Raw genomic sequence first — 240,921 nt, forward strand, 5'->3', positions numbered from 1 at the left:
AGAGAACAGGTATGTAATCATCCTTCTACAACAAAGGCCCATAATAATCCCTTAGGGATATTATACAGGATCACAGGTAAAGAATACCTTGGGAAATCACTGACTCCAATGGAAACATCCCAAAACACTATGTCTTAATGCATTTATCTTACTATATTTAAAATAATCTCTCAGCTTTTCTGTCCACAGGCGTTCTTGGATACAAAGGCGGACAAACTAAGATGGCAGCTCAGGATACCACACGAGATACCATACCTAGCTGGTATTACGAGATGGTCCCGAGAAAACTCTTTAATATACACTTTATCTCAGGGTTACACCTTCTTTTAGGAATTGAAGCACGTGACCTATCAGACCACCGAAGCAGTAACTGTGACATACAGACATAAACTACAGGCTCTACTCATTGAACACACTCAAGCAAACTAGCATTCCCTTGCTACTTTCTCCTCTCTTCTCACTACTTTCTTTTTATTTTTTTTTCTTTTCTATTCTTCTCTTTACTTTTTTTTTTTTTTGGAAATCCAACTATCCTTTCACCCCTCAATTCCATCTAAACCTCCCACCGTATTAAAACTCTTCACCCACAGTCCTTAATCTATTAGGCATCAAGATTGACCTCCTACCCCAACGAACCAGTACCTAGCACCCAAGAGAAGGGACACCCAGTCAAACCCACACCTCGTCTCCTGCAAGAAAAGACAGCCAACTCCCCTGCAAACTCATGCAGCGCGGCCCTCCCTACCAACTCCCCCTAATGTGGACTGTTACTTGAAACTGGACTTAGCTCCAAAAGTATCCCCAATGCAAGAACTCTTCCAAGACCTCCCTGCCGCAAATCTTTTGCCAATCTGAGAAGGTCAGGGGGTATGATGGAAAGGTGCCTGTGAACCCACACACCACAAGAAAAACCCAAAAGACAATGGGAAAACCTGTACTTCCAACATAAACATAAGACCTATATTACACCCCCTCTTTACCTGCTTCTCTCCAAATGTAAGGTAGTCTTTTACATCACTTTTGTCCTTTAATTACTTTGTTAATTCATTCCTTCTTTAAAAAAAATTGTCTGTTCGACATATACATATGTGAGCACATACATTTTTAATCCTAATTTTTTTGTATCTTTTTTGAGTATGTGACCTGTTTCTGTTTTCCGCTCTGTCCACCCCCAAATACACCAACAATATGATGTAGCACCATTTCTCCCTGCAAAGGCACACTAAAAAAAAGGGGGGAAATCTTACATATAAAAAAAAGAGCTCTTATCTACTAGAGATAGGAATTCATAGTTGTTTACAATACAGGGATATCTCCTACCTTGAAAATATGTCATGTGGTATCAACTTAGACCTCAGGTAATTAGACACCATCCGTCCAGCCTTGAACCCTGGATCCCGGACATAGAAACAGCACAGTTCTTCACAACAGCTGCAGGAAACAAATCCCATCCGGGACAGCCTTAATACTGCTAGAACACCAACAAGTGCCAACTCTAATGCGATATCCTGACATCGAGGAAAATGGAAACAACTTGACCTAAAAGCAGATTACCCTACCTACCAGCTAACGACAAGACAAAATCAGAAGACTTGTCAACCATCGGTAGGTCCAAAAGCCAAGATCGCGAGTTACATGGCTGCTAGAACCATGGCCAGACTGTATATATCTTGGGACCAATAAAAAAAACCCTAGTCTAGGGACCGGAGATATAGCATGGAGGTAAGGCGTTTACCTTTCATGCAGAAGGCCATCGGTTCGAATCCCGGCGTCCCATATGGTCCCCCGTGCCTGCCAGGGGCAATTTCTGAGCATGGAGCCAGGAAAAGCCCCTGAGCATTGCCGGGTGTGACCCAAAAACCACAAAAACAAACAAACAAACAAACAAAAAAAACCCTAGTCTAGGGTTTGAACTACGACCTGCACAACAACCATGATCCCCAGTTCCAAAGGTCCGGCAGAGACAATTGTAACCGAATGGGGCTTCCGGAAACACAAAGAAAGACGCTATCCTAGGTGCCATCCTAGGTTTAGTGCAAAGACCAAGACCACCAACCACAGAAGATGGATTAAAATGACACTGAGGGAACGAAACTTCTAGAACCACAAAAACTGACTTCATCATAAGTCCCATTCCTGGAACTGTGCAGATACTGAGATCGATAGATACAGAGGTCTGATTGTATCACCTAGGACGGAACAGAAGTCTTCCAAACAACACAAAAGCACCACCGGAAGAGTAAAGAATCCTGAACAGAGTCTATAGTTGATCCCGTGACAATATACTCCAAGGGCGGAAAAACCCCATATCTCTTAGGCCAAGTGAATTCCTTTTGGAATGACCCCAATATTTACTGTGCCAGGGCAGGAGGGAAAGAAACAAAACACAAAATATTGTTTATCTTTTTATATATTATTTTTTATCTTCATTTATTATCATTATTATTTTTATTTACCTATCTATTTTTGGTTGATTTCTTTGTTTTGGTGTGGTTATTGAAACTGTTGCCCCCATTTACACTTTTTTTTTCTTTTCTTTTCTTTTTTTTTCTTTCTTTATGTGTTCTGCCATGTTTCTTATCTCAAGACCGTGGCGTTTTTGTTTTGTTTTGTTTTGTTTTGTTTTGTTGTCGTTGTGGTACTTATCGTTATTGTTGGAATCCTCACTGGATATTTGACACTTCTTTTTGTACTGGTGGAGTGTTTCACATTTTCTCCTTCGTCTCTAACTGAGGATGAGACCCTCTAAAAGAATTCCACTTATTTTCTGCGTATTAGACTTTTACCCCAGTTTACTACTATTCTCTTCTTCAAACAAAACCACGTAACTTGAACTAGCTAGTCCTGCCCCCCAGTTAGAGGGGGAAATAAGGGAGGCACCAGTGTTGTATTAAATAAATAACGATGGGGCTGGATGGCGGTGGATTTCTCTCTGCCACCCCAGTCCACATGGCTCTGCAACCTCCATGCAGCCGGCGAGTCCCAGGCCCAGGTGAAATCACTCACTCACACGCAGCCATTAGGAAGCATCAGCTTTATTCATGCCCTAGCCACCACAGGTGTGTGGCCTATGTCATAACCTTTCAAGCATACAGCCATTCTAGGCTTGCCCTGCATCTTATCTTCTGTATGCCATTTTCCCTTTGGGCTCCATGCTGGTCAAAGACCAGAACATAGAAACCCAGAAGCCAGAGCGCACAGCAGCGCAGAAAGGGCAAAGAGCCAAAAAGGGGCCCAAAGCCAAAAGCCCCGAATTCCCTTGGTCCAAGCCTTATATAACATTTCCCAGACCCCTCCCAGGAATGGGAGGGGCTCGCAGGTAAAGTTACACCTACTATCCGGTTCCCAAGACCCCTCCCAGAAATGGGTGGGTCTAGGGTTTTAAATAGGTACACCCACACACCAGGACCAAACAGGTGCAAGACTACTAAGTATTCGGCTAGATACAGAGGGGACAACATATTCTGGCAGCCCTGGGGGTGAGGGAAGAGCATATGGGAGGAAGGACAAAAACGGAGGCATAGGGAGGACAAATTGGTGATGGAAATCCCCCCTGATTTTATGTAAATATGTACCTAAAATATTATTGTCAACAATATGTAAGCCGCTATGATCAAAATAAAAATTAAAAAAATTATAATTCTTAAAATAAAAAAAAAGAAAACCCATTCATAATAGTATCACATAAAGTCAAATACCTTGGAGTCAACTTAACTAAAGAGGTGAAGGACCTATAGGAAGAAAACTACAAAACACTCCTTCAAGAAATAAGAGGACACAAAAATGGAGACACATACGCTGGACATGGATTAGGAAGATTAATATTAAAATAGCAAAACTCTCCAAAGCATTGTACAAAGTTAATGCAATCCCTCTAAGAATACCTATTACATTCTTTAAAGAAGTTATCAAACACTCCTGAAATTTATTTGGAACAATAAAACACCCAAGAACTGTGAAAGCAACCCTTAGGAAAAATAAACTGGGAGGCATCTATCTCCCAACTTTAAATTATACTACAAATCCATAATCATTAAAACAACATGATACTGGAAAAAAGACAGACTCTCAGACCAATGAAAGACTTGAGTATTCAGAGAACGAACCCTAGACATTAATTGATATCAATTAATTTTTTTGAATGTGGCAAGAAATGCAAAATGGAGCAAGAGAAGCCTCTTCAATAAGTAGTGTTAGTACAACTGGTCAGCCGCATGCAAAAAAGCAAATTCAGACCTCTATATAACACCATGCACAAAAGTCAAATCAAAATGGAATAAAGACCTTTGTAACAGACCTGAAACTATGAACTATATAAAATAAAATATAGGCAAAACATCACTCCATCACATTGAGACTAAAAGCATCTTCAGGAAAGAAACACCACTGGCCAAAATATGCCGAAGCAAAGATAAATAAATGGAACTACATTACACCTAGAAGCTTTTGCACTTCAAACAACAGTAATGAGTATACAAAGGCCACCCACGGAAGGGGGAAATTATTCACCCAATACTCAGCAGATAAAGGGCTAACAGTTGAGACATACAAGACACTGACATAATTAAACAAGAAAAATATAGCCCTATAAAAATGGGTAGAAGAAATGAACAGGCATTTCCTCGAAGAAATACAGATGATCAAAAGGCACATGGAAAATGTTCACATCACTAATCATCAGGGAGATGCAAATCAAAACAACAATGAGGTACCATCTCACACCACAAAGACTGGCACATATCACAAAGAATAACAACAACCAGTGCTAGTGTGGATGTGGTGAGAAAGGAACTCTTATTCACTGATGATGGGAATGCGGTCTAGCCCAACTTTTATGGAAAATAATATGGAGATTCCTCAAAAAAACTGAAATGGAGCTCCCATATGATCTAGCTATACCACTACTAGGGATATATAATAGGAACACATACACACACACACTACACACACACACACACACACACACACACACACACACAAATGCCCTCTGCAGTCCTATGTTCATTGTAGTACTATTTACAATAGCCAGAATCTGAAAGAAAAAAAAAAGGTGCCCAACAACAAATAAGTGGCTAGAGAAACAGTGGTACATCTACACAATAGATTATTACACAACTGCTGAAAAAAAGTCATGAAATTTGCCTATACATGATGGACATGGAGACTACCGTGTTTCCCCCTAAATCATCCTTCAAAAATAATACCTACTTACAGATTTCCTTCTAGGTGAAATATAAGGCATCCCCCGTTAAAATAAGCCCCCGCTATGCTTTGTCTCAGAATGAAAATTAATTTACTGTAAACTGGTTGCTAGGGCCACCCTGACTGGCATCTAGCAATCAGTGACATTATGCAGAGTCCTGATGTCACTACTGGGTGGAGGAAGAGCGAAGATTGGAATGAACAGTGGGCATGGGGTTAGGAGACTTTCACAGATGCATGTAGAAGAACAGAGGATCAGAGTGGACAGGACATGGTGAAGGTGGTGAGTAAATTCTTGATGCTGCAGGATTCATAGTTTGTCTGGTTTGTGTTGACAACTACCATACTACTGTACTGTATACAAGTAATAAATTTCCTTTATTTTCATTTAACAATAAATGTTTACTGTACTCTTGTTCATTGAAAAATAAGACAGCATCTGAAAAATAAGACCTAGCGCATCTTTGAGAGTAAAAATTAATATAAGACCCTGTCTTATTTTCAGGGAAACGGGGTGAAACGAATCAGAGGAAGAGTGATAGAAACAGAATAGTTTCACTCATCTATGGGATATAAGAAAAATAAAAGACAGTAATACCAACTATTATTGTAATACTATTAATAATGATAAAAAGATGAGGAGCCGGAATGTACAGCCATGATATGGAACTTACATAAAAGAGTGATGAGAGCATTACAGCCATGATATGGAACTTACATAAAAGAGTGATGAGAGCATTACAGAAATTACTGCACTGAAATTACCATGACACTGATTAGAGAAAAACAGAATGCCTATCCTGAAGACAGGCAGGATGGGAGAGGAGAAATGGAAGACATTGGTGGTGGGAAAATGCACTGGTAAATGGAGGTGTACTTTCTGTGACTGAAACCCAACTATGAACATTTTTATAATCACAGTGTGCTGGCTCCCATTTACTCCTTTGTTGGTTATTTGTGTATCCTCAAAGAGCTCCCAGAATGAGAAATTGATTCCCATCCCCTTGTTCCCTATTGTGGGGAGATCTTGGTAATATTTATCCGCGGCAAATAATCTACACAAACAAGAGGGTAAAGAGATAAAAAGGTTGGGTGAAGAGAGTCCTTTGTCAGCCTGCTGCTAGCCCAAAACACACCTGGAGCCATCCAGCAAACTCTCCCAAAAGACCCCCGAACACCTCCTCCCCAACTATTTATTCGGCTCTCAACAGTGCCCCCAACTGGAAGGTCAAGGTGGGACAACAGGCAAAGAATAATCTTTTGTTTGTTTGTTTGTTTGTTTTGCCTTTTTTTATTGAAACCATTTTTTTTTTATTGAAACCATTGTGATTTAGAAAGTCCTTCAGAGTTAGGTTTCAGTCATACCATGCATGAGTCAGGGCCAATCCGACCACCAGAGTTGACCTCTCTCCACAGTGTTCCCAGCCAGAGTGTATACCAATAATAAGCCTTTGCCCTCCAGACCGCCAGAATAACAGGCCCATTTAAAATTTAGGTGGTTAGAATTTGAGTCTCTTAATTCCATTGCTGTTGACTTTGGCTTAGATATTTAGTTCTGTCATTATTTTTCCATTCCTATAAGCACTTTCTTTTTCTTTTTTTTTTCTTTTTCTTTTTTTTATTTAAACACCTTGATTACATACATGATTGTGTTTGGGTTTCAGTCATGTAAAGAACACGACTCATCACCAGTGCAACATTCCCATCACCAATGTCCCAAGACTCCCTCCTCCCACCCAACCCCCCCCCCCTGTACTCTAAACAGGCTCTCCATTTACCTCATACATTCTCATTATTAGGACAGTTCAAAATGTAGTTATTTCTCTAACTAAACTCATCACTCTTTGTGGTGAGCTTCCTGACGTGAGCTGGAACTTCTAGTTCTTTTCTCTTTTGTGTCTGAAAATTGTTATTGCAAGAATGTCTTTCATTTTTCTTAAAACCCATAGATGAGTGAGACCATTATGCGTTTTTCTCTCTCTCTCTCTGACTTATTTCACTCAGCATAATAGATTCCGTGTACATCCATGTATAGGAAAATTTCATGACTTCATCTCTCCTGACAGCTGCATAATATTCCATTGTGTATATGTACCACAGTTTCTTTAGCCATTCGTCTGTTGAAGGGCATCTTGGTTGTTTCCAGAGTCTTGCTATGGTAAATAGTGCTGCAATGAATATAGGTGTAAGGAAGGGGTTTTTGTATTGTATTTTTCTGTTCCTAGGGTATATTCCTAGAAGTGGTATAGCTGGATCGTAGGGGAGCTCGATTTCCAGTTTTTGGAGGAGTCTCCATATCGCTTTCCATAAAGGTTGAACTAGATGGCATTCCCACCAGCAGTGGATAAGAGTTCCTTTCTCTCCACATCCCCGCCAACACGGTTTGTTCTCATTCTTTGTGATGTGTGTCATTCTCTGTGGTGTGAGGTGGCATCTCATCATTGTTTTGATTTGCATCTCCCTGATGATTAGTGATGTGGAGCATTTTTTCATGTGTCTTTTGGCCATTTGTATTTCTTCTTTGTCAAAGTGTCTGTTCATTTCTTCTCCCCATTTTTTGATGGGATTAGATGTTTTTTTCTTGTAAATTTCTGTCAGTGCCTTGTATATTTTGGAGATTAGCCCCTTGTCTGATGGGTATTGGGTGAATAGTTTCTCCCACTCAGTGGGTGGCTCTTGTATCCTGGGCACTATTTCCTTTGAGGTGCAGAAGCTTCTCAGCTTAATATATTCCCAGCTGTTAATCTCTGCTTTCACTTGCTTGGAGAGTGCAGTTTCCTCCTTGAAGATGCCTGTAATGTCCTGGAGTGTTTTGCCTATGTGTTGTTCTATATATCTTATTGTTTTGGGTCTAATATCGAGGTCTTTAATCCATTTGGATTTTACCTTCGTACATGATGTTAGCTGGGGGTCTAAGTTCAATTTTTTGCAAGTGGCTATCCAGTTGTGCCAACACCACTTGTTGAAGAGGCTTTCCCTGCTCCATTTAGGATTTCCTGCTCCTTTATCAAAAATTAGGTGATTGTATGTCTGGGGAACATTTTCTGAGTATTCAAGCCTATTCCACTGATCTGAGGGCCTGTCCTTATTCCAATACCATGCTGTTTTGATAACTATTGCTTTGTAGTACAGTTTAAAGTTGGGGAAAGTAATTCCTCCCATATTCTTTTTCCCAATGATTGCTTTAGCTATTAGAGGGTGTTTATTGTTCCAAATGAATATCAAAAGTGCCTGATCCACTTCTTTGAAGAATGTCATGGGTATCTTTAGAGGGAAAGCATTAAATCTGTATAATGCCTTGGGGAGTATTGCCATCTTAATGACGTTAATCCTGCCAATCCATGAGCAGGGTATGTGCTTCCATTTCCGCATGTCCTCTCTTATTTCTTGGAGCAGAGTTTTATAGTTTTCTTTGTATAGGTCCTTCACATTTTTAGTCAAGTTGATTCCAAGATATTTGAGTTTGTGTGGCACTATTGTGAATGGGGTTGTTGTCTTAATGTCCATTTCATCCTTATTACTATTGGTGTATAGAAAGGCCATTGATTTTTTTGTGTTAATTTTGTAGCCTGCCACCTTGCTATATGAGTCTATTGTTTCTAGAAGCTTTTTGGTAGAGTCTTTAGTGTTTTCTAAGTAGAGTATCAAGTCATCTGCAAACAGTGAGAGCTTGACTTCTTCCTTTCCTATCTGGATTCCCTTGATATCTTTTTCTTGCCTATTCACTATAGCAAGTACTTCCAGTGCTATGTTGAATAGAAGTGGTGAGAGAGGACAGCCTTGTCTTGTGCCAGAATTTAGAGGGAAGGCTTTTAGTTTTTCTCCATTGAGGATAATATTTGCCACTGGCTTGTGGGAGATGGCCTTAACTATATTGAGAAAGGTTCCTTCCATTCCCATCTTGCTGAGAGTTTTGATCAAGAATGGGTGTTGGACCTTATCAAATGCTTTCTCTGCATCTATTGATATGATCATGTGGTTTTTATTTTTCTTGTTGTTGATGTTGTGTATTATGTTGATAGATTTACGGATGTTAAACCATCCTTGCATTCCTGGGATGAAACCTACTTGATCATAGTGGATGATCTTCTTAATGAGTCATTGAATCCTATTTGCCAGGATTTTGTTGAGGATCTTTGCATCTGCATTCATCAGCGATATTGGTCTGTAATTTTCTTTTCTTGTAACATCTCTGTCTGGTTTAGGTATCAAGGTGATGTTGGCTTTATAAAAGCTATTTGGAAGTGTTTCCGTTTGTTCAATTTCATGAAAGAGTCTTGCCAGGATTGGTAGTAGTTCCTCTTGGAAAGTTTGAAAGAATTCATTAGTGAATCCATCTGAGCCTGGGCTTTTTTTTTCGGCAGACATTTGATTACCATTTTAATTTCATCAATGATGATGGGGGTGTTTAGATATGCTACATCCTCTTCCTTCAACCGTGGAAGATTATAAGAGTCCAAGAATTTATCCATTTCTTCCAGGTTCTCATTTTTAGTGGCGTAGAGTTTCTCAAAGTAGTTTCTGATTACCCTTTGAGTCTCTGTCATATCAGTAGTGATCTCTTCTTTTTCATTCCTAATACGAGGTATCAAGTTTCTCTCTCTCTCTTTCTTTGTTAGGTTTGCCAGTGGTCTATCAATCTTGTTTATTTTTTCAAAGAACCAACTTCTGCTTTCGTTGATCTTTCAGATTGTTTTTTGGGTTTCCACTTCGTTGATTTCTGCTCTCAGCTTTGTTATTTCCTTCTGTCTTCCTATTTTGGGGTCCTTTTGTTGAGCACTTTCTAGTTCTATTAGCTGTGTCATTAAGCTACTCAGGTAAGCTCCTTCTTCCTTCCTGATGTGTGCTTGCAAAGCTATAAATTTTCCTCTCAGTACTGCTTTTGCTGTGTCCCATAAGTTCTGATAGTTTGTGTCTTTATTGTCATTTGTTTCCAGGAACCTTTTGATTTCCTCCTTGATTTCATCTCGGACCCACTGGTTATTAAGCATGAGGCTGTTTAACTTCCAGGTGTTAAAGTTTTTCTTCTAAGTCCCTTTGGAATTCAGAAGTAATTTCAGAGCCTTGTGGTCAGTGAAGGTAGTCTGCAAAATTTCTATCCTCTTGATATTATGGAGGTATGTTTTATGTGCCAGCACGTGATCTATCCTGGAGAATGTCCCATGTACATTGGAGAAGAATGTGTATCCAGGTGTCTGGGGATGGAGTGTCCTATATATATCCACTAGGCCTCTTTCTTCCATTTCTCTCCTCAGGTCTAGTATATTCTTGTTGGGTTTCAGTCTGGTGACCTATTCAGTGTTGACAAAGCCGTGTTGAGGTCCCCCACAATTATTGTGTTGTTATTGATATTATTTTTCAGATTTGTCAACAGTTATTTTAATATTTTGCTGACCCCTCATTAGGTGCATATATGTTTAGGAGAGTTATTTCTTCCTGCTCTACATACCCCTTGATTAATATAAAATGTCCATCTTTGTCCCTTACAACCTTCCTGAGTATAAAGTATGGCCACTCCAGCTTTTTTATGGGTGTTGTTTGCTTGGATAATTTTTCTCCAGCCTTTTATTTTGAGTCTTTGTTTGTTCTGACTATTCAGGTGTGTTTCTTGTAGGCAGCAGAAGGTTGGATTGAGTTTTTTGATCCATTTCGCCACTCTGTGTCTCTTGACTGGTGCATTTAGTCCATTGACATTGAGAGAAAGAATTGTCCTGGGATTTAATGCCATCTTTATATCAAAATTTGGTGTGTCTTTTGGTTAGTCTTGTCTTAAATTAGGTCTTTCAGTTTTTCTCTTAAGACTGGTTTTCAGTCTGCAAAGTTTCTGAGCTGTTTTTTGTCTGTGAAACCATGGATTCTTCCGTCAAACCGGAAAGTGAGTTTTGCTGGGTATAGTATTCTAGGTGAAGCATTCATTTCATTTAGTCTTGTCAAAATATCCCACCACTGCTTTCTGGCATTGAGTGTTTCTGGTGACAGGTCTGCTGTAAATCTCAAGGATGCTTGCTGTTTTCAGAATTCTGTCTCTATCTGTGCGATTTGTCATTGTGACTAAGATGTGTCTTGGGGTGGTTTTTCTGGAGTCTCTTTTGGTTGGTACTCTGCAATGGTGTTCTTTTCTTAGAAAGAGCGCACGGCCGCGTAGCGAAGCGAAGCCAAAGTGCTCTGCTGGAGCCTCTTTTCGCCCCACTCCCAAGAGGCTCATGCAAGAGGACAGTAGACAGATACACAGAGGCAGCACTCACAGTTTTTCACAGTCGGGCCCCACTGGGCAGGCGTAGTTTCGTGGATTTTCCCAGCCTCGCAAAGAATAATCTTATGGAAATGTTTTCATATACAACAACAATGGTCAAATGAATTATTTTTTTTAAAAAAAGTTCTTGTTGCTCTTATCTACTAGGGATAAGAACTCATACATTTTTTTATAATACAGGGGTGCGTCCCACCCAGAACATGTGTCATGTGGACCCAGCTTAAACTCCATGTGATCAGATAGCAACCGTCCAATCCCGAGCCCTAGATCCCAGACATAAAATCGACACAGTTCCCTGCAACAGCACCAGGAATCAAATGCCTCCCTGGGAAATTCCTAATACTGATTTAGCAACAACTTGTGCCAATTTTGATATGACATCCTGACAACAAAGAAACAGCAACAACTTGATCTAAGAGCAAGTTGTCCTATCTCATCACCTAACAGTAAGATAAAATCAGAAAATATGTCATCCTTTATTCTGTGCAAAAACCAAGAGTGCTAACTACAGAAGAAGACTGACTTTGACTACCATGACTGGGCAAAACCTATCATGGGACCAATAAGAAAGACCAGAGCCTAGGCTCTAGCCTAAGATCTGTACAATAACCAAGATCTCTAATTCCAGAGGTCTGACTTTGACAACTGCATCTGAGCAGAACTTCTGGAAACATATGAAAAACTCCATCCTAGGCTTCATCTTAGAATCTGTGCAAAAACCAAGACTATAAATTACAGAAGACTGATTACAATAACAGTGATGGAACAGAACTTCCAGAACCGTAAAGATTCTATCCTAGGCTTCATCCTATGACCTGTCCTAATAACAAGATCTCTAGTTACAGAGACCTGATTTTATCATCCACAACTGAGTGAAAAGTCTCCTAGCATCATAAAAAGATCTTGGGGTGTGAAAATGAGCATGTATGGAGTCTGTAGTTATTCCCATGACAGTATGCTTCAAGGGTGGAGAACCCCTGTACCACTTTGGCCAAGAGAAATTCTCTTTCTAATTTCCCCAATATGTTCTGTGCCTATGTAAAAAAAAAAAAGGAGGAGGAGGAGATGAAGAAGATGAAGAAGAAGAAGGAGGAGGAGGAGAAGGAGGAAAAGAAGAAGAAGAGGAGGCAAAGGAGAACAATAAAGACAACAACAACAACAACAAAATCTTGCTACACTAGCCCTCCTCTTTGTTCTTTTTTTTTTTTTTTCTGTTCTCATGGTTAGTGTTTGGTTGTTGTCTTTGTTGCAGTAGTGCTTTTATGTAGTTGCTGTTTCTGTTTTTTGTTTAAATTTTTTTTTTTTGGTTTTTGGGTCGCACCTGGCTGTGCTCTGGGGTTCCTCCTGGCTCTACACTCAGAAATCGCTCCTGGCAGGCTCAGGGGACCATATGGAATGCCAGGATTCGAACCACTGTCCTTCTGCAGGCAAGGCAAACGCCCTATCTCCATGCCATCTCTCCTACCCCTGTTTGATTTTTGTTTTGTTTTGTGTTTGTTTTTGTCTTTTGTAGTTTTTTGTTTTTGCTTTTTGTTATGTCTTTCTTCTTTTTACTTCTTTTAAATTGATATTTATAACCTCTAGACGAACTCCTCCCAGTTATTTTTCTTTTTCCTTTTCTTTTTTTTTTTCAAACAGAACCAAATAACTTTAATTATCTTGTTCTGCCTCATAAATTGAGAGGAAAATAAAATGGATGGTACCAGGACCAAAAAGGTCTATGAACATTGAGTAGAAATAAAGTGATCAGACTGAAACACCAAACCCATAGTCAATGACAACAGAATTGATACCCAATCTATAATAAGCTATACAAAGAGGAGACCAGTTATACTAGCAGTGCAGGGGTGGGGCAGAGTAGGGGAATATGAGATGCATGCTGGGAACAGGGGTGGAGGGAGGGCAACACTGGTGGTGGTGGGTATGCCCCTGATTCAATGTCACTATGTACCTTAAATATTACTGTAAAAGATTCATAATTCACTTTGGTCACAATAAAAGTTATTTTTTTTTAACTTCTGGAACCATTTATTTTTCATATGTTACTGAGAGAATACCGTGCCCTTGACCCCATATCCCATGATGTCTCTGTTTTGCATTGTGCAGTTTTTGCCTAGCCTGCTGATTTTTTTAACATAATTTTTATTTTGATCATAGTGGCTTACATATTGTTGACAATAATATTTTAGGTACATATTTACATAAAAACGGGGGATTCCCATCACCGGTTTGTCTTCCCTACTCCTCCGTTTTTATCCTACCTCCCATATCCTCTTCCCTCACCCCCAGGGCTGCTAGAATATGTGGTCCCCTCTGTACCTATCCTATTACTTCGTAGTCTTACACCTGTTTGGTCCTGATGCCTCCTTTATTTCCCCCTCTAATTGGGGGGCAGGACTAGCTAGTTCAAGTTATGTGGTTTTGTTTGAAGAGGAGAAAAATAATAAACTGGGGTAAAAGTCTAATACGCCGGGAATAAGCAGAATTCTTCTAGAGGCTCTCGTCATCGGTTTGAGAGATGAAGGAGAAAAAGAAGGTGAAACACTCCACCCCTACGAAATGAAGTGTCAAATATCTATTAAGAGTTCCAACAATAACGCTAAGCACCACAAAAACAGAACAAAACAAACAAACAAACAACCAAAAAAAAAAAACGCCGTGGTCTTGAGATAGGCATCATGGCAGAGCGCATGAAGAGGGAAAAGAAGGGGCCAGAGAGATCACATGGAGGCAAGGCGTCTGCCTTTCATGCAGGAGGTCATCGGCTCGAATCTCGGCACCCCACATGGTCCCCCGTGCCTGCCAGGAGCAATCTCTGAGCCCAGAGCCAGGCATAATCCCTGAGTACTGCCGGGTGCCACCCAAAAATCTGAAAAGAAAAAAAAAAAAAGGAGAAAAAAAGATAAGTGGGGGCAATAACTTCAATAACCACACTAAAACAAAGAAATTGACCAAAAATAGATAGGTAAATAAAAATAATAATAGTAGTACATGAAGATAAAAAGTAATATATGGGGGGCCGGGCGGTGGCGCTAAAGGTAAGGTGCCTGCCTTGCCTGCACTAGCCTTGGACGGACCGCGGTTCGATCCCCCGGTGTCCCATATGGTCCCCCAAGCCAGGAGCAACTTCTGAGCGCATAGCCAGGAGTAACCCCTGAGCGTTACCGGGTGTGGCCCAAAAACCAAAAAAAAAAAAAAAAGTAATATATGAAAAATAAACAATGTTTTTTTTCCCTCCTGCTCAGGCACAGTAAATATTGGGGTCATTCGAAAAGGGATTCACATGGCCTAAGAGATATGGGGTTTCTCCGCCCTTGGAGTATATTGTCATGGGATCAACTATAGACTCTGTTCATGATCCTTTATTCTCCCGGTGGTGCATTTGTGGTGTTTGGGAGGCTTCTGCTCCGTCCTGGGTGATATAGTGAGACCTCTGTATCTAGAGATCTCAGTATCTGCACAGTTACAGGGGTGGGACATAAACATAAAACCTGTATTACACCTCCTCTTTACCTGCCTTTCCCCAAATGTAAGGTAGTCTTTTGCACCTCTTTGGTCCTTTAAATACTCCGTTAATTCATTTTTTAACTTTCTGGTCCACATATACATATGTGAGCACATACATTTTTAATCCTATTTTTTTTTATCTTTTTTGGGTATGTGACCTGTTTTTGTTTTCCTCTCTGTCCACCCCCAAATGCACCAACAATATAACGTAGCACCATTTCTCTCTGCAAAGGCACACTAAAAAAGGGGGAAAGCTTTCACATAAAAAAGAGCTTTTATCTACTAGAGATAGAAACTCATAGTTGTTTACAATACAGGGATAACTCCTACCTTGAAAATACGTCATGTGGAATCAACTTAGACCTCAGGAGATTAGATCCCATCCATCCAACCTTGAACCCTGGATCCCAGTCACAGAAATGGCACAGTCCTTCACAACAGCTGCAGGTAACAAACCCCATCCGGAACAACCTTATTACTGCTGGAACACCAACGAGTGCCAGTTCTAATACGATATCCTGACACCGAGGAAAAGGGGAACAACTTGACTTAAGAGCAGGTTATCCTGCCCTACCAGCCACCGATAAGACAAAATCAGAAGACTTGTCACCCGCTGGTAGGTCCAAAAACCAAGAATGCAATTACAGAGGACCGGCTGCTAGAACCACGACCAGACTGTATATATCTTGGGACCAATAAAAAAGCCCTAGCCTAGGGTTTGAGCTACGACCTGCACAACAACCATGATCCCCAGTTCCAAAGGTCTGGCAGAGACAACTGTAACGGAATGGGGCTTCTGGAAACACAAGGAAAGGCGTTATCCTAGGTGCCATCCCAGGGTTAGTGCCAAGACCAAGACTACCAACCACAGAAGTTGGACTAAAATGACACTGAGGGAACAGAACTTCTACAACCACAAAGACTGACTTCATCATAGGTCACAATAAAAGTTACTTAAAAAAAAAAAGCTCTTGTTGCTAATTGATCATTCTATTACTTTTTTTGTTTCTAAACATTAGGTTCAGAATTAAATACATATTGGTGTATTAATTGATGTGTTCATATGGGGATGACAGTTTTAAACAAAAACAGTCCACTGGTTCCAAGTACTGTTGCTGATACTGCAGGTTTTGTGGAATGTTTTCTTGGCTGCCAGGCCTTCTGGAAATAAAACCGTGCAAGGGGAGTGTCCTTCTGATATTAGCCTGAAAACTCCTGGTGATATCAGCCCAAATACAAGCATAGCTGAGATTTTAGTCAAATTGGTGTCTCTGGGGCCGGGCAGTGGCGCTAGAGGTAAGGTGCCTGCCTTGCCTGCGCTAGCCTTGGATGGACCGAGGTTTGATCCCCTGGTGTCCCATATGGTCCCCCTAGCCAGGAGCGACTTCTGAGTGCATAGCCAGGAGTAACCCCTGAGCGTCACCGGGTGTGGCCCCCAAAAAAAAAATTGGTGTCTCTGTAGAGCCACAGATGGTAATGCAAGACCATTAGCAAAGCGGCAGTTGTGGGTGATGGGTGCAGCTGGTGTGGATTTAGCAAGGCAAGAATTTGACATATGCTCTCCTCCTGAGATTACCAGCTTTCAGCTTTGTGGTTGATGCACCTATTAGTTTTCATGACTTGGTTTATATACTTTTTGAGAATAGATTGAGTCTATAAAGTTGACCAAATGCAGACAGGGTGACTTGGCCCCTAGTCTTATATAAAACATTTTCCTTATTGACAACATTTTTTTCCTGTGATACTCGCCCCCCCCTTGGAATATCTGGTAATCCATGTGTTCTTTCATTGAAAAACATAGATATAGACTCCCTTTTATTTGTCTGACTGAAGGAATACACAGAACTGTCCTATGATGGTGAATGTTTCTGGAAATTCTGCTGCTGTGTGCCTGATGTTGCTTTGCAAATTATCTTATGATACATGCTGTCTCTGTCACTTGCTTCTAAAGAGTCCTCAGCACTAGTTTATTAACATTTCTGTGCCTCACTCTCTCATTGACCAAAAGATAATACCTACTTATAGATATTATGAAGCATAAAATAAATGATTCATGTGATGTTCTTGGAACCATGTCTAGCTACAGCAAATGCTTCCTCCACCGTAACCACTGTTTCGGTCACTATTATTATCTAATAATGCTGCTGTAATTGTTGTAAAAAGTGTTATGCACTGAGAGTAGTAAGTGGCGTTCTATTTTTTCTAGCAGAATAATACACACTTTCTTTTCCTTTCTGTGCCTTGATGTTCTCATTTATAAAATTATAGTGTTGGGATATAACACCTTCAAACTTCTGCCTGCTCTGTTACACTGTGATTCTGTGGATACTATAAAACACAGATCTTAGCATCCTTTGGAAGTACAGAACTGTTAAAAGTCTCCATTGAAAAAAGCACAGGTCTCTCTGAGCAGATGGAACCTGAGACAAGTACTTGCATATACAGTTCTATTTGTCCTCGGAAAGTTTTGAGCAATGGTACGATTTGTTTTTTGGGTTTTTTTTTCTTTTTGTTTTTTTGATTCATCATCCTTTTTCTTTCCTTTCTTCTTGTCTTGTCTTTAAGATTTTTTCCCCTCTTTGTTATTTCAGGATCCTAAACAAACCCCATTGACAGAAGTTTTACAAACATAAAATAGAAAAAATGTTTAATTTTTAATTTGAAATTTTTTTAAATGTTTACAAACATAAAGTATAAAAGTTAGAGGGCCAGGGATATGAAAAAGCACTGCAAGTATGAAGCCCTGAATTTGATTCCCAGTATCAGTAAGACTGCCAAGTTCAGTGCCTAGTACAGCAGCAGTGGCAATAATGACACAGAGCCGTTCCTACAGATACACAAATGCTGGAGACAAGACACAGAGATTAGTTGCAGAAACTGCCAGATTCTGAAGTGAGCTCACTTCCTGATTGCAGCCAGCCAACTCTGTGTTGCATGTGGCTGGGAACTGAGAGAAAAGACAGCCTCTCATAACATATCCCAAAGGCATGAAATCCATTCCTAAAAACTCCCCCTTCAGAACCTCAGCTAACACTAAGCAACCACCCTCAGGCCCTACTTGCCAACACAATCAGGTCCATGTCGAAAGTATTGGTTTTCACACAGGAAGTTGGCAAACCAGAAACATTCATTCCAAACATTCCTCATTTTAAAAATCCTGAGTCCTTGACCTTCTCAACATGCTATTCCTCTTCTAGTGAGCTAGATCCTGTGTTGATTCATGACTTTAGTAAACAATGTGAATACTTCATTTATATTATAAAAAGCAAATTCTTTTCCAGTTATTAATGAAAATAATCTTAGAAATCACACACACACACACACACACACACACACACATGACAATGCTTCCTCAAAGTAGAGGCTTCATCTTCTAGTTTAATTAAATCAAGATGGCAGAATCATTTTTATCAGGTTTGTGAAGAATCTAGCTGCGAACAATCAGCCAGACATTTTTGTTTTTTTTTTGTTTTGTGTTTTGCCTTTGTGCTACACCTAGCAGTGCTCAGAGGTTACTCCTGGCTCTGTGCTCAGAAATTGCAGGCTCGGGGAACCATATGGGATGCTGGGAATCGAATCTGAGACCAACCTGGGTCGTCCATGTGCAAGGCAAATAAATACCCTACAGCTGTGTTATCAGTCCAGCTCAATCATTCAGACATTTTTATGCATTTTTATTTGGTCACTGTGAAATTACAAAGTTATTGATGATTTGGTTTCAAGCATACAATGTTTCAACACCAATCCTTTCAACAGTGTCCACTTTCTTCCACCGTCCTGCATCCTGCTTTGCCTACCAGTCTGCTGCTACTAGAGGCACATTTTTTCCCTTTTTATCAGCCAGACTTTTGAGGTCTAACCTGTCTGAGCTAAAATGTTCCTTACATCACCTTACTACAAGCCATCTCTACTTTCTAGAATCATAGTTCAATTCTACTATCACCTACTGTTTACCACAAGAAACCACATACTTATAATAATTACAGAACCAGGAGTGAAAGGAAGGGTTTTGTTTGTTTGTTTGTTTGTTTATATTTTTGGGGTGAGGTGGCCACACTTGGTTATTCTTGGCTCTGTGCTCAGAAATTACTCCTGGCAGGCTCGGGGGACCATATGGGATGCCAGGGATCAAACCTGGGTCAACCACATGCAAGGCAAACACCCTACCCACTGTGCTGTTACTCTGGCCCCCAAAGGAAGTTTTTTTTTTTTATAGAATTGGTATAGAATTTTTATAGAATTAATATAGAATTGGTGCATTTGTTGTTGGTTTTTTTTTGTTTGTTTGTTGTTTTTTTTTTTGGTTTTTGGGTCACACCTGGCAGCGCTCAGGGGTTACTCCTGGCTCTATGCTCAGGAATCGCTCCTGGCAGGCTCAGAGGACCATATTGGATGCCGGGATTCAAACCACCGACCTTCTACATGCAAGGCAAACACCTTACCTCCATGCTATCTCTCCCGCCCTGCATTTGGTAATATTTTAATTGCATGTTTAGGAATAACATTAACAAAAATGTGCTCAATAGAAACATGTACATAAAATTTTATGAAATAGAAAATAATTCTGTGACGTACTGTCAAAAAATACTGTTGCCCCATAACTTTGGGAAGCACCTGCTTATCATATCAAACAAGTTCGTTTAGAACAGTCATTTGAATGTTTTAATTTGGGGATACACTTGGTGATGCTCAGGATTTTACTTTTGGAATTGTGCTCAGGGATCACTCCTGCTGGGGTGCAAGGAATAGAACCCAGAGGGCCATGTGCAAGGAAAATGCACTTTCAGCTATAGTATCTCTTCAGCTCCCTCTGTAATTTCACTGTGGTATTGTATATTATGAGGAACAAAGTATCTCAAGCTTTTTGTAACCGTGTCTTATTTTATCAAAAGGCATTTGTGATCTTTTAGATTAATAATCAGCAAATAGGGGCTGGAGTGATAGCACAGCAGTGGTTGTTTGCTTGCACTCAGCCAACCCGGGATGGACCTGGGTTTGATCCCCGGCATCCCATATGATCCCCTGAGCCTGCCAGGAGCAAATTCTGAGCACAGAGCCAGGAGTAAACACTGACTGCTGCCAGATGTGACCCAAAAATCAAAAATAGTCATCAGCAGCAGCAGCAAATAGTCAAATACACTTTCCACTGATGTTGGACTTGTAATGAATTTGCTTTGGACCATGAGATGTTAGGGAGGTAATTTAAGGACAAAACCTTAAATGATCTGATATAGATTTATTTGTCTCTTGCACTGCTAAGAGCCTTTGTTATTAGAGACTTGTTCCAGAATGATGAGACTATATAAAGCCAACGAATACTCAATGGACAGTCAAGCCTAGATAACTTATGATCTTGAGCGAGTTCAAGTTCACCCAGCCAGGATCTGCTAATCTGTTTTTGAATTGCAGTCAGGAGAATAATTGTAGAAGGTTGTAATTTAAACCAGCAAGATGTTGAAATTGGCAGAACAAGTTAACTAAATACATAATGGACTATGTATTCCATGAAGAGTTATGAAGAAAGTATGTCATACAAAACAGGCTAGGAAATGAACTCTAGATGCCTACAAAGCCCATCTGTGTACCACCAGTCTTCATAAGTTTAAGGAAATTAGGGCAGCCATTCATATTTAATTTTGGCGTTTTCATTGTGATTCTCCTACTTATGGTTCCACACAAGAGAGTGAAGCTTGCGTTTGGATGAACACCCCATTTTCCAACCAAATAGAGGGTCTGCAAGTGCTAATAATTGGCAAGGATGTCTGGGGCATCCAGATGTCTTGGTACTTTTCTTCTAAATTCTGCTCTCTTCCTCTTCATTTTTGTAAGATGCTTTCCATACTTTTCTGTGTGTTGACTTCCAGATTTCTGTTCTCAGATATACTTTCTGATTTAGAAATTCTGTAATAGCGGAATGCCTTCAAAACAATCTCCAGTTAAATAAATGAGTGTGGATGGCATGTTGTGAGCATTACTAATACCAAGAAGCCTTCCATTTACTTAGTCGCATAAAAATAGTCAGCCAATGTCCTTTACCCAAAATGGTCCAAGTAACTTTAAAAGCACCTCTAAAGGGATACACAGCTGTGGGAAATGACTAAATAGCACTGAAAGCAGTACTTTCTGCCCATAAAAAAAAAAAAAGGCAAAAATTAGGTGATCTGAGTGGCAAAAAGATCTGAAAGAACCAGGACATTGTCCTGGCCAAGTCCCAGAATTGTCATTTGGGTAAATTATGTGTTCAAGTGTCAGAGCAATAACTAGACATGTTTTTGAGATTATTATTATTGATCCTGTTAGGGAGATGGTGGGTTTTTACTTATAGCAAGTGAGGGGTCTCCATGAGCAACAACCAAGTATGTTAGCAACACAATCAACTGTGTGAACGTCTACAGCTAACATGTGGGACTCAGCCACTGTAGCAATAGCAAAGAGAAAAAGCATTTACAGCAGGGGCTGGAGCGATAGCACAGTAGGTAGGGCGTTTGCCAATCTTGCATATAGCCAACCCTGGCTCAATTCCTAGCAACCCACATGGTCCCCTGAGCCTTTCAGGAGTGATTCCAGAGCACAGAGCCTGGAGTAATCCCGAGTATCACCAGATGTGACCAAAAATAAAAATTTTACAGAAAAAAAAGACATGAAAACACAGAAGTAGTTATTTGTTATTATCTTTTTTGGGGGGGTGGTCACACCTGGCTGCACTCAGGGGTTACTCTATGCTCAGAAATCGCTCCTGGCAGGCTCGAGGGACCATATGGGATGCTGGGATTTGAACCACTGTCCTTCTACATGCAAGGCAAATGCCTTACCCCACGCTATCTCTCCAGCCCCTATTTGTTATTATTTTTAGATAAATTATTTGGGGTAATTTTGGGTGTGCAGTGTCCTACATGTACAAGCCTCTGCACTTTAAATTAATACTAAATTAATTTTTAGAATTTACTCAGATATCTTGATTTTTTTAAAGCTTTTCCTGTCGATTGATACACATTTGAAGTCAAAGCTTTTTCCTTTACAATTTACAGGTTAGATTCCATAGCCAAAAAATTCTGATAATTCTAAGGGGAGATAGATAGTGAGGACAATATTTTGGTGTTTGGTTTGGTTTTTGTTTGAGGGCCACACCTGGTGGCACTCAGAATCACTCCTGGGGGGCACAGGGGACCATATGGAATGCTGAGGATTGAACCTGGGTTGGCCATGTGCAAGGCAAACACCCTATCCATTATTCTATAACTCAAGCCTGAGAGGACAATATTTTAAGTTGTTATATATATATATATATATATATGTGTGTGTGTGTGTGTGTGTGTGTGTGTGTGTGTATATACATATATACAAAAAGTGTGTGTATACATACATTTTTAAACATCTCTCCAATTCTCCAATCTCTCCAATTCTGGCTTACTAACGAGTCATACATATTTCTTCAAGATAGTAATAAAAGATATGATCCAAGAAAAAGGAAAACATGCTCAAGAAATAATTTGTGATTTTTCCCCCTAAGTTGTTTCTTTATGTTCTTTTTGTTTTGTTTTGTTTTGTTTTGTTTTGTTTTGTTTGTGGGGGATACAACTCAGAGACAACTCCCAGCAAGTTTCTGGGGGCTTACTCAAAAAAGTACTTATGGAAACTTTGCAGTGCTGGGGGTTGAATCCAGGCCTCTTGCATGTAAAGTATTGCTCCAGCACTTTGAGCTACTTCCCTAGCCCTTCAAGAAATGTTTAAGTACCATTAGCTTTGCTTTCTTGAAAGAGCTCTCAGCAAGAATGAATTGTTGAGTCTGAATCCTGCCAAGGACTAGGATAAGGTCCCATAACAGGTTAGTGGGAGACAGGGTCAGACCCTGGATTCTCTATGCTGGGAAATGCATGACAGAGGACACAGAAAATGAGCTCTTTGTAAATAAAGGTGATGCTTTCTTTCATTACTAGGATACTAGACATCAGACTTCATTAGTGCTGAGAATATGCCCAGTCCTGTTCACTGTCTTATTTCTGAATTAAACACTGTGCATTATATCAGAGAGATGTAGAGACATATTGATCGTCCAATAAATGTTGTTGACCACAACTTAAAAGCATCCTTGGGAGGGACACAACACTCATCAGTAGTTATTTAATAATGATACACTCTATGCTTAGAAAGAATTTCCACTGAGACAAAACTCTAAAATAAAATGCAAATATCTGTTGGATCTGTACAACTTATCTATCTGGTATGGCTTACAAATTAGTAAATTCTTCAGAATGGAAACCTCCCATTTTTTTTGTCATTTTAAACATTGCTGAATGGAGATGCTTAAATTTCTATTAAAAATATTTGTAGCTTTGTAAACGTTATATACAGAGAAAAATTGAGACTGATAAATCTGTGACAGTTATTGATTATAACTTGTAGCAAAATTACCATAGGCTAAATTAAACAATGTTATTAGAAAATATATATGGGTTTGGGGTCACACCTAGTGATGTCTAGGGCTTACTCCTGGATTTGTGCTCAGGGAACAGTTCTGATGGGGATTGAGAGACCATATGGGGTGCTGGGGATCAAACTAGGTGCAAGACAAGTACCGACCGGCTGCACTGTCTCTCCAGTCCCTGAAAAGCTCTTTTCACCTGACAGTTCTTCCCAGGTGTGGACCTGTATCTGACTGCAGATAGAAAAGGGTTAAAAACTACTGATTTAGAGTAGTCTCTCCTCCATCAGGAAAGAAACAGTCCAAAAATTTTGTTAATTCTATTCCATGTCCAAATCCCTTGTGCAAAAAAAAAAAAAAAAAAAAAAGATTGATCTTCCTCGAACCATATGGTCCAGGTCATAAGGGAAAGAACAAACATATTATTGCTGTTGCTGTTATTATTGTTGTAATAACATGATGGTTTCACTTGAACTGAGTACCACTTTGGAAGGTTAGTGGTACTCGTTCCTAAAGGAGAACCACAGTGCTGCTCCAGAAGAGAAAGTAATGAAAGATGAACCTAAAAAAAGGCAATACACAACACAAAAAGTGGGTGTCATTTTGGGTATCAGTTCTAAGTCCTACTCTATTTTCCAAAGATTTCCTTGATGTCTACTCAGTTGGTCATATCCATCCCTCTTAAATAAGATCAGACTTTTGTACTTTCTGACTTTCTCATTTTTTGTGAGTATTGTCTTTTTATTTTAAAATTATTTTTTTTGCAACTTTTAATGAAGCTACGTTTAATGTTTTGACTTTACTTACCCTACTACTTTTCATCTTCCTACCACTTCTGCTTGGCTATGAACTAGGAGATAAAAGAGCCACTTGTTAGACATGTGCAGATAATGAGATCTTAGATCTTAGATAAGATGAACAGAAATTTGCTATTATCCTCATTGTCACCGTTGCTAATCAGACTTTCCTTGCTAATGCTGGTGTTCTGTGTGTTTCATCTAATTAACAACTAGACGAGGAATTAGTACATAATGGTATACTACATATTTTGTGAAAGATTTGTAAAAAAAAATATTCCTCTTATAATAATTTTTAAATTTTATTCTTTCTACAGCACCAGAAGAAAAGGAAAAGCAAATATCTTCTTGCTTTTAAAAATATAAGATCAAGTCACAGAAAGCTTAAAGTACATGGGCGGAAAAGCTCATGCTAAACCCCAGGTGTCCTGGTTTCCATTCTAATAGTTAGTAGATTCAGCTGTGTCAATATAAGAAGGTTCACAGAATCATAGGTCAGAGGCAGCTCAAAACTCAGGGGACCAGTAGGGGATACAACAAGAGTTTGATACAGACAGAAAAGCACAAGGCGTGGAGTTAAGTCTTGGGATTGATGTAAGTAAGTAAATGGGAAAAAACAAAATCGTGTTAGGTAACTAAATGAGAATATGCATAAATTTCACCACAGAATCACTTTCAGCAATAACGTGGATGAAATACTGAGAATATGATTAACAATTTTCAGGTGACACAAAACTAAGAGGGTTATTTCATAAACATAGAAGCAAGAGATATGCTGGAGCTTTTGGCTAATTGTTGGTTGAAATCTAACCATAATTAAATAGAACGTGAAGTTTTAAAAATTTCTAACATATATAGCTAAATTTGAATATACAAACATGGCAGAATGGATGCGTGGCCCAATAACAGATTTAGTTTGCTACAGATAAAAACATGACCATAATACCATGCCATGAACATCGTGTTAACATCATATTAATTTTACATGTATTATTACATTATTTTACATGTATTATTGCATGTATTATTACATGTATAATTTCTCACAATGCCTCTATTACCGTCACCATCATCATTTTTACCCTCATGTTAACACTGAAAGAACTAAAAATTCGGGAAATGGAATGTTCAGAATCCAATGGCTTATCAGTACTGAAATCAGGCTAGCTTTAACAAGGGAGGTTTAACCACCTAAATATAGGACTTTACTTGGATTATGCTACCCTGCTAATTAAGCTGCTGTTGTTGTTTTAAATAAATGCCATTACTAATATATTGAAGGAAGTCTTTTTGCATCTCATCTACATTGGTGAATACAGTTTTCGGGGAACCAATACCTTTTATACTGATCCCCAATAACTTTTGGTAGAGTTTGTCCTGAGAGCTTGGGGAAAACATGGCACAGTAGAGATAGAATGAGGAAACAAAGGAGTTGGAATGTTGCTTGAAAAGGTCCAAATATAAGACTTATGCTTAAGATCTAGAAAAAGCCCAACTTACAAGCTCTGTGACTGACACTATCTGTGCTACTCATCTATAAATGAGGCTCCTTTTCTGGTCCCATGTTGGGAGCACTAGAAATAACTCCCATTAAGCAACTTGGCCCCTTTCTGTTCCATCACTGTGATCAAGAAAGACTGCTACTACTGGTCTTTGTGTATGTTAAAGGACCATGAACTTTACCTTGTGATTAGGAAGAGCCTCCTTAAAAATGGCCAGTCATTTTTATCTCACAAGAACTGTGTTCCCAGAGGGAAGTTAGTGAACTCACATAGGCATCTTCAGGAGCCATCACAGGACCTGAAGGTGGTTTTTGGAAATTGCTGTTGTCTAAGATTCCAGAAAAAATTGTTCTTTTTTTTCACCTACAAAATATGCTAAGGAATCCTCAAAGGGACCCAAGCATTAAGCACAGCAGGCAGTAGCTTAAGTATACTGAGATATCTCCACTGTGTGCCCCACTCTTGACTGTATATAATCCCAGTCAAGCAGACATTCTTTGTATTTGGCTGGTGGCCCGCATCTCAATCACACATATATGTATATATACCTTTGACTTGGAGTCACGCTGATTTCAGGTACATGACCCAGAAGAATAATTAGTTGAATGGGGTGAAATGGAGGAAGATGCCAGACTATTTGTCACTTTTGGTCATTCCATCCTTAACCTTTCTCCTAAATGATAGTCCTGTTTATGCATTACAGCATCAGGTCTGAATTGCTTCATATTACAATCTCTTGCTAGAGTGTCATTGGCCACTTGGTTGTATCTTCTTTTTTTAATGACTATTTGGTACTACCTCATCTATGCCCAATGTTTTTGAAGACCTGAGTTGCTCTTCACTTTAACTTTTGAACTAGATTTCCTAGTAGTTTATTTGTTTACAAAGGCGGGAGATAAAAGGTTTTACTATGTGACTAGGATTTGGAAATTCAACTAAGAGGATGAAGGGGGAAAAAAACTTACAAATGAGCGTCAAGAATGGGGGATGTTGGAGGGAGGCATTTTGTTTATAAGCCAGAGAGATGAAATCTGCTTCTTTGAAGTCTTCTTCTAGACACATTTTGGCAGGTTCAAAGTGAAGCACTGTGATTCTCTAATATCATGGGATGCTAAATGTTTATTTTGGACTTTGGAGAAGTTTTCACAATAGGAAATTTATTACGTTCACGAAGTACCCACACATGCTGCTCTGGCCTGGAACTCGCTTCCTCTTCCTCTCACCCTACTTTCTGCTGAAAGAAATCCCATCTGCAAAGAGCCTTTTTTTGTTTATTCTACATTAAGTCACTTTGTCCCCTGGTTTTCTACCATTCTGTTACTCTCCGCAACATTTTCAGTTAGGTATTGAAGTGCAAGACACTGATCCTTATTTTCCTTTCTTCCTTAAACACCTTCAGGACTGGGAGTATCTATAGGTGCTGAGTACTTAAGTTGTTTATGAATGAGGGTATTCATATTCTAAATTCTCATGACATCAAAGCAAAGAAAAAAAATTCAATGTTAAATGCGGACATGGGAAAAATCTCCTTCTAAAAGATCAGCCTCGTCTTCCAGTGCTGCTGCTTTTTCTTTTCAACTTTAGCCCACATTTCTAATGTTAAAAGTACAATACTATAGAATTTTGTTTGTAAGTAACTCCTTGAAAACACGACTGTTTATCCATCAGAGATTCGGTCAAAGGTCTTTCAGAAAAGCAGGTCAACCTGTCCATGGCTTGTCTGGCCACGTGGGCACAAGCATGCATCACAAAGGTCGCGGGAAACACAAACATCATATAAAGGTTCAAGACCCGCCTCTGCTTCCCCTCTGTGATCCCCCTCCCAGACTTCCTGGGACTCTTCAGTTGTCAACATGATATTTTGGGGAAAAAAGTAAAAGTTTAACTCAAAACATGGACATATTTAACCAATCGCAGGAGTTTCCAATCAATTTGGCCTCAGAAAGTTTGATTTTGGATTTTTCCCTTATTTTGACCTCAACGTGCAGCCCCTTTTCTGGCGCCTGATGCAGACGAGGGCTCGGTACACTCCCGCCAAGTAAATAGCTTCCCCCGCAGTGTGGTTTTCTTTGCCCAGAGACAAACAAGGATGATGGAAACATTAAATAAATGAAAATGTGTGTCAACAGGTGAAGCTGGGTGATTAAAATAGGGAGCTTTCACTTATTTTACTAGAGGAGCAAGTTCCCAAGTGGTATGTAAAGTTCCACCATGAGAATTGTATGTAAAGTTCCACCATGAGAATTATCTTTAGACGCTATTTTTTTAAATCTCTAATTGAATCACTGTGATATATAAAGCTGTTTAGGACTGAATGTCAACACTACAACTTTTGAGTTCCCATATACCTTCATCAATGTCCATTTCTCTTCAACATGTTCAGTTTCTCTACCAGCACCCCACCTACCCACCCCCACTGCCTCTATGACAAATAGTTTTCATTTTTCCTTTTAGGCACTGTAGTTTGCAAAACCATTACTAAAGGGGTATCAGGAATAGCACTTTACCACCTTACAGCACCCAGTCTTGTCCAGAGTGATCACTTTCCACTATCAGCGTGGTCCCTTCTCTGTTTCCCCCACCCAACTTGTGAGAAGCTTCCTACTAAGGACCAGTGCTTCTGGCCTTTGTTTCTATTGTTTTTAGAAATAGTCGCATATTATTATTATTATTATTATTATTTTTTACTATCCCCAAAGTGAATGAAGTCATTTTGTGTTTGACCCTCCTCTCTCTGACTTATCTCTACTCAGAATGGAACGCTCCATGTCCATCCATATATCAAGAAATTTTATGACTTGGGTTTTTCTAATAGAAGCATAATATTCCATTGTGTAAATATGCCATAGCTTCTTTATCAATTCATCTGTTCTTGGGTTGTTGGCTAGTGTGACTAGGTATACAACGACACAGATGCAGATGCCTTTTCTACATTGTGTTTTGAGGCCCCAGGAATGAAATTGCTGGGTCAGATGGAAGCTCAGTGCCTAGCTGGTTCTTGTTATTTTTAATGTCCATATTGTTTTTTAAAAAGACTGGATCACTTGACATTCCCACAGCAGTAAATGAGAGTCCCTTTCTCCCTGCATCCATTCTAGCACTTCTATCCATTTTTGATGGATAGAAATCGCTCCTGGCAGGCTCGGGGGACCATTTGGGATGCCAGGATTCAAACCACAGTCCTTCTGCTTGTGAGGCAAATACCCTATCTCCCTGCCATCTTTCTGGCCCTGTTCCCTTTTATTTCTTAGAGAAGTGTTTTGTAGCTTTCTCTGAAATGGTCGATCACTCTTTCATTAAACTGATGTATTTGATTTTCTGAGGCACAAGTGTGAATGGGACTATTTTTTTTTATTTCTCTCTCTTCTATTTAATTATTTGTATATAGGAAAGCCATGAACTTTTGTGTGCTAATATTTTAGTTGCCACTCTACTATTCAACTCTATTACTTCTAATATCTTTTTTTCCTGCCTAATTGCTATGGCAAGAACTTCAGTACTATTATGAATAAATGGTGATAGTGGAAAACCTTGTTTTGTGCTTGATCTTGAAGGATTTTAGTGTTTTCTTCATTGACTTTAATGTTTGGTGTAGGCTTGTGATAAAGGGCTTTGACTATGTTGGAGAAAGCCCCTTAAATTCCAATTCTATTGGAAGTTTTTATCATAAGTGAATTCTAAATCTTGTCAAGTGCTTTCCCTGCATCAGTTGTTATATGTTTGCTTTTCTAATACCTATATGGTGTATTACATTATTTGGCTTATATTAAATCCTTGAACCCCGGGGCCGGAGAGATAGCATGGAGGTAAGGCGTTTGCCTTTCATGCAGGAGGTCATCGGTTTGAATCCCGGCGCCCCATATGTCCCTTGTGCCTGCCAGGAGCAATTTCTGAGCCTGGAGCCAGGAATAACTCCTAAGCACTGCTGGGTGTGACCCAAAAACCACAAAAAAAAATTCTTGAACCCCCAGGATTAATCCCACTTGATCACAGTATTTGACCTTTTTGATGAGTTGTTGGATTCAATGTGTTAATATTTTGTTGACAATCTTTGTATCTATGTTCATCAGGTATATTAGTTGTAATTCACTGTGTGTTGGTAATTTTCTCTCTCTCTTTCTCTCCCTCTCTCTCCCTCTCTCTCCCTCTCTCTCTCTCTCTCTCTCTATGGTATCTCTGCTTTAGGTATGATGGTAATGTTTGCTTCATATATACTGTTTGGGAATGATTTTGTTCCTTGAATTTCCTAAAAGAGCCTGAAAATTATTTTCAGTAGTTCTTCTGTTAAGGTTTGAAATAATCCAGTAGTGAATACATCTGAGACTGGGATTATTTTTAGAGGGGAGGAAGACATTTTATTAGAATTTTGGTTTCTTCAATTGTGATAGGTCTGTTTAAGTGCTACATATTGTCTTGATTTATCCTTGGGAGGTTCTTGGACTCCTTGGGAGGAATCCAATAATTTATCCATTTCTTCTAGGTTCTCTAGTTTTGTGGCATATAGATTTTCAAAGTAATCTCTAATGTGAACCTTTGAATTTATGTGATATATGTTGTGATGTCTACTCTTTTATCTGATTGAGCTTACTAGGATTCTCTTCTTTGTGATTAGTCTTTGTGGTTTAGCAATCTTGTTTATTTTTTCAAAGAACCAGCTCTTGGTTTCATTCATCTTTTTGACTATTTTCTTTATTACAATTCATTGATTTCATCTCTAAGTTTTATTATTTTCTTTCTCCTGCCTGTTTTGGACTTCTTTTTCTTGGGTCATTTTATCCAATTTCTTAAGCTGTTCAGATTATGTGGGCTCTTTCTTCCCTTCTAATGAATGCTTTCAAATCTACAAATGTTCCTCTTAACACCATTTTTGCTTTCTCTCACGGATTCTCATAGGTTGTATCCTCATTCTTGCTTATTTCCAAGAATATTTTTATTTCCTCTTTGATTCCGTGGTTTTTCAGTAATGAGCTAAACCATTTCCAGCTGTTCGAATTCTTTCTCCGTTTCTGTTTGTGATTAATATCTGCTTTCAGTGCACACTGATCTGAGAAAATAGTTGATACAATGTCTATCCTCTTGATTTTTTGGAGAGATGTTTTGTGACCCAGTTTCCAGTCTATCTTGGAGAATGTCTCATGTGCATTGGAGAATGAGTATTCAACTTTTGGGAGATGAAAAGTCCTATATCCCTCTATAAAAGTACTAGCTTCCATTTTTTAATATCATTATTTCCTTGCTAAGTTTTAGTATGATTTATACAGAGGTGACAGAGTAGTGTTGAAGTCTCCAACTATTATTGTGCTACTGTCAATATCCTCCTTGAAATCTCTTAGCAGATGTTTTAAGTATTTGCTGATGGAGACTAAAACAATAGTATGGCAGGTAGGGCCATTTCCCAGCTTCCTGTAAGATCCCCCAAGCATCACCAGGCTAATTCCTGAGTGCAAAGCCAGGAGTAACTCCTGAGTATACCTGGGTGTGTTTCCTGTCCCTCAAAAAAAATGTATTTTGCTGGTCCCTCATTAGGTATCTGAGTTTATAGAAGGTTTAGGAGTATGCATTCTTCCTGATGTATATATCTCTTGATCATTAAGAAATTACCCTCTCTTTTTCTTTTTTGACCAGAACCTCTCTGTCTTTTATAACATTTTTGAGCCTGAAGTCTATGTTGTCAGGTATTAGTATGGCCACCCCAGCATCTGAGGGAGTTGTTTGCTTGAAGGATGTTCTTCCAACCTTTGACTTTGAGTCTGTGTTTGCTTTGACTACTGAAACTTGTCTGACTATTGATTTTGTCTTCAGCTTCTATTAGTCTATTTTTGAGGCCTTCCACTGAGTTTTTCATTTCATCTACCAATTTTTTAGTTCTGACATTTCTGTATGTAGTTTTCTCATTTCTGCTATCATATTCTCCTGTGCTTTTATTGGCTGCCCATTCCATTGTTTCTTTGAGCTCACTAAACATCATTAAACATCCTCAACATTTCCTTTCTGAAATCTTTTTCAGAGAGATTATATAAGAAGATATTTTTGATTGAGTCTTTTGAGTAACTGTTTTCATCCTTTAGCTAGGTTCTGTGCTGTTTTCCCATGGTGTCTGTGGTGGACTGGGGGTGAGTCCAATAAATGATAGGTGTTCTCCCCCCGCCCCCACCCCACTGTCAGGGAAGACTCTGGGGAACTTGGTGGATGGTGGTCTCTTCTTTTTCATCAAAAATATTCCCTTCCATTTTGGTGTTTCTGTGTAATTGCGTAGAGCCTTTTGTGCTGGTTCAAGGGTTGTGTTCTTTGGCCTGAACTTATTATTACTCTGTGATTAGGATTCTATTTATTGCTTACTCCCAAAGGTACTTTTATGAGTCATTGAGGGAAAGTTGATTGGAATAAGGACTAATACAATGTTTGCATAGTGTGATTAAGGTAGTCAGGGTAGTCAAGTGAAAGTTTAGAATAAGAGGCAAAAATATGAACCATACGGGAGAATATCTGGAAGCCACCAATATGGAAAGTACCACCTTCTGCTGGTCTGATGTATAAAAGAGGCCAAGTGTCTGTTCTTTCCATTTGGGTCCCACTGGGTCCCCTTGTTTCACTTGCAGAGTTAGGGGTCCTATCAGGTTCTACCAGGTCACTTGTGGGGGGATTCAGATACCACTGGGTCCTGCTGGGTAGCTTGTGGGGAAGTTCCAGTTAGGTCAGATCTTGGGGTGTGACGAGTTCAGGTAGGCATGGTGAGCTTCAGAAGCTATTTTTGAACCACTTACGAAGATTTTCAGTTATCTGTATGACATTCACTATACACAAATGAATAGGACCCTTCTCCTATGCTGAGAGAAAAAACTTAGAGAAAACCTATGTTTTCTCACTATTTAAGTTTGTACATAAAATTTAATGTCAGAGTCTTCATTATAAAACTGATTTACAAAGTCAAAGGCATTTTAGTGATCACCCGTATATCCATATAGGAGAAAATGAAATGAGAAGATTCTCTTCATCTGCTTATTGGGAAAGACAGTAAGTAATTAGAAAGGGTGACCCAAGGGCTCTCACTATTCATTATAGAATCTTATCAATGTTGCTAAGAGGTGCTATTATTAATAATTTTTCCTTTAATAGAAGTAATATTTCCTATAGTAGAAATCAGCTCTATGCTGCTGCACTGCACAGATCTAGTAGCAAAACACCAACTTTAGGATGAGCGATGGCTCACAGTCGAGCACATGATTTCCCTGTTTTCAAGCCCAGTCAAAAATCCTCACCCTCTTTAACTCACAACTAGATATGGCCAGCCAACCATTAACAACGTCCTACTTAAAATACATTGATGCCACTATCCTGGCCTCTGCTTTTGGTGACTTTTGCCAGGAGAGACAGATCATAACTCCTAGAAAAGATATTTTATCTCCTGGGTGGAAATGGAAGGGGGTTACTGCAGTCTCTTGGCTACTGAAGTACCATTTTAGCATAGTAAAAGCCTGAAATTAAAATGCCCTTGTTTAGGGAGGAATGTGGTCCTTTAGTGATCCCATGGAATTGTAAAACTACAGACAAGAATTTAAAGGTTAAGATATTGGGGAAGGGTAAAAATGACCAGTTAGGTAGCAAAGGAAACACTTTCCTCTCAAATAAAGCTTTTCCTTTTAGCTGGCTGGATGTCACTCTAAAGCTTGCTTGCTATCTCTGACTTAATCTCACCACAAATATCATGACTGTGTTGTGTGCACAGGTCAAGCCTGGAGTGCCCTGTTTTTGCAGCTCTGGATCAAAGCAATAATACTCAGGAGAGTATGAGTAACCCAGACAGGCGTGACAATGAGGAGGAACTGACAGTTTGTATCAGCTTGAGGCACACTCAGGAACTGTTCTAAGGGGGTCCAGAAGGCCCACTGAGCCTGGTCAAAAACCCTACTTATCAAATATTTGCACAACGGTATGTGATTCGCTCTTTAGGCTACTGTGAATACCAGCAGCCTGCCTGAACTGGATCATTTTAACCAGACTCATTTCATGAAATGACTCTTGCTATTCACTTTCTAGATAGAAAGTCCAGCTAGGTATGTCAAATTTCTCAGGATAGCCCCTGATTTCTGGCTCCTTCAGAAAAGCATGAACATTGGTCAAACAACATCCTGTCCAAATGTCCAGACTCCACTAGCTTGACCATTTACTTCTTATGCATCCTCATTATCATCATCCAGGTCCCTAAACACTGCGCAGTGGTTTCACTCTTTATTTTTTCTTTTTTGCCATAACTTTAGTTTACATGACCTTAAAGTCACATTTCTTCCAAGCCTGTCACCCCATCACAGCCACCACCCTATTCCTCTACCACATTTCTTTGGACTCCCCACTTCATGCTCTCAATTGCTCATCCTTATGACTTTCATTGGTACCACATATCATTGATGTCCTCATAGTACAATGTGGAGGGCACATCCTTGACCTGAGTTGGATTCCCAGCATCTCAGATGGTCCCCAAGCTTCACCAGATGCTTGAGCACAGAGCCAGAAATATGCCCTTAACCTTGTCAGTCACATGCCCCCCAAATAGTAATTTTATTAATGTTTTCTACTACTCTGCATGTTTTATATTTTATACACATAAATATTAGGAGTTATCCAACATGCCAGGAGCCTATAGTTGGTCTTATGCTTCAGGGATGGAGAACCCTGTATCTCTTAAGCCAAGGGAACTTCCTTTCTAATTTCCCTAACATTTACTGTGCCTATGCAAAACAAACAAAGAAATTGCCACATCTGCCGCCCTTTTTATTTTGTTTTTTTCTTCTTTTAATTTCATTTAGATCTTCTAGATAGGGGCTCCCACTTTTTTCATAGAACCTTAAACTTGAATCATTTTGTTCTGCCTCATATTTCTAAGTCTTCCTAAAGCTGAGAAAAGAAAAATAAATAGTGGATGGGACCCAGAGGCCAACCCAAGTGATCTCAGGAGCAGTGAGTGTGTGTGTGAGGGTGGGTGGGGGTGGGGGGGAAGGTCAGATCTAAATACCCAAGCCAAAGTCAATGACAAAAGAATCAAGAAACCCAAGCTATAACAAGCTAAATACAAAACAGACCTGTTACACTAGCAGTCCAGGGGCAAGGGGCTAAGGGTGGAAGTATGGGATGTATGCTGGGAACTCTGGTAGAGGGAGGTCAACACTGGTGGTGGAAATGACCCTAATTCATTGTCACTATATGCCTGAAATACAACTGTGAAAGACTTGTAATTCAAAAATAAAAACAATAACTTAAGTTCCACAAGCCAAAAAATTAAATGAGTGTATTTCTAGGCATGTATATTTTACCAATAATGACTTGAAAATAAATAAAAACTGTATATAGTTTTGTAACTGTCAAAATAAAACAAATAAATATTCTAATGTTTTTTTAAAAAAAAATAAATATTAGGTATTCTGTCTGGCTTAGTAGGTTAATTAAAAACATAAAACTGAGCGATTGACTTGGTCTTCTATTTTAAGTTGAAATTTTCTTGTTGACTGGCAGAAATGAAACTTTTACTTTTTTAAAAAAAATGACATCTTTACACATTGGAGACTTTTAGTTTAAAATTGCTAAGCTGTTGAAAGATTTAAAAAAATAACTATTCAGCTAATGTAATAACCAAACACATCACAAGAAAATAAGTATTGACTGTTCCTACTAACAAGTTTACCCCCAGATCTACTCATTATCTTCACATTACGAAAGACTTCAAGCAGGCAGATTGAATTACAGTCGGGTCCCAATGTTATCTTCCCCAAACTGTTAGTCAACACACGAACAGAAAAGCCATTCGGGGTTAGCAGGACAACAGGAAGAATGATATTTACCAGTAACTTTGCCCCCACATACAGAATATTAACCTCTCTAAGCAAGTGGTATTCCTCTCCCGAAAAGGAAAACCTCAATTTTTAGTGGAACTTTATTAAGTTATTTATTATTAACTTTGGTTGAAATCACATTGGACACAGCCAGGGGCTGCATTTATACTCGCTGTAGCTTGGTAAAAGGCTCTTGACCTGCACTGCCTATAAGGAAGGTTAATTTGAACACAGCTTCCATCCATCATTAAGTAAGGTCATCTACTTTAGGTGTTTCTGGGACAGACCCAACTTATACCTCTTGGCCTAGGATTATACAGGTGGTGCCTATTGTCTTTCTCCCAAGTAACCCTGTTCGAATGAAATCGGGAGCCCACATACTTAATGGTTAGGTTGGTCTATGAAGAGTGGCATGTTATTGCCCAAAGCTTAGAAAAATTGGGTAGATGGGGCTTGGAGATAGCATGGAGGTAAGGTGTTTGCCTTTCATGCAGAAGGATGGTGATTAAAATCCCAGCATTCCATATGGTCCCCCTTGCCTGCCAGGGGCGATTTTCTGAGCATGGAGCCAGGAGTAACCCTTGAGCGATGCTGGGTGTGACCCAAACCCCCCTCCCCCCCCCAAAAAAAAAAACCCAGAAAAATTGGGTCTGAGTAATAGCCTGGTTATTTCTAACCTAAGGCTCAGAGAGTCTGGAAGATTTCCAGTTATGTTTTCTCTTTACCATGTTGTATGGATGACAGACAAACAGGCCAGAGAAACAGTCTGGTTATATTCTGCATGGCTATTCCAGCACCTATTGTATGAGCAATGAAACACATAGATGTTAGAAAAACATTAACACCACCAATATTTCAGTGTTTACTCACTGTGATCCCAATGCTATACCTCTCACTAACAGCTTTTCTCCTCTCGTCTTCCTTTGCTTTCTTCCATGCAAATTATTTATTCCAGCAGTTACTAGATGCCTTGGTGCTATATAAACAAAGGCTACCCAAACAAAGATTAAGATGTGACTCTTAGTGAAGGGGTGAACACAATCCTTTAGATAATATTCATCACATGCTTGCTAGTTTACCCCTTAATATTTAAGCAGGATAGATTAGTTCATTTAGAACTTCAATGTCCTGCAATAAAACTGTATGTGGAAACTGGCTCCAAATATTGCTCAATTTTTGTAAGATTTCTTTTGCAAGGTGCTGGGTACATGTATGTGTGCACTCAATATGTCCTGATGAGAAACAGAGAATTGATTAATGATAAAATGATGAAACAGAGAATGTTGGATACATCTATTTCTAATTAGTTATTTATGGGATACAGTTAAACTAATTATTTGTTATTGGAGGCCCACATCCAATGTTGTTTAGGGCGTGATCCAGATTCTGTACTCAAGAAATATCTCCTAGAAGTGCTTAGAGGGACCTAAGCACTAAAATAAAGTGCTGGAATAAAACTGGAGTCACTTGTGATCCAGGCAAACTCCTTAACCCCTATGCTATCACTTCAGGCAGAAACCATTTTTGACAAATACATTGTCATGTCTGCACCCAGTCAGCTCCTTAGGCTCACTCTATTCTCAAAAGAGATGTAAAACAAACTGTGAAAACACATGGCTGAAAGCTGGCAATCTCTGGAGACGAGACTTGGCCAAGTCCCTGCCCTGTCAAGCCACCACTGCAGCACCTTTCAGCCACAATTACCATTTCACAAATGCCTTGCTTCACCACTCCTCTACGATTCTCTGCAGAGATGCCAATCTGACCAAAAACTCTAGGTATGCTGATATTTGGGATGATATTGCCAGAACATTTTTTTGAGTGCAGGTACCCTCCACAGAGCTTCTTATTTTTCTGGAAGCCCAGGCAGCCAAAAACATGCCCCATACCAAATGAGGCACTGAAGTGTATCTGTTCAGAAACAAATGAAGTAACAGAAATTACTTTTTACATTAAAATTACTTTTTACATTTTTACATTTTATAAGCTTCATAAACATACTTTGTAGAATAATGCCTAGATTCTGAGATGTTCTACCCCAGTGAGGACACCGTCAATGACCTGTTTGTTCATTTCTAGTCTGTTTCCCCTTTCTAGAGTTTGGTCCAAAGAGAAGCAAAGGTGACAGTGGCCTAACCTCACCCATTGCCAAGATGAGTTTGTAACTCCTCCTGTCTGCATGCTTGTCCTACTTATAATCTAAGATCCTCCAGACCAGTGACTCAGTTCCTAAGCAGTTCCTGAATTCTTTACCCAGTTCTGGATGGGCAAAAGAGCCTTTGTTCTAAGCAGGGGCTGGAGGGAGAGGACTCCTGACTATTATTGCTAGTCCCTACAATGACCAAAATCCTGAGAAAAAAGTGCTCGAAAGTTCAGGGGTCAAGATATTGTCCAGAAGATAGGATATTTACCTTGCAGAAAGCCAACCGAAGTTTGATCCCAGTATCATATATGGTCCCCTAGGACCAGCAGGAGTAATTTCTGAGTGCAGAGCCAGGAGTAGTCACTGAGCACCCAAGTATGGCAAAACAACAAACAACAAATACAAAAAGAAGTTGAAAAGTTCCATCTTATCTGCAGGCTGTAGAAACTGGAGAGAAGATGGTAAGGAAATTAGTAATCCAATAATGCAGAGGCATTCCATGTAAGATTCAGAGGCATTATGATTCCAGTGAACCCCAATGGCAGGGCCAGAGCAATAGCACAGCTGTTAGAGCATTTACCTTGCACCTGGCCAACCCAGGTTCCATCCTCAGCTTCTCATATAGTCCCCTGAGCCTGCCAGGAGTAACCTCTGGGCACCACTAGGTGTGGCTCAAACAGCCAAAAAAAACCAAAAACAAATAAACAAACAAACAAAACTCCTAATGACTTTGGGAGTTTCTTCATTAATGATGAGGTAGAGGTGTGGAGTCCTCAACAGCCAGAAAGGCCATGAAAGCTCTAGTCTTTTCCTTCATGCTCAGCCCAAGTATCTCTCCCATCGTCCCCTTCAATCTCATGTGAGAAGCTCATTCACAGGGGGTAGCTGCCCTTCTGAGTTCCGGGGTCACTGTGGCAATGGATGGCTCTGCTGGAGGAGTCACAGAGAGCTCTGATTGAGATTTGGTGAACTGATTGCTCCAGAACACAAAACACAGAACAGAGTCTACCAGAGGGTACCCTGCAGAGTGACAGGCCTGAGGAGGCCTAGGAGTGGGGGTGCAGAAGAGGGCTATAGTCCTTAACAAACTCTTCCTCAGCCACCCACCTTCTTTCAGACTTTATTCAAAGGAACCAGGCATGGCTGCTTTGGCCACAGCCCTGTTGTGGTGCCAGTCAATTTTGCTTCCATCTCTAGCTCCTGGTTCCCTCCTTACAAGACACAACTCCTGACACAAATCCAAAATCCTCTGTTATGACAAACTTTTCAAACCCCATCTCCAGACTTGGGTACTTAAATGGAGAGAGACAGACAGACAGACAGACAGACAGACAGACAGACAGACAGAAAGACAGAGAGAGAGACACAGAGAGAGACAGAGAGAGAGAGAAGAAAGAGAGAGAGAGAAAAAAAAGAAAAAGAAAGAAGAAAGAAGGAAGGAAGGAAAGAGAGAGAGAGGAAAGAAAGAAAGAAAAGAAAGAAAGAAAGAAAGAAAGAGAGAGAGAGAAAGAAAGAAAGAAAGAAAGAAAGAAAGAAAGAAAGAAAGAAAGAAAGAGAGAGAGAGAGAGAGAGAGAAAGAAAGAAAGAAAGAAAGAAAGAAAGAAAGAAAGAAAGAAAGAAAGAAAGAAAGAAAGAAAGAAAGAAAGAAAGAAAGAAAGAAAGAAAGAAAGAAAGAAAGAGAAGGAAGGAAGGAAGGAAGGAAGGAAGGAAGGAAGGAAGGAAGGAAGGAAGGAAGGAAGGAAGGAAGGAAGGAAGGAAGGAAGGAAGGAAGGAAGGAGAGAGAATATCTACCATAGACACAGGCAGAGGGGAGGGCAGAAAAAGGGAGGGGAGGAGGGAAACTGAGGACATTGGTGGCAGGAAATGTGCACTGATGAAGGGTGTTGGATAATGCACGATTGAAACTCAATCACAACTTTATAACTATGTATCTCATAGTGATTCAATTAAATTTATTAAAAACAAAACATTTCTTTGCCAACTTCATGGAAAACATGTTTTCTGGGAGACTCGCATCCTACTTAGCACTGGCTAAATTTATGTCTGCAGAGCTGAACAAGGATAGGAGGGGTGATTAATTAGGGGGTCCAACTGATTCCGTGAATCTCTGATTCACCGGCTGCTGGTCCTTGTCTCCAAACAGAGAGCAGTTATTTCTGTTCTGTGGCTGCCAGTCTCTCTCCCTCTTTCAAAGACAAACACAGCTAATCCGGTAAAACAGAACCTCCAGCCCTTCTAAATGGTTTTAATTAAAACACAAAAGAGGAATTCCTCGCAGTGCTCCGGGTGTAACCTTGGAAGGGGTGCAGGACCTCAGGTGTAAATAAAGGCTGAACCCTGTCAAAAGCTCCTCCCCCGCTGAACTCTCAGCCAGCCTCTGATCTCTAAGCACAAACCTTAGTGGAGGCTTCTGGGACCTGCCTGGTCGTTTCTGTCTGGCACCATGCCCCATGTCCCTCCATGTTCCCCAGGGGACTTATGAAATTGTAGAGCATTTGCAGCATTGGACTTGCATGAGCTCCCCCACTTAGATTTCTGGCAATATATGTACACCCAACCCCCCAAATATCTCTGAGCACAGATCTAGGAGTAAGCCCTGAGCACATCTCTTGTCCTTCCCCAAGTTCAGGGTCACAGCACCTATTGGGACCTCTCATAGGGGGGCCTTCCCAAGGGGCAACCAGAATTGGGTCCGTCTTCACTTCCTCCCAGGATTATTCAAGTCAGGCTCTCCCACAAGATATCTAATATCAGAGCTCCCACTCCTGCACCCCCAAAACACCATACTGCACCCCAACACCATGCTACATCACACACTTCTTCCTCACCACACACCACACCCACTAAGGTCCAGTGGTCCTCAAAGTATGGCCCGCGGGCCACATATTGTATTTGTATGTTTTGTTTCTTCATTGCAAAATAAGATATATGCAGTGTGCGTAAGAATTCGTTCATAAGTTTTGTTTTTACTATAGTCAGACCCTCCAATGGTCTGAGGGACAGTGAACTGGCCCCCTGTTTAAAAAGTTTGAGGACCCCTGCCACTTATACCGCATACTTGTCCCCTCTCCTTCCCTATTTCATCTTGTGGATCTCATAGTTAGAAGGATATTGTCCAATTTCTATAAATCTACACACTTATAGCTAACTCAGCTTCTGATCCTTCCTACTTTTGTGGGAGGCCTCCCATCTGGTTCTCAGGGCCCCTTGCTGGGATTCACAGCCAATCTGGGCAGCATTTCACCACAGGGGTCAGAGAATGCAGAGTGGGGGAGCTGAGAGTCTGTGCACTCAAGTCAGTGTCTTGAGTCAGGGCCTCAAGGGCAGCACATTCAAGGGACTTTGTGGGGCCAGGGATCAAGCTGGGGTCTGTCACATACAAATCATGAGCCTTGATCCCTGTGCTATCTCTCCGACCCTTAGTTCCTTGAACCCTGCAGTATTTCTCTGATCCCTAAGTTTTTAGCCTTTACATGCACTTTTTAAATTATCATTAAATCACCATGACATAGAGTTGAAAAGTTGTTGATGGTTGAGTTTCAGTCATACAACACTCCAACGAACCATCCCTTCCTATTTCCCCATCCCATCTCCCCACAATCCCCCTGTTCCCCCAGCTTGCCTCTATTATTTATCATCCCAACTCCTAAACTCACCTGTAAAACATCTGAGCTTCTCCCAACATGTGAGGCCTAAAAACACTTTAGCTTCCAAACTCTAATTTTCCAGCAATGCTATCTTTTCCATGGAGCACGGACTCTTCTGTAAGCACATAAATCAAAATGTTTCCCTTTTGCCAGGACAGCAAGTTCTGCCATACCCCACATATTTCAGCTCCACTCCCAGGAAAATTCACCATGGCCAGTTCTCTGTGGCAGCTTCCCCTCTGCTCCGGGAAGTATTCCCTCACAGTGACTCCATTGCACACAAAACTAACCAGGTGAAAACCCTGAATCTCCGTCAGCCGATTCTCCTTCTCTAGCATAGGGCAGCCACCAAGAAAGCAGAAACATTTCTAGTTAATGATGTGCATTCAAGTGACAGGACAGGGCTGGAGAAGAGAACAGCAGGGATGGCACTGGACTTGCATGTGGCCAACCTAGGGTTGATCCCTGCCACCAGTCTCCTGAATCCCAACAGGAATGATCCCAGAGCAAAGAACCGAAAGTAGTGACTGGAGCGATAGCAAAGCCAATAAGGTGCTTGCCTTGCATCTGGTCAAGCCAAGTTCAATCCCCAGCATCCCACATGGTCCCCATATCCCTCCAGGAATGATTCCTGAGCATAGTCAGGAATAATCCTTGAGCACTGCTGGGTGTGGCCCCAAATCAATCAATTAATAAATGAATAATAAAAATTTTTAAACAAAAAAGGAAAAGTAAGGTGAAACCAAACAAAACCAAATAAAAAGTAAGTGAAAAGTTTTATTGAAAAAGTTTATTGATATTCTTATCATGAACACACATCTGGAGTTACAAATCCCCATGCTCTAGCCACAAAAGCTCTATTTGAAAGAAGCTTGTTGTAATGAATTGTTGTGTACCAGGGCTTTTGCAAATAAGGCCCTTCAGTGGGCTGAGTGACAAAAGACAGATGTAAATGCATGGCCCCTACTATCTGCAGAAACTCCCTGTCCAGTCTGGAGCTAGCTACTCTATTGGTAAAATGCTAGCTTCCGGGGCCGGGAAGGTGGCTCTAGAGGTAAGGTGTCTGCCTTGCAAGCGCTAGCATAGGACGGACCGTGGTTCGATCCCCTGGCGTCCCATATGGTCCCCCCAAGCCAGGAACGATTTCTGAGCTCATAGCCAGGAGTAACTCCTGAGCATCAAATGGGTTTGGCCCCAAAACAAAACAAAACAAAAAAAATGCTAGCCTCCTCTTTGATATCTTGACTCAATCAGGGTGCAAAATCAGAAGATGGCTAACCGTGAAAAGGCATTATTTCTGTGATCATTCCTAAATATTTCCCAGAAAGCGTAAGACATATTATCAATAGAGTGAATAGTTCCCACCTTTTGATGCATCTTTGGCAAGAAGATATCGCAGAAGTCAAGTATTTCCTGAAGACTCTAAGCAAAAGCTGAGATTCCCAGGGAAAGGAAGACCCTGAACAGGGATAAATCAACCTGTACAACAGATGAAACAGGGTCACAGCACTAGGACGCTTCTGGAAGTTGAAGGCATCATCTCCATATGGCCTGGAACAGCGTCAGTTTCTCTGGTCACTGTGCATCTAGGGCTATCTGAAAACTTCTGCTAAGGAAGCTGATCTCACTCACTCATTCTTCTAGGGACAGAGCAGGGCCATATCTCTTACTTATCAATACCATGACTAGACAAAGAAAAGTATGGTGGGTCGTGGTGAGGCGGGTTATCTAAGAATTGAAGAGACTCGGGTGGAATCATATGAAGGCAGGTCAGCCCCACGGAGGTCTGTGCGTCTGCACATCAGCTCCTCAAATCAAGGCACTGAGAAAAGGGAAGACCAATCTTGCTTTTCATTTTTGTTTTTTGTTTGGTTTTCGGGCCACTTCTAGTGGAGCTCAGGAAGTTACTCCTGCTCTACACTGAGAAATCACTCCTGCCTGGCTAGGGGGAACCATATGGGATGCTGGGAATCAAACCGAGGTTCATTCCCAATCAGCTACATGCAAGGTAAATATTCTACAGCTGTGCTATTGCTCCAGCCCCAAGACCAATCTTGTTCTGGGGCCTGAGAGGCAGCTCAAAGGGCTGAGCACAAGTGAGAGGTTTGGAATTCATCCTAGGGACCGTGTGGTTTTCCCAGCACAACCTGGAGCAACCTCTGAGCACTGAACTCAGTGTAGCCTTTGATCACTGTCAGATATTTTGTACTCCCATCCCCCAAAACTGTTCAAACTGTCCTGTTTCCAAGATCCCAAACTCAACAGGTACATTGACTGACTGGTCAGCTACGGTAGGGTTGCTCCAAGAGCATAGCCTGAGCATGCAATTGCTGATTCCTAGTACTGTTTCTCTGATGGATGTTGTTACAGTACAATCCAGCCTCCTTTGAATGTCATTGACTTATTATTAGATTAAGTATTATTAGACTAAGTATTCTCAATTTCAGAAAAGGTAAATCACTATGCTTTGAATCACCGCAATGTATTGAGGTACAGAAAAAACGTGTATGTATATTTTGTTTCTGGCCACACCCATCGGAGCTCAGGGGTTGCTCCTGGCTCTGTGCTCAGAAATCACTTCTGGCAGGCTCAGGGGACCATATGGGATGCCAGGTATCGAACATGGGTCAGCCGTGCTGTGCTATCACTCCTAGAAAGATAGTTTATGGAAAAAACTGCCCAACCTTGTGTTACTATGATCAAAACTTCTGTGTTGTATGTTCATGAAAATCAACTGCTCCTATAGAGAGGGGATTATAAAATAAATGCCTGTGCTCAGACACATATAAACCTAATTGTTGATCACACCAGCAAGCCGCTCCATTAGTACGGAAGAGCTACAAATAAAGTACATGCAAGGACTTCACCCTACTCTGAAAAATACATACAAGAGTAATGCTTTAAGGCTACATATTAATAAAGCTACCTTGGTTACTTCAAATGATTAGCTAAAACAAAGGTACTCTTACAAAACACTGTATATACTATATAGTGATCACTAGTGCCATCTTTGGGAAAGGAAAGTTACTGCAAGGCAGCTAACGCAAACAGTCTTTAAGACTTCCGGCTAGTATTCCCATAGCTTAAAACTGACCATTTCAAGGGTTGGAGCAGGTAGGGCGTTTGCCTTGCAAGTGGTCAACCCAGCTTCAATCTCCGGCACCCAATATAGCTCCCCAAGACTATTAAGAGTGATTTCTGAACGAGGAGCCAGGAATAACCCCTGAGCACAGCTGGGTGTGCTTCCCCTAAACCACCGACAAAAAAAAAAATCAAAACTGCCCATTTCAGAGTACCATGGAGATTTTTTTGATATCACGCCAGCAAGGATACAACATAATAAAGACTTCTGAAGTTCAACTTTTCTTTTGTGTTAGAAGTGAAGTTTATTACTACACAGTGAGTACACACGTTATTAAAAAATGCTGGTTAAAATTATGGTGTCTATATCATTTTTCTCATATAAATATTGGAAGTAACAACTAGAACAATTCTACAGGTAAAACGGGACAATATAAAAAGATAATATCACAAACATGGTCTGGGATGACTTTGCACGTTCTCCTTTGAGGCATCACTTTTCTACCCTCTGGTCCAGGATCATCCCCAAGTCTGCTGGCCTGTTTGTACTTCTGTGTTCACAGCTTCTGTGTTCCCAATGGGTGCCAGAAATGCAGCTCACTATGCTTTAAAATGTCTGCTTCTATTTTCACTCCGGGCTGCATAACTCATATTTCTTTCTCTACAGGGATTGGGGCCCAAAGTCAAGCTAGAAAAGCTATAATTAAAGGACTCACAATGCCCATTCCCAATGATTCATTTAAGGGGATATAAACTTATAAACATATTTTTTTTAAAAAGTCCAATAGAGTAGGAGATTCTGAGGACATAAACACCTCGAGGAAAATCCAGTGGCTCACAGTTCCACATCTGTGGAAAGGAAAGGACAAGCTGGAGTCTGCAGGAGTTTGGGGTGATCAAAAAGCCAGGGTGCGTACTTATGTGGGGCAGAAACTAGGGAAAGGGGCAGGTGAGAAAGGCACATTCAGCAGCAGAATGTTCTGCCTCAGGCTGGCCTTTCCCCCAGCCCCAGCACCTCAAGGGGTTCAGGTGTCTCCCCAGCTCTGAGCAAGCAACCCTCACCCCTTAAAACTGTCAAGGTATTGCTGCTTCTGGTTATAGACAGAAACTGTAGAGTGGGGTGGGAACCTAGAGAGTGTGGCTGAAACCTATAGAGTGAGGTTGGAGCCTGTAGTGTGTGACGGAAGCTGTAGTGTAAGGCTGGACCCTATAGAGTCTCAATAGGACCCAATGAAGTGTGGCTGGGACCTAGAAGGTGGCCAGAAACTCTGGAGTGCAGCTGGAACTCTTGGAATGTGGTAGGAACCTATGGACTGTGGCCCAAAATCTATAGATAATGGACAGAACCTAGGGAGCACAGCTGAAACCTATGGAGTGGCCAGAACCTCTGGAGTGTGGTGGAACCTATGGGATGTAGCTAGAGCTTATGGGGTGTGGCTGGAACCCATGGAATGTGATGGGAACCTATAGAGTATGGCAGGAAACTAGAGTATGGCACAACCTATGGAGTGTGGTAGGAACCAATGGGGTATGCCTGGAACCTACAAAGTATAGTGAGAACCTATGCAGTGTGGAGGGAATCCATGGAGTGTGGCAGGAGACTAATGGGGTACAGCAGAAATCTAAAGAGTATGGCCAAAGTCTATAGAATGCAGAAACTATGGAGCACAACTGGAATCTATAGAGTATGGCCAGAACTATGGAGTGTGGCCAGAACCTATAGAGTAGGCCGGAACCATGCTGTGTGGCTGGTACCATGGGTGTGTAGCTAAAGCTTATGGGATGGTGGCCGGAAACTAAGGAGTGTGGCAGGAACCCAGGGGTGTGACTGTCCATCTTAGAGAGAGAGGAAGGGGTGAAGGAGGTGGGGAGAAGAAGCAGCTTTTACAAAAGCACCTTAATTAAGGAAGGCCTGAGAGGCTGAGAGTGAAGTTCAGCCGTAGGAAGGGCAAGAGGCTGGAATGATGGAACCCACGGGTTGTCCTCTGACCAGTTCAGAGGTGCAGGCCCCTCACTCCAGGTCTCATCCTCCAAGTCTGCATTCCCCAGTTGCTCCTGGGTGCAAAGTTGGTGATCTGGGTCTGTGAACCACACAAGGCAAGCAGGAAATTCCACACCATGAAAGGTGCTGCCTGTGTCTCTCTGGGCCACAAGCGTCCCTTGGAAGTCTCTGCAGAACTGCAAGCCGCAACGGGGGAGACTTGGGAGGCCCTGCGTAGAGCCCGGAAGAGCTGAGTCAGGTGTGCACAGACATCTTTGCCCACGTCTGCAACTGGTATCCTGGTAAATCACAGACTTCCACTTGCACACAGTCCAGCTGGGAATGAGGAAAATCTTTTTCTCCTGGTGTCCTCGTTAAATAGAGCATGATATAGAGGTATAAAACAACCAGCATATTAAATGTCGTAGAAAAAAATGCCCCGGGTGCACAGACATGTGCATCTGGCATGAACTCTAAGAAATAAAAAGCATTTTGTCAAATTAATGCTCTACCACTGATCCCAGCTAAAATCATCTTCTCTCCCAAAAATAAGGAAGAAACCTTGAATTGTCAGGAAAATGACGGCATTGCCTGCCAGCACAAGGCCACAGGCTCCCCATTTGATCTGTAACACAAGAAAAGAGAATGAAATCTTTCCTGCTTTTGCCTCAAACTCTCTGCAGATCTGGTATCTTCTGCTTTTGGGACTTCCAAGGAAATATTACATAGAATTGTACAAAGGCTTAATGAAATGGGTGGGAGACACTGAACTGGTCAGTAATTAGCCTTAGCACTTTGCGATGCTTATTCATTAATTCTAGCATAATCCTTCACATTTTTCCCAATAGGCATATTTTTTTGTTTATTTTCAATGACTGCCTGAAATAAAATTCATGCAGCAGGATAATGAATGGTCCAGGTACAATGCTGGGTACTAAAAGTTCTGTAGGCATTGCCTTTATACATGAAAACAGGAATGGAGCATCGGATGCTGGGTTTCTTTCTTTTCTATACAAGAAAAGGCTTTATAGAAGAAGGATAAATGCAAGAAGTTCTTTTTTTTTTTTTTTTTTAATTTATTTTTTAAGGTTTTGGGCCACACCCAGCGGCACTCAGGGGGTTACTTCTGGCTCTGCACTCAGAAGTCACTCCTTGTTCAGGAGACCATATGCAATGCTGGGGATCGAACCCTGGTCTGTCCCAAGTCATCTGCATGCAAGGCAAATGCCCTACCGCTGTATTATTGCTCCAGCCCAAATGCCAGATGTTCTAATTTATCTGCAGTCTATGGAATAACATGGGAATGGAAGATTATTAAATGTAAGCAAGCCCTTGGGACTAGATTACAGAAATGAAAATGCCAAAGAAATGGGGTACAAAGCATGTGGGGTGTGGGGGAGAGGGCTGGTAGCATCATAAAAGCCATTGGTCAATGGTCATGGACACTTCAATGTGTAGATATAAGGAAACTTTGTCTATCAAAAACCATGAATCAACCTAGTATAAGCATGAGACCCAAACTATAATAATTAAAATTTTCACACATAGTTTGCTAAGGAGGTTGGATGGCAGGAGCCTTAGGACAGGGACGAAGGGACACAGACACCAGTGGTAGTGGTGGGGGTAGAGCTGGAACACACTATTCCCGAAGCTCTTTTACCAAGAGCTTTGTAGATGGCAGTGCCTAAATTTAACACATTCTTTAAATTTAAAAAATATCTTTGTTTTTGGACCACTCCCAGTGGTGATCAGGGTTTAATTCTGGCTCTGTGCTCACCAGGATCACTGGGGGGACCATATGGAAGGCAGCTTTCAAGCACGGCAGGCAGTTTGACAGAACTGTGGTTGGGAACAAGAGTACCCTCTAGTGGGCATTTCTGTCTGAGACTTTAACTCAAAAACAATTTTCTTATAAATGATGCAAGGCCAGAGCAATAATATAGGGATTAAGTCACTTGCCTTAGATGCAGTGGACCTGGTTTCAAACCATGAGTACAGCCTGGAGTAGCCCCTGAGTACAACCACATGTGGCCCAAAAACGGGGTGCAGGAGAATTCTGAGAGGGGAAAAAGGAAGTACTGAGAGGGAAAAGCAACAATCTTTTTATTTTTTGTTTGGAGCCACTCCCAGTAGTGCTCAGGGATTATTCCTGGATCTGTGCTCAGGAGTGCCCCTTGACAGTGCTCAGGAGGGAAGATATGTGGTGCTGGGGAATTGAACCAGGTCAGCAGGATGCTTTCACCCCATACTGTCTCTCTGGTCCAAGAATAGCAATCTTGATGGGAAAATTTCATATGTCCTGAGCACAAAAATCAGAAGATGACTACTGTGCACTGAGAACCCTCAAAGATACCTGGGAAAAGGTTCAAAGGGCAGCAGCACATGCAGGGGGGAGGCTTGACTCCATCTGGACACCCAGCACTGCCTGGTGAGAACCTCTGGGCACAACAGTGGATCTGACCCTTTATATATAGAGTTCAAATGGGGAAACACTGAAAGGCTGTCCCAAATCCAGCCTTAGCAACCATCCAGCCTTCATCTAAAGCATACCCTTTCATATTTGGGGGGCAGAAAGTACTCGCCTGGTGTGGAATAATCCAAGATATATCCTATTGGAGTCACTGAATATGATCAAAATGTCACAGGAGCACCAAGAAGAGGGAAACTGTCAACAAAACCCTTTTTATCGTGCTAGTCATGTTCAATGATTCCAACAGAAGAATCATCAGCTACTTCCCTATCAGTGCTTTGTAGGAACAGAGATGGTGTCTGGTGCTGATTCCTAGTGTTTCACAAATAGCACTTACAAGGATCTTTGCTGAGTGAACACATGAGACTTGTGCTTCACCATAGCTAATGCTCCCTGGGTACTGGAGAGATAGTACAGAGGACAGAGTTCTTGCCTTGCATGTAGCCAACCTGGGTTCAATCCCTGGAACCACAGTGGACTCCAGAGTCCTGCCAGGAGTCCTACTGAGCACAGAGACAGGAGTAAGCTGGGTGTGGCCCAAAACAAAAACAGCAGTAACAAAAGTGTTTCATTAAACTGAAATGGTGAAGGTCAAGCAATAGTACAGAGGAGGACATTTGCCTTGCATGTTGCCAACCCAGGTTCAATCCCCAGCATCCCACAAGGTCCCCTAAGCCTGACAGGAGTGATTTCTGAGTGCAGGCAGTAACCCCTAAGCACCACCAGATGTGGTCCCCCCCCAAAAAAAAATCTGGGATGGTTTGTTGAGAATAAAAAGAGGAAAGCACGGGAGACAGCAAGCATCACATAACTGATTATATTCATTATGTTTTAGAAACACACAAAAGCCATTGTTGTACTGGAAGAAGCCGTGTTAGTCACAGTATCTTCCAGAAGCACCCTAACTGCTTCCCCATAATGCCTGCTAAATGAGAGCTGTGGGCATGACCCTATTTACAGAAAGACCTGATAAGATGATACTCTTATTGAAACTAAAAAAGCATTGCCATGATGCTCTCTGTGGATTTCTCTAAAATAAGAGGCAAGGATTTTAGAAAACTTCCAGAGAAGCGCTTTAGGCAGAAAATGGCAGAACTCATATGGTGTCTAGTGAAATGTTTTAAGAAAAACTAAGAAAGAATTTGACTAAAAGATATGACCAAGTTACTGATCTAAACTAGGAGAACAGGGCCAGGAGATAAAGGGCCCATGTGAATTGTAACATGTTGGAGCCAGGGCTCTGTCCCCAGCACCACACTGTCCCTGGAACTATCCATGAGCTTTAAGGCTCTGAACATCACTAGGTAAAGTACAATACCCTACCTAAAAAATAAACAAAATCACAATAATTAAGAGGGGACAGAGAAAACTGAAAATATGCCTATGTGTACTAAAACCTAAGAAATGGAAATGAGGGATTGGAGTGGTGGCACAGGCGGTAGGGTGTCTGCCTTGTACGTGCTAACCTAGGACAGACTATGGTTCAATCTCCCAGCATCCCATATGGTCCCCCAAGCAAGGATCGATTTCTGAGCTCATAACCAGGAGTAACCTTGAGTTTCACTGGGTGTGCCCCTCCCCCCAAAAAAAGAAAAAGTGGAAATGAAACTGAGGTCTTTGAAAATGGTGAACACTGGGTAGAGCAAGAGGAAACAGAACTTACCACGGCCACTCGAGCAAGAATGATAGGAAATCCAAAGGCAGATACAACAATTCCCGTGGTGAAAAAATAGGCCAGTTCCCGACAGGCACTGCTGGTGGCATCAGAGTCATATGTGGCTCTTTTGGCAATGAAATACGGGATGGGGGAGATGGCGTGGAACACCAGGACGAACAGGGGCCAATAAACACTGTCAAGGGATCCAGGAAAAAAAAAACAGTGAAAAGTCAGTCACAGTTTCAATGAAAGATACCGTTTCAGAATTACAGTTTCAAATGCCCAAATCAACAGTTTTCATCCCATTGCCAATACTAGACCATAACATGAGTTCAGTCAGGAAACATATGAAAGATTCATAATTAAAAATTGCAAATCCAGGATAGATGCCGCAGCTGAGTCATCCCAGGTTGGCCCAATCTCCAGGTTGTGATCTCTGGAGCCTTCTCAGGATGGGAAGGGGGGGGGGGGGCGGCAGCCGAGTCCCTGCCCAGTGGGAAAGGCCCCACCCACACCCAACTTCCTCTAGCATATAAATAGTCCAGTGTGACAACAGCTATACGACTAATCTCAGAGACACCAAGCAGCTGATCATCCTAGTTCCACAGCTCCCAGAGCACATAGCCACATATGTGGTCACAAGACTTCTCCAAATTTCACAGTACTGCCAGCACAATATGAGCACAGTAAATTGGATGGGAAAGTTGCATTAAAAACTAGGGTCCAGAGCAATAGCACAGAGGCAGGGTGTTTGCCTTGTACACAGCTGAGCTGGGACTGACCAGGATTCAATCCCAGCATACTATATGGTCCCTAGTCTGCCAGAAGCAATTTCGGTGTGCAGACCCAGGAGTAACCCAGGAGCACTGCGAAGTGTGGCCCCAAATCAAAACAAAACTAAACCAAAAAAAGCCTGCTAAACTCAATGAACAAAAGCAGTAACACAGATGGCTCAACTAGCATCTAAAAGCCTCCATCAGTCCTCTGACAATAACTTAAGTAAAACTATTTTGAGGATAAGTGTTGTCACAGGACATGTAAATTATTTTGTGCCTGCTTAGGGGGCAGACTTGGAGAAGGAATGAGACTGGGGGAGACTGGGGACATTGGTGGAGGGACAGTCACACTCATGATGAGACTGGTGTTGGACTATTAGACACCTGAAAGAACTGTATCATGCACAACTTTGCAAATCAAGGTACTTAGAGGTGGCGAACACGCGGCCAAAATGAATGCGACTCTTTGCCTCTTATCATTATTTTGTATACTGTGGCTCTTTGCCAAGTTTGGATTTTGTTCTGCTGCTTCTGAGGAGAGATTTCCGAGAGCGTGGAGTCCCGCCCTCAGACTGAGTCATCCCATCTCCCATCCTTTGGAAACAACTGAGGGAAACAACCCATGTGTTGCATGTTGGGTCACATCTTGCTGTTAGTTCTTAGTGTGGAGGATGCAGCACACCCTCACCATCACTGCAGGATTTTGACCCTCACTCAAAATGGCAAAATGCAATATGTGTTTCATAGATTATTTTGTTAAAATTAGATGCTTTTGTGTGAGTGTTTGCCTGTTTTGGCAGGTCACTGAGTGGTGTGGCTCTCTGATTCTCACAGTTTAAAATGTTGGCTCTTTGTGTTGATACAATATAGGGCTATGCACATTCTAATCCTATTAATACATTTTTTGGGGGAGGGAGAGAACTCCCAGGCAGTACTCAGGAGGTATAGGAACCCCACCAAGTGTTTCTTGGCCAATGGGACCATCAGTTCAGCATGAGGGCCCCAGGATCTGACACTGCTAAGGCTCTGTAGTGTTGCAAATACCCAGGTCACTGAAGTCCTCCAGGGCTGCACATAAACTTGCTTTGGGACCAGATGGTGCCAGGAATCAAATCCAAGTAGGACACAGCCAAACAGGGGCTCTAAATGCTGTACTTTTAAAAGATTACTTTTTTTATATTTTGGTTTTTGGGCCACACCAGCAGTGCTCAGGAGTTACTACTGACTCTGTGCTCAAGAATCACTCCTGGTGGATCTAGGGAACCATATGGGATAATGGGGATAGCCATTCCTGCTCTGCAGACTAAGGGCCCTACCCCTTCCCATGTTCTTGCTTACATTTTGGTCACCTGAAACCCAATCCCCACCCCCACAAGCCTAAGGTCCAGTCTCAGGCCTGTTCCAACTCTCACTGCTTGCCCACAGGGAAACCCCTGCCTCCTCTCTGCTCACTCAGAGCCCCAAGGAATTAATCATATCTGACAAAACTTGATTTCGCCACTCCCAAGTTTTACTGGCCATAGTGGACCACGGGTGGTTTCTGGAACAGTCTGTATGTCTCTAACCCTGGCAGATGCACCCCGATTTTTGTCCCTCTCATAGCTGGCATGTGGAAGCACCCCACCAAGAGCTGAAGAATAAAGACACTAAAGACACACCCTATACCAGGAATATACCCCCCAACTTATAAGGCTACCTAATTCTCTATGCTCCCCAAGTCTTGGCATAAAACCACCTCCCAGGCCTGGGGAGATAGCTCAGCAGTAAGGGGTACCCAGAATTGAGTTCAAAACTTAGCACCACATGGCCCTCAGGACATCCATGAGATGGCACTGTGAAACCTGGGCACCACAAGACCCAAGTATCACCTCATCCTCAAGCTCTACCATGGAACCATCCAGCCCAGGCTGAGTATTACTGGAAATGGTCCCCAAGGTTCCTGAACACTGCTGAGAAGGCGCCCCAAAATCTCAAACAAAAATAGCACCATTCTTGAGTACAGCCTTCCAGTTCCTCCCAATTCAGCTGCACTTCCCTCATTCTCTCTGGTCTCTGCACACATGAGGAGGGGGCTTCAGATAGCAGGATTCTGCATTCTTGCATTCCAGAGGGTGCAGAGTAGGGGTTCACCAGATGCAAATTACATGATCCTATCAAACTGGCAGAAGGGATTTTATTTTCCCACACAAAGACATTTGCCCGGAAAAGAGATGTTGACAATCTGGATTCTGCTAACTCACTGGGGAGTGCTTGGTGCTCAACTCAACAGGCTACATCACTTGTTCATCATTATATTAATAGTGACAAAGAGACACTAGAGGAGGAAGACTCAGGACTTACCCATAGTCCTCCAAGGCGCATCCCAGCATTAGGAAAGTTAATCCAATGGCGCCACTGAAGGATAAAGCCACCAGAGCTGCAAAAAGACCAAGAATTAAAGTGATGGATTACCAGGTAGGCTGGTTCAGGCTGAAAAAGTGGGAGCAGATTTCCCTTCTTGCATGAACTACAGCAGCCCAATGTCACCCCCTACCAGTGGTCCTCAAACTTTTTAAACATGGGGGGCCAGTTCACTGTCCCTCAGGCCATTGGAGGGCCAGAATATAGTAAAAACAAAAACCATGAACAAATTCCTATGCACACTGCATATATCTTATTTTGAAGTGAAGAAACAAAATGGGAACAAATACAATATGTGGCCCGCGGGCCATAGTTTGAGGACCTGGCCTACATCTTCCGACAGAAACAGCCCAGCACTGAAACTAAAATCAAATAACAGGAGCAGTTAATTCCTCTCAGGTGAGATCGGACTAAGATTTTAGGACTGAAAACTCTGAGTCTTTCCTGCTGAAATAGGATTGGGCAGAGCCAAGCCTCCACCCCATCATTAAAAAACCCAGTAGACTACCCCACCCCGCCCACAGTCTCCATCTCCCAGGCAGAAAAGCAGCCCAGCTCCTTCACCAAGCTCCAAAAGAAAACAATGGCTGCCAAAAATCCCCAGAAAAATCTTGAAGACTAAAAATTCAATTAATAATAGAGCATGCAGTGCAACGGCCGGGTAATAATTATCAGTATCTTTCATGTTCTGATTTACAATCCAACAAAACTGGTCTGAATTTCAAGAAAACAACTTGGTGTTACTTAAAAAAAAATACAGTGCTGGAATTAGGGGGGAAAAAGGGAGAGAATTCTTTATGGGGAGTAAAGAAATGGTCTGGAATTAGATGGTAGTGCTCATAATACAACCTTGTATAAAGTTTTACCCATTGTACGAAAAGGGAAAGCCACTCTACTTTTAAAAGATTATTATTATTATTATTATTATTATTATTATTATTATTATTATTATTATTATTATTATTATTTTGGTTTTTGGGCCAAACCCAGCAGTGCTAAGGAATCACTCCTGGCAGGCTTAGGAGATCATATGGAATGAATCTGTAACAAACACCCTGCCTGTGGTGCTATCACTCTGGCCTCTAAAAGATTACTTTTATGAGCACAGAGCCAGGAGCAACCCCTGAGCCCTGCCTGAAGTGGCCCCAAAACAAAAAGATTAAAAATGAAAACTTATGGGCTGGAGTGATAGCACAGGCAGCAGGGCAAGTTGCCTTGCATGCAGCCAACCCGGGACGGACCTGGGTTTGATTCCCAGCATTCAATATGGTCCCCCATGCCTACCAGTAGCAACTTCTGAGCAGAGTCAGGAGTAACCCCTAAAAAAATAAAAAAGGAGTAACCCCTGGATGTCGCTGGGTATGGCCCAAAGCAAACAAACAAAAAGATTACTTATGGTGTAAGTAAATTCTATCTCCATAGACATTTTTTAATTTTATCTTACTTTATTTTTGGGGTTTTTGGCCACACCCAGTGATGCTCAGGAGTTATTTCTGGCCATGCTCTCAGAAATCGTCCCTGGCCTGGGCAACCAAATGGGACATTGGGGATAGAACTGAGGTATGTCCTGGGTGAGCCTCGTGCAAGGCAAATGCCCTACAGCTGTGCTATCGCTCCGGCCCCTCCATAGACTCTTTTTTCTTTTTTTTTTCATTAAAAAAAGGAAAGATTGCGTTGGCGCAAGGTAAGGTATCTAGCCTAGGATTGACTGCAGTTCGATCCCCCAGCGTCCCATAAGGTCCCCTAAGCCAGGAGTGATTTCTGAGCACATAGCTAGGAGTAATCCCTGAGCATCACCAGGTGTGGCCCCAAAACAAAAATAAATACATAAATAAAAGATTCCAAACTGAAATGAGTGTAGTAAGACTTGATTAGTTGATGCCGCATCCTAGGAGAGAAAAAACACTGCCTTGGTCTCCCTGCTGCTGATAAAGGATTGGATGAGGCTAGATGGCAAGTATGTGTGGGCCCCAAACCCTAATCCACACAAGGCAAGCCAAGCTTTCTGCACAACTGTGGATATGGTGAACACACTCCTGCCCAGAGCAGGCAAGACATTCTGAGTTTCTAAAACTCTTTTTTTTTTAATTTATTTAGTGTTGGCCACACCTGCCTCTGCACTCAGGAATTACACTTGGTGGTGCTTGAGGGACTCAGGCTCAAACCCGGGTCGGCTGCATGCAAGGCAAACATCCTATCTGCTATACTGTCCTTGTCCTTGTCCTGATCCAGAATGACATCCCCAAGGATGGGGGCCTAGGCTGAATGTCAATGGTAGCAGTTGCCTGAATGGCTATGTTCTCACCTGCCTTATTAGGCGCTCACAGTAATGAGATGTCTAAGCAGGTGGTAAAGGCAGTGCTCATTTAAATGGATGTTTATCAATGTGGCTATCTGCTTGCCTTAGGGCTGTTCTTTGAAAAGGGGATCCAACATGTGAAGCCACAGGCAACTACATCCCCTAAAATAATTTTCCAGCATTGCTCGGGACTTAACCCTGACTTACTTCTGTCCTCAGGGATCACTCCTGGCAGAGCTCAGGAGATCATCTAGGCATCGGGATCAAACCTGGGTCAGCTGAATGCAAGACAAGTGCCCTACCCACTGAATATAAAACTGCATCAACAAAATATTGACACATAGTGGGTGAGTTCGCCATGCCCTGATGCAAAATGGTGGGGAATGTCAGGTCTGATTTCCATAGAAAGCCCAAGAATCATGTACTCTGGCCTAAGAACAATATTCAAATGACTCCTTGGTGATAAAAGGTTCCCACCCCAGCCTACTGGAAGAAAAAAAGCCTTCCTTGCTCAGCCAACACCTGGTGCAGGCGGACAGCCTTTGCTATTCCCTGGCTTAAGTGAGGATGCTCCATTTCTGCTTCCAGCCACCACCATACAGTACTCTACCCTTTATGTTTGCCTCCCAACTGTCCTTTCTTATCAGGACCCCAGCTTCTGGGTTAGGGCTTCCTCCTGTCCAGAATCATCTTGGTCCCATCTGAGACCACCTATCCCAGGTAGGGTCCCAAGCATAGTTAGAACTCAAATCTAAGGCACCTTAATTGGCAGCCCCAGAATTCAGAAATAAAGTCATTGTTTGAGCCACACAGCTTGGAGTAGACCACCCTCCTGGTCCTGAGCCATGTGAGGGTTAAGGAGATGTTATGTGTGTGTGGGGTATATATGGCGGTTAAGGGGAACACATCTTTAGATGTCAAGAGTAATAATTTCAAAATCTGTAGCCTGACAGTAACTTCACAAATATTCCTTCACCCCAAGTATCAGGAATTCAAGAATGCCACAATAAAAGTAAAGTAATCCACAAAGGCTTCCTTCTTTTGATCCTTTTCCTCTCCATATGAACACATAAACAATCGTGACTATCTGATCAGTTCTGGATATAACTATGCACAGTAATTTTTCAGATACTTTCCTCTGTTTTCTGACTTGGTTTCATACCAATTAGATCTCTTACACAGTGGACACTGTGTAAGTAAGTCGTGTTTATATATACACACACATATATATACACATGCATGAGTGTGTGTATATATGCATGTATAATTGAATATATGCTGACTATAAAATATGTTATTTATATTTATTTTATATAATATTTTATATTTTATAATATATAAAAGTGATATTGATGTTGGGAGGTCAACACTAGTGGTGGGAATGGCCCTAATTCATTGTCATATGTACCTTAAAAAGAACTGTGAAAGACTTGCTATTCATACTGGTCTCAAGAAATAAAAAATAATAATCAATAAAAGTGATGTTGAATATAAAAGCCAGTTAAAAGTTCACAGACAGGGGCCGGAGAGATAGCATGGAGGTAAAACGTTTGCCTTTCATGAAGAAGGTCATCAGTTCGAATCCCGGCGTCCCATATGGTCCCCCGTGCCTGCCAGGAGCAATTTCTGAGCATGGAGCCAGGAGTAACCCCTGAGCACTGCCGGGTGTGACCCAAAAACCACAAAAAAAAAAAAAAAAAAAAAGTTCACAGACACTCGCATGAGACTCACAGTGAACAGTCCCCTGGTCCGGGCAAATATATGCATACCTAACTATATCGTCTGTGCTGAATAAATGAGGGAATGCTTAAATAAAGATTTTTAAAAAACTCCAAGGGGATTGGGCAAGGGGGGTGAGAGGGACTGGAGAGGGGCCAAAACCAGATTCAACCTCCCAAAACAACATAACCCAAACCCCTCCAAGATGGGAACCGGTGCGATGACTCGACCCCAAAGGCCCCCCCAAAAAGCGATCTAACGATTTCCTACTACAATAATAGGATGTAAATAAAGCAGCAGGACAGAGCTCCGCACCCATCGCCCCATTCCTCGGAGGGTGGACAGACAGATAAGAAAAAGGGTGTTCTTGATCCCTTTTTTTTCTTTTTTATCACGCCTCGTCCACACCCCCAGACTGCACCCACCGATGCTCGGTGCCTGTGACAGATAAAACTCGGGGGAACACGATGAATGAAGAAGATTCGTCCCAACTTGTCCCCCACCCGCTGAGACAAGGACCGCGCCCACATCCACGTCCACTCTGCCCCGCCTGGAAAAAAAATCCTCCAGGACTCAGGCTCCTCGGTCAGCAATGGGAAAACCCTGTGGAAGGAAAACGGGGTGCAGGAGAGGAAAAGGGGGTGCAGGCAAGGGTTGGGGAGGGCTGCAAGTGCAAAGGCAGTTGCAGACTCAGGTGCGGGGGTGTGGGTAGGGGCTCCTAGGGGACCCCCAGGGAAATGAGCCAGCGAGGAGGTGCTCCAAACGCGGACCCCCAAAGGGGTCCCCGAAACCACGCGACAGCAGAGATGCTGTGCGGTCTTGCAAAAAAAAAAGGGGGGGGTTCAGATTTCCCTCTCAGAAATAGAAAGTGGAAGGATGTAGGAGCTGAGGTAGCAGGCTGGCTGGTTCCCGCCCACGCTACGCACTGGAGGTGCAGACCCGGGGGTAGCCCCAAACCAAGACACCCCACCCCATCCTGGCACTGGTGGGCCGCGATGGTACCTTTAACGCCTGCCATGTCTCCCGAGCTAGGGCCGCGCCTGCTTCCGGCTTCCTGCCCCTGCCCGCGCCTCCGGCCACGAGAGCCACGCCCCCTTGCCAGGCGTCCCGCCCCTCCACGCTGCGCAGCCACTCAGAGCTCTGCTACGGGAGCCACGCCCCCTTGCCAGGAGTCCCGCCCCTCCACGGAGATCCCGCCTGGCTGGTCTAGAGCCTGCCCCCACACGCTGCGCAGCCACTCAGAGTCCCGCTCTGATGCTCCCGAGCCCGCCCCCTATACGCTGCGCAGCCATTCAGAGCTCAGCTACGGGAGCCACGCCCCTTTTCAGGAATTCTACCCCTCTATGCAGATTCCCGCCTTGATGCTGCCGAGCCCGCCTCTACACGCTACGCAGCCATTCAGAGCTCTGTTACAAGAGCCACGCCCCCTTCCAGGCGTCCCGACCCTACACGCTGCGCAGCCACTCAGAGTTCAGCTGCGGGAGCCACGCCCCCTTTCCAGGAGTCCCGCCCCTATAAGCTACGCAGCTACTCAGAGCTCTGTTACGGGAGCCACGCCCCCTTTCCAGGCGTCCCGCCTTCTACACGCTGCACAGCCACTCAGAGATCTGCTACGGAAGCCACCCCCCCTTTCCAGGCGTCCCGCCCCTCTATGCAGATTTTCGCCCTGATTCTTTCGAGCCCGCCCCCACACGCTACGCAGCCTCTCAGAACTCAGCCACGAGAGGCCCGCCCCATCCCTGATTGCCACGCCCCCTACAAGTTTTTTTTCTCTCTCCTCCACTCAGATCTCTCTCAGATGTTCTTGAGCCCGACCTTTCTCTCGGCTCAGCCATTCAGAATCCCGCTCCGAGAGTCACGCCCCTCCCGCCACGAGAACCACGTTCCATGAGAACTCAGCCCAGGACGCGCCCGAGTCCGCCCCTCTACGTAATCCAGGTCCATCCAGGTTCCCGCCCCGTCGCTCTGTCAAGAGTCCTGCCTCGCCACGCAGCCCCTTCTCTCCCGACCTCCCCTCGAGTCCTCCGCCCCCTAGCTTTGGGGTTGAAAGATCAACAGAGGTCTGTTTCTCGGGAGCTGCGCCCGGAAAAACCCCGGTTTTCCTCGCCTCAGCTCCCCTCACGCAGGCCACGCCCCGACACACATAGTCCCGCCCCTTCCGGTTTGTGAATACGCCCCCAGCATCTGGGGCCACGCCCCCAAGCTCAATAGGCGGGGTTGATGATACCAACAATCCGGCCCCAAGCGGGCCTAGACTGTCCCGACCGGATCCTGCACAGCATCTTTGTTTGTCTTCGATGCACCGCTCTTCATTCCCGGATTTGGTCCCTGCTTCTGACGTTTAATGATCTGGCTGGGAGGGACCCCCTCGGGGTCACGGGCGCTGCAGCTGCAGCTTCTTTAGGAAGGGACCATGGAGGACATGGTTTTACAGACTTAAGGCACATTGATGGTAACTGGAGAAAGAGAACAACATTTTAGGGATGGGGTCACACCCTGCAATGCTCAGGGTTTATTCCTGGCTCCGTGCTCAGAGCTCACTCCTAGGGTGGCTTGAATGACCAAATGAGATGCCAAGGATGAAATCCAGGGTGACTGCATGCAATGCAAGTGCCCTCCTCACTGTACTATTGCTCCAGCCCCAGAGGTCAGTTTCTAGGTCTCACTTTTCTTTTTCAGTAAACTTGATTCTTTATCAAAGATGGAATGGAATGGCATATTTCCCTCAGGAGATGGCTAAAGTCTCTGACATGTCCTCCATGTCCCACAGAGCGCAGGGAAAGACAGCAAGGAGCTTGCCCTTTGCAAAGAACCGTGTGAGGGTGGAGACGGGGATTACATATATATAAGTATATAAGTAAATATATATTTATATATCAAGTACATACATATATAGAAGAGGAAGGATGAACACTTCTATCCAGCGAAACATTCTCTGAGTTGCTTTTCTGTGTGACTGTAACTGGGACTTCTTTGACTCTGAGGATCTCAGAGAACCAGACCTCAAGGTCTAGACCAAGGCTTTTGCTTGAACTTGCTTGACCTCAAACCAGCATCTATCAAAACGGAATGCTTTCCAGAAGAAAAGAAAGTACAGAGACTACCGTGCTTTACTAGCATGCTGCTGACCCTGATTCCATCTCCTCCATATATGGGCCAGATTCCCTAGTACAGAACCAGAAATATGGCCTAATTACCTAATGGGTGTGACTCCAGAATCATCACTTACAACAAAAGGAACTAGAAATTGCTGAACTTTACCCCATCCCCAAGTGGTGTTTGATCCCCAAAGAAATATCTGGAATTAGAAAATGCAGGAGCTAGGACTAGAGAGATAGTACAATGCCTTCTTTACAACTGATCTGGGTTTGATCTCCAAGCACTATCAGAAGCAGTTATTCCTAAGTATAGAGCCAGTAGAAAATACAAGCATTGTCAAGTGTGCAGCCCCAACATTTAAAAAAATGAAAGAAAAGAAAATGCAGGGATAACATTCGTCTTCAACAAGTTTCATGTTCACCTTATCACTTTATTTTGGAGAAAGTCAGAGACTTTAGCCATCTCCTGAGGGAAATATGCCATTCCATTCCATCTTTGATAAAGAATCAAGTTTACTGAAGAAGGAAAAGCAGACCTAGAAACTGACCTCTGGGGCCGGAGCAATAGTACAGTGAGGAGGGCACTTGCATTGCATGCAGTCAACCCGGACTTCATCCTTGGCATCTCATTTGGTCATTCAAGCCACCCTAGGAGTGAGCCCTGAGCACGGAGCCAGGAATAAACCCTGAGCATTGCAGGGTGTGACCCCATCCCTAAAATGTTGTTCTCTTTCTCCAGTTACCATCAATGTGCCTTATGTCTGTAAAACCATGTCCTCCATCATGCACCTTGGACATAGTGTATGTATTTGTATTAGTTGGAGGGGGGTTCACATCCGCAATGCTCAGGGTTTACTTCTGACCCTGTTCTCAGATCACTCCTGGTGGTGCTAAGGGGACTGTGCCCAGTATTGGAATTAAACCAAGTTTGACCCATACAAGGCAAATATCTTACCAATTATACTATCTTTCCAGCCCATTGTATTTCTATATTCTTGTCTTGCTCTTATTTTGCAACAGTTTGAATTAATACCAACTCCATTTTATAGATGGGAGAACTTAGGCTCAGATAGTCACTAGTGAGAAGTAAAGCCAAGGTCAGCTTTCAGCTGCTGAATTCTGAAATCACAATGTTCCCACTTGTACTCCTCTCCAATAAAACTTATGCCCCAGGAAGGCAAGAACGAACTGCATGGTAATTAAAAATTAATAGCAATATCTTATGTTTGCACAGGGCAAAAGAAATCCTGTTTTTCCTTTTACCTATTTTTGAATACATGCTATATAAAATATTGATTGAAAATGCTAAGTTGACTGTATTCTTTCTCTGTCCTATGTAGGTTAGCTCTAGTCTCACACTGAAACTGAGGTAGTTTCTCCCTGCTTCTATTTTCTAAATTACAGTACCTTTTAGAATGTTTTTGTTTTGTTTTGTTTTGTTTTGTTTTCAGGGCCACACCCAGCAGCAATCAGGGGTTACTCCTGACTCTTAGAAATTACTCCTGGCAAGCTCAGGGGACCACATGGAATGCCAGGGATCAAACTCAGGTTGGCCATGTGCAAGGCAAACAACCTACCTGCTGTACTATCTTTTTGGCCCCTCTTAGAACTTCTTAAAAATGAAATTAGAATTCCCTGAAATATCACACAAGGAAATGCTAGCAAGCCAGGTATTGTGGCCTGAATGGGTAAGCACTGAAGTCTGTTCAGAAGGAACAGAAATCCCATTCAAGAAAACCCCTAGCTCTCCCAGCTGCAGCCCTGCTGCAGCCCAGACTTACTTTATACGGCCTACAGTGTAGATCTTTTTGCTGGTCTCTGCAGACAAAATCTGACAAAAATAGGACCAAGGTACAAGTAACATGTAGTTGCTTTTTCTGATCATATTATCTATTCTGCACCACACCCACAAATTGATATTTCATTAATTCTAGCCCTTATTCTGTTTTTGTTTTGTTTTGTTGTTTTGTTTTGGTTTTGGTTTTTGGGCCATACCTGGCGATGCTCAGGGGTTACTCCTGGCTGTCCGCTCAGAAATAGCTCCTAGCAGGCACGGGGACCATATGGGACATCGGGATTCGAACCAACCATCTTTGGTCCTGAATCGTCTGCTTGCAAGGCAAACGCCGCTGTGCTATCTCTCCATCTAGCCCTTATTCTGACCTGCAATGGTAATACAGTTGGTCTTACTGACTGTTGGCAACAACAATAGCTACTGTCAAGTGAGAACTCACTTATTAGTACAGTTTACACATTTATTAACTAGTCACTTATTAATAGTCTTCATTTTCACCAAAGGGTTTGTAAGAATTACCACATTTATACAGGTAATAAAATAAAGACAGTATTTAAGAAACATGACCAATATGTGAGTTCCTTTTTGGGGGGTGGAAGAGATGTACACCCAAGCAGTGTCCAGGACTTACTCCTGGCTCTGTGCTCCTGGATCACCCTTGGTGATGCCCAGGGAACCATACAAGTGCCACATAGGCAGCACACACAGCAAGGGCCTTACACACTGAACCCAGTATGAATTTTTAATATGGACAAACCAGGACTCATAAGTCTTGTGGCATTTTCCTTCACTCAGTCCCACCCTTCTTCCTCCCTCCTTTCCTCTTTTTCTTTTTTGAGGTCAAAGCAGGGTTTACCCCTACCTCTATACTCAGGGGACCAGATGGGATACCTGAGATCAAATTCAAGTTGGCCACATACAAGGTGATCGACCTACCCAATGTCCTATCTCTCCAGCCTCCACTTTTCTTTAGAACTCCCACAATCTGTTTACCTGACCTAAATTCCAGTGGAGAAACTGTCCTGTTGCTCTTTCATACAAAGTCTGGAATGCAACTATTATGGCACCATCAGGCTCTAGTAGGATAAAATTTCTGAAGCTGCAACTCTAGCTATTAAATTATTAAACTGATTATGTTTGAAACATAGCATTCATAGTATTCATGACTACAAGTGAGAGAGAGAGAGAGGGCATCATCAAAAATCCTGTCAGATGATATTCTGCTACAAATGTATTCTGTTTCTCAATTTTGCCCCAGAATTTTTCTTTAAAAATGAAACATGTTGGGGCCGGAGAGATAGCATGGAGGTAAGGCATTTGCCTTTCATGCAGGAGGTCATCGGTTCGAATCCCGGCGCCCCATATGGTCCCCTGTGCCTGCCAGGAGCAATTTCTGAGCCTGGAGCCAGGAATAACCCCTGAGCACTGCCAGGTGTGACCCAAAAAACAAAAAACAAAAAAAAAAAAAAATGAAACATGTTGAGGCTGGAGCAAAGCCATAGTAATAGGGTGTTTGTTTGCCTTGCACGCGGCTGACCAGGACGAACCTCAGTTTGATCCCCCAGAGTCCCATATGGTCCCCCAAGCCAGGAGCGACTTCTGAGCACAGAGCCAGGAGTAATCCCCGAGCGCCACCGGGTGTGACCCCAAAAAACAAAAAACAAACAAAAATAAATAAAACAATCATGTTGAGGGGCCATAGTGGTGGCGCAAGCGGTAAGGCATCTGTCTTGCCTGCACTAGCCTAGGACGGACTGCGGCTTGATCCCCGGTGTCCCATATGATTCCCCATGCCAGGAGCGATTTTTGATTGCATAGACAGGAGTAACTGCTGAGCATCACCGGGTGCGGCCCAAAAAACAAACAAACAAAAAAATCATGTTGAGGTACTAGGAATGATAGCACAGCAGGTGGGGCATTTGCCTTGTACCTGATCAACAGCCAAGGTTCAATCCCCGGCATCCTATATGGTTGGTCCCCCATGCCTGCCAGGAGTGATACCAGAATGCTGAGCCAGGAGTGGCCTTTGGGCACTGCTGGGTATGGCTCAATAATAACCAAATAAATGATATTAAGAAGATGTAATTCAAACTTATTGTAGTCATAGATGTGCAATAATAATAAGCTAAGTTCCTACGGATATTTTTGAGTCTTTTAATATACATTACAAATATTTTAGACAATCACATTTTGTGTGTAACATATTTACAAAACAAAATATATATTACAATAAATATGAATGAAACAGTGAATCTGATCAACAACAGTTCTGTCACAACCAGATAGTTGAAGGAATGCAAAAACCTGTTGGTCTGCATAAGTTAAGAGGTTGGAGATACCCAGGGGTCCAGAATTATAATGTATCTGGAAAAGAAATGAGGGAAACCCCCAATTTAAGTTAGTTAAGCTTCTTCCTCACTGCTAAGAACAGGATGTTTAACGATGTTTTAAACTATGAACGTTGATGAGTTACTCAAACATGATACAAAGCTAATATAGTTCTATCATCTCAAAATGTACATGACACTCACATAAACAGCCTTTTAATTGTTATATGCGCGGTTCACACAATATCTACATAGGGGAATGAATGAGAAAGAAACAGGTCACAGCAACATGTCCCATTCCGATTTTAAATAAGACAAGCACATACTGGAGCAAACATTATTTGATAATACGTTAATAAATCACAACTAGTTTGTTGTGGTTACCTTGAACATTTTGTAGCTGTATATTTCCAAAGAGATCATTGAATGCAGGTTTCACATTGTCAGTAAAAGATCAAATAAATTATGAATCTTTATAACCCAGAGGGAAAAGGGGGGAGGGATAAAAGAGAAGGATGCTATGCAGAATTAAAATTATTATAAAATATTTCAGACATGCTGCTTTTCTGGTACCTTTGCCACAAGAAAATTAAAATAGAAATTTAAAAAAATGATTGTCCTATAAAAACAACTTTTGAAAGCTTTGCACAATATTGAGCATGAACCTTTAAAGATTAGCCTGGAAATCTTTCTGTCCATCTGCTTTGCATATAAATATGTATAGGTATATATATATGTATATATATACATACTATGCATATGGTGTGAGTACACCAAGAGGTCTATAAGAACCACAGAAAAACAGTTGCTAATCATCAAGAAAACCCCCAAATACTGAACTGAAACCCAACCAGTCTGAAGGGTTCATTCTGGCTTTGCTCCCACAGATGTGCCTGTGTGAATGCTGCTTTCACACCCAACAACTTGTGAAACAGTAAAATCCAACTGTAATAACCCAAGGGGGTTCAGTCTCAGGAACTCTGGGAACCTGCTTCCTCAAAGCCAATCCTGACCCACCATCTGAGTTGGTGAGCACAGGTCTCTGACTGAATGACTGGGTTGTCTGCTTCTTTGCTCTGTTTTTTCTCATCATGATCACTCAAAAATCTGCAGGACACTGAATCCCTGGCAGACCCTTGTTCTGCCACATTGTCATATAACCTGTTTCCAGCAAACACCTTCCTTCCTTCCTTCCTTCCTTCCTTCCTTCCTTCCTTCCTTCCTTCCTTCCTTCCTTCCTTCCTTCCTTCCTTCCTTCCTTCCTTCCTTCTTTTGTTTGATTTTGGGCCACATCCGGTGATGCTCAGGGGTTACTCCTGGCTATGCACTCAGAAATCACTCCTGGCTTGGAGATGCCAAGGATTGAACCCAGGTCCATCCTGGGTCAGCCGTGTGCAAGGCAAATGCCCCACCACTATGCTATTGCTCCAGCCCCAGAAACACTTCCTTGACTAAGCAAAAGGAAAATCATGACAAAATTTACTTCAAATCAGGTTAATGTATACCATTAAGATTTCGTTCGGTTTGGGTTTTGGTAAGCAACCACAATTTTCTAATAGGGAAAGAAAGTGGTAGCCCAATTTACTGAGCAGAAACAAGGATTTCTACATTCCTACTTCATTGGTTAGCACTTTCATACATTTGTAGCTTATCCAGAAAGAACTGATGTTAATCACTGGATTGGAGTGAATCACATCCCCCAGTTCAAGTGCTGTTTGCGCCTTCTAGTCTCCTTGACCTAGACAGGTAGACAGTTGTATGCTATGACCATCATGAATTCCCATTAAGAAAATGCTGGGTGGTGTTCCTGAAGTCTGTGGAAGAAAGCTGTCACTCAAATTACAGCTTTCCAATAAAATCTTAAAAACTATTAGTTAGACTCCACCATGGAAGCCCATTATCACACTTGGGGGGCTCATTAATTCTGTTCTCCAACAACGATGACAAATTATTATGTCTTGAAGGCCTCTCTTTTCCATTCCCCCATCACATGCTGGGTGAGCTCCCCCCCAAAAAAGATAGGCTGGAATGTGTGGTCCTCTGACTAATGCTGCTTTTCTGTTCTGGATCGTTGATGGTGATGGGGGCTGGAGAAAACACACATCCGCATTCCTTATCCATGAGGAATTAATTCACAAGTAAAGGAACAGTTTAGTACTGGATACGTGTTACTGGAGTTTGGGTTTCATCAGTGACATCCTCAGAACGGACACACACAAAGCGTTAGCACAGGTCTGCAGCGGAGAGAGAAGCTCACATGTTAATACAAGGGCTTTTGGCCTTGATTTTCGAATTCAGACCAGGCGTCATTGAGCTCCATGAAGATCATCTTTGCATACTGCTCATAGGGCTGCCCAGTAGCCTGTTGGGGGAAAAACAAAACAAAACACACTTTATTCATCACAGGCAATTATGGTTTATACAAAAGTTTCCGTTCTAGTAAGTGGGTGCTGAAGCACTGACCTGTTTTAATTATGCTTTCTTGCTATTTCTTTTAGCCCTGTCTGTATAAGCCAATCTGTGGTTATTATGATTGCCTGAGAATACCCACTCCCTGGAAATTCATTTAAGGCCACAAGAAAGTCAGTGAGTGAATAATGGAAAACTTATTCAAACTTACACGAACTATGCCACTCTGGCCCCAGGAAGAGTGATTATCAACCTCTTTGTGCCCACAGACATGCACGCAAAAAGGGGAGAAGTCATTCGCTAAGGCAGAAAGCCATGCTTTATGTGTAATTTTACTTTCTTTTTATGCATGTTTAGACAGCACGGAATCGTGTTAATGCACAGGTATCAATGTACAAAGTCAGAGAGATAGTGCAGTGACTAGAGCATTTGCCTTGCATGCTGCAATTTGGGGTTTAATCCCCAGGACCACATATGATCACCTGAGTCCTGTCCGGAGTGATCCCTGAGCACAGAGCCAGGAGTAAGCCCTGAACACCACCACCATGCTCAATTACCTCCCCACCAAGAAAAGAAAGGAAGGACTCTCAAACCAATGGAACAAAGAATCCAGAGGCAGGTCCTCATGTATATGAAAAATTAATTTTCAATAAGGTAACGATAAAGAAATAATAAATGGAACAGAAACTAAGAACTGCCTCTAGTAGGAAGCTTACCATGGGGGAAAGGGAGGTTTTGGGGAAGGAGGACACTGGGACAGTGGTTGTGAGAAGCAGACACTGTAGCGGTGAGTGTAGTACTGAAATATTTTATGCAAGAAATCTTACTATTAATAGCACTGTAACCCATAGCACCAAAACTAAAATTTTAAGTAAAAAAATCAGATTTCCACCCACATGTGAATGATGCACTAAGCTACATGTTGAAAGGAGGATGTCAGGAGAGGAAGAGCAGAAACAGGTGGAAAGGGGGTCACTCACTTTGTCGGGATGCACCACCAGCACAGCTCTCCTGTACACCTTCTTCACCTGCTCCGGCGTCACCAGGTCGGCCATGCTCACCGGCTTCCACTTGGTCTCCCCCTCCCACAGTACAGTGTGCATCGTGGACAGCAGCGCTCGGATGTTCCTCTCTTTGCCTTCAATCCACTCCAGAATCTGAAAGTGTGGGGGAAATTGGGAGAGTTAAGATCTGGGGCTAAAGGGATGGATCAAAGAGCTGGAACATAATAAGCAGGAGCCCTGGGTTTGATCCCTGGCACTAAACAAAAAACAGAAAAGAAATTCAAATGGATTTTGAGTCTCAAAGATCTGCTTTAAGATTGTGTATTCCATCCTGCTCTGGCAGCGTCTAAGAATTTGGGGTGTCCTACACGCTCGTGCTGACTCTTCATCCTAAGATTCATTACCTCTTCCTACCTGTTCTTCCTGGATAACTCATCCCATGCTTCAAAAGCTTACTCAGGGGATTTCTAGCTTGCTTTTTGAAGGTGTAATTTCCCTGCCTCTCCTATAACTGCCACCCACCTTATGGACTCCTTCCTAAACTATAAAGTATAGAATGGCTCAGTCCCTGAATTCAAAGCTGCTGCTCTGTAAAGTAATGACTGCATCCTTAAATAGGAAGTGGAAGGAAATTATATAAACCAGGAACCTCATCCCCTGTGGATGCCTCTCCCATCTTGCCAAGCCTCTGGTCTCATTTTATAGAAAGCGCTAAGCCCCGGGCACATTAATATTAGTCTATCAGCAAAGGAAAAGATCCTGAGGATGTCTCAGAACCTGGTATGTATAGAAAGTTTTCAAGGCAGAATAAGAAAATAAATAAGAAGATAACATCCTTATTATCAAGTTATAAAAATTTACCTTTGGAATAAAATGTTATCTGAAGAACAATATCACTTCTTTTGTTTTGTTTTGTTTTGTTTTGAGGCCACACTGAGTGATGCTCAGAGGTTACGCCTGGCTTTGCACTCAGGAATTATTCCTAGCAGTGCTCAGGGACCATACAGGATGCCAAGGATCAAACGCATATCAGCTGGTACATGACAAACATCCTATCCACCCTACTATTGCTCTGGCCCTACAAAATCTCGTCTTAAAGAGTTCATCGAGCTCATCTGAACATAGAAACAAAGAAACCCTTTGCTACCTCACCATGGAGTGAAGCATATTAAAGAAATGAAATAGCATGTCCACCTTGCCCACGCCACTGTGCTATAAGAGGACACAGATATGACCAGAGATATGCCCTGCTAGGACAGGGCAGCATGCACCAAGTGAAAGACCCTGCTGGAGGTCTAGCACAGCGCCCCCTATAGGTCAGCCTCACACCATGCCCTACCAGTGGTCCTCAAACTATGGCCCACAGGCCACATATTGTATTTGTATCTCTTTTGTTTCTTCATTGCAAAATAAGATATATGCAGTATGCATAAGAATTCGTTCATAAGTTTTGTTTTTACTATAGTCAGACCCTCCAATGGTCTGAGGGACAGTGAACTGGCCCCCTGTTTAAAATGTTTGAGGACCCCTGCAACAACCTTGGCAGAGAGAATCCTTCCACTGGGGCTGGCCCCAGCTCACGCACCTTTAATTTCTCAGGATCCATTTCCTTGGCCATTTCCTCCTTCCTCATCTCAGCTATTGTTCGAGGCCCTTTCTTGTCTTTGTGTGCGCTGAAACCTTGGCTGGAGAGGAGGTCTTCAAAGTCGGCTGCTTTTTGTTTCCCTTCTGCAATAAAAATTTGGAGTAGTCGATATTACAGTTTGTAAACATTCCATCGGGCATCATTTTTCATATACTGAGAGTCATCTTGCATAGTAAGGGCATGAGACTGTTTTTACCCATTTTACAAATAAGGAAAATGAAGTTCAGAGAATTTAAGAGATCCATAAGAATTAAACAATACATCCATGACGAAGCTAAGACTTGAAGTTGGAAAATCAGATGAATCCGCTTACATGACTCCATTGTTTTAGAGCTGAATATACTCTTGATTTCCACTACCTCATTTCACCTCAGGCATACAGTTTGTATCATGATGTCACTAAGATCCAGGTTTTGGTACCTGAATTCCATATATACCAACATTCTTCCTGCCCACAACCTGCTGACAATTCTAATTCATGAAGAATACTCTTCCCCCCCTAAGTTTGTTTCTATCTTCACAAAGTCCAAAATCCCAAAGTGAGACTTCAAGCTCCATCAATTGTCAGTAGTATGAACATTAAAGAGCTATTTCTATGTTCCTCAGTGCCCTCATCTATAACAGTGGTGCTGGTAATACCAATGCTAATTTAACATGATTCTTTTGAGAATAGATCAGATACCATTTTAAAGTGCTTAGAATAGAGTCTGGTTATTTGTTTGTTTGTTTATTGGTGTGGGAGCTATACCCAGAAATCCTCTAGGGTTACTCTAGACTCAGTTTAGGAAACATTCCTAGTAGTACTTGGGAAACTATATGGAATATCAGGGATCAAACCCAAGTTAACTATGTGTAAGGCCTTACCCACTGTACTATCTCTACAGACCCATAGAACCTGATTTTTTGTTTTTTGTTTTTTGGGTCACACTCTACAGCACTCAGGGGTTACTCCAGGCTCCACGCTCAGAAATCGCCCCCGGCAGGCTTGGGGGACCATATAAATTCGAACCACCATCCTCCTCCATGTAAGGCAAACGCCTTACTGCTGTGCTATCTCTCTGGCCCCAGAACCTGATTATTTAAATACTTGTAAAATGAAAACAAAGCAACTCAAACTGAGCAGTCAATGTCTAACCAATGTCTAATGCACACAGGCACTAACATGTAAGTGTTCTGGGGTCAGGGATATTGGCTATCTTGTATGCCTCAGTGTCCCCAATGTTTTCTGCACTGAAAATGCTGCATTAATATGTGCTAAGTGAAGACAGTCACTCCACATAGACTCAAAATCACCATGGGGAATGTTCTCTATATTCCCGACAAAAGAATTCCTATTGTGTGAAGCACCTGGGCCAGACCCAGGGTCATTGGACCTACTGAGAAGACCTCTGGAGCCAGAGTGCCTGGTTCACATCATAGCTCTGTGACTTACTTAGGACATTTCTACATTGATCTTTCTCACTGATTACACATCTATTAATAGGAGATGGGCAATAATACAAAAGTAATACATGAAAACTGCTTGAGACACTCCCTGGCATAGAGTGAGCACCTGACAAATGTTAACTACGAGTAGTTGTAAAAGTAAAGATTGCTCCTTTCCCAAGTTCCCCAGAGAGAAAGGACTGTTTTCTCATCATGTCCCTTTCCATGACATTCTTGGGTGGGATCAAATCAACTGGAACAACCACCAACCAGTTAAGAAGAAATAGCAAATGACTAAGATACATATATGCCTCTCACAGGTGTACCGGTATAAATATAAAATGTTTAAAAAGTACTTTCTTAAGGCCAGAAAAATAGTACAACAGGTAGAATGCTTGCCTTGTATGCGGCCAACCTAGGTTAGATCCCTGGCACTCTGCATCATCAGTTGCTCAAGCATTGCCAAAAGTGATTCTTGAGTACAGAGCCAGAAATAAACCCTGAGCACCATGAGGTGTGACCCCCAGCTCAAAATAAATCAACAAACAACATACTTTATTTTCTACCCTCTCTCATAAAAGAATCACAACTTCAAGATCACACACACTTCCATTCACAAGCATCCAATATTCATCTAGTTCCTACTAGGGGTCAAACATTAGGTACTAATGATAAAGTGGAAACAAATAAAACATAATTCCTGCCTTCCTCTCCAAGTGAAGGAGATGGGTAAGCTAGCCTGCAGCTGTAAACAACACCATGTGTTGGAAACACAATAAATTCAAGGGTCTCACTAACACCCAGGGAGCACAGATCACAGTGTCTCTCTCTATAATGATCAGATTGCTTCAGGAATTACCAGAACACGCCCAAGAAGAATGACAACAAAGCCAGGCTGTCTGGTGGTCAGCTTGCACCCATCGTCCTTACCCAGATTAGCAGGTCCTTTGCCTCGTTCACTCTGTCCACCCGGAACGGAGGAGAAGCTCACATTGTAGTTGGGCCGGTTCTGGGGAGAGGAGTGAGGCATGCCAGGCTGGGGCTTCGACTGGGTCTGCTGCCAGCCGTAACCAGCACCCTGCTGCCACCCGCTGCCCATGGGCTGGGGAGAAGCTTTCTGGGGTGAGCTGAGAGGTGGGAATCCTCCACCCAGTCCAGTTGGTGTGGTGGGTTTGCTGGCAAATGAAGCACTTCCTGTAGGGGAATAGAAGAAGGAGAGAGAGAGAAAGAAGGCAATGTGATTTGGAGCAGCCTCTAAGTTTTGTGCCCAAGTTCGAGTTGGCAGGAGCATCAGTGGAAATTGACTTCACTGACAGCATCATTGACCTTCCTTCAGGTTTAGTAAATCACAAGCAGGGATTTCCTCTTATCACCCACATCCTTTAACATTTTGTGGCTTGGAATAGACAACTGATTGCAAGCACAAATGATCCTGTTTTTTCCTCTGGATGGACAAACCACAGCTCAGAGAACTAAAAACTAAAAACTTGTATCTCAAAGATACAAGTCCTGGCTTGATAGCACAGGACCTCAAGCCAAAGGACACTTGGCTTTTTTCTAAGGCCAATCCCTTCCCTTCCGCCTTTTTGTTGTTGTTATTTTGTTTGTTTTTTGTTTTTCGGCCACATCCGGTTGTCACTGGGTTGTCACTCAGGACTCCTGGCTATTTGCTCAGAAATCGCTCCTGGCTTGGGGGACCATATGGATGCCAGGGGATTAAACCACAGTCCATCCTAGGCTCTATGCGCAAGGCAGATGCTTTAAGGCTTGTGCCACCACTCCACCCCCCCTCCACCCTTTAAGGTGTGTGGGTGTACCTATTTAAGACCCTGAGACCCACCCATTTCTGGGAGGGGTCTTGGGAACCGGATAGTAGGCGTAACTCTACCTGCAAGACCCGGCCCATTCCGGGGAGGGGTCTTGGAATAGGTAGATAAACCCGGGAGCCAGGGGGTTAAGGGTCTTTGCCTTTTGGCCCTGCTGGGCCCTCGGGGGGACATGGCTGAAATAAGACGCAGGGCAAGCCTGGAATGGCTAAATGCTTGAAAGGTTATGAGATAGGCCACACACCTGTGGTGGTCAGGGCATGAATAAAGATAATGCTTCCTGAGGTCTGCCTGCTTGTGAGTTTGATTCAGCCGTTCGCCTAACCTGGAACCTGCCGAATCATGGGGGTTGCTGAGCCACGTGGCCTGGGATGGCACAGAGAGAAATCCACCGCCATCCAGCCCCATCGTTAATTATTTAATGCAAGAAAGGTGGAATTCTTCCTCAATTCTACTTCACTGGAATAAAAACTACTAATAAACAAAATCGAAGTTGACATCATATTTACAATCATATTTGTAATCAAGCTGTTTAAATAAAGATATAAAAAAGAAAGGGGCGAAAGGTAGTCACTTTGGTGGTGGTTAATTAGCACATCACATTTTAATTACTATTTTAATATCTTAATAATATTATATTCATGTTTCCTAAACTACAGTAATGTATATATGAATAAATAAAAAAAGAATGTTCACATCTTGAGATATGACTTACACTTCAGTTATTGGGATTAATCATTGCTTATTTAAGTGCAGGTGGCTAAAGATACACAAAGGTGTTTTTGAAACACCTTTGAGTTCAATTTCATGAGAAATCAACTCAATCAATATTGTGACAATTTAGAACAAGGCAGTTTTATTCAGCTTTAAAAAGGGAGATCGGTGGTTTACACCTGAAAGTTTTGTAGAATTTTGATTCTATAATCTCTTAACTGTCAAATACTCACTGCAGATAGGCTGGGTTGTTACCAAACTACCAGGAAGACCCGTTGTGGCTAGTGTTGAAAGGGGAGGGAAGAGAAACTAAAATATGGCCATCTCCATACATCCTTTCATGCCCCAATCACAAAATGGCAGCAAAGTAACATTGATACGGTAGTGTTTGGATGTTACTCCCAGTTCTATGCTCAGGGATCATGTGGTGCTGGGAATTAAACTGAGGTCAGGGGCCGAAGCAATAGCACAGTGTTAGGGCATATGCCTTGCATGAGGCCAAAAAGGACGAACCCCTAGGGCATATGCCTTGCATGAGGCCAAAAAGGACGAACCCCGGTTCAATTCCCAGCAATCCATATGTTCCCCGGTGTTTGCCAGGAGTAATTTCTGAGTGCAGAGCCAGAAGTAACCCCTGAGCATCATCAGGTATGACTCAAAAACCATTAGTTAAAGTCTATGTCATTTTTAAAGCACCAATCTTGGAAAAACAACAACAGCAACAACAACAAAAAACACCAATCTTGAAATTTAAAGTAGCATTTTCAAGGATACATAAAATTTCAGTTCCCAAGGAACAATACCAGTTTTTTTTTTGTGTGTGTGTGTGTGACAGCAAGGATTTCTACTCATGGCTCGGAGACAGACTTGAGTGTGACTTCTCTTTACCTGTTAAGTTTGTTCCCAGCGTCCCGAGGTCGGCAAAAGGATCCAAAGTCTGGGGCTTGTTCTGATGGGTGGGCGTGCCATGAGAGGATCCTGTGGGGCTGGTGGCGGCTGACTTGCTTCCCATCCCAAAACCTCCTGAAAGGAAATGAGCATCACTGAGAAAGAGTTTGTTGTTCAGGCTCAACTTTGAAATCTCAACTCCAGAGTGACTGCTCTTCCTGTCTCCAGGGCACAACAGGCCTGGGTTTAGAAATAGGTTAGAAGTTGTTGGATCTCGTTTCTCTGACTTAAATGGATGTACAGAGATGTATATGTCATTTCCTGTGAACTAGTATGCCAAGTTGTTTACTTCTCACGTCACTTAAATTCCTTGTTTCCTGGTGGATTTGGGGTCAAGTCTGGGTTTTTATTCTATGATATTCTAACTGAGTAACTTTAGTAATATTGCTTAAATTCTCTGAGCTCCAGCATATTTTTATATGTTTAATAAAGAAACACCAATTGCTTAAGAAAACTGCTGTGATATGCACAGGATGCATATGCTGAGGGGTACCTTTACTTACATAGTGCTAGGAAAACAATTATACAAGATAATTCAATGAATTCCCTACTGACCATGAAAGTCTCTTTATGGCAGACAATTCCAGCTCTTAAACAAATTTGCTGTGAACAAAGACTATTCAGCACCTAAAAGTACCAGAAATTTTCCTGCCATGCACTTTACATAATTACTCAGCTCTATAGGATAAGAATTATGAATCTTATTTTACAGATATTAAAAAGTGAGGTAAGACCTATTATTTAAAAAATGCATGCATGTATGAAGAGAGAGAATGTACAGGAAAGCATACACCATTCATGTGGCTGATTTCTTTTTTTTCTTTGATCTATTTACATTGTGAGGGCTTGGGGTCACATACCCTGTAGTGCTCAGGGGTTATTCCTGGCTCTGTGTTCAAGAATAATCCCGGAAGTGCTAGGGGGACCATATAAGTTTCTGGGGATCCAAGGAGCAAGTACAGGACTTGCCTTACATGCAGCCAACTCCAATTACATTACCAGTATCACATATGGTTCCCTGAGCCATGTGTTAATCCTGAGTACAGAATAGGAATAAGGCCTTGAGCACCATGGGGTTTGGCCCAAAAATTTGGAGGAAAAATAAGGATTTGTTCAAAAATAAATACTAAAACACATCTAAATTTATAAATAATTTTATAAATATAAATTTATAAATAAACTTATAAATAAACCTAAATATGTCCCATTGTTTCATGATGTTGTCAACACAAACATTTGGCAGAAGGGACTTAGAAAAGTAACGAAAGACGAATGTCATGGGGCTGGAGCAGTGGCACAAGCAGTAAGGTGTCTGCCCTGCCCACGCTAGCCTAGGACGGACCACAGTTTGAGCCCCTGACATCCCATATGGTCCCCCAAGCCAGGAGTGATTTCTGAGCACATAGCCAGGAGTAACCCCTTAGCATCACCGGGTGTGGCCCAAAAACCAAAAACCAAAAAAATAAAGACAAATGTTAGAGAAAAACCAAACCAATGATACTCCCAAGTTGATTGGTTTCTGGGCTGAAAACTCTGGACCTTTTCAAAGGGAGGTGGGCATCCTTACCCTACATCCCAATCCCCATTCTGCCAGAAGGCCCCACTCACTCCCCATAGTCTCTAGCATATATATATAGTCCAAGTTCACGACTAATCTCAAGAGATGCCAAGCCAAAGAATCAGTAAAGTTCAGTTCCTAGAGTGTACAGGAGTGTGCAATCATATATGTGGCTGCATGATACCTCCAAATTTCACAATACTGACAGCTCAGTAGTAACACAGCAATTTAGATAAAAAGTTGCATAGAATGCTGCACCAATGTGAGCAAAAACAATTTTCTAAAAAACTATTTTTTGATCATTCCATTTGCCATTTTATTTTAATAAGCAATATATAAATAAATAATTTTGTAATTTCCAAAGGGACAGGTTTGGTGTTTAAGGGGTGGGAACTTTGATGGAGGGAAAATCACACTGATGTGGAATTAGTGTTGAAATATTAATGACTGAAACAACTATTATGAACAACTCTGTAAATCATTGTTTAAATAAAATATTAAAGAAAGTTAAGGTCCAGAGAGATAGCACAGCAGTGTTTTCCTTGCAAGCAGCCGATCCAGTACCAAAGGTGGTTGGTTCGAATCCCAGTGTCCCATATGGTTCCCTGTGCCTGCCAGGAGCTATTTCTGAGCAGACAGCCAGGAGTAACCCCTGAGCATCGCTGGGTGTGGCCCAAAAAACAAAAAAAAAACAAAAAGAAAGTTAAGTAAGGGGGCCGGAGAGATAACATGGAGTTAAGGCATTTGCCTTGCAGGCAGAAGGTTAGTGGTTTGAATTCCAGCATCCCATATGGTCCTCTGAGCCTGCTAGGAGCGATTTCTGATTTCTGAGCTTAGAGCCAGGAGTAACCCCTGAGCGCTGCGGGTGTGACCCAAAATTAAAAAAAAAAAGAAGAAGAAGAAGAAAAGAAAGTTAAGTAAGTTAAGTAAGAAACTTAAAAAGGTCATTAAAGTTAAGAAAATTGAGAGCACACAGATCTACCATGTCATCAGGAACAATATACCAAAGCTCTGACATAATGTCTTTAGTTTATTGAGTAAGCCTATACTAGTCTGTAAGGATTCTCACATAGTAGGTGGGATTACTCTCTAGTATTTGGTTAAAAGTACACCTGGAGCAAGGTGAGTAGGGTGTTTGCCTTGCACGCTGCCAACCCTGATTCAACCCCGGCATCCCATATGGTCCCCTGAACTTGCCAGGGTAATATCTGAGTGCAGAACCAAAAGGAATTCCTGAGTTCCACTGTGGTTCCCCCACAAAAATAAAAACAAAAACTAAAACAAAAAGAGTACACCAAACATTATCTTCTGATATTTACCTGGTTTAGCATGCCAGTCCCAACCTCCTGAAACATCTGGCTGAATGTTCACAGCAGGTGTGCTAGAAGCTGAAAATGGAGAGAAGCAAACACTCAGCACACAATACTCAAAACCCACTGAGTTCACAATGGTAACAGATGGCCCTCATAGGATGTTTGCATGGCCTGTCAAGCTCTCAAGTCATTCATCTCAACCTCTGAGCTCTTGCTATGTTCTCAAACACTGATGAAGTGTACTTCATCTATATTTACTTATCTGAGTGTTTGTAGAGGACTGTGGCAATATTGCTTACCACAGTTTGGGTGGGGTTAATCTCTAGACATTTTGAGTTACAACTGTGTACGTGTTGATCTCCATTAAATTGTGAGCTCCTTGAAGATAAGAACTACTTTATTTATCTCTCTATGTTCCACCTCTTCATTCAAAAGGAAGTTACTGGGGCAGAGGTGTTAGGTGAAATTCAATTCACCTTAGGCTGGCGTTGACAACAACAATGCACAAACCGAAGCTGTAATAACTTCCCCATGTCATGAACTAAAAATGGTGTAGCTCATGTGCTGCAGACGCCAGCACCTCTAAGCAGGTTCTTCGTGGAGTCTGGGAAACCTTCACGGGGAGAGAGTGGGAACACGAAATGGCGGAAAGACGGAACAATATTGTAGAAATGAATTACCACACACAATGCATGGGGACTTGTGTCTAGAAAGACGAAGACAAATTTATTTTTTGAGGTGGGTAACTTTTAAGGGGTGAGCTCTGGAATGCGGGGTGTAATTTTGGAGATCAAAGAAAGTGGGAGATGGTCAGGGAAACAGAATGAAAGGCCATGGCTAAAATCTGCATATTAAAGAACCGATACTGAAGGTGAAAATAAGTTTCTGTTGTAGGTTAGCTTTGTTTTGGGTAAGCAGGAGAAACCAGGTAATTTTCAGGGAAGTGGGAAGAGAGAGAAATGTTTTAGAGTTTTGGGGAAAACTGAAAATTGCTTTACTCATGAGCTAAGTTTTGGGAAAAAAAAAAAAACATGATCTTGGCGCCAAGGTAGCAGAGATCACAGAGAACTGGTCAGTGGGAGACTTTTGGCGGGATTTGATACTGTGCTTCTTTGTTAGAAAGAAATATTGAGGCCTGATTTCTTTTTTTTTTTTTTTTTTAGTTAGATCCATTTATTTTATGCTTAGTTTATTCCCGTGCCATAAGTTTTTGCTTCTTCAGTTTCTTCTGTGAGATCTTTTTTTTCTATGCAACTTCCTCTTCAGGTTTAGGAACTATCTGCTCTTTCTCAGTCAGAATCATCTCAATGTGGCAGGGAGAACTCATGTATGGGTTAATACGCCCATGAGCCCTGTAAGTCCTGCGGCGCATCTTGGGTGCTTTGTTCACCTGAATATGCTCGATGACCAGGGAATCAACATTTAAACCCTTAAGTTCAGCATTGCTCTCTGCATTTTTAAGCATGTGCAGTAAAAATTCAGCACTTTTTTTGGGCCAACGACCCTGTGTCCAACCCCACTGTTTGGCCTGGGCACACCTGCCAACACCACCATTGTAACGCCGGAAGGGCACACACTGCTTTTGCAGGGTGACGTCTTTCAGATACTTAGTGGCTTTTCGGATATGCATGCCTTTGATGGCCTGAGCTGTTTCCCGAGTGTTTTTGAAATGAACGCGAAGGCTCGAGCCTCTGGTGAGGCCTGATTTCTAATAGTGGTCAAAAATAAAGAGAGAGATAGTTACAGCCACGTTTAGAATTATAGCCAAACAATCCACGCAAAGGGTCAACTGATTTGACTGCTCTAAGCGGGCCTTTTTGGCAAATAATTCTTTTTCAGGAGTGCAACACTTCTGATGTTTGCCCTTCCTGAGTGGGGTGTAACACTCATGTATCAGGTACTGGTACTCACTGAACATTAGTGATGTCAGAGATTTGTCTACTGTCACTACACCTTAAAAACAGACTATGCCCCACTTCAAAGTTCCAAATGTAGAATGCTCAGCTAAAGAAATGCTCAACTGAGCAGGATGAGGTAAAAAGAAGACATGTTGGTTGGTTGAATAAGTTGTTTCTGAATTTATAAAATTCAAACGAGGGGCCAGTGGTTGAAAAAAAAAATCCAAAGAAGAAATAGGATGCTGGGTCAGAGAATGAGCTCAATACTATGTATGCATTGTTTTACAAGCATGAGTCCCAGGTATGGTTCTCAACAATGCATGATCACTGAGCACAGAGACAGAAGTAGTTTGAGCACCATGGTGTGTGGTCCAAAAACCAAAAATTAAGTACAAAGAATGCTGTAAGAAACCAATTCTTCCTAAGGGATCTCTAGATTCTTTCTATAAAATAAGTACAATAAAAATACTAAACCAATATTACATTATGACTAAAAACACACACATGCACGCACACACAAAGAGATGTGCATTTGTCTACCCTACCAACAAAGAGTCAATCAATCACCCAAGACTACATTACCATGCCCTTTTATTCATCTCTTTTGTCTGCTTGTGCCTTCCGATTAAGTAAAAAAAAAAAAAATCAAAGTCAATATCAACAATAGGTATTTTTCCCTTTATATTTATCTTCCTCCACAGTAATTCATGAAAACTGCTGTGAAAATTAGCTCATTTTGCTAACAATTCTTGTCTTATTTCCTCTGAACTCTGATCTTAATTGCATCTAGTTCTGAACTAGAATGCAGAACTAGATGCAATTATCTTCAACATTATTATTAGGGGCCACTCTCGAGGCAGCAGGTGCCTATAGTAGGAGGGGCCCAGCAGCAGGTGTCTTGCTCCCTTTGGATCTGTTGGGAATCCCTTTGTTGATAGGGCCACTCTCATGGTGGCCTGGCTGGTAGCCCGAACATTATTATTAACCAAGTTTACAAATATGTAGGGCCACCTACTATGTGCAAGGTACCATCATAGATTCAGAAAACTAGAAGATATATTGTTTGTCCTCAAACAATTTCAAAACCCTTAGTATAAAAAAAGAGATAAATAAAAAATTAATTACCTGATGTATTTAACATCTACTTTACTGTAGTTGTTGACTTGGCCTTATACTTGTTTGTTTGGTTGGGCCACAACTGGTGATGCTCAGGAGAAACTTCTGGCTCTATATTCAGGAATGATAACTGACAGTATTCAGTTATACTCAAATACTCAAATCAGCCACATGCAAGCAAGTACCCTATCCACTGTACTATTGCTCCATTGTTTTTCTAATTATTCTCTTTAAAGTAGGAGCTGAAGTTATAGCACAGCGGTAGGTCATTTGCCTTGCACACAGATGACCTGAGACAGACCTGGGTTTGATCCCCATCATCCCATATGGTCTCCCGAGCCTGCCAGGAATGAATTCTGAGCAAAGAGCCAGGAGTAACACCTGACAGGTACCAGGTGGCCCCAAAACAAACAAACAAATGAAAACAAAACAAAAAATAGAGTTTGATAGATATTTGTTGAACTCAAAGGAAACATTTCTTGCTTTTCAGAAGAGACAAGTTGGTACCCAGTGTAAAGTGCCCCCAAGGAATTGTAAATGGGCAATCTGATGGCCTATTCTACCCTGTAAATCTCTCCTATATTGTTCTAAATGAAGACGACGCAGCCTATCTGACAATGGAATTGTTATTGCTTTCCTAGCCAAGATAAAGGAAAATTCTCTCCACTCACTGGCATAAAACAGGCACTCATGAGAAGCCTGGTCACCAAAGCAAAGCTGTAGAGCCTGGCTTAAATAGGGTGAGAAGCAACACATCCAAACTAGCTGACACAAAAGAAGCAGAAGCAGAAGGGTTTGTCAAAGTGTGAGAGAACATCTATGCCTATGGGACCTCACGGTAGGAAGCTTCTCCAAACAATACAGCCACAGGGTTCACATTGGAGAAATAATCTGACTTTATAAATGCTACCACTGTGCATCAAGAGACTGGGAGGAAAAAGGAGTTAATTCACTTCATACTGATATCTTAGACAGAAAGGAAAATGGTGGGGCCAGAGAGGCAGCATATAGTCAACTTGGGTTCAATCTCAGCACCAGGAGTGATCCATGAATGCAAAGCCAGGAGTAAGCCCTAAGTACAAGTAGGTGTGCCCCCCCCCTCCATAATAGCGAAGAAAGTACTTGCTCTCTGTGCTGTGAATTCCTCTAGACACTGAGAAAACATGATTACCCCTCAAAGAAAACCTTAACATCCAAGTCATTATTCAAACTATTAGAAGTTGAAGATGAAAATGCAGGGTGTGAAGGGAAGTGGGTCTAGGTTTAGAAAGAGGAATAATGAGAAATAATAAAGAGCAGGAGTCAAGGAAATTCAGGAACACTGGTGATATTGTTAAGGAAGGACAGAGCTAAACATCCAAACCACAGAGTCAACAACACTGAAATCATGAGACCCAAACTTTAACAACCAAACTTAGAAAGGTGCAAGTCAACCAAACTTAAGAAGGTGGCAGGCTGAAAGGAAAGCCTGGGAATATTGTTGGAGAGAAGTTGACACTGGTGGTGGGATTGGTGTTGGAACATTAAATGCCTAATAAAACTCAACTATGAATAACTTTGTAAATTACAGTGCTTTTATTTTATTTAATGATTTTGGTGCGAGGGCCACACCTTGTGGTGCTCAGGGGTTACTCCTGGCTCTGTGCTCAGAAATCATTCCTGGCAGGTTCAGGGGTCCATATGAGATGTCAGGGATCAAACCTGTGTTGGCCACATGCAAGGCAAATACCCTACCCGCAATGCTATGTCTCTGACCCCCTGCAGTGCTTTTATGAAAAAAAAATTAAAATAAAAAATGTTTTAAAAAGAAAGAAAACAGCAGTCAGAGTTGATCCCATTAAGACAACTCTGCACCAAGATTTTAAGCTGGTGAAGGAGTTAGCAGTGATGATATATGGAAAAAAGAAGCCAGCCAAGAGGCCAGTATGACTAGAATGGATTTTCAGAGGGAGAGCACAGAAGATGAGACACTGGGGTCCTGGCAAACAAAGTCTCTAAAGGTCATTTGGAGAAATTGGATTTCCATGAGGAGTGACCCAGGAAAACATTTTGAATAGAATAATGTCATATCTTACCTTTTAAGTAAGTGGCAAGAATAACTGCCTTCAACTATGTCCCTGCATCTTTCCTGCCGAGACAATCACTTTCCAGTCAAGAGATTCTCTTTGTTGTTTTTTGTTTTGGTTTGGAGTTCCACCACTGGTGCTCCCAAGTTATTCTTGGCTCTGCATTCAGGATCAGTCCTGATTTCTAAACACTATATTGGGGACCATATGTGGTGCCGAGGATCAAGCGCCAGTCAATCATGTGCAATCATAGCCCTACCCACTATACTATCAATTCTAGCCTCCATCACCCAGGGAGATCCTCTTAAGTGGGCACAATTCAAGGTGAGAGATGAAATTGCTTCTTATTGTCATATGGCCCCATGACAGGTAGTTTGAGACTTAAGGTCAACTAGAAATTAACCACTCAAGGAGGTCCTGGACTTATTTTCATTTTCAGTCAAGTTGTAATTCAACTTGATTATACAAATTCATTCTTTTGGGCCATCTGTGTAGTTTCTGTGATGTCAAGTTGTTTTTGGAATATTCTCTAGGCAAGCTTAGAGTGTTTTCAACAGAACACAGCTCTTAAGGTTGAAGTCAATATTTAAGAGCCTTTGACACTCAGAATGAATTACAAGTTCTCTAGCTCAAATCACTGTCCTTTTTTGAAGAGCTGCAGTTCTGGCAGCATTACTTAAGAGATAATACCCTTTTGCACTTGCAATTCTTATTCTTCCCACATACTCTTGGTTTTGAATGGAATGTGGGTCACATATGCAATTCAATTTTTTCTATTTGTCACATTTTAAAAGACACTGATAACATTTAATGATATCTTACTGAACCCAATATATTCAAAATATCTTAAGGAGTCAGTATAAAAATCCACGAGCTATTTTTATATAACATTTTGGAATAAGTTTTGAAATTTGGTGTGATTATTTTTTTATACTTAAACCTATATCAAATCAGAATTGCCATATATCTCTCCAGAGCTCAATAGTTACAAATAGCCTGTGGGTTTACATTAAAATAGTTTTAATACCCTGAGGTGTTGTAGTCTAAGCTTTGTTCTGTAGAACACTCATTTTATGGAATGCTCGTGTCACTTTTTATTAATTGGTGACTTGTATTTTTCAACACTTCAAAGATTTCGCCAGGGATTGGAGTGAGAGTACAATAAATAATGCACTTGTCTTGCATATGGTTCCCTGCATCCCATATGGCTCCTGGGGCCTATCAAGAATACTTCCTGAGTGCAGAGCTAGCAGTAACCCCCAAGCACCATCACATGTGGTCCAAACCCCCCCAAAAACAAGGAAATGAAATTTTTCTCCAATGCAGATACATCTTGCAGTCAAATAAAATTGGCAGCATTTTTCTTCTTTTCAAAAACAACTACCAACAAATAATTGCACAGCCCCCAAAAATATTTTACAAACCCAACAAAGTTAACTAGGATTCTTTATTGGCATTTCAGAGATTTTCCTAAGTTAATGTGAATTGGTTCATTTTCAAAAGCAAGATACATTCCATAGCGTTTTCAAAAACCAATGCCCACAAGCTGTTTTCATATGTGACCACCCAGTGAAATCTTAGGATAAACTATGTTCTACTGAAAACAATATAAAATAGTTCCTTACCATGCACAGTAGGTGAGGGGCTTCTTGTAGGCTGAAGAAAGGGGTCACTGGAAGCATTTGAGGTGCTCAGAAAAGAACCCAGCAAGTCTTGACCTGATGGTTTAGTAGGTGCTCCAAATGGGTCAAAGGTGGTACCTGGAAAGCAATAAAGGAAATAAAGGTACTTTCTGGTGCTCTTAGTTCATTCATTCATTCAAGAAATACTGAAGAATTGCCAGGCCAAGTACTTAGAAAGCTAGGATAATGTCTCTTAAGCTGTTTCATACGTCCATCCCGTCCTTAAAATTTCCTGCATGGCTAACAAGGGAGCCCAAGATTCCTAACCATACATGAAATTATTTCATCTTTGTCATAAAGGAAGTATCTAGATTTATCTATTAGAGGACCATCCAGCCTAAATGAGGGCTTTTGGGACTTTGGGCCTCTTAATACTGTAAGTCAACCAAGTTTATTGGCTAACAAAAAAGAAAAGGGCAACAGATAAATTAATAAGTGGCAAAACGAAGATTAGGCCTTAGGAGGTGCTTAATGGACTGTCATATGTCGAACACATTAGTGAACAAATGCTAGATGGGTGGGTGTATTGGGTAGAGGTTGCTATTAAGGCAAAGCATTAAAAAATACCTTCATTGACCAGGTTTATTTTGTTTATTTTGTCTTTGGGCCACATTCAGATGTGCTTGAATTTGCTCCTGACTCTGTGCTCAGGGATCACTTCTGCAGGGCTCAGGGGACCATATGGGGTGCCAGGAATTGAACCTAGGACAGCAGCGTGCTAGGCAAATGCCCTGCCTACTATACTATCACTCCAGGCCAGGTCTTGTTTATTTTAGTTTAATGTTTTTACTGGTTTATCTCTCCATTGGAAGTTTAAAAAAAAAAAAGATGTTGCTAACAGAAACAAGACTTTCACAAAGTCTCTATGTCCTATGGAATTCAAATGTTGCTTACAAAACACTGTCTATCAAATACTTGATAGAAACTACATGATCAATAGTGAAGATGAGAAAAGTTGGTGAATGAACCAGAACTGGAGCAAAGTGAAGCATCCAGAAAAAAGGGGGGGGGGCAACAGAATGGTTCATCATTTCATAGCTTACACTGTCCTTCATAAAAAAAAATACATGTAATAAAATATCCCAACTAAGTCCCAGAATCTTCCTACTAGGATGATAACACCATTATTCCAAAGACATTAAAACTGAGTTCCAGGAAGTCAAGTGTTTCCTCAGCATCAAGTAACTAATACAGCTGGAATTCACTCACACTCTGTATCCGAATATAAGGAATTTCTTAAAGGCATTTTACATTACTCACCTGCATGAAGTGAATGTAACATAGAGCTCTGCCTACATTTAACTGCCCTTTAACTTTTCATCATTGGGCAGGAAACAAAATTTCCTTCAGCCCTCAGTAATGAGAGGTCACATTTTTGTTTGTTTGGAAGCCACAGCCAGTGGTTCTCAGGGGTTACTCCTAGCTTTGTGCTCAGAAATTACTTCTAGGAGGCTTGGAAGAACCATATGAGATGCCAGGGATCAAACTGCTGCATGAAAGGTAAACACCCTACCTGTTATGCTATCACTTTAGTCCCACCAGAAGCCATTTTCTTTTCTTTTCTTTTCTTTTTTTTTCTTTTCTTTTCTTTTCTTTTCTTTTCTTTTATTTATTTATTTATTTATTTATTTATTTATTTATTTATTTATTTATTTATTTGGTTTTTGGATCACACCCAGTGGCACTCAGGAATTACTCCTAGCTGTGTGCTCAGAAACTGCTCCTGGCAGGCATGGGGGACCATATGGGATGCGAAGATTTAAACCACCTTCAGTACTGAATCGGCTGTGTCCAAGGCAAATGCCTTACCACTGTGCTATCTCTCTAGCCCCAGATGCTATTTTCTTAATGTTTAAGTTTCCAACTCTGGGGCTGGAGAGATAGTATGGAGGTAAGGCATTTGCCTTCCATGCAGAAGGTTGGTGGCTTGAATCCCGGCATCCCATATGGTCCCCTGAGCCTGCCAGAAGCGATTTCTGAGCATAGAGCCAGGAGTAACCCCTAAGCACTGCCGGGTGTGACCCAAAAAACAAAAAAAGAAAAGTTTCCAACTCATCAACTGATTGCTTCCTGGAGTGACAGCAACCTAGTCTAGAATAGGCAACTAGAATCAAACACATCAATAACCCACTTGCACTAATCAGGAAGGAGAGTAAATGTCTGTTCAACTATGACTTCAAGTGACATACTCTTAGAATCTGGTAAACAGCAGATATTCTTTTGGGAAAGGGTGCTCAGGGAGGCAGTACTCAAAAGACCCAGGACTCCTTCCAGGTCTTCTTGGCTAACAAGCCTAGAAGTTCAATGTGAAGGCCTGAAGCCCAAGCTCTGCTGTGCAAGAATGACCTGGGCCACCCGAGATACCTCAGAGGCCTCCAAGCCACACCTGATATCGAATAGAGGTGCTTCAGGATATCACCAGGCAATACTCAGGGGAGTATTCAGTGCTGGGTCAAACCATGGAAGGCAGAAGCCTTAATCCCTATGCTGTTTTTCCAGCAAAGTAGCCCATTTGCCGGGGGGGGGGGGGGGGGGAGGATGAACACTCAGTAGTGCTCAGGGGTCACTTCTGGCTCTTCACTCAGGAATTACTCCAGGTGCTACTCGAGGGGATCAAGCCTGAGTCAGCCACTTGCAAAACAAACACTATATGTGCTATCACTCCAGCCCTAAACAGAGTAGTTTTATATGGCAGCAATGGCATACAGTCTTGGCCTGCATGTGTCATTTTCCCAACTTAGTACTCTCCAAACTTTATCCTGTCTGCAAAGTGAGAATACTGAGATTTACAAATTCAGCACTGATATTTATAAAAGTTATGGACACTGAGTTGATTCTTTAATGTCTAAAACTGAAACCAATTCGGGAAAGATGCCAAAGTCTCACTATTTTGCTTCAATTTTCATATCAGTTTATGTTCAACTAAAGGCATTCTCCAACAAGAAAAGTGAACTTCCCAACACCACAACACGAGTTGGCTCCATGCCTCCATTTCCTCCAGTTATAAATGGGTACAGGACTAATAACTATGTATTTTAATGAGAAGTAAAACCATATTTGGTGTTAAATCCTATATTTAGCAAGCAGAAAGTATGGCATAAATATTGATTGTGACTGCTCACTTATTAGCCCAAACCTCCACACAGAAATACCTAAAGCAGCTCTGGGATCAGCATCCTGAAAAAATTTTTCAAAGAGCAAGATGCTCCATTTTCTTTTACTTTCTTTCTTTTAGCACGTGTGGGAAGGCAATACCTGGTTGTTCTTCGGGTTTATGATTACTACAGTACCCAGGGTTCACTCCTGAAAATACTCAGGGGGCCTTATTCCATTCCAGCATCACATGCAAAGCAAGTGCCTTCCCCACTCTACTATCTCTCTGATCCTAGAGAAGCTAAAGTTTCAAATTGTGCTGCCCAACAGAACAGTTCTAGTTCTTACTATATTTCCAAGTTAAATTAAGATATAGCTATCAGGGGCCGGTGAGGTAGCACTAGAGGTAAGGTGTCTACATTGCAAGCACTAGCCAAGGAAGGACCGCAGTTTGATCCCCCGGCGTCCCATATGGTCCCCCCAAGCAAGGGGCAATTTCTGAGCGCTTAGCCAGGAGTAACCCCTGAGCATCAAATGGGTGTGGCTGAAAAACCAAAAAAAAAAAAAGATATAGCTGTCTAAGAAATTAATAGGGAGATAGACAAAAGCATCCTTTTCTAAAAATATGCTTTTCTAGTTTACTCCAATATTGCATCACAAAACTAAGAAGTATAGTCATACTGGGAAAAAAATTAACTTTCTGGAGGTCAGGGAATGGCTCAATAACTAAAATCATAGGCCTATTTATGCATGAGGCCATAAATTCAATCCCTCTGCCACCCCCAAAGTCTGGCAGTCTTGGCAGCTCTGCTGGGGGAGCCCTGAGCCCATAATGTGCAATCTATTGTGCAGAGCTAGGGGTGTGTGAGCACTGCCTTGAAGTGTGCAACCCCCACAAGCATAGATATGAGCGCCAGGGTGACCCCCAAGGAGTTCTGTAAGCAGAATGTGTGCGTTCTGAGGGAGTGCCACCCCTGGCAAACACGTGTGCAAGAATTTTACACAAAGTATTCAATCCACCATTAAATATCAAGTCTACTTGTTCCATCACCATACCAAGCCTGTATTATGCCCTCACTACCACCTCTCCACCCCTAAACCTCACAGTGGCCATCACTCAAGCAACCAAGGCGAGGGAAGGGAACAGAGAGAATCACCTTCTCCCACTCTCAGGGTCGGGGATGCAGAGGCGGAGGTGGCAGCACGGCGTGGTGTTGACTGGGTAGATGCTGGTCCACTGGGATGAAAGACGTCGTCCACGCCAGACTGCCCAGCCGGGGCCGCAGCACCTCCACCTCCAAAGAGGTCACTCAGCAGTTCTGAGTTGGAGGGAGGAGGCGCTGGTGGAGAGAAGGGCTTGCTCACTGCTGACCCTTCGAGGCCCAACAGGTCCACATCCTCTGGCGGTGGAGGGGCAGCTGGCTCAGGCTGTTTCTTGCTGGGCTTCCTGGCTCCATGGTGTTTGTCACCGTTGGCACTACCGTGTGGGCTAGTGAGGGTCAGAAGCTCGTCGTCTGATTGCTCACTCTCCTGCTTCACGAGGGCTGCATGGTCTTCCTCACAGAAGGACTTCTCTGATTTCTGATCTAAGACATAGCAGGGGGGTCCACAAAGGTTTAGTGACCGACAACAAGCTGGGTGATGGGTTTGAGAGGGCACCTGCCTCGACTATAGAAAGAGAGGCAGCAGCTAAGTGATAACTGGCCTGCATTGATTTAAGGGAAACCAGATGTGGGGAAACTGGTGTACTTCCGGCTAAACAGGATGTACTTTTCTGGAAACAGGATGCACCTCTGGGAAGCCGGATGTACTTCCCATGGCATTCAGTTACCATTTGCTAAGACTCTGAAAGACCACAGAGCACTGGGGTAAAGGGCAGCATCTCTGGGCTCAAAAATCCTGCATTTGATTCTGCTCGGCATATTAGCAGGGCAACCTTGAGAAAGCTACTTTCCTCTTGATTTTTGCCTGGAAAATTAAGGGTGTAAGTGGTCCCTAACTGCTTGTGAGAACTTCATGAGCTGATTCAGACGGTCTTTGATTATTTTATTTTTTGTTATTATTGTCTTCTTTCAGGTACTATGTTCTGAGTAGAAAAATGAAAACATGACCTTCAATATCCCTGCAGAATTCTCTCGCTGTCATTTCTGGCTCTAGAGTGGCCTTCCTCACCCCACCTCCATTTCTCCACTCTATGGAGAAAGTCAGTCCTGAGGCCCAGGTGCAGGCAGGAGGAGGGCTTTTCTGAGAGTGGGCTTGATAATGCCCTAGAAGGAGGCTTCCTCTGGGAAAGGAACCAGGAGGCTGGTAAAGGGCTTCCAGGCATGTCTAACAAGCAGAGTCTGTAAGTCTACTACAAAAACTTGGATGTTCAAGGTCAGAGAAATCCACATTTCCCAGTCAGCACTAGCACCTTAGTCTCCATCCTGAAACACAACATGCTATGAAAACAGGAAGGCTTCCCTATGTTTGGTACAAACTCTGGAAAAATCTAACTAGTACTAATGAAAAATTATTCAATTATTCAATCACTGATCTCCTTTAGAGTTACTGCTTAGATGTTTCAGTAAAGCAGCACAAATGTATCTGACTACAGATCATTGTCTTAGATAACCTTTGGATTCTAAGCAAAAAGCAACTGACCCTTATATCCAGAAAATGCTGCCCTCCTAACCACACCAGGTATGTAAAGAGTGGGTAAAAGGTGCATTTCAGAGGCTCCTAGGAATGCTTTCTCAGTTACTTTCCAAATGGCAACAGAAAGGTCAAAGTAACCTTATTCAAGATCCTGATGTGAGAAGAAAACAGTAGGAAAACCAAGACAGGACCAGCAAATCTACCCCTCAGGTGAATTTCACCCTGGTTGACATTTTCATTTTATGTTATGGGTCCCATTTCTCAGCAGAAAATTTTGAAAGTAAGCCTTTCAGTTCAAAGGAATTCTAAAAATACATTTTTCACAAAAGAAGAGAAACTGTATGTAGGCGAAAGCAATTCTGTCTTAGACTCAGAGAGTGGAAAAAGGTAAATCAAGGGGAATTTAAGAACATGATGCCCAAAGCCAATTTACCACACAGTTCTCACAATTCCTTTCCAAACTGGACCTGGTAGTTAATCTCAGTGATTCCCAAGAATGACAAGGGTAAGGGATTAGATTCTCAGAAGAGATGCTGAGAAAAAAGTTGAGCAGAAACCCTGTTCTGGGGCTCACTACAATATGTGCTGGGATTGTTAGAGCAAGCAGCAGAGCTGGATGAAAAGGGTATTTGTCTTCGCTGCATGCAGGAAGCTCAGTGTGGTTTCAGCCAATGGCTAGAGGCCTCTGTGGGAAATATCAGGCCTTGTATGTTTTAGAATATTTATTTGATGGCACAAAATAGAAGTTTTTCTTAATTCCTCTGTGGATTAGCAATGAAAATAGAAACCCCAGGGACGATTCTAGAAGATAGCACACAAATTCATAAACATGGAAAAGATGTGATACAGAGATGAATTGACACAGCAGAGAAAGTTAAAGTCTGCTTAAAATGGTTTTGTTTTGTCTGCGTCATCAGGCTAAGAGTGTCCATGGAAAGGAGGGAAGCAATTTCAAATGGCCTAGTTGGAAAATGGATTGAAGTTGGGGGGCAGGGGTGTGGAAGGGCATTGGCAATGGGAGAGTGAGCTGAGATTGAATTGGCATGATTCCTAAGTGCTGCTTTACCTTTGGCTACTTTGGAAATGAATCATCTCTAGAGAAGATCCGTGTACTTAATCATGTGTGAATAATGTGACTGAAAGAAATGTTTGGAAGTACCTTGCCAACACAGAGAGGAAAAGAAGCCACCTTGCCCTGGATGCCTGGGGTTGTCTGGAGGGAGATCTACAGGAGCCTGTCCTGCAAGACAAAAAGCCAATGAAGCACAGGAACTAAGTGAAGGTAGAAACAACTCAAAACTGCCATGTGGCTCCTACCTCCTAAGGCCAGAGTATCTTGATGCTCCTGGTGAGATGAGAAGAGGATGCTGGGATTGACATCTTTTGTGCAATAATGTTCCCATGGTGGGGTTAAGTCTACCACTTTGTCGTGGGGCTGCAGTTCGACGTCCAGAGTCACCTGAAATAGCTGAGGGTATTTGTCTGGTACATCACATGCATCCAACTCTGGCCTAGGCAGGAATTTGAAAGAATAAAATTCGTGAGGAACGACAGCATCAGAACCACTGTAGGCTACTATTCAGCATCATTGTAGGCTGCCATTTTTTTTTTTTTTGGTTTTTCAGGCCATCCCCGTTTGATGCTCAGGAGTTACTCCTGGCTAAGTGCTCAGAAATCGCCCCTGGCTTAGGGGGGACCATATGGGACGCCGGGGGATCGAACTGCAGTCCTTCCTTGGCTAGTGCTTGCAAGGCAGACACCTTACCTCTAACGCCACCTCGCCAGCCCCGTAGGCTGCCATTTTTAATTTTAGTGCCTGTGGTATTGGGTATTGGACCCAGGCCTCACATATACACGCAAGTATTATACCACTGAGCTACATCCCTCATACCTGAAGGCTAGTTTTTAGCTTGAGTCATTCTGAGATACATTACTAGAGAAATTTAATCCCTAATGAATCCCTAATTCCTAATGAAAATGAATTCCTAATGAAAATCCCTGATGAATTATTGAGTCTCAGTTTCTTCATTCAGATTAAAAGAAATGGAGAATATTGTCTCCTCAAAGACTTTGAGTCCATTGCATGTGAAAGTACTTTGGAGAGCAGGATTGATATCAGAATGTACTGGATAGGCCCGGTCCATTGTTAAAATAGTGGAAAAGGCCTTCAGCCACCTTCCTGGGCCCTTAAGGTTTCCTCCCCCTGCCCCAACTTCAGCAACTTCCACATGCCACCGTTCATAAAAGCTACCACCTCTCATCCCCTAGGCCTATACTAGATATCAAAGGGTCCATATCAGGAAAGAGAAGTCATCAAGATACTGCTTTAGAGTTGGCATGTGCTTTCTCAAGGGCCAATCAATGCTCTCACCATTCTATGGATTAAAATGCAGATGCTCAAAGGGATACACAGATTTAGCAGATTATAGTCTTACAATGCTTTACTCCTTCTGTTACCTCTGATAGAATTTTAGACCTTATTCTTTGAAGTTCTTAACCCATTTTTTCATTCCTAACAAATCATAACCAATTGAAAGTTGTGTGATGCATCTCAGCCTTTGTGTGTTGATTAGTCACACTATAAATTCCATAGTACAGGATTCTGGGAGTGCTACCCCATAGTGCCTATGACTCTCAGACACCAGTCACCCAATATTCCATTGCTGCTTTCTTTAAAAAGGGTTTCCAGCCTGAACAGCACTCACTTAGTGAATTTTAAGATGGTGGTTTCCAGTGGTATGAATCCTGTATGAAACTGAAGTTGGAATATCTGTGTATTGGTCACCTAAAAAAAGAACATGGGAGAGAGGTATAAACAATCAGTTTCAAGAGAGTTTAGTCAAGAGATTATCTTGTGGGGAGGGTCAAACAATTTCAACAGTTTCTATATATGAATCGTGGCTTACCATGATTAACAAAAAATAATCCCATCTGGAACTGGCTCAGTTCATTTCCATACCCTCTCTGCCATGAAATCTGGTGCCTTTTCTCATCAGTATATTGCCATACTATCATGTTATCATCCCATAGATCCCTTTAGGATGTTTTTGCTCTACCCCAATAAACTCATTTTTCAAAGATCATGCCTTCCTAGGCTACCACAAGCTAAAAGTGACCCTCCCTAAGAGCATCATATTCTACTACTAATTTACTAGGAGAATGCTACAAATGTGGATTTCCCCCAAGTAAGCTGAGTGCCTCAAAGGTAGGGATACAACTGTTGTTTTGTTTTGGGATCATACTCATCAATACTTGGGTAACTGACAGGAGTGATTAGAGATTGTGCCTGATGGTTCTTGGGGGATCAAATCTGGGGTCCCTGCATGTTAAATATATGATCCAGTCCTTTGAGCCATTTCCCCAGCTCCAGGGATAATCTTGTTCTTAGTAACCCTAAATTCCTGGGCAATAACAAGCAAAACATATGCCTTTAGCATATATTTGATGAATTAAAATATTAAATAATTAATCATAATATTCCAGAAGTACCAATATTTCAAATTCGCAATTGATAAAGTAATTAATAATATTTGGTATAGCCATACCAAGAGATATGATCCCTTCCTATCAAATGAATGAAGAATTGACATAGATCACAGCACAAATGATCCTCAAAAGTATCATGCTAAGTATTATAAGCCACTTACAGAAGACCATATACTGTGTTATTCAATTTATATAAAATCCCCAAAACCCATTGAGTCTGAAAGTAGATTAGTAGTTGCCTAGGGAATAGAGGAAGAAGAAAAAGCAGAGAAAGGGTACAGGGTTTCTATAAGGTTGATGAAACATTCTGGAATGAGAGGTAATGGTTGTATCAACCTTTTGAAAATAATAAAAATCCCTGAATTTAATATTTTTAGAAAGGTGTATTTCATTATATAAATTATCACACCTAAAAATAAAAAAAACATAAAAACTAAAAACAAACCCTTGATTCCACTTCCTAAATAGAAATATTTTTCCAAATAATGATCCAAATGGGACACAATCAGAGCAGCACAAGCTTCTAAAGAGCAAGATTTGTGAGACATGCTAGGGCTGCCTCCTTTTGACCAAGTTGTGCCAGGAATTGTGGATAAGTCACAACTTGCCTGTCTCATTTTCCTCCCTTGTGGAGTAAGGGAGAATAAAATGAGCAATTCCAAAGGTTCTTTTTAGTTCTAAAATGCTAAGTCATTCAAGCCCAAAATGATACCAGAGAAAAAACTCTGAAATAATCCATAACTAAGGACTCAGAAGAGTTATACCTTCCTGAAACCATACCTTAGCCTGTAGCCGGCTCCCAATGGTTGACCTCATGTGATACATGGAAACAACCACATCTCCTTGCACAGTGATATTCAGGGGAATGAAGATTTTTCCATCTTGGACACGATATTCCCTTTAAACAGACAAAAGTGTGCATTGAAAGCCAGTCCAATCTGGTAGCATCACATGGGTGCAATCTTGTGTGCCTCCAACGTAGGGAACCTGTGTTTCTACCCATGGACTCAGGAACAATTTCTTGAGAAAAATCGGGAGCATAGTCAATGCCAGGGGGTGCAAAATGGCTCAAGCAGTGGGACAGTGATAGTCCGATGGCCTGCGACCCCACTATCCCATTTGAACTTCCAGAGCAATGAATTGTCCAAACCCTCCTCTACACTCTTCGTTCTCAATACTTATAGCCCTTATTTTAAAATCAATCAGAAATGCAAAGAAACAGAGAACCCAAAAGTTCAAATGAGACCCAAAAGAAACAGCGATGTACCCTCTCTAAAGGTCCCAGGCACCCACTCCCCCAAATTCAGCACATTCCAAGCAAATTACATTTTCAGTCACCACACCCTCTCCCATTTCCCACTGGCACCTGTTCTTTCTAATGACTCCTAGAATCTCCTTTGACCTATCACCATGGCCTCTAGAGATTTAACTGGGCTTTTCTCTGATGAACAGAGATGCTGTTTAACTCTTTCTTTGTCAAGGAGCAGTCACCTCAGAGTCAGTTACCTTCAAGGGAAGGAAGCAATCTGCTGACATAGGCAAGAGTCACAACTTACTTCATTCGTTCGAAATCTGTGCAAGTTGAATAGATTTTGGTCTCTCCAATCAGGACATCACAGTATGGGCGACAACCATTTCTCTGTTTGTTAAAAAAGGGGATTGGACTGACAGTGATGGACTTGATTGTGAGAGGCTTGAAGTGGGGGCGGTAGGGCTTGTCTGCTAGGAGGTCGCACATATAACCCAGATATCTGAAACAAAAGGGTGTTGCACTGTCACTGCCCACAGCTCAGTAAGAGGAAGAAGATATTATCTCTGCTGTCCTGTTTGTTCTTGACTATGATTTTTTGTTTGTTTTTTTGTTTTTTGTTTTTCGGCCACACCCGTTTGATGTCAGGGGTTACTCCTGGCTAAGCGCTCAGAAATTGTCCCTGGCTTGGGGGGACCATATGGGATGCCGGGGATCGAATCACGGTCCTTCCTTGGCTAGCGCTTGCAAGGCAAACACCTTACTTCTAGCGCCACCTCACCGGCCCCTTGACTATGATTTTTATGAGAAAAATTATACTGTCAAACCTCTTAAGTATAAACTAACAAAAGAGGATTGATATTTTATTGACTGCTATTACTTTACTTCCCTAAAAAATGATAAAGGGGTATTTTTTTCCATGTGAACACATATTGGAATTGTTATACTAGCTCAGGTTTGAGCATCTATTTGAACCAAAAAATTAATTTGAGGGAGGGCAGAGCAATAGTACAATAGGTAGGGTGTCTGTCTTGCATGCAGCTGACCCAGGTTTGATTCCTGTCATCCCACATGGTCTTCCAAGCCAGCTAGGAATTATCCCTGAGCTCAGAGCCTGGAGTAAGTCCTGAGTTTCATGGGTTGTGATCCCCAAACAAATAAACAATAAACAACAGGCAAATTCATTTCACTGCTAAGCACTGGCTTTACATTTTTTCCAAAATTTATCACGAGAAGAACTGACTTTTTAACTCCAGAAAAATAAGGAGATGCAATTAAAAAAATAAAAAGAAATTGATACTGAGGAGAAAGATAGATGTTGTCTTTTGAAAACATGTTTGTTTTTTTTGTTTTTTTTTTTGTTTTTGGGCCACACCCTGTGACGCTCAGGGGTTACTCCTGGCTATGCGCTCAGAAGTTGCTCCTGGCTTGGGGGACCATATGGGACACCGGGGGATCGAACCGCGGTCCGTCCAAGGATAGCGCAGGCAAGGCAGGCACCTTACCTTTAGCGCCACCGCCCGGCCCCCGAAAACATGTTTTTTGAGGATGGGTTTGGCCACATACAGCAGGGCTCAGGACTTAACTCCTGATTCTGTTTCCTGGCAGTGCTTGGGGGTGGTCTATGGTGCCAGATACCAAGCTAGATCTGTTGAATGCAAATCTAACATCCTACCCCTTATACTATCTCTAGTTTTCTTAAAGTATCTGATATGAATTGTGCAACCACCCCCAGATATGCCTCCCCCTGCAGCCAGCTGTGTTTACCTCCTGTGGGATGGGGAAAGTCCAATTCCTGGTCGTTTTGCATATAACAATCGAACTGCTGGGCCAGGAGCAGAGTAGAGATTACAGAAAATGAACATAGCACCAACCAGAATTGACGATGCTGCCCGCCCATCCTGAAAAAGAAAAATGTGTCGCATAGTACAACCAGTTGCTTCCCACTTCACGGTGGTGTTACTGATAAGGAAACGGGGTCTGGGGGATGGATAAGAAGTACATAGTCAACCTGGGAAAGTTTTCAGTGAAAAATTGTTGAAAATGGGAACAGGGATAAAGAGAGGACAGCATTGGTGGTGGGAATGCCCCTGATTCAATGTCACTATGTATCTAAAATATTACAGTGAAAGACTTGTAAAAGAAAGAGGGAAGGAAGGAAGGAAGGAAGGAAGGAAGGAAGGAAGGAAGGAAGGAAGGAAGGAAGGAAGGAAGGAAGGAAGGAAGGAAGGAAGGAAGGAAGGAAGAGGGGCTGGAGAGATAGCATGGAGGTAAGGTGTTTGCCTTTCATGCGGAAGGTCGGTGATTTGAATCCCGCATCCCATATGGTCCCCTGAGCCTGCTAGGAGTGATTTCTGAGCATAGAGCCAGGAGTAACCCCTGAGCGCTGCTGGGTGCGCTGCCGGGTGTGACCCAAAAACCAAAAAAAAAAAACAAAAAAGATAAAGAAAAAGAAAAAAAGAAAAGAAGGAAGGAAGAAAGGAAGGAAGGAAGGAAGAAAGAAAGGAAGGAAGGAAGGAAGGAAGGAAGAAAGAAAGAAAGAAAGAAAGAAAGAAAGAAAGAAAGAAAGAAAGAAAGAAAGAGAGAGAGAGAGAGAGAGAGAGAGAAAGAAAGAAAGAAAGAAAGAAAAGAAAGAAAGAAAGAAGAAGAAAGAAAGAAAGAGAAGAAGAAAGAAAGAGAAAGAAGAAGAAAGAAAGAAGAAGAAAGAAAAAGAAAGAAAAGAAAGAAAGAGAAAGAAGAAAGAAAGAAAGAAAGAGAAAGAAGAAAGAAAGAAAAGAAAAGAAGAAAGAAAGAAAGAAAGAAAAAGAAAGAAAGAAAGAAAGAAAGAGAGAAGAAAAAAAAGAAAGAAAAAAAAAAAGAAAGAGAAAAAAAAGAAGAAAGAAAGAAAGAAAGAAAGAAAGAAAAGAAAGAAAGAAAGAAAGAAAGAAAGAAAGAAAAGAAAGAAAGAAAGAAAGAAAGAAAGAGAAAAAAGAAAGAAAGAAAGAAAGAAAGAGAAGAGAAAAAAAGAAAGAAAAAGAAAGAAAGAAAGAAAAAAGAAAGAAAGAAAAGAAAGAAAGAAAAGAAAGAAAGAAAGAAAGAAAGAAAGAAAGAAGAAAGAAAGAAAGAAAAAAAGAAAAAGAAAGAAAGAAAGAAAAGAAAGAGAAAGAAAAGAAAGGAAAGAAAAAGAAAGAAAGAAGAAAAGAAAGAAAGAAAGAGAAAGAAGAAAGAAAGAAGAAAGAAGAGAAAGAAAGAAAGAAGAAAGAAAGAAAGAAAGAAAGAAAGAAAGAAAGAAAGAAAGAAAGAAAGAAAGAAAGAAAGAAAGAAAGAAAGAAAGAAAGAAAGAAGAAAGAAAGAAACAAAGAAACAAAGAAACAAAGAAACAAAGAAACAAAGAAACAAAGAAAGAGATTTTTGGAAATCAAATTTATTTATACCACAAAGCAACAAGAAAAGTCTACTATTGACTCCTTATGAATCTAAGAAACCCAGTGATATTAACTTTTTTATGCATGTAGCTACTGAAAATGAAGTTTATTTTCCAAGTAACTTTGAACTGATATTAGAACTGTTGAGTGTCTAAAACAGGGTTGAAGTAAAGCATTCACAGGTTAGGCCAATTCTACTGCTTTGAGTAGTTATGTTATGAAGATATTTCACCCAAAATATGACCCCAAATTTCATGCAAAACGAAGCTGAGCTGGTCTACAAAATTGAGCTTACTATAATGGAAGGGTGATAGTGATGGTAGTGAGGGGGATACACTCTGGTGGAAGGGGTGGCGTTGGAATATTTTATAACACAACAGTGTTATATAAATAGTAATAAACACATATAATAAAAATAAATAAAATATAGTGTTATTTCATGGTGTCTCCAATTATAAAATACTAAAATTAAAAGCAGGTATTAAAGAGCTTAACAGGATTCAACCTCATTCCATGGAGGAAGACAACTAATGATGTTGCCAACAGATGGTGATCCAACCTCTTGAATTTAAGAGATAAGACGTTGAAGCAGCCAAGCCCTACACCTCTTGCCATTTTATTTTCCAAGTTACAATCACACTCAGTCCGGAATGGCTACTTTCCACACTAACTTCCTTTCCCTTTTACTGTGGCTGAGATAATCAGGGGTTTGCACACATTTTAGTTGAAGTGTTCACTTGGGGTTCATCACTTCAGTTGTGACGTCTGTACACACTAGGTTGTTGTGCAATGGAGATGACACGCTGTAGTGGCAGAAAGTATCCCCAAAACCAAAGCCCCTAGAGGTTGCATGCAGGTATATGGGAAGGTAGGTACTGAGGATCGATCTCTCAGCTTCACCAGTCCCATGTTTGCTAGACAGGTACCCTATTGCTGACACATCCCCATGCCTCCTGTGTGATACTTAATGTTCTGTGACAATTTAATTGGGCTAGGGTAGGTTCAAATAGATGCTTATAATATTACTTATGGGTATATCTTAAGATATTTATGTGAGATAAGCATGTGAGTCAGTAAAGAAATCCTTGTCAAATTGAGTGGGCCATCTGATCTGTCAAAGATCAAACAGAACAAAATGGGAAATGAAAAGCTTATTCTCTCATTTTCTCTATAGAGCTAAGGGGATCATCTATCCTGGAGAATCTACATGCTAGTTTTTGGGTCTTTAAACTCCAAGACCCTGGTGTTCTTAGGTCTTTGAACTTGGAATAAATAAACACTGTCATTGGCTTTACTTGATCATCAGTTTTAAAGAAAATGATGGTAAGATTTCCTGTCCTTTTTAAACCATTTGAAGCAATTTCTACATTCGATCTTAGCCAAAAGGCCAAGAAGTGATTGAAGCAATTTAATCTCTTCTGAGACAGATAGAAAGATAGATAGGTAAGTAGTAGATGGATGATATATAAATGATAGATGATAGATAGATAGATAGATAGACAGATAGACAGATAGATAGATAGATAGAGCTAGCCTCTTTAGAAAAATAGATAAATAGAGAGATAGATAGATAGAGACAACCAGCCTTTGGCTTTGTCTCTGGAAAACCCAAATACCCACTGCCTTCCATTGTTCCTCACTTGACATTCTTAGCAGGCAATATCATGCAATGTGCTTCTTCTGAATAGATTTCAGTCTCTATAAAAAATCATTCCTTTTTATTGAGGTAAGAATGATTTGCAAAACTATTCATTTCAGGGATATAATTCCAGAACTCTTCACTATTCATATCAGTCAGCACTACCCCTAGCCCTCTAACCCCAACCTTAGGTGCTGTCCACTCTCTCAATCTTCCTTCTTCCTGAGTCCAAGGTTTATATTCATTTTACTTTGTTCCCCTGCTTTGATTATTTAGATTCAACCTATGAGAAAGATTATCTGGTATTTTTTTCTTATCATTCTGATTTATTTTACTTCATATGACTCCCTCAAGTTCCAAGTATGTGTTGTAAAGGGCAAGAATTCATCTTTTTCATAATTAAGTAGTATTCCACTGTGTATGTAGACTATATCTTCTTTATCAATTGCATTTCCTCCTGACTCCATCTTGGAATGTTGTAAAGTTCTAAGAATCTGTGCATTTATTCTGATTTCTCCAACTAGATTTGGTATAAATTGTTCTAGTAGTCTCTTATGACCCCTTATATTTCTACACCTGTTGTAATTTCTTTCTTTTCTGATACCATTTATTAGGGTGTTATCTCTGTTTTCTTGCTAGGCTTAGTTAAGGGTTTGTTAATTTTGATTATTATTTTTTTTGTTTGTTTTTGGGTCATACCCAGCAGTGCTCAGGGGTTACTCCTGGCTCTATGCTCAGAAATCACCCTTGGCAGGCTCAGGGCACCATAAGGGATACTGGGATTTGAACCACCGTCTGTCTGCATGCAAGGCAAATGCCTTACCTCCATGCTATCTCTCCAGCCCCAATTTTGTTTATTCTGATAAATAACCAACTCCTGTTTCACTGATCCTTTATAGTATCTTTTTTGAGTTCCGTTTTATTTATTTGTATTCTAATATATTATTTCTTTGGGTTTCATCTACTCCATTCTTCATTACTTTAGACATAAGGATAAATTGATTTTCCTTGGTCCCTCTTACTTCTTTATACTACTTTGAACTTCCCTCTTCAACTGTTCGTGTTCCTTATATTCCAATAGTTCATTTGCTCCCATGAATCTGATTTCCTTATTGACAATTATTATGTTTTAATTAAAAAAGATGAAATTAAAAAAAGAAAAAACAATTATTATGTCCAATAGCTTACTACTTGGTGTTCATATACTAGTGTTTTTTCCCCAGCTTTGTTTTTCATGGCTAATCTCTACTTTCATAACTTTGTGACTCAAGAAGATTCTTAATATGATTTCAATCTGCATGATTTAATTAATACTTGTTTTTATGTCCCAACATGTTATTTATCCTTGGGAATATTCCACTTGCACTTAGGAATAATGTGTATTCAGCTTCTGTAGGGTGGAAATCTAGAAATGTCTTTTAAGCCCATCTGGTCCAACTCATTAAGACTGTTGTTGTCTTTTTGTAGATTTCCTATTTGATTTTTCCATGGGAAGGGTATGATATTAAAATCCCTTCTGCCATCATTTATTGTTGATGTCTCTCTTCAGATCTGGTAATAGTTGTATATAGGCTGAAACTATTTCTTCATTAAGTGCATATTGGTTATGTATTACTTTAACAAAAGCAATGTTAAGTCCTCTACATGGATTTATTCCTTACTCTTACTCATTATTTAAAGTCTGCACTTGTCTCTTGTCAAATAACAATTTTATTTTTTATTTATTTTTGTTTTTGTTTTTGGGCCACACCTGTTGACACTCAGGGATTACTCCTGGTTATGCGCTCAGAAATCGCTCCTGGCTTGGGGGGACCATATGGGACGCTGTGGCATGGAACCATGATCCATCCTAGGCTAGGGCTTGCAAGGCAGATGTCTTACCTCTAGCATCATGGCTCTGGCTTTTCAAACAACAATTTTAAATATGCTTCTCAGAGGTAAAATACAAAATAAGAGATGCATCTCTCTCTGACTAACTGGACATTATACTTTAATTAACATAACCTCAAGTCAACTGGCTTGAATGTAGGCTAACTCATACCACATTTGTTAAGATCTCAGCTCTTTTTCACATAATGTGCTACATCAATAAACAAATATATTTAACCTTTCAAGATTTGATATATATATATCCTATATTTAATTTCACAATTTAGCTTCTAGTAAATGTTCAACCTGTAAAAATTTTAATTTCTAGAACCATTATATAATCCTCCCACTCTGAATAATTGATGAGCTTTGTTTCCACATTTTCATCAGTTGATTAAAAGTGCAACCAAAAGCAACTTTCTCTTGGGCAAATGCTGCTCCATTAATCATCTACTTCTAGAAGCAGATATTCAACCACAATTAAACCTAACATATAGCAGCCTAGCTCAACTTTCTTCATCGTGATGATGACAAGAAACTAGAAAAACATCACACAGAAATCCAATAATCTATCTCTATAGTTTGTTAGTCTTATTACCAAAACTCGGTTGGTTTTATATGTGTTTATCATGAACTCTTTTCCAAGAGCTTCACATTTATCTGTACAAATATTTACTTTAAAATTTACCTTGGGGCCGAAGGGATAGCACAATGGGTAAGGTGTTTTCCTTGCAGTTGGCCAACCTGAGTTCAATCCCCAGCATCCTATATGTTCCCCCAAGCCTACCAGAAGCAAGTTCTGAGCACAGAGCCAGGAGTAACTCTGAGTGCCACCAGATGTGGTCAAAAAAACCAAAATCTTGACTTAAAATTTTTTTTTCCTTCAGTGCTATTATACTCAGCAGTCTAAAACTTTCCAGAATAAATCTCTTCTATTATTTGGAGAAAAAAATTTCCTTCTCCAGGGCTACAGTAATAAATTGTAGAGCAGATAGGGCACTTGCCTTGCATGCAGCTGATGGGGTTCATTCCCTGGTACCATGTGGATATGGTTCCCAGAACACCAGCAAGAGTAATTTCTGAGTGAACATCACTGGTGTGGCCCCAAAACAAAAAATTGTCTTCTCTTTACTTGGTACTTGTCTTTTATGTTTCCTCTTATTTCATCAAGAATTTGTGGGGGCCAGAGCGGTGGCATAGTGGTAGGGCATTTGCCTTGCATGCAGCTGACCTAGGGCAGACCACAGTTAGATCCCCCCACGTCCCATTTGGTTCCCCAAGCCAGGAGCGATTTCTGAGTGCATAGCCAGGAGTAACCCCTTAGCATCACCAGGTGTGGCCCAAAAAACAAAAAAAACAAAACAAAACAAAACAAAAAAAAACACAGAATTTGCTGATGCCTTCACCATTCTAACACATAATTAGTATAAAGAGTAGATTATTTTGAAGTGCTGAGGTTCTTGTATTATCATACCTATCAACTTTGTCTTAACTGCCATTGTTATTTTTATCTTGACACTCATTCCCAATAAAAGAAACAGAACAAAGAAGTTAAGATTATATAAATGTGTCTCACCCATCTATCGTTGTTGTCCTTTTTCCAAGGAGAATTTTTGTTGATGGGTTGGTTGATTGATTTTTGAGCCACATTTGGTGGTACTCAGGGCTTCCTCCTGGCTCTGTGCTCAGGAATCACGCCTGTCTGTCCTCTGGGGACCATAAGTGGTGCTAGAGGTTGAATCTGGGTTTATCATGTGTAAAATCTGACATTGGTATTATCTCTCCTACAACTTTTACAGGACATTTTCCTCAATATTATTTCTTTTTTGAAGTTAGGCTTCCCCATACTCTTTTTCATTCAGTTGTATGTCAGACCCAATAATGCTGAGGTAGGGAGCTATTCAAGGCTCAATGGTCAGACTTCCAGTCTTCCAGCAAGACTCAGGGAATAAGGAATCATATGGTGCCAGTATTGAACCCAGTTCAACCCTCCAATATGCCACGGGTGGCGACACGCGGCTCTTGAGCTGCATGAGGCTCCCGGCCAAAATGAATGCAGCTCTTTGCCTCTTATCATCATTTTGTCTACTGTGGCTCTTCGCCAAGTTTGGATTTTGTTCTGCTGCTCCTGAGGAGGGACCTCTGAGGAGAGATCTCCGAGCGCAGAGTCCCGCCATACCCCAGGCTGCGTCCTCCTGTCTCCCATCCCTCGGAAACAACTGCACAGGCCAGCGAGCAGGGGACCCGTGTGTCACATGTTGGGTCACATTTGGCCGTTAGCTTAGTGTGGAGGAGGAAGCACACCCTCACCATCGCTTCAGAATTTTGACCCTCACTCAAAATGGCAAAATGCAATATGTGTTTCATAGATTATTGTTAAAATTAGATGCTTTTGTGCGAGTGTTTGTCTATTTTGGCAGGTCACTATGTGGTGTGGATTTCTGACTCTCACAGTTTAAAATGTTGGCTCTTTGTGTCGAACTTGTTTGCCACCCCTGCAATATGCAGAGCTCACACACTAGCCCTTTTGGCTCTTGTCATAACCTTCACTTACTCTTATCATGCCAAAGCTCTTGAGTAGATGTTATCTTTTTTTTTCTTTATGGTTTTTGGGTCACACCCGACAGCGCTCAGGAGTGACTCCTGGCTCTACGCTCAGAAATCACTCCTGACAGGCTGGGGGACCATATGGGATGCCAGGATTCAAACCACTGTCTTTCTCCATGCAAGGCAAACACCCTACCTCCATGCTATCTCTCTGGCTCTGATGTTATCTCTTTTATCTGCTCTAGGGGTATTTAAAATTTTTTGTTTTTAATTAAATATAGGTATAACCAGGGCCAGAGCAATAGAAAAGCGGTAGGGCATTTGCTCTGCAAATGGCCAACCCAGGTTGAATCTGGATTTGATCCCCAGCATCCTATATGGTCCCCCAAGCCTGCCAGGAGCGATTTCTGAGCACAGAGCCAGGAGTAACTCCTGAGATCTGCTGGGTGTGCCCAAAATCCAAATATGTAATGGTATATGCACATGATTTTAGTAAAACCACAGAATATATAAGAAAAAATAAAAAATTCAATAATACCATTTCCCAACCTCTTGGTGTATGCTTCCAACTCATGTATGTCTATGACCCAAGAGAATACCCTAGGGAAATCAAAATCCTTTGATTTTTCAATTTTTTTATTCCTTTTTATTGTAAAATGGGAATTAGGAGCCTCTGGTTTCTCAAGTCAGCTTCCCTTGCTAAGCTCTCAATCCTAACTTTCTGAAGTTTTAGAAAAGCCTGAAAAGAAGAGAAAATTAGCATGGTTCCAAAAAGCTGCTTTTCCACAAGAATATAATCTGTCCTGTTGTACTATTAGTTACAGAAAGGATAACACTATGAGTTTAACATTACATTCCTCTAAATGTCAAATATATTTCCTTTATTTCCATGAGTTTATAATGACAGAAGAAAGAGCAAAACATTCTCCAGCCTTCTTCTCTCTTTTGGCCATCTAGATGTCACAAACAATTATAGAAGAAATGTACATACATTCCCATCCCTAGCACTTATGCCTAATTCTATTTGTGTGTTTATTTGCCTTATAGTCTATCACTTTTCCAAATACTTTTGGTTTTGTCTTGGTTTGTTTTGGTTTAGTTTGGTTTGTTTTTTTGGCTGTATCTGCTGTGCTGAGAGTGTACTCTTGGCTCTAAACTTCTGGTGTGGCTTGGGGAACCATGAATTGAACCTGAGTCAGCCATGTACAGCACAAACACCCCTCTTGCTGTTCTATCATTCCAACCTCCTATTCAGCTTTTTATACCAATGGCCCAAAAGTAAGGCACAGTTCTTGCACACAAGACTACTATAGTCTGGTAGATCATCAGGATACTTCATTACACTACAACAACTCCTCAGATATATGAGGGCACAGAACGTGAGATCCATTTTGCAAAATATCTAAGTTTGTTGAAGTTAAGTTTAAATGCTAGGGAAGAAATGTCTGTGTTATGAGCCAGAGAGATAGTACAATGATAATGCATTTGCCTTGCACACAGTAATATAGGATAGATGGTGGTTCAAATCCCAGCATTCCATGTGGTCTCCCATGCCTGCCAGGAGTGATTTCTGAACACAGAGCCAGGAGTAACTCCTTAGCGCAGCCGGGTGTGACACCTCCCCCTCCAAAAAAAAAAAAAAAGAAAGAAAAGAAATGTCTGTGTTAGGCCAGCTCCATGTTCTTGACTACAGCTCCAATGAGCATCTGGAAGAACCAGGGTTGAAGGAGCAGATTTCTGCCCCTGCCCACAAGCAAAGCCTCAATCTCCACCATCCCTCAGTGCACTACAAGATACCTCCAATTTTGTACTGAACTCGGCACCCTACTAACCCCAAACACAGAAGACCAATAGTATCTCAGCCCTATCTCCAATCACTATTCTTTCCAAAATCAACAAAAGTAACTGTGGTAGCAAGAAATAACAGAACCTTGACACAGGTTCAACCCCCAGCATCCCATATGGTCCCCCCCGCCTGCCAGAAGTGATTTCTGAGCACAGAGCCTGGAGTAACCCCTGAGAGCCACTGGGTATGACCAAAAATAATAGTAAAAACACAAATAAAAAAATAACGGAACCTTACTTTCAGGTAACAGTACATTTGTACCATAGATGCATTCCTTAAACCAGTATAAGAAGCTCTCCACAATTCCACAGTAATATCAAGTTGAAAAGGGATAACTTCGACAGAGAAGGAAGAGACCAGCATTCATCAAGCTTCCCCAGAGTTCTCCCTAATAGTGTGGATTCTGGGGGTTGGGTGCTGACAGTGAATTAGAAGTATCTTGATGAAGTCAACAGTCAGAAATATCATTCTCACTGGGAATTGCTATACATAGCGTCAAACTATGAGTGTGTTGAGATCTCATTATTAAAACATGGTCAATTTGCTTATAAAGACATAAATATACTATCCTCCTCCCCCCACTCTTTTTTTTTTTTTTTTGGTGGTTTTTGGGTCACACCCGGCAGTGCTCAGGGAAACTCCTGGCTCCATGCTCAGAAATTGCTCCTAGCAGGCACGGGGGACCATATGGGATGCCGGGATTCGAACTGATGACCTTCTGCATGAAAGGCAAACGCCTTACCTCCATGCTATCTCTCCGGCCCCAACTCTTAAAATCAACATAACATTCATTTAGGTCATAACATCTTCAGAATTTCAGAGGTATAGTTTAACTCCTCTAACTGGATATAGGGCTTATCCCACCCAGCAGCAAATTTCCAGAACTGGCCCATCAACCAAAAAATCCTCCACTCACTTCTGCCACCCACTTCTCTTTCCTTCTGGTAACCACCATCATTTTCACCAAGTGCAGGAGTTAGTCTTATTATTATCTGCCAGTTCATCAGTTTTAATTATTTCAATTCCACATTTACTAAAGACCACCTAATAACTGGGTGTTTATCACTTTCTGACTTATTTCCTTTAACATAAAAAACTTAAATTCATGGGGCCAGAGAGATAGTACAGAGGTACAAAGGTGCATTAAGTGATTCTTTCTGTGTTTGTACACTATTCCCAACTCTTCCTGACAGTACTGATAAAGGGGAAACACTACTTGCAAAAGTTGTGTGCCTTGCACACAGCACATGGCCAACCCAGGACAGACCTAGATTTGACTCCCAGCATCCCATATGGACCCCAAAGTGCCTGCCAGGAGCGACTTCTGAGCGCAGACCCAAGAGTAACCTCTGAGCACCGCCAGGTGTGGCCTAGGAACCAAAATAAATAAATAAATAAATAAATAAATAAATAAATAAATAAATTGTTCTTTAAAAACAAAACAAGAGCAAGAAAAAAAACCTGAAATTCTACCTGTTTTGTTCCATAAGACACACTTTCATCATCTTTAATGGCATAGTATTCCATTGAGTAAACATATATATAAATATATGTGTGTGTGAAGTATTTTTATACTCAGTTTCCATATCAAATCATCTGTGATGGGTATTTATTTAGTTGGATTCTATGATTTGGCTACTATGAATAATACTATTATAAACACAAGGATGCCAACACACATTAAATTATAGCATTTCCATGCCCTTTAGAAAAACACAAAAACATATTTCAGGATCACGTAGTATTATCATCTTTATTTGTTTCTACAGGAGATTCCCATACCATTTTCATAAAGGCTGCACCAATTTAAATTCCCATTGACAGTTTACTGTGTTCCTTTTTCTCTATATCCTTCCCAATATTTGTTACTGCCAATCATTTCAATATAGGCCATGCTCAACAGCAGTTCTTTATTCCATTTTGATCCAAATACAAAAGTAAGAAAAGATATTCCAATGTGTTTCCTACGTTGGTTTTCTGTCAATGGCATTTTTTGTCTCTCACTCCATAGTTCCAGCTTCAAGCTCTTTTATAATGGTCAGCACTGGATTTGTGAAGTGCATACATACATTATCTGCCTTTTCCACTAAGGCAGAATAATGAATTCCTCCCTCGATTTTCTACTCTTCACATCCCCCAATTCTAAATAGGGGCCCAATAAATGGTTTTTCCACTTCAATATTATCCTTATAAATTAAAAAAAAAAAAAAGCTGTATTTGACCAAATGAAGCAAAACCACCACAAATGACAGCGACCAAATCAACAAAGGCTACTCACCAAGCAATGGACAACACAGACGTTTTTGGGATTCTGTAGCAGCCAGTTATACATATTGCGACATACAGCGAAGAGGTTGTGCAGACTCGGAGCCTGTCGGATGGGCCAGCTGCACTCTGAGACCTGAGGACACAGACAAAGGACAGGAAACCTCTTAGTGAATTCTCCATAGGCAAGGAAAATGCCAACAACTTCTACAAGTATTATTTCCCCTTTTTCAGTACTATCAGGAAGAGTTGGGAATAGTATGCAGAAACAGAGTCACTTAATGCACCAATTTTTGTTGTTGTTGTTTTGGTTTTGGGGTCACAACTGGCAGTAGTCAGGGCTTACTTCTGACACTCTGTGATCAGGGACCACTCCTAGTAGGACTCAAAGGGCCATATGGGGTGCCAGGAATTGAACCCTGGTTGGTTGCTTGCAGGGCACAGTACAGTCTTACCCATTGTATTATCTCTCCAGCAATTCCAGCAACTTTTTAATTAAAGTGTTATTTTTCAGTAAAGGTACGCAAACACATTTTGAAATGCATTTTTAATTTAACTAGACTAAACTATGTACTGGGGTTCCATTTTGTGAGGTCATACTGAATTCAATGTCTATTAAGTTGAAAATGTTTGGGCTGACCTATTTGATGCTTAATTCTAAGATTATTTTAGCATTCCCACACTTTCTTTAATTTTATCCCAGATCTCATGATAGCAGGAAGAGTTCTGCTAAGTGAGACAAAAATCCCTAAAAATGCTTATTCTTATGATGAGTTCCCATTCTCTCCCTCCCAAATTTAATTTTTTTATTTTAAACAATTTTTATTGTGACCAAAGTGAATTACTAATTTTCACAGTAATATTTAAGGTACATAGTGACAATAAATCAGGGCCATTCTCACCACCACTGCTGTCCTCCCTCCACCCCAGTTCCCAGCATGCTCCCAGCATGCATCCTATATCTCCCTCATTTGCCCCCCGGACTGCTAATGTAACTGCTCCCCTCTGTGTATAGCTTGTTGTAGATTGGGTATCGATTCTGTTGTCATTGACTTTGGGTTTGGTGCTCAAGTCTGATCAGTTTTCATTTCCACTCAATGTACATATGACTGTTTGGTCCTGGTACCCTCCTTTTAATTTTCCTTTTTTTCCCCCTCAATACATTTCTTTTTCTTTCTTTTTTTCTTTTCTTTTTTGGTTTTTGGGCTTCTCCTAGTGACACTCAGGGGTTACTCCTGGCTCTGCACTCAGAAATTGCTCCTGGCTTTGTGGGACCATATGGGATGTTGGGTCAGCCACTTGCAAGGCAAAAGCCCTACTACTGTGCTATTGCTCCGGTCCCAAAATTTTCTTTTGACAAAGTTGATAACCCTGAAGATTTTTAATCATAATTTTAGAGGAATAACCTTTAACATTTTCATTCATATAACACATATTCAATTAACATATTATAATTGAAGAGCAATGACCATGTTTCCAGATATCTGCCTGGTTGATAATCATGTGAGGTGGGTGTTAACACATTCTCTCTTTCCAGATGAGAAAACTGTGTACCAGACATTATCTTACCTGAACTTACACTGTTGACTAGTACTAGTACTTTAACCTAGTTCATTTGGATATAGATTATTGTTCCCTAGCAGTAAACTGGTTGTGATTCTCAGATAACCTTAACTCCGAGGCTTAAGTCATAATTGTTTAGCTATTTACTGATTTAACTAATAAAAAAAAATTACACACACAAATTTTGCTACTTCACTAGGCCTTTTATTCTTCATAATATATTGTGAATTAGGGGCAGAGTGGTAGCACAGTGGTAAGACATTTGCCTTGAATGCAGCTGACCCGGGACGGACATGGGTTCAAACACTGGCATTCCTTTTGGTCCCCGAGGTAAGAGTGATTTCTGAGCACAGAGCCAGGAGTAACCCCTGAGTGCCAATGGTGTGGCCAAAAAATACCATACAAACAAAAATAACAACATGATGAATTATTCCTATCATAACAGGTCATGATAATTGTAAGATAATTATAATTATACATATCAAGGACTGAGCTAATATCTGACACAGATAGTGTGATCAACCAATGATAGATAGTCTTTTGTCAGCTGACTGCCAATGCAAAACCCTTTGTCAGACATATAACTAAATTGGGAAGAAAAAAAATTAATCAAATCTTATATGGTAAGAAACAGATGGAAGGTTGAACCAGACAAATCCTAGGAGTTGGGAGAATGAATATAAAAAGACAGTGAGGGACATTTCAAGAAAATAGAGAGGAAGCAAAATACTGCTACAGAGGAATCAATAATTGAATGCAGGGTAGTGAAGAAGATGAGCAGAGACAGATGGGAAGGAGTCATAGCTGAATAAAAGAGAAGGATCAGGTGTCATTCTAAGAACAAATTTTAGATATATAGATAAAGAACTAATACACCAATACTACTTGCTTAAGAAACACCCAAAACCCTAATGTTAAACAGTAGAAAGGAAAATAAGAAAAGTCAGTTTTGCTCACCTCTTTTAGGTACTCTGAATAACTAGCTAAATATAAATAGGAAGTCAGGGCCTGAGCGATAATACAATGGATAGGGTTCTTGCCTTGCACACAGCCAATCCAGGTTTGATTCCTGGCATCTCATATGGTTCTTTGAGTCCCACCAGAAATAATTCCCAAGCACAGATAGAGCCAGAAGTAATCATGAGCACATCAGGTGTGGCCCCAAATCCCACCACCAATATATATATATATATATACATATATATATACACACACATATATATATATAAACACACAGAAAGTTACATATGATATCTGTAGAACTGAGAGCTAAAAGAAAGGGGAGAAAAATTTTTGAGGCTGCCAAGAATATTTTTAAGCTAGTTGGTAATATTTCTTATACAAGATGATTCTAAGATGGTAGCCAGGATCTTCCAAAATAACCATTTCCCTATACCTTTGAATTCCAAGGGTGCTCTGTTGAAATATTGAACCTCACTTCCAAATGGCCCAGATGACGTGCTAATGGACTTTTGTCAAATTATTCCCCTCTAACTACTTGTCATGATTCAGGGCTATTTCTTTTTTTTTTTTAGGGCTATTTCTATTACTCATTCCCACCTCAATTCTTCATTTCCAAGGAAATAAAATGATACATTAATTTTTTAAAGATAAATTGGGGTCAGAGAGATAGAACAGTGGTAGGGTGTTTGTTTGCTTTGCATGTGGCCGACTCAGAACTGACCCGGGTTCTATTCCCAGCATCCCACATAGTCCTCGAGCCTGCCAGGAGCAATATTTGAGGACAGGGCCAGAAGTAACCCAGAACATCACTGAGTGTAGCCCAAAACAAATAACCAAAACAAAAAAATCAGGAAGATAAGTTTTGGCAAAAAAAAACAAAAACAAAAAACAAAAAACCTATACTTGTACAAAATTGTAAAACTTACACTGTTTCTTATCTGTAATTTTTTTTCTTTCCCTATTGGTTCTTGAAAACCCAAGTGTGCTCTGGTTTCTAACACTTATTAGAACACCCAGAAAATAGTCAAATCCATCACTTTTATACTCATACATTTGTTCATTTCCTTCCATGACTGCTTTCACGCAGAATAACACAGTAAGCTGACACAGGTTGAGTCTTCACCATCTAAGATCTGATTAACCTCAGACAAGTGACTAACTTTTCCCACCTTCCATTTTCTTATGTGTAAATGAAAACAGACCTTACAAGAGTATGTCGAGCACAACATAAAGGCAGTCAGTGCCGTTGAGCTGGAATTCAAATTAACTGTTTGAATTTGTCTTCTGCTCAAATACTATGAGAAGAACACTGCTCTGTGAGAAGACAGACTATTACTTGTTTTTGTGACTGGAGTCCAAGATCTATGTGCTAATCAAATATGAGGAGCTCAGTGGCTATTTGCTCAATGAATCAAGGAAAGGAAGGAAGGAAGGAATGAAGGAAGGAGGGAAAGAAGGAAGAAAGGAAGGAAGAAAAGAAGGAAGAAAGGAAGGAAAGAAGGAAGGAAGGAAAGAAGGAAGGAAGGAAGGAAGGAAGGAAGGAAGGAAGGAAGGAAGGAAGGAAGGAAAGAAGGAAGGGAGGGAGGGAGGAAGGAAGGGAGGGAGGAAAGAAGGGAGGGAGGGAGGGAGAGAGAAAGGGAGGGAGGGAGGAAAGAAGAGAGGGAGGAAGGAAGGGAGGGAGGAAGGAAGGGAGGGAGGAAGGAAGGGAGGGAGGGAGGAAGGAAGGGAGGGAGGAAGGAAGGAAGGGAGGGAGGGAGGAAGGAAGGAAGGGAGGAAGGAAGGGAGAGAGGGAGGAAGGGCGAAGAAAGGAAGGGAGGAAGGAAGGGAGGAAGAAAGAAAGGAAGAAAGAAAGGAAGGAAGAAAGAAAGAAGAAATAAATAGAAAGAAAGAATGAAATAGAAAGAAAGAAGAAAGAAAGAAGAAAGTAGGAAAGAAAGAAAGAAATAGAATGAAAGAAAGAGAAGAAAGAAAGAAAGAAAGAAAGAAAGAAAGAAAGAAAGAAAGAAAGAAAGAAAGAAAGAAAGAAAGAAAGAAAGAAAGAAAGAAAGAAAGAAAGAAAGAAAGAAAGAAAGAAGGAAGAAAGAAAGAAAGAAGGAAGGAAGGAAGGAAGGAAGGAAGGAAGGAAGGAAGGATGGAAGGAAGGATGGAAGGAAGGAAGGAAGGAAGGAAAAAACTACTTCATTTGGTATTTTCTTCTCATCACAAGATTTGTCTCCATGTACATCATTTTAAGGGAGAGACAAAATAAACTCAATTTTGTTCTTCTTCTTCCCCTCTTGAAACCATGTAGACTGTGTGGGAAACTTGTTTTCCCAGATAGTATATTTAAACCTTGTAGAACCTGCTGTCACCCATACCAACACTAAATGTCAATAATTGTTATGAGTCCCGGCTAAGAGTTGTAGAAACTACTCCTAGCTCAATAGACTAATAGCTCCAGGAGCATTAAGTCAATCAAGTAAATAATATTAATTTGAAGAACTCCATAATTACATATTTACTTGATATATAATTATATACCATTAGGCAAAGATACAATTAGAATTTTTTTAAAGCATGTGCTTCTGTCTAAAGGGAAAGAAACACAAACATTCAGGCAAAAACAAAAGCAAAATAAATTTCTTAAGGAATTTAATTAATGGAAGCTAATTTTGGAGCCTTTGGGGGATCACAGTTTTATGTAAACATTGGCACAATCTTTGTAGCCTCCCCACTGTGAGCTTCTGTCTCCAGAGGATTTCCCAGCTCTACCAAGAAGCACCAAGATGACAAAGGGAGACCATAGGAATCATGATATTGCCTAGCAGGAGAGGCCAGGACAGCACCAGGTCTGTAGCTACTGGGTTTTCATGCTATCAATGAATGCCCTGGACAAGAAGGAAGGTAACACAAGCTTCCAGCTTGTTGAGTGTAAGTACCAAAAGTGCTACAGAGAGTGAGACTTAAGGGCCCTTTCCTGTGTTTTAAGGATCTGATACCGTTGGGCGGGGGGTTGAGGGCATTTCAAGCAATCATTAACTGCGGCAATTGCATTATTAGCAATGTCAGTGACAGCCACCACTTACTAAGATTCTGGTCTATGACTGACTCTGCTCTCAAAATTACTGGGTATGGTACACCAACAGAAAATTGGCCCAGGCATTTTGGAGATGGATACTCTTATTTTGTACTTTCTGTTTTGCATAGAAGAAAACTGAGTTTCAGATAGGTCACATGAGTTTCCCACAAGGAGAATCTAGAGGAGAGGGAAATCTAGGGTGATATTTTTTTTTTTTCAGTTTAAAATTGGTGCATTGTAATATAAATTTTTTTTGTTTGTTTTTGGTTTTGGGCCATACTCGGTGACGTTCAGGGGTTACTCCTGGCTATGAGCTCAGGCTTGGGGGACCATACGGGATGCTGTGGAATCGAACTGCAGTCTGTCATATGCTAGCACGTGCAAGGCAGATGCCTTGCTGCTTGTGCCACTGCTCCGGCCCCAAAATTTATCACCTCTTTGGGTTTTGTTTTGTCATCACATCTGATGGTTCTCAGCTCTGTGTTTGAGGGTCATTCCTGGTTGTGCTCAGGGATTGTGCAGTGCCAAGGATCAAACCCAAAGCATGCACTTGGGATCTTTAGGCCACTTTTCCAGCCCTTCTTTTTCTTTCATAAAAATAAATCAACCTCTTGTTTTGTTTTGTTTTGGAGCCATATCTGGCAGTGGTCAGGGGTTACTCCTGGCTCTGCACTTAGAAATCTCTCCTAGCAGGCTCAGGGGATCATATGGGATGCCAGGGATCAAACCTGGGTCCATCCCATGGAGCCACGTGCAAGACAAATGCCCTACCCATTCTGCTATTGCTCCAGCCCTAAATCAGCCCATTTTTAATTGTATCACTGATGATTAATTACTGCTTTCACTACATCTTACATTTGTGAGGTTGGTTAAGGCTTCAAGCGGTGGCTACACTGGGCCAAGATTAAGAAACTATATTCACAAGAGGCTAGAAATGAAGCTCCCCATTTCTCTGGATGCGAAGCCAGGGCCAATTTCCTCCCCTATTTCTCCTACCCTTACCCTGAGGCATGGTGCAGAAGGTGAGAAGATAACTAAACTGTAAATTCTCTCCTCTTTGGCAAACTCATCACCAACCAGCAAAGAAAAGCAGAAACCCTTAGAAACTGAATCAGCTTTCTGGAAGAACTCTGGAAGGATAACAGGAAATGGCAGCCTCCAAACAGTTATGGGCCCCTTAAGAAAGAAACCCAAGAGATAATACAAGTTCCAAAATTCAAACTGTGGCCAAAGGGAAATAAATCCTCAATGATCGTGTGGACCATGGGTTAGAGCAATAGTACAGTGGATAGGATGCCTGCCTTACATGCAGTTGGGCTGACCCAGATTCGATCATTGGCATCCCATAGGGTCACCTGAGCATCCCATAGGGTTGTCTGTATGCCACCAGGTATAATTCCTGAGTACAAAGCCAGGAGTGAGTCCTGAGCATAGCTGGGAATTAAAAAAAAGGAGGGGGGTATTGTGTGATACTGAAACAATAAAAAAAGCATCTTCAGAAAGAACCAGCCAGAGCTAGAGAGATAGTAGAGAAAGGAATACAGGGAGAGAGGAATGTAGGTAAAAGGGACTTGCCTTGCATGTACCTGACCAAAGTTCCATCCACAGGATCCTATATGGTCCTCAAGCATCATCAAAGTGATTCCTGAATGCAGAGCCAGGAATAGTCTCTGAGCATTACTGGATAAGGGCCCCCCACACATGCCCAAAACATGGAAAAAAATATAACCAGCTGGCTTTGGTTTTTCTGGGCTAAAAACTAGGAAGTTTCTGTATACTTTCCATCCCTGCTGGATAGATGGAGAGGGTGGCACCAGAACAGCATGAAAAGAGTGTGAGAGTTTTGGGGATAGGCAAGGTTCAATGAGTCTTTCTTCCTGTTTCCATGAACCTCTAAGAGCAACGCCATTAGAGTATAAAACAGTATAAAAAGCCATAATCCTTCTATGCAGTGGAGTCCCTGTAGATGTCTGACTGCACTTGCATGGTGGCTAGAAGGTTGATCAAGAACAGTGCAGGTGTGGTCATGCCTACACACTATAGAGATAACAGTTATCTCCTTAAAAGAAGATAAAAATGGGTGAAAGCAGATGGTTCAACTCTCTGCACCCACAATGAACACGTTTCTTTTCATTCCTTTTATTTCCCTTGGCTTTGGGGCTTCACTAGGTAGTGTCAGGGCTCTGTGCTCAGGAGTCAATCCTAGCAGGAATCAAGGATCAAACTCAGGTCTTCTTCAAGTAATTTTTATGCTCTACACACAGTTCACTCAGGTCTATGATTGTATTCTCAACTTTCATTCGTTGTTATTGTTGTTGTTGTTTGGTCTAGGAGAAGGAGATACCCAGAAGTGCTCCAAGGCTATCACTGGTTCACATGTCCAGAGATTACTCCTAATGATGCTCAGGGACTATATATGATGCTGGAAAGTGAACCAAGGTCAGCAGAACACAAAGTAAATGCCTTAACCCTTGAACTAACTCTCTGACCCCTAGTATTCACTCTTTTATTTCATCAAGCAGACACTCCTAAGAAGACTCCAGAAAAGGATTTTTAATGCCAGCTGAGCAGTTCTGAAGAGTATTCTAGCTCTTCATCTGGGAGAAAGGACAACTGCAAGCTTGTTTGGGGTTGAATCCCCAGTGAAAAGTGAGAGGAAACATAGAATCCATTTTAATATTCTGTTCTAAATATTAAGAAAACTGGTATATCTCATCATTCCATACAATTCCTGATAAGCTGGTAGCATCTAAGCATAAATGTAAATCAATTCTAGAAGAATTCCCTGTGGCAATGGAAAATCTTCCTGGAAACAGCCAGCTTCTGCCATCACCACCATATCCCAAGTATACATCACACAATAAATATAGAAAGCTACAGAGTTCAAACTGTAAAGCCAAGAGCCAGAGAGAACTGCAGAGTTTCTGGACTCCAGAGAGGATGTCATAGACCAGTCTGTGCTCTGCCTTTCCTCATATGGGGAGCTATGGCAGACTCATGGCCATGTACTCATTCAACCGAGGTTGAAAGACAAGATTGAGAAGAAAAGATTAAAATTGTCCTAGAAGATATGAACCAAGGAAACTTTCCTAAGTGTCAAGAATAGAGAGAAAGAACAGAATATGTCACAGGGGAATAGTGAAAAAAGAAAGGCTGAGGAGCTTGAAAGACCTTCATAAAATCAGGCTGAGAAGAGACTACAAAGGTCCTGGGACTGGCTGCCTGAGCCACAACTGAGACGAAGTAGCTGGCTCTCAATGTTAGCAGGAAGATTCGGGAACTCTCTGGAAGGACTCAAAAAGCAATATGCTCCTGCATATGGGTGAAAGGTTTTAAAAGCCATGTGGTATGTGAGATTACTCCCTGGGTAAAGTTAGTCTAACAATGATGATTGGGTGTCTGACCTGGAGGACTTTACAGGTGAGGGCAGTGATGGCTGAGAGGAGTGTGGTGATTCAAGGCTATGGAGAAAATATGAAGTTGGAGAAGCAAATACCTTCTATTCTAAGGCATAGTCTACAATTGATCCGGAAAAGAAATAACCCCCTCTGTCACCAGACCAAGCTCTCTTAGGCTTTGGAGTACCACCCAGCCATGGCCCTCAATCAGATTTCAGAGTAGATATCAGACCTCTTATTCTTCCTTCCAACAGGCTTAAGTGTCTTGAGAACAAAAATCAAATATTTGCTTATGTCGTTGGTGTTTAACTAGTTGTTGGCAGTTTTATTCTTCTGAGAGGCATTTGTGAGCCATGCCAGGCATTGCTCACAGTGGCAAATAATAAAAAATCAACATACTTCCTGCTGACCCTGGCAAGTCAGAAGAACCCAGTCAGAGAGCTGATGCTTAATATTCAGCTCCTGCTCTGCTGGTTCAAACTCATCACAAAATAGGCAGTTCCGCTAATAGATGCCTTTGTTCAACCATCTTTCTAGAGATGGTTACTTTGAAGAGACCTCTTCCGACATAGGAATGCTTCTATAATGATATTAAATCATTTACTTCACTTTCAAAGGGAAGATTTCCAGACGATGGCAGATCTTTGAGTGTCCAAATAAAGCTTTCTATGAAATAATGTGCGGGATGTTTCTCAGGCCTTCAATTATGAAAAGGATGGGCCTGACTAGGTCTCTAACCCAGAAATAGCTGCTCAGATTTGCATCTGAGATAGAAACATAATTCTGTTTGATGTGAGTCTCTTGCCTGAATTAAGCAATAGATAGAATAAGAACTAGAAGGGGCATTTAATTACAGAGCAAGTTAAAGAAATTCATTCAACATCTCCACTGCAGGGGCCAGAGCCATAATAGTACAGCAGGTAGGGCACTTGCTTTGCAGGCAGCCATCTGGGTAATTCCCTATGGTTCCCTGGGCACAGCCAGGAGTAATACCCGAGTGCTGAGCCAGGAGTAACCCCTGAGTACACTGAGTGTGGCCCCAAAAAAGCAAAAATAAAAACAAAAAAACAAAGACTCCACTGTAGTACTGGAGAGATGGCTCAATGAGCATGGGGACAATACTCCCCCAAACTGTACCTGAAATACCTCCTGAGTACCCCTGGGGTCCCACAACCAAAAAATAATAATCTCCAACATAAAAAGCAATTTATATCAACCTGAATCTAAGGATTTTATCAAAGCCCTGCTCCACTCCAAAGTGAGAATGCCTGGATTCCCTCTTGCTTCATCTGGACATGCTTTGAGAAAAGAGGGTTTGGGGGCCAGAGTGATAGCACAGTGGGTAGGGCATTTGCCTTGTATGTGGCTGACGCAGGTTTGAGCCCAGCATCCCATAATGCTCACCCAAGTCTGTCAGGAGTAATTTCTTAACGCAAAGCCAGAAATGGCTAATAAAACGAAAAACCCTGAGCACTGCCAAGAGTGGCCAATACAAAAAAGAGAAAAAGAAAAGAAGGTCACTAAGAAAACTATTCCTTATCAGAACAGATATTAGAGAAGGAAGGGCCTGAGAGGGGGATAAAGACAAAGCGTTTTATGTTTATAGATGCCTATATTGAAGTCCAGAGATGACCAAAGGCAGCTGTCCTTTGGAGCAAAATGTGCTCTGGCTGCAAAGTTGTGATTCCTGTCACATACTGCAGACAATAGGTTAAAATAACAATGCAGTTGCAATGATACCTAGGTTGAGATATTGAGATATTGAGACTAGGTTGATATATTCTAAGATGCATGAGAGAGAAAATGACCAATCAGAGTGAGTAAATCCAAGAGGTTAGAAGTTTAGGGTCTAGAATGATAGATAGTACAGCAGGTAAGGTGCTTGCCTGGTATGTGGCCAACAAGGGTTTGATGCTTAGCATTCCATTTGGTTCCCCCAAGCACCACCAGGAATGATTGCTGAATGCAGAGCCAGGAGTAACCCCTGAGCATTGACAAGTATGGTCCCAAAAAACAACAACAAAGAATATTGAGGTTAAAAGTACCACACTCCAGATCAGATTCAAGTCTAAGTCAACTCTCTCTACTCCTTCATCTGTCCCAAAATAGGACTATTTTTCTCCCTAGTTCAAGATGTCCTTCAAGGCTAATCCATCTTTTTCATGGAATACTTTCAACTCAGGAGAATGGTTGGAAACACAAAGCTTAGACTATCCAGGAGTTACTAGTGCCTTGGACAGGTTCCTTTACCTCTCAAAGGTAGCAGCCTTTGTTTCCCCCATTCATCCCAGAAGACTTCTGAGTGAAGTGAAGGCATGGGTGCAAAGTTCCTACTTCAGGAAGAAATCTGGGTACATGTTGGCTGCTGCCTAGTATCTGTCTAACCAAATCCACAGTGCAGGCAGTGTGCATGTTTGCCTGGTTATCTCAACATTGAAAACAGATTCCATTAGTGCTCTTGTGTCTGTCAGATCTAGCCATGCTGTTTTCTAACACCAGGATAGCAGGGCAGGGAAGGTGTCTGATAATATCCTGCAGCTTGTACCTTGTCCAAACTGCATCACCCAACAATGTGCCCTTACCACTGAGCAACCCAGCCCTGACTGATGGGAGTCCTCAACCCTACCACAGCACATGAAATTTCACGGACAAATTTTCCTGGGAAGGTTCCCATCCAGTGTAAGATCCCAGAACCCAGCGTCCTTACCCTGCTGTGGAACTTGGCAGTTCGATATGACTTGGGTGACAGATTGTACACCGTGTAGTGGTCAAGGTGTCTAGAATCCAAAAAGCTGCGAATGTCGTCCACCTGATTCCTGAATCCTATGTCAACGGTGTCCATAGGAAAGGACATCACTGGTGGAGGGGGACACATGGAAAGAAAGAAGTTAAAGGGGTCTGTGGTCACGAAGGGCACATGGAAAGGTTGAATAGCCAAAAACTTACCTATAATTCTGGAAGTCACATAAGTGAAGTCTAAATCTCCCTTGGTGTAGCTAAAAGCAAGAAAAGAAAGGAGATATGTTAAATGATCCCCAGATTTTTCTCTCTCCAAGGGTAAAAGAGAGGATAAAACAATGGCATGCACTTGGCCTTAGATGCTTATTAACAAACAGAGGGGAAAGGGTAGGAATTAGGGAATAAGATGGGATTAGAGGTGCCAGGATAGTGGGGGGAGAGTCACTGCATTATGGTGGTGGTAAAGAGCAGTAACTTAATGCATTAATGCCAGAAATCTTCAACAAGATTGCAAGCAACTTACTGAAACTATAATTTTTCAACTTCAATAGAAATGAAAGATAAATGCATTAATTTCAAGACAAAAAATTCTCAAGCATTGGGCCCACTGGAGCTTGAGATATTTTTGTTTGCTCTCCCTCTAGCAGACACTAATGAGAGAAGACACCCACATATGCATCTGTCCCTTCCAATGGCACCTCCCAATGTCCATTACAGATGGCACTTTATGAACCTCAAAATCACCAAACACAGTTTGGAAGTTAACAGTAATTGTTCTAGCCTCTTGATCTATGTGGAACTATTTCCCTTAAATTGCTAAGATGTATGGATGAAGTGATGGAGAGAGAATAAAGGACACTTTATCCACTCTAGACCCCAACTAAGACTCTTAGATAGCGAATGCTTTACCTTTGAATAAAAATAAAAATTGTTGCTTTAGGAGCTGGAGATGTGGTAGATACAAGGTATGTTAAGGTCTGGAGTTTGAACTCCAAAAACCAAAAAATAAATAAATAAATAAAAGCTGGCTTAACAGCTTTAAGCAAATGCTTGGACTTGATGTTTGACTATATGAATTGAAACAAAATATTATCATTTTGTTTGTTTGGGGACCACATCTGGTGGCGCTCAGGGGTTACTCCTGACTTGGTGCTCAGAAATTACTCCTGGCAGGCTCAGAGGACTATATGGGATGCCACAAATCCAACCCAAGTCTGTTCTGAGTCAGCTGCATACAAGGCAAACACCCTACCACTATGCTATTGCTTTGGTCAAGATTACTATTATTTTAAGTAAACCTCTTCATACCTAAAAATAAGAAATAATGAATGTGGTCTGCTTATACAAATTTTCTCCCTCCAAACAAATTTTAATGATCTAGAAAAAAATCTCCTATAAAATTGAAAGGTAAAAAGCCAGTAAGACAAAAGCCAAGTTCTATTTGGAGTATAACCTCTGAGTATGGCACAGTCAAATGGCACAAACATTACTGTTATCACTCAATTCTCAAAACCCCCAGTGCAGCAAACCTGAGCCAGAGTCTAGAAGGAAAGCAAGCTCAGAGAAGTTCATTCACTTGTCTTAGCTCATGGGACAAGCATGAGTAGATAGGCATTATACCACTAAGCTCTAGGCTCCAAAGGCAGAATCACCAGCTACCATCCTCTCTTGCCGAATGCTTCCCACCTAAGCTGTGGTTTCTGGGGGACTTGAGAGCAAGGCTGCAAGGATGATATCTACCCAGGACATCTGGGAGATATCAGCAGGTCCTCTGCTCCTGCACAGAGCTCTCCAAATGTCCTTACCTGGACACAGACTGTATAACCCGAGAAGATGTGTCTTTGAGCGTGTCCTTCAGGTTGTCCTTGAGGTTACTAAACAGTCTCCCAGCACCTCCTTTCACCATGTCGAAAAGACCACCTGCATAGCTGGGCTCCATGTCTGGAGACGAGGCACCTGGAAGAGAGGAGGAGGATGAGGATGAGATGAAGTGGGCTCCACTAGAAATGATCCCACCATACACAGAGGCCATATTTCCATCTTTAGTGGACACCCTAAAATAATGTCCATTCTTGGAACTTAAAGATTCTGGGGCCCGGAGAGATAGCACAGTGGCGTTTGCCTTGCAAGCAGCCAATCCAGGACCAAAGGTGGTTGGTTCGAATCCCGGTGTCCCATATGGTCCCCCGTGCCTGCCAGGAGCTATTTCTGAGTAGACAGCCAGGAGTAACCCCTGAGCATCGCCGGGTGTGACCCAAAAACAAAAACAAAAAAAAAAAAGATTCTGGTTGACAGCACTGTTGTTGGCTCTCAGAGATCAAACTAGTCCCTCACAAAGTGCCCAATTGGAATGCAGGCCCAATTGTAAGACTTTGTTTTAAAAGTCAAAACACCAGAAGTGTCTTCTTAATATTGTTTAGGCGAGTTCATCTTGGAGCAGTCATATTTTCATCTTGGAACAGATAAGAATGTGAAATGATTTTCTTTTTTGTTTTTGTTTTTTTGGGCCACAACTAGTGGCACTCAGGGGTTACTCCTGGCTCTGCACTCATAAATCACTCCTGGCAGGCTTGGGAGACCATATGGGATGTCGGGAATCAAACTGGATTCATCCTGGGTTGGCCACATGCAAGGCAAACGCCCTAGAGTTGTGCTATCACTCCAGCCCCAGGCAATGATTTTCACCTATTCCTTTTCACTCTTTTAGCATAGGTACTAGGTATTTTGAAATAGATGTTTTGAAATGGCCTGCATTATCCTCTTCCCAAGAGGTCTCTGTTGAAGAGCAGAAGCCAACTTAGCAGAAAATCCAGGGCCTTCCCTGTCTTTGAGGATGTGGGCTGTTTGAAATGGCTGTTCTTGGGCCAATCAGGCCAATCATGGAGAAATAGCCCATGAAGGGCCTTTCCAGCACTGTATAGGCCTGGAATGCAGGGTGGACATCAGGATTATTTTTCAAGTATTTTGAGTTCTCTCTTATACATTCATAAAATTGTACTTTTCTGGCTCCTTGTGATTAGTTCTAATCAACTTCAGCAACATCAACATTTTGAATCAAATACTTCTTTGGTTTGGGGGTGCTGGAGAGTGGGGGAGAGATACTATGCCCATAGGAGAAACTTTAACCATTTTCCTACTGCAAGTCATAACAATTATAATGTCTTTAGCCACCAACCAAAGTACCCTAGCTGATAACCACCATCCTGGACTATGATACATGAATAGAGGACGATTTGTTAGCTCAGCGAGACTTTTCATACTCATACTTTCAGGCCTGTGTATATGGTCATATACATCAAGTGCACATATACAGAGCATATACATGTGCTAAATGGTACAGTAAACATATATTTTATATATGCTAATATCTATCAAATGGAGGCACTACATCAATTATTCCTCAACTAAAAATTGCATCAATATGGACAGCTAGAGAAAGAAACATGTAAACTAAAATGTCTTAAGGGTCCATAAAGATAGTGAATTGGGTAGGGCACTTATTTAGCACACAACTGACCTGAGTTCAATCCTCAGTGTTCCAAAGAGTTCCTCAAGCCCTACAAGAAGAGAATCCTGAGCACAGAACCAGGGTTAAGTCCTGAGCATTTGCCAGGTATGGCTCAAAAAACAAACATTATGTCTAAAAAGAAATCAACCACGTCAATGTATAGGGGTTTTTTTTGTTTGTTTGTTTTTTCTTCACATCTGGTGATGTTCAGGGCTTACTCCTGACTCTGCATTCAGGAATTACTCCTGGAAGGGCTCCGGGGACCACAAGGGATATGTTGGGAGTGAACCCAGGTTCACTGCATGCAAAGCAAATGTCCTACCCGTTGTATTATACATTGTCCCCAATGTATAGCTTATGTTTGGAATATATTTGGGGGGCCGGAGAGATGGCATGGAGATAAGGCGTTTGCCTTGCATGCAGAAGGATGATGATTCAAATCCCGGCATCCCATATGGTCTCCTAAGCCTGTCAGGAGCAATTTCTGAGCATAGAGCCAGGAGTAACCCTAAGCGCAGCCGGGTGTGACCCCAAAACCAAAAAAAAAAAAGAAATATATTTCAGATAGAATAAATTCATCCTATGTTTGGGAGCAGTTAGAATGTAGGCAATTACATATATGAACATACATATCTTCATCGAGCAGGTGACTGGTTTCATCAAGTCTTACTGCAGAAGCCTACAAGTATGAATGCCTAAGTCAATATTAGGTGCCGATCTGAAAATAAGGCTCTACACATTATTGCAAACAACCAGTCCTGGAGGATGAACCAATAGATGGACACAAGGACAAATATCAAGGTCAAGCCCGACTGGCCTCTGCAGTGTATCCAGGACTCCACCTGAACTTGAATGTGAATACAATGTCACACGGTTGTGGCAGGAAGCATGTCTGCTATCCTTAACTGACAAGCAAGGAAATGGAGATGCAGAGATGAAAGCAGCTCATCAAAGGTCTCAGTTCTCTAGTGGGAGAATCAAAAATCCATTCACAGGGGGCAGAACAATAGCACAGCAGTAGGGCATTTGCCTTGCATGTGGCCAACCAGAGACAGACCCGGGTTCAATTCCTAGCAGCCTATATGGTCCCCTAAGCCTGCCAGGAGCAATTTCTGAGTGCAGAGCCAGGAGTAACCCCTGCATATCAGCAGTGTGAGCCCCCCCAAAAAATAACCAAAAAAATCCAATCACAAACCTGCATAACCCCCAAGCCTGGGCTGACCCTCCTCCACCTCCTCCTAGACAGCTCCATGACAGCCTGCAGGTCCAGTGACTGTGCTTAGGAAGGTCCTGGGCTTGCATATGTACTCTCACTGCTCTCTTCTCCCTGGGTCTCTACTCATACATGCACATGTGAACACACATGCCCGTGCATAACACACCTTTCACTATGGGCTGCTCTTGGTCGAAGGAATCCACACTACAAACACCCTCCTAAATCACTGCATCCTTCAGAAACCACCAAGGCAACCACAATGTGGTAGCAGGCGAAGCTACCCACAGGTCTACATTTTACACACACATACACACATACACAGACACACACACAGACACACACACACACACACACACACACACACACACACCTATCCTTCTGAACAAGATACCGGGATCAGGGCAGCTTCATAGGCCTGGCAAGAGCTACAAACCTGAGCATGCTCTCTTGGATTCAGGGTCCCTGGGAAACAGGGAATAGAGCACCCCTTTAAATACAACCCACTGTCTTCCCATCTTTCACAGAATACAGATAGATAATCTCTGCATCTTCAGCCCAGCCTAATAGTGTTCGGACATATTCCTACTCTAATGGAATGCTCTAATGCCAACTACTGGATTCACCAGAACTTGCTCTGACTTTCAGGCTCCAGCCAGGACAGAACTCAAGAGGTGTTGACCTAGGGAAGAGGAACCTATTGAGATTATCTAACACTAATTGGTATCGTGACTCACATGTTGCCCTCTGTGCATGGGGTCCCAGAAAAAATGGGAGTCACTAATTACAGTTTGTCTGTAACCCCCAGAAAACCTGGGGTACATCAGATAAGTGGGACACAGACAGAGGAGGAGGCAAGGAACAAATGTTGTCCTGCCAGTTCTCTTTGGGAGACACTCTGGCTTCAGAATGAGCAAAGTGAAGACTATAGGCACCAATTCCCCAAAGGCTATTTGGGCCTTAGTGAGCTGAGAAAGGCGGGAGAGATCCAGAAATGACACAGCAAAGACAGGACATAGTCAAAGAGTGATTGGCAGAAAATGGATACAGATTTACAACAGGGGTCAAGAAACCAGGATCCAGACCAGAGAAATCATACAGCAGGTAGGGTACTTGCCTTGCATGCAGTCAACCTGGGTTCAATGCCTGGCATCTCATATGGTCCTCGAAATACAACCATCTGAGTGCAGAGCCAGGAGTAAGCCCTGAGCACCTCCGGGTGAGGCTCCAAACCCCACACACACATACAGAGAGCGAGAAAGAGAGAGAAAACCAAGATCCACAGGCTTCCCTACACACATACCATGTAAAACAGGGATTAAAGACTCCTTTTTGGCCAACGGTCAAAGTATTAATACTTTGCAGACCTCGTCTTCACAACTCAGACTTACACTCTGCCTTGTAACACAAAGGCAGCCAAACATAATGTGCAAGTGAATGAGAATTTTGAATTCTAGAACAACTTTAATAGATGGTGAAATTCAGCTTTCAGATACTACTTTCCTTAGTCTGTGCTCTTTGACGAATCAAAGGTGGGGGTGCACCTGACAGTACTCAGGGCTTACTCCTAAATTTGTGCTCAGGGATCACTCTTAGAGGTGCTGGGGAGCATGTAGAATACTGGGGATAAAATCTGAGTTGGCAGCATGCAAGGCACTATGCTAATAAAATTTGTGTTTGCTCCTTCAACAGCTGTAGAAGCCTCCCCTCTATATTCATCAAAGGTCACAGCCTCAAGTCCAGGGTCCTTCCTGGGCTCCCCAACTTGAATCTACCTGAGTGTAGAGTCTTTCTTTTTCTAGGACCCAAGACCTTATTGACCCCTACCGAGTATCTGCCTCCACTGATATAAATTCTATGGAAAGTAGCATGTAAAGTAGCATGGGAAAGTCAGCAGCAAAGTTCTGAGGACATCATTCTTGCTCTGGAGTCCACTAACCCTCCACAATGCCACTTTGCCCAGTTCACCTTCCCTTCTTCTGTAAAGTCTCCACTACCTGTCTGGAGTTGCCACTCACACAGTTAGCATCAGCTTGTCAAAAGCTGGATGGAGAAGCCACAGTTTTTGTTGCTAGATTTGGCTTTTGAGCCCCACTCAGCTGTTCTTGAGACTTACTCCTAACTCAGCTCTCAGGGATCACTCCTGGCAGGGCTTGGACATCAAATCCAGGTTGGCCACAAGCCATACAAGGACCTTACACATTGTACTATCTCTCTGACTCCAAAAACCTCATTTTGACCTTATGGCCCCTTCATCCTCCTTTTCACCAAGGGGATATTTGGGGGAGGCCACACCCAGGAATGCTTAAGGGCTACTCCTAATATTGCTTTCAGGAATTACTCCTGGCAGAAGATAACCATATTTTGACCATTTGTGCAGATTCTAATTGAGATTACAGGGCAGAAAATCTAGGGGGATATTTTCCTCTGTGACAAGTGACCTCAGTGTCCAGAGTTCATAACAATAAAACATTTAAGAACTGGTCCAATTGGGGCCAGCGCGGTGGCGCTAGAGGTAAGATGTCTGCCTTGCCAGCGCTAGCCTAGGATGGATGGCAGTTCGATCCCCCGACGTCCCATATGGCCCCCCAAGCCAGGAGCGACATCTGAGCGCATAGCCAGGAGTAACCCCAGAGCGTCACCGGGTGTGGCCCAAAAACCAAAATAAAAAACAAAACAAAAAAAAAAAAGAATTGGTTCAATAATGGGCTGGAGTGAGAGCAAAGCAGTCGAGCATTCACTTTGCACGCAGCTCACTCGGGACAGATGCAGGTTCAATCCCCAGCATCCCATATGGTCCCCCGAGCCTGCCAGGAGCAATTTCTGAGTGCAGAGCTAAGAGAAGCCCCTGAGTTCCACCGGGTGTGGCCCAAAAAGAAATAAAAGGAATTGGTCCAATAACATAGATTTACACATAAATATCAATGCTGCTCAATAGAGGCCAGAATGAAGCATTAAAGCAAAGAATTTGCATGTGCTGATGCAGGATCTGTAGAAAAAGGCAAATACCCCCAAACTTCTTTTATTTTTTCTGATTCACCTGGTGTACCTGCTGTTGAACAGAAGCTCTTTAGACAAGTACCATAGCAAGGGCCATTATTTTAGGGCCAGGGATATAAAAAGAGGCGAGGAACCAATTTAGCAGGTAAAAGTGTATCCTTGAGAGACAGTTCTGGAGCTGGATAGCCTAGAGGTTTGAATAATGGACCAGAATTTATTACAGTCCCGTCAGTCAAAGGAAGTCTTTGAAGAGTATCACTGGCGATAGTGAAGAGGATTGTTGATGGAAAAGGTCCCCAAATACCTCTAGTCTCATGCCAGATTTGTTTTAAGCACCCAGTACCCAATGATTTCCGGGGACTCTGGGAATGGAAAGCATAGAGCCCCAAAAGCTCAGTTCCCTGCTAATTAGGCAACTTGAGGGTGGGAAGGACCCATGTTTTTTGCTCAGTTTCAGGAATGATCAATCAGAAAAAACACAGATGGTGAGGTGAGAGGCCAAAGTCAGGAAACCAGATCAACTTCTTCGCAAAGACTTGGTTCTTTCGCTCACATCACACCAACACCAAACTTCTTTTTGTGAGTGTATATGGGGGATGGGGAGGAGCATACTCAGCAGCGCTTGGGGGTTACTCCTAGCTCTACGTTTAGAAATTACTGCTGACAGGCTCAGGGGACCATATGGGATGCTGGAAATTGAACCCATCTGTGTCAGGGCTGACAGACCCAAGAAGCACTCTACAAAGCAGGGGCAGATAATACTTGCAGCCCATCTGTGCATGGGCTGGGGTAGAACAAGACAGAGATGATGAGCGTCTGTCAGCTGCACGGCCACCCATGCATGCATGCTTGTGTGTTCCCAAGCATTGTGAAGGATGTTCTTCTTGGAAAAAACACGAGAAAGGTAAATGAAGCATCCAAAAATCTTTATCTCAGAACTTCTGGATTCATTCAAAAATTCAGGAGGGGCCAGGCGATGGCGCTAGAGGTAAGGTGCCTGCCTTGCCTGTGCTAGCCTTGGACGGACCACGGTTCGATCCCCCGGCATCCCATATGGTCCCCCAAGCCAGGAGCGACTTATGAGCGCATAGCCAGGAGTAACCCCTGAGCATCACCAGATGTGCCCCCCCCCCCAAAAAAAAAATCAGGAGAAATTGGGCCAAAGCAATAGCACAGCAGATAGGGTGTTTATCTTACATGCTCTGAACTGGGTTCGATCCCCAGGATCCCATTTGGTCTCCTGAGCCTTCTGGGAATAATTTCTGAGTGAAGAGACAGGAATAACCATTTAGTATTGCTGGGTGTGACCCAACCCCCCAAAATATTTCAGAGGAAAGATCAGGAAGGAGCAAGAGTACAGCAGGTAGGATGTTTGTCTTGGGAAAACATGTAAATGACCCCACACCTTATTCCCAGCACCATATGTGATCCCAAGTATTGCTTAGAGTGATCCTTAAGCACAGAGTCAAGAATAATTCCTAAGTTCCACTGGGTGTGATCCTAAAACAAACAAAAACAAAGGAAAGGAAACATGGAAAAACATGATCTCCCCTTCTTCCCAGATAACCAGATTTTTTTTTTTGGTTGTTCTTTTTCGTTTTGTTTTATTTTTGGACCACACCTGGCAGCACTTCAGGGTGATACCCAGCTCTGCACTCAGGAATCCCTCCTGGCAATGTTTTGGAGACCATACAGGATGCTGAGGATCAAACCAGGTCTGCCACCTGCAAGACAAATGCCCTACCAGTTGTGCTATCACTTTGGCCCTGCAGATCTCCCAATTCTTTACATTTAACACCTCTGTGCCTTTGCAACTCAGACCTTCATAACTTGACTTGCTGATGGTAGAAGGGCTCCCCAACTTACCCAGCCTTTTGCCACCACCCTCAGAAAAAAGAAAGCACTCAGCACCCCACTAGAGATCTATCCTCTTTAAGCAAAATTGCTCCCTGGACTTGCTACCATCCCTGGCATCATTCCAGTAATCAGTGGAGGTTGGTATCAACATTTTGGGAAACACTGGAGCAGAACGTAGACCAGCCACTGAGACACTGAAATCCTTCCCTCTTCTGACATGGCTTCACATGTGAATCTGAGTGCTCAAGTGGACTCCCTCCCTCACCTCCTGCCTGGGACAGCTCACCAAGCAAAGGAAAGGGGGTTGTGGGGAGCTCCCCAGGAAGGAACTGTGCTTGCTGTCTCTCTGGCTTCATTATGCTTCACTAATTCTGACCAGACTGGCAGGGTTTTCACTGTAAATCATGACCGTGGAAATCCTAAAATAAAAACAAGATTAATGATGTGACCTCAATCCTGGCGTGAGGGACGGTTAATTGAAAATGGGGGAGTTAATTGAATTCTGAGCATTGACAGCGCTGGCAAGTGAATGACATTTCCTGAGACCAGATTCTTCGGCCCCAAATGTACCCAGATAACTCAGAGAAGTGATTGAGTGAGAGGCAAGGAATGACAAGCTGCTGGTATCCAGCTCTCCATACTCACAGGAGTCTCCAGGCTTGCTTTGGAATAATCACCTCATCTCAGTCCCTGAGACCAGATTCTTCGGCCCCAAATGTACGCAGATAACTCAGAGAAGCGATTGAGTGAGAGGCAAGGAATGACAAGCTGCTGGTATCCAGCTCTCCATACTCACAGGAGTCTCCAGGCTTGCTTTGGAATAATCACCTCATCTCAGTCCCTGAGACCAGATTCTTCGGCCCCAAATGTACCCAGATAACTCAGAGAAGCGATTGAGTGAGAGGCAAGGAATGACAAGCTGCTGGTATCCAGCTCTCCATACTCACAGGAGTCTCCAGGCTTGCTTTGGAATAATCACCTCATCTCAGTCCCTTGCCTTGTCTTCTTCATGCCTCACCCCAATGCAGCAGTTAGAACATACGTCTGGCAAGCACCAGGCTTGGTTCAATTTTCCACACATGTCCCCCACCACCAACATAGCCAGGTGTAGCCCTGAAGAACCCAAGTATCCCTGGTACTTCGGGGTCCACCAGCTTTGCATCTTTGGGCCTTTGTGCTGAATCAATGGCCAAGTTAGCCAAGAATCGCCAGTGGGATTTCCAGAACTCTTGAGCACCACTTTAGATGACCCTCTCCTCTCCAAAAAGGTATCATAGTTTTACACCACATCTCCATCATGTATTTGTCTACCTATCTTGGTGTTTATGCAAAGGTGAATGTGCAGAGAACAGTTGGAAGCTGACATTACCATTGGGCCTCGGAAAACAGCTGCAAGGCTGCTCCCTCCCAGCTGTGATGTCAGAGGCTATACACATGGCAGAGGCCAGGGGCTGCATTGCCAGGGCCTGTCTCAGCTTTTGTCCTCAATGTCACTGAAGCCTCTCGGGCACATTGTCACGTCACCATGTAAACGTGACGGTTTTTCTCTTTCACAGATGAAGGCGCAGCACACAAGGTCACACACCACGCAGCTGTTTCCCTCAAATCTTGGGTTCTTTACATGGTGTTGTGTGGTCTCTTACCTGTTTGTTAAAGGCTTAAAATTTCCAAGGGAAATGGTCAAACCCAAAAGCTTTGGTAGTGATCAGAGAAAGCCCTCCTGTGAATGAGCTATGAATATTTTTAGGACCAACTCTAAAAGCTAAAGAGAAAAAGGAAGAAAAACCTGTGACGTGTAGATTGTGGGGAAGGCAACGAGAGTGAAAAGTTTCTTTCCAAGAGTTTGACAGGGGAGAGAGGAAAGCCAAGGCTACTTTTGCTGGGGTCCCACACAGACTTAGGGATCCCACAAAAAGTCATGTCAGTAATGGAAATGCTCGGTTTCTCAGCTATATGTTCTCTAAAAATGGCCTGTTTTGGGACTGGAGCCATAGCATAGTGGTAGAGTGTTTGCCTTGCAAACAGCCAATCTTGGATGGACCCTGGTTAGAATCCCAGCATCCCATATGGTTGCCTGAGTCTACCAGGGGAGATTTTTGAGCGCAGAACCAGGAGTATTCCCTGAGCACTGCCAGGTGGTCCCAAAACAAAAACAAAACTAAACTAAAAGGTCTAGTTCATAAAAATAGAGTAGATCTGAAGTTACTAGAGATGTAGTGAGGGTAGTAAGGAAAATCCCCATCTTACTTAGAGATATAAACTTGGAACAGATGGTAAATAAGTCCTAGAGAGTGAATACACAGCATGGTGAAAGCAGACAAGAATATGGGATTATGGGGTACAGGTGGGAGGGTGTGTCCCCTAAACACAGCCATCCTGAGTTAAATGGCATTCCATATGGTCCCTCAAGCACCGTCAAGAGTGATTCCCGAATGAAGAAACAGAAGTAACCCCTGAGAATTGCTAAGTGTGCCCCCAAAAATGAATATGAAATTACAGTCACCCAACTTAATAAACATAAAAGAAATATACTACATGTGGTCACAGAGGTGCTATCACACCATAGCAATGACATAACTATATCATGATATAAACGTTTATTAGATATGAGGCCGGAGCAATAGCACCATGGTAGGGCATTTGCCTCGCATGTGGCTGACCCAGGAACGATCTGGGTTCGATCCCTGGCATCCCATATGGTCCCACCGAGCCAGGAGTGATTTCTGAGTGCATAGCCAGGAGTAACCCATGAGTGTCACTGTAGTGGCCAAAAAGACCCAAAAAATTTATTACAGGTCAGAGTGGTCGTGCAAGTGGTAGGGTGTTTATTTGCCTTGCACGCACTATCTTAGGACAAACCACAGTTTGATCCCCCGATGTCCCATGTGGTTCCCTAAACCAGGAGCAATTTCTGTGTGCATAGCCAGGAGTAACCCCTGAGTATCACCGTGTGTAGCCCAAAAAGGAAAAAAAAATTATTAGATGAGCAAAGTGGAAACTTTGTTTAATATGTGAAATATAGGTTAATTATTTTAACTCTTCCTTATAGTTGCATTTTTTGTTTTGCTTTTTGGTGTTTGGCCACAGCACCTGGTGCTAGGGGCTCACTCCTAGCCCACCAGGTGATCAGGGAGGAGTGAAAGATTGAAGATGAGATTTAAAAACAAGGTCTGATCTGCTCGACCCATAAAACAACTTCTGCCAGAGGGCCTGCTTGCTCATGCTGGTGGCTATAAGGTTTTATGCTCTGAGTGCCTGTTTCTGTGCTTTGACAATACATAGGATTGTCCTTCCCACATGACATATACAGGAACCAGAAGGTTCCTGCTTGCCTGGCTGTGACCTTGAGCAGCTTGAGCCCAAACTTTCTCTGCTCATCCCATCCCAGCAGGCTGTGCATCAACTATAAGAATGACCTGTCCACTTCACACCCTGCCCTTGCCTCTGATCTTCAGAACAGCCATCAAGACAGATGCTTGCCCACATCCAGATGAAAGAACAAGGCACAGAAAGGAATTAAACACTTCATGGGATTGTGCAGCTGATGAATCACTGAGCTGGGAATTGGGCCTTGAGCTCTGTCTGAGGCCCTGGGCTCAGCTGAAAGCATGGACTCTTTCCCTGGTAGATTCTTGCAGCAGATCGCTGGAGACCTCTGCCTTCAGCCAGTTAGACCACTTCTCTAGAGCTGTTTCCACATCTTCAGGGTACATGACAGAGCTTGGGCCTCTGGGATATGAGGCAGCCAGAAACGTGCCAATGCAATAGGGAAGCCACTGGCTTCCTGCTTCTCTGGGCTTCCCCATTCCCAAGACCTTTTGTGTAGCTGTCAGGGCCCATGCTGGAAATCTCAGTGCTCTGCTCAAGCTATTTGAACCTAAAAAACACCCAGGAGGACACAGCTTATGGCTGATTGGCTTCTTAGTGCTCAAGGGAGAAAGGGCCCTGTGCTTGTGCCTTTGATACTCAGAGAAGTTAACAATGGTCAAGGCTCTGGATAGGTTTTTGCAGAAGACTCAGAGCTCAAATTAGCTACTTGATTCTTGGAGTTCTTGTTTTCTTTTGTTTTGTTTTGGGCCACACTCAGATTCTCAGGGATCTGCACTCAGAATTCACTCCTGGTGGATTCATGGGAGCATATGGGATGTCAGGAATCCAATTCTAGCTTCATTTGAAAAAGTAGTCTGAGCAGCTGCCAGTAGGAAAGCCTCCCTGCTTCTGTGGACCAGGTAGACTTAGGCCATAGCAAGAGGTTATATTAGGGTCAGAGAGTTACCACAGGGCTTAAGACATTTGCTTTGTAGGTAGTTCAATTTCCAGTTCAATCCCTACCAGTGCTGATGGTTCCCCTAAGAACCACCAGGTTCAAGCATGAAGCATTCAGCCTACACAGGATAAGTATAGCCAGAAGAGACCTCAGGACCTACTTAAGAACTACTTAAGAAGCTTCCCCAAAAAAGGTCCCTAACTTGATTTAGGCATAAAAGCCAACCTGACAGCCAGAAACACTTTCACACCAAGACAGTGGCCAGAAAACATCACTTATCTCTAAAGGAAGCTGGGACCCTTGGAGAAAAGGTTGATTCAAGACAAAATTGCAAGAGGAGGCTGGCATGCCTGTAAGCCAGAGTCGGAGGCACTGAGTCAGTCAAAACAACTCAGGGCCAGTCGAGCAGGTTCTTACTAGCCAAATCATGGGCCTCTGTGTCTGAGTGAACTGACTCAGACTGCAATCTCCATATGCTGACAACAGGATTCCTCAGCAGAAGAGCACAAGAGAAAGAGAAGCTCTTTTACTCACGTGGGGAGAAGGGAGATTTGGGACACTGGTGATGGGAATGTTGCATTGGTGATGGGTGGTGTTCTTTACATGACTGAAACTCAAACACAATCATGTTTGTAATCAAGGTGTTTAAAGAAAATATTTAAAATAAAAAATAATAAAATAAAATAAAACATTTGGACAAAAAAAAAGGAGTTCTTGAAATGAGTGATCACAGATACTCATTGTTACCTTACAAAACACCTTTGAGTTATTTCTAGTCACATCAACGCTTCTTTATATCCATGTTTTAAATTACTATCTTTAAGCACCATGGTTACAAACATGTCTGTAGCTGAGTTTCAGTCATAAAAAGCATTGGTGAATGGGGTGTACTTTACATATGCATGTTTTTAATTAACAGGAAAGTTTTTAATTAAACAACATACAAATCCCTTATAAAAGAACCTATCAACATGATATAATCAAACTTGAGGTGATATAAAATTGTGCAGCTTCAGGGGGATTGGAGAAATCAAATAGCCCAAAGGCATTCTGAGAGCACAAGAAGGTTGACATGGAAGAGAAATTACCACAGGTAGGCACTAACCTTGCACGCAGCAGTATTAGGTTTAATCCCCAGCACCCCATATGGTCCCCCAAGCTCCACCAGGAGCAGAGCCAGAAATAAACCCCCCCCCAAAAAGTTTAAGCTTCTATGTTTTTCTGGAGATATGACCTTAATCATAGTAACATCTGAGCTGGAGCTTTGGTTCTGTCACCTGCCTACAAAGCTATAATCTTGAGCAAGTTAATGACCCCAGTCTCCTCCCTCATAAAATAAAGAGCATTATATATTCAACTCATATGGTAACATTAAAAATGAAAGAAAATGTTATTTGTTGGCTTACTTAGTAAACTAAAAATAAGACATTGATGGGTTTTTAACTCATGGCCAATGCCAAAGAGCGTACAATAAGAAGATCAAGTTCTTCCCAAAGAGAACACAGGTTCTCCACCTAAGGGTCTATTTATTTCAGCCAGCTGTTATTTTTACTGCTTTTGGAAGCACATCAGAAGTATCTCTGCTGAGTTTGAGCAAATGGCCAAGAAGTCCAGAATGTACCATTAACTGTACTATTACGTTCCCACAATTAATTGCTGGTCTTGGGTTATTTTTGCTGACATTTTTTTCCCAAAGAACCTCTTGGTTGCTAGGTTACCAACCTTAATATAAATAACTTCTTAGCATTCATTCTAATAAGAACCCAGGAGTCCAAACTGGGTCACATGAACTATCCACTGCTACCTGATGGACAAGAGCCAGTAGCTGCACATAGTGAGACTCCTCTTACTATAAAGAAAGGAAAGACCACAGATCCCAGAGCCCATACAGTCCCACTGCAAACAGCACACCTTTGAGAACATTCCAGTTTCCTGTAATTTCTGTCAATTCTAGGTTTAAGATTCGGATGGGATCCTTGGATTGCCAGTCTTCTAAGTGTTAGAATGGATTGAATGGAGAAAGGATTACCTAACTATTTTTCACAAACCACTAATATGAAAACTATCTCTTTCCTTTGGGGTTTTTGGGGGGTAGGTCCAGGAGGGTACAGGGGTACTGAGGAATAAGGCAGTCTTGGTATAAACCCAGGATCTTCAAATACCAAACATGTATGCCAGCCCTGAAAGCTATTTCCCTAGCCCAACTGCTCTTTTATCTCCAAGTTCCTCATGGACCTCTTATGGACCAAGAATATTCTGGGAAGAAGTTGTGGCTCATCCCATCTCCAAAGGTGAGTTTAAAGAAAAGAATAGCCATCAAAGAACATATTATCACATGCTAACATAAGACAAAAGTCCAATTTCAGGAGCATAAAATTATTTGCCCAGCTCTCCTGGTGGCTTGTCCAAAAAACAGCCATCCAGTCCCCTTGGGGGGAAGAAAGCCTTCTGTCCCACTCGGCATCAAACAAATTTGAGAATCCTAAATCCTAAGGAGTTTGTTTCTGGCCTAGAATCCATTTTCCCTACGTGAGGCACTTACTTTTGCTCTTCTAGCTAGAAACTGTTCCAGATTCTTTCGCAGAATCAATTCCTTTGTTTGTTTGTTTGTTTGTTTGTTTCAGTATTTTTGTTGGTTGGGCAAACCCAGATTGTGTTCAGAGATTACTCCTAGCTCTGTGCTCAGGGTCATTCCTGGCAGTGCTTGGGGGACCATATAGGACCGTATAAAACCATATAAAATGCCGGGGATTGAACACGGATCAGCTGCATGCAAGGCAAATACCCTCCCTGCTGTTTTTGCTTTAGTTCCACCTAAAGATCTTTCTCTAGAAGCTTCATTGCACCCAGAATGGTTCTCTCTCACCACAACCCCATTACCACCCACACACATTGCAATTCAACAATCATTAATTATCAGGAAACAAAAGATTTTCTAGTGCCTGCCGGCAGCACACACCCCTTCCCCAACACATCCTATGTAGGGTTGGAAAAAAGCATTTGACCAGAGGATTATGCTTTCTTTGTAGAGTAACCTCTCATTGATATTAGTCATATGACCCACCCACCATAATGAGATTTTTGAAAATGTTTTCAAAAGAAGAAAAATAAAGTCCTCCAGGAGCTAGAGAGATAGTACAGCAGGTAACTCACTTGCCTTTCTCATGGTCAACCTGGGTTTGATCCCCAGCACCTCATATGAGATACTACCTCCCATCAGGAGTGATACCTGAGCATAGAATCAGGAGTAAGCCCTAAGCACAGCTGGGTGTGGCCCCAAATAAAAACAAACAAACAAAAAACAAAAAAAAAGTGATCCACAAAAGGGAGCCCATATGTGCCTGTGATGGTCCCCTGTGTTTGGCACTAGGCCATCGATTCTTCTGAGACTCCATCTACAACCCAAGGCAGTGACAACCAGGTCACTCAAGTCATGAACCTGAGACAAGCAGCACATTCAGCATCCCTACATGGGGCTGCATCAACCCCATCACAACCACATACAGCAAATTCTATGACCTGTGTTCCTACCTCGGTGCCCTCATCCAGAAGGAGATGCCCTTTAGGAGCAAGGCAGGAAAATGGGAAGACGAAGCAAACCTTTGCCAGCGCAGCCACCAGATAAAATTTTTCCTGGCTGGAGATCATTCTCAGCACATAGGAGGTAGGACCTGCCCCTTCATCTTGGGACTCATAACCTATTTAAGAACAACACTTCCTGCTCAGGTTATAATTACAAGTGTCTGATTATTAAAAGGAACCTGAGAGGGCTTTATGAAGTGTTAATGAGCAACTCCAATTTGTCTGGCATCAAAGTGGGGAAGGCAGTGACCTCAGGCCAGAGCTCGCTCAGATAAAAGGGTGACAGTTTCACCATTTGCTCTGGGATGGGACGTAGTCTTGTGTGGACTGTGTGTCCCGGATCTTGACACTGGAGAGTAACAATAGTACCTACCTCCTCCTCACATTCCTCAGAGAATCAAACAAGATCATGAACATAGTCATTCAGCCAGAACCACCCTTGTCCTGTAAATCATCCAAATGACCGACATAAAGGGCAAGAGAAGAGGCCACTGCTGAATGTTCTCTAGACCTTGTGAGGAAAATAAATGAGATTGTTCCTTGGACGACACCCATGCAAACCTGCAAGAAAGGTGATATTATTGACATAAAGGGCACTGTTCAAAAACAAGAGTCCACTGTGTCCCCCAGGTAAAACCAGAAGAGTCGCAAGCAGCCAATCCAGGACCAAAGGTGGTTGGTTCGAATCCCGGTGTCCCATATGGTCCACCGTGACTGCCAGGAGCTATTTCTGAGCAGACAGCCAAGAGTAACCCCTGAGCACTGCCGGGTGTGGCCCAAAAACCAAAAAAAAAAAAAAAAACCAGAAGAGTCTACAGTGTCACCCAACCTGGCATTGTAAATGAACAAGTAAAGGCAGGCTGCTTGCCAAGAAAAGGCAAGTTCCTATTGAGCCTATGAAGTGCTCCAAGAGCTGAGAGAGCTTCCAGAAATATGTGAAGGAAAATGATTGTTTAAAAAAAAAAAAAAAGAAAGAAAAGGATGCCAAAATGGGCTGGAGAGGACAGTGGGTAGGGCTTTGCCATGTATGCGTCCAATCTCTGGTTGACCCCTTTTGTCCTATATAGCACCCCAAGCCTACCAAGAGAATGATCCCTGAGCACAGCTGGAAGTGGCTCAAAAAAAAAAAAAAAAAAAAAAAAGCCAAAAGAAGGAGACTTGTATCAACTGAAATGCCACCTGTTGCCTGCAGTGACATATATGAGAAGGAGTTGGAACTGCTGGATACCAAACTCTATGAATTCTGGGTAGTTTTGAAAAAAGAAAAAAAAAAACAACCTCTGGATTTTTGTGTGTGTGTGTGTGTGTGTGTGTGTGTGTGTGTATGTGTGTGTGTGTGCGTGTGTGTACTGATAAATAAAGATCCTGTACCTTAAGTAAGTAACACATGCATGGCAAATAGCAGCCCCAAATAAATGACAGCTATTTGGGCCTCCAGCCCAAATATCCTAAATCCTAGTCTTTCCTGAAACCCTGAGGATGTCTCTGGGTACCACCACCCCAGGAATCTGTTTCCCTCAATGTGAAAGTCCAGGAGGAATGTAGCAGACAAACTCTATCCCAAATTAAAATAATATTTATTTCTTCTTCTCCTTCAATATATTTCAATGGCCATAAGGCTTTTCTGAGTCCAAAGCATTTCCCATGTTTCCCTTCGGCAAGACATGACCATGTGACTACATTCGGGTCAATACTCTCATGGGAAAACAACTCATTGAGCAGATGTAGAAACTGAGACACCACCCAGAGAAGGGTGGAGAAGCTTCAAAAGAATCCAAAGGTCATAAGTAAGAATATTATATTAGAAATAATAATATCAAAAAAGAAATAATAATATCAGATTAAACATGGAATCAAGAATAGTAGTAAGAATATTACTAAGAATATTATTAAAATATAATATTAAGGGGCTGGAGAGATAGCATGGCAGTAGGGCATTTGTTTGCCTTGCATGCAGAAGGACAGTGGTTCAAATCCTGGCATCCCATATAATCCCCCGAGCCTGCCAAAAGCAATTTCTGAGCCAGGAGTAACCCCTGAGTGCTGCCAGGTGTGACCCAAAAAATCAATATATATATAAAAAAATCAATATATATAATTTAATAACAGTAAAATAATAGTAAGAATATTAAAGGATCCTCAAGATTCCAGAGATCTCCTTAATAATCTCCCAGCAACCGATTTGTACCCAAATCTGGATTGGGGCATTTAGGTAAAAGATAAACAACAAAACCCACAAAACCAGCTTTGCCAAGGACTATTGGGGCATTCTCCATCTTGAAGACTGGCTTGCACCTTGACCTGAAATGTGCAGACTCTCGGCTTTCCTCCCTCATGTTCTCATGAATCTCTCTCTTTCTTCCCTCATATTTAAAGTAAAAATTCTCTAGATAAAACTAATCCTAAAGAGAGAGAGAGAGAGAGAGAGAGAGAGAGAGAGAGAGAGAGAGAGAGAGAGAGAGAGAGAGAGAGAGAGAGAGAGAGAAAGAGAGAGAGAGAATTTGGACTAATAGGATATGAGGAGAAGTAAGAGGTCAACTTGCAGGGAGGTTCTTAATGAAAAGGTTAGGAGGGAAGATAAATGTATTGGCTGGACATCTTAGCTACAGTACACAAATAAAGAACAGTCAGGAATAAGACTGGGGCTGGAGCAACAGCACAGTTGGTAAGGCACTTGCCTTGCATGCAGCTGACCTGAGTTTGAACCCAGCATCTTATATGCTTCCCTGAGCCTGCCAGGAGTAGTTTCTGATGCAGAGCTAGGAGTAACTCTTCAGCATTAATGGTTGTGGTCCAAAAACAAACAAACAAAGATAAATAAGACCTAGGACTCTTGTGTTTACTTTTTGTTTGTTTTGTTTTGTTTTAGGCCACCCCAGCAATGCTCGGGTTATTCATGGCTCTGAACTCAGGAATCATTCCTAGAAGTACTCAGTGAACATATTTTAAAATCAAATCTAGTCAGCACATGCAAGGGAAGTGCCTTACCCACTAACCTATCTCTCTGGCCCCTCTAGATGTGTTTGTTTGGGGACCACACCCAGTGGAGCTCAGAGACTACTCTCAACAATGCTCAGATGACCATGTGGTCCCAGAAATAAAAATGCAATCTGGCTGCCATCTCAGGTTTTTATATTACAAGAAATAAACCTCTGTTGAAACCAAGTTAGGCTGGCCTTTATTACATGCAACCTAACCAATGGCTTCAAAAGATACTGTAGACTTGGATGGAGAGAATGGAGAGATAGTCTAGGAGTAAAGCACTTGTCCTGCATGCAGTCAATCTGGGTTTAATCCCCAGTATCCCATAGAGTCACCCAAGCCCTTCAGGAGGGATCCCTGAGTGCAGAGCCAGGGGTAAGTCTTGAACACTGCCAGGAGTGGCCAAACACCTTTCCAAAAATTTAAAAATTTAATTAAAAACTTAAATATATATGTAGACAACAAAGAGAAAGGAGAACAAACAAGGTATGTGGGGAGGGTGGCGCTAGTCCATGGTCCAGGGTAAAATCCTCTTATGACTTGCAGGGTTCAACATCCTTTTTGGCACTCCAAGACAATCAACCCCAATTTGGAATATCGAGGACAGCTCGAGAAGCAAAAAGGACAGTGGCCAGCTGGAGAGAGTCCATAGGAGAATGACAAGAGCAATGAAAGGTCGAAAAAACCCATCTCAGGAGGAAAAACTGTAAGCTAGAAGGAGAAAGGTAAGCCCGAGGCCCAGGGTAAAGTTTCCAGTAACTCTAGGGCAGTAAATTGAATAGGGCCCCACTTTGCATTCCACTTCCCTCTCCTGTAACAAAGAATATGAGAAAAATCATTAAAATCCCTTCCTGGGTGGGATCTACAGATTCTCCTGCCTCACGGGCAAAGCCACCACCAGCCAGAATGCTGTTCAGGAAGAATGATGGGAACAATGTCCCACAATGCTTCTTTTCTGTAGTGACCTGGGTGCCCTCCCAAGGCAGCAGGCAGGCATTGGAAAGGGGTCATGTGGATGCTTGGGCTTCCCAGAGGAGCTGCTGAGTCTTGGGAGGGAGAATTAAGAACTGGAAAGTTTCCTGGAAACTCAGCTCCATCTGTGAGAGAAGTGGACCTGAAGGGTCCCGGATGTCAATACAGGCCAGGCATTTCTGTGATGTGATCCCCTTCCTGAGTCTCAGATTCCTCATTATAAAAGCAGTATAGGTGGGGCCAGAGTGATAGCGCAGCAGTGGGGCATTTGCCTTTCAAGCGGCTGACCTAGGATGGACCTAGGTTCGATCCCTGATGTCCCATATGGTCCCCCAAGACAGGAGCAATTTCTGAGTGCATAGCCGGGAGTAACCCCTGAGTGTCACTGGATGTGGTCCAAAAAAAAAAAAAAAAGATAAAAATAAAAGCAGTATAGGAAAACACAACCGAAGCCCACTGTTTTGAGATAGACCTTTATACACAATTGGAGGTGCCTCAGAAACTGGGGAAAGACTCTTATACCGACCAAATCAGTAGCAGTAGCAGTATCTGTACATAATGAGCAAAATCAGTATCAGTCTTGTATATTATGAGCGAGTCTAAGATGAGGCCAGAGCCTCATCTTAGGAAAAGAGAGAACGCAATCAAGGGAATGCGTTTCAGTGGCAAAAGACATGCCGTGATTGTATGAAACCTAGATTCAATTCCTAGCACTATCCTGGAGGATTGGGGGGTGAGGGGGCGGCTATGAGACCCACAGGAAAGGGGTACTTGGGTCATACACAACTTCTCAGGGCTGTTTACTGTTCACAGTCAAGTTCTATCCTGGGACCATATAAGTTGTAGAAAGTTAACCAGGGTAGGCTGCATGCAAGGCTCGTATCTGACCTACTGTGCTATCTTTCTAGACACTGTCATTGTAGTCAATGTCGTCGTCGTCGTCATCATCATCATCATCATTCATTCATTCATTCAAGGCACAGATTTTATCTGGTCTTACAAGGACATAAAAGATTTAGAAAACTCAGAACTAACATGACTGAGGCAAAGCTGTTTGGGGTGAAGGGTGAAGGATGGGAAAGGGTTCAGGCAGTTCTTGTTTACAGGAAGAATCATAAAACCTGCCCCACCTTTTCTCTAAAATCCCAACATTCTGTGTGACCAGTAAAAAAGCTTAGTTCTTTTACATTCGGGTTCTACATTCGGGGCCAGAGAGATAGCATGGAGGTAAGGCGTTTACCTTTCATGCAGGAGGTCATCGGTTCGAATCCTGGTGTCCCATATGGTCCCCTGTGCCTGCCAGGAGCAATTTCTGAGCCTGGAGCCAGGAATAACCCTTGAGCACTGCCAGGTGTGACCCAAAAACCACCCCCCCACACACACACACACAAAGTTCTACATTCATGATGCTGCAGGGGAAGTGGGTGGTAGAAAATATAGAAAAAAGCCCTACCTATGAAGAGAGTTAGGTTTACAAACCACTCAGCTTATCACTAGATTAGAATTCTCTAGAACTCTTTCTCTCCCTGACCTCTTCCCATGATACCTGCCCCTACAGTCAGTCACACACACACACACACACACACACACACACACACACACACACAGTGCCAGGGGTGGGGTGGGGGAATGAATGCATCAATGTCATTATCACTTATTTGTTTATGTTTAGGGCTACACCCAGTGGTACTCAGGAGCTACTTCTCCCTCAGAGCTTGGCGATCATGAAAATTCTAGCGCTCCGATCCAGACTTTCTTACATGCAAAGCATGAACCCATGGTGCCCGCTTTTCAGCCCTTGACATTAACATTCCCACTATAATATTACTCTCTAGTTTTGCAAAATACTCCCACTGGGGGAACTTCTCAAAGTTGAGAGGGCTCGCTCTGTGTTCGTTCTCACAACTGCATGTGCATCATCTACAATAATTTCAATACAAATGTTAGTTCTGAAAAGAGCTGAAATAGACTATATGTATGCAAACTTGCAGTTCTAAAATCAAAATGGATTGCTAAGCAGAAGCAAAACACATTTAACAATATAATGGGAAAATTTCTGCTGCCCTACTATCTGAATATTTCTCCTAGTATTTTAATAGAGTTTCTTCATTTTCTTCTCTCTCATTTTGGGGGGACATTTTCCACTACTTTATCTTCAAGCTCACTGATTTGACTTCAGCTTCTTCATTCCACCATTGAGCCCCTCGATTATGTTTTGTGTGTATTGCTCCCTCTTTTTGAGCCCCTTCCCTGGCCTTTGCAGTCACAATTGCTCCATGTTACATGCTTGGCTGTGGCATAAACACTTGGTTGAGGTCTGTGGGAGAAGGTGCATCTGTGGCATCAGCATCCCAATAACAGTAGAGCTGGGATTGCACACAATATAGGGTTGCTATTGGGGGATCACACTCCTGTCCTCATATCTGCAAGGCAAGTGCTCTTCTCCCCGCCCCTGGCCTCTTCATTTTTAAGATCATGTAACCTAATTGTTAATTTTCTATGTGGTCTTGGAAGATATATGTATATATGTATGTATATCTATTTTGAATTTGGGGGGCTTTTTGGTGTTCGAGGATCAAGATGGGGTCTACCACGCAAGACAAAGTGGTGCCTTAATTCCTGTAATCTTTTTTTGTTTTGTTTTTGTTTTTTGTTTTTTGGGTCACACCTGGCAGTGCTCAGGGGTTACTCCTGGCTCTCTGCTCAAAAATTGTTCCTGGCAGGCTCCTGGGATGCCGGGATTCAAACCAATGACCTTCTGCATGAAAGGCAAATACCTTTCCTCCATGCTTTCTCTCTGGTCCCCTGTAATCTTTTATTTTATTAATATCTTTATTTAAACACCTTGATTACAAATATGATTGTAGTTGGATTTCAGTCATGTAAATAATACCCCTCTTTCACCAGTGCAACATTCCCATCACCAATATCCCAAATCTCCCTCCTTCCCACCCCAATTCCTGTAATCCTTTTAATCTCCATCCTACATGCATATATATTTTTAAAACTATTTATTAATTGATTGATTGGTTGGCTTTGGGTCACACCCACTGGTGCTCAGGAGTCATTCCTGGCTCTACACTCAGAAATTGCCCCTGGCAACTGAAGGACTATCTGGGGTGCCAGGAATCAAACCAGGTCCCTCCTGGGTCCGATGCATGCAAGGCAAAAGCTCTACTGCCATGCTATCTCTCCAGCATATATATTTATATGAACACACCATAAATAGGTGTCTACATAATTTGTTCATTATTCCACAAATGTTATGCTTCAAATATCTTCTAAACATATTAAAAATTCATTGAACAATTACTTTTGAAGGTTCTTTAATAATGCCATATAAGCATATCAACATCATCTTAATAAATTCCCCATTTGGAACCCTTTAGGCTGTTTTTACCATTTCTTAGTATAAGTAAGTTTTTGATGAATTAATGTAACCAGTGGCAGCATAACTGAGAGGGTAGAGAATGACTCCCTGAATTTTAAAAGATTAGTGAAAAGAATCTCAGAAGTCATCAAAATCAAACAATTCTCTTGCAACAGACCTTCTTTACACATTACACATCACACAAACACACACACACACAAACACACACACACACACATCTCCTCTAAGCCATGCAAACCAAACACCAGTCCTCACTTTAGAATGCACAAATGATGGCAATTTCCAGTGCTCTTTAAAAAATATTTAAAAGCCATCAACCTTGCTCTAAGTCATCTCTGTCCTTGTCGACCCAAGTTGCAAACACATAAAGAAAAAACTTATTTTTCATGTTTTTCATCTTGAGAGGCTGCTGATAGGGTTCATATTCCCATTCCCAGAGAAGCACTGAGCTCTTTTCATTCTCATTTCTTCACCCACAAACATGCCTTCCTCCAAGCAAGTCTTCATGAAGTACATTGTGCTACCTCCACAAATGGCTGTTACTCGGCACACAGAGGACCCAAATATTTGTGGTTCCTCCACCAATATGCTGCCAGCATTCAACTCAGCTCCTGGCTGGGATGGTACCTGCCTTGCCTCACTTCACCCCTGAGAAAAGCTCATCTACACATCAGAGCCAGCTCCAGTATCTCGCCAAAGAACCCTGACTCCAGCAACTCACCTCTCATCTATACTTTTGCCTCACACTAGGCACAACTGCATGGAGAAGTGCTAGCAGTGTCCTTAAAGGAACTATTGACTATGTAAGCATTTGGCAATTGAAACCAATTATGAGTGTGTTTTGCCCTTTTGAAAGGGAAGGTGGAGAGTTTAGAGACAGAGAATTCCCAATGGGTTGGTGGTTTACATTATCGAGATGTACTCTTGGGAGTCAGGCTAGAGCTCAAGCATAGGATAGGAACATGGAGGTTTGATAATGGGGGTGGCAGCCCCACACTCTGACTCAGATTCCGGAAGTGAGCCTGTGATTTTACAACAAGTCCTTTCAATGTTGTCCTTTGAGGTGCTCTGATATGGACTTTGAAAATTTGCAACCAAGACTAATAACAAAACCCTGGAAAATATCCCAAAGTGTTTTCCTTTCCATTAGCCACAAAAGCTTCTCTCCAACTTTACTTCTCCAACCCTACGTATATTCCTTAGTATGACCCCAAAGATAACCTGATGAAGAAGGTCTCTGTTTTCTCTGAACTCCCAGGTACCAAATCACCTCTGTGCTTGTCATGCGTCTACCCCAAGTTTTCAGGTGCTAGCCATGCTCCCCTTTTAATCAGTTGCCTCTTCAGAACTCAGTTTCCTTTGTCTCAAAATGAGGCGACTGCCTGAGATTGATGATGGTCAAAAGTACTTGCTCCAGGACTCTGTAGTTCAGTCTAAAAATTAATTCTTTATGCAGGGGAAAGAAGTGAGGGGTCCCCCAGAAAGCAGGGCTTGATCCTCCATCTCTTTCATCACACTTGCTCTGGTATTGTCTATTTCCTATCCTGAGGATCTGAGATAACATGTATTGAGAAAAGTACTCTAGTCTCCATCACATTTGAAAGTCTTAAATCTAGGTCACCCATTAGCCTCCAAGATTCCTTGAATGCGGCCAACCTGGGTTCAAACTCTGGCACCCCATCTGGTCCTTGAATCACCCACTGCCAAGAGTGAACCCTAAGTGCAGAGCTGGGAAGGAGTAAACTGTGAATACCGCCAGAAGTGGCCCCCAAAGCAAAAACAAAACAAAACATGAAAAACTTTCACTGAAATTAAACTCTGTACTAAAAAGCCTTGTGTTTCCACAGTGGTTCCAGCAACTCTGAGTTGAGGCTGTCTAACATGCTAAAAGGAAAGCCCAACTAGCCAGTGATATCAGTAGCAGAGATAGGAAACATGAACCCAGACCTGAATTCTTAACTACAAGGCTGTCTCCTGGGTCCAGATGCAAGCAGGAACAATGGCATTTAATGTTTTGTCATCCTTACCTCAGAGCAGTGGATTTGGATTGAGAGTTACTTCAAAGAGTTTGGTGAATGAATAAACTTTAGAATGGACAAAGTCTATCCTAGAATCTGTGAAAAATGAGATATGAACTAGAACTTTTAGGATTTCAGTTGTCTTGAGGTAATTGTCCTGGTCAAACAGAACTATCATATCTCTTGGGCCTTTCCTCACCACTCCCCTCAGAAACAGAGCACTTTCTTGAAACCAGGGACCTTTTTTTTTTCACTGCAGACCTAATCATGCCCAAAACAGAAATGCTAGCTTGCTTCCTTTCCTCTTTGGCAAGCTCCTGAGTTTCTTCCTGCACTCTCAAAATTCTTAAACAGACTTTCCTGAACAGCCTAAAATGCAGCCAGTTTGTGTCAATAGAGAGTTCTGACAAGCAACATCCTACACATTTATTAGGATTAGATCGTGCCCACAAACTGTCTTAAAGCCAAGAGACAAACCCAGAAGGAATCTAACTAAGAGAATGCTTACAGACTTATAAAATGATGAGTAGAAGAGTCTACCTCGAGGAAGTGTCAGGATAATAAAATATTGCTAACATGACCTTATTATACTTCAACCTCTTCATACAAGTATCTATGCTAGGCCACTGGGGATTTTTCTTTTTTCCTTTTTTCTTTTAAGCCAAATTGAGCAGTGGGGGTGTTATACACCAACTTTTGTGATACGTTAATAAGTTCTGATAAACCACTGCCATCGGACCAGCCCTGGTGATTTTTCGATGCCGTCTCCCATTTGATTTCTCTAACAATCTGATGATAAAGGCATTATGTATTGAAGATAAAGGGCTCAGGCAGGTAAAATAACTTGCCCAAAGTCACAAAGCCAGTCATAGAGTCAAAATTGGAATGTGAAGCCACCACGAGCTACAATTCTATTGGCTCCACTGAAGTTCTGTTGCCATGGACCCTAAGAACATGGATAGCTACAATCAATCAAAAGTCAAAGAGGTCAGAGAAAAATTTATTCCTAGGTAAAAGACAAAAGAAAGATCTGTTCTTTTGATTTCTTTGTGTTTTTTCTTCAGTTTCTAAATTGTTTTCCCCTAAGCATGTGTAACCCATGTTTAAAGTCATTAAAACCATTCCGACAACAATGTAACTCAAGCAGAAGGCAACTTTATACGTTCCCTAGCAAAACATGATCACCATTATGCATGTCCGAGATTGCCGAAAAATAACCTAGATAACCACACTCAGTGTTGACAAGGATGTGGGAACACAGTAACTTCCTGGACTGTCAGTAGAAACAGCAGAATCAAGGGTCTGAGAGCAACCAGGCATGATCTAATAGCATGCAATGAAGCATAGCTATTCAGTTACACACATCCAAAAATGTATCCTAGGGGTGTATCACATTGACAATAGAAAAAGATCATGTGCCAAGATATTTACTGTCTATTAAGAGAGTAATTGGGGACAATTAATTTCAAAGAAGCCATTATAGCAACTAAGTAAAGTACATCTCTATATACTAGATAGAAAGTGATCCAACCTCTAATGTTAAGTGGAAATCACAATAGTCACACCTAAATCACAAGGATTGCAATATACAAAAGCGTATATAGGAATACACAAGCGTATATAGGAATACACAAGCATATATAGAAATATATATAGGAATTGACATGCATGTGAGAATATATGAATATTTGCAGGTGTCTATGTGGCTACACTGAGTATATACACTCAGACAATTCTGTGTGTCTGTACAAGAGCCGAGGGTAAGGTACTTGCCTTGTTTGCAGACAACCCACGTTCAATCCCAAACCCACCAGAAGTGATTCCTGAGTGCAGAGCCAGGAATAACCCCTGAGTATTGCCAGGTGTAGCCCAAAACCAAGAGAAAAGAAGAGAAAGGGAAGGGAAGAGAGGGAAGGAAAAGAAAGGGGAGGAGGAGAGAAGTGGTGAGGGGTGAAGGGAGGGAGGGGAGAAAGGAAGAGATGGAAAGGGAGAGATGGGTAGGCAGAGGGGTGAGAGGAGGAAGGTAGGGAGAAGGAAGGGAAGGGAAAGAAAGGAAAAGGAAGGGAAGGGAAGGAGAGAGAAAGAGAGGGGAAGGGAGAGGAAAGGAGGAAAGGAAAAGAGGGGAGGGGAGGGAAGGGAAGAAGAGAAAGGGGAAAGGAAAGGAAAAGAAAAGAAAAGAAAAGAAAAGAAAAGAAAAGAAAAGAAAAGAAAAGAAAAGAAAAGAAAAGAAAAGAAAGGAAAAGAAAACATTGCTATTAATTCTATCCTGAGGAAAAGATCAAAAGCTTTTGGGGAAAAATGGATTTTTAATTTCCTTTTTGTACCACAATCAGTATTATTTTAAATCATCTTTTCATGAACATGTGTCAATGCAATAAACAAAACAAAAATAAAATGGGGGGGGTACTGCTTTGTTTTGTCGCTTTGATTTCTGAGAGACAAGAAACCCAGCTCTCAGGGCGATGGCTTCCAAACAAAGCAACATATAGAACAACCTTCTATTCTCACAGCAAATGCTCACAAAACAAGACAGTGTGTGAAAGCTGCCCAGGCTGTGTGTGCCAGCGAGAGGCATAATGGAGACTTTCTCTCCTGGCACTCAGAGACAAAGAGAGGCCCCTGCACATTAGGCATTTCAAAGGCTGGATTTTAAGACGGATTCAGAAAGAGAAAGGCTGTTGTGCTTTTTGAGGTGACCCACGTAATTTCCCCAGCAGTGAGGGTCCAGTTTGTCCTGTACTCATCCCTCCAGTTCATCTCTTTCTAGAACAACTAATGCATCTTGGCCATGGTGTGCCCAGATCTCTGCTTCCTTTCACAAATCTGTCACCCACTGTGACAGAAGACCCCAACACAGGGCTGCATTGCTGCCTGCTGAGGCTAACATTACGCACCTCCGTGACATCTTCATTCATGTTTGCTTTTCGTCAGGGGCCAGAGTTGGCGATGTTCAGGGGCTATACTTGGCTCTGTGTTCAGGGGACCTATGTGCACAGGGGATAGAACTGGGGCCAGCTGCATGCAATGTAAACATCTCATCTTCCTTAACTAGCTCTCCAGCCCTAAAATACCATCCCTTTTGAGTTTGGGGTCACATCCAGTGGTGCTCAGGGGCTATTCCTGGCTCTGTGCTCAAAAAGTAATCCTGGGCTTTGCTCAACACATTACATGTTAAGCTTTGTGATTCAAACCAGGATCAAAGCTACCATAATTACATGCCTATATTCTACCCCTTAAAGCATCTCCTTTTTGTAAATTTTATTTTGGGGGGATTGTTTGTTTTGGTTGGTTGGTTGATTTTTGACCCACACTCAGTGGTGCTCAGGGGTAAGTACTGACTTACTGGGCTTAGGAATCACTTGTGGTGTGGGGGACCACATGGATATTGGGGAAATCAAACCCAGGTCAGAAGCACCCTACCTGCTTGGACTATGGCTCTGGTCCTAAGGCATCTTCTTAATGTCCCCTGTGTCACTGGCAATATTCAGAACAAACTCCAATAGAATACAAAAAGAAAAATCTTGCCAATAGCATGATAGTGTGAAAGTATTAGTATATTTGAATAAAGTTCTTTTAAAAATAAAGTAACCTGGCAATTCATGTTGTACTGTATAGGCACTGATCTCATCTATGATACAGAAATCCTGTCTAGAATTGAGAATAGCTGCGAATTCCTCATATCCAAGATGGACACAACAGCCAAAATTGTCTCTTTCAAAGCATCCAACTCTTCATCTGTTCTCACTCTCCCCTGCCTGGTCCAGTCCTGTTCATACCAGTGAGATACACTCCTTTCTGCAAAGGGGTCTCCCTCTTCTTAGGCCTTCATTTGTACCTAGAACTGATATACCCGTACCCAGCTTTCATTTTTTTTCTTTTCTTACTGTGTGTTAAGCAGTAAACTTTTTGTTTTGTTTTATTTGGGGGCCACACCTGGTGCTGCTCTAGGGTTACTCCTGGCTCTGTGCTCAGAAATCATTCCTGGCTGGCTCAGGGAACCATATGGGATGCCGAGGATTGGATCAAACCCAGGTCCATCCTGGGTCAGCCATGTGCAAGGCAAACACCTTACAACTGTGCTATCACTCCAGCCCCTACCCTTATTTTATAATTATTTTTATTTTGGGGGGGGGGTCACACCCTTCTCAGCACCAACAACTCACAGTTCCCTCTGCCCTCCTGCAAGCTCAGAGCTCATAAGCCTTTACCCTGAGTTATGCTTTTCTGTCCTACAATATAAGTACTGGGCATGGTCTCTGCCTGTGTCCCTGGTACTGAGAAAAGTGCTGGCAGTCAGGAAACACTTGTGAAACAAATGACCGACCGAAGCATCATCCCCTGGCGAGTGCTTTCAACCACATTTCTTGTGGCCCTGGAAACAGGCAGAACCAGAGATTCATTTTCTCATGCAGTTGACCTGTCCAAGGTCACAGCCTGTGAATGCAAAGCCAGAGCATCTTTCAGACTCGTGATTCTCCTCATTCCCGCCGTGTAGTGGTGCCCAAGAACTGGAGTGGCTAGAGAGGTGACCCAAGGGATAAGGCATTTGCCTGGCATGCAGCCAACCTTGATGTGAACCCTAGTTCCACCTAGTTCCTAGTTCCTTGAACAGTGATAAGAGAGATCTCTGAGAACAAAGCCAAGAGCAAGACCTGAACACAGCCAGCTGTGGCTCAAAACACAAAATCCCAAAAGGGATTTGTTTAGCAGTGGTAAAAAGAGACTGATTACTATGTGGGGAGGGGGAGGAGGCTGAGGGACTAATTCAGTGTATTTAAAAGTGGTATGAATTTGAACTGCTAAAACCTATAGTCTTGTAAACTGATGGTAAGTTAAAAAAATTTTTTTTAATTTTTAAACTTAATTGATTGGTTTTTGGATCACACCTGGTGGTTGTGCACTCAAAAATCACCCCCCTGGCAGGCTGGGGAACCATATGGGATGCCTGGAATGGGTCTGGCTGCATGCAAGGCAAATGCCCTACTGCTGTGCTATCTCTCCAGCCCCAGTAAAAAAAAATTTCTTTTAATGACACATAATGGGGTCAGAGTAATAGTACAGTTGGCAGGGGCGATTTTCTTGCACACAGATGACCTAGGTACAAAATCTCCAGCATCCCATATAGTCACCCAAGCACCACCAGAAGTAATTCCTGAGCCAAGAACCAGAAGTCGTCCCTAAACATCCGTTAGATGTGACCCTAAAACAAATTCATATAAACAATGCCTGAAACCATTGACAATAGACGTATTTACCTAGGGTTTAGTGATTGGGATGGAAGGAATGATGAGCTTTCCTAAAGAGAAGAGCCAGGAATGATACCCCAGAGCTAAAAGTTTTGCTCCCCAGTTGTGCATTCCTCAGGCAAATCCTGACATCGGTTCCCTCAAGGCAGGAGACTGCTGGAACTTCTCCCTTTCCACACGCAGAGCACTTGGCTAATTGATACAGCAGCGAGTGAAATCTTAGGTAGGGGAAGTGCAATTACCCAAATTGGAAAGTGACACCAAGCTTCACACCTAAGTGACCCACAGGCCGCCCAGTGGGATCTAAGTCACAGGCTCAGATGCTCACACACCCCCAAACCCACAGCCCTATGGCATGGGGTGCCAAGGTTCTCCAACAGGATGACTCACTAATGGGGAGCCAGGGAGGAGGCCCAAACAGGAAAGGGAAAGAGGAGGCAACAGTGGAGCCGCAGGAGGGCCAAAGAGGAGAGAGAAACAAGAGAAAACAGGAGGCTTGAGAGCACTGGGGGACACTCCCCGCCTCCCAACACCAGGATGCTGGCTCCAAAGCTTCTGCGACAAAACATCAGCACCAGGCAGGAGAGTTCTGGGGGTCAGGGTGTTCTTCAGGCTCAGCTAGTTTCCATGGAGACGATGAATAACTGCCTCTCCAGAACCACCTTGTCTGCTGTCTGACAAACGCCTCCATCCGCCAGCGAGGACCAGGGCCCAGGCCCCTGCAGGGAGAAGGGGCGCCAGGGCGGGCTGGCAACTCTCTACCCGCTGTGGCTGGCGGCCTCAGCCCTGGCCTCAACCCAGGGAGGAAAGAAGGTTTCTAATGTCTCCCCTGGTTACCTTATTCCTCCCCATGCAAGCCTGAAGACAGGCAAGCAAACTAACTTGGGGGTGGAGGTGAGAGGAAGCACTAAAGCCAGAGCCAGAGTTTTGGGGGTGGCAGTGGAGTGAGCCCCCCACAGGCTGTCTGCAGAGCACTCAGCCCCCCCTCAAAAAAAACAGCAGGGCACCTTTGCCACCTCTCTGGCCAAACCCAGATGCTGAGGCCCATGGGACCTGCTGAGCCTGGGGCTCAAACCCTCCAGCCCAAAGCCTACCACAGTCCTTCCTGCACTGCTTTTCTGAGCTGCCTCTTGGGGCCAGCAGCACTTTGGGGAGGCCACACCTGGCGGCACTCAGGGGTTACTCCTGGCTCTGCACTCAGAAATTGCTCCTGGCAGGCTCAGAGGACCATATGAGATGTCAGGGATCAAACCCAGGTCAGTCCTGGGTTGGCCACATGCAAGGCTAATGCCCTACCACTGTGCTATTGCTCTAGCCCCTAAGGAGGAGGCACCAGCTTTGCTCTGACTCTGCCCTCATTTCTCAAACCCCCATGCTCCATTACTTACAGTTTCCTGCTACAGTCCCTCACTAAACCAGAAACCCCAGGGGCTCCTACATCTATGTTGGTAGGGAACTCCCGGACACAGTTGGGACCACCTGACCCGCAGCTGCATTGCACCAGGGGTTCTCGTCTCTCAACCCTCCCTCAAGCTCCACAAGAACTTTGGTGAGCCCCAGGCCCCTCTATCTCTGGGTGCCCGATCCTCCTTTTTACAAAGCCTACATATTTATTTTATTTTATTTTTGGTTTTTGGGCCACATCCAGTGATGCTCAGAAATCACTCCTGACCTAGGGGATGGGAGGGTGGGGGTAATCGAACCACACTCCGTCCTAGGCTAGAGCATGCAAGGCATACACATTACGGCTTGCACCACCACTCCGGCCCCTTAGCCTACATATTTTTACTGCATCATTATAATGATGAAGTCTTTACTAATATGCCGTATTACTATTAGTAAATTTACCAATAGTAAATTAGTAATAGTAATAATTAGCTGTGTTTTTGAGGACCAGCTTGGGGTTTCTACCATTATGACAGGAATCCAACAGTGCCAGAACCTCCCAAAGGCAAACCCCATGCTCTCCAGTTAGACCACATCCCTGGCCCTGTTAGCAGGGTGGGTTGTTTTAGGTTTAATTGTTTGGTTCATTTTGGGAACCACGCCTAGTATGCCTGATGCTTGCCGCTCCATGATCAATCCCAGCTGGGTTCAGGGGTCCAGATAGAGCCAGGGATTGAACCAGGCTCAGCTGAATGTGCCTGGCAAGTGCTTTTGCCCAGTAGTATCTCTCCCTAGACTGATTTTTGAAAAGAGAGCAAACTGAAAGCATTTTTGTGGATCTAAAAATGACAGGTACCCTGAGAACCACATTTCTTCCATGATTCTCCCCTGCCTCTCCCACTCAGCTGCTCACAACCTCCTGTATATGGGATGCCAGGGATCGAACTCAGATCAGCTGCATGCAAGGCAAATGCCCTACCCACTCCAGACCCAATTTCATTCTTTTTTGTTTGTTTGTGTTATGGTGCTGGGAATTAAACTCAGGACTTTATAGATACAAGGGGTGCTGGACCACCTTAGTCATTTTTTTTTTGGTTTTTGAGTCACACCCGGCAGCGCTCAGGGGTCACTCCTGGCTCTATGCTCAGAAATTGCTCCTGGCAGGCTCGATGGACCATATGGGATGCCAGGATTTGAACCACCGACCTTCTGCATGCAAGGCAAACGCTTTACCTCCATGCTATCTCTCCAGCCCCACACCTTAGTCTTAAAACATGTGTCTTTCACAGCATCCCATTACTAAACTCAGAAATAGTTTATAGCATAAGCCCCAAGTACAAAGCTGTGATGTGCCCAAAATCGTGCCCTGAGACTGCAAGCCCTGCATTGCAGTGGTGGCAGCCTCCCACATGTGGCCTTGGTAGGGTGACCAGTCCTGTGAGCACTGCTCATTTCTACTTCCTGGGCCTTTGTAAATCCTGCCCTGATGCATTATGGAAATGAAAAAAAAGGCCACTGTGGATGTAAATAATGGCCCACGGTATGTCAAGCAGAACAATTCAAAGGAGCAGAAGTTGCCAAAGCTCTTGGCACCTGCCATGAAAGCTTTTCATTCCTTGGACTGAAAAAAGATGATGTATTGGTCACACCAAATCCTGCTCTGTCCAAAATCTCCAAGTGAATTTCCAAAGGTGTTTACTATGATTGTTTTTTTCCCTGAGTTATACATTTTACCAACAACTAATAAAGGGTACAATCTTGCAAGTCAATAAAGGTACAAAGAGGGGCCAGAGAGATAGTACAGTGGGTAGGGAACTTGCTTTGTATGAAGCTAAGCAAGGTTCTCTCCCCAACACCCCAGTGGTCCTCCAGACCCAACCAGGAGTAATTTCTAAGTACAGAGCCAGGAGTAACACTTGAGCATTGCCAGGTGTGGCCCAAACACCAGGGGGAGGGGGAAATGATAGAAAAAGAAGCTGAAGCTATAGTACGAAGGTAGGGTGCCTGTTTTGCCTACAGTTGACCCATGTTCAATCCCTGGCACTCCATCTGGTTCCCCCAAGTCCCACCATGAGTGATCCCTGAGTATAGAGCCAAAACAACAAAGCAGTACTGAAAAAAAAAAAACAGATGATACAAAGAGTTTTTACTATTAAACTTAAAGGTGGTTAAAATCCAAATCTTACAATATTGATGAAGAAACACAGATCAATAGAAAAAAAAAGCCACCTACTGTTCACTGTTTAAAAAAATCAAAACATTTTACTATCTTTATTTTTTCCTTTCATCCGTAAAAAAGTTGTCTTGAAGATTAATCATATGGTGGATCATGGTTTTTGGGTTGAGAAATCACCGCCTTTTTGTATGTAAGCTAATTATGGCTTTAACCTACCACATTCCAGAACTCTCCAGGGTCCAGGGCTCAGTGTTCATTATCCTTCTCTCCCCTCCAGTGTCCTTGCCTAGGAAGATGCAAATTATTGAACCGGTCTAGCTTTCTGCCAACAGTTTCATTTCTTTTGAGTCTGGCCTCATTCCATACAGAAATCTAGCTCTGTGTTTATTTTTAGGTTTGGATGGGCATATTTCATTATAAATGCCCTTTTTGAAAATGCAAAACCCATTCATGCCTTCACTCGCTCAATCCGTCTTTATCGGGCTCCTAATATGCCAAACAGTCACTAGAACACAAAAGTGACTGAGGCACAGCCATGCTACGACATTTCCTTCTGGCCTTGAGAGAGACATTGGCTGGGTGCTACCACATTAGGCACTCTCTGCCAGGCACTATGACAGGACAGACAGGAGCATTAGGGGAACAGGGAGTATGGTCATCTCGACCCACCTAGAGGATTTGAGGATAATGAAGCTGAGTCCTGAAGAATGACATGGAGGCAACTTGGAAGAGTGGCTATGGAAAGGAAAATGCTAGTTTGAGTTGGAAAGACAGAGGAGATAAGAGGAAAGTGTCAGGTAGTGGACAAAGAGAGAGTACCATGTGCTTTTGTTACCCATGTAAGAGTGCTTAAGTCCAGGGCCCGGAGAGGTAGCACAGCAGTAGGGCATTTGTCTTGCACGTGGCTGACCTAGGACATGATTTGATTCCCTGATGTCCCGTATAGTTTCCCAAGTCAGGAGCGATTTCTGAGTGCATAGCCAGGAGTAACACCCTGAGAATCACTGGGTGTGGCCCAAAGAAACAAAAAAAGAAGAAGAAAGGAAGGAGAAGGAGGAGGAGGAGGAGAAGAAGAAGAAGAAGAAGAAGAAGAAGAAGAAGAAGAAGAAGAAGAAGAAGAAGAAGAAGAAGAAGAAAGAAGGAAGGAAAGAAAGAAAGAAAGAAAGAAAGAAAGAAAGAAAGAAAGAAAGAAAGAAAGAAAGAAAGAAAGAAAGAAAGAAAGAAAGAAAGAAAGAAAGAAAGAAAGAAAGAAAGAAGAGGAGGAGGAGGATAACAAGAGGAGAAAAAGAGGAGGAGGAGAAGGAGGAGGAGTAGGAGGAAGAGGAGGAAGTGGAAGAGGAGGAGGGAGAGAAGAAGAAAAGAAGAAAAGAAGAAGAAAAGACGAAAGAAGGAAGAAGAAGAAGAAAAGAAGAAGAAAGAAGAAGAAAAGAAGACGAAAGAAGGAAGAAGAAGAAGAAGAAGAAGAAGAAGAAGAAGAAGAAGAAGAAGAAGAAGAAGAAGAAGAAGAAGAAGAAGAAGAAGAAGAAGAAGAAGAAGAAGAAGAAGAAGAAGAAGAAGAAGAAGAAGAAGAAGAATGCATAAGTTGAGGAGAGGGCTCAGTGGTAAAGAGCACCTTCTGGCATGAAGGAAGCTACAAATTCAATCCCCAGTGCCATCATAAAGTGAAAGCCTCACGCCCCAATCCCAGGCCTAGGAGCAAACACTGACACAGGAAATAATCCACACATGGTTAGGGAGATAAAACAGGTTTAGGAATTTCTACCACAAGCTGTCTGCCAGCAGGTAAATATGCCAGAAGGCAGACATTTCAGTTGTGGAAACAAAACCAAAAAAAAACTCCCTGAGACCTGAGAACAAGGAGCGTAAGGGAGCAATCCAAAGGTATTTCTAGTCCTTGCAAAAAAATTCTTGTCCAAGGGCAAAGAAAGAAAGATTATCCTGAATAGAATGAAAACCGGTTACTCCAACACCATTATAGGTATCAAAAAAAGATGCTGTCAGTTCTACTGCTTTGGGGCCCCAAGTAGGCAATCCCTGGCACAATGCCCATTCTGTGCAAACCTAGCAATTAAAGGCATATGAGTATTGTGACCTCAATGTTCTAAGTCCCAGTGCCAGTCCTTGACAAGCACTAAACCAGGATGTGCTTGAGCACCAGAGTTCAGTACATGTGACCCCAGCTTTGAATGGGTGCCAGGCTGGCAAGCATTACAAAAAATGTGAGTAATTCCTGGTCATTACAACCACAGAGACAGAGGAAGAGAAGATGGGGAAAGATCCTTCATGGGGCAGACAGTCAATATGACTGCAGGAGATGACTGCAGAGTTTTCTAAATCTCCACCCATAACATCATCCACAGTGTCACAGCAGGATGTAACCAGCTTTCGCCAATACTGTTCTTGCTCTGGCTCCTTCACTTCCTGCTCTCTCAATGGCTTCAAGTCAGGCCTCTGGCACTAGGGAGAAGATTCAAAGGGCTGAGTACATGAGCACATCTAGGAGCTGTGGGATCAATCCCCAGCACAGCCTGGTCTCCAAACACCACACTGGGGTATCACCCCCAGCACTGCCGGATGTGATCCTAGACAAAGAAAGAAGATACTTGCTTGGTTTCATGAGGCTCCAAATGAACAATAACTATGTTCTTCAGTTCTCTGAACTGAGTTTTCCTGGTCCCAGGGAGCCAAACACATTTACTGCTCAGTTCTTTCAGGTTTTAAAGTTTTACAGACTTTGCTCAGAGCATCTTATTCACTGGAGAGTGAAGAAAGCCTGGGTAAACTCAGGTGATGTGCTCAACTTCTCTATTGCCTGGTTTGTTCCACTAGAAGAGGAAAGAACTATTATCTACTCTGGAAGTTTTGTGAATGGAGCAAGGGAGATGGTCAAAGGACTGAATGCATATTTGCCTGAGGGAGGCCCAGGTTCTGTGTCCAGTACTTACTGGAGTGACTCCTGAGCACTAAACTGGAAGAAGTTCCTGAACCCACTTCCTGCAAATGAAACAAATTAAAATAATAATCTTTTTGAGGTATCTAGTAAAATTATTTTTTGTATATATACATTACAGAACTCAAGGCAGGATTTAGAATCATTAAGTAATATAATTACTAAGCTTTCTTGAATAATGTACATATACATGAATACAATTGATTGTATTTTTTTTTTGTGGTTTTTGGGTCACACTCGGCAGTGCTCAGGGGTTTTTCCTGGCTCCATGCTCAGAAATTGCTCCTGGCAGGCACAGGGGACCATATGGGGCGCCGGGATTCGAACCGATGACCTCCTGCATGAAAGGCAAACACCTTACCTCCATGCTATCTCTCCGGCCCCAATTGATTGTATTTTATTGCAATTCTTGTTACATATGTGTGTTTGGGTGTGGCCCATAATCCTTCCCTCAAAATAAATAAACAAAAAAATCTTCACTTTTTGAGGGGAGGCCCACACCTGATGGTACCCAGGGGTTTTCCTGGCTCTGAGCTCAGAAGTTGCCCCTGGTTCAGAGGACCATATGGGATGCCGGGATCAAACCTGCATCTGTCCTAGGTTAGCCACATGCAAGGCAAATGCCCTACCACTCTGGCCCCTTTACTTTTTATTTAATTGAGGTTTGATTAGTCTAAAGATGATGAGAACTGGGCTCAGGAGAGAGAGGATCTATTCTCTGACTTTCAAAAGGTTAACACCTTGATCTACTGTGTATGTATAAAAAGCAAAAAAGCTGATTTCCCCTCAAGAAAGGCAAAAAACCTTTGTGTCAGTGAGAGCAGAACAAAGCACCCCCATCTCAGAAGGCATGGGGCCCTCACAGAAAGCGTACATGGCAGGCTGTGAGGTATGTCTCAAAGGCCTGATCCATAGCTACCAAACCTGGAGTCCCCAACCATTAGAAATGATATCCTGAAATGATACTCAGAAACATTCTAGTATTGGCTACCTATTTGAGGTAATAAGGTCAATAATCATGGGTGAACAGTTAGTATAGGGATTAAGGTGCTTGCTTTGCATGCTGCCAACCTTAGTTTGATTCCTAATACCCCATATAGTTCCCAGAACCCTCCAGGAGTGATCCCTGAATGCAGACTCAGAAGGCAGCCCTGAGCCCACCCAGAGGTGGTCCCAAAACAAAACAAAACAAACAAAAATAATAATATCTGTCATCAACCTGCAAGACTCTTAAATGAATAGGAATTCCTAAGTAAAAGAATATTACTACATGGGGCCAGAGCAATAGCCCACTGGGTCTGCCTTATATGTGGCTGACCCAGGACCAACACATGTTTGATCCCTGGCATCCCATATGGTTCCCCGGTCTGCCAAGTGCAATTTCTGAGTGTAGAGCCAGGAGTAACCCCTGTGTGCCACTGGGTGTGGCTCAAAAACTAAAACGGAACGATAGTACAGTGGGGAAGGTGTTTGCCTTGCATGTAGCCAACCTGAATTTAATCCCTGGCATCCCATATAGTCCCGTGAGCCCACCAGGAGTGATTTCTGAGCACAAAGCCAGAAATAACCCCTGAGCACCACCAGATGTGACTCCAAAACATAAATAAATAAATAGAATATTAATATATACATATTTATTATATTTCAATGATATCTCCCCAAAACACTTCCTAATGTGAAGGTCTAGTAAGAAATGTGGATGCTATGATTAAATACCACTTGCCAAGAGTATTTGTACAAGATATATTTGTTCTCATTCAGATTCATACGAAACAGGAAACTTAGCATTCTCCCATCTCCTTATACTTTTAGATGTATTCAAATCTGGAAAGAGATTTTCATTGTCCAACTGTCTCCTGATTGACATTATGAACATAGCAACCAAAGCCTAGAACAATTAGTAGACACTAGACTGGAAATTCTATCACCGTGGCTTCTACTTTCCCTGAAAGGTGAAAAGCACACAGGAGAATCGAAAAATTTCTGAGCTAATGAATTGGGGCAGCTAACACATCCTCTGGGACACAAGAGAATGGCCTTTGCATGACCATCTTTCCTAGAGAGTAAAACACAGTGAAGCCAGCCAGGGCAGGTCGTGACATAAATAAGACACAGCATCCAGGGGGGCTGCTCTGGGATCCACCACTTGAGAGTCTGCTGACTTGAAAGATCATTACTTTTCCCTAAGCATATGTGGTTCCTTTAGAAACAGAAGGAAAAATCAGCATGGCTCATGTTGCTTCTAGTTCAACTGTTACTATGCCTAGAAAGAAAGACAAATTAGGCTCAATGAGTACAGCTTAAACCCGGAAATCAGGACATTCATAAAAGGTGGTCTCTATCTCCTATGCCACCAGCAAATCTCCCAGCGTCTCTCAGAAGGCTTCCTAAGCTAGCAAATGGAAGAGCAGACAGAAAAGTTAAGAACAATTACAAACGTTCTCTCACACTTTGTTCTGCCTCGAACTAAAGTTTTATGAGTGCTTTAAGTCAGAACAGCTATTAGGATTCTCCTTGGCTAAATAGGAGCAAACTTGACATTTTTCTAGGTTTTCCACCTAGCAAGAGACAAGAGGTTTCATTCCAAGTGTCCAGACACAGATCCAAGCTATTTACTCTCCGCAATAGAATTCTGCAAAAACAAAGTGAGATAAGAGACTGTTCGTTCTATCCATTATAACCAGCTCCAAGAGTAGAAGGTATCATTAAGACAAAGTGTTACCTTCTCAAAACATATATATTTTTCTCGCTCTTCAGCATTTCTATTTATGCCAAAGCCCCATGAAGTACCATGTCACAGTCCAATCAATGGAATAAATGGGTAGATTACTGCTGCTTTAGAAATGATCCATGGGTTTAATTAAATATCTTAAACAAATGGACATATTTACAATGTAAAAGGCTACTTTTTAAAGTGCATTGAAGAACTATAATTAGACACAAACAGATGCAGTTATTTAGTAAATGAAACTTTCTATCCACTAAAAAGAAAGCACGCTCTCAAGGTCTAATCCCTCACTTCAAAGCAAACCAGCAGCATTTTCAATTACTAAAATACATCAAAACACAGGCAGAAGCTACACAATCCTGCAGGAACAAAGTCATAGCATTCCTTTAACCAGAAGGAAGTGGGTGGGATCATAGGTTTGATCAACTTCAAGAATCAACTTCCTGGCAAGAACACTTTTGAGACAGCAGTATTCAGTTAAAATGTTGACCCAATATAACACTTTTGAGGAAATATTTTTTCTCTCTCTACACCTACTAGAAGAAAGAATTCTGGAAGACCCAGGACCTTACATAGGTTCTTCTGTGTTCCAATTACTGTCACCGTCTATGTCAATAATGTCCCTCTTCCTAGCAGAGTACTTTTTGCACCTCTGGGCCTTATTTTGTCCCAAGTCATATAACCATGTTTTTGAAAATGTATGCTAAAGTATTCTAGCCTGAAACATGCTTTTGAAATAAATACCAATTCTTAAAATAAAAAATAACTATGAAAACACATGATTTTATATTTTATTTCTCAAAAAGTGGGACTCTGGGGCCGGTGAGGTGGCGCTAGAGGTAAGGTGTCTGCCTTGCAAGCGCTAGCCAAGGAAGGACCATGGTTCCATCCCCCGGCGTCCCAGATGGTCCCCCCAAGCCAGAAACAATTTCTGAGTGCTTAGCCAGAAGTAACCCCTGAGCATCAAATGGGTGTGCCCCCCCCCAAAAAAAAGAAAAAAAAAATGGGACTCTTAGATGCTCATTTCCACTTTTTTTTTTAATGCCCACTGTTTCCAAAAGGATTAGAATGATATAATTTGGGGGCCAAAGTGATGGCACAGCAGGAAGGATGTTTGTCTTGCACGAAGCTCACCTGACATCCCATTGGTCCCCCAAGCCTGCCAGGAATAATTTCTTAACACAGAGCTAGGAGTAACCCCGGCCCAAAAGCAAACAAAACTAAACAAAAAAGGGATGGGTTGGAGTTCAAAGATCTTAAAAATATTTTTAAAAAAATCACAATTCCCCCAAGATGGTTTTTATTAAGTGTTTGATGTAGGTCAAAGTTGAAAATACATAAATCCAAAATACAAAACATCAAGGTTAGATCCCTCCAAAACAATAGCCTTTTGGATACCAATGTATTTTCTGTTTGGATCATCATTAAGATGATCCATTGAGGGCATCTCATGAAGACCTTATTTATTACTTCAATATGAACTCTCATAAATAAAATTCACTTCCAGGGGATGGAGAGATAACACATTGGTAGGGCATTTGCTTAGCATGCGGCTGACCCAGGATGGACATGGGTTCGATCCCGGCAACACATATGGTACCCTGAGGCTGCCAGGAGCACAAAGCCAGGAGTAACCCCTGAGCACCATCAGTTGTGGCCCAAACACCCAAAATAATCACTTTCAGCCCAGCATACTTGGACAATATTTCATCTACAGATACAATGAAGCAAAAAAGTCCCACAAAGTGGGCCGAAGTCATAGTACAACAGGTAGGGTGTTTGCCTTGAATGTGGACGATTGGGGTTCAATTCCCAGCATTCCCTATGGTCTTCTGAGCACCACCACCAGGAATAATTCTTGAAGGAAGGACCAGGAGTAACCCCAGAGCATCAACGGGTGCGACTTTAAGACAAAAGCAAAACAATCAATCCCACAAAGTGATGCGAATAATTTAGTCTCTACACTTGCAAAGTATTAAAAGTATTTAAAATATTGTAAAAGTAACTTCAGTTTGACTTCATTCACTCCCAAATAAGTCAACCTGGATATTTTGGAATCGCAGCTCTTCCAATATCCAAGTTACCAACGAATAATGGTCCCTGCACTTGGATTACAAATTATCTCTATGTAAATAATTCTGTGATATCGTGGTATCTTCCAAAGGCGAGCAAACTGCAATACAACTCCTCCTAACCCAACATGGATCTTTAAAAAATGGCTTTTTGTCTTTGGAAACTGCTAAAAGAGCATCCTCCAGAGAGAAGCTCAACTTGCTAAAAGAAAAAAAAAAAATGCTTCATTAACAATAAAGTTGCAAGTCCAGATTTAAAAAAAAAAAGTTTAGAGGCATATCCATTTTCACTGACAGGTTTGGGAAACAGCAAACCTACTTTATGTAAATTGATCCCCAAGATCAAAGCCAGCAGCAGATCATAAAAGCTATAAATCATCGCAGCCGGAGAACAGAACCCTAGTAACCAGGTGGAAAATCGTGCAAGGAAAAAAAGAAAGCTAAGTGCAATCACCCTAGCGGGCAGCAGAGTTGAGAAGAGGCAGAGAAGGGCATGTGAAGCTGGGGCGTATGGAGCACAAAAGTGGGGATAAAATACCGTCCAGGGACTAATGCCAAAGCAATCTTCACTTGCTCCTCTACCTCTCCCCTGCTTTCAGCTTAGGATAGAACCAGCAGAGGCCTCTCCCTGCCCTCCTTCCCTCTTGCCCTCCCTTCCAGTGCCCTGTGCGTGCGTGCGCATGCATGCTTGCAGAAGCTTGGCCAGATTAAGAGGAGCTCAACACGGTCACAGGCCCTTCATCCCCCCCACCCCTCTTAGCGTAGACTGGCGACGTGAGAGACGCGACCCGACCGACCCTTGGGGGTGTAGGCGATGCCTTTGCAGGACTCCCAATCCCGGACCCGGCTGGGACTGGAGGATTGGAAGGAGGACCAGGCGAGCCCGGTGCTACCTGAGCTGTCCATGGTGCTGGCGCGCTCCTGCGGCTGCCGGGCGGGACTCCCAACGGGGCCTCGTGGCTTGCAGCCGCCCCCCGCACTTAAGTCCCCGTTACTGTCCACCAGCTGCAAGGATTCATAACCATCGTTGCTGGCTTTTTTCCGATAGCTCCCTAGGAGACTCATGAGCAAAATAAATAAGGGCAGCAAGAAGAATATTATATTAAAAATATTAAAAATTTCAAATCAACCTGGGAGAGACCCCAGGAGGCAGGTGGCAGATGCAAAGGGGGGCAGATTGGGGATCTCCGGGGTAGAAAAAGGCCAAAAGCCAAGAAAATAAAAAAAATATATAAAATCCATCAAGTGCCCGACATGACGCAGGCTAGCCGGGGAGCAGCTTTTTTCTTTTATTTGCGGGGCGCGGCGAGGCCACCGCCCTGGGGCCGAGCGCTGAAGTGGGGCGCCCGCCCGGCGGGAGGGTGGCAGGGAGGAAGGGGGAACGTCTTGGGGTGCCCGCCGGGCACAGCCACCCTCTAGCAAGGGGAGTGCCCGGAAGGAAGCAGCAGCCCGAGAGGTGTCGCCGCGTCGCCCCGGCGCGCAGCTAGGGCCGCTCCAAGCGCCGCTGGCCCGCGGGGAGGTCCAGCGGGTGGAGGGGTCCCCCTTGAAAGCGGACCGGGAGATGCCAGGAGGGGTGGGGCGGGCTTGCCAGGAGGCCCAGGAGCGATCGGGGGTGTCTGGTCGTGCTGCCGAAGGTCCAAAGAAGAAAGGGGGCCGGGCCTGCCAGCTCCCGAGACGGGGAGGGGTCTCCGGGTAGGAGCCGGGCACGCCCAGCTCGTCCAACTTCGCCCAGATTTTGCTTTGCTGGACGATTCGGCTTCCCCGGCTCCCCCCTATGCATACATTGCATGCTGGAGGGAAGCCTTGGCACCAAGAACCAGAAGGAGAAGGCGAGAGATCGAGGCCCTGTCTTGTGCCAAACAAACCAGTGCGAGCCTCCTGGAAGAATAGAGCGAGCAAAGCGAGCAGACAGAACTGCCACCACCGTGGGCTTTTTTGGGGGGGAGAAAGCACTTTGCGCCAGAAGGACAGACCAGACGGACAGACGGACAGATGGACGGGCGGACGGGGCTGGCTCGCAGCTGGAAGGTTCGAGAAGTCACCGTGGGAATGCTAGGAGGCAGTTGTGGCACCCTGAAAGTGTGGCTGGTTCAGTCAGTCACTTGTCGGGGGCACCCCGAGGTTGGGGGTGGAGAGGGGTGTTGGGGACTTCTCCAATAAGGGTCAGGTTGGATCAGGTGCAAATTTTTGATCTGACATCATTTTAGCCTGGGACCTGGAAAAAGGACCATACCACTCTGGCTGGCTGCAGGGGAGGGGAGACTAGCCGGTGAACCCCGCTTCCTTTCCGTTTTCTAGCCCCACCCCCTGTTTCCGTTCAGACTTCTGAGCCAAGAAAGCTCAGAGGAGACTTGATGAGAAGGCCTCAAGGAGCGTTGGGGGTCAGGTTCCTTTCTTGCAGAACACCCCTCAAGACTGTCTGTCTACTGGTCTTGTTTCTCTTGTCTGTACTCTTGCTTTCTTTTTTCTTTACAGAGAAGTCCAATTTGGAGAAGTTTCACACCTTACAAAAACTCCCAAGTTTGCAAAAAAAAAAAAAAATGCAATGTTCATTTTCCCCCTGAAATTAGATTGCAGAGGTAGCCTGCATTCTCATAATTTCCAATGAATACAGGTAAAAATCTTCCTTTAAAAGTACCCAATTTTCCCCCATTAGGATGTTAAATGACTAATGAGAAGCTATTCAAAAGCCATTTGACAGTCTCTCATCACCAAGTCAACCGAAAATGAAGGAACGTGTACAAAATTTGCTTAAGCCTCATGGCTCTCTCTTGCGGTTATTATTTTGATCAACTAACAAAAACAAAACAAAACAAAGCAAACCGATAATTTCCTAGATGCTTTAGTTTACATGCATTGCACAAAATAAATTAAGTAGAGGGGCCCAAGCAGGTAAGGCACTTGCCTTGTATTCGACCAACCCTGGTTAGATCTCAGGAATCCCATATAGTCCCTGGAGCTCCACCAGGAGAATTCCTGAGTGCAGAGCCAAGAGTAACCGCTGAGCATTGCTGGATGTGGCCAATAAAAACTAAAACAAAGAGGCTGAAGAGATAGTACAGGGGCAGGGCATTTGCTTTGCATGTGGCTGATCCGGGAGAGACCCAGTTTGATTCTCAGCATCCATATGGTCCCTTCCCTCCAGTCTGCAAGGGGCCATATTTGAGTGCAGAGTCAGGAGTGACCCCTGAGCATCTCTGGGTGTGGCCCAAAAACCAATCAATCAATCAATCAATAGTTTAAAAAAATATTAATAAAGTAATGAATTAACTACATAAGTATATGAAAGAATTCATATACTCATATATGAAATGTATATGAAAGTGATTCTAAGAATCACTCAAAAGCACGTATACATAGAGTAGAAAAAAAAAACCAAGCGTTGGGCTTTGTTAGGGCCAGAGAGATAGCATAGTGGATAGTGTGTTTGCTTTGCACACAGCTGAGATGGATGTTATCCCTGGGATCCCATATGTTTCCCTGAGCCTGCCACGAGTGAGTGATTCCTCAGTGTAGAGCCATGAACAAATCCCTGAGCAGTGCTTCGTGTGGCCCAAAAACTATACATAAAAATAGTTGGGCATTCTGAATCTCTTCATTCCCTATGAGAAGATCCAGGCTCATCAATTGATTTTCTGATTACATTTTCTGATCAAAGGATGATCAAAGCAAGAGTTTCCGTTAACATTTAGAACAAGATCAGCTCAGTTGGTGACAAAAGAAAAACTGTAATAGAATTTCAAACTCCAAGTTTACACTTTTGAATTTTCCAAATCTGTCAGATTCAGCTATTTTAGTGGTTTGGCCTGAGTACTACTCTGTATACTATAAAAAGTAAATCTTTCCCAATAACATTTTAGACGATCTTTTTCTGCACTTCCTCTTTCATTTCATTACTGCCCCTGAGGGAAAAATAAATACTTGGTATCCATCATGCGCTTGACAAATCCTGGATTTACAATCACTAGATTAGGAGATTTAGGGAAGATCATATTTGAAAAGTGAAAATTATTACTGCTAAAAAAAGAGCACTCTCAGTGTTGTGTGTGTGTGTGTGTGTGTGTGTTTGCCTGTTTCCAGGCATATTTCTGGAAGAAGTATGGAGATGAAGCATATGCCCTTGTATTTTGGAATATTTATCTCACTGGTTTGCAAATTTAAAGAAAACATGAATGGGATACAGGGGACATTTTATTTGTTAGCTTTACATTTACTTTAACATCAATAAAAATCAATCTGAGGGGCCAGAGCAGTGGCGCAGTGGTAGGGCATTTGCTTTGCATGCGTCTGACCTAAGACAGACCGTGGTTCGATCCCCTGGCATTCCATATGCCAGTAGCAATTTCTGAGCACATAGCCAGGAATAACCCCTGAGTGTCACCGGACCCAAAAATCAAACAAAATCAATCTGAAAAACATCTGACAGACCAACAAATCCAGAGACATAAAGGACGTATTAAAGCATTTCTAGAATCAGAGATATCACACAACAGGCTGACATACATGGTTTGCATTCAGGACACCGGAGTTTGATCTGCTGCACCAGGCAGAGTACCCCAAGTATTACTAGAAAAGACCCCTGTGCACCCAGGCAAGAAGTAACCCCTGATGGAGCAGGTGTGGCCTCAAAACAAAGGGAGGGCCTTTCAATAGCTTAATTAATTTTCAACAGTCCAGAAACTACTCTGGAGCTTAAATTTGCATATATATAATATTTTTTACTGCCTTAAAGATTGAATTCATCTTTTGATCCCAAAGTATAACAAGGAAAAGGAAAGAAATTGAGTGGAGGAGGAGAAACACAAATATAAAAGGATGGGGGTCAGGGGCCAAGAGGTCTCAGGTGCATTGGTGGTGTTAAACGAAAGAACAGAACTAAATATCCAAGCCAACTGCAACCACAATGAAATCACATGACTCAAACTTCAACAATCTGAATTTAAAATGGGCCTGTTATGCTGACAGGAGTGATGGCATAGGATGCACTCTGAAAATATTGGTGGGAAGAGGTTGGCACTGGTGATGGGATTGACCCTGATTCATTGTATGTCTGAAATCTAACTCTGAAGAACTTTGTAAATCACAATAGTTTCAATAGCGTTGTCAAAAAGAGAAAATAAAGAAATTATGTTAACAAAAAATAAGATTGAATTCATAAAGCTTCACTTATCTGTGAAGATCTCTTTCCTCTTTTATAAAACGAAGCATGATACAAGTACTATTGTTATATGGTTGAAATAAGAATTTAATCAGAGGGACCAAAGCCATAATACAGCAGGTAAAGCATTTGCTTTGCATGTGGCTGATCCAGCTCTATCCCCAGCATTCCATATGATTCCCCTGAGCCCACGAAGAGTGATTACTGAGTGTAAAGTCATGAGTAATCCCTGAGTATCACTGAATGTGGTCAGAAAACAAAAAATTCAATTAATACCTAATGCATTTAGTAAGGACTCATAATTATCTTCTACTATCACTAGTCTCACTGGAACACAATTCTATTTTTGTTCTGTTTTGTATTCATTTTTTTTTGTTTGTTTTTGGGCAATACCCAGCCATGCTCAGGAATTACTTCTGACTCTGCACTCAAAAATCGCTCGTGGTAGGCTCAGGGAACCATACGGGATGCTAGGAATGGAACTCAGGTCTGTCCTGGCTCAGCAATATGCAAGATGAACGCCCTGCCGCTGTGCTATCTCTCCGGCCCTTGGGACATAGTTCTGACCATGGAGACTGACCAACCAACCTTCTTCCCCTGGGAAATGTGCAATAAAAGTTAAAGTTTAACTGTTAAACATTCTTGTTTTCCAAAACTACACTAATAGCTACTGGTCTATGTGATTTATTTTTAGCTAGTTAGTTTGGGGGTCAGACCCAGCTGTGCTCGGAAGCTACTGCTGGCTCTGTGCTCAGGAGTGACTTTGTCCCTTGTGTCTTCTCTCAGGCCCTGCACCCATGAGATTTTAAATAGTGCTGAGCTTAAGGGAGAGAGATAGCACTCATAAAATCTACTGTGTACACTTAAAGCCAACTTCTATATTTCCAAAATGAAGGTTGTGCTGTAATTTATCTCCAAAATATATCACCTCTAGGACAGCGTCACAGGACTAGACACACGTCCTCAGAGAGGAAAGCCTTTTCCTTGACTTTTCTACTGCTGAGGTCAGTTCAGATGAACTGGCTGTCAATGTTGCACATTAAGAAGTGGAAGTTTGGGGGCCGGGCAGTGGCGCTAAAGGTAAGGTGCCTGCCTTGCCTGTGCTAGCCTTGGACGGACCGCGGTTCGATCCCCCGGTGTCCCATATGGTCCCCCAAGCCAGGAGCAACTTCTGAGCACATAGCCAGGAGCAACTCCTGAGCGTTACCGGGTGTGGCCCAAAAACCAAAAAAAAAAAAAAAAAAAGAAGTGGAAGTTTGGGGGCCAGAGAGATAGCTTGCCTTGCAAGCAGCCGATCCAGGACCTAAGGTGGTTGGTTCAAATCCCGTTGTCCCATATGGTCCCCTGTGCCTGCCAGGAGCTATTTCTGAGCAGATAGCCAGGAGTAACTTCAAGCAGTGCTGGGTGTGCCCCCCCAAAAAAAGTGAAAGTTTAGGTGTCAGACTATTCTGCCACACACATCCCTCAACCCTCAGAACAGATGTTTCATCATCTTGTGCCAGGGTAGAAGATGGATACATGTCACAACTTATAGTCTGTGTGATTGCAGTCTGTGTGATTGCAATCTGTACCTTATGGTTTCCAGAACTACAATGCTTTGTGAAGACTGAGATTGGAACCTTGTTTTCTAGAATTGAATCCATCCTAGGATCAGATTCCACCTCTCTGGCCAGGGGCAAGTCCCCTAACTTCTCTGCTTTGTTTTGCTCTTCTGTAAAATGAGCATAAGAAAAACAGGAACATCCAAGCGTGGCTGGACTGAGAATAAAATTTAGTCCCCAATGCACGAATTTCATAGTTTATATAAACAAGTCACTTTTTCAAAAACACAATTTCATATCTGCAAAATCCAGCTCGCTGCTACCGTACCTGTATTTTTTATCACAATGCATGTCAATATAAAAAAGCATTATGTAGAATGAAGTAAAGAGATTGTAGATATATCTCCATGCATGTTTTTCCAACTCAGTTTTAGATTCCTGAGAACAAAAAAAAAAAATCATCCTTCGTTCATAGATTTCTGTATCTTCCTATGACTCACAAAAGAGTACTTTAGCTTCATTAGATATTAAATATTCAATGAATTGCTAAATTTATGAATAAGATGTACTACTATCAGCTACTCCAGTGGGTTTTTTGTTTGTTTTTTTGGGGGGGAGGCACACCCAACAGTGCTCAGGGGTTACTCCTGGCTCTACACTCAGAAATTGCTCCTGGCTCAGGGGACCATATGGGATGCCAGGAACTGAACCCACATCCATCCAAGAACAGCCGCATGCAGGGCAAATGCCCTACCACTGTGCCACCACTCCAGCCCCTGTTTTTTGCTTATTTGGTTGATTGATTGGTTGGGTTTGTTCGTGTTTGTTTTTTTAATTTTTTTAAATTTTTGTTGTTGATGATTTTGGTTTTTGGGGGGTCACATCGAAAGCTCAGGGGTTATTCCTGGCTCTACACTCAGAAGTTGCTCCAGGCAGGCTTGGGGAACTGTATGGGATGCCTGGATTCAAACCACCATTTGTCCTGAATAGGCTGTGTGCAAGACAAATGCCCTATTACTGTGCTATCTCTCTGGCCCGGTTTGTTTTTTTCTTTGGTTTGATTTTTTTTTGTTTTGTTTTGTTTTGGGGTCACACTCAGCAGTGCTCAGGACTTACTTCTGGCTCTATACACAGAGATCACTCATGGTGGGGATCAGGAGATGATATGGGTTGCAAGGCAAGCAAGCACCTTACCCACTGTGCTGTATTTCTGGCCCTTTCAATGGTTCTTGAAAACTACATATTTGAACTACTATATGTGTAGATTAGAAAGTAAATAGCTATTCATGGGCCTCTTTTGCATGAAATAAGGTCTTCTGGGTGTATGGTAAGTTACTACTTTTGGAAATGCTGTTTGAGAGTTATGTCTGAGTGCAGATGGGTTTATGTTTGTGTGTGCAGTGTGTGGCTGAACAGTATAAAATGTTCTTTTGCTCTTAAACACTGGGCACCTGAGTCTACTTGGATAACTGGAAGAATAAAATATTCTGAGTGAACAGATAGTAAATGAGAACAAAGCTTCTACTCTGTTCTCTGTTGTGATGTGTTATGATCAAGTGTCTAAGATGTACTTCTTCAATTTTCTGCTTTAGTAGAAATGAATAATAGTGTTATAGGCTTCTTTGGCAGCACTATTTAACTACATAATTCAGGTTGTCCCCATCCTGAATAAGACCCAAGTACATGGACTGTGCAAGACCATTCAAACCATTCCGGAGCAGAGCAGAGCCGAGCCGAGCCGCAGGTGATTCCGCCATTCACCTAAACCTGGGACCCGCCAGCTGAATGGGGGTTGTGGAGCCACGTGGCATGGAATGGCAGGAAAGATCCATCCATCCATCCATCTCTATCCACCACCATCGTTAATTATTTAATGCCACACCAACAAACTAAATCTGACTCCCAGGCATGTTTTATTTTTCCTGTATTTCCTTTTCATTTATTTAATTTTTTGGTGTTTTTTGTTTTGGTCTTTGAGGGGCTATATCTGAAGCAATGTTCAGGGCTTACTCCTGACTCTGAGCTCAGGACTCACTCCTGGCTGACTCCAGGGACCATAAAGGATTACCAGGGATTGAACCTGGGTCAGCTTCATGCAAGGCAAGTGCCCTACCTGATGTACTATCTCTCTAGTTCCCTGTATTTATTCTTATAATGAGGTTAGATGCCTACTAAAAAGGTCCATGGGTTGCAGGCTAACTGCTACCTCTCAGTCTACAACCCCCAGTCCTTCCTTGTCTCCCCATTATCAAGCAGCCCTTGCAAGCTTTTCCATGAGAACTGTAATGTAGCAAAAGCCAGAGGGTTTATTAAGTAAGTGTACAGTAGATGCCAAAAACTCTGCTTTTATGGCAGGATCCTGAAAAAAGAGCCCAGGATTGGAAATCTGTCCTTAGCCAATCAGCAGAGTGATCATAACAGCCCCTTCTCCCCTGCCCAATCAAGTCAACAATATTGAATGACAGGATTCTCTCCATTCCCTGAATTTCCCTCTCATTCTCAAAATTTCATTGTCATTTCCCTCTGTTTCCTCCACAGGAAATCAGGGGGGAAATCAGAGTTGTGAAAGTGTTCCTAAATCCCACTTAATCAAGGTTTGAATAGAGAGATGCATGCATAAGTACTGTCAGTTGTCAAGATTTCTACAATACACAGGGGAGAAGAGCAGGTGTGCTGGGGAAAGGCGGTGAGCAGTTCATATTAAGTAAAAGGAAAGTGTCATGTTCCTACAGATGTTCTGAAGCACCTGATGGAGTAACTGAAGCCCCCAAAGGCAGGGCATATTGGCTAAGATGGTGTGTGTGTGTGTGTGTGTGTGTGTGTGTGTGTGTGTGTGTGTGTGTGTGTGTGTGTGTGTGTTAAGTTCTGGTAAATAATATCAAAGAGCTGCCTTGGAGCATTTATACAGGCCACATAATTTCTCTACCTTTACTCTCATGTGTCCAAACTCAGCAAAGATATTCTAGTTTGAGGCAGACTAGGAGAGGATAAAAATATTGACAAAGCTCACACAATTCTGACTTCAAATCCAAATTGCCAATCTCGGGCCAGGCTTGGGCACTGCACCTATTTATAAAGACCTTCTTAGCATGCAATATGGAAGCCAAAGGGTTCTAAGGTCATTCTTTGGAACTGAACTGTCTGCTAAATGTAGTCAGTGACGAATTATGTGGTTGACCTATGAGAATTACCCTTGGTTTACACCCCACGTGGCATGTTCTGCTTAATAAAACTTGTTACATCAAGTTTCCATGAATGTGCCTTCAAAGGGCCATGTTAGTACAGCAGCTATAGCACTTGCCTTGTATGCAGCTGACCCTGGTTCAAACCCAGGCACTGTATATGGTCGCCCAAGCAATGCTAGGAGTGATCCCTGAGAGTAGAGCCATGAGTACTCCCTAAGTAACACCAAACATGGTCCCCAAACAAGCAAAAAATAAAGTGACTTTAAAATTATGTAATCTTAAAAAAAGTTAGGTAATCTTGTTTGGGAACCATCTAATTCAGAAGACGTTTTTTAAAAAACCTTATTGATTGATTAATTGATTGATTGATTCAGTTCCCAGCATTCCAAGCACTGCCAGGAGTAATTCCTGAGTTCAGGGTAAAAAATAACCCCTGAGCTCTGCTGAGTGTGGAAAAATAAAATAAAAAAGAATGTACATACTTGATATGCATCCTTCAAGAAGGGTGTGTAATGGGGAACAACACACTTTGCTTCCACTTCTCTTCCCTTTCTTCCAGGTGGTAATGGAATCCAGCAAACAATGCAAACCCTGAGGGAGCCTTGAGGATGGAAAATCTTCATGATGAAGCAGAAAAACAAATCCTGATCCAGAAGAGAGCCATGGTGGCATATGGCAGTCCTGAACCTAATGTCTCCTCTCTAGGTTTTTTGTTTGTTTATTTGTTTGTTGTGGGGGATGTACAGGGAGCCACACCCACTGGTACTCAGGGCTTACTCCTGGCTCTACTCAGGGATCACTACTGGCAAGTCTCAGGGGGCCATATATGGTGATACAATTGAGCACTGGCCATGTGTACAGCAAGTGCCCTTCCCACATTATTATCACTTCAGCCCCATCTCTAAACTATTTAGAGAAGAAACTGCTCTGAGCTATAAGCCATTATTATTTTTGCTTTCTTCATTTATGTGCATCCAAATCTAACTTAGTTGGCATGTAAATTGTGGCACACTCCTGAGTTTTGATTATTACTTCCCACAACATTTTCTGGAAATTTGCAGACAAATTCAAAAGCAGCATAAAACAAGATGGTGGACCCCATCATTCAAACTTCAGCAAATTCCCAAGTGATGGCCCACTGTGTTTTGTAAGAAGAGCTACTTTTCTGCAGTTACCCTGTCTACATCTGCATCTTATTTTATTTCTCTCAGGATTGTTAATCTATTCTGAATCTTTCATGGTTCCCTGTTAATATTCTATTTCTTTGAAAAATATCCTTGGGGTTTTGATAGGGAATATTTAATCTATATATTGCTTTAGGTAAAAATAACTATTTGAATAATGTTTATTCTTCTAATCCAAGAAATGAGATAATATTTATATTTATGTTGCTTTGTAATGTCTTGTAAGTAAACTCCAGACTTCCTGACATCTCATCAGCAAATATCTCAACATCGAGCACTTTAAATTTTGGAAAATAACTTTTAGATTTCTGGGTATTGGGCAGAGGGATGGTAATTTCCACCTGCCAGCCAACCACAAATTGCTACCCAACATTTCCCTGCAGGAGACTGTCAAAGGAATCTGCATGCTTATTCCATCTTTTTCTTAACCAGTGGAGATTATATCATTCTCCATTCATGATTCCCTACCTCACCTCACACCTACCCCTTCACACCCTCACGAACCCAAGACATACCTCCTCTTGAAGCTCCAGTAGTAAGCTTAGGCCTTACTTGCCAGGGAATTTGAATTAGTAGATATTGGATTAGATTTTTCCAGAAGACATTTGTGAAATATTAAAGTTAGGAGTAGCTCCAAGCTGATAGCTCTGTGGCCTTCTCAGAAGGGAGAGGGCAAATTCCTCTTTCTGCCTGAACAACAGAAGTCAAAAGCTACTGTTGAATTATTTATTAATTAAAAAGTCCTAGTAGTGATGGATGGATGGATGGATGGATGGATGGATGGATGGATGGATGGATGGATGGATGGATGGTGAGGCCTTTCTCGGCCCTGGCCTGATGTCTGCAGCCCCTTTGGCCCACAGGTCTGCGGGTTTAGGATAACTGCAAGGAAATGATCTACAGCAGTCAGATAAAGTTTCAGGAGACATCCAACTTTATTACAAGGCCCTAACCGCATGTGCATATCTCACATGGCTTCTAAGCTAAGCAGCCTTCTTCTGCTCCTCTGCATCCATCCTTTCTCTGATCTCTCCTCAATGTTTTTCTCACCCCTTCCTGAAGGCCACTCTAACTTACCAACTACAGACCCCTCCCAGCTGTGGGAGGGTCTCACCATCCAGGTGAATTAGGCAGGAAGTTGAGGGAAAAGTAGCAAGCCACCCCCCACACACACAACCTCCAACAGAAATAGCCCAGTTCCCTGACTTAACCTTAGCAAACTGCCTAACCACCCAATTTGTTTTAGATTTATAAATCCTGAATTGCACAGCCACTTGCAGTCACATAACACCTTAATACCTTGTAGTGTCAGCCCAAGAATGTCACAGGAAATCTGATGAGAAAGTTACATAGAAAGCCACCACGCTCAGTGAGTCTGAACAATAACAGAAGACTCAACTAGCAACAATCACAACTTCATAAATCCTTAGATCTGATTTTAATAACACTATGGAGAGATAGAACAATCATTCCACAAATTGATCTGTGTTGACCTAAGATCGGATCATTCCAGTTGCCGTTTGTTGTAGAAAGCAATATGGAGTAAATCTTTGCCTTCATGGAGCAGGTTGTGATGATGGATGTCTGAGAATACTGGTGAAGGGAAGGTCACATTGGTGGTGGGATTGACGTTTGAACACTTAATATCTGAAATGACTGCATCATCAACAACAATTATTGGTAATTTTTGTTATAACAAAAATGAAAATAAAATAAAAAATAATAAAAATCAGAAAGAAGGGCTGGAGTGGTGGCGCTAGAGGTAAGGTGTCTTCCTTGCAAGCGCTAGCCTAGGATAGACCTCGGTTCGATCCCCAGGGTCCAATATGGTTCCCCAAGCCAGGAGTGATTTCTGAGCACATAGCCAGAAGTAATCCCTGATCATCAAATGGGTGTGCCCCCCCCAAAAAAAAGAGCAAAAAAAATCAGAAAGAAAAAAAACAACAAATTTAGCTAAGTTACAAAAAGATAAATAAAGATAGGAGGATTCCTGAGAATCTACCTCTACAATTGAGTATTCAGGTCCAGGAAAAAAGGTTCCAAGAGCTGGAACACATGTCTTGGCTCCATATCATTCCCCAAGCAACCTGTGAGTATGAACAGGAAGAAATGCTGAGCACTGTCAGGTGAGACCTCCCCCAAAATATAAGTGTTACAAAGTGGAGGAGAGAAAAATGGAGGAATGCCTACACCTGGTGGCAGATATAGTGTAGTGACAACATATTCCCAAAACACTTAATATTAACCCCATTATAAATTATGGTGTCTATCTAAGAAAAAATTTAGCCAGAAGGAGCTTTAAAGGGGAGAGGATTTTTTCCCTCTTAGAGTAAACAAAATTGAGAGTGAGAAGTGAACACACTAAGTCACACATGATCTTTCTAAAATACAGATTCAATGAGTGACTCAGCTGATTGGAGTCCAGCCTCCATCAGGGACCTAAGAGCAGCTACTTCCCTCTGACACTCAGCCCTTACCACTTCCCCTGTCCCCTGATTACCTCTTTTTTTTTTTTTTTGGTTTTTGGGCCACACCCTGTGACGCTCAGGGGTTACTCCTGGCTATGCGCTCAGAAGTTGCTCCTGGCTTCTTGGGGGACCATATGGGACACCGGGGGATCGAACCTCGGTCCGTTTAGGCTAGCGCAGGCAAGGCAGGCACCTTACCTCCAGCGCCACCGCCCGGCCCCTCATGATTACCTCTTAAATTCAAAGAACTTTCTATAATTCCCTGTGTCAGTTCTCTCAGCCACGGCAGCTGTCTGCCAGAGGGCACTTCCAGTACCCCAGAAGCCACTGAAATTCTCAAAGTAAGGTTGGAGAGAATTTCTGGGGTCTGATGAAACCTGAGGTAGTTTCTGACATAGCACTGACAGCACATGACACTGAAATGTCCTGTTTCTGGCATGACTTCTCATGTCAGACTGGATAACCCATGAGAGAAAGATTTAATCCCAGGCCTGACATAACACAGGTCCCTGAAACATCTCTGTTAAATGGGAAAAGAAGTGACACCCAGGGGCTGGAAAGATAGCACAGCCAATGGGGCATTTGTCTTGCATGTGGCCAAACCAGGAGAGGGACTTGGTTCGATTCTCAGCACCCACATGGTCCCCCCAGTCTGCCAGTGGCGATTTCTGAGTGCAGAGTCAGAAGTGACCCCTGAGCACTGCTGGGTGTGGCCCAACAACCAATCAATAAATTAATTAATCAAATTAAGTTTGAAAAAAATAGTATCATCCACACTATGACTTCACAAGCACTACCAGGATTTGCTCCTGAAAACAAAGCAGGAATAGGTCCTGAGCATTACTTGAGGGTCTTTCCAACCCCCCACTGTCCTACCCACTGTGTTATCTATCACTCAGGTCACAAATGATAGAATGAAAGTGTCCAAGAGGTGGTAAGTTTCAAACTCATTTCCACAAAGACTTTATGCTTGAGTTTTCTGGGGACCTTTGAAGCTCTGGATACAAACAGTTGTATCTGGTCATGAGGAAGTTTATTGGGTGTTATCACAGGATTCATTTTCTTTGCCTCATTCCCACCATACATTTCAATAGCAAACAACCTGGTAGGGAAATGGCCAACTGGCCAAAACTTCAGTCAATGATAACCCAACCTTTTTCAACTCACTCAGTACAGGGAAGATGTGCCTCTGAGACTCAGTGACTACCTTGATGCATGAGGCCATGAGTTCAGTCCCTGACACCACTGTTGTGACCCCTGTTGTCACAATAAAAGTGTGATCTTTGGGGCCCAAAGAGATAGCACAGTGGCGTTTGCCTTGCAAGCAGCCAATCCAGGATCAAAGGTGGTTGGTTCGAATCCCAGTGTCCCATATGGTCCCCCGTGCCTGCCAGGAGCTATTTCTGAGCAGATAGCCAGGAGTAAACCCTGAGCACCGCCGGGTGTGGCCCAAAAACAAACAAACAAAAAAAGTGTGATCTTTGGACATTACATCAATGACAACAACAGTCCAAGGGAAGAGAGAAAAAATCAAAGGACTAGGGCTTCGGTGACAGACTGACCTGGATTCTCAGTCTGGAGGTTTGATGTGGGCAAAATTCACAATTTTCATGAGTTCTCAGTCATGTGATGATATATGGGGCTTTTTTGGGGGGACACACCCGGTGATGCTCAAGGGATACTCCTGGCTATGCGCGCAGGAATGGCTCCTAGCTTTGGGGACCATATGGGATGCACTGTTATTCGTTCTGGGCTAGCATGTGCAAGGCAGATGCCTTACCGCTTTGCGCCACTGCTCCGTCCCCTTTTTGTTTGTTTTTCTTTTTTTCTTTATTTTTAATTTGGGGCTTATTCCTGGATCTGCTACTTAGAGATCACTCTTGGCAGGGCTCAGGGGCTATATATGGGCTGGGAATCAAACCTGGGTCTGCAAGGTACAAACCTGCCAGGGGTGGGAGCTTTGGGAAATGATTTGGTTCAAAAGAGGTCCTGAAAGACTTAGAAAAACTTCTCATATGTACAATATAAAGAAACATAATGGTGGAATAATGACTATCCAAAGACAATGGGAGCAAAGTTCATGAGAACAGGTCTTCAGTAGGAAACAGGTCAGATGAGGAATGGCTGGGGAACAGAACAGGGTAGGGACAAAGACTAATGTAGAGGGAAGTGTTCAACAGGGAGGAAGAGGTGGTGAAGTGCTATGTATAAAACCATATCAGTAACAATCCTGTAAGCCACAGTGCAAAAACATGCATACATATTTATACATATATATGTATATCTCATAGGAACAGACTAGTAAGTGGGTAAGTGGGGGTGCATTGATAAAGGAAAGCAGACAATGGTGAAAATCAAACACTGTTTCCCTGAAACCCAATCATGAATAACTGTAATTTCACAGTGACTAAATTTTAAAAGTCAAATTTTAGGGCTGGAAAGGTAGTTCAGCAGATAGGTTGTCTGCTTTGCATGCAGCTAACCCGGGTTCAATGCCCAGCATTCCATATTGTGCCTTGAGCCCACCAGGAGTGAGTTTTGAGCTCAGATCCACGGGTAATCCCTGAGCACTGCTGGGTGTGGCTCAAAAATAAGTAAAAATATTAAAATTAATTTTAAATATTTTAAATTAATAAAAGAGGTCCTAAGGGTGGGGCCCCATGATGGAACTGATCTCTCTGTAAAGAAAGAGGGCAGAGAGGCAGCACAGGGGTTAAGGCACTGATCTGGGTTTGAGTCCTCAATATTAAATATGATCTCCAGGGCCGGAGAGATAGCATGGAGGTAAGGCGTTTGCCTTTCATGCAGGAGGTCATCGGTTCGAATCCCCGGGCCCCATATGGTCTCCCGTGCCTGCCAGGAGCAATTTCTGAGCCTGGAGCCAGGAATAACCCCTGAGCACTGCCGGGTGTGGCCCAAAAACCAAAAAAAAAAAAAAAAAATATGATCTTTAAGCACCATCATCAGGGATCACTCCTGAGCAATGAGCCAGGAATAGCCCAAGCACTGCGGTATAGCAAGAAAAAAAAAAAAAAAAAAAAAGAGGAAGAGAGAGCAGATGTTTCCCTGCCCCCCACTTCTCTCCTCTCCACCCCCTTAAACTCCCTTCCCTATGGGAGCTCATTGGAACTACACTGACAGGACTTGGATCTTGGACTTACCAGCTCCAGAATTGAGAGTCAGCAAGTGTTTGCTGTTGGAGACCTCCATTGTACAGAGCATATTAAGATGTGGGGCAGTGGTCCTCAAATTATGGCCTGAGGGCCACATATTGTATTTATATCTGTTTTGTTTCTTCATTGCAAAATAAGATATATGCAGTGTGCATAAGAATTTGTTCATGTTTTGTTTTTACTATAGTCAGACCCTCCAATGGTCTGAGGGACAGTGAATTGGCCCCTGTTTAAAAAGTGTGAGGACCCTTGAATTGTGGGGGAAATGAGGGACCAATTCTACTCCTAGAGCCAAGAAGCCGGGTGGACTTCTGTGAACTCTAGTGGCCTCATCTCTCCTTCCCCAGGAAATCTAGACCAAGCTCCAGTTGGGAGAAAATCAGAAAGAAGTTGGCAGGTCATCCCAGACATGAGAGTGGGTCCTCATAAGAACTGCCTGGCCAGAACCTGTGTGAGCTAAATAAAAGTCCGTTTTCTCAGGAATCTGCACACTAGTACAGAAGGTAGAGCATTCACCCTGCATGCAGCATAACCGAATTAAATTCCCAGCATCCTAGAGAGTCCCCGGAGCACCACCAGGAGTAATTCCTGAGTACAACGGCAGAAGCAGCCCCCAAGCATTGCCAGATGTGGCCCCCACAAAAGAGGTCAGTTGTTTCAAGTCTCCCAAATGTGGGATGGTCTATAATCGGCAAATCTTACTGATGCATGTGCTATGTCTACATTGACAATAATTTTTTAAAATATCCAAATAATGGGGCTAGAGCAGTGGCGCAAGCAGTAGGGTGTTTGCCTTGCACACACTGACCTAGGATGGACCAAGGTTCATCCCCCAACATCCCAATGGTCCTCCAAGCCAGAAGTGATTTCTGAGCACATAACAAGGATAACCCCTGAGCATCACCAGGTGTGGCCTTAAAATCAAAAAAATAAAATAAAATATCCAAATACTTTTGGAATTGAAGCAATAGCACAGCAGTTAAGGTATCCCATATGGTTCCCAGAGCCTGCCAGGAGTGATTATTGAGGGCAGAGACATGAATAACCCTGAATGCCACTGAGTGTGGCCCCCAAAACTAATCAAAAGAAAAACAGTATCATTGTTAAGTCGTAAGAAAAGGGAGGGAAAGCAACTCTGGCCAGCTACCACACAGAATGCACAGGGACCCCCTGAACTAAGAGACTTCAGAACTAAGGGGGAGAGCACATGTACAAGCAGCCCAATTCAAATATAGGATTGAGCCCAAAGATCACCAAGGCAATAGGACTCGCTCTGAACACAGCAAACCACAAAAAAGGAAGAGAAGGCAGCAGAAAGGGACAGGGGCAGAACAAAGGTCTGTGCTTCATTGTCCAGATTTGGGGTGAAGCATATTGAATATTTCTAAAGTCACCTATTGGGACTGGAACAACAGTACTTGCTCCAAGGCACTTGACTTGCATGCAGCCAACCTGGTTCAATCCCCAGCATCCCATATGGTCACCTGTACCTGTGAGGCCCTGAATGCTGAAACAAGAGTAATACATACCCCTGAGTACTGCTGAGTGTGTCCCAAAAACCAATTAAATAAATAAATAAATAATATGTTTAAAAATAAAACACCTGTTCCTTCTAGATCTATTTTTTTAATTAATTTTGTTTTTCAATTGAGTCACCATGAGATAATTAAAAAGTTGTTCATGATTGAGTTTCATTATACAATGCCCAATATCCATCCATTCATTCACCAGGGCACATTTCCCCCCTAGAACTGCCTTTAAGTCAAAGGTGAATGGATTTGGCCCCTGAGCTACTCAGGGGCGCTCAATGGATCAAACAAGATCCTTGTCTGTCCCTGGTCCTGAGACTCACAGGCTCACATTAATGCCTGTTTCATAGCAAGAACTCGCTTTAAGCCCAGCAAGCATGCAGTGATGTTGTTCCTTTTCATTATGTTTTCAGACTATACCTAGTGGAGGGTTCATACTCCTGGTACTCTGCTGGGGTGGGAGGTTTGCTTCTGGCAGTGTTTAGGGGACCAGGAGGTGCTAGGAATCAAACCCTGGCCTCCTACAGGCAAAGCATCCACTCAGTCCATCGAGATGTCTATCCCACCCTTGAAGAAGACTTTTGAGCTACTAATAATATACTATTACTTGAGTTTGATGCTAGTTACACCAGTATTTTTATTTCATCCATCAACCTGGACTCTTAGAAGCTGTATACATAATTCAAGAGTTTGCTTTTAAAAGTCAATATTCTAGGGGCCTACTCATATCACAAATCAATATGAAGGATTTTGAGCTCAAGATTTATTAGTTCAACTCCCAAGAAGATTGAACTGTGGCCACCGCTTTCCAATCAATTTGGCCTTTTACCCACAGTATCATTTATTATAAATGCCTCATGTTTGAGTTAAGCTTCTTGATTCTGGATCTCCTTCAACTCAGAAACATGTTCTTGTAGATTCAGAAGAAACCAACAACAAACTTTGGAAGACCACAACAAAATCAACAACAACACACACATACACACACACACACACACACACACACACACACACACACACACACACACACAAAACTACAAATAGGCAAGCTATAGGGCAATTGTAGGGAATTTGCCTTGCATTTGGTGGACCCGGGAGGGACACAGTTCGATTCCTGGAACCCCATATGGTACTCCAGCCTGCTAGGGGTGATTTCTGAGTCCAGAGCCAGGAGTGGTCCTGAGCACCACTGGGTGTGGCCCAAAAACCAATAAATAAATAAATAAATAAATAAATAAATAAATAAAGTTTTTTTAAAAAATAGGCAAGCTATGTCACACTATAGGATGCCCACAGGACTCAGGATTTGCCAGTATCTCGCACTGAGGGACAATATTGAGAAGGGTGAAGGCAGTTAGAACCCCACCCAAATCTCTCCATGGCAAAAGGTTGCTGCCAATCCCCCACCTAAATGGCTGGGGCGGTCAGGGGGTGTTTGATTCTATGAGGAGAGCAGCAAGTGAGTCACTGGACTGAGGAGTACTAGGAAGAGTTCAAGACAAGGCAGTGAAACACTAGCTGGCCTGGGTAATATGGTCACCCCCTACTGCTGTTTCCCCCATACACACATGTCACAGGAGGTGTGGGTTTTGCTAACCATCGGAGCTAAAGGAAGCAGGCAACAGGGAGGCACTTAGTCTTCATTAGATCTATGCAAATTAAACGAGCATGTTCCCCCAAAGACCACAACGATGCAATAAATAAATAGGGGAGACATTGCAATCAGGAAGAAATACTCAAGAGTCGCCTTTAGGGGCCGGGCGGTGGCGCTGGAGGTAAGGTGCCTGCCTTGCCTGCGCTAGCCTAGGACGGACCGCGGTTCGATCCCCCGGCGTCCCATATGGTCCCCATATGTTGCCAGGAGCAACTTCTGAGCGCATAGCCAGGAGTAACCCCTGAGCGTCACAGGGTGTGGCCCAAAAACCAAAAAAAAAAAAAAAAAAGAGTCGCCTTTAAAGAATGTAGGGGCATGAGGCCAAAATAAACAGCCACCATAACTTCTTCTTTATTACAAGGTATGAAGTTGGCCACACCCAGAGGCACTTAGGGTTCACTTCTAGTGGAGCTCTGGATCCCAGAAACAGGAATTCAGGTCAGCCACATACAGACAAGGGCTTTAACCACTATACTATCTCTCATCCCACAGATACTTGGACACATACACATGTTAACATCTTAATGTTTTTTACATCTAAGCTTATCTAAATAGTCTTCTCTAAACAGGCACACCTTTGTCTGTTTAAGTCTATGTTGAATAAACTTTTAATTTTATATGGGTATTTTTTGGCAAATCTATCCACAATATCTGACTGTAAGCTCCTACAGGTGTATGTGACAAAGAACTACACTTGGTACTACCTTAATCGACATTAATCCTTCATTCATGTTTTCTTTCGCACTCTCCATTCATTCCTTCACAAATATGAATTTAGGAGGGGGTGTTGATACTCAGGGATTATTCCAGGTTCTCCACACAGGAATCACTCCTGGAGGTGCTCAGAGAACCATATGGGGTGCCAGGGTTTGCTATGTTAGCAGCATGCAGGACGAGCCCTACTCACTGTACTCCAACCCTTCAATAGGCATTTTCATAAGGGTCAGTGTTGATTAAAGTAAAAAATATAAAGAGTAAAGTCCATGTGTTGGGTAAGGCTGCCTCTGGCATAGCATGGCACTTCTAGTCCCTTCAGCCATCAGGTCTGAGGATGCAGGATAACAACAGAGAAATATTTCACAAGTCGTCAGTTAAAGTTTCATTGGAGTCAGCTCATTTTATTCTATGGCTCTGTCTCTGCCATGTGCAGTCTCTGTGCCATGTCTGTGTAATTCATCTCTTCTGATGAACTCTCTGCTGTTTCTCTGCTAAGCTTCTCTCTTGTGACCCAAGAACAAGAAAGAAAAGAGGGAGGGAGAGATGAAAGGAGGGAGAGAGAGAAGAAACAAAAAAGAAAGAAAGAAAGAAAGAAAGAAAGAAAGAAAGAAAGAAGGAAGGAAGGAAGGAAGGAAGGAAGGAAGGAAGGAAGGAAGGAAGGAAGGAAGGAAGGAAGGAAGGAAGGAAGGAAGGAAGGAAGGAAGGAAGGAAGGAAGGAAGGAAGGAAGGAAGGAAGGAAGGGAGAAAAAATACATAAACCAGGGGCCGGGCGGTGGCGCTAAAGGTAAGGTGCCTGCCTTGCCTGCGCTAGCCTTGGACGGACCGCGGTTCGATCCCCCGGTGCCCCATATGGTCCCCCAAGCCAGGAGCAACTTCTGAGCACATAGCCAGGAGTAACCCCTGAGCGTTACCGGGTGTGGCCCAAAAACCAAAAACCAAAAAAAAAAAGAAAAATACATAAACCGACACCCTACAGGGGTCTCAAACTCGCAGCCCGCGGGCCTCAAACAGCCCTCTGTACAACATTTTGTGGCCCTGCCCTAGAGGAATCTTTTTTGTTTTGTTTTGTTTTAGTTGTTTGGGTCACACCCCCCAATGTTCAAGTCTTACTACTGACTTTGCACTCAAGGATCAACCCGACTTTGCCTCCTGCGGTCCTCAGGTAAATTGAGTTTGAGACCCCTGGCAGTCACCACCATGTAAGTGGTCAAGTTCCACAGTTTCACAAGTAGTCTCCAAAGAGACGTCACGCCAAGCCAATGAAACTCCCAGGTCTACAGTCTTTGGGCTAAAAACTCTGAGTTTCTATAGAATTGGGGGTAGGTCAAGAGTAATCTCATTTCTACAGATCCTAGGGCTCCTAGAATATATAGCCATATATGCAGTCACATAACACTTAAAAGTTCCTTAATACTGACAGTTCAGTAGGAGCATATTAGAAGGGAAAGTATGTTATGTTAAAGAAGCTTGCTACCAATAGTGGAGTGAAGCATTTACAGAAGAGAAGGAACCATTATGATAATGATAGTTAGAACTGATCATTCTGGACAATAACTGGGTGCTACATGGATATAAAGTGATATGCACAGTACCCCTTGATTAATAATAGTGCAAACCACAGTATCTAAAAGGAAAAGAGAGCGGGGAGAGTAAAATGCCTGCACTAGAGACAGGGAAAGAATGGGAGGGAAACTAGGGAAGTTGGTGCTGGGAAATGTGCACAGGGGAAGGGTAGTGTGCATTTTAAGATTGAAACTCAGTCATGTACAACTTTGTACCATAATATTTAAATAAAAGGAAAATTGTTTAAAAATAAAGCCCCCTGGGCCGGAGAGATAGCATGGAGGTAGGGCATTTGCCTTGCATGCAGAAGGATAGTGGTTCAAATCCCGGCATCCCATATGGTCCCCAGAGCCTGCCAGGAGCGATTTCTGAGCATAGAGCCAGGAGTAACCCCTGAGCACTGCAGGTGTGACCCAAAAACAAAACAAACAAACAAAAAAAAAGTCTACTAAGCTCAATTAGTGAAAATAATAACAAAGAAAACTCAACTTGCAACAAACATCTCGGTAAATACACAGAAAATGACTTTAATAACACTATTTTGAGATATAACAATTATTTGGTTTTTGGGTCACACCCAGCAGTGCTCAGGGGTTACTCCTGGCAGGCTCAGGGGACCATATAGGATGCCGTGATTCGAACCGTGACCTTCTGCATGCAAGGCAAATACCTTACCTCCATGCTATCTCTCCGGCCCCTACTGAACTATTTTTTGAAAATTCTACTTGCATTTAGTTTTAATAATAATATAAAATAATAATTTTGTGTCTGCCAAGGGGTAGGTTTGGGGATAAATGGGAAGCTGGGGAAAATGATGGAGAGAAGGTCACATCGGTGCTGGGATTGGTATTGGAACATTGAATACCTGAAACAACTGTATTATAAACAATTTTGTGATCCACAGTACTTAAATAATGTAAAAATAATTAATATCTCTTGGGTTTGCTGTTAATTTTAAATATCACAGGTCTTAAGCACTTAGCATATATTAACAGAGTCAAATGTAAAGCAGCAGCAATTTTATTGGATTTCAATGGACTGACTATAATAGGCTTCTGGAACTAAAATTTTCAGCCACAGGTTTCACCTTACCAGAGTAATACCAACGTGAGCATATTCTTCCCGTCTGTTTCGTTATGATTATCTTCACATACCGAGATGAATGAGATGGCCATTGCCTTGTCAATCCTCGTAAGTGGACTGACAGCAAGGCTCAAATGAGAAGCGGCCCAATGGCAAAACATAAGCCTTGCACACAGGAGCCCTAACTTCAATACCCAGCACTACCAAGGGGAAAAGAAGAACAAGAAAAAAAGTAAGAGACCGTGAAAGCAAGAAGATGATCACTGCTGTAGATGACTTGGAATTCCACTGTTTTGTGGCTATTGTAGATTACTAACCCACAGAACAGACATGTAGGTTCTGGTTGGATGTGAGAAGGGACAGAGGAAGACACACATGTCCACATATAGGCATGAGGGCACACACACACACACACACACACACACACCTAGCTTGTTTTGGAATAGGTAGGTTGTCACTAAACCATCCTGGATTCATGTTTTTTGTTTTGTTTTGTTTTGGTTTTTTTTTTGGTTTTTCGGCCACACCCGGCGGTGCTCAGGGGTTACTCCTGGCTGTCTGCTCAGAAATAGCTCCTGGCAGGCACAGGGGACCATATGGGACACCGGGATTCGAACCAACCACCTTTGGTTCTGGTTCGGCTGCTTGCAAGACAAACACCGCTGTGCTATCTCTCCGGGCCCCCTGGATTCGTTTTAACTTTCTCAAAGGCTAGATTTGAGTTTCCAACATTCTGTTTCTTCTGCTCAGACAGAAGAAGTATAATATATATATATATACACACACACACATATATATATATATATTATATGAAATATCCTCACCTTCATCTTCTGCAGGCCAATTCTGAAAAGAGCACAAAGGGGAAGAAAGGTACTCACCACTGTTCTTTCTCTTCTTCCTTCCCCCCAACTCTGGCTAGCCCCCCCTTCCCTCACCCCCCACTTCTCCCTCTTTGAGAACCTTTCCACACTGGCGCCCACATTTTCCCATTTACCTCACAGCAGCAGGAGTCACAGCTGGGTTCAATCTCTGTACCGCCCCCCCACCCCCACCCCCGGTTTGGAAACAGCAATTCTAAATTTAAACCCCACAGCACCAGACTAAAATTGGCTCACAAAGAGGAATCAGGGTACCTTGTGCTGAGCTCTTGTTAGATTTCACAGGCACGAATGACCCTGTTTGCTGAGCCCATGTAGTCAAATGATTCTTAGGTGATAACAGAACCATCTCCCAAGTTCACCTGAGATCCAAGTGTCTGTTTCAAAAGGAGCAAGAAAGAGGTTGGAGAGGGGAGGGAGAAAAAAAAAGGAGTCGGGAGTTACTGCTGATTCATGTAAGATGCATTTGGGGGACTCAGAATGTCATCCTGTTCTAATGTTAGTTCATGCTATTTTTCCTCATCTCTCTCTGAATCAACCGACTGAAAAAGAGACAGAGGGCTGAAGAGACAGAACAGCGGGTAGGGCGTTTGCCTTGGTCAACTCAGGTTTAATTCCCAGCAACCCGTATGAACCCCAGTATACTGCCAGGAGCGATTCCTGAGTGCAGAGTCAGGATATTGCCACCAGGATATAACCTCAGAGCATTGCCAGGTGTGGCCCAAAAACTGAAAAAGAGAGAAACAGAGGGAGCTGGGGAGAAATCGCAAACGGCTGGGGTGCATACTTTTAGTGTGGTTTGACACCCCAAGCACCTAGTGCCCCACCCCAGACACTACACCAGGAGAAAGCTTCTGAGCACTGCGTGGTGTGGCTTTGCCAAACCAAAGAAAACAAAACAAAACCAAAAGAGAGTGAGTAGTCAAAATGTCCAGGCGCCAGACCCTAGTAATGAGATACCTGAACCACAAGTAATCTCCTTTTCCAGGCTCTACTATGTACTCACACCCCTAGTAATTTTAGGAATTAGAGGCTGCATTTGATCAGTATTACATGAGTTGTATTGTCCTCAGCATTTTTTTTTCCTTTGGTGTGGTTTTTGGGCCATACCCGGTGGTGCTCAGAGGTAACTCCTGGCTCTGCACATAGGGATCATTCCTGGTGGTACTTGGGGAACCAGAGATCGAACCCAGGTGGGCTGCATGCAAGGCAAAAGCCCTACCTGCTGTGCTATTGTTCTGGCCCTGTTCTAAACATCTTAAAAAAAAAAAAACTTAACAGTAGAGTGTTAGTTTTTTCTTAAATTTGGGGTGGGAGTTCTTCCCAAGGAGTGCTGGAAGTCTGGAGGTCCCAAGAACTGGCAAGGCCCCAGGTTTAACACTAGAACTGGAGGTTATGGTGCTACCTGGGCCCTGAAGTCAGAGATTACCCAGGATGCCCAGAGGTGCTCAGAGGTAGCCAAGGCTGCACCTGTGAGGCTCAGGGGTCCATGAGCAGTGAAGAGAGACACACCCAGATCAGGTACATACTAGGCATCTATCTCCCAAACCACTGTCCTATTTCCAGGCCCTCCTGCACTAAATGCTTGAATGAAGTATACAAACTGAAAAGTGATCAGATCTTGTGTTTGGTTGATGGTTTTCATAAATTGAAGAGACCTAGCTAACCAGCTGCCAGGTGAAGTAGCAGGATATTTCCATATCTGCAAACTCTTTTGCTTAGGGATCCTTTGATTATTAGAACTGAAGTGAGGAAATACATCCAAAGAGAATGAACAGTAAGTCCTGGTTTGATTGTAATAGAAAATTTGGGCACGTAAGCAAAACCGTCCACAACTGGGAAGGCAACACCTCTCATGTGGTCACCAATGCTCTGGTGACATCAGAATGACACTATTGATGGCACTGGCCTAGCACCTCGACCAAAAGCAATCAATGACATTTTCAACATTTCCTGTATACACAGTTGATTTTTACTTACTCACCCTTATTAAAAGGGTTGATAGAATCTTCCCCCATGCTTTCTCTGAGAGGCTTATAAATGTGCATTGTTTTGCTCCAGGGAATTTGCAGACTGAAAAAAATTTGTTGCTGTTGTTGTTTTTTAATTTTCTTAAATCTGAATCTCTATCTAAATGTTTCTTTTTTAGGGTATTTTTATGATTTAAAGTTGTCAGATCCAATATGATTTAACAGTTTACAAAAGACATTAAATGGCAGCCTTAAAAAGGTTTAAAACAAAAATAGATAAATAAATACAAATAAAAAAATAAAAGGTTCAAAACACAACTCAGCTAGAGAGAGAGCTCAACAGACTGGGGCCAGGTTGGATCCCCCCATCATAAGACTCTTGAGCAGTACAAGGAATGACTCCTAAGCATAGAGCTGAGAGTAGACCTCAGTACTACCCAGTGTGACCCAAACTCTCTCTCTCCTTCCCTCTTTTTCTCCCTTATTCCCTTCTTCCCTCTCTCTGTCTCTGTCTCTCTCTCCTTTCCTCTCTCCCTTTCTCCATTTACCACTTCTGAGTTTGATCATTTATTTTATTTCATTTTATTTGTTTGGGGGCCACACCTGGCTCTGCACTTAGGAATCACTCCTGGCAGGCTTAGGAGATTTGCAATGCAAACACTGTCCACTGTACTATGACTCCAACCCTACATATTTCTTTAACATACTTCCAGTATCCAGGGTTGTGTCTATTGCTAAAATGACTCAGCTTCCCAAAGGCTGATTCTGTTCCTTCACTCATGCAAGTCCTATTCTTTGGAATATATAAGCACTATACACTCTTCTCTTCTACAGATTCAATGAAAGGCACATGCATAACAAAGTGGGGAGGGACCTTCCTAAAAAAAAAAAAAAAAAAAAAAAAAAAACTGAAAAACCAAGGAGAGAAAAGTCAAAATGCAGTGAAAGCTAGAGTAACAAGAAGTTTGATGACCAACTTTTCCCAAAAAGCCAGAGACAATGCAAGGGAATTATTAAAATACAAACTAGGCAGGAGGTCAGAGAGACTACCAGGTTTAAAGCCAGTGACTTACATGCAACTGACCCCATTTCAGTCCCAAGAACCACATGGTCTCCTGTCCATAATGGGGTACAGCCCTGAAGCCTCCCCAAGGTGGGGTGACCCAAGAAATCTCCAGCACCATAGAACCCAAATATCATCACATCTCTGGTTCTCACATTGAATTGTCACCCAATTGGCTGAGAATGGCCTAAGAGAGACTTCAAGTCTCCTAAGGACCACTGGGAGATTCCCTACCCCATAATAAAATTAATAAAAGAAGATACTAGAAAGAATCAATCTTCCCAGGATTCTATCACAACATGGAATTATCCCTGGAAAGCAAAGCCAGTTCATTTCCAGATGACCCACCCTCCAATCAATATTTTTAAATGGGATAATCTTTTATAGCAAATATATGTGACATGAAATACTAAAGGAAACAATTTGCAGTAGAACTATTGCATATAGAGTAGGCCAGAGTGATAGCACAGCAGTAGGGTGTTTGTCTTGCATGCTGCTGACCCAGGATGGACCCGGGCTCAATTCCCAGCATCCCATATGGTTCCCTGATCCTGCAAGGAGTGATTTCTGAGCACAGAGCAGGAGTAATTCCTGAGCGAGCACTGCCAGGTGTATCCCCAAAAACAAACAATAAAAAAGAACTATTCCATAGAAAAACACCAATTCAGGAAGAGATTAAAAGATATGAATATGAAAATGAGTAAGATACATCTAAGTAGGGATTATGAAAATAAAGTCAGTGTTTCATGTAAAATTAAATGAATTAAATAATGACACAAAGGGGCCTGAGATAGTATATAGAATATATAAATATAGATATAGATAGTATAGTATAGAGAGGGTAGGGCTCTTGCTTTGCATGTAGATGATTCTCTCTGCAGCCATATATTCTCCCCGCAAGCACCCCCAGAAGTAATTCCACAGGGCAGAACCAGGAATAACCTCTGTGCATCACTGGGGATGACCCAAAAACTAAAACAACAACAATAATAATACATTTAAATTAATACATAATCAAATTGTCAAACTGAAATTTTGGTTCCTTGTTTGGGGACCACACTGGACTGTGCTCAGGGCTTATTTTTAGCTCTGTGTTCAGCGATCATCTCTGGCAGTGTTCAGGAGACCATACACAGTGCCAGGGATATAATAAGGGCAGGCAATGTGCAAGGCAAGTGTGCAAGGCAAGTGGGTCCTAAGTTATGCATTTTAAATGTAGCATTTTATACATGACTTTTAAAAAAAAATCTAGTCCATGGAGTCGAAACAATAACACATCAGGTAGGGTATTTGTATTGTACACGGCCACCCCAAGCTCAATGACCGGCATCCCATAGGGTCCCCAAGCCCACCAAGAGTGATTGCTAAATGCAGAGCCAGAACTAAACCCTGTGAGGCCCAAAAACCAAAAAATAAAATTAAATTAAAACTGCAAGATGAAAAAAGAAGGTTAAGAGATAGCAAAATGTTCACCTTACATGTGGCCAACCCCAGTTTGACCCTTGAGTGTGGTTTACAACTTAAAACTTGGTTTTACTCAACACAAAGATCATCCCTGGTTTCTTTTTTGTTTATTTTTGTTTTGTTTTTATTTTTTGTCCACACCCAGCAGCACTCAGGGGTTACTTCTGGCTCTTCGCTCAGAAATCGCTCCTGGCAGGCTCAGGGGACCACATGGAATGCTGGGGATCTAACCCAAGCCTGTTCCAGGTTGGCCGGGTGCAAGGCAAATGTCCCACCGCTGTACTATCATTCTGGCCTCATCCCTGGTTTTATTTATATGTTTGTTTACAACTTGGTTTATATTACACTCTCAGTTGTTTGGATTATTTCCTGCGATGACCTCCAGGCCAACTTTCCCTGGGTAGAAATATAGTGTTTGAGGCCATTACACTTGAATGCAACTGGAAATGACCCTAAAACACTATGGGATATAATCCAACCCCACCAATAAAGATAAAGATATGTCATATATTTTAATACAAGAAAGCTGATATGGCTTCATTAATGTGAGGATGGTACACTTGATATTAGGATGCATTACTAGAGATAAAGAGAAGCATTTCATAATTTAGAATGATCTGAATCATTCTAAATTTATCTGATAAATGTACCTTGCAATACAACTTCAAAGTTTAATAAGGCAAAAGTAGGCAAATATGGGCTGGAGAGATAGCACTATGGTAGGGCATTTGCCTTGTATGGAGCCAACCCAGGATGGAACTGAGTTCGATTCCTGGCATCTCATGTGGTTCTTGAGTCTGCCAGGTGTGATTTCTGAGTGCAGAGCCAGATGTAACCCCTGAGCACTGCAGGGTGTGGCCCAACTCACCCCCAAAAGGGTAGGCAATTATAATATATAGTAGAAACTGGCAAATCCAAATCCAAAGTATAATTGACTTAACCCCTTCCAGAAACAAAAGAATGAAAAAAAGGAGAGTGATATTACAGGAAGGCTGACCTAGATTACAAAAAGAACAAGGCTAACATACAAGATGAACAAGATTTAAGCCAGAATGATAGTACAGAGGGTAGGGCATTTTCCCTGCATACACAGACCCAGGTTCAACCCCCAGTACCCCATATTGTCTTCAGAACCTATAAAGAACAAAAATGATTGTCATAAAAATATAACTAACCAACCTAAAATGATATATTATTATTTGTTTTTGTTTTGAGCCACAGTTGGCTGTGCTCAGATCTTGCGCCTGGCTCTGCGCTCATGGACCATTCTTTGTGAGTTCGGGGAAACATATAGAGTGTCATGATTGAGTCTGGAATAGATATGTGCAAGCCTAGAACCCTACCCACTACACTATCTCTCTGGCCCCAGAGGATGTATTATTTTAAAGTTTGGACTAGATATGCAGCTCAAGTGGGGAAGCATATTTCTTCCATGTGCAAGGTCCTACATTCAATTCCTAATATGTTGGGTCTTTAAGCACTCCCAAATATAGTAGCCCCAGAGGACCCTACAATAAGAGCAAAATAGATAAATGAACTAGACAAACGAATGGACAGACAGACAGACAGACAGACAGACAGATTAGATAGATAGATAGATAGACAGACAGACAGACAGACAGACAGACAAACAGACAGACAGAGAGAGAGATAGATAGATAGATAGATAGATAGATAGATAGATAGATAGATAGATAGATAGATAGATAGATAGATAGATAGATAGATAGATAGATTGATAAAGTCAGGTCTCAAAGAACAACAAATTTCATTGACTTGGTTTTGAGGCCACATGTGATAATGCTTATGGGTTATTTGTGACTCTACACCCAGAAATCACTCTTGGTGGAGCTCAGAGGATCATATGGGATGTTGAGGATCAAACCCAGATCAGCTGCTTGCAAGACAAACACCCTACTTGCTGTGCAATATCTATAGCCCCAAAAGCAACAAATTTTAAAGAACTAAAATCAACTACAGTAAATTATCTGGCCACTATAAATGCTATAAATAAATAACAGAAATCTCATCAGAAGTTTCCCAAGCAGTTACAAATTAAGATGCATAATTGCACATAACTCCATGTGTCATAAACAACCAACAGAAATAATAAATATTTTAAAAATTCAACTTCAGTGAAAATATGGCATAACAAAACTTACAGAAATCAGCTTAAACAATGCTTAGAGGAAACCTGATAGCTTTAAGTACAATTTTTAAAGTAAATCAATGAGCAAACTTTCTTTTCAAAAAACAAGGTAATTAGGGGACAGAGAAATGGCACAGCAGGTAGGGTATTTGCATGGGACAGACCTGGATTTGATCTCCGACATCCCATATGGTCCTCCGAGTACCAGCAGGAGTGATTCCTGAGCCAAGAGCCAGGAATAGCACTGCCAGATGTGACCAAAAATAAATAAATAAATAAATAAATAAATAAATAAATAAATAAATAAATAAATAAGGAAAGCAAGAAGAAGCAAAATTGGTTTAGGTGAGTTAGAAAAGAATTAGAAAAATTTATTTATTAGAAAAAAAGTTTTATGGGCCCGGAGAGATAGCACAGCGGCGTTTGCCTTGCAATCAGCCGATCCAGGACCAAAGGTGGTTGGTTCGAATCCCGGTGTCCCATATGGTCCCCCATGCCTGCCAGGAGCTATTTCTGAGCAGACAGCCAGGAGTAACCCCTGAGCATTGCCGGGTGTGGCCCAAAAAACAAAAAAACAAAAAAACAAGAAAAAAAATTTTATGACCTAATTTTAGTATTAAAAAAGAAGAAACTATAAAAATATTAGAACCCAAGAGTTAATGATAAACATAATAAATTTTCTTTGCAGTTTTTCAGTTGCCACAGTTCAAGCCAAGATGAGCAAAAATTGCTGGCTCTTCATCAGCGTACCAAAGACCCATGAGTACAGCTTCATTTCATAGAGGTCATTTGAAAATCAAGTTCCAAAGAAACAAAGCCAGTTCAGGAGAATTTCAGAGCAAATAAAGGAGATATCATGAGCCATTGTGATTCTTAAGAGTTGGTAGAACGGCATAAGTCTGTCATACGTTAACTGCCTAGGCTTTCACATCCTAGATGATGTTAATTTATCATTTTAGCAATCCCAGCTAGTTCAGTAGACAAAAAAACAGTGTTTTGGGATTCAATGTTTTCTGACATACCTGTCACAAATAAAAGTCTTTACCATGACAGTAAAATAGTATGGAGACTTCTCAAAAAGAATAAAACAGAGCTTCCAAATGACCCAGCTACTCTGTCATGGCATTAATTCCCCAAACACTTAAAAATTACTTTAAAAAAAAAAAAAAAAGCCATATGCACACCTATGTGCTTAGTATTTAGTGCAATAGCAAGGACATAGAAACAATCCAGTGGATTGAGTAGCCTTGCTATATACACTCAATGGAACACAAAGCAGCCATAGGAAAGCAAAATAAGCACCAGAGAGATAGGACAGAGGTAGGGCATTTGCCTTGCTTGTGGCTGATCCAGGGCAGACCTGGATTTGATCCCCGATGTCCCATATGGTCCCTCAAGCCAGGAGCAATTTCTGAGCATGTAGCCAGAAGTAACCCCTGAGCACTGCCAGAGAGAGGGAGGGAGGGATGGAGGGAGGGAGGGAGGGAGGGAGGGAGGGATGGGAGGGAGGGAGAGGGAGGGAGGGAGAGAGGGAGGGAGGAAGGAAGAAAGACAGGAAGGAAGGAAGGAAGGAAGGAAGGAAGGAAGAAGGAAGGAAGGAAGGAAGGAAGGAAGAAGGAAGGAAGGAAGAAGGAAGGAAGGAAGGAAGGAAGGAAGGAAGGAAGGAAGGAAGATCATGTGGTTTACTGCAATTTTGGATGAAACTGGAGGGTCTCATGTGTAAGTGAAATAAGTCAGAGGAAGAACAAATGCCAATGATATATTTAATGGTATAGAGAAAAATAAGACAAGGAACAGACAGTATCAAACTATAATAAACCCTTGTCCCTGGATTATAGAACTAGAATGCCAAGGAGGGTAGCAGATGTTAAGACCGATTGGAAGGAACATAAAGACATTGGTTCATTGTAAATCACTTTAAATTAAAAAAAAAAAATACATGGGTCAAGGGTCTAAAACACTTTGGGAGTGGAGAGGTGAGGTAACATCAAAACCATAGCATTACCATTATTATAAATATGTGACCAAAAAATATCCTAATGTTTAACTTAAAAAAACTGGGGGGGGGGGGTAATGGGGTTTGGGGAGACCCCATACCAGAATCTTTCTCCCTAGCCTGGGGTGTGCTGGAAGGCTTGGGAGGCTTGGCAGGAACTCTTAGAGTTCCCCCCTCCCTCCGTACTCCAGGGGGGAGGTGCATGGGGAGGAGGGCAGGCAGACATCTGGCTTCCGGTTTCCTCTTTGATTCTGGAGACCAGCTCTTGCCAGGTATAGGGTTGGGGAAGACCCATATCAGAGCTTTTCTCCCTAGCCTGGGGAGTGCTGGGATGTGTGGCAGGCCCCCAGCCGTCCTTGTCTTTTTCCCCTGACACCAGGCCTTCCCTGGGTGCCAGCTCAGATGGCCAGAAGTGGGTTCAGGTGGACTCTTAGTGGTCCTCAGGTTCCCCCCTCCCTCCGTACTCCAGGGGGGAGGTGCATGGGGAGGAGGGCGGGCAGACATCTGGCTTCCGATATCATCCTTGATTCTGGAGACCAGCCCTTGCCAGGTATAGGGTTTTTCTCCCCTAGACTTCAGACTTTCCCTGGATACCAGTCTAGGTGGGCTCTATAGGGGTCAACAGGCTTTCCCCCTATCTCTCCCTACAATAATGGGAGTGCACTCTGGGAGGAGGGCAGGCTGTTCTAGCACTGGTTTATATTGGGACAGTCAGTGGAAATTTTTTCTATTTTTTTTTCATATTGATATTATTGTGTGCATATATTCTATATATCCATCTTGTATTGGGACCTTGATACTGCCCTACAAAGCTCATTTCTAATATTTTACTGCCTCAGTCCCAACCCTTACTTCCCCCCATCCTCCCATGTAGGTGCAGCTAATGACATGAAGCTCACCACATAGAATGTTAAGTGCAGTTAGAGAAATAACTACACTGAAAACTATCATAACAATGTGAATGAATGAGGGAAAAAGAAAGTCTGTCTCGAGTACAGGTGTGGGTGGGGTGGGGAGTAGGTAGATCTGGGAAATTGGTGGTGGGAATCCTGCACTGGTGAAGGGGGGTGTTCTTTACATGTACATACAAGTACAATTATATTTGTAATCACGGTGTTTAAATAAAGATAATTAAAAAAAACTGGGGGGGGGGATCCACACCCAATGGCACTCTAGGCTTTCCACTTAGAAATTATTCCTGGAAAGCTCAGAGGACTACATGGAATGCTGGAGATTGAGCACGTTTGCAAGGCAAACACCCTACCCACTGTGCTATCATTCCAGCCCTAACTAAAAAAATTTAAAGAGGGGCTAGAGAGATAGCACAGGGTAGGCGTTTGCCTTGCAAGCAGCTGATCCAAGGATGAATGCTGGTTTGAATCCCAGCATCCCATATGGTCCCCTAAGCCTGCCAGGAGCGATTTCTGAGCGCAGAACCAGGAGTAACCTCTGAATGCTGCCGCCGGGTGTGAACCCCCCTTCAAAAAAAAATTTAAGTAGTTTGGGATTCATGAGAAACTATAGGCTAAAGTGCCTGTCTTACAGGCAGATCCCAGTTCTTAATCCCCAGCACTTGGCACTTGGGCACATTGCCCAAGTACTGCCAGGAGTAAGTAAGCCTTGGGCACTACCAAAAACCAAAAAATAAAGAAATTATGGTTGTGGTGTAGAAATTTAACAACAACAACAAAAAGAGTTTGTCACATAGATGGGTTGTATAAATAAGAGGAGACCTTGGGACATAGGCAAAAAGCATTACTCATAAGCGGTGGTATGGATTGGAACACTGTATGCCTGAAACTATGAATAGTACTATAAATCACACAATCATTGATTTAAAAGATAATAACATATAAAGAAAACCGTATACCATTGGGACTGAAATGATAGCACAGAGTTTAGGCATTTGCCTTGCACGCAGCTGACTCAGGTTCAATTCCTGATATCCCATATGGTTCTCCAAGCACCATCAGGAATAATTCCTGAGAGCAGAGGCAGGAGTAACCCCTGAGTATTGCCAGATACGCTCCCCCAAAAATAAAACTTATACCAATGAATTCTAAAATTTAGAATGAAACATAAATTTAGATGAAACATAAAATTACTTTTTAAGGGCCCGGAGAGAGAGCACAGCGGCATTTGCCTTGCAAGCAGCCGATCCAGGACCAAAGGTGGTTGGTTCGAATCCCAGTATCCCATATGGTCCCCCGTGCCTGCCAGGAGCTATTTCTGAGCAGACAGCCAGGAGTAACCCCTGAGCACCACAGGGTGTGACCCAAAAAAATTTTACTTTTTAAAAGAACTCTCTAAAAGCAGAAATAAACTCTAAAGCAGAAATAGAGAATTTATCAATAAATCAATTCCTACTAAAATAAATATATGACTATTCTAAACCTTTCAACTAGAATAAAGAGCAAACACTTCCTAACTTGCTTTATGAGGTAAGTAAAACCTTCATAACCATAAGACAAGGGTAGCATGTCAGTGGAAAATTTTAAGTAATCTCTCATGAATAAAAGTAGTCCTCAACAAGGTATTAGCAAGTCAAATCCATCACCTTATATAATACATATCACAGCTAAATTGACTTTATTCCAGAAAGACTAATGATTCTAACTCTTAAAAGCAATGGAATTAATTCTCCATATGAACAGAGTGCCTTAAAGCAATCTTGGCATAGAGGCATAGTACAGTGAGTAAGGCACTTGCCTTGCATGCAGCCAACCCTGGTTCATTTCCCAGCATCCCATATAGTTACCCCAACACTGCCAGGAGTGATTTCTGAGTGCAGAGCCAGGAGTAATCCCTGAGCATCACCAGGTATACCCCTCTCAAAAAAGAAAAATAAAAACTAATCCCATAATGGTCACAATACAGAAAAACTTGAAAAAATAAAACTCAGTACTATTTTCACAATTAGCATACAAGTATGACTAGAAAATAATTTTCCAAATCTGGTGTAAAGCGCCTTAATATCAGGGCAGAAAACACAACAACAAGGGTGGTGGCAAGTGGTTAAACAGAAAGGTGGTAAAGCACTATGCGTGAAGAAGCCCTGTCAGCAGCAGTACTGAAAACCACAGAGCAAAAAAATGTATTTAAAGTATTTCATAGGCAGGCTAATGGGTCAGAGGGAAACTAGGGGCATTAGAGGAGAGTAATGGAGACTGGTGAATGGATTGATGTTAGAACATTATATGCCTGAAACCCAAGCATGAATAATTCATGGTAACAACATCTAAAAAACAAAGTAAATAATATTAGCAGATCAAATATTTTGACAGTTAACTGAAGTTTGTTTTGGTTTGTTTTTGTGGCCACATCCAGCAGTGATCAGGAGTTACTCCTGGCTCTATGCTCAGGGATCATTCCTGGCAGTGCTTGGGGGACCGTATGGGATGCCGGGATCGAACCTTGGTGAGCTGCATGCAAGGCAAATGCCCTACTCACTGTGCTATATCGCTCCAGCCCCCAAAAGTTAACTGAAATTTTAATGAAAACTCTAATATTTCTTATTATGTCAATGTATTTTGTCTACCCAACTTTAGTTTTGCTTCTAGGTGAAATTGTAGGACTATTTTGACCAAAATGGTCTACAATGAATGTGGTGAGTGAAAACTAATTGGAAATGCAGTCATTTAGTTTGAAGCATGCAGGTCCTTAGAGAAATAAAATTAGGTATGATTTTTTTTTACATGTCTCAATATACAAAAGGTTCGTAGTGTAGTGTCCAGGCCCCTTAGTAGTAATGACGATGCATCAAAATTCTAAACATTGGCTGGTCTGAGTGCACTGGTATTTACAATTAATTGATCACAGCCAGTTACAGATTTCTTTGTTCCTTCTCCACTCCCACTGCTTCACTTGACTAGCCTTAAAAAAAAAAATTCTAAACATTAAAAAAAAATTTTTTGGGCCCGGAGAGATAGCACAGCGGTGTTTGCCTTGCAAGCAGCCCATCCAGGACCAAAGGTAGTTGGTTCGAATCCCGGTGTCCCATATGGTCCCCCGTGCCTGCCAGGAGCTATTTCTGAGCAGACAGCCAGGAGTAACTCCTGAGCACAGCCGGGTGTGACCCAAAAACCAAAAAAAAAAAAAAAAAAAAAAAAAAATTTTTTTTTTGGTTTTTGGGCCACACCAGGCAGCACTCAGGAGTTACTCCTGGCACTCTGCTCAGAAATCACTCCTGGCAGGCACGGGGACCATATGGGATGTCAGGATTCAAACTCCTGAGCACCACCGAGTGTGACCCCAAAATAAAACAAATATAGGTTTGTTTGTTTTATTAATTTGGTCTACACCAAAATTAAACATTTTCAATTAATGTTTAAGTAGTACCCTATTAAAGGACAAATCCATGTAACTGTATGTAGGTAGTATGGGATAGATATGCTGTACTATTGGCGTGGTTCTCTGAACAAAGTATAATCTTTCCTGGATTTACACTAAATTTTAATCCTGAAAAAAGTCGATGTAGAAGTAAAACCAACTGACACTATCTAGGCTCAGAAAATTTTGACAAGAGGACCCTTGAAAGTTGTTCAGAACATGAGGCCATTGGTCACTGAGTCTGGAATGCCATAAGACAACTTTCATTTCCAGTTTCTGCTATTCTACATGCTTCTAGAATCCTTGGCATATTTCCAGTGTGTTCTTAGGAAGCAATATCATACCCATTTAAGAATCACCAGCACAACCAGACTATAAACCCAACTTTATCACATGCTCATCCCAAACCATGAGAATTCACTCAGTCACTTACAGTTCACTCCAGCCAAAGAGGAAAATCCATAAAAGAATAAGTATGTTCTAAAAAGTCAGGGAGTTATGGTGGCTAAGTAGAAATATTGTATCTCATCATACTTTATTTCAAATCACTGAGGAATGAATACTCACATAAATTTTTAATACAGAGGGCCCAAAGTCTAATCTAATCATATTCAAACTTAGGTTCTATAATAATATTCATAAAAAGCCAAATCTTTGCAGGAACTACCAACTTGGATAATTCTCTAAACTTAATTTTACCACATTGAAATTTTTTTTAAAACTTCCTTTCCATGGCAGGAAATATGCACTAGTATAGGTTGTTGTATATTGTAAGACTGCAAACCAATCATGAACAATTTTATCTGTGAAAAATAACCTATAGTATGAACAATCTTGTAACCGTGATGTTCAAATAAAAAAAAAAAAAATATATATATATATATATAAACTAAAAAGAAAAAAAAAACTTCCTTTTCACATAAAAAATGTCACAGTGGTTGTGCAAGACCAGACTCGAGAAAACTTAAATTATTTGCTCTGAATTTTTGCAGGCAAAAAAATTTTTCCTGAGTCCTCAAATTAATCCCTCCTATTCTTTTAATTATCTATAAAAGCAGATAGATTTTGTTGCAAAAATTCTCAGAGAACTTAATAAATAAACGTAATTTTTGGACCTGAACTTAAAGAATAAAAGTCTATTTCCAAAGAAATAGGAGTAAGACATGAGTCAAAAGAAGTCATTTCCTAAAATTTTCATTTCCTTTTTTTCAAGTCAGAATTCTTATAATAAATATGGTGACATTATCTACTTAAAATCTTACAATTTCCAGTCAAGAATGTGGCTTAGAAGACATACGTCACATGCATGAGACCGATTCTATTGCCAGCACCATATATAAAACACACACCCACACACATTCAATTAAAACAGAAAATAAAAGTAGGAAATTTTACCATACTATTAATTCTTAAGACCCTGCATACCTCTTGATTAGTTTCAAGGTAATTTAAAAAATGGCCAGGAATTGAACTCTAGTGCTATAACCCTCTGTGTCCTATACAAAATTCTCCACTCATTTCTTTAGATATAAAATACCCCCAACCTTGCAATGTTGTGACATTGCATAAAGCACCTCACAGCAAGCTTTATGCATACGAGTTGTTCATTAAATAAGAGCTATAGTAGTTATTATTGTAATAAGCTGTCATGTCTGCCAGTACCTACTTATTAACCCAACTATTTTCTTTTCATTTACCTTATATGTAATTCTCTTTTGGGAGGGTTTTCTAAAGCATTTTGAAATATTTATGGCAAATATGATACAATATCTCTTGTATGTAAAGTCTCCGGGTATATCAAAAGGAAAGGCAAAAGGCATTTACTAGACCACAAATCTACTGGTACTCAACTCTCGTCACATGCTAGCTTATAAAAATTCTGCCTACCAATATCCAGATGATTTATTTTCCTTCTCAGCCTCTTTAAAATTGACCGAGTCAGGGGCCAGAGCGATAACATAGCGGTAAGGTGCTTCCTTGCATGAGGCTAACCCAGGACAGACTTGGGTTCGATCCTCGACATCCCATATGGTCCCCTGAGCCAGGAGCAATTTCTCAGGACAGAGCCAGGAGTAACCCCTGAGCATCACTGGGTGTGGCCCTAACCCCGCCCCCCAAAAAGCATTTGATCGAATCTGTAAGCTCCACTTAATTGGTTAGTTTGTGGTATTTATAAAATTGACCTAGTTCTTGTGCCCTGTCTGCAGTTCGAAGGGAGAATTGACTTCCAAGTGATTCACAATATTAAGAGTTCTTTTTCAGCATATGTGTCCCATAACCAGCTCAGCACTAGAAATTTGGAATTGAGGTTTGAAAAATAGTTTTGGGGGTCTGGTCACCATGTTCGTTGCATGCAGCTCACATATGCACCAGTGAACACACATACACACACACACACACACACACACACACCAGCACGACCTCTCATGCCCCATACTCAGCTGCTCTCACTCCACATAAATCCTTCTCCAGCCCTGAAGGATCCATAACCTGTCTAGACACTTCAACCTCCTAAAAAAATCTGGGGGGAAATTATTAACATTCTCTTCAAATACAAAAAGAAGTGAGCATGCATATGAAATTATATTTCAGAGCTACAGGGATGCACTTGATTTGCATCCTAACCTGGGCTGATCCCTGGCATCTTCTATGGTTCCCAGAGCACCTCCAGGAGTGTTCCCTGAGAGTAGAGTCAGAAGTAGACTCTGAACAGTCAGGTGTCATCCCCTAAAATAAAATATTTCATTTCAAAACAAATTAAGACTCTATGGGGCTATAGGAGTTACTCCTAGCTCTGCACTCAGAAATTACTCTTGACAGGCTTGGGGCGCTGAGAATCAAACCCAGGTCCACCACATGCAAGGCAAACATCCAACCCACTGCACTAAAGCTCCAGCTCCAATATAAGGGTTACTTTAGGCCTTCCACGCAGCTGAGCCCAGTGTAATTCCCCAATGAAATCCCCAGCACCACCACCTAGGGTTCCCTGATCATGACCAGAAGTGGCCCTGGAGCACAAAGCCTGAAGTAGTCCCTGAGTATTGGTAGATGTGGCCCCCAAACAACAACAACCACAAAAGCTAAAACTTATTTTGTGTTTCTCAAATTTTCTTAGCAGGGATCACAGTAACATACAGATCTGACTTGAAATCAGTCCAGACCTACACACATAAGAAAGATAAATAGCTAAGACACACATTTCAGGAACCAATATTTACTCTTATTTTGAGCAATGATTCTGACATTTTTCTATTCAAATTCTCTTTCTAAAATGAGAGACTGGGGTCTGGAGAGAGAGCACAGTGGTTAAAGGTGCTTTTGTATATGGTAGACCTGAGTTTGATCCCCAGCACCACATATGGTTCTCTGGAACTGACCAGGAGTAATCCCTGAGCACAGAGTCAGGAGTAAGCCCTAAGCACTGCCCCCCAAAAAACTATGAAATAAAAGGGAGACTAGGGGCCGGAGAGATAGCACAATGTTAGAGCATTTGCCTTGCACGCAGCTGAGCCAGGACAGATGGTAATTTGATTCCTGGCATCCCATATGATCCTGTGAGCCTACCAGAAATTATTTCTGAGTGCAGATCCAGGAGTGACCCTGAGTGCAGCCAGGTGTGACCCCAAGATAAATAAAGAGAGAGAGAGAGAGAGAGAGAGAGAGAGAGAGAGAGAGAGAGAGAGAGAGAGAGAGAGTGAGAGAGAGAGAGAGAGAGAGAGAGAGAGAGAGAGAGAGAGAGAGAGAGAGAAACTATTTACTGATTATTCTCAGTCTGAAGAACAGTGATCAGGGGACACGTATCCAATTTACTAAGAAGGAAACAGATTCAAAGTCACTGATGAATTAGATAGAAGAAGCCAGGCCCTAACTAGCATAGTTCCTTTCCTAAGACTCTTCCCAGACGAAGTGAAGCAATAATTCCTGGTACCAACTTCCTTCAAAAAGTGTCTTGGTGGGGATGGGGGTGGCAAAGCAATTGCCTTGTACTTGGTCAACTTGGGTTCAATTCCCCGCACCATATTATGGTCCCCTGAGTAATTCCTGAGTGCAGAGCCAGGAGTGATTACTAAGCACTGCTGGGTGTGGTCCAAAAACAAAGACAAAAACTAAAAGGGTTGCAAGGCCCAGGACAAAGTTCAAAGAGCCTGAACACACTTTGGTATGTAGAGGGCCCCTGGCTTTGTCCCTATCATCTCATGGTCCTCCTAAGCACCAATCAGTGTAACCTTCATGGCCTTCAGCACTGCTGGATAGGCTCCCCTGTCTCCAAATTAAAGGCGGCCCTCTAGAGAGATAGCACAGTGGGTAGGCCAACCTGGGTTCAATCTTAGGCATCCCATATGGTCCCCCACACCTACTAGAAGTAACTTCTGAGTATAGAGCCAGGAGTAAGCACTGAGCACTGCCAGATACGGCCCCAAAACAAAACAAAACAAAACAAAACAAAATTAAAATTAAAATTATCTAAGCAAAATATAGGTCTGGTATTTGAAGCTTAAAACTTGCTGATACTGCGAATGTTTCAAATCTAAACCAGGGTCATTATTAACCCCATTCCCAGCCTCCAAAGCAGACACTTAACTTTTCCTAAACCAGGCCCCGGGCCTAGCATGACATGGCATATAAGCTAATGTCTTTGTTGCCAGAAACCCTTTCATTGGCCACTGAAAATGACTCCACAACGCCTATGAGCTCCTGGAGCTCATTTTAAACACTTGGAATTCCACCAGTTAACCTGTCTGTGCTGATGGAGAAACTGCCCTGGCCACTCTCTTATCAGGTCCCTGCATAGCTTATTTCTTATTTCTTCCCCACCAAGGCGGCTGATTTAGAATTTAAACAGCCCAACTGCCGGTGAAGTTTCAAGCACTGCCACCACCAGCTTCTCCTCTGCCCCTTTGAGAGTCCCAATGAGCTGGATAAAGTGGGCTTGGGAAAGCTCCGCTGGGTCAACCCATCTGTTTAGGGGCACTGCTATGATTATTATGCTATTATTATTATTATCATCATCATCATCATCATCATCATCATCATCATCATCATCATTACCACTACGATTATTTCCCTGTCTTTATCTTTTTGGTAATGTGTCATCAGCATCACTGCCCACACCAAGGTGGGACTTTTCATGGCAGTGGAAACCTTGAGCAGGCCCCCAAAATGGGGTGGCCTTGAGCACAGGAAGGCCCGGAGAGGGAAAGGGCTCTGAATCATTGGACCCAAGACCCAGACAAGTTAAAGTCAGTTCACTGGGGCTCTGGGTACCTGCTGGGGCCAGTGAGGCAACTTTATCCACCATCATGCCCCGCCCTGACACCCAAGGGCAACCATGCTGGGGGACTGGAAGGAGAGAATGATTGGGGGGGGGGGGGTACAGGGGAGGGGGGTAAAGAGTCGCCTTGGAGCAGTTCCAAGGGACACCCCCCCCAGAAAGTTAACTGCACCCCTATCAGAGAAGGCAGAGCCCAGAAAAACCCTAGTGATCCCCAGGAAGTGACTCTGCCCCCCCCCCACCCCTCTGCAGCCCCTGTCTGCGCCTTCTCTGAAGCTGCATGGACCAGACCCGCACAGCAGCACCCCAGCACGCCCAGCTTCCTCCTGCAAACAAGATCAGGTGCACGTGCACCCCCCCTCCGGCCTCCCCGCGCCCCATCAACCTCAGAGTCCCTGGCTCCTCCCCCAACTGCGGCAGAAAACATGAGAGGCACCTCAGAATTTTTCAAACCCCAGAAAACCCTTGTTGTTAAACTTAGCATGTGGGGAGTTGGCTCCCCCCAACTCCTGGCGCCCCTGAGTTTTTCCTTTCAGTCATTTCGGCTTCTCCCAGAACCTCCAAGGGAATTAAAGTGATGAGGAGGCAGTGAGGGGGTGTCGGTTTAATAAATGGGCCCTTAGTGGGGGTGGAGACTGGGGAAAGAGGGGGTAGGCGCGCATATCTGGGCCAGATAAGCAATTCTGAAGGTCAGCGATGGCTCCCCCAGAGACTTCTGCAAAGGAAAGGCTGCCCCTTAAGAGGGTGTCAGGAACCCCAACAGTTTAAAAAGACCCAAGTCATTTCAGATCTTCTGATGGCAACCGTACACAACAACCCATAAACCTGAGACGACATAAACTATTTGGGAACAACTCGCCACTAGATAAAATAATACAAATCCTGGGAGCTGTTACAGAGAAATCAGTATAAAGGAAAAAATATATATATATAATTTTTCTTCCAACAAAATTCTATGAAGAATGCAAATGTGTTATATTTAGTAAGAGAGAAAAAAAGAGAAGGCTGAATGACACACTATATAGAAACCGAAGCCAGTCATTGAGAGAAAGAGAGAGAGAGAGAGAGAGAGAGAGAGAGAGAGAGAGAGAGAGAGAGAGAGAGAGAGAGAGAGAGTCATGTTTATTATATAACTAGAATATTTAAAGCCTATCCACTGTAGTTTGAAACTGGCCCTTAATACAGACACTAAGCAATGACGTCTCAGCAACCTCGCAGGTTCAACCTCCCCTCTGCAGCCGGGGCCCCCCCTTACCTTTATTTTCGGAATCTTTCATTCTGTCTGTCCTTCCTCCCTCCACTGCAAATTTCCAGGATAGTCCAGCCGGTGCTGCTGCAAGCCTGACTTTGGATCTGTCATTCACAGCAGGCGTCTTGGGGGGCTGAAGTCCCTCCACGGAGAAGCACCACCGGCCTCTGATAATTGCATGCAAGGCAATGTGCAGGGGAGGGAGGGGGGGTTATAATTTTGCTTATGCTGAAACGGAAAAGATGGGGATGAAGGCAGACGTAAACAGAAATTCCAAAACCTGGCGTGGAACTGGATCCGGAGCCGACCAAGCAAGCGTCTCCTCCCCTTAGGGTTAGCACTTCCTGCACTAGAGAGATTTGGAGGAGAGGACAGAGGTTCAAGGCTAGGTGGTCGACCCCCTGAGCCCCACCAGGAGGGATCCCTGAGCAAAGCCAGGAGTAAACCCTGAGTTCATCCCCAACAAGCCCTATACACCCCCCACAAAAGAAAGATCATGATTCAGATGAAAGGGAGATGCCCTTTCCATATAATTAGCCAAATGCAAATATAATTTCCAAATGCAAACCACTCCTTCACCTTGGAGTCAAGAAACCATGCTGGGGCTGGAGAGATAGCCCAACTGTAGGACATTTGCCGTGCATGTGGCCAACCCAAGAGGGACCCACTTCAATGCCCAGCATCCCATATGGCCCCCCAGCCTGTGAGGGGGAATTTCTGAGTGCAAAGCCAGGAGTAACCCCTGAGCACAACTGAGTGTGGAAACCAGAAACCAATCAATCAATAAATAAAGTGTTTTTTTTTAACTAAAAAGAAATATATATCTTACATATATATTTATTCTGCCAACAATTTTTTTCTATTTTTGGTTTTGGGGCCACAATCACTCAGGGGTTTCTCTAGGCTCTGTGCTCAGAAATTACTACTGGCATACTCAGGGGATGATATGGGATGCCAGTGATCAAACTCTGGTCAGCTGCATGCAAGGCAAATGCCCTCCCCACTGTGCTATCGCTCTGGTCCAACAAATATTTCTTCACCCACTACTCAGGCTTTATGCTAAGCATTGGATGCACAACAGTGAAAGGGACCGACTCCAACTCCATGCTGCTCACAGATAACACAGACCATAATGTAGTACCATTCCATGATTGCTCCATGCACACAGGGGCACCTAAACTCATTGATCCAAAGTCAGTGGATACCTGCAAACTGGCTATGAAGCCAGTACTTGGCTCTGAGTGAAGAGACTTCTCAGTAAAAGACCATGGAAGATGCAAAATAATGTTGGAAGGAAAAGGGCTTTTTTAGGCCACACCCAGTTGCACTCAGGGGTTACTCCAGGCTCTGCACTCAGAAATCGCTCCTGGCAGGCTCAGGGACCGTATGGGATGCTGGGAATTGAACTGGGTCTGTTCTGGATTGACGGCATGCAAGGACTGAGGGATTGGAATGATAGTACAGTAGGTAGAGCTTTTGCCTTGCACGTGGCTGACCCAGGTTAGATCCCTGGCATCCCACTTGTTCCTGAGCCTGAAATTTATGAGCACAGAGCCAGGAGTAACACTTAAGTGTCACTAGGTAAGGTCCAAAAACAAACAAACAAAAAAAAAAATGGGGCTGAAGCGATAGTACAGCAGGTAGGGCACTTACCTTGTACATAGCTGACCCAGGTTTTATCTCCAGCAACCTATACAGTCCCCTGAGCACTGCCAGGAGTCATTAGTGAATGCAGAGCCAGGAGTGATATCTGAACACTGTCAGGTATACCCCCCTAAATATTGGGGTGGAGTAGCTAAAGAGAGAGTACAGTGAGTAGAACACTTTGCCCCAAACCTGCCCAGAGTGATTTCTGAGTACAGATTCAGGAGTCATCCCTGAGCACTGCCAGATGTGGACCAAAAAATGTGGGGGAGGGGGCTGGAGAGCTAATCCAGTACTATAGGGGTTTAAGTACTGGTTTTGCATTGGCTGGCCCAGGTTCTATCCCTGGCACTACATATGATCCCCAGAAAACCAGCAGGAGTGATCCCTGAGCACAGAATCAGGAGGAAGCACAGTTGGGTAAAAAATAAATAAATAAATATGGGGCCGGAGAGAGAGCATGAAGGCAGGGCATTTGCCATGCATGCAGAAGGATGGTGGTTCGAATCCTGGCATCCCATATGGTCCCCCAAGCCTGCCAGGAGTGATTTCTGAGTGTAGAGCCAGGAGTAACCCCTGAGCACTGCTGGGTGTGACCCAAAAAACAAACAAAAATAAATAAATAAATAAATAAATAAATAAATAAATAAATAAAATTAAGTTCCAAGTTCCTATAACCTGCATTCACTGTAAGGGTATAGTGGGAGTTTATGCCAATAATCTAAGTGGGTAAAATGATATTCAGAAAGATGAACAGATACAACCCTGTGGAGAAGAGTAATGGAAGAATATATATGAAGAATATGAAGAAAATGAAGAAAAGAGGTCAGAGGCAGAGCCTAGTCAACTATCTGCCACAGAGGCTGGAAAGACAATCCACCAGGTAGAGAAGGCTCTTGCCTTGCACGCAACCGAACCCAAGTTCAATCCCCAATACTACTTAAGGTCCCCAGACAGCCACCAAGAGTGGCCCCAAACACAGAATCAGAAACAGCCCCCGTGCACCAGTAGGTGTGGCCTACACTACCCCCAAGCCCCATCTATGTGCCATATATAGGTGTATATATGTTAGCACAATTATCAACATGCCTGGACACCTTTACAAGAGCTAATTACTAATGTTCACATGCTCGAAGAGCCAGATCCAGGCCTGGGGTGAAAGCTGGCCAGGCCACTGGGGATCCCCGAGCTGACTGGAAACTGTCATAATTTTCAAGCTTCCTGAAAGACTAGAAATGATCTGTGTTTGGCACCTGTCCCCACTCTTCCTCAGCAGCCAATATACCACTATGCCCCACATACACTTTGAAAACTTAAGATAAATGAGGAAAATCAGCCTTCATTGAACTCCTTGATCACAGAGGTATCTTATTGGCCCATCAATCACATCAAAAGAAACCAGGCAACTCTCACTCTAAGAATCAAGTTGAGGGGCCAGAGTGAGAGTACAGTAGGTAGGAAGTTGGTCTCGCAAAGGCTGACATGTTTCAAGCCCGGCATTCCTTATAGTTTCCTGAACAGTACCAAGAGTGATTTCTGAGTGCAGAGCCAGGAGTAACCCCTGAGCATCGCCCGTTGTGGCCCCCAAAACAAAACAACAACAATCACAAAGTCCAGAACAGTCAAGTTGTGCCCAGCACATGAGAGGTGATGGTGTCAGAGAGAAAGTACTGGGATTAAGGTGCTTGCCTTGAAAGCAGCTAATCCTGGGACCAGAGTGATAGCACAGCAGGGACCGTGTTTGTCTTGTATGTGGCCAACCTGGGTTCAATCCCCGACATCCCATATAGTTCCCCGAGCCTGCAAGGAGTAATTTCTGAGCACAGAACCAGGAGTAACACCTGAGTGTGACCAGGTGTGGCCCCAAGACAAACAAACGAACCAAAAAAAGTCAGGTCAGTCCTGGCTCCAATCTCCTCAGTTCCAGCCAGAACTACAACCCTTTGTACTTTCCCTCTCAACACATTGGACATAAACTGGCATGCACTGCCTGACATAACCCCCCCCCCAAAAAAAAAAAGAAGAAGAAGAAGGAAACAGATGAGAAGAAAAAGATGAGAGAAGTAGGTGGTGTAGATGCCATTCGGTTAATATTTGGCTACCAGGCACTATGTTCAACCCATGCAAGGACACAGTGTTGAACAAAACATTCACTGTCCCAAGAATTGGATCTGTTTTACACAAGATTTGTCAATGTACTGACAAAACAGAAATGGCAGATTTGAAAAACAGAACTGGGAGTCCAAGCCAGGGAAGGATGCTGAGCTCGGATGGGTGAGTTGCCATTAACTGGCCCCTAGAATAAGTGGGGACACATCCTCGCCCCCATATTTCCACTCCCTGACCTGGAAGATAAAGATAATAATGACACCACTTCTGTGGCTTGGCTGCGACTCAAAGGAGTTAAGGCAAGTAAAGGACATGGCACAGAGTCTGCCACTGAGCATCAGGGTCCCCTGGACACTTTGAGAGGACAGTATTACCTTCTGGTCTGGGTCAAGTTTACCCTGTCTCCTCACAAATTGTGAATCATAACTAGACTGGCTTATCAGGAAGAATAGAATGCCCTGGACATAAAGGGGTAGCCAGACCCTGCTCTACTCACTCCTGATAGGCCCTTCTAGACCAACTGGTTGGGGGATGGAGAGGTGTGAAAAGAAAAGAAAAGCTGAGGAGTGAGGAAATGGGAGCTGCATGGTCACTGGTATTAAAATGGGGGCCAGGCGCTTTCTGGCTGAGCCAGGTGTCAATCCCCAGCACCCCCAGATGGTTCCCCGAGTCTACCTGAAGTAATCCCTGAATGCAGAGTCAGGAATAAGTTCTAGGGCTGAAGAGATAGCACAGCGGTGGGGCATTTGTCTTGCACACTGCCAACCCAAGACCAAGGTGATTTGATTCCTGGCATCCCATATGGTCCCCTGAGCCTGCCAGGGACCATTTCTGAGCACAGAGCCAAAAGTAAACCTTGAATATCACCAGGTGTGACCAAAAAAAAAAAAAAAAGAAAAAATGGAGAGTGGGGGTAATAAGCCCTTTGCACAGCCAGGAATGGCCAAAGTAAAAAAGAAAAAAGAAAAAAAAGAAAGAAAGCTTATTTTTCCCACTAGTGTGGTCATTTCTACAAACACCAGTATTGTGTGTCTACCTTTGCAATCTGAGAACTTTGGAATGTTAAAAAATATTTTTGGAAGAATTGAAAGGTAAACTAAATCTTGAGGTACATTTTGTACATTTCCTTAAGCACAGATCAGTACATTGATACAACCATCTTGGTAGTTTATTTTTACAATTGAGAGCCAGAGTGATAATTCAGGTGTTAACATGCTTGCCTTGCATGGGGCTGACATCATTTTAATTCCTATCTCCATATATTTTTCCCCAAACATTTCAACAGTAATCCCAGATTCCAAGCCAAGGGTCTGCCCTGAATACCTCTTGGTGCATTAAGAATCCACCCCCTGAAATAAATTAAATGAAAGAAAGAATAGAAAGAGATTGTACAGATGTTAAAGCACTTACCTTGCATGGCAGATAACCCAATTCACTCCCTGGCAGTGCTCATAGTCCCCCAAACATCAGAGGGGCACAGAGCCAAAAGCAGTCCCCAGCACCATGGGGTGTGTTTCGACATTATCTCTCCAAATTACTAGAATTAAATTAACTAGAAGAAGTTTGAAGAAGAAAACAAAACGAGCCTTTGTACTTACCCTCTCAATATAATATTTTAAATGGTCTCAGACCTCATGACTTTGTGGCCATTCCAAGAGGATCACATGATTCTCCTAAATTTTGTCCACCACCCCCAGGCAACCTGAAGGTCACATCACTGGCTGAGGAACAAAGATATGTGAGCAGAAACCTTGATAAACTGATATCCGGGGCCCTGATAAACAAGCAGGAATGCTCATGAGCTACCTCTGTCACCAGGGTTAGGACACTCAGACAGGCTCCACAGGCCACCAGTCCTTCCTCACTCAGCTCAACACAGTGCCTGGCTCCTTAGCTGCTACCTCTGAGTCACGACGCAGTGAGTCATGCCCAACCCAGGAAGCCATCTTGAGAGCTAAGCCAAGGAGAATTTTCAAGAACAGTGAGACTCTGAACTGGAAGGAGAATAAGGCTCCTTATTGTCTTCAACAGCCAAACACGAAAGGGAAAAACTGCTGATGAGATTTTTTGGGTTAAACTTCTCAGTGCTCTTCTCTGAGGAAAAACGGAGCCACCAAAATGTGGACAGACCCTTAAGACTGTTGCAGCCATTGGATTCCTTAGAGAGTGGAGAGATGGGCCAGGAAACTCTTTATGAAGGCCCTGTCTCACCTCCAATAGGCCAAACCATTTCTTAGTGGCTCTTCCAGAACTCTCCATCCAACCATCATCTATCTATTCCTCATAGCTGCAGATTGCACCTCAGGCCTTTTTCCATTGAGTCCTGCTTCTTTCTAGTCTGTTTGCTCAGAACACCAAGTGCCCATGCAGAGGAAAACCCCAAAGAGAGAAGCACTGAGAAGGGTGAGAGGCCTGTGATAAGATCTCAGGCAGACTGTAAGAAAAGCTGGCTGAGGTCCTCCAAAACCAGGCCACCAGCCAGAGAAAGGAAATGAAGCTGAAAGAAAGCCCCCCTAGGCAGTTTCCTTATCATCATCACCATGCATGTATGAGAACATTATTTGCCCAGCCTTGTTTTCAAAGTGAGAACTTTCCCAGCAAAAACCCTGGCTCAGATCCCAACGTAACATAGTGTGTCCTACTCAAAAGATTGCTTACCCTCTCTGTGCTTTGGTTTTCTCATTTCTTTTTATTTTGGGGCGGGGGGGTCACACTCGGTGGACAAAGAGGTTACTCCTGGCTCTGCACTCAGAAATCGCTCCTGGCAGGCTCAGGGGACCATACGGGATGCTGGGATTCAAACCAATGTCCTTCTGCATGCAAGGCAAATGCCCTACCTCCTACCTCCATGCTATCTCTCCAGCCCCGTATGTATCTTTATTTTAAGTTTGTTTTTGCTTCTGCACCACACTTGACTATATACTCAGGGGCTACTCCTAGCTCTGCACTCAGGAATCACCCCTGCTGGTTCTTGGGAGGCAGAAGAATCATAGAACCATATAATATGCCCATGGATTGAACCCAGATTGGCTGTGTGCAAGGAAAGTGCCCTCCTGCTCTATCTCTTCAGCACCCACCATTGTTTTTAAATGAAAAACTGGAGCTATTCGAGATGAGGTGAGTGGTCATGCAGCTGAAAACTAGCAGAGCAGAGGTACTTCCCTGTCCTTGGCCTCTCACACTGTCCCTGTGAAGGAGTGACATCCTCCTTTAACTGGGCAGAGTAAGTTCTGAGCATAATCAGGTGCTGCACAAAAAAAAAAAAAAAAATCGATGGATGGAATCCATTTCCAATCTGCATCTCCGTAGGCTATGTTGCAACTCTTTCTCACCCCACTGGAATTTAGGAAAGGTCACTTCTGAGGGGAAAAGTCAGGGCCAGTTTTTTGGCATCATTTCAAGAGCTCAAGAGATCTGCTCTTCACCAAGTCCTTCACCAGTTGCTCCCACCACATCTAGAACTAAAAAAAAAAAAAATAAAAAAATCTGATATTTGCATGAGACTGAACTGATTAAAAAGGATTCTTGGGGAGAGAATTTAGAGGTAAATTTCTACTGAGCACAATTTGTTCATATTTCCATTTAAGACCGTTTATATGGGTAGGCTTGTTTTTTGGATAATAAATTATTAGCATCCAAAATATTTTTTTAAATTTTTGGGCCACACCCGTAGTGCTCAGGAATTACACTGCACTCAGAAATCACTCCCACATCCAGAATACTTTTTAAAAATTCTTTCTTACAAAGAAAAAAAACAAGGGCTTGCATATAGCCAACTCAACTTTGATCTCCAGCATCCCACAGTCCCCTACCCCAATACCACCAGGGGTAAATCCTAGGTGCAGAGTCAAGAGAAACCCCTGAGCAATGATTAGTGTAGTTCAAAAACCAATAAAATAGGGGCTAGAGTGAGATAGCACAGTGGGTAAGGTGTTTACTTTGCATGCGGCCTACCCGGGTTCTATCCCTGGCATCCCATATGGCCCCTGTGCCTGCCAGGAGTGATTTCTGAGCACAGAGCCAGAAGTAATCCCTGAGCACCACCAGATAGGAAGGAAGGAAGGAAGGAAGGAAGGAAGGAAGGAAGGAAGGAAGGAAGGAAGGAAGGAAGGAAGGATCATGAAAAACTGAAAAGCAGGCATGTTACAGGGAGTCATTATAGGCCAGTAACCAGGGGAAGGAATTCTAGCTTCTATTCAAGGAAATCAATATCAAACCACATTGGAGGGATTTAGTACAGGGGTTATGGAGCTGATCGCTCATCCAGATGACCCTGGTTCAATCCCCAAGTTTCGCATATGGTCCCCAGAGTACTACCAGAAGTGATGTCTGGCCATAGTTGGGTGTGAACCAGAAACCAAAAACAAATGCAATACCAAACCACCATGTAATACCACTGCCATCTAGCCCACAAACATTCAAAAGTCTAACAAGAAGACTGGGGTGTGGTTTGGCAATAAACTGCACTGCCTGCTTGCAGGAGACCTGAGTTCAATCCTGCAACACACACACACAGTCACACACACAAACACACACACACACACACACACACACACACGCGTGCGTGCAAATACACACACACCCTAAGAAGTATAGAAACAAGAATCTCACACATTGGGCTGGGAAAATACACAGCAAGTAGGGTGTTTGCCTTGCATGCAGCTGTCCTGGGTTTAATCCCCAACATCGTCCATCCCATATGGATATGGTCCCCCTGAACCTGCCAGGAGTGACTTCTGAGTGCAGAGCCAAGAATAACCCCTCAGCACTGCTGGGTATGACCCAAAAAACAAACAAAAACAAACCAAAAAAATTGTACAGCAGGTAGAGCGCTTGCCTTGCCTGCAGTCAACCTAAATTCAATCCCCAGTACTCAGTATGGTTCCCAAGCCCCATCAGGAATGCTCACTGAGCACAGAGACAGGAGTAACACTGAGAACAACTGGGTGTGGCCAAACATGCAAAAAAAAAAAAAACTAACCAAAAAACTTACACATTAATGCTACCAATTAAGACACCACAAATGTATGGGGGTGAAGGGAGGAAGGGAACAAAAGAGATACCTACAGGGGTTAAGACACTTGCCTTTATGTGTCCAACCTATTCAAATCTCCAACACTGCATGGGTCTCTGAGCAGCACCAAGGGTCAATCCTGAGCACAGAGCCAGGAATAGTTCCTGAACAGCATTGAGTGTAGCCCCAGCCTGTCTCCCCAAATACAACTCATAAAGAAAAGTAGATGTGGTATGGCATATACTTCCATGCATGAGGCCTTAGGTTTAATTACCAACACCAAAACTCAGAATGGAGTATATAGGGCCAGTAAAGTATAGTGGGTAGGGTTTTTGCCTTGCATGCAGCTGATCCAGATTGAATCTCTGCATCTCATGTGGTCCCTTGAGCACCCCCAGGAGTAATTTCTGAATGTGGTGCCAGGAGTAACCTCTAAACACTGGTAGATGTGTCCCCTCCTGATCCAAAAAAAAAAAAAAAAAGGACCATATATATTTTGACTAAATTCTAGCTACTTAGTTTGTACTCCTTATTACAATGAATTTCCCTGGAATAAGCATACGCAAAGATTCATTCCTGTACATAATCATTGGATATCTGCTGTATCCTGAACACAATGAATGCTAGGCTGAAACTGTTGAGGGTCCCAAGATGTCAGGCCAAGTCTCACTTGAGACTCAGTAGGAAGAGGGATGCTGGGTAAAGATATTCAGGGGGTCCAGAAGTCCAGAAACTCTGCCTACATCCAGTTACAATACTTTCCACTCCCAATTCTTTGAACATCCCAACCCCTAGTTCAACATACCATGTGATCTCATGGGGGAAGATCTCCCTAGACTAACAGTAATGAAAATACAAACCACAATGGGGCCAGAGTGATAGCACAGCAGGTAGGGTATTTGCTTTGGATACAACTGACCAGGGTTCAGCATATGGGGCCATAAAGATAGTACAGTGGATAGGGTTTTTGCCTTGTATGCAGCTGACCCATGTTCAATCCTGGCATCTCATATGATCCCCCAAGCCTGCCAGGAATAATTTCTAAGTGCAGAGCAAGGAGTAACCCTTGAGCACTGCCAATTGTAGCCCAAAAACCAAACAGAAAGAAAGAAGAAAGAAAGAAAGAAAGAAAGAAAGAAAGAAAGAAAGAAAGAAAGAAAGAAAGAAAGAAAGAAAGAAAGAAAGAAAGAAAGAAAGAAAGAAAAGAAAAGAAAAGAAAAGAAAAGAAAAGAAAAGAAAAGAAAAGAAAAGAAAAGAAAAGAAAAGAAAAACTGCCACCCAGCCAGTCACCACTTCAAGTCCATTGAATTATCACAGGAACATATGATACAGCTTTGCATATGACACAGAATGGAGTGAGGGGCAGATAAGCCCCTTCACTAAGGATCACTTCACTTATGAGGGGACCACATCACAGTGGTACATTCACTCTGAGTCCATCTGGTGCCCAAGCACGTGGTTCCAGGACCCCCACCGCCATGGGATTTATCACAAGAAATTCAAGCCACCTTCTAAGAAATACTAGTGGACCGCAGCTTTCTCTCGTTCTGATATTTAGTTTGACATCTCTCTGTGAGCACAGATGTGAAAACTTATTTTCCTGGTGCAAGATGATGTGACAGAAAAGGGCTTGGGTGTGCGTGGGGCTTGGGTTGCTCCCCAGTCATGAGGCCTGCAAGTACCTGCTTCACTTCCATTTCATCTATAGATCAGAGAAAGCAAATACCTCCAGTTCCTTCCAGCATGTGCTCTGGACCTGCGATTGACCTATTCTGTAAACTGCAAAGTGTAACAGAACACTTTCTCCTTGGATGGCCTGGGGGCTGGGAAGCAGGGAATTAGAGCAATTGGAGCTAGCATTCTCAATTCTCCCTTACAGAAAGGAAGGAGGAGTTGAAAAGCAAGGTGCATTGTTAGGGATTCTAACAATAGGAATATTTTAATGGGGAATAGAGGCTGGAGAGAAGGCAAGGTGGGTAAAGCATTTGCCTTGCATGTGATTGACCCAGGTTCAGTCCCCAGCATCCCATATGGCTCCCCCAGTATTGCCCAGAGTCATCCCTGAGCACAGAGCTAGGAAAGACCCCTGAACATAGTCAGGTGTAACCCTAAAACAACAGATAAATAAAATGGGAGACAGAGAAGAAAAGAGAAAGCTGTAAACACAAGGCAGGACAGGTGTTAAAAAATTATAACACTGGGTGGGGGGGGGTTTAGAGTAATAGCATAGCAGTAGGGCGTTTGTCCTCAAGCGGCCAACCCCAGATGGACTCTGGTTCTATTCCCAGCATCCCATATGGTCCCCGAGCTTGCCAGGAGCGATGTCTGAATGCAGAGCCACTAGGGGGTCAGAGCCAGAGTCCAGTGGGGAGGTGCACACAGCCAGCTTGGTTCCATCCCTGTCCCCACATATGGTCACCCATACACTGCCAGGACTGATTCTTGACCACAGAACCAGGATTAAGCCTGAACACAGCTGGGTGTGGGCCAAAAAACAAAGGAAGAGAAATGAAAAATTCTAACACTCTGTGTTGGAAAGGGAGGTCTTGGGGCTGGAGCAGGTGTTTCGTGTGCAGAAGGCCCAAATTCAACCAAAGAGAAGGGAAAATAAACAAACAAACAAACAAATAAATAAAACTGGGGGCTGGAGAGATAGCATGGAGGTAAGGCATTTGTCTTGTGTGCAGAGGTTGGTGGTTCGAATCCCCACATCCCATATGGTCCCTCGAGCCTGCCAGGAGCCATTTCTGAGCATAGAGCCAGTAGTAACCCCTGAGTGCTGCTGGGTGTGACCCAAAAAACAAATATAAATAAATAAATAAAAATAAATAAATAAATAAAACTAGATGGAGCCGAGAAATAGTACAGTAGGTAGGGCGCTTGCCTTGCACTCAACCAACCCCGTTCCATCCTCAGCATCCCATAAGATTCCCTGAGCACTGCCAGGACTAAGCCCTGAGCACTGCTGGGTGGGGCCCCAAAATAAACAATCCAAGTGAGTTAAGTCAGGCTCCCAGATAGAGGAACAGCAAGGTGTTGGTAGCAATAGCAGCAGCCACAAATGACAAAAACTATAAAATTCTGGGTCTATACAAAAGTGGATAGGGGGGCTGGAGAGATAGCACGGAGGTAGGGCATTTGCCTTGCATGCAGGACAGTGGTTTGAATCCCGGCATCCCATATGGTTCCCCAAGCCTGCCAAGCGCAGTATCTGAGCATAGAGCCAGGAGTAACCCCTGAGCGCTGCCAGGTGTGACCCAAAAATAAAATAAAAAAACAAACAAAAAAAGTGAGTAGAATACTTGCCTTGCATGCGGTCAATTCCGGTTTGATCCCCAGCATCCCATATGGTTCCCTTTGCTCCACCAGAAGTTATTTCTGAATGTAGAGCCAGGAATAACCCTAGACCACTGCCTTATTTTTATTTATTTATTTTTTGGGGGGGTTGGTTTTTTGGGCCACACCCAGCAGTGCTCCGGGGTTCCTTCTGGCTCTGTGCTCAGAAATCACTCCTGGCAGGCTCAGGGGACCATATGGGATGTTGGGGACCGAACACTGGTCCCAGCCAACCTGCAAAGCAAACACCCCACCAACTGTGCTATTACTACGGGCCCCTGGAGCACAAATTGTGTGACAAAAGTAAATTAATTAATTAAATAAAGAACATAAAACTAGTAACAGGACCATAAAACTAGAAGATCTGTGCCTGGCATATATAAGGCACTGAGTCCCACTAACCCCTGGCACTGGCATTCTGCATCATGTCTCTGTCCCCAGCCTCAAAACTGCTAGAGATGGCCCTGATTACAGAATAAAGAAAACATTTCCAGAAAAGTATTCTAGCCCAGTTTACTACAGTGGCACTTTCCATTTAGCCTTTGTGTAAATCTTCCCATGCATCTGGAACATCACTGTGCACCTAAGGACCAGGAAAGAGACGCTTGTTGCATCCACTCATCTATACCATCTGTCCCCCTGAGGTCCAGCCGGGCAGCACTGAGTGCCCGTGGGGGAAAGGACTGTAATCAGCGCATTGATTCAAACTAATAACACATCCAACGCCAAGCCACCGAGTGACCCTAACAACTAACAATACAAAAGCTTGTTTCCAACACAATGCATAAATATTTGAAAGACAATTATGCCTGTGGTGTGTCAAACTTATTTTTAGACTGCTTACTCTGTTTGTGTCCCTGCTGGCCAATCATTAACTCATCCGGGTCCGGGGTGCGCAGCTGGAACTGGACAGTGGGGACCCCTGAAGACCATGACAGAAATGTCAGGCCCTGTGCCAACCTGCTTCTGCCGGGATCAGGTCGGCCATCTTAGAAATCAAGACCTGTCACGGTGGGCAAGAAGGCTCAGAGGATGGGAAGGGATGGGAGGAAAGACAGAGCACCCCAGCAAGCAGGTCTCTCTTTCTCTCTCTCTATCTCTATCTCTCCCTGCAAAACACCCAACCCACCAAGTCTTGGTGAGAGACTTAAAGTGTAGGAGCCAGAATGAATCTTTAGCAGCCCCGGGGAGCAGGGACAAATGCTACCAAGGAGAAGAAATGCCAGTGCACAGGTTACAGGTGGCAGCAGCCCAGATAGACTTCTAGGAGGAGGGAACCTACGTGATGGGTGAGACCAGCTAGACTAACAGATGCAAGCAGAGCCTTGCAGAAAGGAAAACATGCCCGGGTCCTATCTCCCTACCCCCCCCCCCCCCACACACACATACCCCAAATAAAACCTGGAGCTGCTTTTCCAAGATCCCTGAAAATAAAAATAATCCAAATTCCTCACCACCGCCTTTCCAGCCCTCTATCAACACCCCCTGCAGAGACTGGAGCATGGCTTGCATTGCACCATCTGTCCGGGCCACCAATCTGCGTGTCCCCCCCATCTCTGATCCTCACCCCAACACCTCTCCAGGGCCTCTTTGATTCCTTCCAGCACCCCCCCCGCCCCCCGGAGTGAGGCGAGTTTGCCTCGGATTCTGAATGCAAGGTTGAGCCCCTTCTCCCAAAGTCCCAGACGATGGTCTCACCTACCTGTTCACTCCTGGTGCCCCGGTGCAAGTGGGTGGAGGGAGGGAAGAAGTAGGAGGGGGTGGCATTAAAATTGGGGAGTCAGAGGTGAGTAACAAATGAAGTTCGGCAGGATGCTGGAGGTTGTTTGCGGGAACACACGGGTGACACTCCAGTTTGCAAAAGGGATTTTTTTTTTTTTTTGCACAGACTGCCAAGGGGACCAGACAGAAACCCTGGGTCGGGATGCTTCTGCTTGTGTGTGTGTGTGTGTGGGGGGGGGTGATCCAGGAGGGTCGTGGGGTGCAAACCTATGAAAGGCTGCGTCTCAGCTGTCCCCGGGGTGGTCTGGGTCCCGAGCCAAAGGCATATACATTTGGGGGGTAGGGCTAACCTGTGCAAGAAGCAGCTGCAACCAACCACCTGCGCCCAGCCGGAGCTGCTGGGGGACCATAATGGGGGGACCCTGGGGGATAGATCGGGGGTGAGCCCGACCCCTCGCGCTGCATCAAGGGACGCCGAGGGAGTTCCCGGGTCTGGGCTGACATTCAGGAGGAGGAGAGCCTCTACCTGCCGGGCTGCACCCCAGGGCGAGTCCCTGGAACTAGGGGTGGGGTGGGGGGGACCTTCCATGCCACCTGCAGCCCCCGATCGTGCCCACACTCACTCACTCACTCACTCACCCCGCGCCTCCCGGCCAGCCAAGCGCGTCCTCCACAGCCGCCGGGTGGCCTTCCAGGGCCGCAGCGGAGAAAACCACCTCGGGCTCTTCCTGGCGCCCTTCTCAGTTGCGCCCATCGGGGCTTCCCGCGTCCCCTCCGCGCCGCAGCCCCGAGGGTCGCTGCAGCCGCCCGGGCCGCCGCGAGCGCATCTGTCACGGGCCGCTGCGAGGTCGCCGAGTGGGAGGGAGCGGCGGGGGCGGGGTTTGGTGAGACTGGGCGGGGCTTGGTGGACGTGGGCGTGGTTTATGGGGGAAAACGGCTGGTTTGGTGAAAATGGGGCGCGGTTTGGCGGATCTGGGCGTGGTTTGTGCAAACGGCGTTGGTTTGGTGAAACGGCGTGGTTTGATGGGACTGGGAGGGACTTAGTGGATCTGGGCGTGGTTTTTGCGGACTGGGCGTGGCTTCGATGGAACTGGGTGGGGCTTAGAGGATCTGGGCGTGGTTTGTTGGAACTGGGCGTGGTTTGATGCGACTGGGCGAGGCTTAGTGGGCCTGGGCGTGGTTTGTGGGGACTGGGTGTGGTTTGGTGAAGCTGGGCGTGGTTTGATGAGATTGGGAGGGGCTTAGTGGAGCCGGGCGTGGTTTATGCAAATTGTGTTGGTTTGTTGAATCGGCATGGTTTTGATGGACTGGGCATGGTTGATGGAACTGGGCGGGACTTAGTGCAGCTGGGCGTGGTTTGTGGGAACTGGGTGTGGTTTGGTGAAACTGGGCGTGGTTTGATGGGACTGGCTTCGTGGGTCTAGGGGTGGTTTGTGCGAACTGGGCGTGGTTTTAGCATGGGCGTGGCTTAGTGGAGTTGGGCGGGGCTGAAGGAGGGGCCTGGACGCTACTGCTGCAAACCCCAGCATACAGCCTGCCTGGTCCAGACTGGGAGCTTGGCCTTACTAGGCTAGTGAATGAAAGCCCAAGTGCCCCATCATGCTTGGGGAACTATGTAGAAAAGTGGAGAATGTACGGGGACTGCAAGGCATCAGTAATTAATATGATAATCCCAGCGGAGGTGCACTAATTTTTTGCTCTCCGCATGGCTAATTGACCAGATAGGTTTGCTCTCTAAATTAAAACTCATCAAAGAACAAATGACCAAGCGGATGACGCTCTGAGAAGATGGCATCAGCCTGGGCAGCACATGGTTGTCAAGGAGTGACAACTCGGCAACATGGTGCCAAGTTCCAAGTCCTTAAGCTTTTTGATTCTTTTAATTTTTTATTACTATCTTGAAATGATTCCACATTATGTTATAATTTCATCTTTTATATCTAGCAGATATAAATCTCCTTACCTCCTACAATAGATTATGATAAACATTTATTTATCATAAAGAACTTACATATGATGTATTAAATTCAAAACTGGGAACATGAGGGCCAGAAAAATAGTACAGCGGGTAGGGCATTTGTTTTGCATGCAGCCGACCAGGGTTCGATCCCCAGTGTCTCCTATGGTCCCTCAGGAGTAATTACTGAGCGAAGAGCCAGGAGTAACCCTCAACACCACTGGGTGTGGCCCAAACAAAGAAAAAAGGGGGGATATGGATTCAGAGATAGTACATGAGTTAAGATACTTGCCTTGCACGCAGCTTCAATCCTTGACATCAGATATGATTTCCAGAGCCCCACAAGGAGTAATGCCCAGGACAGAGCCAAAAGTAACTCAAGAGCACTACAGGGTATGTGCGCCACCACCCAAACCAAAATAATAAATAAAATGTTTGTTTAAAAGGGGGTAATCAAATAAATATACATCAACATGAAAAGGCCATGTTGGAGAGATATTACAGCAATTAGGGTGTTTGCCTTGCATGTGGCTGACCCAGGTCCCCATCTTCAGTATTCCATATGGTTCCCTGAGCATTGCCAGGAGTAATTCTTGAATGCAGAGTCAGGAGCAACCTCTAATGAGCATCACTAGGTATAGCCAATCCCAAAAGCCATAAATGACAAACTGACCCGATATTTCATATGGTAGAAAATGAAAAGATTTGTTTTTTATTTGGGGGCCCTTACCCAGAAAGCACTCTGGGCTACTCCTAGCTCTGCACTCAAAAAATCCCTCTGGCAGGCTCAGGAGACCATAGAGGATGCTGGGATCAAACCCAGGTCCATCCCAATTCGGCAGTGTGCAAAGCAAACACACTACCACTGTGCTATCACTCTGGCCCTAGTTCAGTTTATTTTAAATGAGTGAGATACTTATAATGCGCTTCAGCCAATCAGGTTATGGGAAAATAAGGTGTGAATTTTGTGTGTTTTGGGCATTAAGGGAAAGCAGGGTGTGCGCTCTATATATTTAACTACATTACAGCAAAGGAAAAACCTTACTCACACAAATACAGGTAGGAAAGTGAAGTGCTACCAGAAGTCTAGAAAAGAGTTTAGTTGTACCTTGTAGAACAAAACATACAATTCTCAGAAGATCTACAGATTGCAGTTTGGGGTACTTATCCGAAAGAAATGAAAATTTTACATGTATCCAAAAACCTTTACACTAATATTCATAGTTGTTTTGTTTATAGTAGCAAGAAATCTGGAAAGTGGAGCCAGAGGGATAAAACACCAGGTACTTTCAAGGACACTTGCCTTACATACAGTCAACCGGAGCTTAATCCAGCATACACAACCTCCCCTTCCAGCACTGCCAAAAGTGACCCCTGAGTAGAGAGCCAGGAGTAAGCCCTGAGCATCACCAGTGTGACTTAAAAAAAAAAAATTCTGGGAAGTTTCCCAGGATTCCCTTGTGGCTATTTAACAAACAAGCTATGACCCATCCAGACCATGAAATATCACTGAGCAATAAAAAGTGACAAACTACTGCTGAACAGAGCTGATCTCCAAAATGTTACCTTCTGCTACTCCACCAATATAACATTCTTGAAATGGCAAAATTCCAGGGCCGGAGAGAATAGCACAGTGTTAGAGCATTTGCCTTGCACGTGGCCAACCTAGGATGGACCTGGGTTCGATTCCTGACACTCCATATTGTTCCCCAAGCCTGCCAGGAGCAATTTGTAAGCGCAGAGCCGCTGATAGTGGCCTCAAACCCAAAACCAAACAAAAAAGAAATGGCAAAATTCTAGACATACAGAACAGAGAGTGTTTGCAGAGAATAGATGATGGGAATGTCTATAAAGAGGTAACAGAAGGTGGGATGTGCTGATGGAATTGTTCTATATTTGGGGGGGGGGGATGAAAGGGACCAGACCTAGTAGTAGTCAGAGCTTCCTCCTGCTCTTGACTGAGGGATCACCCCTGGTAGGGTCAGAACACCATACAGGGTGCTGGGGAATGAATCCAGATTGGCTGGGTGCAAGGCAAGCAACCCAAAGTTTCTTCTTTGGAGTGAATGGGGGTTGCATCTGGCAAAGCTCAAGAGTGATTCCTGACTCTGTGCTCAGGAAGTAAAACCTGGAGGTGCTCTGGAGATCACGTGGTATTCTGAGGATCTAGCCTGGATTGAATGAGTACAAAGCAAGTACCTTACCCATTGTACCATCACTCTGGCCCCCCAGCCCACCTATCTGTTCTTCTGGATGTAAGGCAAACACTCTACCTCCATGCTAACTCTCTGGCCCCTGTTCTTCATCTTGACCATGGTATTAGACTTGTGTTTTGCCCAAATTCCCATATTCAAGGCAGTCTTCTTGATTTCTCTAATCTAGCAGAATAGGAAAAGAATGGCATGGAATGGAGGAGAGAATTGAGAAAGATAGGGTGGTAGGAGATAGCAGGGTAAAATATGGACAAAGAGCCACTTAAGAAATAGGCCCTTAAAGATTCCATTGAAATGATCCAGGTACATGACAGCCACATAGCGTTTATGACTATACTGGACAAAGCCTGCCTTCTGCCCCTATAGTTCTCACCTGGTCTACCACTCAGGTAGTAGAATCTGCTCTGGTTATCCAAACCATCAGAAAAATAAGGGTCATGCTCCTGACCCCCAGTGCCATGCTAGAGGGGTCTGAACCAGATGGTCTAGGAATGTGTCCTTTCAGATGCTCCCGCCATCTTGTGTGTGTCTCAGCTCTCATGAGTTGCTAAATGTCAAGCAGGGCGTGTGAGCCAGGCTAAGAGAATCGCCTTTCCCTCCACCGTCCTGGCCCTGCAACAGATTGAAGCAGCCCCTGGGAGATGCCCAAGTGCTCCTGTTGTGAGGCTGCGGGGTGGGGGCAGAATAGAGCACTTTCTTCTGTCTGACCTTTCAGTCCAAGCATCATGAGATTTGGGGCCTTCCTCCAGTTCAGAGTTGGAACCAGGCCAGAAGCCTCTGGCTCCCCCAGCCACCATTTATTCCAGCCTCACCACCATCCTGGGGTCCTCGGGGAAAGAAGTCCAGAGTCTGAACTGAACAAGAATGTGCCACAGAACTGCCAACACCCCACCCCCAGTGCATGTTCCAAGAGCGTTAGCACCCTGGAATTTCTTCCCAAGTGTCCAAAAGGCAAAACAAACCCACTTATTGGTACATCTGACTCATTGGGCATAGGAGGAAAACAAAATGAAAAAGAAATCTCAAATGTCATTCATGTCATGGTTTTTGCCAAGTGCAGCCCAGAAATAGGAAAATGACCATTGAAGAAGTCAATGAATACAAAATTCTTTGTGTGTGTGTGTGTGTGTGTGTGTGTGTGTTCTGTTTGTCTCTGTGTGTATCTGTGCTAAGAAACTGCTACTATTTCATCCCTGGAGGCCACTTTGGGGAGAGAAATAGCCAGTTCTGAGTGAAGTGCCAGAGACATTTGCATTGCAAGCAGTCAATTTGAGTCCCAGAATCCCTTTTGATTCCCTGAATCCCACCAGGAATAATCCGTGAGTGCAGAACCCAGATCACTGCCAGGTGTGGCACAAAAACAAACCATTTTAAAATAATCTTTAATTGAATCACTGTGAAAAACATAGTTAAAAACTTATTCCTGAGACCCGAGTGATAGTGCATCTGTAGGGCATTTGTCTTGCATATAGATGACCCAGGACGAACTGTGGTTCAATCTCAGCATCCCATATGGTCCTCCAAGCCAGGAGTGATTTTTTGAGCACATAGCCAGGAGTAACCCCTGAGCATCACCAGGTGTAGCCCAAAACCAAAACCAAAACCAGGGCCCGGAGAGATAGCACAGCGGTGTTTGCCTTGCAAGCAGCCGATCCAGGACCAAAGGTGATTGGGTCGAATCCCGGTGTCCCATATGGTCCCCCGTGCCTGCCAGGAGCTATTTTTGAGCAGACAGCCAGGAGTAACCCCTGAGCAACGCCGGGTGTGCCCCCCCCCCAAAAAAAAAGTTGTTCCTGGTTCCTGACTGAGTTTCTTTTCTTTCCTTTTTTTTTTTTTTTTTTTTTTGGTTTTTGGATCATACCTGGCCGTGGAGGTCAGGAGTTATGACTTGCTATGCGCTCAGAAATTGCTCCTGGCAGGCTTGGGGCACCATGTGGGATGGCGGGAATCAAACCCCTGTCAATTCTGGGTCGACTGTATGCAAAGCAAACGCCCTACTGCAGTGCTCTCTCTCCGGCCCTCCGGGCTGAGTTCAGTCATACAATGTCTATACAATGTCCAGTGATCACTCTGGATGATAACTGGGAGCTAAAGGAGTTAAAGTGATATACAAAGCTTTTTTTTTTTGGGGGGGTGAGTTTCCGGCCACACCTAGTAGTGCTCAGGAGTTACTATTGAGCCGAGGAATTGGTGGGCTCAGGGAGCCCTATGGGATGCCACGGATCCAACACAGGTCAGCCACATGCAGGGAAAGTGCCCTACTTACTACATTATCGCTCTGGCCCCATACAGAACATTTATTTACAAAATGAAAAAATGAATTCAAATTAGTCACATGCAAGTTAATGCCTTACTGTACTATTTCTCCCACCCCCCATACTGAAATTTAAGAGAAAAACTATTAAAAATCTTTATTTTTTGCAAAAGAGAATAAATAAAGATTGAAAAATTTCTAAAAGTATTATAATGAAAATATATATCTCACAAGTTAGGAGCTATTACTATGATATTCAGAATATTCAGTGCACTAAAATGTATCTTACAGGGATCAGAGAGCTAGCACAGCGTTAGGACGTTTGCCTTGCATGCGGCTGATCTGGGAGGGACCCGTTTAGATTCTTGGCATCCCATATGGTCCCCCACCCTACCAGGGGTGATTTCTGAGTCAGAAACCAGGAGTGACCCCTGAGCACTGCTGGGTGTGACCCCAAAACCAACCAATCAGTCAATAAAGAAAGTTAAATAAATGTATCTTACAAATGATTGAATGCATTAAATTCTCAAATTTGAAAGACTAGAAAAAGCCCAAATTACCTAAAAGAAGGCAAGAAATGGAAATAAAAACACCAATGAAAGGACTATCATATAGAAACAAAACTAGAACTTCTTAGAAGAATATCCATGAGGACTTTGAACAGAATGGTGATAGACTCTGGCAAGCCAAAGTCCCAGCTAAAACAAGAACAGAAATCATATTTGAGAAATAGATTCACCCACTCGCATTCTGGTGTGCCCGAGAGACATATTATCTAAAAGTAGGTAATTGCTGCTTGGAACCATTGAGCTGAATGAAAGGGGAGGGAAATTTTATAAGATTCTGGGAAAGGAAATAATGTAAGGCATGACAAGATAAAACTGATTCAGGGCTAGAAAGATAGTACAGTGGGAAGAATTGTTTTCTGTTTGTTTTTAGTAAACTAGCAGCATTATTGTCTTGTCCTCTACTTGAAGCCAGTTCAGAGTAATGGAAGAAAAAAAATCTGCACAAAAAAAATAAGAAGAAGAAGAAGAAGAAGAGGCTGGAGTGGTGGCGCAAGTGGTAAGGCATCTGCCTTGCCCATGCTAGCCTAGGACGGAACGCAGTTCGATTCCCCGGCATTTCATATGGTCCCCCAAGCCAGGAGCGATTTCTGAGTGCATAGCAATGAATAACCCCTGAGCATCACCGGGTGTGGTCCAAAACAAACATACAAACAACAACAACAAAAGGAGAAAATCTGCAAAAAAAAAAAAAAGATGAATTCGGAGCCGGAGAGATAGCATGGAGGTAGGGCATTTGCCTTGCATGCAGAAGGATGGTGGTTCCAATCCCGATGTTTCATATGGTCCCCCGAGCCTGCCAGGAGCGATATCTGAGTGTTGAGCCAGGAGTAACCCCTGAGTGCTGCCAGGTATGACCCAGAAACAAAAAACAAAAAAAAAGTTCGGGGAAAGACACTTGCCTTGCATGTGGACCATCCTGCTTGATCCCTGGCATAACTTCCAGGATCCCTGAGTACAGAGCCAGGAGTAAATCTTGAGCATTGCTGGGTGTAGCTCCCCAAAACAAACAAACAAAAGACAAACTGAGTCATGGTGATTTAAACCATGGCCATTTCTTTTCCCACTTCATCAAGAAGAACACATTCATCAGGTTTGGTCCAGAGGCAGAGCCTGGGAGAGCAAGTGTTAGTAAAACTAGGAGACACAAGTGGTCACAAAGACTTGTGTGAAGTTCTCCCCCAGAACTGTTTTCCAACCCTCCATTGAACCACTTAAATTTTAATCTCTTCATCTCCCATCATTTTCACCTTCCTTCCCTTTAGGGTAACAGAAATAAAGAACATCAATCCTAAAGACACTGCATCACCTGCAGGAAAACAGAAGAAACCAAAGGAGATGCATACAAAAATTTCTACAAGCTCTCACACATGATAAAGAAGAGAAACAACCAGTGCTGGCACAGATCCAGGGAGAAAGAAATTTCTCATTCAACTGCTAATAGGCACATCGACTGGTCCAGTCTTTTTGGAGAACAATATGGATATTCAAAAGCTAGGAACTTGGGCCGGAGAGATAGCACAGAGATAGGGAGTTTGCCTTGCATGCAGCCGATCCAGTACAGTGTTCAAATCCCGGCATCCCATATGGTACTCGAAGCCAGCCAGGAGTGATTTCTGAGTGCAGAGCCAGTAGTAACCCCTGATTGCCACTGAGTGTCACCCAAAAAAAGGGCAGGGAGAGAGAGAGAGAGAGAGAGAGAGAGAGAGAGAGAGAGAGAGAGAGAGAGAGAGAGAAGTGTCCTGATGGGGTGGGGTGGGGGAGAGAAACTGAGGACATTGGTGGTGGGAAATGTAAAGGGGTGTGTGTTGGAATATTGTATGATTGCAACTCAACTATGGTCAACTTTGTATCTGTGTATCACACAGTAGTTTAATTTAAAAAGAAAAAGAAAAAATTCTATAGGAAATCATTGCAAAATTAACATGGGTGGGGCAGGGGTCTCAAACTCAATTTACCTGGGAACCGCAGGAGGCAAAGTCGCGGTGATCCTTGAGTGCAAAGTCAATAGTATGCCTTGAACATTGGGGGTTGTGACCCAAACAATGAAAACAAAACAAAACAAAAAAGATTCCTCTAGGGCAGGGCCACAAAATGTTGTATGGAGGGCCACAAATGCGGGCCGCGAGTTTGAGACCCCTGGGCTAGAGTAATAGTTTATACAGTATAGCAGGTTGAGTGTTTGCCTTGCACATAACCAACTATTGATTTGATCCCAAGCATCCCATATGGTGCCCCAAATCCAACAGGAGTAATCTCTGGGCTAAAAACCAGGAGTTTCAGGACCAGAGAGATAGCATGGAAGTAATGCGTTTGCCTTTCCTGCAGAAGGTTGGTGATTTGAATCCCTGAGCCTGCCAGGAGTGATTTCTGAGCGTAGAGCCAGGAGGAACCCCTGAAACCAGGAGTTTCATTGGGAGTGGCCCAAACAACAAAAGAATATAGACTCCCCCAAAGAAAAAGATACAGAATTGGAGGAGGTAACAAAGAATAGAGAAGAGCCATCAAAATAAAATAAAATATAAAATACCAAGTAACAAATCTGAAAAAGAAAAAAGAGATTCTGGAGTACAAGTTCTTCAAAAGGATTGAATGTCTTTATAGTTTTGGGGGAAATTGTGTGTGTGTGTGTGTGTGTGTGTGTGTGTGTGTGTGTTTTGTTTGTTTTGGGACCACTCCCAGTGATGCTCAGGGGTTACTCCTGTATCTGAGCTGAGGAATCACTCCTCTTGGGGCACTGGGACCAGATGTGATGCCGCATAATCAAACTTGAGTTGACTGCATGCAAGGTAAGTGTCTTATCCACTGTACTATTTATTCCTCTGGCCTCATGAGTGGATATTTTTAAAAACTATGGAGATACTGATAGGAATGGCACATTAAATAAAATTAATCTCATATAGAAATAGCAGCAAGTGTAATCAATCTCACAAAAGAAAGATAATATTAGGAGCTGGAGCAATAGCACAGCAGTGAGCATTTGCCTTGCATGCTGCCGAGCTGACCTGGGACTGACTCAGGTTGGATCCTCAGTATCCCATGTGGTTCCCTGAGCCTCCCAGGAGTGATTTCTAAGTGCAGAGCCAGAAGTAAGCCCAGAGAACAGTCAGGTGTTAAACACCCCCCCAAGAAAGAAAGAAAAAAAATTATTACAGGAGCCTGGAAAACAGTACAGAAGTATTTGCCTTGTACAACCCAGGTTTAATCCCCAGCACCCCAAGAATTATGAGAAGTGATCTCTGAGGAAAAAGCACTGAAAATCAATGGATGTGGCCCAAATACATGCTCCTCCAAAAGATTAATAGAAGTTGAGAATAAGATCAAAATCATGATTTAAATGAAAGGAGAAAGAAAGGGCTGGGAAATAGTACAGTCATTCAGGCTTAACCTCTGTACCACCCTGAATAACACCAAATAAGTCCTACCTAATCCTCCACATCTACATGAACTTCATAGCTGGGGACCATTTGTACTGGTAAGTCTTCATATTTTATCATACTATGCTTTTATTAAATGAGAACTGGTCGGCAGTGCTCAGGAGACACCAGTGGTACTTTTTCAGAGGGTGGTATCAGGAATTCATACATGCTCTGCACATAACCCATCATTTGAACAATTTCCATAGCCCTCTATGTTTTTGGTTTTTTGTTTTGTTTTGTTTTGTTTTTTTGGGTCACACCTGGCAGTGCTCAGGGGTTACTCCAGGCTCCACACTCAAAAATTGCTCCTGGCAGACTCGGAGGACCCTATGGGATGCCAGGATTCGAACCAATGACCTTCTGCATGAAAGGCAAACACCTTACCTCCATGCTATCTCTCCGGCCCCAGTCCTCTATGTTTTTATGGACCAGTCTAATATGAACATCCTAGATATATGATACATCTGGTGGTTCAGAGACTCAATATGGTATGGAAAGTCAGTGTACAGCACTAATAGACATATTGGACAGTCCAACGCCTGAGACAGTCACACCTATGGGCCCATATAGCATGACAAGAATGGCTGGCATGTGTTTTTATATTTTTTTACCTAGATGTTGATTATTCATTTTTATAGTCCAATATTTCCTTCTTAGGAAATCTTTTCTCAGGGAGGAGGGTGTACACAATGTTCCCAGAGTGGAATGAGAGATGTATTTGCTCCCAGCTCCTGAAGAACAGCAGGTTCCAAGAGATTCTAACCAAAAGTGTCTCCACATAGCATGCTCCTCCCTCCTGCTGACTCCTGGAAGCCTGGATTCAGGTCAAAAGCACTAGGGCAGGACCTGTGGGTGACCCCTAAGAATTTTTGAATAAGGAGAGTCAGAATAAGTAAGAATGAGTGATTAATCTCAAGTGGAACTGAAACCTTCATAAAACCATGTGATCTTTTCTTTTTAATTTTAGGCACCACATGCTAATGGTAGAGCTTCAACATAAATATTCCACCAGAGTGTCTGCTTCCCTCCATCACTGTCCCGATTTGTGCCCCTCTTTTTTCAGTTTTTGTTTGTTTGGGGGTAACACCCAGTGGTGATCAGGGGATACTCCTGGCTCTATACTCAGGAATCACTTCTGACAGTGCTTGGGAGCCCATATAGAATGCCAGAGATCAATCCGGGTTGGCCACATTCAAGATAATCACATTATCTACTGTACTACCTCTTTAGTCCCTGTGTCACTATTTATTTATTTAATTTATTTATTTTGGTTTTTGGGCCACACCCAGTGACACTCAGGGGTTTCTTCTGACTCTCCACACAGATATCATTCCTGGCAGATTAGGGGGACCATATTGGATGTTGGGATCAAACCAAGGTCAGCTGCATGCAAGACAAATGCCCTACCTATGTTGCTATTGCTCCAACCCCCTTCGACTGTTTTTTTATATCCCACATATGAGAGATCACTATGTGCCAGTCTGTCTCCTAGCTTCCCTCATCCACATCTAACCATGTAGCAGCAAATTGCATGAGTTTGTCTTTTCCTATCACTGACCATGGTCCCTTTACTTGAACCCTTGGGATGTTTCCAGATTTTGTCTATTGAGAACAGGGCAGAAGCCAAGTGGTCTTGAACAAATAACTTGATATTTCTGAGCCTGAGGTTTATCTTGTCACAGAGGACTTATTTATATTGCCCTCCAGTTGAGTTTAGAATTTCTATAAGTTAGGACCCTCTCAATTACATATGCACATGACTATTTTGGCAATGGAATTCTATGTACACAGAATTTTGCCGAGTTCCCCACATTTTTTCCCAGTTAAATAGTGTCATTTCACATACCCACTGACAGAAATAAATACAGGAAAAATAACACCAATTGGAAATTTCTGGTAAAAACCCCAAGTGATTTATAAAATTGGTGGTATTCATGAACAGAGTAAACTTGTACATATTTGCATTTTTTTGGTTGTTAAGGCTAGAAGATCCTCTTTAATAATCGCTTGCCCTTATTTTCCTCCTCCTTCACTTCATACATGTTCCCATAGCCACGGTCCTTCCCACCTACCTTCTGGGTATCTTATTGAGAAATCCCAAATTAGCCCAGTAGGATATACTGTTTGGCCTGTGCGGTGATTTTTAAATTTTGAAGTTGAAAACATTCAAAAATAAGATTCTTAAAACCCAGATGTCAGAGCCTAGAGATGCAACTGATAGTACACATGGGCAAGGCCATGACTTCCCTCCCATTTACCCAACCTGGAACCAACTTTTATGATCTTTATGAACCAGAGCACAGTGAAAACCAAGCACCAAACCCCTAAATCTACACAACAATCTATGTTTTATACTGCTGTTTTCTACACATGGACCCTATATAGATTTGGGGGGGGGGGAGGCACACCCAGCAGTGCACAGGGGTTATCCCAGCACTGGATGGGGTCATGTGTTCCAGAGATCAAGGGGCCAGGAAGTGTCATAAAGTGAATCCTGGCTTCCTGTATGGGCTGGAAAGATAACTCATTTGAGCTCAAGGTTCTATAGGAAAGAAGAACACAAAACATGGATGACTGGCTTCTCTGATGTTATCCCTGCCAGATAACAATGTGTCACTTTCCCTTAAAAAGCAATGCAGGGCTAGAGAGGGCACTTGTTTTGCTTGCAGCTGACCCATGTTCAAACTCTAATATCCCCATATGGTCCCTGGTGACTGCCGGAGTGATTGCTCAGGACAGAGCCCAGAGTAAGCCCTGAGCATTGCTGGGTATGGACCTAAACCAAACATTAAAGTAAAAGAAAGAAAAGCAATGTATTTGAGTTGCTTGTCCCACTATATTTTTTTTCTGGTGGAGGGGAAATTTGGGAGTCACAGTTGGCAGTGCTTGGCAAGGGTGTGGGTATCATGCCCAGAGGATCTCAGGGACCATGTGGTGCTGGGGTGCTAAAAGCATGCAGTTAGCCCTTGGCGCCATCTCTCCAACTTCTAGCCGTTTTTCTCTAGGAACTCCAATACTAGTTAATGTGATCATGCAAATATGGACTCACTTTCTATTCTTGAAATCCATTTCAGGGGCTGGAGCAATAGTACAGTGGTAGGGCATTTGCCTTGCACACAGCCAACACAGGACAAACCCTGGTTCAATTCCTAGCATCCCATATGGTCCCCTAAGCCTACCAGGAACAATTTCTGAATGCAGAGCCAGGAAAAACCCCTGAGCACTGCTGGTGTGACCCCCCCTCCAAAATAAGTAATCCCATCTACAGGCAGGGAAGGAAGTTAATACCAGGTCAGTTCAACATTCCAGTACTTTTTTTTTGTTTGGGGGCCACACCTAGTGGTACTCAAGACTTACGAGTACTCAGAGCTCACTCCTAGCAGAGCTTGGAGGTGGGGAGGCATATGGGATGCCAGGGATCAAATCCAGATTGACCATTTATAAGCCAAGTGCCCTTCCCACTGTTCTATCCCTCTGGCCTCCATCTTACCTTGATCACCTAATCCTGCCCTCTCCGCTCTAGTTTCCACCTAGCTGCCAGGATACTCCCATTTATCTCTCACACCTTTCCCTCTAGTTAAGTTCCTTCTTTTCTGCATTGCTCAGTTGGAATGCTAGTTTTTCACAGGACCCCACTATTTACTTTCATTATGTTTCCTTAAAACGAATCCAGTGATGAGGCCACAATAGTACAATAAGATGCTTGCTTTGCATTTGGGTTTGATCCCCAAAATCATATAGTATCCCCAAAGCTCCTCCAGGAATGATTCCTGAGTGTAGAGACAGGAGTAAGCCTTGTGCAGTGCCTGGTGGACTGAAAACTAAAAACAGAAACAAATCCAGTGGTGTATGCCAACAGTTACAGGCTGACTATCTAATCCTCTACAATAAATTAATTTTCTGTTGGGGCTGGAGAGATAGCATGGAGGTAAGGCGTTTGCCTTTCATGCAAGAGGTCATCGGTTCGAATCCCAGCGTCCCATATGGTCCCCCGTGCCTGCTAGGAGCAATTTCTGAGCATGGAGCCAGGAGTAACCCCTGAGCACTGCCGGGTGTGACCCAAAAACCACAAAAAAAAAAAAAAATTAATTTTCTGTTACCTGGATCTAAAAAAATGCTATGCACCAAATGCCACCAAAACTTGAGTGGCCTACATGAAAAGATTCATCTTCAGGCACACACAGTTCTCTCCTTCCTGGACTGGCTGCATCCCTGTCTGTCTTCATCTGAGGGCTATGTTGAAAGCAAAGCCCCAGACTCCGACTGGAGTGGTAGCACAGTGACAGGATGTTTGCCTTAAACTCGACTGACCCAGGACAGACTCCTGGCATTCCATATGGTCTTCCAAGCCTGCAGGAGCGATATCTGAGCACAGAGCCAGGAGTAATCCCTGAGTGCCGCTGGGTGTGGCCCCAAAAACAACAACAATAACAAAACAAACAAACAAAAATGCACCCCAGACTCTCTGAGAGACAGATAGGCCACCATGTTCTGGCTCCCAAGCTGCCCCCTTTTTCTCTGCTCAAATTTCATTGGCTAAAGTAAATCTTGAAGCCAATGGGGGAAGAGATGCTAAATCCTCCTACACCCTAAATGCCTATTAATATACAACATTCCAGCACAACCTTGCCAAGTCTTAGTGCCTTGAAGGTGGAAGGCCCCTACAGGAAGTGACCTTTGAACCCACCCACATGTCAGCTGGTCTCTGGCTAAGTTCAGCTCAGCAAAGCAGAGTAGGGTGGGACAGGTCCTGGCATGGCCCCCTCCTGAAGGCAAACAACTTCTGCCAAAGCCAATTAATTCCTCTAGGGCTCCCACACACCCAAGCCTGCTGCTTTGTCTGTCTGCCTCTGTGCCCTTACTGGACATTCACAAGCACCCACCTACTTAAAGCGGCCTACTCACAAGCTGCTCCTTTTATTCAGTTGTTTTAGAAATTCAATTAGGTGGGGGAGATATTTCTATGGGCTGGAACACATGATGGGCTGCACGCAGAAGCCCATCACATGGTCCTTTGAGCATAGCCAGTAGTGCCTCCCCTCCTCTGGTCAGAAAAAATAAATCCACATTAGAAGAATATCCACAGGGGCCAGAAAAGCAGTACAGTGGGTAGGATTGTATGTGGCCTTGCATGTGGCCAACCCAGGTTCAATATTCAGCACCAAATATAGCCCCTGAGGATTGACAGGAGTGATCTTTGAACTCAGAGTCAAGAGAAGGCCTGAGTACCACTAGATGTTGCCCCAAAACCAAAGAGAGAGGGGGGGGGGAGAGAGAGAGCAATATCTATAAAAGCTTGTGAAGAGGGGCCAGATAGTACAAGGGTTAAAGCACTTCCTTGCATGTAGCCAGCCCTGTTATGATTCCCGGCATAGTGGGTGATTTCCCAGATGGTGATTCAAATCCTGGCATCCCATATGGTTCCCCATGCCTGTCAGGAGCGACTTCTGAGTGCAGGGCCAGGAGTAATCCCTGAGTGCTGCCAGGTGTGACCCCAAAACAAAAACAAAATAAACAAATAAAATAACCACATGAAGAGGCCCAGGATGTAGCTCAGCAGTGGAGTTTGTGCTTCATTGCATCAACATAGGAGACCTGGATTCAATTCCAGGCACATGGACCAGAGAGTACAGGCTAAGATGTTCACCTTGCATGTGGCCTAGTGTTAGGGTCTGGAGTCGAAGGACGAGACCACAGAATTAAAATAAAGCAAAGCAAAGCTTTATTTCTTCAATCAACACCACACACACACACACACACACACACACACACACACACACACACACACACACACCAGGGTCACAGCTAAGTTATATAGGGCTAGAAGTTGGAAGTCTTTATTTTTCAGTTGATTAGTTGTTGTCTGGGGTGTTTCTGGTTTTTGGGCCACACCCAGCAGTGCTAAGGGGTTATTCCTGGTTATCTGCTCAGAAATTGTTCCTGGCAGCACAGGTGACCATATGGGATGCTGGGATTTGAACCTTCTTTGGTCCTGAGAAGGCTGCTTGCAAGGCAAACACCCTACTACTGTGCTATCTCTCCAGCCCCCATCATGTCCTTTTATGGCTAGAAGTCTATGGCAGTATATTGTTGTTTCTAGGGGCCTTGGAGGTTGTGTTATTATGGTTGGGATAGAAATTTAGCCTTTAAATGGAAGCTTAACCTTGTTAGCCTTAAATGGAAACAGCATTGGTTTGACAAAATGGAGTAGCTTCTGCTTTAGGATTCACACAACCAGTTGTGGTTCTCTGAGTCTGCAGAAGTGATCCCTGAATGCAGAACCAGGAGTAACCACTGAGCTCTGCCCTGGGCATGGTCCCCAAACTCAAACATGATAAAACAACTCCAGGCACAAATAAAAAGTGGAAAGGGATTTGGAGAAACCAAGTGAGGCAGCTTGGGAGGAAGAAGAGAAACTGAGATGGGATCAAAATCAGACATATTTGGCAATTGCACATAACTAGGAAGAATATTGTGGTGTAAAAGTTTCTATTGGGTAAAAAGCCACACAGAAAGGAAAGATGCCTCAAAAGGTCAGAGCACAAGCCTTGGCATGTGGGAACCTTGACCTCGAGAAGCAACCAAGCTGGGAGTTGCCCCTGAGTACTGCTAGGGTGTAGCCCTCCAAAACAAATAAGCGCTATAGCAGCATGAAAGGAGTTCACTCGTTATAAGCAGAAAAAACCTTTATTTCTATCCAATTAAAAAGAATGAATCAACTTTTAGGCAAAATCATCAAGAACACAATTAACAGTTAGGAAAGCATAAACAGATTGGAAGCCAGGTTGAGATTCTCTAAATTTCACAAGGAAGAAAAGCACACCAGGGCAAGTGGTGGTACAATTCTCAGGTCATCCCCCCAAAGACAATCAGCACCCAGTTTGAGAACTGACAAGCACTTGAAAAGGACCCTGGGGTCAGGGGACTCACTCCCCCCCACCCCAAAAATACCAACTCAGAAATAATGGCAAAAATCAGTAGTACAAATGCCCAGAAAACTGGAAGGCCTCTTTCCCACCCCTTGGAATTTTCATAAAAGACTGTTCATTTTCCTTCCTTCTATTCTTCTCTAAATTCAATCCCGAACAAGATTTCATTTAGTACATTTCTAACTTGAAAGTCAAAAATTTAAAATGAAAAGGCCTTAGATGAAATCAGGCAAATGCTGGAGTCTAAGAGAATCTCCAGTGTCTGTTCTTCTTAATAGTTAAACTAAATAGTTAATAAAAGGTCTGTGCATCCATGAATAGCCTAACAGTGGAAAATCAAATTCTTTCTTTTTTTTTTTTTTTTTTTTTTTTGGTTTTTGGGCCACACCTGGTGACGCTCAGGGGTTACTCCTGGCTATGTGCTCAGAAGTCGCTCCTGGCTTGGGGGACCATATGGGACGCCGGGGGATCGAACCGCGGTCCTGTCCAAGGCTAGCGCAGGTAAGGCAGGCACCTTACCTCTTGCGCCACCACCCGGCCCAAATCAAATTCTTTCTACACACACACACACACACACACACATCTGGGGGATTCCCTGGGGTATACAAATAATGACATTATTTTGGCAAGAACTTTGTATTGGTTCAAAGATATGGCCTTCTAGAACAATTGTAATTCAGTCTCCACACTCAAAGGAAACAGATTTTTCTTCACAACTGAAAACAGCTTCAAGGGGTTCCTGACATCTGGGATTTTATGTATACACTTTTCATCTGGAAAGCTGCCAGGGACACTTCTAAGGAATCACTTATCAGCAGACCACATTGTCATATTAAAAGAACTCTGAGGGCCTGGAGAGATAATACAGCATGTAAGGGGCTTTGCATTGCATGTGTCTGATCTGGGCTCTATTCCAGCCTCACTTATGGTATCCCAAGCCCATAAGGAGTGATTCTTGAATATAAAGTCAGGAGTAACCCCTGAGCACCACCAGGTGTGGCTCAGAAATAAAATAAAATAAAATAAAAGTGTTATTCTTTTAAGACTACCACCAAGGCCAGGGAGTCAGGGAAACAGGAGAGAAAGAGTGGAAAGCAATCCAATCTGTGAGCACTTCGCCTCTGATGACCTGTCTCTATTCACACTATCTATAGCAAGAAGAGTCAGTTTTGGAGTTGCATTAAATTTATCAGGAGCAGGGGCCAGAGAGACAGTTCAGTGGTAAGGTATTTGCCTTGCATGCGGCCGACCCAGATGAACCTAGATTTGATTCCCAGCATCCCATAGGGTCCTCCAAGCCTGCCAGGAGAGATTTCTGAGCACAGAGCCAGGAGTAACTCTTGAGTGCCACCGGGTATGATCCCAAAACAAAGACAAAACAAAACAAAACAAAAATATGTATCAGGAGGAGGGCCAGAAAAATAGTATGCAGCCAACCCCAGACAGACCCCAGTATGATTCCCAGAATTCCATATGGTCCCCCTGAGCCTGCCAGGGGCAATTTCTGAGTGCAGAGTCAGGAGTAAGCCCTAAGCACCAACAGGTATGCCCCTCCCTCCCAAGTTTATCATGAGCTCAGTCCTCCCAGATCCTGCAGCCCAGAGATGCATTAACCTGTCATACAGTGCATGACTACCACTAGCCCTATGTGCTATTCTGTCTCAGCACCAGAAAGTCCATAGCTAAGATGAAAGGTAGGATCCAATAAGTACATGGATTCACCTCTCAGAGAAAGGAGCTCTGGGGTGGGGAAAGGATTTCATCCCTATGAAATCATAAAAACAAGGGTAAGGAAACAGAAGATTTTAGCAATACTAATACACAGATTAAGGATTGAGGATTGAATTAGACACTATGCTCAGCAGGAAGTGCCAATACAGAAACCAGATTGTTGGGGGGTCAGACGGAGGGAGAAGAGACTCGAACCCAAGGCCCCAACCTTAGCGGCATTTGACCCCCAAACTACACCTCTCCTCAGCCCCTAGACAGAGATTAAGAAAGTCTCTACCTTAGCATATTGAGAAGCTAAATTTGTGTGATTTGGGCAAAAACATTCCCACCATCACTCTATGCAAAAAATATAAAGGCCAAATATTTCCAGGTAAATATTGAATTTCGGTTCCAGTGATACCAATTGTGTACCATTATTCCATGTGGGTTTGCAAAGGCAGCTGCCCAAAGTGACCCAGTCATTCTCATATCATATGGCCACAGGTCAAAATACACACAGACACAGACATAGACGCATAGACGCATAGACACACACACACACACACACACACACACACACACACACACACACACGGCTATCTACCTTTGCTTCTCTCCTACCAGAGGGTAGTCACAGGCATTTGAAAATGGCTGCCAGTCAGAGCCATCCATCAGAAGGGGGTTCAAGGTGTGAATTTGGGTCAAGGTAATAATACAACTTAACCCCCCAAAAATGGTGCAAAAGTAGAAGTTATCTCATCCATGTTGGCGCCTGAATCACCATGTTTACCAGTTGGTGCTCACTGCTGGGG

General features: G+C 42.8%; 3 protein-coding genes across 6 annotated transcripts; all 3 read right to left on the reverse strand.

Moving 5' to 3' along the window:
• Nucleotides 1-46,083: 46,083 nt before the first annotated feature.
• Nucleotides 46,084-58,704, reverse strand: LEPROT (leptin receptor overlapping transcript). Its single transcript, XM_049774422.1, has 4 exons — nt 58,683-58,704; nt 53,603-53,678; nt 50,493-50,679; nt 46,084-46,984 (listed from the first exon to the last, which is right to left on the reverse strand). Exons 1-4 carry the CDS (start codon nt 58,696-58,698, stop codon nt 46,868-46,870), a joined length of 396 nt encoding a protein of 131 aa, XP_049630379.1. The 5' UTR covers nt 58,699-58,704; the 3' UTR covers nt 46,084-46,867.
• Nucleotides 58,705-66,681: 7,977 nt separating this feature from the next.
• DNAJC6 (DnaJ heat shock protein family (Hsp40) member C6) lies at nt 66,682-221,887 on the reverse strand. 4 transcript variants are annotated; one of them, XM_049774389.1, is made up of 19 exons: nt 221,701-221,887; nt 122,066-122,216; nt 120,468-120,517; nt 120,229-120,377; nt 108,553-108,675; nt 96,737-96,870; nt 95,277-95,471; nt 94,501-94,618; nt 92,940-93,019; nt 91,552-91,745; nt 91,394-91,474; nt 88,755-89,183; nt 84,448-84,582; nt 77,749-77,817; nt 74,812-74,943; nt 72,314-72,577; nt 69,899-70,041; nt 68,290-68,466; nt 66,682-67,262 (listed from the first exon to the last, which is right to left on the reverse strand). In XM_049774389.1, the coding sequence occupies exons 1-19, from the start codon at nt 221,813-221,815 to the stop codon at nt 67,161-67,163; spliced, it is 2,841 nt and encodes a 946-aa protein (XP_049630346.1). In that variant the 5' UTR covers nt 221,816-221,887; the 3' UTR covers nt 66,682-67,160. The 4 variants fall into 4 exon arrangements, with proteins under 4 accessions (XP_049630346.1, XP_049630345.1, XP_049630347.1 ...); XM_049774388.1 differs by having other exon boundaries at nt 74,812-74,946; XM_049774390.1 differs by lacking the exon at nt 221,701-221,887 and adding an exon at nt 207,243-207,468 and having other exon boundaries at nt 74,812-74,946.
• LOC126010823 (60S ribosomal protein L17-like) lies at nt 78,882-79,432 on the reverse strand. Its single transcript, XM_049774426.1, has one exon. It carries the CDS (start codon nt 79,370-79,372, stop codon nt 78,989-78,991), a length of 384 nt encoding a protein of 127 aa, XP_049630383.1. The 5' UTR covers nt 79,373-79,432; the 3' UTR covers nt 78,882-78,988.
• Nucleotides 221,888-240,921: the final 19,034 nt, after the last annotated feature.

This window comes from Suncus etruscus, chromosome 6 (assembly GCF_024139225.1).
Source record: "Suncus etruscus isolate mSunEtr1 chromosome 6, mSunEtr1.pri.cur, whole genome shotgun sequence".
In the NCBI taxonomy this organism is placed as follows: Eukaryota; Metazoa; Chordata; class Mammalia; order Eulipotyphla; family Soricidae; genus Suncus; species Suncus etruscus.

What these genes read in the sequence shown, in the direction of transcription:
- DNAJC6 (XM_049774391.1), bottom strand. Translation starts at nt 164,673, where the DNA reads ATGAGTCTCCTAGGGAGCTATCGGAAAAAAGCCAGCAACGATGGTTAT. An exon ending in GTTATACAGTCTGTGTCCAG is followed by an intron (nt 120,518 to 122,065) that starts GTAAGGACATTT and finishes TCTTGCTTTTAG; the next exon opens with CTACACCAAGGGAGATTTAG. An exon ending in GGAGCCGGCTACAGGCTAAG is followed by an intron (nt 93,020 to 94,500) that starts GTATGGTTTCAG and finishes TTCTTTTTTTAG; the next exon opens with GTGACCAATACACAGATATT.
- LEPROT (XM_049774422.1), bottom strand. An exon ending in TGCGCCTTGGAGGACTATGG is followed by an intron (nt 50,680 to 53,602) that starts GTAAGTCCTGAG and finishes ATCCCTTGACAG; the next exon opens with TGTTTATTGGCCCCTGTTCG. An exon ending in TTCTTGCTCGAGTGGCCGTG is followed by an intron (nt 46,985 to 50,492) that starts GTAAGTTCTGTT and finishes CTTGTGTTACAG; the next exon opens with ATCAAATGGGGAGCCTGTGG.
- LOC126010823 (XM_049774426.1), bottom strand. Translation starts at nt 79,372, where the DNA reads ATGCATATCCGAAAAGCCACTAAGTATCTGAAAGACGTCACCCTGCAA.